The 288,358-nt window shown below is 45.6% G+C and overlaps 5 protein-coding genes and 1 long non-coding RNA gene across 16 annotated transcripts in view; 4 read left to right on the forward strand and 2 right to left on the reverse strand.

The window, feature by feature from the left end:
- Nucleotides 1-22,529, forward strand: part of LOC110520666 (ras-associated and pleckstrin homology domains-containing protein 1) — a 119,603-nt gene extending 97,074 nt beyond the window's left edge. For 2 of the 3 annotated variants that reach the window (XM_036975351.1, XM_036975352.1), the window contains 5 exons: nucleotides 1-24; nucleotides 9,481-9,579; nucleotides 10,206-10,326; nucleotides 11,608-11,741; nucleotides 18,229-22,529. The exon at nucleotides 1-24 is cut by the window's left edge and continues 87 nt beyond it. In XM_036975351.1, coding sequence (XP_036831246.1) covers nucleotides 1-24; nucleotides 9,481-9,579; nucleotides 10,206-10,326; nucleotides 11,608-11,741; nucleotides 18,229-20,292 — 2,442 coding nt within the window. In that variant the 3' untranslated portion in view covers nucleotides 20,293-22,529. Of the gene's footprint in view, nucleotides 25-9,480; nucleotides 9,580-10,205; nucleotides 10,327-11,607; nucleotides 11,742-12,905; nucleotides 12,964-18,228 lie in introns of all 3 variants that reach the window. The other variant, XM_036975353.1, reaches the window with a different exon arrangement.
- Nucleotides 22,530-43,981: 21,452 nt separating this feature from the next.
- Nucleotides 43,982-114,727, reverse strand: abi2a (abl-interactor 2a). 6 transcript variants are annotated; one of them, XR_005051399.1, is made up of 10 exons: nucleotides 114,451-114,727; nucleotides 86,593-86,760; nucleotides 83,749-83,925; nucleotides 83,020-83,120; nucleotides 62,741-62,884; nucleotides 53,327-53,793; nucleotides 52,901-53,041; nucleotides 47,769-47,879; nucleotides 47,015-47,352; nucleotides 43,982-46,969 (listed from the first exon to the last, which is right to left on the reverse strand). XR_005051399.1 is itself a non-coding variant. In XM_036975357.1 (9 exons), exons 1-9 carry the CDS (start codon nucleotides 114,565-114,567, stop codon nucleotides 47,177-47,179), a joined length of 1,584 nt encoding a protein of 527 aa, XP_036831252.1. In that variant the 5' UTR covers nucleotides 114,568-114,727; the 3' UTR covers nucleotides 43,982-47,176. The 6 variants fall into 6 exon arrangements, 5 of the variants coding, with proteins under 5 accessions (XP_036831252.1, XP_036831251.1, XP_036831250.1 ...); XM_036975357.1 differs by having other exon boundaries at nucleotides 43,982-47,352; nucleotides 53,327-53,775; XM_036975356.1 differs by having other exon boundaries at nucleotides 43,982-47,352; nucleotides 53,327-53,778.
- A 19,855-nt stretch (nucleotides 114,728-134,582) lies between these two features.
- On the forward strand, nucleotides 134,583-135,720 carry LOC110520680 (complement C1q-like protein 2). The gene has a single exon (XM_021598095.2). The coding sequence runs from the start codon at nucleotides 134,684-134,686 to the stop codon at nucleotides 135,350-135,352; it is 669 nt and encodes a 222-aa protein (XP_021453770.2). The 5' UTR covers nucleotides 134,583-134,683; the 3' UTR covers nucleotides 135,353-135,720.
- A 9,971-nt stretch (nucleotides 135,721-145,691) lies between these two features.
- On the forward strand, nucleotides 145,692-194,692 carry LOC110504992 (uncharacterized protein KIAA2012). Of its 3 annotated transcripts, XM_036975359.1 has the most exons (25): nucleotides 145,692-145,808; nucleotides 145,919-146,424; nucleotides 146,621-146,911; nucleotides 147,425-147,605; nucleotides 147,800-147,982; nucleotides 151,981-152,135; nucleotides 155,178-155,227; nucleotides 158,647-158,924; nucleotides 159,035-159,195; nucleotides 159,267-159,534; nucleotides 159,850-160,044; nucleotides 166,115-166,291; nucleotides 166,493-166,648; nucleotides 166,914-166,985; nucleotides 171,993-172,144; nucleotides 175,492-175,570; nucleotides 175,664-175,931; nucleotides 176,357-176,525; nucleotides 180,860-180,980; nucleotides 181,267-181,558; nucleotides 182,121-182,301; nucleotides 182,649-182,854; nucleotides 186,747-186,919; nucleotides 187,544-187,763; nucleotides 190,442-194,692. In XM_036975359.1, exons 2-25 carry the CDS (start codon nucleotides 146,320-146,322, stop codon nucleotides 190,623-190,625), a joined length of 4,317 nt encoding a protein of 1,438 aa, XP_036831254.1. In that variant the 5' UTR covers nucleotides 145,692-145,808; nucleotides 145,919-146,319; the 3' UTR covers nucleotides 190,626-194,692. The 3 variants fall into 3 exon arrangements, with proteins under 3 accessions (XP_036831254.1, XP_036831256.1, XP_036831255.1); XM_036975361.1 differs by having other exon boundaries at nucleotides 145,698-146,424; nucleotides 176,357-176,489; XM_036975360.1 differs by having other exon boundaries at nucleotides 145,698-146,424; nucleotides 176,360-176,525.
- Nucleotides 194,693-202,047: 7,355 nt separating this feature from the next.
- Nucleotides 202,048-288,358, reverse strand: part of LOC110504983 (bone morphogenetic protein receptor type-2-like) — a 146,325-nt gene continuing 60,014 nt past the window's right edge. Inside the window, exons 2-14 of the mRNA XM_036975362.1 lie at nucleotides 280,296-280,505; nucleotides 271,801-271,977; nucleotides 254,798-254,997; nucleotides 252,841-253,071; nucleotides 229,852-229,966; nucleotides 227,459-227,619; nucleotides 225,259-225,406; nucleotides 220,132-220,268; nucleotides 219,150-219,322; nucleotides 216,626-216,939; nucleotides 208,296-209,221; nucleotides 207,314-207,410; nucleotides 202,048-203,159 (exon numbers count right to left, since the gene is read on the reverse strand). Coding sequence (XP_036831257.1) covers nucleotides 202,897-203,159; nucleotides 207,314-207,410; nucleotides 208,296-209,221; nucleotides 216,626-216,939; nucleotides 219,150-219,322; nucleotides 220,132-220,268; nucleotides 225,259-225,406; nucleotides 227,459-227,619; nucleotides 229,852-229,966; nucleotides 252,841-253,071; nucleotides 254,798-254,997; nucleotides 271,801-271,977; nucleotides 280,296-280,505 — 3,152 coding nt within the window. The 3' untranslated portion in view covers nucleotides 202,048-202,896. The remainder of the gene's footprint in view (nucleotides 203,160-207,313; nucleotides 207,411-208,295; nucleotides 209,222-216,625; nucleotides 216,940-219,149; nucleotides 219,323-220,131; nucleotides 220,269-225,258; nucleotides 225,407-227,458; nucleotides 227,620-229,851; nucleotides 229,967-252,840; nucleotides 253,072-254,797; nucleotides 254,998-271,800; nucleotides 271,978-280,295; nucleotides 280,506-288,358) is intronic.
- Nucleotides 215,819-216,320, forward strand: LOC118964338. 2 transcript variants are annotated; one of them, XR_005051400.1, is made up of 3 exons: nucleotides 215,819-215,963; nucleotides 216,073-216,188; nucleotides 216,240-216,320. It is a non-coding gene; the product is annotated as an uncharacterized LOC118964338 (long non-coding RNA). The 2 variants fall into 2 exon arrangements; XR_005051401.1 differs by having other exon boundaries at nucleotides 216,073-216,217; nucleotides 216,269-216,312.

The following is a 288,358-nucleotide window of genomic DNA, read 5'->3' on the forward strand; positions in this document are numbered from 1 at the left end:
ACAGACTACTGCCTGGCCCTCAAGGTGAGAACAACAGCCCAGCTTGAACCACATTAACTACCACCTAACCCCACAGAGTCCAGGCCCTAACCCCACAGAGTCCAGGCCCTAACCCCACAGAGTCCAGGCCCTAACCCCACAGAGTCCAGGCCCTAACCCCACAGAGTCCAGGCCCTAACCCCACAGAGTCCAGGCCCTAACCCCACAGAGAAATGCCTGGTCCTCAAGGTGAGAGCAAAGGCCTCCACACCATTACCATCTGACCTCTGTTGCCTTTACTAACACCTGAACACTATAGGATCCCAAATGTCACCATATTCCCCATATCAGGGCTCTAAGAAGCCGCCGAAGAGCATGACTGATGATTTTGTTCGTTTTTGTGCGTTTTGTGTAACATATTTTTTTTTACTAATTTTGTACATAATGTTGCTGCTACCGTCTCTTATGACCGAAAAGAGCTTCTGGACATCAGAACAGCGATTACTCACCACAGACTACATAATGTTGCTGCTACCGTCTCTTATGACCGAAAAGAGCTTCTGGACATCAGAACAGCGATTACTCACCACAGACTACATAATGTTGCTGCTACCGTCTCTTATGACCGAAAAGAGCTTCTGGACATCAGAACAGCGATTACTCACCACAGACTACATAATGTTGCTGCTACCGTCTCTTATGACCGAAAAGAGCTTCTGGACATCAGAACAGCGATTACTCACCACAGACTACATAATGTTGCTGCTACCGTCTCTTATGACCGAAAATAACTTCTGGACATCAGAACAGCGATTACTCACCACAGACTACATAATGTTGCTGCTACCGTCTCTTATGACCGAAAAGAGCTTCTGGACATCAGAACAGCGATTACTCACCGCGAACTGGAAGAAGCGTTTTCCTTTAACAAGTCCGACGGGAAGGATATCCTGCTTTCCCGGGAACAGGCCCAGATCCCAGCCTTTCACTGGAACAGGCCCAGATCCCAGCCTTTCAGTGGAACAGGCCCAGATCCACGCCTTTCAGTGGAACAGGCCCAGATCCACGCCTTTCACTGGAACAGGCCCAGATCCACGCCTTTCAGTGGAACAGGCCCAGATCCACGCCATTCAGTGGAACAGGCCCAGATCCACGCCATTCAGTGGAACAGGCCCAGATCCACGCCTTTCACTGGAACAGGCCCAGATCCACGCCTTTCACTGGAACAGGCCCAGATCCACGCCTTTCACTGGAACAGGCCCAGATCCGCGCCTTTCACTGGAACAGGCCCAGATCAGCGCCTTTCACTGGAACAGGCCCAGATCAGCGCCTTTCACTGGAACAGGCCCAGATCCACGCCTTTCACTGGAACAGTTCCAGATCCACGCCTTTCACTGGAACAGGCCCAGATCCACGCCATTCACTGGAACAGGCCCAGATCCACGCCTTTCACTGGAACAGGCCCAGATCCACGCCATTCACTGGAACAGGCCCAGATCCACGCCATTCACTGGAACAGGCCCAGATCCCAGCCTTTTGCGTGAACAGGCCCAGATCCCAGTCTTTCACTGGAACAGGCCCAGATCCACGCCATTCAGTGGAAAAGGCCCCGATCCACGCCATTCAGTGGAACAGGCCCAGATCCACGCCATTCAGTGGAACAGGCCCAGATCCACGCATTTCACTGGAACAGGCCCAGATCCCAGCCTTTTGCGTGAACAGGCCCAGATCCCAGCCTTTTGCTTGAACAGGCCCAGATCCCAGCCTTTTACTGGAACAGGCCCAGATCCACGCCATTCACTGGAACAGGCCCAGATCCACGCCTTTCACTGGAACAGGCCCAGATCCCAGTCTTTCACTGGAACAGGCCCAGATCCCAGTCTTTCACTGGAACAGGCCCAGATCCCAGTCTTTCACTGGAACAGGCCCAGATCCCAGTCTTTCACTGGAACAGGCCCAGATCCCAGCCTTTCACTGGAACAGGCCCAGATCCCAGCCTTTCACTGGAACAGGCCCAGATCCCAGTCTTTCACTGGAACAGGCACCTGTAAACTCACTGTAGCTAGTTAGCAGCACCTGTAAACTCACTGTAGCTAGTTAGCAGCACCTGTAAACTCACTGTAGCTAGTTAGCAGCACCTGTAAACTCACTGTAGCTAGTTAGTACCACCTGTACACTCACTGTAGCTAGTTAGCAGCACCTGTAAACTCACTGTAGCTAGTTAGTACCACCTGTATACTCACTGTAGCTAGTTAGCAGCACCTGTAAACTCACTGTAGCTAGTTAGTACCACCTGTACACTCACTGTAGCTAGTTAACAGCACATGTAAACTCCCTGTAGCTAGTTAGTACCACCTGAACACTCACAGTAGCTCCAGCTGGAATCATGCCTACTGCCCAAGGCACTGCTGGTGCTTTGAAAATACTGTGTTCCAAATGTCTTCATGTTATGTTAGCCAGGTTTGGTTTTTGTTGTTGAAGAGAATAGTAGGGACACTGCTCGCTCCCAAATACCTTCTCATATACTTCACTTCCTGAAAGGGAGGAAAATAGATTTCTTTGTATCCTTTTGTGCCTCATCTTTCAAAACTTCACAGTCCCAGATTTAAAAAAACAGACTAGGAGCTTTAAAGAGAGGAGAGGTGGAGGGAGACTGGGGAGATGGGGGCTTCCGTTTGCCTAGTTGTTTTGGAACACTGATTCCCTGCAGTGATGGTGTTTGGGACACTGATTCCCTGCAGTGATGGTGTTTGGGACACTGATTCCCTGCAGTGATGGTGTTTGGAACACTGATTCCCTGCAGTGATGGTGTTTGGGACACTGATTCCCTGCAGTGATGGTGTTTGGGACACTGATTCCCTGCAGTGATGGTGTTTGGGACACTGATTCCCTGCAGTGATGGTGTTTGGGACACTGATTCCCTGCAGTGATGGTGTTTGGGACACTGATTCCCTGCAGTGATGGTGTTTGGGCCACTGATTCCCTGCAGTGATGGTGTTTGGGACACTGATTCCCTGCAGTGATGGTGTTTGGGACACTGATTCCCTGCAGTGATGGTGTTTGGGACACTGATTCCCTGCAGTGATGGTGTTTGGGACACTGATTCCCTGCAGTGATGGTGTTTGGGACACTGATTCCCTGCAGTGATGGTGTTTGGGACACTGATTCCCTGCAGTGATGGTGTTTGGGACACTGATTCCCTGCAGTGATGGTGTTTGGGACACTGATTCCCTGCAGTGATGGTGTTTGGGACACTGATTCCCTGCAGTGATGGTGTTTGGGACAGAGTGGGGGAAAGGAGAATGCAGGACGTTCTTTATATTGGCAGTATTAGAGGCTGACTCCACAGCCATGTCAATTACGAACATAATATCTAACTTCCTTTTCCTCAGGAAAGTAACCTAGTAAACAGAGAAGTTCTTCTGTTCTGGTCTGATGGTAATGTTTCCATGTAATCCTTGATGGGAGTAACTGGGTAGAGCAGAGAGATTGAGGATGTTGGATCCAGTGATCATTTTAGCATTTAAATCTTGGTGAGCCAACAACAAAAAACCAAGTGGGATGCATGCCAGCAAAGCCACAACACAACACAATACATTAATTGCACTATAACGGTGACAAGCGGGGCCCACAAACTGTTAGGGCCTACATAAAGCTGTTAGGGTCTACATAAAGCTGTCACAACAGCAGTCCCAACACCTTACCACTGCTACACCTGGCTATCAGCAGAGTCCCAACACCTTACCACTGCTACACCTGGTTATCAGCAGAGTCCCAACACCTTACCACTGCTACACCTGGTTATCAGCAGAGTCCCAACACCTTACCACTGCTACACCTGGTTATCAGCAGAGTCCCAACACCTTACCACTACTACACCTGGCTATCAGCAGAGTCCCAACACCTTACCACTGCTACACCTGGTTATCAGCAGAGTCCCAACACCTTACCACTGCTACACCTGGCTATCAGCAGAGTCCCAACACCTTACCACTGCTACACCTGGTTATCAGCAGAGTCCCAACACCTTACCACTGCTACACCTGGCTATCAGCAGAGTCCCAACACCTTACCACTGCTACACCTGGTTATCAGCAGAGTCCCAACACCTTACCACTGCTACACCTGGTTATCAGCAGAGTCCCAACACCTTACCACTGCTACACCTGGTTATCAGCAGAGTCCCAACACCTTACCACTGCTACACCTGGTTATCAGCAGAGTTCCAACACCTTACCACTGCTACACCTGGCTATCAGCAGAGTCCCAACACCTTACCACTGCTACACCTGGCTATCAGCAGAGTCCCAACACCTTACCACTACTACACCTGGCTATCAGTGTAGCTCCTTTCAGTAACCACGAGCACAACCGTTCCTTGATTTTAACTGGCGGCTTTATTCTGTAGTTTTAGTCAGAATTATCACCTTCCGTGAGAACTATAAAGTAAATGAAAAATACAGTTAAGCACACTCTTACAACCTTATCTTACGAGTGACTTATTAGCTTGGTATAACTCTGAAGTGCTTACATACATAACAGTTTAACCGGCGTTATAACGGGTTCAGATTAAACACATGAATAAAGGAAAAAATACCTCATTGGCTGCTTATTACAGAAGGGAGGAAATCAAACTTCACACTTATTATTCCTGGCGTGAATTCACACTTCATCCTAACATACACTCTTCAACCTTTATGAACTACACCCGATGACATGAAAACTTAGCTAACGCGGCGCAGGATTGCCTTCCCTCCAAAAGTGTGTTGCTACAATAAGGATCCCCGTTACAACAGTATTAGCTACGTAGTTCCGCTTGTATTATCGTTTCCCCCGCACAGCGGACACGTAAACAATTCAAACAAAAGACAACGACGTAACCTGTAAGTCTAACTGTCAGTTACAACCAGCAGAGTCCCAACACCTTACCAAAACGTATTTTCACAGTCTTAGAAAGTTCCCAGAGTTCCCAGTTGTCTTGAACTCACTGAAGTCAAGTTTTCATACAGTGCCTTGCGAAAGTATTCGGCCCCCTTGAACTTTGCGACCTTTTGCCACATTTCAGGCTTCAAAAATAAAGATATAAAACTGTATTTTTTTTGTGAAGAATCAACAACAAGTGGGACACAATCATGAAGTGGAATGACATTTATTGGATATTTCAAACTTTTTTAACAAATCAAAAACTGAAAAATTGGGCGTGCAAAATTATTCAGCCCCTTTACTTTCAGTGCAGCAAACTCTCTCCAGAAGTTCAGTGAGGATCTCTGAATGATCCAATGTTGACCTAAATGACTAATGATGATAAATACAATCCACCTGTGTGTAATCAAGTCTCCGTATAAATGCCCCTGCACTGTGATAGTCTCAGAGGTCCGTTAAAAGCGCAGAGAGCATCATGAAGAACAAGGAACACACCAGGCAGGTCCGAGATACTGTTGTGAAGAAGTTTAAAGCCGGATTTGGATACAAAAAGATTTCCCAAGCTTTAAACATCCCAAGGAGCACTGTGCAAGCGATAATATTGAAATGGAAGGAGTATCAGACCACTGCAAATCTACCAAGACCTGGCCGTCCCTCTAAACTTTCAGCTCATACAAGGAGAAGACTGATCAGAGATGCAGCCAAGAGGCCCATGATCACTCTGGATGAACTGCAGAGATCTACAGCTGAGGTGGGAGACTCTGTCCATAGGACAACAATCAGTCGTATATTGCACGTTATGTTTGGCGTAAAAGCAACACAGCTGAACACACCATCCCCACTGTCAAACATGGTGGTGGCAGCATCATGGTTTGGGCCTGCTTTTCTTCAGCAGGGACAGGGAAGATGGTTAAAATTGATGGGAAGATGGATGGAGCCAAATACAGGACCATTCTGGAAGAAAACCTGATGGAGTCTGCAAAAGACCTGAGACTGGGACGGAGATTTGTCTTCCAACAAGACAATGATCCAAAACATAAAGCAAAATCTACAATGGAATGGTTCAAAAATAAACATATCCAGGTGTTAGAATGGCCAAGTCAAAGTCCAGACCTGAATCCAATCGAGAATCTGTGGAAAGAACTGAAAACTGCTGTTCACAAATGCTCTCCATCCAACCTCACTGAGCTCGAGCTGTTTTGCAAGGAGGAATGGGAAAAAATTTCACTCTCGATGTGCAAAACTGATAGAGACATACCCCAAGCGACTTACAGCTGTAATCGCAGCAAAAGGTGGCGCTACAAAGTATTAACTTAAGGGGGCTGAATAATTTTGCACGCCCAATTTTTCAGTTTTTGATTTGTTAAAAAAGTTTGAAATATCCAATAAATGTCGTTCCACTTCATGATTGTGTCCCACTTGTTGTTGATTCTTCACAAAAAAATACAGTTTTATATCTTTATGTTTGAAGCCTGAAATGTGGCAAAAGGTCGCAAAGTTCAAGGGGGCCGAATACTTTCGCAAGGCACTGTATAGTAGGGTTAATGATAGATGTAGTAGGGTTAGGGTTAATGATAGATATAGTAGGGTTAATGATATATATAGTAGGGTTAGGGTTAATGATATATATAGTAGGGTTAATGATATATATAGTAGGGTTAGGGTTAATGATAGATATAGTAGGGTTAGGGTTAATAATAGATGTAGTAGGGTTAATGAGAGATGTAGTAGGGTTAGGGTTAATGATAGATGTAGTAGGGTTAATAATAGATGTAGTTCAGAGTTCCCAGCTGTCTTGAACTCACTGAAGTCAAGTTTTCATAGTTTTGAGTGCAGCACAAATCATGCTTCATTGACAGCCAATGTTGAATGTTTATCATTTTAAACTTGAAAAAGAGACACTTAATCCCAGATTTCGGTCCACACAGCCGCTGGCACTGATTCCTTCCAAACCCCTCATCGTTGAATTTGCGATTTCCAACTTGTTGTGTAATGTTTATGTCCAATGGCCGATGAGCACCGATACGTTTTACCTTTAATTTCTCTTCATTATTTATCTTCATATGAGAACGATTAAAAAGGATTTGCCAGGAGATTGTCGACTTGATTCATGATGACTGCTAACTAAGATTGTGAAAGTATAATGTTGACATGATCAGTCCAATCAAAGCTACTGTACATATCACGTGATTTGACATTTTATCTGTGGCCAATGACCTTGAGTCTTCTTGGATGGGCATTTCTAATGTAAATCTATGGCAGCACCCGATGGGCTCTCCTCTTACACTTGGCAGTGACAGAAAGTCCACATGGGTGACAGAACACTGAGCCAATCACGGCGCAACACACTGTATTTTCTGCTGGCTTTCCCCAGCACCACAGAAAGCACTGAGCTAGACTGAAACACCTGAGTTTTGGAGCTGCCTTACTCAAGAAAACAATAAAGAGACCATTAAGATGTTTGTATGCGGCTTTATTATTAACTCAATGATTTACATTATTTACAAACTGATATGTGACACGTTTTAATGCCAAAATAACATGCAAAACAGGCAGAGCCCCACCTGCCCTGAATGACAGATCGTCAACTGGTTGGATCTCTACCTAGTCTGCCTTTCAGAGGAGCTTATACAGCGTCACACTGCCATCTAGTGGCACAGTGTATAAACCTACTGAGAAATCATCTCTGCATTGCCTCAACTCACATCTCTGGGCTTTTAGCCCAATTTATCTATCAGGGCACCAAGGTCCAAACCTAGGTCATCTTTTCTAATTAAAAAAAGAATATATATATATATATATTTTTATGTATACACTGCTCAAAAAAATAAAGGGAACACTTAAACAACACAATGTAACTCCAAGTCAATCACACTTCTGTGAAATCAAACTGTCCACTTAGGAAGCAACACTGATTGACAATAAATGTCACATGCTGTTGTGCAAATCTAATAGACAACAGGTGGAAAGTATAGGCAATTAGCAAGACACCCCCAATAAAGGAGTGGTTCTGCAGGTGGTGACCACAGACCACTTCTCACTTCCTATGCTTCCTGGCTGATGTTTTGGTCACTTTTGAATGCTGGCGGTGCTTTCACTCTAGTGGTAGCATGAGACGGAGTCTACAACCCACACAAGTGGCTCAGGTAGTGCAGCTCATCCAGGATGGAACATCAATGCGAGCTGTGGCAAGAAGGTTTGCTGTGTCTGTCAGCGTAGTGTCCAGAGCATGGAGGCACTACCAGGAGACAGGCCAGTATATCAGGAGACGTGGAGGAGGCCGTAGGAGGGCAACAACCCAGCAATAGGACCGCTACCTCCGCCTTTGTGCAAAGAGGAGCACTGCCAGAGCCCTGCAAAATGACCTCCAGCAGTCCACAAATGTGCATGTGTCTGCTCAAACGGTCAGAAACAGACTCCATGAGGGTGGTATGAGGGCCCGACGTCCACAGGTGGGGGTTGCTCTTACAGCCCAACACCGTGCAGGACGTTTGGCATTTGCCAGAGAACACCAAGATTGGCAAATTCGCCACTGACGCCCTGTGGTCTTCACAGATGAAAGCAGGTTCACACTGAGCACGTGACAGACGTGACAGAGTCTGGAGACGCCGTGGAGAACATTCTGCTGCCTGCAACATCCTCCAGCATGACCGGTTTGGTGGGTCAGTCATGGTGTGGGGTGGGATTTCTTTGGGGGGTCGCACAGCCCTCCAAGTGCTCGCCAGAGGAAGCCTGACTGCCATTAGGTACCGAGATGAGATCCTCAGACCCCTTGTGAGACCATATGCTGGTGTGGTTGGCCCTGGGTTCCTCCTAATGCAAGACAATGCTAGACCTCATGTGGCTGGAGTGTTTCAGCAGTTCCTGCAAGAGGAAGGCATTGATGCTATGGACTGGCCCACCCGTTCCCCAGACCTGAATCCAATTGAGCACATTTGGGACATCATGTCTCGCTCCATCCACCAGTCTGTGTGTTGCACCACAGACCGTCCAGGAGTTGGCGGATGCTTTAGTCCAGGTCTGGGAGGAGATCCCTCAGGAGACCATCCACCTCCTCATCAGGAGCATGCCCAGGCGTTGTAGGGAGGTCTTACAGGCACGTGGAGGCCACACACACTACTGAGCCTCATTTTGACTTGTTTTAAGGACATTACATCAAAGTTGGATCAGCCTGTAGTGTGGTTTTCCAGACCTCCATGGGTTGATAAATTTGATTTCCATTGATCATTTTTGTGTGATTTTGTTGTCAGCACATTCAACTATGTAAAGAAAAAAGTATTTAATAAGAATATTTCATTCACATCTAGGATGTGTTATTTTAGTGTTCCCTTTATATTTTTTTGAGCAGTGTGTATATATATATATATATATATATATATATACTCGCTATCGAGAAACCGTGCCCAGATCTCAGTTAACCCAGAACTAAAACCTTGTATAATTTGGTCAGCAGAATCTGTCCCATGAGAGATTAAAGACAGAAATCCGAACATGTTATCGTTGTGATGCTTCGTCGTTACATGTTCTGTATCTATGCTGTCATTCATCATTAACATGTCATACTGTCTGTCTGTTCAGCATCCTCAGATCCAGAAGAAATCCCAGTACATCAAGTACCTGTGTTGTGATGACGTCAGAACCCTACACCAGTGGATCAATGGGATACGCATCGCCAAGGTAACGTTACGTTTCCTCAGCAACAACGTAACGAGAGAGAGAGAGAGAGAGAGTCGAGGAAAGCAGAGCCATAGTCTGGGTACTCACAGAACATCTTGGACAGAATACATCAATGGCCAAACTTGATGTATTTGGCTCTGACTGAAAGCTGTGGGAACATTTGAGAAAGCTGGGCTGTATTCACTATCAACCAAATGGAACGAACCGGGGAGGGACCTATCTGAATGTGTTAAATAGATCTAGTCTAGACTCTAGTTTTCGTTGCAGAACGTTTTGCGCTTGGTGTAAACAGTTTCCGATGCAAACCATTTTGCTACGTTGCAAACCGACAAATGAATACACCCTGATGCCTGTTGACTGACTAATGAATACACCCTGATGTCTGTTGACTGACTAATGAATACACCCTGATGTCTGTTGACTGACTAATGAATACACCCTGATGTCTGTTGACTGACTAATGAATACACCCTGATGTCTGTTGACTGACTAATGAATACACCCTGATGTCTGTTGACTGACTAATGAATACACCCTGATGTCTGTTGACTGACTAATGAATACACCCTGATGTCTGTTGACTGACTAATGAATACACCCTGATGTCTGTTGATCTGTGTCTCCAGTATGGGAAGACCCTGTATGTGAACTACCAGGAGGCTATGAAGAGGACTGAGGCAGCCTACGACTGGTCTTCTCTCTCTAGCTCCTCTATCAAGTCTGGATCCAGCTCCTCCAGCCTGCCTGGTGAGTGGTGGTGGACAGACACACACCTACAACACAACACACACTCAGCTACAGCATAGCAGGGTCTATTTTTATTTCAATTCAGTCATTTTTTGGAAGTACAATTCCAGGAATTTCAGTTTACTTCCTGTAATGACAGATTGAAATGGATTAGTCCCCAACGCTGCAGCAGTTACCCACGTTCTTAGCCACAGTATAGTATTTATAAGATTTGTAGTTGTGGGGCCTCCCGAGTGGCGCAGCGGCCTAAGGCACTGCATTGCAGTGTTGCAGCGTCACTACAGCCTGAGGTTCAATCCCAGGCTGTGTCATTACCGGCCGCGGGGTGCTCTAGCGACTCCTTGTGGCGGTCCCAGGCGCCTGCAGGCTGACCTTGTCGGTCAGTTGAACGGTGTTTCCTCTGACACACTGGTGCGGCTTTAGCAGGTCATGTTTCGGAGGACTCGTGACTCGACCTTCGTTTCTCCCCAGCCCGTTGGGGAGTTGCAGAGATGAGACCTTCGCCTCTCCCCAGCCCGTTGGGGAGTTGCAGAGATGAGACCTTCGCCTCTCCCGAACCCGTTGGGGAGTTGCAGCGATGAGACTGTCGCCTCTCCCCAGCCCGTTGGGGAGTTGCGGCGATGAGACCGTCGCCTCTCCCCAGCCCGTTGGGGAGTTGCAGAGATGAGACCTTCGCCTCTCCCCAGCCCGTTGGGGAGTTGCAGAGATGAGACCTTCGTTTCTCCCCAGCCCGTTGGGGAGTTGCGGCGATGAGACCGTCGTCTCTCCCCAGCCCGTTGGGGAGTTGCGGCGATGAGACCGTCGCCTCTCCCCAGCCCGTTGGGGAGTTGCAGAGATGAGACCTTCGCCTCTCCCCAGCCCGTTGGGGAGTTGCAGAGATGAGACCTTCGCCTCTCCCCAGCCCGTTGGGGAGTTGCAGAGATGAGACCTTCGCCTCTCCCGAACCCGTTGGGGAGTTGCAGCGATGAGACCGTCGCCTCTCCCCAGCCCGTTGGGGAGTTGCGGCGATGAGACCGTCGCCTCTCCCCAGCCCGTTGGGGAGTTGCAGAGATGAGACCTTCGCCTCTCCCCAGCCCGTTGGGGAGTTGCAGCGATGAGACTATAGATTGTAATCATGAAATTGGGGGAAAAAATATTTAAAGAATAAATAATAATATTGGTTCTTGCTATAACACTCCTCTCTCCACCCTCTCACTTTCTTTCTCCTCGCTCTCCTCTCGCTCCCTCCCTCCCCCCTTTTCAATCTCTTTCTCCCTCCCTCACTCCTCTCTCTCCCTACAGACTCCCAGTCGACCCACTGCAGTAGTGATAGTGGTGTTGCTGTGTCAGAGAACAACCTGTCAGGCCACAGCCGCTCTCAGAGCCAGGTCAGCTCCATCTTCTCCGAGGCCTGGAAGAGAGGCACCCAGGATGAGGTACCGCCTCCTCCTGTACCGAGACCCTCACCTTACCCTGTCACCTGTCACCTGTCTCTATTGACCTGCCTCAGTATTCCTCACCTGTCACCTGTCTCTATTGACCTGCCTCAGTATTCCTCACCTGTCACCTGTCTCTATTGACCTGCCTCAGTATTCCTCACCTGTCACCTGTCTCTATTGACCTGCCTCAGTATTCCTCACCTGTCACCTGTCTCTATTGACCTGCCTCAGTATTCCTCACCTGTCACCTGTCTCTATTGACCTGCCTCAGTATTCCTCACCTGTCACCTGTCTCTATTGACCTGCCTCAGTATTCCTCACCTGTCACCTGTCTCTATTGACCTGCCTCAGTATTCCTCACCTGTCTCTATTGACCTGCCTCAGTATTCCTCACCTGTCTCTATTGACCTGCCTCAGTATTCCTCACCTGTCTCTATTGACCTGCCTCAGTATTCCTCACCTGTCTCTATTGACCTGCCTCAGTATTCCTCACCTGTCACCTGTCTCTATTGACCTGCCTCAGTATTCCTCACCTGTCACCTGTCTCTATTGACCTGCCTCAGTATTCCTCACCTGTCACCTGTCTCTATTGACCTGCCTCAGTATTCCTCACCTGTCACCTGTCTCTATTGACCTGCCTCAGTATTCCTCACCTGTCTCTATTGACCTGCCTCAGTATTCCCCACCTGTCACATGTCTCTATTGACCTGCCTCAGTATTCCTCACCTGTCACCTGTCTCTATTGACCTGCCTCAGTATTCCTCACCTGTCACCTGTCTCTATTGACCTGCCTCAGTATTCCTCACCTGTCACCTGTCTCTATTGACCTGCCTCAGTATTCCTCACCTGTCACCTGTCTCTATTGACCTGCCTCAGTTTTACCCCTAGGAGGAGTGTGACTGACATTCTGTCATGCCCGATTCCCACTGTAGGGTCAAACCGAGCCAGGCCGAGCTGTACTGACCTGGTTGCACATCCACCATAGTGTCTGGAACCATACAGGGAAGGACAATATCATAGCCAGCACAGTGTGGTCCGGGTTGACCCTAGAATGTAGTCGGGACATCAGTGTTGCGGTGTCCAACGTGGACACTGTCATTTCATGGTCCATTCCAGGGGTGACTGACTGTGTCTGTCTCTCCCCTCCACTGTTCTCCCCAGGAGAGGAAGGTCAAGTTTCATACGGTGCCCCTGTGCACTGGAGGGACGGAGGTTTGAGGTTGGGGGGGTTACTCTCGTTTTAACATTAGACTTCTGTAATCCGCACGTTTCTTCAGAACACTAACAGAACTGGGTCACCCTTGGTAACAAGTGGTTTAATGTGTGGTTAATGATGTTTGGTAACTGAGGCTGTGAGACTCGTGACGGTCTGTTTCTGACCACACAGCACTGGTGTGTTACTGTGTTACTGTACAGCACTGGTGTGTTACTGTGTTACTATACAGCACTGGTGTGTTACTGTGTTACTCTACAGCACTGGTGTGTTACTGTGTTACTCTACAGCACTGGTGTGTTACTGTGTTACTATACAGCACTGGTGTGTTACTGTGTTACTCTACAGCACTGGTGTGTTACTGTGTTACTCTACAGCACTGGTGTGTTACTGGGTTACTATACAGCACTGGTGTGTTACTGTGTTACTATACAGCACTGGTGTGTTACTGTGTTACTCTACAGCACTGGTGTGTTACTGGGTTACTATACAGCACTGGTGTGTTACTGTGTTACTATACAGCACTGGTGTGTTACTGTGTTACTATACAGCACTGGTGTGTTACTGTGTTACTATACAGCACTGGTGTGTTACTGTGTTACTATACAGCACTGGTGTGTTACTGTGTTACTCTACAGCACTGGTGTGTTACTGTGTTACTATACAGCACTGGTGTGTTACTGTGTTACTATACAGCACTGGTGTGTTACTGTGTTACTATACAGCACTGGTGTGTTACTGTGTTACTATACAGCACTGGTGTGTTACTGTGTTACTATACAGCACTGGTGTGTTACTGTGTTACTATACAGCACTGGTGTGTTACTGTGTTACTATACAGCACTGGTGTGTTACTGTGTTACTATACAGCACTGGTGTGTTACTGTGTTACTATACAGCACTGGTGTGTTACTGTGTTACTATACAGCACTGGTGTGTTACTGTGTTACTATACAGCACTGGTGTGTTACTGGGTTACTATACAGCACTGGTGTGTTACTGTGTTACTATACAGCACTGGTGTGTTACTGTGTTACTATACAGCACTGGTGTGTTACTGTGTTACTCTACAGCACTGGTGTGTTACTGTGTTACTATACAGCACTGGTGTGTTACTGTGTTACTCTTCAGCACTGGTGTGTTACTGTGTTACTCTTCAGCACTGGTGTGTTACTGTGTTACTATACAGCACTGGTGTGTTACTGTGTTACTCTACAGCACTGGTGTGTTACTGTGTTACTATACAGCACTGGTGTGTTACTGGGTTACTATACAGCACTGGTGTGTTACTGTGTTACTATACAGCACTGGTGTGTTACTGTGTTACTATACAGCACTGGTGTGTTACTGTGTTACTATACAGCACTGGTGTGTTACTGTGTTACTCTACAGCACTGGTGTGTTACTGTGTTACTCTACAGCACTGGTGTGTTACTGTGTTACTATACAGCACTGGTGTGTTACTGTGTTACTATACAGCACTGGTGTGTTACTGTGTTACTATACAGCACTGGTGTGTTACTGTGTTACTCTACAGCACTGGTGTGTTACTGTGTTACTATACAGCACTGGTGTGTTACTGTGTTACTATACAGCACTGGTGTGTTACTGTGTTACTATACAGCACTGGTGTGTTACTGTGTTACTATACAGCACTGGTGTGTTACTGTGTTACTCTACAGCACTGGTGTGTTACTGTGTTACTCTACAGCACTGGTGTGTTACTGTGTTACTCTACAGCACTGGTGTGTTACTGTGTTACTCTACAGCACTGGTGTGTTACTGTGTTACTCTACAGCACTGGTGTGTTACTGTGTTACTCTACAGCACTGGTGTGTTACTGTGTTACTCTACAGCACTGGTGTGTTACTGTGTTACTATACAGCACTGGTGTGTTACTGTGTTACTATACAGCACTGGTGTGTTACTGTGTTACTCTACAGCACTGGTGTGTTACTGTGTTACTATACAGCACTGGTGTGTTACTGTGTTACTATACAATACTGGTGTGTTACTGTGTTACTATACAGCACTGGTGTGTTACTGTGTTACTATACAGCACTGGTGTGTTACTGTGTTACTCTACAGCACTGGTGTGTTACTGTGTTACTCTACAGCACTGGTGTGTTACTGGGTTACTATACAGCACTGGTGTGTTACTGTGTTACTATACAGCACTGGTGTGTTACTGTGTTACTATACAACACTGGTGTGTTACTGTGTTACTATACAGCACTGGTGTGTTACTGTGTTACTATACAGCACTGGTGTGTTACTGTGTTACTATACAACACTGGTGTTTTACTGTGTTACTCTACAGCACTGGTGTGTTACTGTGTTACTCTACAGCACTGGTGTGTTACTGTGTTACTATACAGCACTGGTGTGTTACTGTGTTACTATACAGCACTGGTGTGTTACTGTGTTACTCTACAGCACTGGTGTGTTACTGTGTTACTCTACAGCACTGGTGTGTTACTGTGTTACTCTACAGCACTGGTGTGTTACTGTGTTACTCTACAGCACTGGTGTGTTACTGTGTTACTCTACAGCACTGGTGTGTTACTGTGTTACTCTACAGCACTGGTGTGTTACTGTGTTACTCTACAGCACTGGTGTGTTACTGTGTTACTCTACAGCACTGGTGTGTTACTGTGTTACTATACAGCACTGGTGTGTTACTGTGTTACTATACAACACTGGTGTGTTACTGTGTTACTATACAACACTGGTGTGTTACTGTGTTACTATACAGCACTGGTGTGTTACTGTGTTACTCTACAGCACTGGTGTGTTACTGTGTTACTACACAGCACTGGTGTGTTACTGTGTTACTGTGTATCCTAATTACTGTGTTAGCGTTTTTCACTACTCCCCTGGCTTGTGTGTGCTTCCGTATCCTGTCTGGGTATCACATCCGAACACTGATGGGTCTACAGTCTAAATATGTCTCTTGGTCAGAGTGCAGGAGGACATTTCCTTGTGATGTGTGTTGTCAGTCGTGTGTTTTTAAAGTCCAATTCTACTATTGAGTTGCCATTTGTTTAGTTTTTTTCCTGAATGTGCAGGTGGTCTGTTGAATGTGCAGGTGGTCTGCTGAATGTACAGGTGGTCTGTTGAATGTACAGGTGGTCTGCTGAATGTACACGTGGTCTGTTGAATGTACAGGTGGTCTGTTGAATGTACAGGTGGTCTGCTGAATGTACAGGTGGTCTGTTGAATGTACAGGTGGTCTGTTGAATGTACAGGTGGTCTGTTGAATGTACAGGTGGTCTGTTGAATGTACAGGTGGTCTGTTGAATATACAGGTGGTCTGTTGAATGTACAGGTGGTCTGTTGAATGTACAGGTGGTCTGCTGAATGTACAGGTGGTCTGTTGAATGTACAGGTGGTCTGTTGAATGTACAGGTGGTCTGTTGAATGTACAGGTGGTCTGTTGTGGTCTGTTGAATGTACAGGTGGTCTGCTGAATGTACAGGTGGTCTGTTGAATGTACAGGTGGTCTGTTGTGGTCTGTTGAATGTACAGGTGGTCTGTTGAATGTACAGGTGGTCTGTTGAATATACAGGTGGTCTGTTGAATGTACAGGTGGTCTGTTGAATGTACAGGTGGTCTGTTGAATGTACAGGTGGTCTGTTGAATGTACAGGTGGTCTGCTGAATGTACAGGTGGTCTGCTGAATGTACAGGTGGTCTGCTAAATGTACAGGTGATCTGCTAAATGTACAGGTGGTCTGCTGAATGTACAGGTGGTCTGCTGAATGTACAGGTGGTCTGCTGAATGTACAGGTGGTCTGTTGAATGTACAGGTGGTCTACTGAATGTACAGGTGGTCTGTTGAATGTACAGGTGGTCTACTGAATGTACAGGTGGTCTACTGAATGTACAGGTGGTCTGTTGAATGTACAGGTGGTCTACTGAATGTACAGGTGGTCTACTGAATGTACAGGTGGTCTGCTGAATGTACAGGTGGTCTGCTGAATGTACAGGTGGTCTGCTGAATGTACAGGTGGTCTGTTGTGGTCTGTTGAATATACAGGTGGTCTGTTGAATATACAGGTGGTCTGTTGAATGTACAGGTGGTCTGTTGTGGTCTTGAATATACAGGTGGTCTGTTGAATGTACAGGTGGTCTGTTGAATGTACAGGTGGTCTGTTGAATGTACAGGTGGTCTGTTGAATGTACAGGTGGTCTGCTGAATGTACAGGTGGTCTGCTGAATGTACAGGTGATCTGCTAAATGTACAGGTGGTCTGCTGAATGTACAGGTGGTCTACTGATTGTACATGTGGTCTGTTGAATGTACAGGTGGTCTACTGAATGTACAGGTGGTCTGTTGAATGTACAGGTGGTCTGCTGAATGTACAGGTGGTCTGTTGTGGTCTGTTGAATATACAGGTGGTTTGTTGTGGTCTGCTGAATGTACAGGTGGATTGTTGTGGTCTGCTGAATGTACAGGTGGTCTGCTGAATGTACAGTGGTTTGTTGTGGTCTGCTGAATGTACAGGTGGTCTGTTGAATGTACAGGTGGTCTGTTGTGGTCTATTAAATGTACAGGTGGTCTGTTGAATATACAGGTGGTCTGTTGAATGTACAGGTGGTCTGCTGAATGTACAGGTGGTCTGTTGAATGTACAGGTGGTCTGTTGTGGTCTGTTGAATGTACAGGTGGTCTGTTGAATGTACAGTTGGTCTGTTGTGGTCTGAATGTACAGGTGGTCTGTTGTGGTCTATTAAATGTACAGGTGGTCTGTTGAATGTACAGGTGGTCTGCTGAATGTACAGGTGGTCTGCTGAATGTACAGGTGGTCTGTTGAATGTACAGGTGGTCTGTTGTGGTCTGTTGAATGTACAGGTGGTCTGTTGTGGTCTGCTGAATGTACAGGTGGTCTGTTGAATGTTATGCATCAATGCAGTGCTACCAAAATAGGACACTAATGTCTTCCAGTGTTTTACCCAGTCTGGCAGTTTAAAATAACAATGTTTGCTTTCTACCATTTTAATAGTAGTAATGTAACCACTTCTATATCATAATCTAACTCAGATTTCTCTCGTTTTCTCTCGCTCCCTCTCTCCTTCTCTCAATCTTCCTCTCATTCTCTCTCCTGTTTTCCCTCTCTCGTTCTCTTTCCCTCTCTCCCTCTTTCTCGTTCTCTCTCTTACCCTCCCTCCCTCTCTCCCTCTCTCATTTTCTCTCCCTCTCTTGTTCTCTCTCCCTCTCTCTCCCTCTCTCTCTCTCTCGTTCTGGCTCTCTCTTGTCCTCTCTCTTTCTAGTTGAGGATGGAGTCAGTGAGCAGACCCTACCCTCTGACGCTGCCCCCCATGCACCAGTCAGCCCCCCCATCCCGAACTAGCTACACCAGTGTCTCCCCTGAATCCTCGCCCTCTCCCCCCGACCCTCCCCCTCCTCCTCCTCCACCTCCCCCTCTCCCCAACCCCCCTCACCAGGCTGCCCCCACCCTGTTCGTTAAGTACAGCACCATTGCCCGCCTGCAGGGTGGCTCCAACCAGACTGCCAATCATTACAATGTCCAGCCAATGGGGCAGCAGCAAGGCCCTCCAGCCCCTCCCCTCCAGTCTGTCAAACCCAACTACAACACCATGCCATTGGCTTCCACTCTCCACAACCCTCCCCCTCCTCCTCCCCCCTGCTCCATGCCTTCTCCAGGCTCTGCCATGGCCTCTCTGAGGCTTGGCCCCCCCAGCCCTGTTCCTCAGTTCATCCCCCCTCCTCCCCCCCAGGCCCAAACCCTGCCCCCCCCTCCTCCCCCAGAAGAGGACCACCAGTGCCCCCCTCTCAGTAACACCGGGCTGCAGCAGTTCCTGGCCCAAAAGTTCCCCAATATGAACTACGACTTCTCCGACCTGGATGGCCAACCTGTGTCCCCTCCTCCTCCTGCCCTCTCCCCCCCCATGTCACCCCCTGCACCTCCCAGAACCTTCTCTGGTGTTTTCCCACCCCAGACTGCTCCTAAGACCTTTGGTCCAGGGATCCCCTTGTCCCCAGTCTCACCATCCCCTCCTTCTGGTCCAATGAAAAAGCAGCAGAGCTTCTCGACAGGCCATTCACCCAATCAGCCGCCTCCCACCATGCCCAAACAGCACAGCTTCTCCTCTAAGACCCTCCCCCTGTCCGCCCCAATCTCCCCGACCCCCTCCCTGGTCAAACAGATAGTCAACCAGTTCCCCGGAGCCCCCCTGCCACCCCAGTCCCCCCCGGCCGTCAAGACCAAACCAAGATGGCAGCCAGGGGGTCAGATCCCCCCCCAGTCCCCAGAGTTCCCCCCTCCTCCCCCTGAGGACAGCCTGGACTTCCCCCCTCCTCCCCACTCTGTCCCCACCCCCGCTCCTCCCCCTCTCTCCCCTGCCAAGATGGGCTCTCCTATTAAGAAGTCTCCCTCCTCCACCTCAACCGGCTCCTTCGGGAAGAGGGGGCCTCCTCCCACCCCCCAGCGCGCCTCCTCCATCAAGTCTAACTCCTCAGGGGAGTACCAGGAAGAGGCCCAGGTCCAGAGGCAGCCTAAGAAGGTGGAGTCTCTGGTCAGTAAGTTCGCCCAGCCTGCCCTCTGCTCCTGCAACTCTTCTGCTGCCTCCTCTTCTGGATCTCCTGCTAAGGACTTGGGGCCTCCTGCTCCTCCTAAACCAGGCAAGCTGAACCTGTCAGCTCTCCCTCTAGCCCTCCAGGGTCTACAGACAGGGCAGCACTGCCAGCCCAGTGGAGACTTCCCCTCTCCTCCTTCAGAGCTCGATTACTTCCCCCCACCTCCTCCCGACTCTGAGCTGCTCCCACCGCCCCCCCTCCTCTCTGAGCTCCACCCGGGAGCCCCCAGGGTCGCAGTCGTCAACCCCCAACCGCAGGCCACGCCCATCTCCCACCCCGTCAGCCAATCATCATGGAAGACCCAGTCTCTGAAGAAGACTCCGCCTCCGACACTGCACAGGCTGTCCCGGAGCAACACGGTCCAAGACCCCTTACCCCTGTCCCCCCCGCCCTTTGCCTGTCCCCTGCCCCCCACCTCCCCCGGGGTACCTAAGGGGGGCGGTACCCTCTCCTCGGTCCAACCCAACTTCCTGGAGGACCTGAACCGGACCTTGAAGAGGAAGTCCATCACGCGGCACGGCTCCCTCACGCGGCACGGCTCCTCCCGGCTGGAGCCCGTCTCCATGGACGACATGGCCCTCCCCCCTCCTCCCCCAGAGCTGCTGCTGGACCAGCAGAGGGGTGGACAGGTCGGGGGCCACGGGTACATGTCCTCAGGCTATGCAACGTTACGGCGGGGGCCGCGCCCTGCCCCGCCCAAACGGGACCAAAGCACCAAACTGACGGGAGAGTGGTAGCTAGGAGGTAGCAGGGGAAAGATGAGGACTAGGGCTTAGCTACCCAGGCTATAGACCCATCAAGGCTACAGACTGACTACAGGCTATAGACCCATCAAGACTACAGACTGACTACAGGCTATAGACCCAATCAGACTACAGACTGACTACAGGCTATAGACCCAATCAGGCTACAGACTGACTACAGGCTATAGACCCATCAAGGCTACAGACTACAGACTGACTACAGGCTATAGACCCTATCAGGCTACAGGCTACAGGCTGACTACAGCCTATAGACCCAAACAGGCTACAGGCTGACTACAGACTATAGACCCAATCAGGCTACAGATTGACTACAGCCTATAGACCCAATCAGGCTACAGACTACAGTCTGACTACAGACTATAGACCCAATCAGACTACAGACTGACTACAGGCTATAGACCCAATCAGACTACAGACTGACTACAGCCTATAAACCCAATCAGACTACAGACTGAATACAGCTTATAGACCCAATCAGGCTACAGACTGACCTGAGCTTATAGACCCAATCAGGCTACAGACTGACTACAGCCTATAGGCCCAATCAGGCTACAGACTGACTACAGCCTATAGGCCCAATCAGACTATAGACTGACTACAGCCTAAAGACCCATCAAGGCTACAGGCTACAGACTGAATACAGCCTAAAGACCCAATCAGGCTACAGGCTATATGGAGCCCACAGGCCGCTCTCCCCCAGGCCACGGTCGTATTCACTAGACACCAAACGGAAGAAAAAGGACTGAAACTGGGACTGAGGGACTGACCTGAACTTGTCCAATAAGAAACTATTTTTTGTTGCAAAACCGTTTCATTACGGTGAACACTAATGAATACGACCCTGAACTCAGCCCGTCTCCTCTTCACTCCTCTCCTCTCATGCCACACAGACCGGACTGAGCTAGAAGAAGAATCTTGTTCCTTGTAATCCCAGATTGTTATTCCTTTACTCTGTCTACGTTATAATAACTCTATGAAAAGAGAGCGAGCCAAACCACCTATCAAGCTTTTCCACGTGTTTGTGCCGCTTTGCATTGAATTATAACACAATATAAACAGGTACCGTTTGGGGTTTGGGAGGGATGTCATGTGGGGCGGGGGGGAGGAGGAGGGGGGTAAATTGTGTTTTTATATCAGATTATTTAATACCTGAAAGATATTATTATTTTAAAGTTACGTTTTTAAAGCGTAGTGAGTGAATATGAACTGGGAGTAGTAGAGACCAGGGTTGATGTGGAGATGGCTCTGGTCCAGGGTGTTACGTGTGGCAGGTTCAGCTTCAGCAAGCCACACGTAACACCCTGGACCAGAGCTAGTGTAGAGACAGACGTGTGTGTGTATATAGGAGCAGTATACAGGGAGGATCCCTGGTGTAGTTGGATATGGGACAGACAGACAGACACTACTGTAGTTGGATATGGGACAGACAGACACTAGTGTAGTTGGATTTGGGACAGACAGACACTAGTGTAGTTGGATTGGGGACAGACAGACAGACCCTACTGTAGTTGGATATGGGACATACAGACACTAGTGTAGTTGGATTGGGGACATACAGACACTAGTGTAGTTGGATTTGGGACAGACAGACATACACTGGTGTAGTTGGATATGGGACAGACAGACACTGGTGTAGTTGGATATGGGAAAGACAGACAGACAGACAGACACTGGTGTAGTTGGATGTGGGACAGACAGACCAGGCTAACACCCCCCATTTGGTTGTGTTTGAAATGGCCGCCTATTCCCTACGTAGTGCAGAGGGCCCATAGGGCTCTGGTCTATAGTAGTGCACTATATAGGGAATAGGGCTCTGGTCTAAAGTAGTGCACTATATAGGGAATAGGGCTCTGGTCTATAGTAGTGCACTATATAGGGAATAGCTTGCTGTTTCAGACACAGCCTGTTTCTGTCCATCCATCTGTCTGTAGAGTTCACAGATACATTGTGTTAATTCTATTCAAGATGTTTTGCAAAATGGTTAAAAGGCAGATGATTGGCTTATGTTTTAATGATCCTCTCAGATGGTCATGGCTTTGATTGGACAAAACGGTGCACAATGAAGGTCAAGCTGTACGATTGTCTGTTATGTTGATGGTGACGGGTCTAACCTGTTCTGTCTCTTTAGGTCACATTAGCTGTCCGTCTGTCTGCGTATACAGCTGCAGCTCCTGTCTCCAAGGGCCTCCTTTGGCCCTGCAGACAGACAGACAGAAAGTACACTAAACTACAGGAAGTGCTAGGACAGCCAGGTCACGTGACAGAAAATATTCTAGAATGAAGTGAATGTTCTAGCAGCATCTCTAGACCAGACCAGATAGCCATGTAGCTCCTGACTGAGGGTGGACGTACGGAACGCCGTTTGGGTCAAAAAAGATACACTTTTAATTTGACACGTTAAATGACACAATTATATTATAGAATGTTGTGTGCTCTGAATTTACATGCGCAAGACAAGCTCGCTTACTCTTGACGTTTTTCTTGCGCTGTACCCAATGATTGATGAAAACTTTGCTCGGTCGGTCGATGTCCTCATTGTGGTTTAACAGACGTGTTTGATATGTATAAGGTACACACTTTATTAGAATATTTATGAAATGCATATTGTTATATTTGTTTTCCCCTCGACTTCAATCCCATTCGATGGAACGGATGTGGGCGGGGCTAGGTCTACATAACGGTGCTAATTTAAAAAAACTCACAAAAGCTCAGACGAAGGCCGACACGTAAAGCTCATTAAAGAGCAGTGTGCAGGTTTCTTATTGTTTCTTTAAAACACAGCATACGAGTGGTAGTGTAATTAACCTCTCCTGCATCAGTGGGATGGTAGCGTCCCACCTCGACAACAGCCAGTGAAATTGCCGGGCGCCAAATTCAAAACAGAAATCCCATAATTAAAATTCCTCAAACATACAAGTATTATCCACCGTTTTAAAGATAAACTTCTTGTAAATCCAACCACAGTGTCTGATTTCAAAAAGGCTTTACTGCGAAAGCACACCATGCGATTATGTTAGTTCAGCGCCTAGTCACAGGAAACCATACAGCCATTTTTCCAGCCAAAGAGAGGAGTCACAAAAAGCAGAAATAGAGATAAAATGAATCACTTACCTTTGATCTTCATCAGATGGCACTCATAGGACTTCATGTTACACAATACATGTATGTTTTGTTCGATGAAGTTCATATTTATATCCAAAAATCTCAGTTTACATTGGCGCGTTCTGGTCAGAAATGCATCGTCTCAAACAAACATCCGGTGAAAGTGCAGACAGCCACATCAAATTACAGAAATACTCATCATAAACATTGGTAAACGATACAAGTGTTAACGTTAAACATACGAATACAGAAACTTCTCCTTAATGCAACCGCTGTGTCAGATTTCAAAAATGCTTTACGGCGAAAGCACATCATGCGATTATGTTAGGTCAGCTCCTAGCCACAGAAACCCATACAGCCATTTTCCAAACAAGGAGAGTGTCACAAAAGTCAGAAATAGCATTAAAATGAATCACTTACCTTTGATCTTCATCAGGTGGCACTCCCAGGTCTCCATGTTAGACAATAAATGTTTGTTTTGTTCGATAATTTCCCTCTTTATGACCAAAAACCTCAGTTTTGTCCAGTAATAGAAGGCGTGTACACTCCAGATAAAAAGTTTTTTTTTTAAGTACAATAAAAGTTAGTAGAAACATACCAAACGATGTTTAAAATCAATCCTCCGGTTGTTTTTGTCATAAATAATCAATAATATTTCAACCGGACATAAGCTTCGTCAATAGGAAAGGAGAAACAAGAAAGGTGCGTTCACAATCAGACGTATGGCTGATGAATGAAGATTTCCACTGGCCACTGATTTGAAAGTGCTGTATCTCCCTCGTTTTTCAGAGTAAAGGCCTGAAACAATGCCTAAAGACTGGTCACATGTTGAGGAAGCCATAGAGCTCGTGAACTGGGTCCTAAGTCTTTGTATAAGCTTTCAATGGAAAAACAGCCTTTCAAAATAATAGTACTTCCTGGTTGGATTTTCCTCTGGTTTTCGCCTGCCATATCAGTTCTGCTATACTCACAGACATTATTTTTACAGTTTTGGAAACTTGAGAGTGTTTTCTATCCAAATCCTCTAATTATATGCATATCCTATCTTCTGGGCCTGAGTAGCAGGCAGTTTAATTTGGGTACTCTTTTCATCCAAAAGTCTGAATGCTGCCCCCTACCCTAGTGAAGTAAATGTTTAGTTTACTTTTTTAAGTGATGAACGTTCAATTATTATGTGACTTGCAGTCATATTCAGGTCCTGATTGGTCAACAAGTCATTTGACTTATTTTTTTTGACACGCAGTGACCCAAACGGCATTCCATTTGACACGCACATTGTTGTTTCACACTAATGCCTTCTCTTTTAATGTCATTAGGTCCCAAATTGCACCCTATTCCATATGCCGGCCCATATGCCCTGTGAGCGCCCTGTTCCAGGGGGTTGTTATTGTACATCAAGCTGCCTCGATACAGAAACAGGAGATTGGCTCCTATGGTCCTTTCTGGCTCTGACCAGGGTTGCTTTATTAAGTGAGGGAAATTAATATTGTGGCCAGTGTTTCATTTATAGATCGAGAGGTGCCGGAACAAAAAGTGAGCTCAAGAGGGGGGCGACCTGGGGAGTTCTGAGGTACCGAGAACAAAAAGTTATTAACAAAAAGCATTGCATGCAGATCACATTTGTGGCATAGAGCAGTAGAGGAACTTACAGGAGTTGCACACATGGAAAAACATTTTTAGTAGCCTTGGGTGCAGGAACTGCCTCTTTATAAACACATTTCATGCCATTCCTGACATTTTACCAGACTGGAGACTTTGGCATAATTTGTTTTTGATGCTGCTTTCAAAAGAACTGAGAACTCGGAGCTGGCAAATCTCCGACTTCCAACTTCAGCGTGATAAAAACAACTGGGGGGGGGGGAATGAGTTTTGAACGGTCATCCAACTAGAAACTCTGGCCTCTTTCTAGAGCTCTGACTTTCCGACCTGAAAATGACTGATTCAATCCTAGTTTTTTTCCCCCAGAGTTCCCAGTTGTTCTGAAACCACAGTGTAGTCTTGAATCCATCAATAGCCCGGCATAGGTGTGTGGAGACACAGTGTAGGCTACAATATGAGGAAGAAAGTATAGTCCTGAAAATGCTTTCCAATTTTACTGACTCACCCCCCATGATGCACAGCTCACTCACTGCTGATGGCTTATGGGCTCGTGCCAAAAGCCTCTATCTCTCGTTTTAAAACAATATTTGGAAGTTGATCTAATATGTTGGTTGATTAAAGCAGACAGAGTATAGTCTTCTCTTTTCAGCAGGAGCCATTTTCTTTCCAACCAGTGTTTTTCCGTGGTTGTGGTTGGGAACGGACTAGTTTTTACATTCTTAGTAGTAAGAAGAGGCTGTAGCATGAACTAAGACCACATCTGTCTGTGGTGATCTGTCTGTCTGTGTGTTGTTTGGTTAAAACCAGGCATGCCCATTGGTTCATCTAGTAAGTCAGTACCTAGAAATCTACAATCCACATTGAGGTCATTAGAGATCAGCCAAACTGAAATGATGTGTAGACTGGAAGGTGAATGTGTGTACTACATCATACACAACGTTGTGTAGAGTGGAAGGTAAACATGTGTACTACATAATCATACCGCTGCCTTTTATGTCTGTCAACAGGAAGTGACATCAGCAGCATTTAAACAGTTCTGTCCTTAATTTCAGGTCAAGAACAACAAGATAAATGGTGAAAAACAACCTAAACATTATTAACTGAAGGTCAAAGGAGCTCTGTAAAGTCAACAATATTCTTAGATACATTGCTGTAACGGGGGAAAATAAAAACCTAAAATGCATTTAAACTGAATAAAAATGTGCAAATCATACCTCTGCATATCTCAGTGCATTTTTGTGTCTGACCGAGTGTTTCTGTTTATTTGTTTATATATGTAGTCACAGTTTAAACTTGCATTGCTATGACGGGGAGAGCTGTGTGTATTGTGAAGTGTGTGTGTAGATCACTTAGTGGGAGTCAGGGTGACCTACACTACATTCCACTGTGCTGACAGAGGGTCCGGCTCCCCATCTGACATTGGCACCTGACCCCTTATTGGAGTTGTGATTGGCTCCTCACTGAGCCTGGATTTACAGTTAGTTCGGAAAGTATTCAGACCCCTGGACTTTTTCCAAATGTTGTTAAGTTACAGCCTTATTCTAAATGGATAAAAAAAATTAAAACATCTCAATCTACACACAATACCCTGTATAAATATATATTTTGTTTTTTTAAATGTAGCCTTTATATAACTAGGCAAGTCTGTAATGACGAAGCGATAACAGGTTTTAGAAATGTTTGCAAAAAAAACCTTATACCTTATTTACATAAGTATTCAGACCCTTTACTACGAGACTCTAAATTGATCTCAGGTGCATCCTGTTTCCTTGAATATAAGTCAGAGGTTGCTTGTTGTGAGCGCTGAGGGAACTTTATGCACTTGGCCAGATGATTCTGCATCTTTGTTGCATTTTTCACATGATTTGGCACAGTATTTGCAAATGTACACAGATTTTCCTTCTACATTAGTTGCAGTGAAATGTTTCCACACATCAGATAGTTCCCATCAGGTATTTTCTTGTAAAGATTTTAAAAAAGGGAAAAAAACAATTCTATGTACAGATAAATAGTTAAGCAGTTAGATTAAACAACTCCTTTGTAAGATGTAAGAATGTTTTTAAATGAAATGTATGGAAACAGGTGAATTAACACTCCTCAGTTAGCAGGCTCAAGCAAGCTAAAACCCACATGGTAGCAAAAACTAACTAGCAGAAATTGTTAACAAGTTAGAAATGATTTAAACACACTTTGCTGTAGGCTACTATTTACTAGTTAACAAAAAAATGCATGTATGTCGTAAAATATATTCACCCCACCCAGTATTGTAATCAAAACGCACCAGAAAGCATGTAGTCCTTGGCTCAGACAGTGTAATAGTGTGGGCTGAATAGTATCTCATTAGTGTGCAAGATCTTGAGAAATACATGTGATGGCAGAATGCACTGTGCATGCAGAGGGTTGCAATTCCATTGGATTGGGGTTTAACCAAAATATGCCACAACACCTAGAATTGCCTTGTGTGTATCCCACAAAAAGGTTCACTGTTATAAGCTAACCTTTTTGAATGAATTTCAGCAAAATGTCCGGGCTTAACTTCCCATGGAAAATTTCCGTAAACTTTCCGACCCTTTGCAACCCTAGTTAGGATCGAGGGAAAGATGAACGGAGCAAAGTGCAGAGAGATCCTTGATGAAAACCTGCTCCGGAGCGCTCAGGACCTCAGACTGTGGCGAAGGTTCACCTTCCAACAGGACAACGACACTAAGCACACAGCCAAGACAACGCAGGAGTGGCTTCAGGACAAGTCTCTGAATGTCCTTGAGTGGTCCAGTCAGAGCCCGGACTTGAACTCGATCGAACATCTCTGGAGAGACCTGAAAATAGCTGTGTCGACGCTCCCCATCCAACCTGACAGAGCTTTAGAGGGTCTGCAGAGAAGAATGGGAGAAACTCCCCAAATACAGGTGTGCCAAGCTTGTAGCGTCATATCCAAGAAGACTGGAGGCTGTAATCGCTGCCAAAGGTGCTTCAACAAATTACTGAGTAAAGGGTCTGAATACTTATGTAAATGTGATATTTGTATTTTTTTATTATACATTTGCAAACATTTCTATGAACCTGATGTTGCTTTGCCATTGTGGGGTATTGTGATGTCATTGTGGGGTATTGTGATGTCATTGTGGGGTATTGTGATGTCATTGTGATGTCATTGTGGGGTATTGTGTGTAGATTGATGAAGGGGGAAAAAGCTATTTAATCCATTTTAGAATAAGGCTGTAACGTAACAAAATGTGGAAAAAGTGAAGGGGTCTGAACACTTTCCAAATGCGCTGTAAATGGAGATACAGGGCTCATCGGCATCCTGCAAAAGACACAGAGAGAAAGAGCCTTCATTGTTACTTTATTTGCTTTCAGATGGGAAGACAGGCAGACAGGAAGTGTTTAAAGCCTGAGTGTCCTCAACTCTCTGTGTACTTAATAATCGATAGGATAAGCTCTTTCTCCCTCCTCTCTCTCTTTCTCTCTCTTTCTCCCTCCTCTCTCTCTTTCTCCCTCCTCTCTCTCTCTCTCCATCTCTCTCTTCTCTCCATCTCTCTCTTTCTCCCTCCTCTCTCTTTCTCCCTCCTCTCTCTTTCTCCCTCCTCTCTCTTTCTCCCTCCTCTCTCTTTCTCCCTCCTCTCTCTTTCTCCCTCCTCTCTCTTTCTCCCTCTTCTCTCTCTCTCCCTCTTCTCTCTCTTCTCATTCCTTTCTCATAATTCCTCCATCTTTTGTTGATCTGTGAAAGCAGAACATCTAGATCATCAGAACCTTTCACCACAAAATGACACAAAATGACGTCTTTTCACTCTGTGGGGTCTATGAATAAACTGACAACATAGCTGTCTGCCAAGTGTACTGCATCATACTAGAGCTTGTTTTTAAAGTGTTGTCTGTTCTATTAGCAAACTATTTGATTAATTTAGGCCAATAATAAATAGTTTACAGATCAAATTCAATTTAGAAAAATAATGTTAGTGTGTAGTCTTTGTTGCGCAAAAACATGGCCTTTGGCAGGTACGTTCCATATGAAAGGTATTCCCATAGGGGGGAATTCCCACCCGAGTACGTTCCATATGAAAGGTATTCCCACCCGAGTACGTTCCATATGAAATGTATTCCCACCCGAGTACGTTCCATATGAAATGTATTCCCACCCGAGTACGTTCCATATGAAAGGTATTCCCACCCGAGTACGTTCCATATGAAAGGTATTCCCACCCGAGTACGTTCCATATGAAAGGTATTCCCACCCGAGTACGTTCCATATGAAAGGTATTCCCACCCGAGAACGTTCCATATGAAAGGTATTCCCACCCGAGTACGTTCCATATGAAAGGTATTCCCACCCGAGTACGTTCCATATGAAAGGTATTCCCACCCGAGTACGTTCCATATGAAAGGTATTCCCGAGTAAATGGAATGCAATTCCCTTTTTTATGCACTTTTCCCCCTACGCGTATTCTTACCTTGAACTTCAGCATAATATTCGCGCTATTTGTTTGGGGTGTAAATATATACAAATGAAGGTGTGTCTACTAGACGTCGAACGATTATGATTTTTTCAACGCCGATACCGATTATTGGAGGACCCAAATGCCGATACGGCCGATTTAAAAAAAAATAATAAAAATAAATAAATAAAAAAATGTAACACTTATTTTAACTTAATATAATACATCAATAAAATCTATTTAGCCTCAAATAAATAATTAAACATGTTCAATTTGGTTTAAATAATGCAAAAACAAAGTGTTGGAGAAGTAAAAGTGCAATATGTGCCATGTAAAAAAGCTAACGTTTCAGTTCCTTGCTCAGAACATGAGAACATATGAAAGTTGGTGGTTCCTTTTAACATGAGACTTCAATATCCCAAGGTAAGAGGTTTTAGTTATTATAGGAATTATAGGACTATTTCTCTCTATACCATTTCTATTTCATATACGTTTGACTATTGGAGGTTCTTATAGGCACTATAGTATTGCCAGTGTAACAGTATAGCTTCCCTCCCTACCTGGGCTCGAACCACAAACACATCGACAACAGCCACCCTCGAAGCAGCGTTACCCATCGCTCCTTGCAGAGCGAGGGGAATAACTACTCCAAGCCTCAGAGCGAGTGACGTTTGAAACACAATTAGCGCGCACCCCGCTAACTAGCTAGCCATTTCACATCGGTTACACCAGCCATTAGGCTTGAACTCATAAACAGTGCTGTGCTTGCGAAGAGCTGCTGGCAAAACGCACGAAAGTGCTGTTTGAATGAATGCTTACAAGCCTGCTGCTGCCTACCACCGCTCAGTCAGACTGCTCTATCAAATCTTAGACTTAATTATAACATAATAACACACAGAAATACGAGCCTTAGGTCATTGATATGGTCTAATCCGGAAACGTTTATTTCAGTGAAATACGGAACCGTTTGGTATTTTATCTAACGGGTGGCATCCATAAATCTAAATATTCCTGTTACATTGCACAACCTTCAATGTTATGTCATAATTACTTAAAATTCTGGCAAATGAGTTCGCAATGAGCCAGGCTGGCTAAATTGTTGCATATACCCCGACTCTGCGTGCAATGAACGCAAGAGAAGTGACACAATTTCGCCTGGTTAATATTGCGTTGGACTAGTTATTGCGTTGGACTAGTTAACTGTAAGGTTGCAAGATTGGATCCCCCGCGCTGACAAGGTGAAAATCTGTCGTTCTGCCCCTGAACAAGGCAGTTAACCCACTGTTCCTAGGCCGTCATTGAAAATAAGAATGTGTTCTTAACTGACTTGCCTAGTTAAATAAAGGGATAAAAAAAAATATATATATATATATTTTTTTAAATTGGCGGCCAAAAATACCGATTGTTATAAAAACTTGAAATCGGCCCTAATTAATCGGCCATTCTGATTAATCGGTCGACCTCTAGTGTCTATAGATGCACCTTATTCTGACCTTGACTTAATTCCCCTCATAATTCCACCACCTTTGTGTGATGAAACGATGACTAAGGTCTAGCAACCTGTCAATTCCAAGTGCAAAAACATTATTTTTTTTCTGATAGAAATAACACTATTTTCGAATCCACTGCTATTAATAAGAACTAGGTAAATGAGCGAGCTGTTAGGACCGGGGATTGTAAACATATAAGACAATTGTTTCAGATCTATTTTACCTTATGATCGCTGGAGACAAATGTGTAACCAGTCATATGGCAGCAAACTGAAGCATATCGACATGGTACCTTTTCCACAGTGAGGTTTATGAAAACATGGCCGTATAAGTATTTTTAGTCAGATCCTAATTGTGATGTCAACTTTTATGTTCCTTTTGATGGTATGGAATGTCCTTCTTGCCTTGTCTCTCAGAATGTTCACAGCCTTGTGGAAGTTACCTGTGGCGCTGATGTTTAGGCCGAGGTAGGTGTAAATCTTTGTCTAGATATAATTTTTATTTGTTGTCCTGGCAACTGGACCTGTTTTGGAACACCATTATTTTTGAATTACTGAGATTCACTGTCAGGGCCCAGGTCTGACAGAATCTGTGCAGAAAGGAAAGGGGGATACCTAGTCAGTTGTACAAGATCTAGGTGCTGCTGTAGGCCCTCCTTCGTTGGGGACAGAAGCACCAGATCATCAGAAAACAGTTGACATTTGACTTCAGAGTAGGGTGAGGCCGGGTACTGCAGACAGTTCTAGTGTCTTCACCAATTCATTGATATATGTTGAAGAGGGTGGGTCTCAAGCTGCATCCCTATCTCACCCCACAGCTCTGTGGAAAGAAATGTGTGTTTATTGCCAGTTCTGACCGCACACTTAGTGTTTGTGTTCATTGATTTTATAATATTGAATATTTATACAATTCTAGGTTCCCCCCCAACACCGCTTTCCATCAGTTTGTACACCTTTCTTGAAATCAACAAAACATGAGTAAACTTTTGTTTTGTTTGTTTGTCTATGAGGGTGTGCAGGTTGTATACGTGGTCTGTTGTGAGGTATTTTGGTAAGAAGCAAATTTGAAATTTGCTCAGGACATTGTTTTCAATGTTGGAAATGTTGGAGTCTGCTGTTGATGATACTGCAAAGGATTTTCCCGAGGATACTGTTGACACAGATTACGCAGTAATTATTGGGATCAAATTTATCTCCACTTTTGTGGATTGGGGTGATCAGACCCAAGCTATAGGCTTCTGTAGCCATGATAGCCAAACAAGTTGATTCATGATTTCTAGAATGTTTTAATTTATGCCCAGTCTTTTCACTGTATTTTTTAAAGTTTGTATCGTGTTAAATATTAGCCACTACCGGTAGCCACCATCAGTTATCACTTTAGTGTTAGTTTCCTTACATTTATCATAATTCCATTATATTATTAGTTGACCTTTCTTTCTCCTGTCTAATCTGTGTAGTTGCATTAGTGGATCTTATTAGGCGTATTACACGTTGGCCAATCATTCGTAGCCTATTGGATTCATTATGGGAACTCTGACTCTACATAGCAGTTTAAACCTGGTTTAACAACAACTGGACCGTTGTCGTCACAGTCACATGAGGATTATTAGTGTTGATTTACAGGACTACTGTTCCAACTACACACTTTCTCACCTTCCAATATTTCATGGATTGAACAATTTAATATGTCAGCTTTCAGGATGAATCAAACCACTATTTTTGATTCACCAATATATTTGGTGAATATATTAAATATGATATAATATTATATATTTAATATATATTAAAGGCTTTCCAATCCTGTCTTTTCATTATTCAGATTTCCTGAATAATATACAAGATCAGAGTATTTCAATTGAACAGGAGATGAATATGTGTGTATTTACATGACATATTAATACATGATTTACTTTCTGTTTTGATCTCTAATATTCTGAACACTTCTCTCCATATATTCTAGAGAAAATTATAAATTCAAGTTACACCCAATTTAAACGGGATTTAGCTTTAGATAAATGTACTCAAACCCCTATTGACTGAAAAGGATTTTGCCGGTGGCCAGCAAGTGGGAGGGTTGTCAGTAGTTGAATTATACTGAACAAACATCTAAATGCATACATACAACATTTTAAAAGATGTTATTGCGGTACAGTTCATATAAAGAAATTGTTAGGCCTTAATCTATGGATTTCACATGACTGGGCCACCCACTTGGCAGCCAGGCCCAGCCAGTCAATGAGTTTGACGTGGTTACACGTGGGCTTCGGTTGTGAGGCCGGTTAGACGTACTGCCAAATTCTCTTAAACAATGTTGGAGGCGGCTTATGGTAGAGAAATTAACATTCAATTCTCTGGCAACAGCTCTGGTGGACATTCCTGCAGTCAGCATGGCAATTGCACTCTCCCTCCACTTGAGACATCTGTGGCATTGTGTTGTGTGACAAAACTGCCTTTTATTGTCACCAGCACAAGGTGCACCTGTGTAATGGCCATGCTGTTTAAATCAACTTTTTGATATACCACACTTGTCAGGTGGATGAATTATATTATATTTTATTTTCAGGGGTGGGTCAGCTTAATATTGCGGAAAGAATATTGGTTCCATCAATGTAATTGTCTGCATAATTTCCAATCCCCCATATATTTTTGGGGTAAATATATATATATATATATATCCATTTACATACACACATGCATACATATACCCATATATACATACATATACCCATATATACATATATATATATATATATATATATATACCCATATATACATATATATACCCATATACCCATATACATATACCCATATACATACACATACCTATATACATACATACAGTGGGGCAAATACTTATTTTCCACCATATTTTGCAAATAAATTCATAAAAAATCCTACAATGTGATTTTCTGGATTTTTTTTCTTATTTTGTCTGTCATAGTTGAAGTGTACCTTTGATGAAAATTACAGGCCTCTCTCATCTTTTAAAGTCGGAGAACTTGCACAATTGGTGGCTGACTAAATACTTTTTTGCCCCACTGTGTGTATTAACACCTGAGTCAATACTTTGTAGAAGCACCTTTGTCTTCGGTATGTCTGGATCAGCTTTGAGTCGTCTTCGGTATGTCTGGATCAGCTTTGAGTCGTCTTCGGTATGTCTGGATCAGCTTTGAGTCGTCTTCGGTATGTCTGGATCAGCTTTGAGTCGTCTTCGGTATGTCTGGATCAGCTTTGAGTCGTCTTCGGTATGTCTGGATCAGCTTTGAGTCGTCTCCGGTATGTCTGGATCAGCTTTGAGTCGTCTTCGGTATGTCTGGATCAGCTTTGAGTCGTCTTCGGTATGTCTGGATCAGCTTTGAGTCGTCTTCGGTATGTCTGGATCAGCTTTGAGTCGTCTTCGGTATGTCTGGATCAGCTTTGAGTCGTCTTCGGTATGTCTGGATCAGCTTTGAGTCGTCTTCGGTATGTCTGGATCAGCTTTGAGTCGTCTTCGGTATGTCTGGATCAGCTTTGAGTCGTCTTCGGTATGTCTGGATCAGCTTTGAGTCGTCTTCGGTATGTCTGGATCAGCTTTGAGTCGTCTCCGGTATGTCTGGATCAGCTTTGAGTCGTCTTCGGTATGTCTGGATCAGCTTTGAGTCGTCTTCGGTATGTCTGGATCAGCTTTGAGTCGTCTTCGGTATGTCTGGATCAGCTTTGAGTCGTCTTCGGTATGTCTGGATCAGCTTTGAGTCGTCTTCGGTATGTCTGGATCAGCTTTGAGTCGTCTTCGGTATGTCTGGATCAGCTTTGAGTCGTCTGGATTAGGGGATTTTCTATTAATCCTGGCAGATTTTCTTCAACTCTGTCAAGTTAGTTGGTGGTAGAGAACAGCAATCTAAGTCTTTCCACAGGTTTTCAATGGGATTCAAGTCTAGGCTTTGGCTGGGTCACTCAAGGACTTTCACATTCTTGTTCTGAAGCCATTCCAGTGTTGCTTTGGCTGTATGCTTGGGGCCATTGTCCTGTTGGAATGTAAATCTGCACTCTGAAGCAGGTTCTCATCAAGGATTTGCCTGTAATTGGCTCCATTCATTGTTCCCTCTATCCTTACCAGTCTCCCAGTCCCTGCTGCTGAAAAGCATCCCCAAAGTATGATGGGGATGCTTCACAATAGGAATGGTGTTAGACGGGTGATGAACTGTGCCTGGTTTTCTCCAGACATAGAGCTTTGCATTCAGGCCAAAGAGTTTTCAGACAACATAATGATCGAGTCTTTGTGCCTTTTTGCAAACTCCAGGTGTGTTGTCATGTGCCTTTTTCTCAGGAGTGGCTTTCGTCTGGCCACTCTCCCATAAAACCCAGAATGGTGAAGTGCTGTAGAGACTGTTCTCCTTCTGGCAGGTTCTTCCATCTCAGCCAAGGAACTCTGTAGTTCTGTCAGAGTGGTCATTGAGTTCTTGGTCACCTCCCTGACCAAAGTCCTTTTTGCCCGGTGGCTCAGTTTGGTCGGACGGCCATCTCTAGGCATAGTCTGGGTAGTTCCATATTTTTTCCCCCATTTCCCAATGATGGAGACCACTGTGCTCTTGGAAACTTTCAACACTCTAGGAATGGTTTCATACCCTTCCCCAGATATATGCCTCATCACATCTCTGTGATCTACAGAAAGTTCCATGTCCTTCGTGATATAGTTTCTGCTCTGACAAGTAGCTGTCAACTATGGGACCTTATATAGACAGGTGTGTTTTTCTAAATCATGTCCAAACAATAGACTTGGCCACAGGTGGAGTCAAGGTGTAGTGACATCTCAAAAGGGGTGTGAATACTTTTGTAAATGAGATTTCATTTGATACATTTGCAAAAATGTCTAAAAACGTGTTTTCACTTTGTCATCATGGTGTATTGTATGTAGATGATTGAACAAAAAATGGATTTGGAATAAGTGAAGATGGTTGTATGAATTCTTTCTTTAGACGTCCGTTAGTGGGGAGAGCATACTCGCCCCCACCCCCGAGATGTTTTTGGTCTTTTTGTTTGCTAAAAACCCACTACTTTCTGTTCTGCTTTATTGCGTGAGTAAGATGGCCAGTGGTAAGTTTAATAGGGCTAAATCAGCCGAGTTTGAACCTCCTATTCTGCCCTAGGGGCCTAGGACAGGGGCGGACTGGGACAAAAATTCAGCCCTGGCATTTCAACCACACCAGCTCACCACTACTTAAAGACACACAGGCAGTAATGCGGACACATAACATGGGCAACTATAGTACAGCGTTTCTCAGCCTTTACTGGTGAAACGTAGTCCTCGGGTCTTTAACCAGCTCATGTTCAAGACAAATACAAGCCCTCTGTAATATTTGGGACAGTCCTCGGGTCTTTAACCAGCTCATGTTCAAGACCAATACAGGCCCTCTGTAATATTTGGGACAGTCCTCAGGTCTTTAACCAGCTCATGTTCAAGACAAATACAAGCCCTCTGTAATATTTGGGACAGTCCTCAGGTCTTTAACCAGCTCATGTTCAAGACCAATACAGGCCCTCTGTAATATTTGGGACAGTCCTCGGGTCTTTAACCAGCTCATGTTCAAGACCAATACAGGCCCTCTGTAATATTTGGGACAGTACTCAGGTCTTTAACCAGCTCATGTTCAAGACCAATACAAGCCCTCTGTAATATTTGGGACAGTCCTCGGGTCTTTAACCAGCTCATGTTCAAGACCAATACAGGCCCTCTGTAATATTTGGGACAGTCCTCGGGTCTTTAACCAGCTCATGTTCAAGACCAATACAGGCCCTCTGTAATATTTGGGACAGTCCTCAGGTCTTTAACCAGCTCATGTTCAAGACCAATACAAGCCCTCTGTAATATTTGGGACAGTCCTCGGGTCTTTAACCAGCTCATGTTCAAGACCAATACAGGCCCTCTGTAATATTTGGGACAGTCCTTGGGTCTTTAACCAGCTCATGTTCAAGACCAATACAGGCCCTCTGTAATATTTGGGACAGTCCTCGGGTCTTTAACCAGCTCATGTTCAAGACCAATACAGGCCCTCTGTAATATTTGGGACAGTCCTCGGGTCTTTAACCAGCTCATGTTCAAGACCAATACAGGCCCTCTGTAATATTTGGGACAGTCCTCGGGTCTTTAACCAGCTCATGTTCAAGACCAATACAAGCCCTCTGTAATATTTGGGACAGTCCTCGGGTCTTTAACCAGCTCATGTTCAAGACCAATACAGGCCCTCTGTAATATTTGGGACAGTCCTCGGGTCTTTAACCAGCTCATGTTCAAGACCAATACAGGCCCTCTGTAATATTTGGGACAGTCCTCGGGTCTTTAACCAGCTCATGTTCAAGACCAATACAAGCCCTCTGTAATATTTGGGACAGTCCTCGGGTCTTTAACCAGCTCATGTTCAAGACCAATACAAGCCATCTGTAATATTTGGGACAGTCCTCGGGTCTTTAACCAGCTCATGTTCAAGACCAATACAGGCCCTCTGTAATATTTGGGACAGTCCTCGGGTCTTTAACCAGCTCATGTTCAAGACCAATACAAGCCCTCTGTAATATTTGGGACAGTCCTCGGGTCTTTAACCAGCTCATGTTCAAGACCAATACAGGCCCTCTGTAATATTTGGGACAGTCCTCGGGTCTTTAACCAGCTCATGTTCAAGACCAATACAGGCCCTCTGTAATATTTGGGACAGTCCTCGGGTCTTTAACCAGCTCATGTTCAAGACCAATACAGGCCCTCTGTAATATTTGGGACAGTCCTCAGGTCTTTAACCAGCTCATGTTCAAGACCAATACAGGCCCTCTGTAATATTTGGGACAGTCCTCGGGTCTTTAACCAGCTCATGTTCAAGACCAATACAGGCCCTCTGTAATATTTGGGACTGTCCTCGGGTCTTTAACCAGCTCATGTTCAAGACCAATACAGGCCCTCTGTAATATTTGGGACAGTCCTCGGGTCTTTAACCAGCTCATGTTCAAGACCAATACAGGCCCTCTGTAATATTTGGGACAGTCCTCGGGTCTTTAACCAGCTCATGTTCAAGACCAATACAGGCCCTCTGTAATATTTGGGACAGTCCTCGGGTCTTTAACCAGCTCATGTTCAAGACCAATACAGGCCCTCTGTAATATTTGGGACAGTCCTCAGGTCTTTAACCAGTTCATGTTCAAGACCAATACAGGCCCTCTGTAATATTTGGGACAGTCCTCAGGTCTTTAACCAGCTCATGTTCAAGACCAATACAGGCCCTCTGTAATATTTGGGACAGTCCTCAGGTCTTTAACCAGCTCATGTTCAAGACCAATACAAGCCCTCTGTAATATTTGGGACAGTCCTCAGGTCTTTAACCAGCTCATGTTCAAGACCAATACAGGCCCTCTGTAATATTTGGGACAGTCCTCGGGTCTTTAACCAGCTCATGTTCAAGACCAATACAAGCCCTCTGTAATATTTGGGACAGTCCTCGGGTCTTTAACCAGCTCATGTTCAAGACCAATACAGGCCCTCTGTAATATTTGGGACAGTCCTCGGGTCTTTAACCAGCTCATGTTCAAGACCAATACAGGCCCTCTGTAATATTTGGGACAGTCCTCGGGTCTTTAACCAGCTCATGTTCAAGACCAATACAAGCCCTCTGTAATATTTGGGACAGTCCTCGGGTCTTTAACCAGCTCATGTTCAAGACCAATACAAGCCATCTGTAATATTTGGGACAGTCCTCGGGTCTTTAACCAGCTCATGTTCAAGACCAATACAGGCCCTCTGTAATATTTGGGACAGTCCTCAGGTCTTTAACCAGCTCATGTTCAAGACCAATACAGGCCCTCTGTAATATTTGGGACAGTCCTCAGGTCTTTAACCAGCTCATGTTCAAGACCAATACAGGCCCTCTGTAATATTTGGGACAGTCCTCAGGTCTTTAACCAGCTCATGTTCAAGACCAATACAGGCCCTCTGTAATATTTGGGACAGTCCTCAGGTCTTTAACCAGCTCATGTTCAAGACCAATACAGGCCCTCTGTAATATTTGGGACAGTCCTCAGGTCTTTAACCAGCTCATGTTCAAGACCAATACAGGCCCTCTGTAATATTTGGGACAGTCCTCGGGTCTTTAACCAGCTCATGTTCAAGACCAATACAAGCCCTCTGTAATATTTGGGACAGTCCTCGGGTCTTTAACCAGCTCATGTTCAAGACCAATACAGGCCCTCTGTAATATTTGGGACAGTCCTCAGGTCTTTAACCAGCTCATGTTCAAGACCAATACAGGCCCTCTGTAATATTTGGGACAGTCCTCGGGTCTTTAACCAGCTCATGTTCAAGACCAATACAGGCCCTCTGTAATATTTGGGACAGTCCTCGGGTCTTTAACCAGCTCATGTTCAAGACCAATACAGGCCCTCTGTAATATTTGGGACAGTCCTCGGGTCTTTAACCAGCTCATGTTCAAGACCAATACAGGCCCTCTGTAATATTTGGGACAGTCCTCAGGTCTTTAACCAGCTCATGTTCAAGACCAATACAGGCCCTCTGTAATATTTGGGACAGTCCTCAGGTCTTTAACCAGCTCATGTTCAAGACCAATACAGGCCCTCTGTAATATTTGGGACAGTCCTCGGGTCTTTACCCAGCTCATGTTCAAGACCAATACAAGCCCTCTGTAATATTTGGGACAGTCCTCGGGTCTTTAACCAGCTCATGTTCAAGATCAATACATCTGTAATATTTGGGACAGTGAATAATTATTTTCTTATTTTGTCACTGTGCCTCAACTTTTGTGGATTTGAAAATCAAACAATGACTACGAGGTTAAAGTGCAGACGGTCAGCGTTGTGTGTATTTCCATATTGGGTGGACAGCATAGAAATGACATCACTTTATGGACACAGTGTTCCCCCATTTTAGGGGAGCAAAAAATAACGGGACAAATTCACTTGTGTATTAAAGTAGTAAAAAGGTTAGTATTTGGTCTCATGTTCCTGGTAATGGCTACATCAAGACTCTACACATTTTGTTGGATGCATTTTCTGTTTGTTTTGGTTGTTTCAGATTATGTTGTGGCCAATAGAAATGAATGGCCAATACTGTATTGTCATTGGAGTCACTTTGATTTTTTGGAACCGGTAGAGTTTATGGACTTGGGCCACCGTGATCGATGTTTTGTTTGGGTTACCACAGTTCTCCTGTGGGTTTGAGACGTGGGCCACGTTTTGTTTGGGTTACCACAGTTCTCCTGTGGGTTTGAGACGTGGGCCACCGTGATCGATGTTTTGTTTGGGTTACCACAGTTCCCCTGTGGGTTTGAGACGTGGGCCACGTTTTGTTTGGGTTACCACAGTTCTCCTGTGGGTTTGAGACGTGGGCCACCGTGGTCGATGTTTTGTTTGGGTTACCACAGTTCTCCTGTGGGTTTGAGACGTGGGCCACCGTGGTCGATGTTTTGTTTGGGTTACCACAGTTCTCCTGTGGGTTTGAGACGTGGGCCACCGTGGTCGATGTTTTGTTTGGGTTACCACAGTTCCCCTGTGGGTTTGAGACGTGGGCTAACGAGCAGACTGCACATTTACAGTATCAAGATTACCACAGTTCCCCTGTGGGTTTGAGATGTCGGCTAACGAGCAGACTGCACATTTACAGTATCAAGATTACCACAGTTCTCCTGTGGGTTTGAGCCGTGGGCTGACGTGGTTCATCGACTCTGGTCGATGTTATGCAGTGCTCGTTTTTACCAAGTCACGATAGGTGTTCTGTTGTTTTGAACTGGCGGTTGGTTCCCTGTTACGTATGCTGACACTTCACAGAGTAAGTGTTGTTCTTGGAACCGTGGGTTCTAGAGACTTGGGCTGCTGTGACTCCCCATATCCTAGCTCTCTCTACACATCCTGTTAAACCTCGTTCCCTCCTTCAGGGAACAGTAGTTGTATTCATAACTGTATGTTATACTCTGCACCAGCACAGGTAAACTTAAGAATTCAGCCCATAGAGCTCCTATAGTTTCTATATGTAATTCTGTTTCAGACATTCAGACACTCACCTGACAGGGCAGAGACAGCAGTAGCACAAGGATCAGTCCCCATGATACAATCTCTGCTCTACCTCTTCATCGACCCATTGAAATCTGTATGGGGTGAACGCAGGTAGTATTTTAAAAGTTGTTTCTCAGTTCTGATGATGATAGATCTAGCTGGTCTCTTGTGTATTTCTCAGTTCTGATGATAAGATGTGTCGCCAGGTAAACAATATTGATATCAGACAGACCCTGCAACATGCCCTGTACACACACACACAGCTTAACCAAGCTGCACCTACACACCAACTCATAATGTCTGGATTGTATAATCAGTTTTATAAGTATAATTGAATGATATCCAACAGTACTACCCAGATACCTGGTTAACCACTAGTTAGTCTGGGATGTTCATGGTTAACCACTAGTTAGTCTGGGGTGTTCATGGTTAACCACTAGTTAGTCTGGGGTGTTCATAACAGTACTACACACATACCTGGTTAACCACTAGTTAGTCTGGGGTGTTCATAGTTAACCACTAGTTAGTCTGGGGTGTTCATGGTTAACCACTAGTTAGTCTGGGGTGTTCATAGTTAACCACTAGTTAGTCTGGGGTGTTCATGGTTAACCACTAGTTAGTCTGGGGTGTTCATGGTTAACCACTAGTTAGTCTGGGGTGTTCATGGTTAACCACTAGTTAGTCTGGGGTGTTCATAACAGGAGGATGTCATCTCAGGACAGCCATTTTGTTTTTCTATACATTCAACCGTCTTAGGTTTAGTAACAACCTTTCACAAGTGTTTAAATGCACTATTCACATGGTTAATCACGGTTCTGGCACGTTCATAATGGACTGCTGCCCGATGACATTAGGAAGTTATTTTTAATGATCTGTGGTTTCCAGGTTTAGGAGACAAGAGGAGACATAACAGGGTGTAAAGTCAGACCTGTGTTCTACACATCCTAGCTCTACAACCATCTGAAGATCTACACCTCCTAGCTCTACAACCATCTGAAGTTCTACACCTCCTAGCTCTACAACCAGCTGAAGTTCTACACAACCTAGCTCTACAACCAGCTGAAGTTCTACACATCCTAGCTCTACAACCAGCTGAAGTTCTACACATCCTAGCTCTACAACCAGCTGAAGTTCTACACATCCTAGCTCTACAACCATCTGAAGTTCTACACATCCTAGCTCTACAACCATCTGAAGTTCTACACATCCTAGCTCTACAACCAACTGACGTTCTACACATCCTAGCTCTACAACCATCTGAAGTTCTACACATCCTAGCTCTCCATATCCTACCTCTACAACCATCTGAAGTTCTACACATCCTAGCTCTTTTATCCTCATGCCCGTCCTGGAGCTGCAAGGCTCGGCCAACGTATATAACAGACAGTGAAAACACACAGCTGTAGGAACTGTGCAGCCAAAGGTGTTCAGTTTCAATACTCTCATTTTATTGTAATATTTTATCTGTTTGTGTCTATGATCGACTGGGGGTCACAGGGAATCATGTTAAAATGGCTACAGTCTGCACTCTAAATGGGACCAATTCATTTTCTAGTGCATTACTTTAGACCAGGGCCCATAGGGGTAGTGCACTACTTTAGACCAGGGCCCATAGGGGCAGTGAACTACTTTAGACCAGGGCCCATAGGGGTAGAGCACTGCAATAGACCAGGGCCCATAGGGGTAGTGCACTACTTTAGACCAGGGCCCATAGGGGTAGTGCACTTTCTAGGGAATAGGCTGCCATTTAGGATACATAGTGTAGGGTAGTGTTCATTAGGACACACAGGGGAAATGTTTTAAATAGAAACCGAAAGAGTTTATTGTCCAAGTTGTCTCTCCCTGTTCGGTTGGTTCTGAAGACAGTAGAACAAGGAGGTGGGCCGGGATTCAATCCATGGCTCTTTGGTCGGCAACGCGCCATTTAAAAGGTGATTTCTGATTGGGCCAACATGTGAACGTGGTCTCCTGCCCTTTGAGGGGCCTTTAACCCGGTCGGATTTGAATCCCAGCCTCGGTCACATGCAGCAGTCACACATCATCAGTCCCCCACTATTTAAAATCATTTGTGTCCAAAATGGCTCCCTAATTAGTGCACTTATTTTGAGCCATAGTGGTGCACTATATAAGGAAAAGGATGCCATTTGGGACGTGCCCTTCACATTACATACAGTTGAATATAGTCTTTGTGCATAATATAACACTTGCCGAGGTCACAGACAGAATTAGAAAAAGTACAGAAGGTTTAAAGTTAGTGCTCTGCATTTTGTCCAATTTGACTTCTTTAAAAAATATATATATATACCACGATCAGTTTGTCCTTCAAAGATAAACTAAAACTATATTTGCGTATCAATTTTTGTTATTGCTCTCATCAGTACCGAACAAATACAAAATGAAGTATTTCATTGCATTACTGCAAACATGTGGAGATTGACCCTATTGTTATTGCACTAGTGACCCAAATATAAAAACACTACCTTGCAATATGTAACAATATTTCTCGGTTTAATTTCCACCACAATACCGTCAAACACTTGTTATCACTTCAGTTAATGAGTTAAACAGTGAAACCTCTGGTTAAGAATGACTTCCACACAGGGCCGGCCCTAGGCATAAAGCAACAGAAGGGACTGCTTAGGGCCCGGGCCCCACAACCAAAAACATTGGACCTCAGTCAGGGTCAAAACTTACTGTTGAGATTTAGAATACACAAGGTGCAACTTCTAAATGTGGTTGTGAGTCAGTCACTCTATTAGCCCATGTCAGCTAACATTGTTTTAGATTGGTAAATTCGTGATCATGGTTGAATTACCGACCGGGCACGCACCCAGGAGCACAGACCTCCAGTGGGCCCCAATTGATTTTCTTAGTCACTCAACGTCATTTTAACGTTGCATATCATGGCAAAATTTGTAGAATTTCAGGAAATTAGCTATGAAACTGCTAATTTAATTGCAGCCCCATGGCAAAATAAGTAGAATTGCAGGAAATCAAGTGTAAAACTGTTTGTCTTCGGTGTCCCCCCCCCCAAAAAAAATATGTTTTAGGTTAGGGCCCTAAAAAGGCAAGGCCGGCCCTGTCCACACACAACAAAATATTCAACACCTTCAGAGTGGAGGTCCATGTTAAAGGCTGAATGCAGACGTTTTTACATCAATATCAAATCCTTTCTGAGTAACAGTTAAGTACCTTACTGTAATAGATTTCCATTAAAATGGGAACAAATAGCTTTTTAGCAAAAAACTCAAGAATGTTTGAACTAGCTGTTATTAGCAGAGGATTGGAACTCTTTGTTATTGGTCTATACAGCATGGTGATGTCACCACGGAAAGCCAAAACTCTGCTCATGCAAATGTACTGATTAGAAGGTCCTTGTATTTTCAACCAGCAACTATCACCACTGATCACATTTACACGGTGTTAGTGTCATCGTCTGTTGTACAATATAAAACACAGGAAAAACAACCATTTAAGGATGTCCCTAAATATGATAAAACAACCACATCTGAAGGAAAGGCAAAGCTCAAAAGGAAAACGGGTGAAATGTCAAACTGTTGAAGCATGCAGTCTATGGCGTACCCTATACACAACATACCAGTCTATGGTGTACCCTATACACAACATACCAGTCTATGGTGTACCCTATACACAACATACCAGTCTATGGTGTACCCTATACACAACATACCAGTCTATGGTGTACCCTATACAAAACATACCAGTCTATTCCACGGAGCTCTCCATACCAGTCTAGTCCACAGAGTGCTCCATACCAGTCTATGGCGTACCCTATACACAACATACCAGTCTAGTCCACGGAGCTCTCCATACCAGTCCAGTCCACGGAGCGCTCCATACCAGTCCACGGAGCTCTCCATACCAGTCTAGTCCACGGAGCGCTCCATACCAGTCCACGGAGCTCTCCATACCAGTCTAGTCCACGGAGCTCTCCATACCAGTCTAGTCCACGGAGCGCTACATACCAGTCTAGTCCACGGAGCGCTCCATACCAATCCACGAAGCGCTACATACCAGTCTAGTCCACGGAGCGCTCCATACCAGTCTATGGCATACCCTATACACAACATACCAGTCCAGTCCACGGAGTGCTCCATACCAGTCCACGGAGCGCTCAATACCAGTCTAGTCCACGGAGCGCTCCATACCAGTCTTTGGCGTACCCTATACACAACATACCAGTCCAGTCCATGGAGCGCTCCATACCAGTCCACGGAGCGCTCCATACCAGTCTATGGCATACCCTATACACAACATACCAGTCTAGTCCACGGAGCGCTCCATACCAGTCCACGGAGCGCTCCATACCAGTCTAGTCCACGGAGCGCTCCATACCAGTCTATGGCGTACCCTATACACAACATACCAGTCTAGTTCACGGAGCGCTCCATACCAGTCCACGAAGCGCTCCATACCAGTCTATGGCGTACCCTACAGACAACATACCAGTCTAGTTCACGGAGCGCTCCATACCAGTCTATGGCATACCCTATACACAACATACCAGTCTATGGCGTACCCTACACACAACATACCAGTCTAGTTCACGGAGCGCTCCATACCAGTCCACGAAGCGCTCCATACCAGTCTATGGCGTACCCTACAGACAACATACCAGTCTAGTCCACGGAGCGCTCCATACCAGTCTATGGCATACCCTATACACAACATACCAGTCTATTCCACGGAGCGCTCCATACCAGTCCACGGAGCGCTCCATACCAGTCCACAGCGTACCCTATACACAACATACCAGTCTAGTCCATGGAGCTCTCCATACCAGTCCACGGAGCGCTCCATACCAGTCTAGTCCACGGGGCGCTCCATACCAGTCTATGGCGTACCCTACACACAACATACCATTCTAGTCCACGGAGCTCTCCATAAAGGTCCACGGAGCGCTCCATACCAGTCTAGTCCACGGAGCGCTCCATGCCAGTCTAGTCCACGGAGCGCTCCATGCCAGTCTAGTCCACGGAGCGCTCCATGCCAGTCTAGTCCACGGAGCGCTCCATGCCAGTCTAGTCCACGGAGCGCTCCATGCCAGTCTAGTCCACGGAGCGCTCCATACCAGTCTACGGAGCGCTCCATACCAGTCTAGTCCACGGAGCGCTCCATACCAGTCTACGGAGCGCTCCATACCAGTCTAGTCCACGGAGCGCTCCATACCAGTCTAGTCCACGGAGCGCTCCATACCCGTCTAGTCCACGGAGCGCTCCATACCCGTCCAGTCCACAGAGCGCTCCATACCAGTCCAGTCCACGGAGCGCTCCATACCAGTCCAGTCCACGGAGCGCTCCATACCAGTCCAGTCCACGGAGCGCTCCATACCAGTCCAGTCCACGGAGCGCTCCATACCAGTCCAGTCCACGGAGCGCTCCATACCAGTCCAGTCCACGGAGCGCTCCATACCATTCTAGTCCACGGAGCGCTCCATACCAGTCTAGTCTAGTCCACGGAGCTCTCCATACCAGTCTAGTCCACGGAGCTCTCCATACCAGTCTAGTCTAGTCCACGGAGCGCTCCATACCAGTCCAGTCCACGGAGCGCTCCATACCAGTCCAGTCCACGGAGCACTCCATACCAGTCCAGTCCACGGAGCGCTCCATACCAGTCCAGTCCACGGAGCGATCCATACCAGTCCAGTCCACGGAGCGCTCCGCTGTGACCACTCGTTTCTTTTCCTCAGGATAATCTTTCCTCATCTTTCCTTCCAAACACAGGGAATAAAATAGTTGTTTTTATTAAAACAGTTTATCCTTCATATGTCTTAGAAATGATTGTTATTGGTAGTTATTACTTGAGTTTCGGTGGTGTATGGTAGTGTGTCTCTCACTCCACAGTGAGCAGAAGCCCAGTCTTGATTCTCCACTCCTCTTCCTCTTTTCCTGAGTCAGTAATCCAAGTCTCCTCCACCAATTATCTTCAATGTCTCCTTTTTACACCCCAATGCACTAATTAGTCTGCATGGTAGTCTGTACACCTCGCATACAGGTACACTAATTAGTCTGCATGGTAGTCTGTACACCCCGTATACAGGTACACTAATTAGTCTGCATGGTAGTCTGTACAACCCGTATATAGATACATGTTATCCATGCATTGGGTACACAGCTATCTCCTCCCTGTTCTCTTCTGGGATGTGGTTCAGAGTGTGTCTCTGGGGTTGGGGCTTGGAGGGAAGGTGGCCTCAGTCTGCGTTATGCATGATGGATCCTACGTAGTTACCAGGGAAGAGCCCGGAGGTACCAGTCTTAGTCCCCTCGTACCAGCCATCGTCGTTCTTCTTGATCACATAGATGATACAGCCCTCGTTGAACGACAGCTCGTCCTCCTTGTCTGCTGCGTAGTCGTAGATGGCGACAACTGAAGAGGAGAGACGAGGCACAGATCAGTCAGTATTATTACACCTTAATAGTATTAATAGTATTACACCTATTGATGTCATAGGACAAGGGGTGGAGCTAGGGTTAGGGGTGGAGCTAGGGTTAGGGGTGGAGCTAGGGTTAGGGGTGGAGCTAGGGTTAGGGGTGGGGCTAGGGGGTGGAGCTAGGGCTAGGGGTGGGGCTAGGGATAGGGGTGGAGCTTGGGTTAGGGGGTGGAGCTAGGGTTAGGGGTGGAGCTTGGGTTAGGGGGTGGAGCTAGGGTTAGGGGTGGAGCTAGGGCTAGGGGTGGAGCTAGGGCTAGGGGTGGAGCTAGGGCTAGGGGGTGGAGCTAGGGCTAGGGGGTGGAGCTAGGGCTAGGGGGTGGAGCTAGGGCTAGGGGGTGGAGCTAGAACATACCTTTCTCCAGGTAGGTGTGTGGGGCCCAGGGAGGGTCCTCCTCGGCATAGGGGTCACTGTACTCAATCACGGCTGACTCCTCCTCCTCTGCAGGAGGAGGTGCATCTGAGACTGGAGAAGAGGAGAGACAGGAAATCAGTACCTGACAACTCTGACTGCACCATGCTGTGTCTGTCGGCGTCTGAGGCACGTGGAGGTCGTAACATAGGAATGCTGAAGGAATGGGATGGAGGAGCAACAAGGGGACAACGTGGACATCTCCAATACAGCTCTCAGCATCACAGAGCTCACAACGTGGACATCTCCAATACAGCTCTTAGCATCACAGAGCTCACAACATGGACATCTCCAATACAGCTCTCAGCATCACAGAGCTCACAACGTGGACATCTCCAATACAGCTCTCAGCATCACAGAGCTCACAACGTGGACATCTCCAATACAGCTCTCAGCATCACAGAGCTCACAATGTGGACATCTCCAATACAGCTCTCAGCATCACAGAGCTCACAATGTGGACATCTCCAATACAGCTCTCAGCATCACAGAGCTCACAACGTGGACATCCCCAATACAGCTCTCAGCATCACAGAGCTCACAACATGGACATCTCCAATACAGCTCTCAGCATCACAACATGGACATCTCCAATACAGCTCTCAGCATCACAGAGCTCATAACGTGGACATCTCCAATAAAGCTCTCAGCATCACAGAGCTCACAACGTGGACATCTCCAATACAGCTCTCGGCATCACAGAGCTCACAACATGGACATCTCCAATACAGCTCTCAGCATCACAGAGCTCACAACGTGGACATCTCCAATACAGCTCTCAGCATCACAGAGCTCACAACGTGGACATCTCCAATAAGACTCTCAGCATCACAGAGCTCACAATGTGGACATCTCCAATACAGCTCTCAGCATCACAGAGCTCACAATGTGGACATCTCCAATACAGCTCTCAGCATCACAGAGCTCACAATGTGGACATCTCCAATACAGCTCTCAGCATCACAGAGCTCACAATGTGGACATCTCCAATACAGCTCTCAGCATCACAGAGCTCACAACGTGGACATCCCCAATACAGCTCTCAGCATCACAGAGCTCACAACGTGGACATCCCCAATACAGCTCTCAGCATCACAGAGCTCACAACATGGACATCTCCAATACAGCTCTCAGCATCACATCTCCAATACAGCTCTCAGCATCACAGAGCTCATAACGTGGACATCTCCAATACAGCTCTCAGCATCACAGAGCTCACAACGTGGACATCTCCAATACAGCTCTCAGCATCACAACATGGACATCTCCAATACAGCTCTCAGCATCACAACATGGACATCTCCAATACAGCTCTCAGCATCACAGAGCTCACAACGTGGACATCCCCAATACAGCTCTCAGCATCACAGAGCTCACAACGTGGACATCCCCAATACAGCTCTCAGCATCACAGAGCTCACAACATGGACATCTCCAATACAGCTCTCAGCATCACATCTCCAATACAGCTCTCAGCATCACAGAGCTCATAACGTGGACATCTCCAATACAGCTCTCAGCATCACAGAGCTCACAACGTGGACATCTCCAATACAGCTCTCAGCATCACAACATGGACATCTCCAATACAGCTCTCAGCATCACAACATGGACATCTCCAATACAGCTCTCAGCATCACAGAGCTCACAACATGGACATCTCCAATATAGGAAAGAGACAGAAGCCTCACTGGACACAACGGTAGTAGAACACCAAGAGGACATTGAGATCTTAAATAGAGCCCTCAGCGTGGACAGAGGCAGGTGGACAGACAGAGGAGCGCAGTGAAGTATCATAGCGCTATGGGGAGGGGAGGACAACAGGGTGAAGGGAAGTGACAAAGACAAGATGATGAATGGACAGAGAGACACACAGAACAAGACAAGAGGTCCGTTACTTTAGTGAGCTGCAGACAAAACGCTGTCAGAAGCGAGCAAGCAGGAATGACAGACTCTGCAAAAAAAAAGCGTAATTAAATAGTTGCCAGTGGCAACGCTCTGGATTTACGAACGCCCAAGGCGCACTCTGGTACTCCAGATCGAATTTACAAACACACCCGATACTGTAAAATGTCTAGCTAGTCATTTGTTATGCTAACAAGATATCAAGAGGTTGCATAGCAACAGCATCAACTTCCGGTAAACAGGCAAAGCGCTAGTTAGCTCAACTGAAAGGATATCCAGTATACTAAAATTAACTAATAGTATATACACTCATTAACCTGTCTGGGAATCCCGTTCCGCTAGCGGAAACCCTCGCCAACAGCCAGTGAAATTGCAGGATGCCAAATTCAAACAACAGAAATCTCATAATTCAAATTTCTCAAACATACAAATATTAGGCACCATTTTAAAGATAAACTTCTTGTTAATCCAACCACAGTGTCCGATTTCAAAAAGGCTTTACAGCGAAAGCACACCAAACGATTATGTTACGTCACTACCAAGTCACACAAAAACACAGCCATTTTTCCAGCCAAAGAGAGGAGTCACAAAATTCAGAAATAGAGAAAATTAATCACTAACCTTTGATGATCTTCAGATGACACTCATAGGGCTTCATGTTACACAATACATGCATGTTTTGTGCATATTTATATCCAAAAATCTCATTTTACATTGGCGTGTTATGTTCAGTAGTTCCAAAACATGCGGTGATTTTGCAGAGAGCCACATCAATTTACAGAAATACTCATAATATACATTGATAAAAGATACAACTTTTATACATGGAACTTTAGATAAACTTCTCCTTAATGCAACCGCTGTGTCAGATTTCGCCATGGCAGATATCCGCCATGTTGTGGCGTCAACATTAGTCAGAAATAGCATTATAAATATTAACTTACCATTGATGATCTTCATCAGAATGCACTCCCAGGAATCCCAGTTCCACAATAAATGCTTGATTTGTTTGATAAAGTTCATAATTTATGTCCAAATACCTCCTTTCGTTAGGGCGTTTGGTAAACAAATCCAAACGCGTGTGCAGGTCCAGCGGAAAGGACGGACGAAAGGTCGTAAACAGTTATATTACAGGTCGTAGAAACAGTTATATTACAGGTCGTAGAAACAGTTATATTACAGGTCGTAGAAACAGTTATATTACAGGTCGTAGAAACAGTTATATTACAGGTCGTAGAAACAGTTATATTACAGGTCGTAGAAACAGTTATATTACAGGTCGTAGAAACAGTTATATTACAGGTCGTAGAAACAGTTATATTACAGGTCGTAGAAACAGTTATATTACAGGTCGTAGAAACAGTTATATTACAGGTCGTAGAAACATGTCAAACGATGTATAGAATCAATGTTCCAACGGGAGAATTCCTTTGTCTGTAGAAAAGCAATGGAACGCGAGGTAACTCTCACATGAACGCGTGTCACAAGCCCAAGGCACTCTGCCAGACACCGGACTCATTTCGGCCCACCTTCACAGTAGAAGCATCAAACAAGGTTCTAAAGACTGTTGACATCTAGTAGAAGCCTTAGGAAGTGCAATATGACCCCATAGACACTGTATATTGGAATGGCAATGAGTTCAAAAACTACAAACCTCAGATTTCCCACTCCCTGGTGGATTTTTCTCAGGTTTCCCCTGCCATATGAGTTCTGTTATACTCACAGACATCATTCAAACCATTTTAGAAACTTCAGAGTGTTTTCTATCCAATACTACTAATAATTTGCATATATTAATATCTGGGACAGAGTAGCAGGCAGTTTACTCTAGGCACGCTTTTCATCCAAAAGTGAAAATGCTGCCCCCTAGCACAAACAGGTTTAAGTATATAGTATACAGTATGTTAGTATGGATTTTCCAACACAGCTCTAGACTTTTTTCTCTCAGACACATCATGTAATGTTGTAAAACCACACAGTGGGAAAAGGAATCAAACAGGTGCTCCGTTTTAGAACACTGAAGTGTGCAAACCTACTGTATACTCGGTCTCCACAGATACCCGCCCGGTCTCCACAGATACCCGCCCGGTCTCCACAGATAGTCGGGTCATAGTTCACCCCCTACCCTCCGCAGAGAGTGAATCAGTATTCTCAACGGTACTATACTATGTGAGACAAGCGATGGACAGGCCCAGACTGATGATCCAGACCCGCCTTCACCAGCTAGCTGGGCCCAGCAGGGGGAACTCTAGAGTAACACAGTCTAGTGCTACTAATTACTGTCACTTGGGACCTCATGCTGGGCCCACACTGGTACAACATCACAGTCAGCAGGAGAGCAATTATAAACCTGCTGTTGCTGAAGGAAGACATGAAACTAAATTACAGCCCTATTAAGAGACATGTTTAATACCCAACGGTCCCATCTCTGTGGCATACTGAGATTTTAAAAAACAACTTCATGGAAAAGGATGGTTTGAGCTACAGGGACAAAGGAGAAAGGATGCTCCTGAAGGGGGTGAGGAGGGAGTGATGGGAGGACGAGGGGTGAGAGGGTGATGTGGGGGGGACGAGGGGAGAGGAGGGAGTGATGGGAGGATGAGGGGAGAGAGGGTGATGTGGGGGGACGAGGGGTGAGGAGGGAGTGATGGGGGACGAGGGGAGAGAGGGTGATGTGGGGGGGACGAGGGGTGAGGAGGGACGAGTGGAGAGAGGGTGATGTGGGGGGGACGAGGGGAGAGGAGGGAGTGATGGGAGGACGAGGGGAGAGAAGGTGATGTGGGGGGGACGAGGGGTGAGGAGGGAGTGATGGGAGGACGAGGGGAGAGGGTGATGTGGGGGGGACGAGGGGTGAGGAGGGAGTGAAGTGGAGGACGAGGGGAGAGAGGGTGATGTGGGGGGGACGAGGGGTGAGGAGGGAGTGATGGGGGACGAGGGGAGAGAGGGTGATGTGGGGGGGACGAGGGGTGAGGAGGGAGTGATGGGAGGACGAGGGGAGAGGAGGGAGTGATGTGGGGGGGACGAGGGGTGAGGAGGGAGTGATGTGGGGGGGACGAGGGGTGAGGAGGGAGTGATGTGGGGGGGACGAGGGGTGAGGAGGGACTGATGGGGGACGAGGGGAGAGAGGGAGATGTGGGACAAAGGGGTGAGGAGAGGGGTGGGTCACTCACCTTCTGCCGAGATGGCTGCAGCAGAGAGAGGATATTGGGCGGGAAGAGGGGCCTCGGCTACAGCCTCAGCCGATTGGGCCTCAGTGTTAGGGGCGCGGTCAGGTGCGGACGGTGGGGATTGGGTAGCAGGAGAAGAGGTCCCTGTAGCCCCACCAGCAGAGGAGGAGGAGACAGTAAAAGAGACAAATAAAGCACAGGGAGGGGAGAGAGACAGCGATTGTCTTTGGGTTAACAGGGTGTTGGACATACAGAGCAACACTGATGCTGTGGGCGCTGGGAGGGATCCCTTCTTACCTTTCTACCTGCTCTAACAGAGCTTTGTTTCTTTAGCCTCAACCTCCTTAGGAAATGGAAATCCAAAACTCAGGTGTGTGTGACCGTGCAGTAGCTGGGTGGCCATAGAGAAGTACCTTTCCTGTGTGTTACCTGTTGGAGAGGCTGTTGGCACAGCGATGGGTACTCCTACAGAGCCACTCCCACTGTTCTCTCCACTGCTGTTGGGGTGACTGCCTCCACTGCTGTTGGGGTGACTGCCTCCACTGCTGCTGGGGTGACTGCCTCCACTGCTGTTGGGGTGACTCCCTCCACTGCTGTTGGGGTGACTGCCTCCACTGCTGTCGGGGTGACTGCCTCCACTGCTGTCGGGGTGACTGCCTCCACTGCTGTCGGGGTGACTGCCTCCACTGCTGTCGGGGTGACTGCCTCCACTGCTGTCGGGGTGACTGCCTCCACTGCTGTCGGGGTGACTGCCTCCACTGCTGTCGGGGTGACTGCCTCCACTGCTGTCGGGGTGACTGCCTCCACTGCTGTTGGGGTGACTGCCTCCACTGCTGTCGGGGTGACTGCCTCCACTGCTGTTGGGGTGACTGCCTCCACTGCTGTCGGGGTGACTGCTGCGTAACACACACATTATAGACACACTGCTGATTAAAACACACACACACACACACACACGCGTTACAGAACACTGCTGCCACTACTGTTCAGGGATAAGAGAGGACAGGACAGGGCTCGCATAACACAACTGACACGAGCTAGTCACCAGACAGTCCAATACTACTATGTAGCATCCGGATTAGTGTCCTTTTATAGCCTCTCTACTGTATACAGGCCAGCAGCATACCACCCTGCATACCACTGCTGGCTTGCTTCTGAAGCTAAGCAGGGTTGGTCCTGGTCAGTTCCTGGATGGGAGACCAGATGCTGTTGGAAGTGGTGTTGGAGGGCCAGTAGGAGGCACTCTTTCCTCTGGTCTAAAAATATATCCCAATGCCCCAGGGCAGTGATTGGGGACACTGCCCTGTGTAGGGTGCCGTCTTTCGGATGGGACGTTAAACGGGTGTCCTGACTCTCTGAGGTCACTAAAGATCCCATGGCACTTATCGTAAGAGTAGGGGTGTTAACCCCGGTGTCCTGACTAAATTCCCAATCTGGCCCTCAAACCATCACGGTCACCTAATAATACCCAGTTTACAATTGGCTCATTGACCCCCCTCCTCTCCCCTTTAACTATTCCCCAGGTCATTGCTGCAAATGAGAACGTGTTCTCAGTCAACTTACCTGGAAAAATAAAATAAATATAGCCCCTCTACTGTATATAGCCCCCCTACTGTATGTAGCCTCGCTACTGTATATAGCCTGTCTTTTTACTGTTGTTTTTATTTCTTTATCTACCGATCTACCTTGTTCACCTAATACCTTCTTTGTACTGTTGGTTAGAGCCTGTAAGTAAGCATTTCACTGTAAGGTCATACCTGTTGTATTCGGTGCACGTGACAAATAAACTTTGATTTGATTTTGTACTACGTAGTACTATGCATACTACCTCTTATTACTTCTAGTGTTAGTCTGGCTAGACCTGATTGTTATTAACTAATGAACTGCATCGTTGAGGCAGCCCAGGGTCCTTAGCTTAGTGATGAGCTTTGAGGGCACTATGGTGTTGACCGCTGAGCTGTAGTCAATGAACAGCATTCTTAGGTGTAGGTGTTCCTTTTGTCCAGGTGAGAAAGGGCAGTGTGCAGTGCAATAGAGATTGCATCATCTGTGGATCCGTTGGTGCGGTATGCAAATTGGAGTGGGTCTAGGGTTTCTGGGATAATGATGTTGATGTGAGCCATCCAGCCTTTCAAAGAATTTTATGGCTACAGATGTGAGTGCTACGGGGCAATAGTCATTTAGACAGGTTACCTTAGTGTTCTTGGACACAGGGACTATGATGGTCTGCTTCAAACATGTTGGTATTACAGACTGGGTCAGGGAGGTTGAAAAAGTCAGTGAAGACACTTGCCAGCTGGTCAGTCCTGTGTAAAGCTCTTACTCACATCGGCTACCGTGTGTGTGATCACACAGTCGTCCGGAACAGCTGGTGCTCTCATGCATGATTCGGTGTTGCTTACCTCGAAGTCAGCATAAAAGGCATTTAGCTCTGTTAGGCTCGGGTTACTGGGCTGCTCACGGCTGGGTTTCCCTTTGTAATCCGTAGTAGTTTGAAAGCCCTGCCACATCCGAAAAACGCCAGAGCAGGTGTAGTAGGATTCAATCTTAGTCCCGTATTGATGCTTTGCCTGTTTTATGATTCATCTGAGGGAGTAGCAGGATTTCTTGTAAGCATCCGGATTAGTGTCCCGCTCCTTGAAAGCGGCAGCTCTTTAGCTCAGTGCGGATGTTGCCTATAATCCATTGCTTCTGTTTGGGATATGTACGTACGATCACTGTGGCGACAACGTCGTCGATGCACTTGTTCATGAAGCCGGTGACTGTGGCATACTCTTCAATACCATCAGTAACATCCCAGAACATATTCCAGTCTGTGTTAGTCATACTCCTCAATACCATCAGTAACATCCCAGAACATATTCCAGTCTGTGTTAGTCATACTCCCCAATACCATCAGTAACATCCCAGAACATATTCCAGTCTGTGTTAGTCATACTCCTCAATACCATCAGTAACATCCCAGAACATATTCCAGTCTGTGTTAGTCATACTCCTCAATACCATCAGTAACATCCCAGAACATATTCCAGTCTGTGTTAGTCATACTCTTCAATACCATCAGTAACATCCCAGAACATATTCCAGTCTGTGTTAGTCATACTCCTCAATACCATCAGTAACATCCCAGAACATATTCCAGTCTGTGTTAGTCATACTCCTCAATACCATCAGTAACATCCCAGAACATATTCCAGTCTGTGTTAGTCATACTCCTCAATACCATCAGTAACATCCCAGAACATATTCCAGTCTGTGTTAGTCATACTCCTCAATACCATCAGTAACATCCCAGAACATATTCCAGTCTGTGCTAGTCTGATCATATTCCAGTCTGTGTTAGTCATACTCCTCAATACCATCAGTAACATCCCAGAACATATTCCAGTCTGTGTTAGTCATACTCCTCAATACCATCAGTAACATCCCAGAACATATTCCAGTCTGTGTTAGTCATACTCCTCAATACCATCGGTAACATCCCAGAACATATTCCAGTCTGTGTTAGTCATACTCCTCAATACCATCGGTAACATCCCAGAACATATTCCAGTCTGTGTTAGTCATACTCCTCAATACCATCGGTAACATCCCAGAACATATTCCAGTCTGTGTTAGGCATACTCCTCAATACCATCAGTAACATCCCAGAACATATTCCAGTCTGTGTTAGTCATACTCCTCAATACCATCAGTAACATCCCAGAACATATTCCAGTCTGTGTTAGTCATACTCCTCAATACCATCAGTAACATCCCAGAACATATTCCAGTCTGTGCTAGTCATACTCCTCAATACCATCAGTAACATCCCAGAACATATTCCAGTCTGTGTTAGTCATACTCCTCAATACCATCAGTAACATCCCAGAACATATTCCAGTCTGTGTTAGTCATACTCCTCAATACCATCAGTAACATCCCAGAACATATTCCAGTCTGTGCTAGTCATACTCCTCAATACCATCAGTAACATCCCAGAACATATTCCAGTCTGTGCTAGTCATACTCCTCAATACCATCAGTAACATCCCAGAACATAAACCAGTCTGTGTTAGTCATACTCCTCAATACCATCAGTAACATCCCAGAACATATTCCAGTCTGTGTTAGTCATACTCTTCAATACCATCAGTAACATCCCAGAACATATTCCAGTCTGTGTTAGTCATACTCCTCAATACCATCAGTAACATCCCAGAACATATTCCAGTCTGTGCTAGTCTGATCATATTCCATTCTGTGCTAGTCTGATCATATTCCAGGCTGTGCTAGTCTGATCATATTCCAGTCTGTGTTAGTCTGATCATATTCCAGTCTGTGGTAGTCTGATCATATTCCATTCTGTGCTAGTCTGATCATATTCCAGTCTGTGGTAGTCTGATCATATTCCAGTCTGTGGTAGTCTGATCATATTCCATTCTGTGCTAGTCTGATCATATTCCAGTCTGTGTTAGTCTGATTATATTCCAGTCTGTGGTAGTCTGATCATATTCCATTCTGTGGTAGTCTGATCATATTCCAGTCTGTGGTAGTCTGATCATATTCCATTCTGTGCTAGTCTGATCATATTCCAGTCTGTGCTAGTCTGAACATATTCCATTCTGTGATAGTCTGATCATATTCCATTCTGTGCTAGTCTGATCATATTCTAGTCTGTGCTAGTCTGATCATATTCCATTCTGTGCTAGTCTGATCATATTCCAGTCTGTGCTAGTCTGATCATATTCTAGTCTGTGCTAGTCTGATCATATTCTAGTCTGTGCTAGGGAAACAGTCCTGTAGCTTAGCATCCGCTTCGTCGGACCACTTCCGTATTGAGCACGTCGCTGGTACTTCCTGTTTTGTAGGTGTTGTATGCATTTCTGTGTGGAGTAGAGGTGATCTAGAGTTGTATATGTGTCTCTGTGTGGAGTAAAGGTGATCTAGAGTTGTATATGTGTGTCTGTGTGGAGTAAAGGTGATCTAGAGTTGTATATGTGTGTCTGTGTGGAGTAGAGGTGATCTAGAGTTGTATATGTGTGTCTGTGTGGAGTAGAGGTGATCTAGAGTGTTATGTGTGTCTGTGTGTAGTAAAGGTGATCTAGTATTATATGTGTCTGTTTGGAGTAAAGGTGATCTAGTTCACACCTCTAGTTGCACAGGTGACATGCTGGTGAAAATGAGGCGGATTTCAGTTTGGTCGACAGCATATCATAAGGTATTGTAACTCAGGCGAGCAGAACCTCGAGACTTCCTTAAGATTAGAGATGGTGCACCAGCTGTTGTTTAGAGACTCCTCCCTGTCCCCTGAGCTTTTACCCTTCTGTCCTGCCGATGTATAAACAAATAAACCAGATTTGTCCTTTTGTTTAACCCTTATTCTGACCAGGTAAGTTGACTGAGAACATCTCATTTACTGTGTCCTTGTTCAGCCACGACTCAGTGTTTAATGGCATCAGACCGAGGCTCTGCATCTGTCCTCGTGCTCCTAGCCCTTAGTGCTGCTTTTGATACCATCGATCACCACATTCTTTTGGAGAGAATGGAAACCCAAATTGATCTACACGGACAAGTTCTGGCCTGGTTTAGATCTTATCTGTCGGAAAGATATCAGTTTGTCTCTGTGAATGGTTTGTCCTCTGACAAATCAACTGTAAATTTCGGTGTTTCTCAAGGTTCCGTTTTAGGACCACTATTGTTTTCACTATATATTTTACCTCTTGGGGATGTCATTCGAAAACATAATGTTAACTTTCACTGCTATGCGGATGACACACAGCTGTACATTTCAATGAAACATGGTGAAGCCCCAAAATTGCCCTCGCTAGAAGCATGTGTTTCAGACATAAGGAAGTGGATGGCTGCAAACTTTCTACTTTTAAACTCGGACAAAACAGAGATGCTTGTTCTAGGTCCCAAGAAACAAAGAGATCTTCTGTTGAATCTGACAATTAATCTTGATGGTTGTACAGTCATCTCAAATAAAACTGTGAAGGACCTCGGTGTTACTCTGGACCCTGATCTCTCTTTTGAAGAACATATCAAGACCATTTCAAGGACAGCTTTTTTCCATCTACGTAACATTGCAAAAATCAAAACTTTCTGTCCAAAAATGATGCAGAAAAATTAATCCATGCTTTTGTCACTTCTAGGTTAGACTACTGCAATGCTCTACTTTCCGGCTACCCGGATAAAGCACTAAATAAACTTCAGTTAGTGCTAAATACGGCTGCTAGAATCCTGACTAGAACCAACAAATTTGATCATATTACTCCAGTGCTAGCCTCCCTACACTGGCTTCCTGTCAAAGCAAGGGCTGATTTCAAGGTTTTACTGCTAACCTACAAAGCATTACATGGGCTTGCTCCTACCTATCTCTCTGATTTGGTCCTGCCGTACATACCTACACGTACGCTACGGTCACAAGACGCAGGCCTCCTAATTGTCCCTAGAATTTCTAAGCAAACAGCTGGAGGCAGGGCTTTCTCCTATAGAGCTCCATTTTTATGGAACGGTCTGCCTACCCATGTCAGAGACGCAAACTCGGTCTCAACCTTTAAGTCTCTACTGAAGACTCATCTCTTCAGTGGGTCATATGATTGAGTGTAGTCTGGCCCAGGAGTGGCAAGGTGAATGGAAAGGCTCTGGAGCAACGAACCGCCCTTGCTGTCTCTGCCTGGCCGGTTCCCCTCTTTCCACTGGGATTCTCTGCATCTAACCCTATTACAGGGGCTGAGTCACTGGCTTACTGGGGCTCTCTCATACCATCCCTGGGAGGGGTGCGTCACCTGAGTGGGTTGAGTCACTGATGTGATCATCCTGTCTTGCTGTCCCCAGTCCACCTGGCCGTGCTGCTGCTCCAGTTTCAACTGTTCTGCCTTATTATTATTGGACCATGCTGGTCATTTATGAACATTTGAACATCTTGGCCATGTTCTGTTATAATCTCCACCCAGCACAGCCAGAAGAGGACTGGCCACCCCTCATAGCCTGGTTCCTCTCTAGGTTTCTTCCTAGGTTTTGGCCTTTCTAGGGAATTTTTCCTAGCCACTGTGCTTCTACACCTGCATTGCTTGCTGTTTGGGGTTTTAGGCTGGGTTTCTGTACATTACTTTGAGATATCAGCTGATGTACGAAGGGCTATATGAATAAATTTGATTTGATTTGATTTTGCAACCGACTGCAAAGTAAACATTATGAATTAGAAATGACTTCAGACATAGGGACTTGTGAATCGACCATTGGTGACTCGGACTTAGCAATAGAGACCTGGGACCTTTTGTGACTCGACTGCACCACTGTGACTACAAGCATTGTAGGCTCCTCCACACCTTTATCCTCAGTCAGGAGAATAGGCCTCAACAGCTTTATCCTCAGTCAGGAGAATAGGCCTCAACAGCTTTATCCTCAGTCAGGAGGATAGGCCTCAACAGCTTTATCCTCAGTCAGGAGGATAGGCCTCAACAGCTTTGTCCTCAGTCAGGAGGATAGGCCTCAACAGCTTTATCCTCAGTCAGGAGGATAGGGCTCAACAGCTTTATCCTCAGTCAGGAGGATAGGCCTCAACAGCTTTATCCTCAGTCAGGAGGATAGGCCTCAACAGCTTTATCCTCAGTCAGGAGAATAGGCCTCAACAGCTTTATCCTCAGTCAGGAGGATAGGCCTCAACAGCTCTATCCTAAGTCAGGAGGATAGGCCTCAACAGCTCTATCCTCAGTCAGGAGGATAGGCCCCAACAGCTCTATCCTCAGTCAGGAGGATAGGCCTCAACAGCTCTATCCTCAGTCAGGAGGATAGGCCTCAACAGCTCTATCCTCAGTCAGGAGGATAGGCCTCAACAGCTCTATCCTCAGCCAGGAGGGTTTCTCAGCTTCTCTACAGGGTAGGGTAGGATTCACTAAGCTTCTAACGCCACTGCATTCGTCATCTGTTCAATATGTTCAGTGACACAATTCTCTCTGAGGCAGATGGGAATAGGAGGTAATATGGCACAGCACGCTCTCCTCCGTCCAAGGCATAGTTACAACAGCCAGATATCAAGATTGACTGTGTGGGTGGACTTGGACTATGATGAGAAAAATCTAAATCTCCATTTCTTTCCAGTGAATTCTCTGAGCTCCTAAAGCTCTCTGAGCAGGTTGGCCCTCTGGAGAGTACTGAAAAGGCTGACACAGCATACAGCAGGAGACAGAGACTTGAGTCCCAAAATGGCACCCTATTCCCTATATAGTGCACTACATTTGACCAGAGCCCTATAGGTCTCTATGGGCCCAGGTAAAACGTAGTGCACTAAATAGAGAAGAGGGTGCCATTTAATACACAGCCCAAGACTGGGGGGGGGAGCCACCTTATATAAACTCAGCAGTGAAGTCACTTCAAAAGAAAAATGAAGGGGGAAAAAAGTTCCTGAGGAACAGATGAGGCAGGAGTCTTTCTGGTCTCAGAGCCCTCAGTGTTCATGTTTCTGTTGAAAGGCTGGGAAAAGTGATTCTAGCAGCCAGTCAGCACTTCTTCATGGCTCAGTAGTCATTCGTCATTCAGTAGGGCAGGTCATGCATATTCCACAAGATCCTCCTGGGTGGTGCCATTCAACAGTTGCCTTTGAACAATACATCGGGTGTTGCAATCCTGCTCCAAGGACCCTGTTTTTGAGATGGGGTCCTGCATTCTTCTCAGCAAGATGAAATGCAGAATGGGCTCCCGAGGGCTATAAAGACCATAAATCTCTGTATCCGAGAGGCCTATAAATATATTTATTAGGTAGCACCATAAAATACAGAGGTCTAAGGCACAGCATCTCAGTGCAAGAGGCATCACTACAGTCCCTGGTTCGAATCCAGGGAGTATCACATCCGGCCGTTGGGACTCCATTGGGAGTCCCACCGGGTAGCGCCGTCATTGTAAATAAGAATTTGTTCTCAACTGACATGTTAAATAATGGTTCAATAAAACACTTCATGAGAGTAGTAACTAATGGTTCAATAAAACACTTCATGAGAGTAGTAACTAATGGTTCAATAAAACACTTCATGAGAGTAGTAACTAATGGTTCAATAAAACACTTCATGAGAGTAGTAACTAATGGTTCAATAAAACACTTCATGAGAGTAGTAACTAATGGTTCAATAAAACACTTCATGAGAGTAGTAACTAATGGTTCAATAAACTTTTAGTGGTCTATGATCACATCGAAACCATGTCTCAGTCTAGAGAACGCAGAGAGAGAGAGGAGGGGTACCTGTAGAACACACAGAGAGACAGAGAGACAGAGACAGACAGAGAGACAGAGAGAGAGAGAGAGAGAGAGGAGGGGTACCTGTAGAACACACAGAGAGAGAGACAGAGAGAGGAGGGGTACCTGTAGAACACACAGAGAGACAGAGAGAGAGAGGAGGGGTACCTGTAGAACACAGAGAGAGAGAGAGAAGGGGTACCTGTAGAACACACAGAGAGAGAGAGACCGAGAGACACAGACAGAGAGACAGAGAGAGAGAGGAGGGGTACCTGTAGAACACAGACAGAGACAGACAGAGAGACAGAGACAGAGAGAGAGAGAGAGAGAGAGAGAAAGATAAGGGCTACCTGTAGAACACAGAGAGAGAGGAGGGGTACCTGTAGAACACACAGAGAGACAGAGAGGAGGGGTACCTGTAGAACACAGAGAGAGAGAGAGACCGAGAGACACAGACAGAGAGACAGAGAGAGAGAGGAGGGGTACCTGTAGAACACAGACAGAGACAGACAGAGACAGAGAGAGAGAGAGAGAGAGAGAGAGAGAGAGAGAGAGAGGTACCTGTAGAACACAGAGAGAGAGAGAGTAGGGGTACCTGTAGAACACAGAGAGAGAGAGAGGAGGGGTACCTGTAGGTGCGTGTCCGCTGGTTAACTGTAGTGGTGAGTACAGGAATCTCCTGCTGGGCCATGCTGCGTGTGGGGCTGGGAACATAGTCGTTAGGGACCACAGGAGGACGAACGGGCTCCAGCGTCCGATAGGGGGAGTGGCGCCTGGACGAGAGGGGTGAGGGGGCAGTTTAACATCTCAACATTACACAACTGTAAAAGGAGAGATTGAAAGGTTTTGGTGTTATTGCAAATGAGAGACATTTTACAGTTGTGTAATGTTGAGATCACAGTGGATCATTACAAGGAGGAGAACTGGCAACATGAATATAGCTCTGGTAGTGTGGAGGATCATAAAAACAGATGACTGGAGAATCCACTCCTCTGGATCACCTGAGAAACTGTCTGAATGAATGAACACTTCTCTCTCTCTCAATTCAATTCAATTCAAGGGGCTTTATTGGGAGGCACATGTTAACATTGCCAAAGCAAGTGAGGTAGATAATATACAAAAGTGAAATAAACAATAAAAATGAACAGTAAATATTACACATACAGAAGTTTCAAAACAATAAAGACATTACAAATGTCATATTATATATATATATATATATATATATATATATATATATATATATATATATATATATATACACAGTGTTGTAGCAATGAACAAATGGTTAAGGAAAATAAATAAGCATAAATATGAGTTGTATTTACAATGGTGTTTGTTCTTCACTGGTTGCCCTTTTCTAGTAGCAGGTCACAAATCTTGCTGCTGTGATGGAACACTGTGGAATTTCATCCAGTAGATATGGGAGTTTATCAAAATTGGATTTGTTTTTGAATTCTTTGTGGATCTGTGTAATCTGAGGGAAATATGTCTCTCTAATATGGTCATACATTGGGCAGGAGGTTAGGAAGTGCAGCTCAGTTTCCACCTCATTTTGTGGGCAGTGAGCACATAGCCTGTCTTCTCTTGAGAGCCAGGTCTGCCTACGGCGGCCTTTCTCAATAGCAAGGCTATGCTCACTGAGTCTGTACATAGTCCACGCTTTGCGTAATTTTGGGTCAGTGGTCAGGTATTCTGCCGCTGTGTACTCTCTGTTTAGGGCCAAATAGCATTCTAGTTTGCTCTGTTTTATTGTTAGTTCTTTCCAATGTGTCAAGTAATTATCATTTTGTTTTCTCATGATTTGGTTGGGTCTAATTGTGCTACTGTCCTGCGGCTCTGTGGGGTGTGTTTGTGTTTGTGAACAGAGCCCCAGGACCAACTTGCTTAGGGGACTCTTCTCCAGGTTCATCTCTCTGTAGGTGATGGCTTTGTTATGGAAGGTTTGGGAATCGCTTCCTTTTAGGTGGTTGTAGAATTTAACAGCTCTTTTCTGGATTTTGATAATTAGTGGGTATCGGCCTAATTCTGCTCTGCATGCATTATTTGGTGTTCTACGTTGTACACGGAGGATATTTTTGCAGAATTCTGCGTGCAGAGTCTCGATTTGGTGTTTGTCCCATTTTGTGAGGTCTTGGTTGGTGAGCGGACCCCAGACCTCACAACCATAAAGGGCAATGGGCTCGTTGACTGATTCAAGTATTTTTAGCCAAATCCTAATTGGTATGTTGAAATTTATGTTCCTTTTGATGGCATAGAATGCCCTTCTTGCCTTGTCTCTCAAATCGTTCACAGCTTTGTGGAAGTTACCTGTGGCGCTGATGTTTAGGCCAAGGTATGTATAGTTTTTTGTGTGCTCTAGGGCAACAGTGTCTAGATGGAATTTGTATTTGTGGTCCTGGCGACTGGACCTTTTTTGGAACACCATTATTTTGGTCTTACTGAGATTTACTGTCAGGGCCCAGGTCTGACAGAATCTGTGCAGAAGATCTAGGTGCTGCTGTAGGCCCTCCTTGGTTGGTGACAGAAGCACCAGATCATCAGCAAACAGTAGACATTTGACTTCGGATTCTAGTAGGGTGAGGCCGGGTGCTGCAGACTTTTCTAGTGCCCGTGCCAATTCGCTGATTCATATATTGAAGAGGGTGGGGCTTAAGCTGCATCCTTGTCTCACCCCACGACCCTGTGTGAAGAAATGTGTTTTTTGCCAATTTTAACCGCACACTTGTTGTTTGTGTACATGGATTTTATAATGTCGTATGTTTCACCCCCAACACCACTTTCCATCGATTTGTATAGCAGACCCTCATGCCAGATTGAGTCGAAGACTTTTTTGAAATCAACAAAGCATGAGAAGACTTTGCTTTTGTTTGTTTGGTTGTCAATTAGGGTGTGCAGGGTGAATACATGGTCTGTTGTACGGTAATTTGGTAAAAAGCCCATTTGACATTTGCTAAGTACATTGTTTTCATTGAGGAAATGTACAAGTCTGCTGTTAATGCAGAGGATTTTCCCAAGGTTACTGTTGACGCATATTCCACGGTTATTGGGGTCAAATTTGTCTCAGATCAGTCCTTGGTTCCAAATATTTGGGAAGATGCCAGAGCTAAGGATTCTCTCTCTCTCTCTCTCTCTATATATATATATATATATGTATGTAACCAACAGCTGGTGTTGATATCTAAGGAAATCTCGAGGCTTTGCTCACCTGAGGGAGAGTATCTCATGATAAGCTGTTGACCACACTAGCTAGAGTTTCTGTGTTTTTCGTTGCTGTCGTCTACATACCACCACAGACTGATGCTGACACTAAAACCACACTCAATGAGCTGTATTCCACCATGAGCAAACAGGAAAATGCTCATCCAGAGGCGGCGCTCCTAGTGTCCGGGGACTTTAATGCAGGGAAACTTAAATCAGTTTTAACTCATTTCTATGTTAAATGTGCAACCAGAGTGAAAAACTCTAGACCACCTTTACTCCAAACACAGCGACACATACAAAGCTCTCCCTCGTCCTCCATTTGGAGCGGGACTCTAACCCGGAAGCTTATAAGAAATCCTGCTAAGCCCTCCGACGATCCATCAAACAGGCAAAGCATCAATACAGGACTAAACTCGATTCGTACTACACCGGCTCTGACGCTCGTCGGATGTGGCAGGGCTTGCCAACGATTACAGACTACAGAGGGAAGCACAGCCGAGAGCTGCCCAGTGACATGAGCCTACCAGACGAGCTAAATAACTTATATGCTGGCTTCAAGGCAAGTAACACTGAAACATGCATGAGAGCATCAGCTGTTCCAAACGACTGTGTGATCATGCTCTCAGCTGCCGATGTGTGTAAGACCTTTAAAAAAGGTCAACATTCACAAGGCCGCAGGGCCAGACGGATTACCAGGACGTGTACACCGAGCATGCACTGACCAACTGGCAGGTGTTTTCACTGACATTTTCAACCTCTCCCTGTATGAGTCTGTAATACCAAAATGTTTCAAGCAGACCACCGTAGTCCCTGTGTCCAAGAACACTAAGGTACCTGCCAAAATGACTCCCGACCCGTAGCACTCACATCTGTAGCCATGAAATGCTTTGAAAGGCTGATCATGGCTCACATCAACATCATTATCCCAGCAACCCTAGACCCACTCCAATTTGCATACCGCACCCACAGATCCACAGATGATGCAATCTCTATTGCACTCCACACTGCCCTTTCCCACCTGGACAAAAGGAACACCTATGTGAGAATGCAGCTCAGTGTTCAACACCATGGTGCCCTGAAAGCTCATCACTAAGGTAAGGACCCTGGAACTCACACCTCCCTCTGCAACTGGATCCTGGACTTCCTGATGGGCCACCCCCGCAGGTTGTAAGGGTAGGTAACACATCCGACACGCTGATCTTCAACAGGGGGCCCCTCGGGTGCGTGCTCAGTCCCCTCCTGTACTCCCTGTTCACTCCAACACCATCATTAAGTTTGCCGATGCCACAACTGTGGTAGGCCTGATCACCGACAACGACGAGACAGCCTATAGGGAGGAGGTCAGAGTCCTGAACGTGTGGTGCAAGGACAACAACCTCTCCTTCAACGTGATCAAGACAAAGGAGATGATTGTGGACTACAGGAAAAGGAGGACCGAGCACGCCCCCATTCTCATCGACGGGGCTGTAGTGGAGCAGGTTGAGAGCTTCAAGTTCCTTGGCGTCCACATTACCAACAAACTAGAATGGTCCAAACACATCAAGACAGCCGTGAAGAGGGCACGACAAAGCCTATTACCCCTCAGCAGACTGAAAAGATTTGGCATAGGTCCTCAGATCCTCAAAAGGTTCTACAGCTGCACCATCGAGAACATCCTCCTGACTGGTTGCATCACTGCCTGGTACGGCAACTGCTCGACCTCTGGCCGCAAGGCACTAGACTGCTGCTACTCTCTGTTATTATCGTCCCAGTACATCACTAGGACCAAGCTTTCTGCCATCCAGGACCTCTATACCAGGCAGTGTCAGAGGAAGGCCCTAAAAATTGTCAAAGACCCCAGGCACCCCAGTCATAGACTAATCTCTGCTACCGCACGGCAAGCGGTACCGGAGCGCCAAGTCTAGGACCAAAAGGCTACTCAACAGCTTTTACCCTTTTACCCCCAAGCCATAAGACTCCTGAACAGGTAATCAAATAGTTCGGCTACCCGAACTATGCATTGTGTCCCACCAAACCCTCTTTTACGCTGCTGCTACTCTCGGTTGATTATCTATGCATAGTCACTTTAACTAATCCTACATGTGCATATTACCTCAATTAGCCCGACTAACCGGTGCCCCACACATTGACTCTGTACCAGTACCCCCTGTATATAGCCTCCACATTGACTCTGTAACGGTACCCCCTGTATATAGCCTCCACATTATCTCTGTACCGGTACCCCCTGTATATAGCCTTCACATTGACTCTGTACCGGTACCCCCTGTATATAACCTCCACATTGACTCTGTACCGGTACCCCCTGTATATATCCTCCACATTGACTCTGTACCGGTACCCCCTGTATATAGCCTCCACATTGACTCTGTACCGTAATACCCTGTATATAGCCTCCACATTGACTCTGTACCGGTACACCCTGTATATAGCCTCCACATTGACTCTGTACCGGTACCCCCTGTATATAGCCTCCACATTGACTCTGTACCGGTACCCCCTGTATATAGCCTCCACATTGACTCTGTACCGGTACCCCCTGTATATAGCCTCCACATTGACTCTGTACCGGTACCCCCTGTATATAGCCTCCACATTGACTCTGTACCGGTACCCCCTGTATATAGCCTCCACATTGACTCAGTACTGGTACCTCCTGTATATAGCCTCCACATTGACTCTGTACCGTAACACCCTGTATATAGCCTTCACATTGACTCTGTACCGGTACACCCTGTATATAGCCTCCACATTGACTCTGAACCGTAACACCCTGTATATAGCCTCCACATTGACTCTGAACCGTAACACCCTGTTTATAGCCTCCACATTGACTCTGTACCGGTACCCCCTGTATATAGCCTCCACATTGACTATGTACCGGTACCCCCTGTATATAGCCTCCACATTGACTCTGTACTGGTACCTCCTGTATATAGCCTCCACATTGACTCTGTACCGTAACACCCTGTATATAGCCTCCACATTGACTCTGTATCGGTACCCCCTGTATATAGCCTCCACATTGACTCTGTACCGGTACCCCCTGTATATAGCCTCCACATTGACTCAGTACTGGTACCCCCTGTATATAGCCTCCACATTGACTCTGTACCGGTACCCCCTGTATATAGCCTCCACATTGACTCTGTACCGGTACCCCCTGTATATAGCCTCCACATTGACTCTGTACCGGTACCCCCTGTATATAGCCTCCACATTGACTCTGTACCGGTACCCCCTGTATATAGCCTCCACATTGACTCTGTACCGGTACCCCCTGTATATAGCCTCCACATTGACTCTGTACCGTAATACCCTGTATATAGTCTCCACATTGACTCTGTACCGGTACCCCCTGTATATAGCCTCCACATTGACTCTGTACCGTAATACCCTGTATATAGCCTCCACATTGACTCTGTACCGGTACCCCCTGTATATAGCCTCCACATTGACTCTGTACCGGTACCCCCTGTATATAGCCTCCACATTGACTCAGTACTGGTACCCCCTGTATATAGCCTCCACATTGACTCAGTACTGGTACCCCCTGTATATAGCCTCCACATTGACTCTGTACCGGTACCCCCTGTATATAGCCTCCACATTTACTCTGTACAGGTACCCCCTGTATATTGCCTCCACATTGACTCTGTACCGGTACCCCCTGTATATAGCCTCCACATTGACTCTGTACCGGTACCCCCTGTATATAGCCTCCACATTGACTCTGTACCGGTACCCCCTGTATATAGCCTCCACATTGACTCTGTACCGGTACCCCCTGTATATAGCCTCCACATTGACTCTGTACCGGTACCCCCTGTATATAGCCTCCACATTGACTCTGTACCGGTACCCCCTGTATATAGCCTCACTATTATTATTTTACTTTTAATTTTTTCTCCCTTTACTTATCATAGACTGTAATCTCTGCTACCTATACTTAATAATTGCACTGTTGGTTAGGGCTTGTAAGTAAGCATTTCACTAAGGTCCACCTGTTGTATTTGGCGCACGTGACAAAAACTTTGATTTGATCGTGGACTTCAGGAAACAGCAGAGTGGGCATCCCCCCTATCCACATCGAACGCAATGGAAAATATGGAAAGCTTCAAGTTCCTCAGTGTACACGTCACTGACAAACTGTCCATCCACACAGTGTGGTGAAGGTGCAACAGCGCCTCTTCAACCTCTGGAGGCTGAAGAAATTTGGCTTGTCACCTAAAACCCTCACAAACTTTTACAGATGCACAATTGAGAGCATCCTGTCGGGCTGTATCACCGCCTGATACGACAACTGCAGGGCTCTCCAGAGGGTGGTGCGGTCTGCCAAACGCATCATATGTATATACTGTATTCTGTCTTATCTTAGTCTATGCCACTCTGACATTGCTCATCCAAATATTTATATATTCTTAATTCCATTCCTTTAGATGTGTGTATTGTTGTGACATTTTTAGATATGACTGCACTGTTGGAACTAGAAACACAAGCATTTCACTACACCCGCAATAACATCTGCTAAATATGTTTATGGGACCAAAATAATGTGATACTACTTTTAAGTCCTAAAGCTAAACAGCTCCAGTGTATCTGACTGCTAGATAACAGCTCCAGTGTAGCTGACTGCTAGATAACAGCTCCAGTGTAGCTGACTGCTAGATAACAGCTCCAGTGTGTCTGACTGCTAGATAACAGCTCCAGTGTGTCTGACTGCTAGATAACAGCTCCAGTGTAGCTGACTGCTAGATAACAGCTCCAGTGTAGCTGACTGCTAGATAACAGCTCCAGTGTATCTGACTGCTAGATAACAGCTCCAGTGTATCTGACTGCTAGATAACAGCTCCAGTGTATCTGACTGCTAGATAACAGCTCCAGTGTATCTGACTGCTAGATAACAGCTCCAGTGTATCTGACTGCTAGATAACAGCTCCAGTGTATCTGACTGCTAGATAACAGCTCCAGTGTATCTGACTGCTAGACAACAGCTCCAGTGTATCTGACTGCTAGATAACAGCTCCAGTGTAGCTGACTGCTAGATAACAGCTCCAGTGTAGCTGACTGCTAGATAACAGCTCCAGTGTGTCTGACTGCTAGATAACAGCTCCAGTGTAGCTGACTGCTAGATAACAGCTCCAGTGTAGCTGACTGCTAGATAACAGCTCCAGTGTAGCTGACTGCTAGATAACAGCTCCAGTGTATCTGACTGCTAGATAACAGCTCCAGTGTATCTGACTGCTAGATAACAGCTCCAGTGTATCTGACTGCTAGATAACAGCTCCAGTGTATCTGACTGCTAGATAACAGCTCCAGTGTATCTGACTGCTAGATAACAGCTCCAGTGTATCTGACTGCTAGATAACAGCTCCAGTGTATCTGACTGCTAGATAACAGCTCCAGTGTATCTGACTGCTAGATAACAGCTCCAGTGTATCTGACTGCTAGATAACAGCTCCAGTGTATCTGACTGCTAGATAACAGCTCCAGTGTATCTGACTGCTAGATAACAGCTCCAGTGTATCTGACTGCTAGATAACAGCTCCAGTGTATCTGACTGCTAGATAACAGCTCCAGTGTATCTGACTGCTAGATAACAGCTCCAGTGTATCTGACTGCTAGATAACAGCTCCAGTGTATCTGACTGCTAGATAACAGCTCCAGTGTATCTGACTGCTAGATAACAGCTCCAGTGTAGCTGACTGCTAGATAACAGCTCCAGTGCATCTGACTGCTAGATAACAGCTCCAGTGCGTCTGACTGCTAGACAACAGCTCCAGTGTGTCTGACTGCTACATAACAGCTCCAGTGTAGCTGACTGCTAGATAACAGCTCCAGTGTATCTGACTGCTAGATAACAGCTCCAGTGTATCTGACTGCTAGATAACAGCTCCAGTGTATCTGACTGCTAGATAACAGCTCCAGTGCATCTGACTGCTAGATAACAGCTCCAGTGCATCTGACTGCTAGATAACAGCTCCAGTGCGTCTGACTGCTAGACAACAGCTCCAGTGTATCTGACTGCTACATAACAGCTCCAGTGTAGCTGACTGCTAGATAACAGCTCCAGTGTATCTGACTGCTAGATAACAGCTCCAGTGTAGCTGACTGCTAGATAACAGCTCCAGTGTGTCTGACTGCTAGATAACAGCTCCAGTGCGTCTGACTGCTAGACAACAGCTCCAGTGTGTCTGACTGCTACATAACAGCTCCAGTGTAGCTGACTGCTAGATAACAGCTCCAGTGTGTCTGACTGCTAGATAACAGCTCCAGTGCGTCTGACTGCTAGATAACAGCTCCAGTGCGTCTGACTGCTAGATAACAGCTCCAGTGCGTCTGACTGCTAGATAACAGCTCCAGTGCGTCTGACTGCTAGATAACAGCTCCAGTGCGTCTGACTGCTAGATAACAGCTCCAGGGTATCTGACTGCTAGATAAACAGCTCCAGTGTAGCTGACTGCTAGATAAACAGCTCCAGTGTAGCTGACTGCTAGATAACAGCTCCAGTGCAGCTGACTGCTAGATAACAGCTCCAGTGCGTCTGACTGCTAGATAACAGCTCCAGTGTAGCTGACTGCTAGATAACAGCTCCAGTGTAGCTGACTGCTAGATAACAGCTCCAGGGTATCTAACTGCTAGATAACAGCTCCAGGGTATCTAACTGCTAGATAACAGCTCCAGGGTATCTGACTGCTAGATAACAGCTCCAGGGTATCTGACTGCTAGACAACAGCTCCAGGGTATCTGACTGCTAGACAACAGCTCCAGTGCGTCTGACTGCTAGATAACAGCTCCAGTGCGTCTGACTGCTAGATAACAGCTCCAGTGCGTCTGACTGCTAGATAACAGCTCCAGTGTATCTGACTGCTAGATAACAGCTCCAGTGTATCTGACTGCTAGATAACAGCTCCAGTGTATCTGACTGCTAGATAACAGCTCCAGTGTATCTGACTGCTAGATAACAGCTCCAGTGTATCTGACTGCTAGATAACAGCTCCAGTGTATCTGACTGCTAGATAACAGCTCCAGTGTATCTGACTGCTAGATAACAGCTCCAGTGTATCTGACTGCTAGATAACAGCTCCAGTGTATCTGACTGCTAGATTACAGCTCCAGTGTAGCTGACTGCTAGATAACAGCTCCAGTGTAGCTGACTGCTAGATAACAGCTCCAGTGTATCTGACTGCTAGATAACAGCTCCAGTGTATCTGACTGCTAGATAACAGCTCCAGTGTATCTGACTGCTAGATAACAGCTCCAGTGTATCTGACTGCTAGATAACAGCTCCAGTGTAGCTGACTGCTAGATAACAGCTCCAGTGTAGCTGACTGCTAGATAACAGCTCCAGTGTATCTGACTGCTAGATAACAGCTCCAGTGTATCTGACTGCTAGATAACAGCTCCAGTGTATCTGACTGCTAGATAACAGCTCCAGTGTATCTGACTGCTAGATAACAGCTCCAGTGTGTCTGACTGCTAGATAACAGCTCCAGTGTGTCTGACTGCTAGATAACAGCTCCAGTGTGTCTGACTGCTAGATAACAGCTCCAGTGTATCTGACTGCTAGATAACAGCTCCAGTGTAGCTGACTGCTAGATAACAGCTCCAGTGTATCTGACTGCTAGATAACAGCTCCAGTGTAGCTGACTGCTAGATAACAGCTCCAGTGTATCTGACTGCTAGATAACAGCTCCAGTGTATCTGACTGCTAGATAACAGCTCCAGTGTGTCTGACTGCTAGATAACAGCTCCAGTGTATCTGACTGCTAGATAACAGCTCCAGTGTATCTGACTGCTAGATAACAGCTCCAGTGTATCTGACTGCTAGATAACAGCTCCAGTGTAGCTGACTGCTAGATAACAGCTCCAGTGTATCTGACTGCTAGATAACAGCTCCAGTGTAGCTGACTGCTAGATAACAGCTCCAGTGTAGCTGACTGCTAGATAACAGCTCCAGTGTGTCTGACTGCTAGATAACAGCTCCAGTGTGTCTGACTGCTAGATAACAGCTCCAGTGTAGCTGACTGCTAGATAACAGCTCCAGTGTAGCTGACTGCTAGATAACAGCTCCAGTGTAGCTGACTGCTAGATAACAGCTCCAGTGTATCTGACTGCTAGATAACAGCTCCAGTGTATCTGACTGCTAGATAACAGCTCCAGTGTATCTGACTGCTAGATAACAGCTCCAGTGTATCTGACTGCTAGATAACAGCTCCAGTGTATCTGACTGCTAGATAACAGCTCCAGTGTATCTGACTGCTAGATAACAGCTCCAGTGTATCTGACTGCTAGATAACAGCTCCAGTGTATCTGACTGCTAGATAACAGCTCCAGTGTATCTGTGGTGTATGACTGATCGTTGTCCTTTCTATGCTGCCTATAGCAACAGAGCCCACTGTTGCCTCGACATCTACAGTACCTCACATCAACAACCTACATGTAATCTACAGTACCTCACATCAACAACCTTTAAATGTAATCTACAGTACCTCACATCAACGATATAAATGTAATCTACAGTACCTCACATCAACAACCTACATGTAATCTACAGTACCTCACATCAACAACCTTTAAATGTAATCTACAGTACCTCACATCAACGACATTTAAATGTAATCTACAGTACCTCACATCAACGATATAAATGTAATCTACAGTACCTCACATCAACAACCTTTAAATGTAATCTACAGTACCTCACATCAACAACCCTTAAATGTAATCTACAGTACCTCACATCAACGATATAAATGTAATCTACAGTACCTCACATCAACAACCTTTAAATGTAATCTATAGTACCTCACATCAACGACATTTAAATGTAATCTACAGTACCTCACATCAACGATATAAATGTAAACTACAGTACCTCACATCAACAACCTACATGTAATCTACAGTACCTCACATCAACAACCTTTAAATGTAATCTACAGTACCTCACATCAACAACCTTTAAATGTAATCTACAGTACCTCACATCAACGATATAAATGTAATCTACAGTACCTCACATCAACAACCTTTAAATGTAATCTACAGTACCTCACATCAACGATATAAATGTAATCTACAGTACGTCACATCAACAACCTTTAAATGTAATCTATAGTACCTCACATCAACGATATAAATGTAATCTACAGTACCTCACATCAACGATATAAATGTAATCTACAGTACCTCACATCAACGATATAAATGTAATCTACAGTACCTCACATCAACAACCTTTAAATGTAATCTACAGTACCTCACATCAACAACCTTTAAATGTAATCTACAGTACCTCACATCAACAACCCTTAAATGTAATCTATAGTACCTCACATCAACAACCTTTAAATGTAATCTACAGTACCTCACATCAACAACCCTTAAATGTAATCTACAGTACCTCACATCAACGATATAAATGTAAACTACAGTACCTCACATCAACAACCTACATGTAATCTACAGTACCTCACATCAACAACCCTTAAATGTAATCTACAGTACCTCACATCAACGACCTTTAAATGTAATCTACAGTACCTCACATCAACAATATAAATGTAATCTACAGTACCTCACATCAATAACCTTTAAATGTAATCTACAGTACCTCACATCAATAACCCTTAAATGTAATCTACAGTACCTCACATCAACAATATAAATGTAATCTACAGTACCTCACATCAATAACCTTTAAATGTAATCTACAGTACCTCACATCAATAACCCTTAAATGTAATCTACAGTACCTCACATCAACAACCTACATGTAATCTACAGTACCTCACATCAACGATATAAATGTAATCTACAGTACCTCACATCAACAACCTTTAAATGTAATCTACAGTACCTCACATCAACGATATAAATGTAATCTACAGTACCTCACATCAACAACCTTTAAATGTAATCTATAGTACCTCACATCAACAACCTTTAAATGTAATCTACAGTACCTCACATCAACGATATAAATGTAATCTACAGTACCTCACATCAACAACCTTTAAATGTAATCTACAGTACCTCACATCAACAATATAAATGTAATCTACAGTACCTCACATCAACAACCTTTAAATGTAATCTACAGTACCTCACATCAACAACCTTTAAATGTAATCTACAGTACCTCACATCAACAACCTACATGTAATCTACAGTACCTCACAACAATAACCTTTAAATGTAATCTACAGTACCTCACATCAACAACCTTTAAATGTAATCTACAGTACCTCACATCAACAACCTACATGTAATCTACAGTACCTCACATCAATAACCTTTAAATGTAATCTACAGTACCTCACATCAACAATATAAATGTAATCTACAGTTTCCACATCAACAACCTTTAAATGTAATCTACAGTACCTCACATCAACAACCCTTAAATGTAATCTACAGTACCTCACATCAACAACCTTTAAATGTAATCTACAGCACCTCACATCAACAATATAAATGTAATCTACAGTTTCCACATCAACAACCTTTAAATGTAATCTACAGTACCTCACATCAACAACCTACATGTAATCTACAGTACCTCACATAAACAATATAAATGTAATCTACAGTTTCCACATCAACAACCTTTAAATGTAATCTACAGTACCTCACATCAACGATATAAATGTAATCTACAGTACCTCACATCAACAATATAAATGTAATCTACAGTACCTCACATCAACAACCTTTAAATTTAATCTACAGTACCTCACATCAACGATATAAATGTAATCTACAGTACCTCACATCAACAACCTTTAAATGTAATCTATAGTACCTCACATCAATGATATAAATGTAATCTACAGTACCTCACATCAACAACCTTTAAATGTAATCTACAGTACCTCACATCAACGATATAAATGTAATCTACAGTACCTCACATCAACAACCTTTAAATGTAATCTACAGTACCTCACATCAACAACCTTTAAATGTAATCTACAGTACCTCACATCAACAACATTTAAATGTAATCTACAGTACCTCACATCAACAACCCTTAAATGTAATCTACAGTACCTCACATCAACAACCTTTAAATGTAATCTACAGTACCTCACATCAACAACATTTAAATGTAATCTACAGTACCTCACATCAACAACCCTTAAATGTAATCTACAGTACCTCACATCAACAACCTTTAAATGTAATCTACAGTACCTCACATCAACAACATTTAAATGTAATCTACAGTACCTCACATCAACAACCTTTAAATGTAATCTACAGTACCTCACATCAACAACCTACATGTAATCTACAGTACCTCACATCAATAACCTTTAAATGTAATCTACAGTACCTCACATCAACAATATAAATGTAATCTACAGTTTCCACATCAACAACCTTTAAATGTAATCTACAGTACCTCACATCAGCAACCCTTAAATGTAATCTACAGTACCTCACATCAACAACCTTTAAATGTAATCTACAGTACCTCACATCAACGATATAAATGTAATCTACAGTACCTCACATCAACAACCTTTAAATGTAATCTACAGTACCTCACATCAACAACCTTTAAATGTAATCTACAGTACCTCACATCAACAACCCTTAAATGTAATCTACAGTACCTCACATCAACGATATAAATGTAAACTACAGTACCTCACATCAACAACCTACATGTAATCTACAGTACCTCACATCAACGATATAAATGTAATCTACAGTACCTCACATCAACAACCTTTAAATGTAATCTACAGTACCTCACATCAACGATATAAATGTAATCTACAGTACCTCACATCAACAACCTTTAAATGTAATCTATAGTACCTCACATCAACAACCTTTAAATGTAATCTACAGTACCTCACATCAACGATATAAATGTAATCTACAGTACCTCACATCAACAACCTTTAAATGTAATCTATAGTACCTCACATCAACAATATAAATGTAATCTACAGTACCTCACATCAACAACCTTTAAATGTAATCTACAGTACCTCACATCAACAACCTTTAAATGTAATCTACAGTACCTCACATCAACAACCTACATGTAATCTACAGTACCTCACAACAATAACCTTTAAATGTAATCTACAGTACCTCACATCAACAACCTTTAAATGTAATCTACAGTACCTCACATCAACAACCTACATGTAATCTACAGTACCTCACATCAATAACCTTTAAATGTAATCTACAGTACCTCACATCAACAATATAAATGTAATCTACAGTTTCCACATCAACAACCTTTAAATGTAATCTACAGTACCTCACATCAACAACCCTTAAATGTAATCTACAGTACCTCACATCAACAACCCTTAAATGTAATCTACAGTACCTCACATCAACAACCTACATGTAATCTACAGTACCTCACATCAACAATATAAATGTAATCTACAGTACCTCACATCAACGATATAAATGTAATCTACAGTACCTCACATCAACAATATAAATGTAATCTACAGTACCTCACATCAACAACCTTTAAATGTAATCTACAGTACCTCACATCAACGATATAAATGTAATCTACAGTACCTCACATCAACAATATAAATGTAATCTACAGTACCTCACATCAACAACCTACATGTAATCTATAGTACCTCACATCAACGATATAAATGTAATCTACAGTACCTCACATCAACAACCTTTAAATGTAATCTACAGTACCTCACATCAACGATATAAATGTAATCTACAGTACCTCACATCAACAACCTTTAAATGTAATCTACAGTACCTCACATCAACAACCTTTAAATGTAATCTACAGTACCTCACATCAACAACCCTTAAATGTAATCTATAGTACCTCACATCAACAACCTTTAAATGTAATCTACAGTACCTCACATCAACAACCTTTAAATGTAATCTACAGTACCTCACATCAACGATATAAATGTAATCTACAGTACCTCACATCAACAACCTTTAAATGTAATCTACAGTACCTCACATCAACAACCTTTAAATGTAATCTACAGTACCTCACATCAACAACCCTTAAATGTAATCTATAGTACCTCACATCAACAACCTTTAAATGTAATCTACAGTACCTCACATCAACAACCTACATGTAATCTACAGTACCTCACATCAACAACCTTTAAATGTAATCTACAGTACCTCACATCAACAACCTACATGTAATCTACAGTACCTCACATCAATAACCTTTAAATGTAATCTACAGTACCTCACATCAACAATATAAATGTAATCTACAGTTTCCACATCAACAACCTTTAAATGTAATCTACAGTACCTCACATCAACAACCTTTAAATGTAATCTACAGTACCTCACATCAACAATATAAATGTAATCTACAGTACCTCACATCAACAACCTTTAAATGTAATCTACAGTACCTCACATCAACAACCTTTAAATGTAATCTACAGTACCTCACATCAACAACCCTTAAATGTAATCTACAGTACCTCACATCAACAACCTTTAAATGTAATCTACAGTACCTCACATCAACAACCTTTAAATGTAATCTACAGTACCTCACATCAACAACCTTTAAATGTAATCTATAGTACCTCACATCAACAATATAAATGTAATCTACAGTACCTCACATCAACAACCTTTAAATGTAATCTACAGTACCTCACATCAACAACCTACATGTAATCTACAGTACCTCACATCAACAACCTTTAAATGTAATCTACAGTACCTCACATCAACAACCTTTAAATGTAATCTATAGTACCTCACATCAACAATATAAATGTAATCTACAGTACCTCACATCAACAACCTTTAAATGTAATCTACAGTACCTCACATCAACAACCTTTAAATGTAATCTACAGTACCTCACATCAACAACCTACATGTAATCTACAGTACCTCACAACAATAACCTTTAAATGTAATCTACAGTACCTCACATCAACAACCTTTAAATGTAATCTACAGTACCTCACATCAACAACCTACATGTAATCTACAGTACCTCACATCAATAACCTTTAAATGTAATCTACAGTACCTCACATCAACAATATAAATGTAATCTACAGTTTCCACATCAACAACCTTTAAATGTAATCTACAGTACCTCACATCAACAACCCTTAAATGTAATCTACAGTACCTCACATCAACAACCTTTAAATGTAATCTACAGTACCTCACATCAACAACCCTTAAATGTAATCTACAGTACCTCACATCAACAACCCTTAAATGTAATCTACAGTACCTCACATCAACAACCTACATGTAATCTACAGTACCTCACATCAACAACCTACATGTAATCTACAGTACCTCACATCAATAACCCTTAAATGTAATCTACAGTACCTCACATCAACAATATAAATGTAATCTACAGTACCTCACATCAACGATATAAATGTAATCTACAGTACCTCACATCAACAATATAAATGTAATCTACAGTACCTCACATCAACAACCTTTAAATGTAATCTACAGTACCTCACATCAACGATATAAATGTAATCTACAGTACCTCACATCAACAATATAAATGTAATCTACAGTACCTCACATCAACAACCTACATGTAATCTATAGTACCTCACATCAACGATATAAATGTAATCTACAGTACCTCACATCAACAACCTTTAAATGTAATCTACAGTACCTCACATCAACGATATAAATGTAATCTACAGTACCTCACATCAACAACCTTTAAATGTAATCTACAGTACCTCACATCAACAACCTTTAAATGTAATCTACAGTACCTCACATCAACAACCCTTAAATGTAATCTATAGTACCTCACATCAACAACCTTTAAATGTAATCTACAGTACCTCACATCAACAACCCTTAAATGTAATCTACAGTACCTCACATCAACGATATAAATGTAAACTACAGTACCTCACATCAACAACCTACATGTAATCTACAGTACCTCACATCAACAACCCTTAAATGTAATCTACAGTACCTCACATCAACGACCTTTAAATGTAATCTACAGTACCTCAGATCAACAATATAAATGTAATCTACAGTACCTCACATCAATAACCTTTAAATGTAATCTACAGTACCTCACATCAATAACCCTTAAATGTAATCTACAGTACCTCACATCAACAACCTACATGTAATCTACAGTACCTCACATCAACGATATAAATGTAATCTACAGTACCTCACATCAACAACCTTTAAATGTAATCTACAGTACCTCACATCAACGATATAAATGTAATCTACAGTACCTCACATCAACAACCTTTAAATGTAATCTATAGTACCTCACATCAACAACCTTTAAATGTAATCTACAGTACCTCACATCAACGATATAAATGTAATCTACAGTACCTCACATCAACAACCTTTAAATGTAATCTACAGTACCTCACATCAACAACCTACATGTAATCTACAGTACCTCACATCAACAACCTTTAAATGTAATCTACAGTACCTCACATCAACAACCTTTAAATGTAATCTACAGTACCTCACATCAACAACCCTTAAATGTAATCTATAGTACCTCACATCAACAACCTTTAAATGTAATCTACAGTACCTCACATCAACAACCCTTAAATGTAATCTACAGTACCTCACATCAACGATATAAATGTAAACTACAGTACCTCACATCAACAACCTACATGTAATCTACAGTACCTCACATCAACAACCCTTAAATGTAATCTACAGTACCTCACATCAACGACCTTTAAATGTAATCTACAGTACCTCAGATCAACAATATAAATGTAATCTACAGTACCTCACATCAATAACCTTTAAATGTAATCTACAGTACCTCACATCAATAACCCTTAAATGTAATCTACAGTACCTCACATCAACAACCTACATGTAATCTACAGTACCTCACATCAACGATATAAATGTAATCTACAGTACCTCACATCAACAACCTTTAAATGTAATCTATAGTACCTCACATCAACAATATAAATGTAATCTACAGTACCTCACATCAACAACCTTTAAATGTAATCTACAGTACCTCACATCAACAACCTTTAAATGTAATCTACAGTACCTCACATCAACAACCTACATGTAATCTACAGTACCTCACATCAATAACCTTTAAATGTAATCTACAGTACCTCACATCAATAACCTTTAAATGTAATCTACAGTACCTCACATCAACAACCTACATGTAATCTACAGTACCTCACATCAACAATATAAATGTAATCTACAGTACCTCACATCAACAACCTTTAAATGTAATCTACAGTACCTCACATCAACAACCTTTAAATGTAATCTATAGTACCTCACATCAATGATATAAATGTAATCTACAGTACCTCACATCAACAACCTTTAAATGTAATCTACAGTACCTCACAACAATAACCTTTAAATGTAATCTACAGTACCTCACATCAACAACCTTTAAATGTAATCTACAGTACCTCACATCAACAACCTACATGTAATCTACAGTACCTCACATCAATAACCTTTAAATGTAATCTACAGTACCTCACATCAACAATATAAATGTAATCTACAGTTTCCACATCAACAACCTACATGTAATCTACAGTACCTCACATCAACAACCTTTAAATGTAATCTATAGTACCTCACATCAACAACCTTTAAATGTAATCTACAGTACCTCACATCAACAACCCTTAAATGTAATCTACAGTACCTCACATCAACAACCTACATGTAATCTACAGTACCTCACATCAACAATATAAATGTAATCTACAGTACCTCACATCAACAACCTTTAAATGTAATCTACAGTACCTCACATCAACAACCTTTAAATGTAATCTATAGTACCTCACATCAATGATATAAATGTAATCTACAGTACCTCACATCAACAACCTTTAAATGTAATCTACAGTACCTCACATCAACGATATAAATGTAATCTACAGTACCTCACATCAACAACCTTTAAATGTAATCTACAGTACCTCACATCAACAACCTTTAAATGTAATCTACAGTACCTCACATCAACAACATTTAAATGTAATCTACAGTACCTCACATCAACAACCCTTAAATGTAATCTACAGTACCTCACATCAACAACCTTTAAATGTAATCTACAGTACCTCACATCAACGACCTACATTTGATTAGAGGGCTGAGAAAGGTCATGTAATAAGCTGCCAGACGTTCCGTCATCCCTTTAGCCGATCAGAGATCACAACACAGAATATCACTTCAGGATGTACATGTTGAGATGTTCCGTCATCCCTTTAGCCGATCAGAGATCACAACACAGAATATCACTTCAGGATGTACATGTTGAGATGTTCCGTCATCCCTTTAGCCAATCAGAGATCACAACACAGAATATCACTTCAGGATGTACATGTTGAGACGCTCCGTCATCTCTTTAGCCAATCAGAGATCACAACACAGAATATCACTTCAGGATGTACATGTTGAGACGCTCCGTCATCCCTTTAGCCAATCAGAGATCACAACACAGAATATCACTTCAGGATGTACATGTTGAGACGTTCCTCTTCCCGCCCAACATTAAGTCACAGATGAGGAAACACAGTAGAGAAAACAACAGGATAGTTGGCCCTTCCACAATTTCCAATAGAAATAGGATTATTGTTATTGCTATGGTTATGCCACCATCATGTATAGGGACATCACATACCCAATGGTTCCCATCCCTGGCATGGGGGGGCTGGGCGGTTTCTGGGTTGGGGGGTTGGTTCGAGGGAGACCTCCACCCATCTTCATATTCTGGCTGTTGACCTGTGAGGAGAGTCATTTGGAATCATTCAGCGCCCACACAGGAATCAGTTATGACATCAGACACCTTGCTACCACAGACACATTGCTATCAGAACCTCCCTACCTTGAACCATAGCAACAGACACATCCTTACCTTGAACCTTAGCAACAGACATATCCTTACCTTGAACCTTAGCAACAGACACATTGCTATCAGAACCTCCCTACCTTGAACCATAGCAACAGACACATCCTTACCTTGAACCTTAGCAACAGATACATCCTTACCTTGAACCTTAGCAACAGACACATTGCTATCAGAACCTCCCTACCTTGAACCATAGCAACAGACACATCCTTACCTTGAACCGTAGCAACAGACACATCCTTACCTTGAACCTTAGCAACCACTTAAAGCGGGAATGAAAACAAGAGAAGAGTGAGAAAAGGGAGAGCAGTGAGGAGGTTAGCGAGGAGAAGGAAGTCATTATAGAGAAATAACAATATCTAGTTATGAGAGTATGCAACATTAGCAGTTAGATAAGCAGTGAAAATGCATGCAACTATTGAGAAATACACCACGGCATCATATTCACACCCAAAGCATTACATGAGTAATAATCAATTATATTGTGTTCTTTCAACCTACCTTGACTCCATGGCCGATGTCATCCAGCACATTGTACTCTATGGGTTTACGGATGTAGCGTACTGGCCTCTCCGGATTGGCTGGAGCAACGATTTTGTGGGTGCGAGATGTGTTCTTATTGGTAGTCAGGATTCCAATCTCTCTCCTTGCCACCTTCTCCTTGTGGATGTCCACCGTCTATATGGAGAGAGACAGACAGAGAGTGGTGGAGAGAGAGAAAGAGAGAGAACGAGAGGTAGAGAGGTAAAGAGAGAGTGAAAGAGAGGTAGAGAGATCGAGAGAGAAAGAGAGAAAGACAGGTAGAGAGAAAGGTAGAGAGATCGAGAGAGAAAGAGGCAGAGAGAGAAAAAGGTGAATGAGTTAAATGGTCATCAACATCCTGTGTAAAAACTGGGCCCACTGAGCGGTGTAACAACTGGACCCACCGAGTGGTGTAATAACTGGGCCCTCCAAGCTGTGTAATAACTGGGCCCTCCAAGCTGTGTAATAACTGGGCCCACCGAGCTGTGTAATAACTGGGCCCACCGAGATGCGTCATCAACATCCTGTGTAATAACTGGGCCCACCAAGCGGTGTAATAACTGGGCCCACCGAGCGGTGTCCTCAACATCCTATGTAATAACTGGGCCCTCCAAGCTGTGTAATAACTGGGCCCACCGAGCTGTGTAATAACTGGGCCCACCGAGCTGTGTAATAACTGGGCCCACCGAGATGCGTCATCAACATCCTGTGTAATAACTGGGCCCACCAAGCGGTGTAATAACTGGGCCCACCGAGCGGTGTCCTCAACATTCTGTGTAATAACTGGGCCCACCAAGCGGTGTAATAACTGGGCCCACCGAGCGGTGTCCTCAACATCCTGTGTAATAACTGGGCCCACCGAGCGGTGTCGAAACTGGGCCGACCGAGCGGTGTCCTCAACATCCTGTGTAAAAACTGGGCCCACTGAGTGGTGTAACAACTGGACCTACCGAGCGGTGTCCTCAACATCCTGTGTAATAACTGGGCCCACCAAGCTGTGTAATAACTGGACCCACCGAGCGGTGTAATAACTGGGCCCACCGAGCGGTGTAATAACTGGGCCCACCGAGCGGTGTAATAACTGGGCCCACCGAGCGGTGTAATAACTGGGCCCACCGAGCGGTGTAATAACTGGGCCCTCCAAGCTGTGTAATAACTGGGCCCACCGAGCGGTGTCAACCCGACAGGATAAGCAGCTCACTTTAATTTCACACCAATTTTAAAAATGTCAGAAATAACTTCACAGGAAATAGGATGACTAATTCACAGACACTGTTTTACCTGTTGCATCCCAGGCTAGGGAGATGGTAATGATGTCAGTGTGGTTTAACCAGGCTAGAGAGATGGTAATGATGTCACAGGGTGGTTTAACCAGGCTAGGGAGATGGTAATGATGTCACAGGGTGGTTTAACCAGGCTAGGGAGATGGTAATGATGTCAGTGTGGTTTAACCAGGCTAGAGAGATGGTAATGATGTCACAGGGTGGTTTAACCAGGCTAGGGAGATGGTAATGATGTCACAGTGGTCCAGCTGCCCTGTGAGAGTGGGATATCCCCAGGCTACTGTAGAGTAGCTAGTCACTTTATAACCCTGGTCCAGCTGCTCTGTGAGAGTGGGATATCCCCAGGCTACAGTAGAGTAGCTAGTCACTTTATAACCCTAGTACAGCTCCCCTGTGAGAGTGGGATATCCCCAGGCTACTGTAGAGTAGCTAGTCACTTTATAACCCTGGTCCAGCTGCTCTGTGAGAGTGGGATATCCCCAGGCTACTGTAGAGTAGCTAGTCACTTTATAACCCTGGTCCAGCTGCCCTGTGAGAGTGGCATATCCCCAGGCTACTGTAGAGTAGCTAGTCACTTTATAACCCTGGCCAGCTGCCCTGTGAGAGTGGCATATCCCCAGGCTACTGTAGAGTAGCTAGTCACTTTATAACCCTGGCCAGCTGCTCTGTGAGAGTGGGATATCCCCAGACTACTGTAGAGTAGCTAGTCACTTTATAACCCTGGTCCAGCTTCCCTGTGAGAGTGGCATATCCCCAGGCTACTGTAGAGTAGCTAGTCACTTTATAACCCGGCCAGCTGCCCTGTGAGAGTGGCATATCCCCAGGCTACTGTAGAGTAGCTAGTCACTTTATAACCCTGGCCAGCTGCTCTGTGAGAGTGGGATATCCCCAGACTACTGTAGAGTAGCTAGTCACTTTATAACCCTGGTCCAGCTTCCCTGTGAGAGTGGCATATCCCCAGGCTACTGTAGAGTAGCTAGTCACTTTATAACCCTGGCCAGCTGCTCTGTGAGAGTGGGATATCCCCAGACTACTGTAGGTTAGCTAGTCACTTCATAACCCTGGTCCAGCTGCCCTGTGAGAGTGGGATATCCCCAGGCTACTGTAGAGCCTGTGTCACATCTCAGAGGAGGAGCAGTAGCCTGTCTGCTCAGATGTGTGGCCATAGGGTGTCGTTCTCAGAGTGAGGGAGAAAGGGGAGGCGGATTGACAACGGGAGAATAGATCAAAGTTAATCTGAAACACTGCCTGACTTGTCTCTTTCATCCGTCCCTGACTAGAACACATAACAGAGGAATGGAAAGATCAGGACAACTACCTATGACGTCAGAGTTGTGGATGTGTTCGACATGCAAGAGTGCCAAAATCGCTTTGTCGCTCCAACTGTTTTAGTCAAATAAATGTTATCCTCATCACTGTTTCTGCTTGCTTGTTTTGGGTCTAAGCCATATTACTGTAAAATACACTAAGACCACTGATAGTGTAGAAAACAGATTTATAAATCCATTTGACTGATTCATTAGATGATTGAAGGTCTTACCTGAGAGATATGGTTGATGGAGGACTCCATGCGTTGGAGCTGCGATGCCTGGATATCAAGCATTTGGAGGACATTATTAGCCAAGGTGTTGATCAGATAGGCTACACTGGCCAGGGACTGGGACGTATAGTCCTTTGTCTCCTCCAGGGCTCGGTGCTTATCTGGGGACTAGACAGACAGAGAGAGAGAGAGACAGAGAGGTTACGTTATTGTCCAATTGTCCACAAGGTCCAATGAATATTTGATGAGCGAAGGAGCAGGGGGGGAGCGAGAGAAAGGAAGGAAGGAGCGGGGGGAGCGAGAGAAAGAAGGAAGGAGCGAGAGAAAGAAGGAAGGAGCAAGAGAAAGAAGGAAGGAGCGGGGGGAGCGAGAGAAAGAAGGAAGGAGCGGAGGGAAGCGAGAGAAAGAAGGAAGGAGCGGAGGGAAGCGAGAGAAAGAAGGAAGGAGCGAGAGAAAGAAGGAAGGAGCGGGGGGAAGTGAGAGAAAGAAGGAAGGAGCGGGGGAGCGAGAGAAAGAAGGAAGGAGCGGGGGGGAGCAAGAGAAAGAAGGAAGGAGCGAGAGAAAGAAGGAAGGAGCGGAGGGAAGTGAGAGAAAGAAGGAAGGAGCGGGGGGAAGTGAGAGAAAGAAGGAAGGAGCGGGGGGGAGCAAGAGAAAGAAGGAAGGAGCGAGAGAAAGAAGGAAGGAGCGGAGGGAAGCGAGAGAAAGAAGGAAGGAGCGGAGGGAAGCGAGAGAAAGAAGGAAGGTGCGAGAGAAACAAGGAAGGAGCGGGGGGAAGCGAGAGAAAGAAGGAAGGAGCGGGGGGAAGCGAGAGAAAGAAGGAAGGAGCGGGGGGAAGCGAGAGAAAGAAGGAAGGAGCGGGGGGAAGCGAGAGAAAGAAGGAAGGAGCGGGGGGAAGCGAGAGAAAGAAGGAAGGAGCGGGGGGAAGCGAGAGAAAGAAGGAAGGAGCGGGGGTGGCGAGAGAAAGAAGGAAGGAGCGGGGGTAGCGAGAGAAAGAAGGAAGGAGCGGGGGGAAGTGAGAGAAAGAAGGAAGGAGCGGGGGGAGCAAGAGAAAGAAGGAAGGAGCGGGGGGAAGTGAGAGAAAGAAGGAAGGAGCGGGGGGAGCAAGAGAAAGAAGGAAGGAGCGGGGGGAAGTGAGAGAAAGAAGGAAGGAGCGGGGGAAGCGAGAGAAAGAAGGAAGGAGCGGGGGGAAGTGAGAGAAAGAAGGAAGGAGCGGGGGGAAGCGAGAGAAAGAAGAAAGGAGCGGGGGGAAGTGAGAGAAAGAAGGAAGGAGCGGGGGGAAGCGAGAGAAAGAAGGAAGGAGCGGGGGGAAGCGAGAGAAAGAAGGAAGGAGCGGGGGGAAGCGAGAGAAAGAAGGAAGGAGCGGGGGGAAGCGAGAGAAAGAAGGAAGGAGAGGGGGGAAGCGAGAGAAAGAAGGAAGGAGCGGGGGGAAGCGAGAGAAAGAAGGAAGGAGCGGGGAGAAGCGAGAGAAAGAAGGAAGGAGCGGGGGGAGCAAGAGAAAGAAGGAAGGAGTGGGGGGAGCAAGAGAAAGAAGGAAGGAGTGGGGGGAAGTGAGAGAAAGAAGGAAGGAGCGGGGGGAAGCGAGAGAAAGAAGGAAGGAGCGGGGGGAAGCGAGAGAAAGAAGGAAGGAGCGGGGGGAAGCGAGAGAAAGAAGGAAGGAGCGGGGGGAAGCGAGAGAAAGAAGGAAGGAGCGGGGGGAAGCGAGAGAAAGAAGGAAAGAGCGGGGGGAAGCGAGAGAAAGAAGGAAGGAGCGGGGGGAAGCGAGAGAAAGAAGGAAGGAGCGGGGGGAAGCGAGAGAAAGAAGGAAGGAGCGGGGGGAAGCGAGAGAAAGAAGGAAGGAGCGGGGGGAAGCGAGAGAAAGAAGGAAGGAGCGGGGGGAAGCGAGAGAAAGAAGGAAGGAGCGGGGGGAAGCGAGAGAAAGAAGGAAGGAGCGGGGGTAGCGAGAGAAAGAAGGAAGGAGCGGGGGGAAGCGAGAGAAAGAAGGAAGGAGCGGGGGTAGCGAGAGAAAGAAGGAAGGAGCGGGGGGAAGTGAGAGAAAGAAGGAAGGAGCGGGGGGAAGTGAGAGAAAGAAGGAAGGAGCGGGGGGAAGTGAGAGAAAGAAGGAAGGAGCGGGGGGAGCAAGAGAAAGAAGGAAGGAGCGGGGGGAAGTGAGAGAAAGAAGGAAGGAGCGGGGGGAAGTGAGAGAAAGAAGGAAGGAGCGTGGGGAAGCGAGAGAAAGAAGGAAGGAGCGGGGGGAAGTGAGAGAAAGAAGGAAGGAGCGGGGGGAAGCGAGAGAAAGAAGGAAGGAGCGGGGGGAAGCGAGAGAAAGAAGGAAGGAGCGGGGGGAGCAAGAGAAAGAAGGAAGGAGCGGGGGGAGCGAGAGAAAGAAGGAAGGAGCGGGGTAGCGAGAGAAGGGAGGAGCGGGTGGAGCAAGAGAAAGAAGGAAGGAGCGGGGGGAAGATACTGGTTGTCTTCTAGGTTACAGAGAGCTGGTAGTCCCATCCACCACACTATCAGGTGTGAAACATGGTATAGAGGAGATGGACCCACTGGTTGCCCTCTAGGTTACAGAGAGCTGGTAGTCCCATCCACCACACTACCAGGTGTGAGACAGGGAAGAGACTCGGGGGGTATGCTAATTTGGTATAGATCAGACCTAACTCACCCTGTTAAATTAGTCAAAACAGGAACATTTTACATCTGACTAGAAATTAATAAGGAAATTGTCTCAGAGAAAAATGTCTTCTTGTGTGCTACCTATATCCCCCCACTAGAATCCCCATACTTTAATGAAGACAGCTTCTCCATCCTGGATGGGGAAATCAATCATTTCCAGGTCCAGAGACATGTACTAGTCTGTGGTGACCTAAATGCCAGAACCGGACAAGAACCTGACACCCTCAGCACACAGGGGGACAAACACCTACCTGGAGGTGACAGCATTCCCTCCCCCATATGCCCCCCTAGGCATAACTACGATAACATAACCAACAAAAATGGGTCACAACTCCTGCAGCTATGTCGCACGCTGGGTATGTACATAGTCAATGGTAGGCTTCGGGGGGACTCCTATGGTAGGTACACCTATAGCTCATCTCTTGGCAGTAGTACTGTAGACTACTTTATCACTGACCTCAACCCAGAGTCTCTCAGAGAGTTCACAGTCAGCCCAATGACACCTCTATCAGATCAAAGCAAAATCACAGTCTACTTAAACAGAGCAATACTCAATCACGAGGCATCAAAGCCAAAAGAACTGAGTAACATTAAGAAATGGCAACAACAAATTCAATCCCTTTTAGACAACTTCCTGGACAAAACATTTCACTGTAATAGTGAAGGTGTAAACTTGGCAGTAGAAAATCTAAACAGTATATTTGACCTCTCAGCTTCCCTATCAAATCTAAAAATGTCAAGCAGACAACCTAAGAAAATTAACAACAATGACAAATGGTTTGATGAATAATGTAAAACCCTAAGAAATAAATTGAGAAACCTGTCCAACCAAAAACCGAGAAACGTACAGTCAATAACACAATAGAAAAACATCTATGTACCGTGTGTGTAAGGCAATAAATAGGCCAGAGAGGAGAAATAATTACAATTTAGCAATAACACTGGAGTGATAGATGTGCAGATGATGTGCAGGTAGAGATACTGGGGTGCAAAAGAGCAAGAGGGTAAGTAATAATATGGGGATGAGGTAGTTGGGTGTGATATTTACAGATTGGCTGTGTACAGGTACAGTGATCGGTAAGCTGCTTAAAGGTAGTGAGGGAGATATGAGTCTCCAGCTTCAGTGATTTTTGCAGTTCGTTCCAGTCATTGGCAGCAGAGAACTGGAAGGAAAGGCGGCCAAAGTATGAGTTGTCTTTGGGGATGACCAGTGAAATATACCTGCTGGAGCGCGTGCTACGGGTGGGTGTTGCTATGGTGACAAGTGAGCTGAGATAAGGTGGGGCTTTACCTAGCAGAGACTTGTAGATGACCTGGAGCCAGTGGGTTTGGCGACGAATATGTAACGAGGGCCAGCCAACGAGAGCATACAGGTCGCAGTGGTGGGTAGTATATGGGGCTTTGGTGACAAAATGGATGGCACTGTGACAGACTACATCCATTTTGTACATGATATCACCGAAGTCGAGGATCGGTAGGATGGTCAGTTTTACGAGGGTATGTTTGGCAGCATGAGTGAAGGAGGCTTTGTTGCAAAATAGGAAGCCGATTCTAGATTTAATTTTGGATTGGAGATGCTTAATGTGAGTCTGGAAGGAAAGTTTACAGTCTAACCAGAAACCCAGGTATTTGTAGTTGTCCACGTATTCAAAGTCAGAACCGTCCAGAGTAGTGATGTTGGACGGGCGAGCAGCAGCGGGCAGCGAACGGTTGAATAGCGTGCATTTAATTTTCCCTGTGTTTAAGAGCAGTTGGAGGCCACGGAAGGAGAGTTATATGGCATTGAAGCTCGTCTGGAGGTTAGTTAACACAGTGTCCAAGGAGGAGCCAGAAGTATACAGAATGGTGTCGTCTGCGTAGAGGTGGATCAGAGAATCACCAGCAGCAAGAGCGACCTCATTGATGTATACAGAGAAGAGAGTCGGCCCATCATTGCACAGCATTTCAACACTGTATTATTACACACACACACACACACACCATTTAAAATGTCTCTATTCCTTTGGAACTCGTGAGTGTAAACAAACAACAAATGATCTATTTAACTTGTTTTGGATAAACATGTATGTTTGGCATGCCAATAAAGCCCATTGAATTGAGAGAGAGAGAGAGAACAGTGTCAGTCAGTGAAAAGAGGTAAATAGAGACAGTTTCCTGGTTCTCCTCTCCGTCTCTAACACTCCACAGCTGTGATCTTATCAGTACAAACCTCTCATTAATCAACTCCATATTAGATCCATTGTGACAATTGTACCAAGCAGCAAAAGCTTTACAATAAACCCCCCATTCTTTAACGCGTGATAATTAAAATCTTAACTTCCTATAAAGAAACACATTAAGCTTCTGTTCATTATTTTTGTTATTATCTTCTCTTTAATAAGGGAAACCCATTGATGACATTTCCAAATGGTGTCCTGAGAACAGTTCAAGCCATGTGAGCAATAATTTCAGTTACAACACTTTAAATAAATGACTTTGCATTTAGAAACAAATCTACCATCAAAAAAAGTGCCCTTTTCATCGGCCACATTGTTTATCAGAGCCCTAAATTCAACTTTTGGGACTCCTCCTCCCAGCCTGATCTCAGTACAGGCTTTAATCCTGAGCTGTTCTCCTCCTCCCAGCCTGATCTCAGTACAGGCTTTAATCCTGAGCTGTTCTCCTCCTCTCAGCCTGATCTCAGTACAGGCTTTAATCCTGAGCTGTTCTCCTCCTCTCAGCCTGATCTCAGTACAGGCTTTAATCCTGAGCTGTTCTCCTCCTCTCAGCCTGATCTCAGTACAGGCTTTAATCCTGAGCTGTTCTCCTCCTCTCAGCCTGATCTCAGTACAGGCTTTAATCCTGAGCTGTTCTCCTCCTCTCAGCCTGATCTCAGTACAGGCTTTAATCCTGAGCTGTTCTTCAGCCTGATCTCAGTACAGGCTTTAATCCTGAGCTGTTCTCCTCCTCTCAGCCTGATCTCAGTACAGGCTTTAATCCTGAGCTGTTCTCCTCCTCTCAGCCTGATCTCAGTACAGGCTTTAACCCTGACCTCCTCTCAGCCTGATCTCAGTACAGGCTTTAACCCTGACCTCCTCTCAGCCTGATCTCAGTACAGGCTTTAACCCTGAGCTGTTCTCCTCCTCTCAGCCTGATCTCAGTACAAGCTTTAACCCTGAGCTGTTCTCCTCCTCCCAGCCTGATCTCAGTACAGGCTTTAACCCTGAGCTGTTCTCCTCCTCTCAGCCTGATCTCAGTACAGGCTTTAACCCTGAGCTGTTGTCCTCCTCTCAGCCTGATCTCAGTACAGGCTTTAACCCTGAGCTGTTCTCCTCCTCTCAGCCTGATCTCAGTACAGGCTTTAATCCTGAGGGATGTGCTGTCGGAGCAAGGCTCTCTCTCTCTCTCTCTCTCTCTCTCCTCTCCAGCTCTCCATCTTTCGCCATCTCCCATACCTCCCCTCATTAAGTCAACACACAGAACAATGAATCAGCATGGTTGAGGAATGAGCTGGACAATGTGCTGGGTAAGTATAACAACCTCAACCCTTTACACCTGATAAGGTATCAACACTGAAGACACCAGGGCAAATATTATGTACAGTTCAATCAATATACAGTATTATGCTACTCATAAGTAGTTTTACCAATAATACTTGTCTGGAGGGAGAGGGGGAGCAGCACATTCATACCCAAGTCATACGACTACTAAATAGTTAAATATAAATCAACAAAATATTAAAACGCAACATGTAAAAAGTGTTGATCCCGTTTTTTCATGAAATAAAATAAATAAGTCCCAGAAATGTTCAATTCCCATAAAAATATTGTGCTAAAAAATGTGCTTCCTGTTAGTCATTTCTCCTTTGCCAAGATAATCTATCCACCTGACAGGTGTGGTATATCAAAAAGCTGATTAAACAGCATGATCATTACACAGGTGCACCTTGTGCTGGGGACAATAAAATGCCAGTAAAATGTGCAGTTTTGTCACAACACAATGCCACAGATGTCTCAGGTTTTGAGGGGGCGTACGACTGGCATACCGACTGCAGGAATGTCCACCAGAACTGTTGCCAGATAATTTAATGTTTATTTCTCTACCATAAGCCGCCTCCAACATCATTTTACAGAATTTGGCAGTAAGTCCAACCGGCCTTAAAAGACCACGTGTAACCACGCCAACCCAGGACGTCCACATCCGGCTTCTTCACCTGCAGGATCGTCTGAGACCAGCCACCCGGACAGCTGATCAAACGGAGTATTTCTGTCTGCAATAAAGCCCTTTTGTGGGGAAAAGGGGGCTTTACTGAGGACTTGGTTTACAAGACAAAACATGTCTCAGAGCCTACTTAAAATACAAGGAGGAAGTGACTAAGGGTAGACAGGAGGAAGTGACTAAGGGTAGACAGGAAGAAGTGACTAAGGGTAGACAGGAGGAAGTGACTAAGGGTAGACAGGAGGAAGTGACTAAGGGTAGACAGGAGGAAGTGACTAAGGGTAGACAGGAGGAAGTGACTAAGGGTAGACAGGAGGAAGTGACTAAGGGTAGACAGGAGGAAGTGACTAAGGGTAGACAGGAGGAAGTGACTAGACAGGAGGAAGTGACTAAGGGTAGACAGGAGGAAGTGACTAAGGGTAGACAGGAGGAAGTGACTAAGGGTAGACAGGAAGAAGTGATTCAGGGTAGACAGGAAGAAGTGATTCAGGGTAGACAGGAGGAAGTGATTCAGGGTAGACAGGAGGAAGTGATTCAGGGTAGACAGGAGGAAGTGATTCAGGGTAGACAGGAGGAAGTGATTCAGGGTAGACAGGAGGAAGTGATTCAGGGTAGACAGGAAGAAGTGATTCAGGGTAGACAGGAGGAAGCCCTATTCCCTATATAGTGCACTACTATAGACCAGAGTCCTATTCCCTATATAGTGCACTACTTTAGACCAGAGCCCTATTCCCTATATAGTGCACTACTATAGATCAGGGCCCTATGGCACCCTATTCCCTATATCGTACACTACTATAGACCAGAGCCCTATTCCCTTTATAGTGCACTACTATAGACCAGAGCCCTATACTCTATGTAGTGCACTACTTTAGAATATAGGGTGCCATTTGGGACGTACTAACTATCAAGTGTTCTGTTGCACTGTGGTTTCCCTGGTTACCAACCACACAAACACTGAGTACCACACCTACACAGCTCCTCTCCAATCTCAACCCCACACCCCCGTCCCTCTTTCCCAGCATCCCAACAACAAGTCAGCCCGGTTTCAATTACCTGTGGGAGTCTCCAGTGGGAGGTAACCTAAAACAGATGTAGAGGTTGAGAGGAGCCACCGTTCTAGCCGAGCTGGAGAGGAAACCCCCAAACCAGACGCCATGGCAATGGAGAGTAGGCGTAAAGAAGAAATGTGGACCCCCCCCCCCCCCCTTTGCCCCCCAAGCTGGAGAGGAAGCAAAGCCTTCCCACCTCCCTCCCTGACCAGACCAGATGCCAGGGCTATGGAGAGACGGGGTTTACTGGAAATGTGGAGCATTTAGGCCTATGTGGGCGAGAAATTGGGGAAAGTTTCAAGACACTTAGTCAGGATCAGAGGTCCTCCTATCTAAGACTGGTGCAGTAATCAACAGTCAGTTCTGCAGATAAGAGTGAGGAATGCATTGATAAGACCAGGAAGACAGGACTCCACCAGACTACTCTGGTGATATGGACAGGATAAGACCAGGAAGACAGGACCCCACCAGACTACTCTGGTGACAGTGATATATGGCCAGGATAAGACCAGGAAGACAGGAAACAACAACTTCCTGGAAGTGTGTCTTTATGGATCAACAGGGCTGCCTGCCTCTCTCCTCTGCTCCCACTTCCTGTCCTCTAGAGCCCCATGATAGAACCTAGTCCTGTCTCAGTCCTCTTCTGCCCTTCAGAGCCCCTGGAATTGTCCCTGCCTCCCCTCGCCTTAGACCGCTGTGATACAGCCTGGAATGGAACCGTGGCCTTAGAACCAGGGTCTTAGACCGCTGGGATACAGCCTGGAATGGAACCGGAGCCTTAGAACCGGGGCCTTAGACCGCTGGGATACAGCCTGGAATGGAACCGGGGCCTTAGACCGCTGGGATAAAGCCTGGAATGGAACCGGGGCCTTAGACCGCTGGGATACAGCCTGGAATGGAACCGGAGCCTTAGAACCGGGGCCTTAGACCGCTGGGATACAGCCTGGAATGGAACCGGGGCCTTAGAACCAGGGCCTTAGACCGCTGTGATGCAGCCTGGAATGGAACTGGGGCCTTAGACCGCTGGGATACAGCCTGGAGTGGAACCGGGGCCTTAGACCGCTGGGATACAGCCTGGAGTGGAACCGGGGCCTTAGACCGCTGGGATACAGCCTGGAGTGGAACCGGGGCCTTAGACCGCTGGGATACAGCCTGGAGTGGAACCGGGGCCTTAGAACCGGGGACTTAGACCGCTGGGATACAGCCTGGAGTGGAACCGGGGCCTTAGAACCAGGGCCTTAGACCGCTGGGATACATCCTAGGAATGGAACCGGGGCCTTAGACCACTGTGAAGCAGCCTGGAGTGGAACCCGGGCCTTAGAACCGGGGCCTTAGACCGCTGGGCCACTCGGTGTCCCGACAGACAGGCAATCCAGCCCAAAGTTATACATTTATAGTTAGGAGCTACCTAATGTAATTTTTGGTGCGTACACATTTACAATGCGTACACATTTACAACAAGAATATAAACAAGAGACATTGTGCAAACAAACAGAGTTGACTCATGCTTGTCTGAAGGAAGAGCAGTGTCTGTGTGGAGTCTAGAGTCGCTAGGGCAACGGGCCTTCCTGCTCGGAGAAGAGGGGGGAGGAGCAGACATGCCGAGAACTAACAAAAAGAAAAACAGAAAATCAAGATAGCAGTGGCAGCTGTACAGATAACTCATCCAATGGGCTTTGACTTCTCAAACATGGCAGAAAGCTAACACGATGATGCCCCCCGTCACCTTCTTCATTCGGCCACTTACTAAGGTAACTAGAAAGTTAACCTTTGGGGTTGCCTAAAATTAGGAATTCTGCATTTTTCACACAGCAAAAAAAATAAATATGAAACGCATAACAAATATCTTATGCTCTAAAATGTTTCTTATTGTAATTACTGCTCAGCATCAGACTAATGTTGTGCTTCAGTTGCACTTCTCCACTGAAATGACATTTCATGAAGAGGTATTCTATCAGCAGACAGCGTTCAGAATGATGTGGAGCTACTGTTCTCCGTTGTAGCCAGCCTACTGTTCTCCGTTGTAGCCAGCCTACTGTTCTCCGTTGTAGCCAGCCTACTATTCTCTGGTGTAGCCAGCCTACTATTCTCTGGTGTAGCCAGCCTACTGTTCTCCGTTGTAGCCAGCCTACTGTTCTCCGTTGTAGCCAGCCTACTATTCTCTGGTGTAGCCAGCCTACTATTCTCTGGTGTAGCCAGCCTACTGTTCTCTGGTGTAGCCAGCCAACTGTTCTCCGTTGTAGCCAGCCTACTGTTCTCCGTTGTAGCCAGCCTACTATTCTCTGGTGTAGCCAGCCTACTGTTCTCTGGTGTAGCCAGCCTACTGTTCTCTGGTGTAGCCAGCCTACTGTTCTCCGTTGTAGCCAGCCTACTATTCTCCGTTGTAGCCAGCCTACTATTCTCTGGTGTAGCCAGCCTACTATTCTCTGGTGTAGCCAGCCTACTGTTCTCCGTTGTAGCCAGCCTACTATTCTCTGGTGTAGCCAGCCTACTATTCTCTGGTGTAGCCAGCCTACTGTTCTCTGGTGTAGCCAGCCTACTGTTCTCCGTTGTAGCCAGCCTACTATTCTCCGTTGTAGCCAGCCTACTATTCTCTGGTGTAGCCAGCCTACTATTCTCTGGTGTAGCCAGCCTACTATTCTCTGGTGTAGCCAGCCTACTATTCTCTGGTGTAGCCAGCCTACTATTCTCTGTTGTAGCCAGCCTACTATTCTCTGGTGTAGCCAGCCTACTATTCTCCGTTGTAGCCAGCCTACTGTTCTCCGTTGTAGCCAGCCTACTATTCTCTGGTGTAGCCAGCCTACTATTCTCTGGTGTAGCCAGCCTACTGTTCTCTGGTGTAGCCAGCCTACTGTTCTCCGTTGTAGCCAGCCTACTATTCTCCGTTGTAGCCAGCCTACTATTCTCTGGTGTAGCCAGCCAGCCTACTGTTCTCTGGTGTAGCCAGCCTACTATTCTCTGGTGTAGCCAGCCTACTGTTCTCCGTTGTAGCCAGCCTACTATTCTCCGTTGTAGCCAGCCTACTATTCTCTGGTGTAGCCAGCCAGCCTACTGTTCTCTGGTGTAGCCAGCCTACTATTCTCTGGTGTAGCCAGCCTACTGTTCTCCGGTGTAGCCAGCCTACTATTCTCTGGTGTAGCCAGCCTACTATTCTCTGGTGTAGCCAGCCTACTATTCTCTGGTGTAGCCAGCCTACTATTCTCTGGTGTAGCCAGCCTACTTTTCTCTCGTGTAGCCAGCCTACTTTTCTCTGGTGTAGCCAGCCTACTATTCTCTGGTGTAGCCAGCCTACTATTCTCTGGTGTAGCCAGCCTACTATTCTCTGGTGTAGCCAGTCTACTATTCTCTGGTGTAGCCAGCCTACTATTCTCTGGTGTAGCCAGCCTACTATTCTCTGGTGTAGCCAGCCTACTATTCTCTGGTGTAGCCAGTCTACTATTCTCTGGTGTAGCCAGTCTACTATTCTCTGGTGTAGCCAGCCTACTATTCTCTGGTGTAGCCAGCCTACTGTTCTCCGTTGTAGCCAGCCTACTATTCTCTGGTGTAGCCAGTCTACTATTCTCTGGTGTAGCCAGTCTACTATTCTCTGGTGTAGCCAGCCTACTATTCTCTGGTGTAGCCAGCCTACTATTCTCTGGTGTAGCCAGTCTACTATTCTCTGATGTAGCCAGCCTACTATTCTCCGGTGTAGCCAGCCTACTGTTCTCCGTTGTAGCCAGCCTACTATTCTCCGGTGTAGCCAGCCAGCCTACTATTCTCCAGTGTAGCCAGCCAGCCTACTATTCTCCGGTGAAGCCAGCCAGCCTACTAAACTCCGGTGTAGCCAGCCAGCCTACTATTCTCCGGTGTAGCCAGCCAGCCTACTATTCTCCGGTGTAGAAAGCCAGCCTACTATTCTCCGGTGTAGCCAGGCAGCCTACTATTCTCCGGTGTAGCCAGCCAGCCTACTATTCTCTGGTGTAGCCAGCCTACTATTCTCTGGTGTAGCCAGCCTACTGTTCTCTGGTGTAGCCAGCCTACTGTTCTCCGTTGTAGCCAGCCTACTGTTCTCCGTTGTAGCCAGCCTACTATTCTCTGGTGTAGCCAGCCTACTGTTCTCTGGTGTAGCCAGCCTACTGTTCTCTGGTGTAGCCAGCCTACTGTTCTCCGTTGTAGCCAGCCTACTATTCTCCGTTGTAGCCAGCCTACTATTCTCTGGTGTAGCCAGCCTACTATTCTCTGGTGTAGCCAGCCTACTGTTCTCCGTTGTAGCCAGCCTACTATTCTCTGGTGTAGCCAGCCTACTATTCTCTGGTGTAGCCAGCCTACTGTTCTCTGGTGTAGCCAGCCTACTGTTCTCCGTTGTAGCCAGCCTACTATTCTCCGTTGTAGTCAGCCTACTATTCTCTGGTGTAGCCAGCCTACTATTCTCTGGTGTAGCCAGCCTACTATTCTCTGGTGTAGCCAGCCTACTATTCTCTGGTGTAGCCAGCCTACTATTCTCTGGTGTAGCCAGCCTACTATTCTCTGGTGTAGCCAGCCTACTATTCTCCGTTGTAGCCAGCCTACTGTTCTCCGTTGTAGCCAGCCTACTATTCTCTGGTGTAGCCAGCCTACTATTCTCTGGTGTAGCCAGCCTACTGTTCTCTGGTGTAGCCAGCCTACTGTTCTCCGTTGTAGCCAGCCTACTATTCTCCGTTGTAGCCAGCCTACTATTCTCTGGTGTAGCCAGCCAGCCTACTGTTCTCTGGTGTAGCCAGCCTACTATTCTCTGGTGTAGCCAGCCTACTGTTCTCCGTTGTAGCCAGCCTACTATTCTCCGTTGTAGCCAGCCTACTATTCTCTGGTGTAGCCAGCCAGCCTACTGTTCTCTGGTGTAGCCAGCCTACTATTCTCTGGTGTAGCCAGCCTACTGTTCTCCGGTGTAGCCAGCCTACTATTCTCTGGTGTAGCCAGCCTACTATTCTCTGGTGTAGCCAGCCTACTATTCTCTGGTGTAGCCAGCCTACTATTCTCTGGTGTAGCCAGCCTACTTTTCTCTCGTGTAGCCAGCCTACTTTTCTCTGGTGTAGCCAGCCTACTATTCTCTGGTGTAGCCAGCCTACTATTCTCTGGTGTAGCCAGCCTACTATTCTCTGGTGTAGCCAGTCTACTATTCTCTGGTGTAGCCAGCCTACTATTCTCTGGTGTAGCCAGCCTACTATTCTCTGGTGTAGCCAGCCTACTATTCTCTGGTGTAGCCAGCCTACTATTCTCTGGTGTAGCCAGTCTATTATTCTCTGGTGTAGCCAGTCTACTATTCTCTGGTGTAGCCAGCCTACTATTCTCTGGTGTAGCCAGCCTACTGTTCTCCGTTGTAGCCAGCCTACTATTCTCTGGTGTAGCCAGTCTACTATTCTCTGGTGTAGCCAGTCTACTATTCTCTGGTGTAGCCAGCCTACTATTCTCTGGTGTAGCCAGCCTACTATTCTCTGGTGTAGCCAGTCTACTATTCTCTGATGTAGCCAGCCTACTATTCTCCGGTGTAGCCAGCCTACTGTTCTCCGTTGTAGCCAGCCTACTATTCTCCGGTGTAGCCAGCCAGCCTACTATTCTCCAGTGTAGCCAGCCAGCCTACTATTCTCCGGTGAAGCCAGCCAGCCTACTAAACTCCGGTGTAGCCAGCCAGCCTACTATTCTCCGGTGTAGCCAGCCAGCCTACTATTCTCCGGTGTAGAAAGCCAGCCTACTATTCTCCGGTGTAGCCAGGCAGCCTACTATTCTCCGGTGTAGCCAGCCAGCCTACTATTCTCTGGTGTAGCCAGTCTACTATTCTCTGGTGTAGCCAGTCTACTATTCTCTGGTGTAGCCAGTCTACTATTCTCTGGTGTAGCCAGCCTACTAATCTCTGGTGTAGCCAGCCTACTATTCTCTGGTGTAGCCAGCCTACTATTCTCTGGTGTAGCCAGCCTACTATTCTGTGGTGTAGCCAGTCTACTATTCTCTGGTGTAGCCAGTCTACTATTCTCTGATGTAGCCAGCCTACTATTCTCTGGTGTAGCCAGCCTACTTTTCTCTGGTGTAGCCAGCCTACTTTTCTCTGGTGTAGCTAGTCTACTTTCTCTGGTGTAGCCAGTCAACTATTCTCTGGTGTAGCCAGCCTACTATTCTCTGGTGTAGCCAGCCTACTATTCTCTGGTGTAGCCAGCCTACTATTCTCTGGTGTAGCCAGCCTACTATTCTCTGGTGTAGCCAGCCTACTATTCTCTGGTGTAGCCAGCCTACTATTCTCCGGTGTAGCCAGCCTACTATTCTCCGGTGTAGCCAGCCTACTATTCTCTGGTGTAGCCAGCCTACTATTCTCTGGTGTAGCCAGCCTACTATTCTCTGGTGTAGCCAGCCTACTATTCTCCGGTGTAGCCAGCCTACTATTCCCTGGTGTAGCCAGCTTACTATTCTCTGGTGTAGCCTGCCAGCCTACTATTCTCTGGTGTAGCCAGCCTACTATTCTCTGGTGTAGCCAGCCTACTATTCTCTGGTGTAGCCAGCCTACTATTTTCTGGTGTAGCCAGCCTACTATTTTCTGGTGTAGCCAGCCTACTATTCTCTGGTGTAGCCAGCCTACTATTCTACGGTGTAGCCAGCCAGCCTACTATTCTCCGGTGTAGCCAGCCAGCCTACTATACTCCGGTGTAGCCAGCCAGCCTACTATTCTCCGGTGTAGCCAGCCAGCCTACTATTCTCCGGTGTAGCCAGCCAGCCTACTATTCTCCGGTGTAGCCAGCCAGCCTACTATTCTCCGGTGTAGCCAGCCAGCCTACTATTCTCTGGTGTAGCCAGCCTACTATTCTCTGGTGTAGCCAGTCTACTATTCTCTGGTGTAGCCAGTCTACTATTCTCTGGTGTAGCCAGCCTACTATTCTCTGGTGTAGCCAGCCTACTATTCTCTGGTGTAGCCAGCCTACTATTCTCTGGTGTAGCCAGCCTACTATTCTCTGGTGTAGCCAGCCTACTATTCTCTGGTGTAGCCAGTCTACTATTCTCTGGTGTAGCTAGCCTACTATTCTCTGGTGTAGCCAGCCTACTATTCGCTGGTGTAGCCAGCCTACTTTTCTCTGGTGTAGCTAGTCTACTTTCTCTGGTGTAGCCAGTCAACTATTCTCTGGTGTAGCCAGCCTACTATTCTCTGGTGTAGCCAGCCTACTATTCTCTGGTGTAGCCAGCCTACTATTCTCTGGTGTAGCCAGCCTACTATTCTCTGGTGTAGCCAGCCTACTATTCTCCGGTGTAGCCAGCCTACTATTCTCTGGTGTAGCCAGCCTACTATTCTCTGGTGTAGCCAGCCTACTATTCTCTGGTGTAGCCAGCCTACTATTCCCTGGTGTAGCCAGCTTACTATTCTCTGGTGTAGCCTGCCAGCCTACTATTCTCTGGTGTAGCCAGCCTACTATTCTCTGGTGTAGCCAGCCTACTATTCTCTGGTGTAGCCAGCCTACTATTTTCTGGTGTAGCCAGCCTACTATTTTCTGGTGTAGCCAGCCTACTATTCTCTGGTGTAGCCAGCCTACTATTCTACGGTGTAGCCAGCCAGCCTACTATTCTCCGGTGTAGCCAGCCAGCCTACTATACTCCGGTGTAGCCAGCCAGCCTACTATTCTCCGGTGTAGCCAGCCAGCCTACTATTCTCCGGTGTAGCCAGCCAGCCTACTATTCTCCGGTGTAGCCAGCCAGCCTACTATTCTCCGGTGTAGCCAGCCAGCCTACTATTCTCCGGTGTAGCCAGCCAGCCTACTATTCTCTGGTGTAGCCAGCCTACTATTCTCTGGTGTAGCCAGTCTACTATTCTCTGGTGTAGCCAGTCTACTATTCTCTGGTGTAGCCAGCCTACTATTCTCTGGTGTAGCCAGCCTACTATTCTCTGGTGTAGCCAGCCTACTATTCTCTGGTGTAGCCAGCCTACTATTCTCTGGTGTAGCCAGCCTACTATTCTCTGGTGTAGCCAGCCTACTATTCTCTGGTGTAGCCAGTCTACTATTCTCTGGTGTAGCTAGCCTACTATTCTCTGGTGTAGCCAGCCTACTATTCGCTGGTGTAGCCAGCCTACTATTCTCTGGTGTAGCCAGCCTACTTTTCTCTGGTGTAGCCAGTCTACTTTCTCTGGTGTAGCCAGTCAACTATTCTCTGGTGTAGCCAGCCTACTATTCTCTGGTGTAGCCAGCCTACTATTCTCTGGTGTAGCCAGCCTACTATTCTCTGGTGTAGCCAGCCTACTATTCTCCGGTGTAGCCAGCCTACTATTCTCTGGTGTAGCCAGCCTACTATTCTCTGGTGTAGCCAGCCTACTATTCTCTGGTGTAGCCAGCCTACTATTCTCCGGTGTAGCCAGCCTACTATTCCCTGGTGTAGCCAGCTTACTATTCTCTGGTGTAGCCTGCCAGCCTACTATTCTCTGGTGTAGCCAGCCTACTATTCTCTGGTGTAGCCAGCCTACTATTCTCTGGTGTAGCCAGCCTACTATTTTCTGGTGTAGCCAGCCTACTATTCTCTGGTGTAGCCAGCCTACTATTCTCTGGTGTAGCCAGCCTACTATTCTCTGGTGTAGCCAGCCTACTATTCTACGGTGTAGCCAGCCTACTATTCTCTGGTGTAGCCAGCCTACTATTCTACGGTGTAGCCAGCCTACTATTGTCTGGTGTAGCCAGCCTACTATTCTCTGGTAAAATGCAAGATTAACTTTAAGCTAAACATTAGAAAATGTAGCTGAAAAAAATACCTTGCTTTTTAATTGTGTGGCTGGCAGCCAAGTGACATTTCTGTTGTCGTCTGATGAAAACATATTTATTTTCTGCCAATGTGCACTGATGTATTTCATGTGACACTGGAATAGGGCTCTGGTCTATAGTAGTGCATCTCTGATCCCCACTCCTGTTTTCTCCAGGTGTTTACGAACACGTGACTGGATCAACTGTTCTGGGGAACTACAGAAGCTTGATAATGGTTATTTTATCTTGATTTATTTATCTTTATTTAACATTGACAGCCTACCGGGGCAGAACAACAGATTTTTACCTTGTCAGCTCAGGGATTCGATCCAGCAACCTTTCGGTTACTGGCCCAACGCTCTAACCACTAGGCTACCTGCCTCTCTAACCACTAGGCTACCTGCCTCTCTAACCACTAGGCTACCTGCCTCTCTAACCACTAGGCTACCTGCCTCCTCTACACTCTAACCACTAGGCTACCTGCCTCTCTAACCACTAGGCTACCTGCCTCTCTAACCACTAGGCTACCTGCCTCTCTAACCACTAGGCTACCTGCTTCTCTAACCACTAGGCTACCTGCCTCTCTAACCACTAGGCTACCTGCCTCTCTAACCACTAGGCTACCTGCCTCTCTAACCACTAGGCTACCTGCCTCTCTAACCACTAGGCTACCTGCCTCTCTAACCACTAGGCTACCTGCCACCTCTAACCACGAAGCTACCTGCCGCACCTACACTCTAACCATTAGGCTACCTGCCTCCCCTACACTCTAACCACTAGGCTACCTGCCTCCCCTACACTCTAACCACTAGAATACCTGCCTCCCCTACACTCTAACCACTAGGCTACCTGCCTCCCCTACACTCTAACCACTAGGCTACCTGCCTCCCCTACACTCTAACCACTAGACTACCTGCCACCTCTACACTCTAACCACTAGGCTACCTGCCGCCTCTACACTCTAACCACTAGGCTACCTGCCGCACATACACTCTAACCACTAGTCTACCTGCTGCACATACACTCTAACCACAAGGCTACCTGCCGCCTCTACACTCTAACCACAAGGCTACCTGCCGCCTCTACACTCTAACCACAAGGCTACCCTGCCGCCTCTACACTCTAACCACTAGACTACCTGCCGCACATACACTCTAACCACTAGTCTACCTGACACCTCTACACTCTAACCACTAGGCTACCTGCCACCTCTACACTCTAACCACTAGGCTACCTGCCACCTCTACACTCTAACCACTAGGCTACCTGCCACCTCTACACTCTAACCACTAGGCTACCTGCCACCTCTACACTCTAACCACTAATCTACCTGCCACCTCTACACTCTAACCACTAGGCTACCTGCCACCTCTACACTCTAACCACTAGACTACCTGCCACCTCTACACTCTAACCACTAGGCTACCCTGCCTCCTCTACACTCTAACCACTAGGCTACCCTGCCTCCTCTACACTCTAACCACTAGGCTACCTGCCTCCCCTACACTCTAACCACTAGGCTACCTGCCTCCCCTACACTCTAACCACTAGACTACCTGCCACCTCTACACTCTAACCACTAGGCTACCTGCCGCCTCTACACTCTAACCACTAGGCTACCTGCCGCACATACACTCTAACCACTAGTCTACCTGCCGCCCCTACACTCTAACCACGAGGCTACCCTGCCGCCTATACACTCTAACCACTAGGCTACCTGCCTCCTCTACACTCTAACCACTAGGCTACCCTACCGCCCCTACACTCTAACCACTAGGCTACCTGCCTCTCTAACCACTAGGCTACCTGCCTCCCCTACAATCTAACCACTAGGCTACCTGCCTCTCTAACCACTAGGCTACCTGCCACCTCTAACCACTAGGCTACCTGCCACCTCTAACCACTAGGCTACCTGCCACCTCTAACCACTAGGCTACCTGCCACCTCTAACCACTAGGCTACCTGCCACCTCTAACCACTAGGCTACCTGCCACCTCTAACCACGAAGCTACCTGCCACCTCTAACCACGAAGCTACCTGCCACCTCTAACCACGAAGCTACCTGCCACCTCTAACCACGAAGCTACCTGCCGCCTCTACACTCTAACCACTAGGCTACCTGCCTCCCCTACACTCTAACCACTAGGCTACCTGCCTCCACTACACTCTAACCACTAGGCTACCTGCCTCCCCTACACTCTAACCACTAGGCTACCTGCCTCCCCTACACTCTAACCACTAGGCTACCTGCCTCCCCTACACTCTAACCACTAGGCTACCTGCCACCTCTAACCACTAGGCTACCTGCCTCTCTAACCACTAGGCTACCTGCCACCTCTAACCACTAGGCTACCTGCCACCTCTAACCACTAGGCTACCTGCCACCTCTAACCACTAGGCTACCTGCCACCTCTAACCACTAGGCTACCTGCCACCTCTAACCACTAGGCTACCTGCCACCTCTAACCACGAAGCTACCTGCCGCCTCTACACTCTAACCACTAGGCTACCTGCCGCCTCTACACTCTAACCACTAGGCTACCTGCCTCCCCTACACTCTAACCACTAGGCTACCTGCCTCCCCTACACTCTAACCACTAGGCTACCTGCCTCTCTAACCACTAGACTACCTGCCGCCTCTAACCACTAGACTACCTGCCGCCTCTAACCACTAGACTACCTGCCGCCTCTAACCACTAGACTACCTGCCGCCTCTAACCACTAGACTACCTGCCGCCTCTAACCACTAGACTACCTGCCGCCTCTAACCACTAGACTACCTGCCGCCTCTAACCACTAGACTACCTGCCGCCTCTAACCACTAGACTACCTGCCGCCTCTAACCACTAGACTACCTGCCGCCTCTAACCACTAGACTACCTGCCGCCTCTACACTCTATCCACTAGGCTACCTGCCTCCCCTACACTCTACACTGAGGTTACACAACCATCGACTTGACTCACTACACTACAGTAGACCATCGACTCACTACACTACAGTAGACCATCGACTCACTACACTACAGTAGACCATCGACTCACTACACTACAGTAGACCATCGACTCACTACACTACAGTAGACCATCGACTCACTACACTACAGTAGACCATCGACTCACTACACTACACTAGACCATCGACTCACTACACTACACTAGACCACCGACTCACTACACTAGACCACGGACTCACTACACTAGACCACCGACTCACTACACTAGACCACCGACTCACTACACTAGACCACCGACTCACTACACTAGACCACCGACTCACTACACTAGACCACCGACTCACTACACTAGACCACCGACTCACTACACTAGACCAACGACTCACTACACTAGACCACCGACTCACTACACTAGACCACCGACTCACTACACTAGACCACCGACTCACTACACTAGACCACCGACTCACTACACTAGACCACCGACTCACTACACTAGACCACCGACTCACTACACTAGACCACCGACTCACTACACTAGACCATTGACTCACTACACTAGACCATTGACTCACTACACTAGACCACCGACTCACTACACTACACTAGACCACCGACTCACTACACTAGACCACCGACTCACTACACTACAGTAGACCATTGACTCACTACACTAGACCACCGACTCACTACACTACAGTAGACCATTGACTCACTACACTAGACCACCGACTCACTACACTACAGTAGACCATTGACTCACTACACTAGACCACCGACTCACTACACTACAGTAGACCATTGACTCACTACACTAGACCACCGACTCACTACACTACAGTAGACCATTGACTCACTACACTACAGTAGACCATTGACTCACTACACTAGACCACCGACTCACTACACTACAGTAGACCATCGACTCACTACACTAGACCACCGACTCACTACACTAGACCACCGACTCACTACACTAGACCACCGACTCACTACACTACAGTAGACCATCGACCCACTACACTACAGTAGACCATTGACTCACTACACTAGACCACCGACTCGACTCACTACAGTAGACCATCGACTCACTACACTACAGTAGACCACCGACTCACTACACTAGACCATCGACTCACTACACTAGACCATCGACTCACTACACTACAGTAGACCATCGACTCACTACACTACAGTAGACCATCGACTCACTACACTACAGTAGACCATCGACTCACTACACTACAGTATACCATCGACTCACTACACTACAGTAGACCATCGACTCACTACACTACACTAGACCACCGAAACACTACACTACACTAGACCACCGACTCGAGAGTCACTACACTACAACATCGACTCACTACACTACAGTAGACCATCGACTCACTACACAACACAGGAGTGGCATGGGAACAAGTCTGAATGTCCTTGAGTGGCCCAGCCAGAGCCCGGACTTGACCCCGATCAGGTCTCTCCAGAGATGTTCGAAATTAGCTGTGCAGCAAACCTTCCCATCCAACCTGACAGGGCTTGAGAGGATCTGCAGAGAAGAATGGGAGAAACTCCCCAAATACAGGTGTGTCAAGCTTGTAGTGTCATACCCAAGAAGATGAGATAATTGTTTTGTTTTAATCCATGTTAGAATAAGGCTGTAACGTAACAACATTGGGAAAAGTCAAGGTACGTGACTTGCTTTCTGAATGCAGTGGAGAGCATCATCAGGAAAAACTAAGACAACGCTATCCTAGATGCTTAAACCACATTCAAAAAATATATCCAACTGTTGAAGGTCTGAGGTTTAAAAGGTTTAAAAGGTTTAAAAGGTTTAAAAGGTTTAAAAGGTTTAAAAGCCTGCAGCCTAAACATTTAAGAGGGAGTTGGGGTGGGTTCTGGAGAGGTTTTAGTCCCAAATGACTCCTTATTCCTGTTGTACAGCACTGCTTTTAACAACAGTACTAATGGGAATAGGGTGACATTTGGGACGCAGACAAGGTTGAAGAGGTCAGCTTAGAGAACTGGGGGAGTTAGGACAGACCATCACAAACCAAACAAACTGTGTTTTTCAGCTATCAGCCCAAACCAGGCTAAAGTCTACCAGACTGTGTTTTTCAGTTATCAGCCCAAACCGGGCTAAAGTCTACCAGACTGTGTTTTTCAGCTATCAGCCCAAACCAGGCTAAAGTCTACCAGACTGTGTTTTTCAGTTATCAGCCCAAACCGGGCTAAAGTCTACCAGACTGTGTTTTTCAGTTATCAGCCCAAACCAGGCTAGTCTACCAGACTGCACTATCAGTACAAACCAGGCTAAAGTCTACCAGACTGTGTTTTTCAGTTATCAGCCCAAACCAGGCTAAAGTCTACCAGACTGTGTTTTTCAGTTATCAGCCCAAACCAGGCTAAAGTCTACCAGACTGTGTTTTTCAGTTATCAGCCCAAACCAGGCTAAAGTCTACCAGACTGTGTTTTTCAGTTATCAGCCCAAACCAGGCTAAAGTCTACCAGACTGCACTATCAGTACAGGGTTACTTACTCATGGAGTCTCTTAGCAGTGTGTCATGACTATGACAATTATATATACTGAATCAGGGGAGGAAAATCCAATACAAAGCTAATGTTACCTCAGTTGTTGTGATTGATGCTCCTAGTAGAATCTCAATCCTTGTGTACTCTCCCCTCACCTCCTTCTCAAAACCCACTGGAGGAGAAGGTCAGAGGGGAGGGACCTTTTGGCTTTTTCAGCCAATGGGTTTTGAGAAATTTGGCCCTAATAATTACAGTGGAATCTGAGTCAACAGCAATTTCATAAAAATCCTCTGCAGTATCATCAACAGCAGACTCCAACATTTCCTCAGTGAAAACAATGTCCTGAGCAAATGTCAAATTTAATACTTATGAAAATAACGTACGACAGACCATGTATACAATCTGCACACCCTTATAGATGCAACCAATGTGAAATGGTTAACTAGCTAATAGCGTTTCAATTGGTGACGTCACTCGCTCTGAGACATTGAAGTAGTTGTTCCCCGGGTTTTGTGGAGCAATGGGTAACGATGCTTCGTGGGTGTCGGTTGTTGATGTGTGCAGAGGGTCCCTGGTTTAAGCCCAGGTAGGGGTGAGGAGAGGGTCCCTGGTTTAAACCCAGGTAGGGATGAGGAGAGGGTCCCTGGTTTAAGCCCAGGTAGGGGTGAGGAGAGGGTCCCTGGTTTAAGCCCAGGTAGGGGTGAGGAGAGGGTCCCTGGTTTAAACCCAGGTAGGGGTGAGGAGAGGGTCCCTGGTTTAAGCCCAGGTAGGGGTGAGGAGAGGGTCCCTGGTTTAAACCCAGGTAGGGGTGAGGAGAGGGACGGAATCTATACCGTTACATAGACAAACAAAAAAAAGCAAAGTCTTCAAGTTTTGTTGATTTCAAGAAAGATTTTGACTCAATTTGGCATGAGGGTCTGCTATACAAATTGATGGAAAGTTATTGGGGGAAAAACATACGTCATCAGAAAATTCATGTACACAAACAACAAGTGTGCTGTTGAAATTGGCATAAAACACACAGATTTCTTTCCTCTGGGCTGTTGGGTGAGATTTGGAGCTTGCAGCTTGAGCCCCACCCGCTTCCATAGATCAATGAATTGGAGAGGGCACTAGAACAGTCTGCAGCACCCGATCTCACCCTAACAGAACCTGAAGGGTCTTCTATGCCATAAAAAAGAACAGAAAAAACTCAACATCCCAATGAGGATCTGGCTAAAATGATTCAATCAGTTCCAGAACCCATTGCCCTCTATGGTTGTGTCATGACGTTGCCCTGTTGGGGGATGTTTATGAACCCCCCCCCCCATAAATACCTTTCCCCCTCTTTCTCTCCACTCTACAGAATGGACCCTTGGAAAGCCCTTTGTTAACATAGAGAGAGTATTGTAACATCAACATGTTGGGGAAAAGAACCATCTCTAGGTAATCCAACCAGTTGAAAATATCAGTTGGTACTTAAAGAATATGATGTCAGATCAGTTGTTGTCTGGGACATTATTCCTGATGACAGGACGACAAACTGTATCTTGGAAAGTCTACACTTTCACAGTCTACAGATTCACATGGAATTGTTGTACAATTTAAATGTTGAAATATTCAACTATTTGTGAAAATATTCTATTTAATTTTAGTTTTTAAAATGAGAGAATAGTTTTCATAAGTGAAATCAGTGGCCATGTCTGTATGAGCCTCCGTGATTCAGGACTAAACCAACCTCAGCTCTGATTGAACGACTACAACCAAGCTAAATTGACATTGTGTTCCCGACGACGTGAGGACTGCTGTCCATACGTTTAGAAGGGCCAATTTCAACATGGAGGTGATGATCGACATGCTGGAAGGATGAATTTGACTACACCAGCCAGAATATAACATGAGCTTAAAGTATGGCAACTTGGTATGAACTCTGACCTCTTATTCACTAAAGAAGTTATACATCCTAGACGTTGAGTTATCAACAGCAGCTGTAAACGTGGGCTAGGAAAGGACGGACAATCTCTTCAGAAAGACATGGTACTACAACGTAATCGTTCTACCACAAGATGACAGACTACAATGTATCCGCCCAGAAATATTCTTTAAAGGACAAGGGAGATCTCTGCTGGGCAACCCAGCCTTCCATCTTTGACCAATCTATCGAAGCGCAGCTCAGAGTAAATATATTTCTTGCATTTTCCTTTTCCGAATGGGCGGTTATTTAGAATGCATGAGATTCTGTATTTACGATAGTATAGCTTCATATGGTCCGATAGAGACCCAATCCTTTTGTTCCTCAGTCTTCCCGCGCTTTTATTCAAACCCAACCCCCTTTCTTTGTGTAACCAGCCGTCATATCGGCTTCGTCTGCCAGGGACGTTTTCTTTTATAACAAAATTAGTAATCAATGTATGATCCATCCTGTGTATGTGTAATTCTGTGTGATTATTTAGGTATTTAGTAAATAAATAATTAAACCAAATGTTGTATTGCTGATTCAACTTGTTGGCCAGGGTTCATGAAGATGGCCAGGGTTCGCCAGGGTTCCAAGAAATTTACAACTTTCAGATGAGACTGAATTAAGGTGACGATTAATATTGACTGCTATTGATGTAAAATATTACCAGGTCTTTAAGAGTTTATTCGGAAGACAACAGCTCTATTAACATTCTTCCGTGGTGCCCCGACTCTCTAGTTAATTACATTTACATGATAGTTTAAACGGGTAATATTAATTACGGAGAATTTATTTGATAAAATAGCATGTCATATATCACTTAATCCATTGTAAAGACAACAGTTGTGAGGTCTGGGGTAGAGGTCGACCGATTATGATTTTTCAACGCCAATAACGATTATTGGAGGACCAAAAAAAGCCGATACCGATTAATCTGCCAATTTTTTTGTATGTATTTATTTGTAATAATGACAATTACAACAGTACTGAATGAACACTTATTTTAACTTAATATAAAATACATCAATAATATCAATTTAGCCTCAAATAAATAATGAAACGTTCCATTTGGTTTAAATAATGCAAAAACAAAGTGTTGGAGAAGTAAAAGTGCAATTTTAGCCATGAAAAAAGCTAACGTTTAAGTTCCTTGCTCAGAACACTAGAACATATGAAAGCTAGTGGTTCCTTTTAACATGAGTCTTCAATATTCCCAGGTAAGAAGTTTTAGGTTGTAGTTATTATAGGATTATTTCTCTCTATACGATTTGTATTTCATATACCTTTGACTATTGGATGTTCTTATAGGCACATTAGTATTGCCAGTGTACCAGTATAGCTTCCATCCCTCTACTCGCTGCTACCTGGGCTCGAACCAGGAACACAACGACAACAGCCACCCTCAAAGGATCAGTCAGACTGCTCTATCAAATATCAAATCATAGACTTATTTATAACATGATAACACACAGAAATACGAGCCTTTGGTCATTAATATGGTCGAATCCGGAAACTATCATTTCGAAAACAAAACCGTTCTGTATTTTATCTAACGGGTGGCATCCATAAGTCTAAATATTGCTGTAACATTGCACAACCTTTAATGTTATGTCATAATTATGTACAATTCTGGCAAATTAATTACGGCCTTTGTTAGGAATAAATGGACTTCACCCAGTTCGCAACGAGCCAGGCGGCCCAAACTGCTGCATATACCCTGACTCTGCTTGCACGGAACGCAAGAGAAGTGACACAATTTCCCTAGTTATAAGAAATTCATGGTAGCAGGCAATATTAACTAAATATGCAGGTTTAAAAATATATACTTGTGTATTGATTTTAAAGAAAGGCATTGATGTTTATGGTTAGGTACATTGGTGCAACGACAGTGCTTTTATCGAAAATGCGCTTGTTAAATCATCACCCGTTTGTCGAAGTAGGCTCTGATTCAATGAGAAATTAACAGGAACCGCATCGATTATATGCAAAGCAGGACACGCTAGATAAACTAGTAATATCATCAACCATGTGTAGTTAACTAGTGATTATGTTAAGATTGATTGTTTTTATACGTTTAATGCTAGCTAGCAACTTACCTTGGCTTCTTGCTGGCCTCGCGGAATGGAACAGGTAGTCAGCCTGCCACGCAGGCTCCTCGTGGAGTGCAATGTAAGGCAGGTGGTTAGAGAGTTGGACTAGTAACTGGAAGGTTGCAAAAACGAATCCCCGAGCTGACAAGGTAAAATTCTGTCGTTCTGCCTCTGAACAAGGCAGTTAACCCACCGTTCCTAGGCCGTCATTGAAGATAAGAATGTGTTCTTAACTGACTTTCCTACTTAAATAAAAGGTGTAAAAAATATGTATATATTTTTTTTAATTAAAAATTATTATTATTTTACATTTGTAAATCGGCAAATCGGTGTCCAAAAATACCGATTGTTATGAAAACTTGAAATCGGCCCTAATTAATCAGCCATTCCAATTAATCAGTCGACCTCTAGTCTGGGGTCCACTCACCAACCAAGAATTCATAAAATGGGACCCAATTGAGATTGCATGCAGAATTCTGCAAAAAATATACTTGGGCTCCCGAGTGGCACAGCGGTCTAAAGGCACTGCATCTCAGTGCAAGAGGCATCACTAGAGGCACCCTGGTTCGATTGCAGGCTGTATCACAACCCACTGTGATTGGGAGTCCCATAGGGCGACGCACAATTGGCCCAACATCGTTCGGCTTTGGCCGGTGTAGGCCGTCATTGTAAATAAGAATGTGTTCTTAACTGACTTGCCTAGTTAAATAAAAAAATATATAAATGCTTTGTACACAACACAAAACCTCAAACAATCCATACCGAGCAGAATTAGGACTTTACCCGCTAGTTATCAAAATCCGAAAAAGGCTGTTAAATTCTACAACCACCTCGATTCCAATATTCCACCACTGAACCCCTCAACTACTCAGAGATTATTTGCACATTGCTAAAACACTGTACATAGCTGATAACACTTGAAATGTCTATATATTTTTCAGCTTTTTGAGCACAATATTTACTGTTAAATTTGAATGGTTTTTTTGTTGAGGTTTCGTCTTTTCACTTTTGCTTATTTCACTTGCTTTGGCAATGCAACACGTTTCCCAAGCAAATAAAACCCTTTGGATTGAATTATGAGGCGAGAGGACGCGAGGAGTCTGCAGTTGAGATCCTCACTGTGTGTGTGTGTGTGTGTGTGTGTGTGTGTGTGTGTGTGTGTGTGTGTGTGTGTGTGTGTGTGTGTGATGCTTCCATACAACGGTGTGATGTGAGAGGAATGTCCATAGACTGTGTGTGTAATATGACAGATTTGATCATACCCGAATGCAGTTTATTCTGCGGCCAAATATCTCGCATTGGCGGACAAGAGAATCAACGTAACTAGACAGGATTAAATCTCTGTCGGAAATGATCTGGTTACTGTTGTATCTGTGAGTGGAGTGGTCTCTGCCGGCACCAACCTCCAACACGGTCCATTCACAAATACTTTCTATTGGACTCGCTACCCACGTCAACGTGTAAGCAATGCTGACAATACACACGTTATTGGTAGTACACATGACTAACATACTGCAATTATTAGCCAAGAGTAGTCTTAGGTAACAAAACAACTACATTAACAGAATAAACAAGCAAACTGGTGTAGTAAACGAGCCTGGTCGAAACAGTGCGGCTGTCTGCGTAGAGGAAAGAGGTCCGCTACAATAAACCCCGTTTAGCTTGTCATTCTCTGAGTTAAACAGCGTACATAACCGATAGTTGTATTATAAATCATAGATTTACCTGCACATAGTTGCTTTCGCAGTAATCAGCAACTCTTTCGAGATTCGTAAAACTATCCAGTAACGCTCTCCGACCGGCTGGAATTTCTTCTTCCAAAAGCATTTGTAGCTCCGCCATCTTTACATCATTATTCTACACTGATGCGGTCCTGGACACAAGATCTCACGACTTGACCGAGTTCACTTCAGATTGTGACGTTTCTCCAAAAGTTTTGGGCACCCTGAGTAGCGCCTCTTCTTCTTCTTCTTCTTCTTCTTCTTCTTCTGCTTCTTCTTCTTCTTCTTTCTTCTTTGGAGTGTATCGGCGGGTGGCATCCAACATGGTCCATTATCGCCTCCAGCTGGACTAGAATATAAATATATTAAACTTTGTGATACAAAAGAATGGAAAACTACAAAAAAATAACTATCATTAAAAACCCACTACCACATTCCATTACCTTGACCCTGTCTGACCCTGTCTGCTCCTGCACCATGTCAAGGGGTAAAGTGACTAGACAACAGGGTAGACAGTAACAGCAGTATACTGTAGGTAGGGGTAAAGGATAGATAATAGACAGTAACAGCAGTATACTGTAGGTAGGGGTAAAGGATAGATAATAGACAGTAACAGCAGTATACTGTAGGTAGGGGTAAAGGATAGATAATAGACAGTAACAGCAGTATACTGTAGGTAGGGGTAAAGGATAGATAATAGACAGTAACAGTAATATACTGTAGGTAGGGGTAAAGGATAGATAATAGACAGTAACAGCAGTATACTGTAGGTAGGGGTAAAGGATAGATAATAGACAGTAACAGCAGTATACTCTAGGTAGGGGTAAAGGATAGATAATAGACAGTAACAGCAGTATACTGTAGGTAGGGCTAAAGGATAGATAATAGACAGTAACAGCAGTATACTGTAGGTAGGGGTAAAGGATAGATAATAGACAGTAACAGCAGTATACTGTAGGTAGGGGTAAAGGATAGATAATAGACAGTAACAGCAGTATACAGTGTACTGTAGGTAGGGGTAAAGGATAGATAATAGACAGTAACAGCAGTATACTGTAGGTAGGGCTAAAGGATAGATAATAGACAGTAACAGCAGTATACTGTAGGTAGGGGTAAAGGATAGATAATAGACAGTAACAGTAATATACTGTAGGTAGAGGTAAAGTGACTAGACAACAAGATAGATAATAGACAGTAACAGCAGTATACTGTAGGTAGGGGTAAAGGATAGATAATAGACAGTAACAGCAGTATACTGTAGGTAGGGGCAAAGGCTAGCTTGGCTTGTATTGGTACTAGCAAGGCCCGTTATGGCTGAATTAATCACCAAATTGTGCTGTACTGAACAACACTGCCTGGTGTAAAAAGAGAGGTTATATTTCTAGCTAGCTACAGACACCAAAACAATTTACTCGTTTGTCATTTGCCCTCCTGAGTCTTGATCCAGCTGGTCTAGGCTGCCACTCTATTCTAGTCCTGGACCAGCTGGTCTAGGCTGCATCGTATTCTAGTCTTGATCCAGCTGGTCTAGGCTGCATCGTATTCTAGTCCTGGTCCAGCTGGTCTAGGCTGCCACTCTATTCTAGTCCTAGTTCAGCTGGTCTAGGCTGCATCATATTCTACTCCTGATCCAGCTAGTCTAGGCTGCCACTCTATTCTAGTCCTGTTTCAGCTGGTCTAGGCTGCATCATATTCTACTCCTGATCCAGCTAGTCTAGGCTGCCACTCTATTCTAGTCCTGTTTCAGCTGGTCTAGGCTGCCACTCTATTCTAGTCCTGTTTCAGCTGGTCTAGGCTGCATCGTATTCTAGTCTTGATCCAGCTGGTCTATGCTGCATCGTATTCTAGTCCTGGTCCAGCTGGTCTAGGCTGCCACTCTATTCTAGTCCTGGTTCAGCTGGTCTAGGCTGCATCATATTCTACTCCTGATCCAGCTAGTCTAGGCTGCCACTCTATTCTAGTCCTGTTTCAGCTGGTCTAGGCTGCATCGTATTCTACTCCTGATCCAGCTAGTCTAGGCTGCCACTCTATTCTAGTCCTGGTTCAGCTGGTCTAGGCTGCATCATATTCTACTCCTGATCCAGCTAGTCTAGGCTGCCACTCTATTCTAGTCCTGGTTCAGCTGGTCTAGGCTGCATCATATTCTACTCCTGATCCAGCTAGTCTAGGCTGCCACTCTATTCTAGTCCTGTTTCAGCTGGTCTAGGCTGCATCGTATTCTACTCCTGATCCAGCTGGTCTAGGCTGCCACTCTATTCTAGTCCTGGTTCAGCTGGTCTAGGCTGCCACTCTATTCTAGTCCTGGTTCAGCTGATCTAGGCTGCATCGTATTCTAGTCCTGATCCAGCTGGTCTAGGCTGCCACTCTATTCTAATCCTGGACCAGCTGGTCTATGCTGCCACTCTATTCTAGTCCTGGTTCAGCTGGTCTAGGCTGCATTGTATTCTAGTCCTGGTTCAGCTGGTCTAGGCTGCCACTCTATTCTAGTCCTGGTTCAGCTGGTCTAGGCTGCATAGTATTCTAGTCCTGGTTCAGCTGGTCTAGGCTGCCACTCTATTCTAGTCCTGATCCAGCTGGTCTAGGCTGCATCGTATTCTAGTCTTAATCCAGCTGGTCTAGGCTGCATGGTATTCTAGTCCTGATCCAGCTGGTCTAGGCTGCATCGTATTCTAGTCCTGGTTCAGCTGGTCTAGGCTGCCACTCTATTCTAGTCCTGGTTCAGCTCGTCTAGGCTGCCACTCTATTCTAGTCCTGATCCAGCTGGTCTAGGCTGCCACTCTATTCTAGTCCCTATTCAGCTGGTCTAGGCTGCATCATATTCTAGTCCTGGTTCAGCTGGTCTAGGCTGCATCGTATTCTAGTCCTGGTTCAGCTGGTCTAGGCTGCATTGTATTCTAGTCCTGGTTAAAGCTGGTCTAGGCTGCCACTCTATTCTAGTCCTGGTTCAGCTGGTCTAGGCTGCATAGTATTCTAGTCCTGGTTCAGCTGGTCTAGGCTGCCACTCTATTCTAGTCCTGATCCAACTGGTCTAGGCTGCATCGTATTCTAGTCCTGGTTCAGCTGGTCTAGGCTGCCACTCTATTCTAGAACTGATCCAGCTGGTCTAGGCTGCCACTCTATTCTAGTCCTGGTTCAGCTGGGCTAGGCTGCCACTCTATTCTAGTCCTGGACCAGCTGGTCTAGGCTGCATCGTATTCTAGTCTTAATCCAGCTGGTCTAGGCTGCATGGTATTCTAGTCCTGATCCAGCTGGTCTAGGCTGCATCATATTCTAGTCCTGGTTCAGCTGGTCTAGGCTGCCACTCTATTCTAGTCCTGGTTCAGCTCGTCTAGGCTGCCACTCTATTCTAGTCCTGATCCAGCTGGTCTAGGCTGCCACTCTATTCTAGTCCCTATTCAGCTGGTCTAGGCTGCATCGTATTCTAGTCCTGGTTCAGCTGGTCTAGGGTTGCATCGTATTCTAGTCCTGGTTCAGCTGGTCTAGGCTGCATTGTATTCTAGTCTTGATCCAGCTGGTCTAGGCTGCCACTCTATTCTAGTCCTGATCCAGCTGGTTTATGCTGCCACTCTATTCTAGTCCTGATCCAGCTGGTCTAGTCTGCCACTCTATTCTAGTCCAGATCCAGCTGGTCTAGGCTGCCACTCTATTCTAGTCCTGGTTCAGCTGGTCTAGGCTGCATGGTATTCTAGTCCTGGTTCAGCTGGTCTAGGCTGCCACTCTATTCTAGTCCTGGACCAGCTGGTCTAGGCTGCATCGTATTCTAGTCTTGATCCAGCTGGTCTAGGCTGCATGATATTCTAGTCCTGATCCAGCTGGTCTAGGCTCTATATTCTAGTCCTGGTTCAGCTGGTCTAGGCTGCATTGTATTCTAGTCCTGGTTCAGCTGGTCTAGGCTGCCACTCTATTCTAGTCCTGATCCAGCTGGTCTAGGCTAAAACTCTATTCTAGTCCTGGTTCAGCTGGTCTAGGCTGCATTGTATTCTAGTCCTGGTTCAGCTGGTCTAGGCTGCCACTCTATTCTAGTCCTGGTTCAGCTGGTCTAGGCTGCATAGTATTCTAGTCCTGGTTCAGCTGGTCTAGGCTGCCACTCTATTCTAGTCCTGATCCAGCTGGTCTAGGCTGCATCGTATTCTAGTCTTAATCCAGCTGGTCTAGGCTGCATGGTATTCTAGTCCTGATCCAGCTGGTCTAGGCTGCATCGTATTCTAGTCCTGGTTCAGCTGGTCTAGGCTGCCACTCTATTCTAGTCCTGGTTCAGCTCGTCTAGGCTGCCACTCTATTCTAGTCCTGATCCAGCTGGTCTAGGCTGCCACTCTATTCTAGTCCCTATTCAGCTGGTCTAGGCTGCATCGTATTCTAGTCCTGGTTCAGCTGGTCTAGGCTGCATCGTATTCTAGTCCTGGTTCAGCTGGTCTAGGCTGCATTGTATTCTAGTCCTGGTTAAAGCTGGTCTAGGCTGCCACTCTATTCTAGTCCTGGTTCAGCTGGTCTAGGCTGCATAGTATTCTAGTCCTGGTTTAGCTGGTCTAGGCTGCCACTCTATTCTAGTCCTGATCCAACTGGTCTAGGCTGCATCGTATTCTAGTCCTGGTTCAGCTGGTCTAGCCTGCCACTCTATTCTAGAACTGATCCAGCTGGTCTAGGCTGCCACTCTATTCTAGTCCTGGTTCAGCTGGGCTAGGCTGCCACTCTATTCTAGTCCTGGACCAGCTGGTCTAGGCTGCATCGTATTCTAGTCTTAATCCAGCTGGTCTAGGCTGCATGGTATTCTAGTCCTGATCCAGCTGGTCTAGGCTGCATCATATTCTAGTCCTGGTTCAGCTGGTCTAGGCTGCCACTCTATTCTAGTCCTGGTTCAGCTCGTCTAGGCTGCCACTCTATTCTAGTCCTGATCCAGCTGGTCTAGGCTGCCACTCTATTCTAGTCCCTATTCAGCTGGTCTAGGCTGCATCGTATTCTAGTCCTGGTTCAGTTGGTCTAGGGTTGCATCGTATTCTAGTCCTGGTTCAGCTGGTCTAGGCTGCATTGTATTCTAGTCTTGATCCAGCTGGTCTAGGCTGCCACTCTATTCTAGTCCTGATCCAGCTGGTCTATGCTGCCACTCTATTCTAGTCCTGATCCAGCTGGTCTAGTCTGCCACTCTATTCTAGTCCAGATCCAGCTGGTCTAGGCTGCCACTCTATTCTAGTCCTGGTTCAGCTGGTCTAGGCTGCATGGTATTCTAGTCCTGGTTCAGCTGGTCTAGGCTGCCACTCTATTCTAGTCCTGGTTCAGCTGGTCTAGGCTGCATCGTATTCTAGTCTTGATCCAGCTGGTCTAGGCTGCATGATATTCTAGTCCTGATCCAGCTGGTCTAGGCTCTATATTCTAGTCCTGGTTCAGCTGGTCTAGGCTGCATTGTATTCTAGTCCTGGTTCAGCTGGTCTAGGCTGCCACTCTATTCTAGTCCTGATCCAGCTGGTCTAGGCTAAAACTCTATTCTAGTCCTGGTTCAGCTGGTCTAGGCTGCATCGTATTCTAGTCTTGATCCAGCTGGTCTAGGCTGCATGGTATTCTAGTCCTCATCCAGCTTGTCTAGGCTGCATCGTATTCTAGTCCTGGACCTGGTAACCCTAACCCTAAAGGACTCAGACCATGAGAAACAAGATTCTCTGGCCTGATGAAACCAATATTGACCTCTTTGGCCTGAATGCCAAGCGTCACATCTTGAGGAAACCTGGCACCATCCCCACGGTGAATCATGGTGGTAGCAGCATCATCCTGTGGGTAGGTTTTTCAGCAGCAGGGACTGGGAGACTAGTCAGGATCGAGGGAAAGATGAACAGAACAAATTACAGAGAGATCTTTGATGAAAACCGCTCAGGAGGCCTCAGGACCTCAGACTGGGGTGAAGGTTCACCTTCCAACAGGACAACGACCCTAAGCACACAGCCAAGACAACGCAGGAGTAGCTTCTGACAGAGCTTGAGAGGGTCTGCAGAGAAGAATGGGAGAAACTCCCCAAATACATGTGTGCCAAGCTTGTAGCATCATACCCACGAAGACTGGAGGCTGTAATCACTGACAAAGAAGCTTCAACAAAGTACTGAGTAAAGGGTCTGAATAGTTACGTAAATGTGATGTTTTGCAAAGAAATCTGAAACCCTATTTTTGCTTTGTCATTGTGGGGTATTGTGATGTCATTATTGTGATGTCATTATGGGGTATTGTGATGTCATTATGGGGTATTGTGATGTCATTATGGGGTATTGTGATGTCATTATGGGGTATTGTGATGTCATTATGGGGTATTGTGATGTCATTATGGGGTATTGTGTGTAAACTGATTTTTATTTCTACATTTTTTATTTGACCCTTTACGACCTGGGGAGAGAGGGGAGAGGAGGGGGGATGAATGAGTCAATTGTAAACTGGGGATTATTAGGTGACTGTGATGGTATGAGGACCAGATTGGGAATTTAGTCAGGACACCGGGGTTAACACCCCTACTCTTACAATAAGTGCCATAGGATCTTTAATGACCTCAGAGAGTCAGGACACCCGTTTAACTTCCCACCCGAAAGACGGCACCCTACACAGGGCAGTGTCCCCAATCACTGCCCTGGGGAATTGGGATGTTATTAAAAAAAAACTATTGGGGACCAGTGGAAAGAGTGCCTCCTACTGGCCCTCCAACACCAATTCCAGCAGCTGGTCTCCCATCCAGGTACCAACCAGGACCAACCCTGCTTAGCTTCAGAAGCAAGCCAGCAGTGATGAGAAAAAACCCCATATTTAATCCATTTTAGAATAAGGCTGTAACATAAACCCATATTTAATCCATTTTAGAATAAGGCTGTAACATAAACCCATATTTAATCCATTTTAGAATAAGGCTGTAACATAAACCCATATTTAATCCATGCACTGTATTGCTGTCCTGTACTGAGGTGAGAAGGAGAAGTGCATGCATCCCAAATGATCTTTTTAATCATTGATGAAATGTCTTTCAGTGACCCTTGGATCCCTAAGGGGCCCCAGCTGGTAGTATGATGAACAGCTCAAAGATCTCTTCTTATTGATTTATCAACAGCTCAAATTGATTTGGAGTCTCAGTCTGTCTGTGCACAGTTGGTTCAGACTCAAAAACTGTTTATTTCTTCTGGATCAATAGAAAGTTATGCTCACAGTCTCAGAAATTTCACATCATCAGGGAGAGAGATACACACACATACACACGTGCACACACACACACCCCACAAAACATTACTTCACTGCAGTATCAGGCAACCCCACTAGAGGGCAGCAGTACTTCACTGCAGTATCAGATGATCCCACTAGAGGGCAGCAGTACTTCACTGCAGTATCAGATGATCCCACTAGAGGGCAGCAGCACTTCACTGCAGTATCAGATGATCCCACTAGAGGGCAGCAGTACTTCACTGCAGTATCAGATGATCCCACTAGAGGGCAGCAGTACTTCACTGCAGTATCAGATGATCCCACTAGAGGGGAGCAGTACTTCACTGCAGTATCAGATGATCCCACTAGAGGGCAGCAGTACTTCACTGCAGTATCAGATGATCCCACTAGAGGGCAGCAGTACATCACTGCAGTATCAGATGATCCCACTAGAGGGCAGCAGTGAACCACAAACACGTCAGTGGCAGTCATCGCCCTTTTTTTCATGTTTGAATTACGTTATGGAATATAAATCTCTATAATGGTAACACTAAATACATAACACAACAAATACAAATACATAATCAGATCTGTTTGAAATCATTTCAAATGATTTCATCTGTGCTTGATTGATTGAGCTTTTCTGGCTTAATAACCAGTTGTGATTAGTGATTAGTTCAAATTAAATCAAATTGATTTCTATAGCCCTTCGTACATCAGCTGATATATCAAAGTGCTGTACAGAAACCCAGCCTAAAACCCCAAAAAGCAAGCAATGCAGGTGTAGAAGCACGGTGGCTAGGAAAAACTCCCTAGAAAGGCCAAAACCTAGTTGTGATTAGTTAACATGATAACGAAGTTGAGCTCTCACCCTCGGTGTAGTCCCTGTCTGGTTGTGTTGAGACGAAGGCCCAGGCCCACTAACAGGGATATCACCAGATTGACCACAATCTAGGGGTGTAGGATCTGGTGCTCTAAGCCATGAGGCCTGGAGGGGACAGGGAAAGGGACAGAGAGAGAGGGACAGGAGGGATAGAGACAGGGGAAAGAGATTGGGACATGGATGGGGACAGGAGGACAGGAGGACAAGGACAAACAGGGATAAAGACAATATCAAATTAAATGGTATTGGTCACATACACATGGTTAGCAGATGTTATTGGTCACATGGTTAGCAGATGTTAATGCGAGTGTAGCGAAATGCTTTTGTGCTTCTAGTTCTGACAGTGCAGTAATATCTAACAAGTAACCTAACAATTTCACAACAACTACCTAATACACACAAGTGTAAAGGAATGAATAAGAATATATACTGATAAATATATGGATGAGTGATGGCCGAACGGCATAGGCAAGATACAGTAGATGGTATAAAATACAGTATATACATGTGAGATGAGTAATGTAGGGTATGTAAACATTATATTAATTGGGATTGTTCCATTATTAAAGTGGCTGGAGTTTAGTCAGTATGTTGGCAGCAGCCACTCAATGTTAGTGGTGGCTGTTTAACAGTCTGATGGCCTTGAGATAGAAGCTGTTTTTCAGTCTCTCGGTCCCTGCTTTGATGCACCTGTACTGACCTCGCCTTTTGGATGGTAGCGGGGTGACAGGCAGTGGCTCGGGTGGTTGTTGTCCTTGATGATCTTTATGGCCTTTCTGTAACATCGGGTGGTGTAGGTGTCCTGGAGGGCAGGTAGTTTGCCCCCAGTGATGCGTTGTGCAGACCTCACTACCCTCTGGAGAGCCTTACGGTTGTGGGCGGAGCAGTTGCCGTACCAGGCTGTGATACAGCCCGACAGGATGCTCTCGATTGTGCATCTGTAAAAGTTTGAGAGTGTTTTTGGTGACAAGCCAAATTTCTTCAGCCTCCTGAGGTTGAAAAGGCGCTGCTGTGCCTTCTTCACGATGCTGTCTGTGTGGGTGGACCAATTCAGTTTGTCTGTGATGTGTACGCCGAGGAACTTAAAACTTTCCACCTTCTCCACTACTGTCGATGTGGATAGGGGGGTGCTTTGTCCTTTGTTTTGTTGACGTGGAGTGAGAGGTTATTTTCCTGACACCACACTCCGAGGGCCCTCACCTCCTCCCTGTAGGCTGTCTTGTCCCTGTTGGTAATCAAGCCTACCAAATCAAATCAAATCAAATTTTATTTGTCACATACACATGGTTAGCAGATGTTAGTGCGAGTGTAGCGAAATGCTTGTGCTTCTAGTTCCGACAATGCAGTAATAACCAACAAGTAATCTAACTAACAATTCCAAAACTACTGTCTTGTACACAGTGTGAGGGGATAAAGAATATGTACATAAGGATATATGAATGAGTGATGGTACAGGGCAGCATAGGCACGATACAGTAGATGGTATCGAGTACAGTATATACATATGAGATGAGTATGTAAACAAAGTGGCATAGTTAAAGTGGCTAGTGATACATGTATTACATAAGGATACAGTCGATGATGTAGAGTACAGTATATACATATGCATATGAGATGAATAATGTAGGGTAAGTAACATTATATAAGGTAGCATTGTTTAAAGTGGCTAGTGATATATTTACATCATTTCCCATTATTAAAGTGGCTGGAGTTGAGTCAGTGTCAGTGTGTTGGCGACAGCCACTCAATGTTAGTGGTGGCTGTTTAACAGTCTGATGGCCTTGAGATAGAAGCTGTTTTTCAGTCTCTCGGTCCCAGCTTTGATGCACCTGTACTGACCTCGCCTTCTGGATGATAGCGGGGTGAACAGGCAGTGGCTCGGGTGGTTGATGTCCTTGATGATCTTTATGGCCTTCCTGTGACATCGGGTGGTGTAGGTGTCCTGGAGGGCAGGTAGTTTGCCCCCGGTGATGCGTTGTGCAGACCTCACTACCCTCTGGAGAGCCTTACGGTTGAGGGCGGAGCAGTTGCCGTACCAGGCGGTGATACAGCCCGCCAGGATGCTCTCGATTGTGCATCTGTAGAAGTTTGTGAGTGCTTTTGGTGACAAGCCAAATTTCTTCAGCCTCCTAAGGTTGAAGAGGCGCTGCTGCGCCTTCTTCACAATGCTGTCTGTGTGAGTGGACCAATTCAGTTTGTCTGTGATGTGTATGCCGAGGAACTTAAAACTTGCTACCCTCTCCACTACTGTTCCATCGATGTGGATAGGGGGGTGTTCCCTCTGCTGTTTCCTGAAGTCCACAATCATCTCCTTAGTTTTGTTGACGTTGAGTGTGAGGTTATTTTCCTGACACCACACTCCGAGGGCCCTCACCTCCTCCCTGTAGGCCGTCTCGTCGTTGTTGGTAATCAAGCCTACCACTGTTGTGTCGTCCGCAAACTTGATGATTGAGTTGGAGGCGTGCATGGCCACGCAGTCGTGGGTGAATAGGGAGTACAGGAGAGGGCTGAGAATGCACCCTTGTGGGGCCCCAGTGTTGAGGATCAGCAGGGTGGAGATGTTGTTACCTACCCTCACCACCTGGGGGAGGCCTGTCAAAAGGTCCAGGCCCTAGTTGCATAGGGCGCGGTCGAGAGCCAGGGTCTCGAGCTTGATGACGAGTTTGGAGGGGACTATGTTGTTAAATGTTGAGCTATAGTCGATGAACAGCATTCTCACATAGGTATTCCTCTTGTCCAGATGGGTTAGGGCAGTGTGCAGTGTGGTTGGGATTGCGTCGTCTGTGGACCTATTGTGGCAGTAAGCAAATTGGAGTGGGTCTAGGGTGTCAGGTAGGGTGGAGGTGATATGGTCCTTGACTAGTCTCTCAAAGCACTTCATGATGACGGAAGTGAGTGCTACGGGGTGGTAGTCGTTTAGCTCAGTTACCTTAGCTTTCTTAGGAACAGGAACAATGGTGGCCTTCTTGAAGCATGTGGAAACAGCAGACTGGGATAGGGATTGATTGAATATGTCTGTAAACACACCAGCCAGCTGGTCTGCGCATGCTCTGAGGGCGCGGCTGGGGATGCCGTCTGGGCCTGCAGCCTTGCTTTAAATGTTTTCCTCACATTGGCTGCATTGAAGGAGAGCCCGCAGGTTTTGGTAGCAGGCCGTGTCAGTGGCACTGTATTGTCCTCAAAGCGAGCAAAGAATGTGTTTAGTCTGTCTGGGAGCAAGACATCCTGGTCTGAGACGGGGCTGGTTTTCTTTTTGTAATTCGTGATTGACTGTAGACCCTGCCACATACATCTCGTGGCTGAGCCGTTGAATTGTGACTCTACTTTGTCTGTATACTGACACTTGCTTGTTTGATTGCCTTGTGGAGGGAATAGCTACACTGTTTGTATTCGGTCATGTTTCCGGTCGCCTTGCCCTGATTAAAAGCAGTGGTTCGTGCTTTCTGTTTTGTGAGAATGCTGCCATCATTCCACGGTTTCTGGTTGGGAAAGGTTTTAATAGTCACCGTGGGTACAACATCACCGATGCACTTGCTAATAAACTCACTCACCGAATCAGCGTATTCATCAATGTTGTTGTCCGATGACGGACCAGAGTTGAACAGACCTGAGCACGGGCGTTTCCTGTTTTAGTTTCTGTCTATAGGCTGGGAGCAACAAAATGGAGTCGTGGTCAGATTTGCCGAAAGGAGGGAGGGCTTTGTATGCGCATTGGAAGTTAGTGTAGCAATGATCCAGAATGCTGTTAGCCCGGGTCACACATTCCATATGCTGATCACATTTAGGGAGCCTTGTTTTCAGATCAGCCTTGTTAAAATCCCTAGCTACAATAAATGCAGCCTCAGGATATGTGGTTTCCAGTTTACATAGAGTCCAATGAAGTTCTTTCAGGGCTGTCAAGGTGTCTGCTTGGAGGCTGTGATTATGATCGAAGAGAATTCTCTTGGTAGATAATGCGGTCGGCATTTGATCGTAAGGAATTCTAGTTCAGGAGAACAAAATGACTTCAGTTCTGTATGTTGAGTTCCTCTGTAAAGAACACTGGAAACAGACAGGTGAGCTCTGTAAAGTACACTAGAAACAGACAGGATGAGCTCTGTAAAGTACACTAGAAACAGACAGGATGTCCTCTGTAAAGTACACTGGAAACAGACAGGATGTGCTCTGTAAAGTACACTGGAAACAGACAGGATGAGCTCTGTAAAGTACACTGGAAACAGACAGGATGAGCTCTGTAAAGTACACTGGAAACAGACAGGATGAGCTATGTAAAGTACACTGGAAACAGACAGGATGTGCTCTGTAAAGTACACTTTTCTCTAGGCCTTATGTCATACATCATAACTCCCAGAATATGTTTAGTCTTTGTCTAGTACGTGGTTAACTAACAGAATAAGCTACAGATCATAGGATGTTATTATGAACTATTAAGAAGAGGAACCTACAGAAGGAAGGAGAAAACATCATATCTCACAGAATATGTTTAGTCTTTGTCTAGTACGTGGTTAACTAACAGAAGAAGCTACAGATCATAGGATGTTGTTATGAACTAGTAAGAAGAGGAACCTACAGAAGGAGGCCAGAGCGGCCGGGTCCAGAGTGAGGAATCCTCTTAGAGCCATGGAGGCCTTCGCCAGGTTCACCCTGCAACACAGAGCATGGCGATCAGACAGCGGAGCAGCTAGACTACAGGAACAGGATAGAAACTAGACTACAGGAATAGTATAGAAACTAGACTACAGGAACAGTATAGAAACTATACTACAGGAACAGTATAGAAACTAGACTACAGGAACAGTATAGAAACTATACTACAGGAACAGTATAGAAATTAGACTACAGGAACAGTATAGAAACTAGACTACAGGAACAGTATAGAACTAGACTACAGGAACAGTATAGAAACTAGACTACAGTATAGAAACTAGACTACAGGAACAGTATAGAAACTAGACTACAGGAATAGTATAGAAACTAGACTACAGGAACAGTATAGAAACTAGACTACAGGAATAGTATTGAAACTAGACTACAGGAACAGTATAGAAACTAGACTACAGGAACAGTATAGAAACTAGACTACAGGAATAGTATAGAAACTAGACTACAGGAACAGTATAGAAACTAGACTACAGGAACAGTATAGAAACTAGACTACAGGAACAGTATAGAAACTAGACTACAGGAACAGTATAGAAACTAGACTACAGGAACAGTATAGAAACTAGACTACAGTATAGAAACTAGACTACAGGAACAGTATAGAAACTAGACTACAGTATAGAAACTAGACTACAGGAACAGTATAGAAACTAGACCACAGGAACAGTATAGAAACTAGACTACAGTGATAGAAACTAGACTACAGGAACAGTATAGAAACTAGACTACAGGAACAGTATAGAAACTAGACTACAGGAACAGTATAGAAACTAGACTACAGGAATAGTATAGAAACTAGACTACAGGAACAGTATAGAAACTGACTACAGGAACAGTATAGAAACTACACTACAGTATAGAAACTAGACTACAGGAACAGTATAGAAACTAGACCACAGTGATAGAAACTAGACTACAGGAACAGTATAGAAACTAGACTACAGGAACAGTATAGAAACTAGACTACAGGAACAGTACAGAAACTAGACTACAGGAACAGTATAGAAACTAGACTACAGGAACAGTATAGAAACTAGACTACAGGAACAGTATAGAAACTAGACTACAGGAACAGTATAGAAACTAGACTACAGGAATAGTATAGAAACTAGACTACAGGAACAGTATAGAAACTATACTACAGGAACAGTATAGAAACTAGACTACAGGAACAGTATAGAAACTAGACTACAGGAACAGTATAGAAACTAGACTACAGGAACAGTATATAAACTATACTACAGGAACAGTATAGAAATTAGACTACAGGAACAGTATAGAAACTAGACTACAGGAACAGTATAGAACTAGACTACAGGAACAGTATAGAAACTAGACTACAGTATAGAAACTAGACTACAGGAACAGTATAGAAACTAGACTACAGGAATAGTATAGAAACTAGACTACAGGAACAGTATAGAAACTAGACTACAGGAATAGTATAGAAACTAGACTACAGGAACAGTATAGAAACTAGACTACAGTATAGAAACTAGACTACAGGAACAGTATAGAAACTAGACTACAGGAACAGTATAGAAACTAGACTACAGGAACAGTATAGAAACTAGACTACAGGAACAGTATAGAAACTAGACTACAGGAACAGTATAGAAACTAGACTACAGGAACAGTATAGAAACTAGACTACAGTATAGAAACTAGACTACAGGAACAGTATAGAAACTAGACTACAGTATAGAAACTAGACTACAGGAACAGTATAGAAACTAGACCACAGGAACAGTATAGAAACTAGACTACAGTGATAGAAACTAGACTACAGGAACAGTATAGAAACTAGACTACAGGAACAGTATAGAAACTAGACTACAGGAACAGTATATAAACTAGACTACAGGAATAGTATAGAAACTAGACTACAGGAACAGTATAGAAACTAGACTACAGTATAGAAACTAGACTACAGGAACAGTATAGAAACTACACTACAGTATAGAAACTAGACTACAGGAACAGTATAGAAACTAGACCACAGTGATAGAAACTAGACTACAGGAACAGTATAGAAACTAGACTACAGGAACAGTATAGAAACTAGACTACAGGAACAGTATAGAAACTAGACTACATGAACAGTATAGGAACTAGACTACAGGAACAGTATAGAAACTGGTACTACTGTGATTTAAACCCTGTTATTGGGGGACATGTGTAGTCCAGAGAGGACTGTGTTGACCACTAGACCAACATGCTGAGAGACATGTGTAGTCCAGAGGGGACTGTGTTGACCACTAGACCAACCTGCTGAGGGACATGTGTAGTCCAGAGGGGACCGTGTTGACCACTAACCACTAGATCAACCTGTTGAGGGACATGTGTCTTCCAGAGGGGACTGTGTTGACCACTAACCACTAGACCAACCTGCTGAGGGACATGTGTAGTCCAGAGGGGACTGTGTTGACCACTAACCACTAGACCAACCTGCTGAGGGACATGTATAGTCCAGAGGGGACTGTGTTGACCACTAGACCAACCTGCTGAGGGACATGTGTAGTCCAGAGGGGACTGTGTTGACCACTAACCACTAGACCAACCTGCTGAGGGACATGTGTAGTCCAGAGGGGACTGTGTTGACCACTAACCACTAGACCAACCTGCTGAGGGACATGTGTAGTCCAGAGGGGACTGTGTTGACCACTAACCACTAGACCAACCTGTTGAGGGACATGTGTAGTCCAGAGGGGACTGTGTTGACCACTAACCACTAGATCAACCTGTTGAGGGACATGTGCAGTCCAGAGTGGACTGTGTTGACCACTAACCACTAGACCAACCTGTTGAGGGACATGTGTAGTCCAGAGGGGACTGAAGTTGCAAAAGTTGTATGTGGCAAAAGGTTTTTTTAAATTGTGTGAGCAGTGTAGTTCAGTTCAGTTTGTCTAAGTGTGTCTCAGATGTAGAGACACACAAGTGCAGAGAACTGTAGCTACAGATATTTACACCAGATAACGTGATTTAGTCAAAGATTTTGCTGGCATCTTGTCTATTTCAAGCATCCTCTTATTGGTCGAGACAGGTGGGTGTCCACCCCAAAGAGCTGCATGTCATGATGACAGAGACCTGTCTCCATCAATGAATGAGAAGACTTGAAATAGACAAGATGGCGACACGCATATTGTTGGATTACTTTATGGAGCAAAAAAAGCTATTTTTTAAAATAACGGAGCATTTTGTAAATTCAAACTAACCCCCTGCAACAGGACATTTTATGAGACTCCTGTTTCCCCGAATCGAGGACGAAGACAGCATCACTAAAGTTGGTTGAAAATTCTCTGTGCTTCCCCAAACAAACCTATCCTGTAACTTCCAGTAGTGGATACCAAAAATCTGTTGTTAAATCACACTATCTGGTGCAACAATCTATAGCTAAGAGAACTGTTGATCAACAGATTATGGGAGAGGTGGTCAAATTGCCATTCCAAAAAAAACATACAGTAAATTCAGGGAATATTTGTAAAGCTGTGGGAGGAGTGTTGTCATGATCAGACTTCCATTCAGCTCCTCATGAGTCATCTGCTTGCATAATGTTTAATCCCGCTAGAGGGATACAGTTCACTGGATACAGTTTTGCTACAATGACACGGGCAGGCAAAGGAATTCTGTTTCAGTATCAAGAATCCACTCCAAGAAGAAGCCCAGGCACCACACAGTATTGTCTGTAAGAAAACAAACTAAACATATCACACTCTAGAACAGTTTGAACAACAGTTGAACAGTACCAGCATAACATCAACATTAGGGTAAAGTAGTTGAAAATGCATACATGTACACAGGCACAGAGACTACATTAACAACCATATCTATATATAGAAAGAAATATGGCATAACCCTTGACCTTTGCACAGTGACCAGAACTTATAAATGAGCCTAGGTAGGTAGGGAGACAGTATCTTCCTACAGCCATGTCTATCAGACAAATATTTGTTTATTGCAAAACCAGCTTCAGTTTTAGAGATTTACAACAGTATATTGTCGTATTATTGTTTCTCCTCACTGTTTGCTAGTAAACTTAGCTAGCTAGCTGGATATACAATACTTGTTATTTACATCTGTTTGAATCCTATCTTGTTTTGTAAGGTCATAATCCATAACCAAAGTTAACCAATGATGTAACAAAGCTAGCTAGTCAGCACCTCTACACTAAATAATTTTCTATGGGTGTGCACCAGCTCATGCTTTTTACATCGCTAGCTAGCTACACATGTTTGCTAACAAGTTACAAATGCGAGGCGTGGTGCATAACAAGTTAGCAGGGGCCAGTCTAACTAGCTAGCCAACTCCATTCATGTGTTAAGCATTTGCTGGTAAACCTAGCTATAGGTGGTGGCTGGTTATAACGTTATATCTTGCTGTTTAGTAGCTAGCCATATCTATGACTAAAAAGAAACAAGGTTTTACAATCGAAATACAAAAGATCTCAGATTGTAAAACCTCTTCTCTTTTTAGTCATAGATATGGATAATGTAGTTAGCTACCTAGCTAGCTACATAGCTCGTTAAGCTAGCAAACAGAAAGATCATTTGATTTCCCCTAACTGTAAAACAATAGTATGTTAGCCAGCAACGTTCACTAGTTAGATGGCTTGCAGGAAAAAATAACTTACTTAGCAAGGCACCGTATTTGTTATCTGCCCTCTTGGTTCTGGCATCGGCTGTAGCTGAGCTTCTAACACTAGCTAACGTTAACTCCAACTCTGCACCTCAGTCACGCTCAAGGTCCTAAACGACATCATAAACGCCATCGACAAAAGACAGTACTGTGCAGTCATATTCATCGACCTGGCCAAGGCTTTCAACTCCACCAATTACCACATTCTTATCGGCAGACTCAACAGCCTTGGTTTCTCAAATGAATGCCTCGCCTGGTTCACCAACTACTTCTCAGTTAGAGTTCAGTGTGTCAAATCGGAAGGCCTGTTGTCCGGACCTCTGGCAGTCTCTATGGGATGCCACAGGCTTCAATTCTCAGGCCAACTCTTTTCTCCGTATCAATCAATGATGTCACTCTTGCTGCTGGTGATTCTTTGATCCACTTCTACGCAGACAACACCATTCTGTTTACATCTGGCCCTTCTTTGGACACTGTGTTAACAAATCTCCAGACGAGCTTCAATGCCATACAACACTCCTTCCGTGGCCTCCAACTGCTCTTAAATGCAAGTAAAACTAAATGCATGCTCTTCAACAGATCGCTGCCCGCACCCGCCTGCCAGTCTAGCATCACTATTCTGGATGGTTCTGACTTAGAATATGTAGACAACTACAAATACCTAGGTGTCTGGTTAGACTGTAAACTCTCCTTCCAGACTCACATCAAGCATCTCCAATCCAAAATTAAATCTAGAATCGGCTTCCTATTTCACAACAAAGCATCCTTCACTCATGCTGAAAAACATACCCTCGTAAAACTGACCATCCTACCGATCCTTGACTTTGGCAATGTCATTTACAAAATAGCCTCCAACACTCTACTCAGCAAATTGGATGCAGTCTATCACAGTGCCATCCGTTTTGTCACTAAAGCCCCATATACTGCGACCTGTATGCTCTTGTTGGCTAGATGTTCGTCGCCAAACCCACTGGCTCCAGGTCATCTATAAGTCTTTGCTAGGTAAAGCCCTGCCTTATCTCAGCTCGCTGGTCACCATAGCAGAACCCACCCATATCATGTGCTCCAGCAGGTATATCTCACTGGTCACCCCCAAAGCCAACTCTTGATTTGGCAGACTTTCCTTCCAGTTCTCTGCTGCCAATGACTGGAACCAATTGCAAAAATCACTGAAGCTGGAGACTTATATCTCCCTCAAAAACTTTAAGCATCAGCTGTTAGAGCAGCTTACCAAGCACCTTTTTTTTAACCTTTATTTCACTTGGCAAGTCAGTTAAGAACAAATTCTTATTTTCAATGACGACCTAGTGGGTCAACTGCCTGTTCAGCGTCAGAATGACAAATTTGTACCTTGTCAGCTCGGGGGTTTGAACTTGCAACCTTCCGGTTACTAGTCCAACGCTCTAACCACTAGGCTACCCTGCCGCCCCACCCTGTACATAGTGCATCTGTAAATAGCCTACCCAACTACCTCATCCCCATGTTGTTCTTTTTTTTTTGCTCCTTTGCACCCCAGTATCTCTACTTGCACATTCATCTTCTGCACATCTATCACTCCAGTGTTAAATTGCTAAATTGTAATTACTTCACCACTATGGCTTATTTATTGCCTGTATATAGACTCTAGCTGGGTAGGCCTGTCTGGCTGGGGAGGCCTGTCTGGCTGGGGAGGCCTGTCTGGCTGGGGAGGCCTGTCTAGCTAGACAGGCCTGTCTGGCTGGGGAGGCCTGTCTGGCTGGGGAGGCCTGTCTGGCTGAAGAGGCCTGTCTGGCTGGGGAGGCCTGTCTGGCTGGGGAGGCCTGTCTAGCTGGGGAGGCCTGTTTAGCTGGGGAGGCCTGTCTGGCTGTGGAGGCCTGTCTAGCTGGGGAGGCCTGTCTAGCTGGGGAGGCCTGTCTAGCTGGGGAGGCCTGTCTAGCTTGGGAGGCCTGTCTGGCTGGCTATATATTCTGGTTGAAACATGTATGATTGAACGTCACCATGGAGCTAATAGATGCTCCATCATTGAATTCATGTTGACGAGAGGAATCACTTGAAGCCATTGAGTCTGGTCAGTTCTTTCAGTTTTGCTCAAAGTATTCCTGTTAGTGTCCACCTCCTTTTCAAAAAAGCCCGCCTTGGAGGAGGGGCCAGAGCAGGAAGCACTGCCCAACACAAGTTGTAGTCTTTCAGAAAGACGTCCAATGGCGTGATGGAACATCGACAACCTCATCTAACCCTTACCCTAACACAAACTCATAGTGTCAGTGTAAAACAGAGCCTTGGAGATGAGCCACGAAGCAGCACTATAGGTGAACACCCCCATCAATACACCAGAAGCTGCCATAGGGTGTATCGTTCAGCGCTATAAGCCCTGACCTGACTCCCTCCTGGGAAAATATGTGTGAAACACATCTCACTGTCATAGAAACACCTCAGACATGATGAAAACAAGCCCAGATCCCCCCAGTGTGACATTCCCCTTTAAAGACCAATTTTGTCATTTGAAAAAGTGCCCATCACACAATTTGTTTGGTTAGAAATGTTAGATATAAATTATTTTCAAGGCTACTTACTGAACTTTTCTGTTTCAATAAAATACACAATTTGAACAACAAACATAATGGAAATTCATATTTTGCAGCAAGATACTTTAATCTCAAGAGAAGACAAGTTAAATGTTAAATAAGGTTTACTGTTAATACTGTTAATACTCTTACTTAAGCGACTGGCTACTCCATGTACTGGAGACAAGCACTGTCCAAATATTTATTTTTCACATTTCGCAACACTAGCGATAAAGAATTGCGAAATAAATGGAATGTACAAGGAGTGTCTGAAACAGCATCTACATCCTAGCTGTATAAAAACAGGAAGAGAAAACTCCAGAATCAACACAGGTTCCTAAATACAGGGAGAAATGAACACTGCTGCATTTCTGTTGGTTTCGCTGTGCTGCTGCTGCTGGCTGTCTGCGGCTCAACAAGAGACCAAAAAGACTGAAAATGAAGATAAAGAATGCCAGACATCACAAGGCTCGTGCTACCCTAACTTGTGCAAGCTGCTGAAAGACTTCGGTGTCATGGAGGAGAAACTGCGAACCACGATGGAAAAACTGGGAGTCATGGAAACCCAGCTCAAAGTTAGCGAGAATCAACTTGAGGAACTGAAAAATAACGAGAGGAGGAAGGTGATCTTTTCGGCTGCCCTGGGCGGGAATGGGCACACCGGGCCAATCGACCATGACACTACCCTGATCTTCAAAAATGTCATCACTAACATCGGCAGTGCCTACAATCCAAGTACAGGTGTATTTGCTGCCCCTATTGCAGGGGTCTACTATTTCAGTTTCTTCTACCATGCCGGAGGAAGTCAGACTAAATACATTTCCTTGTTCAAGAATGGACAGCGCATGGTCACTTCCTCTGATCACCAGTCTAGCGGTGATGGAGCTGACAACGGGGCTAATGCAGTCACTCTACAGCTGGAGGTGGGAGACCAAGTGTTCCTACGCCTAATGGCTAACAATCACGTGTGGGACTCTGTAAACCACACCACCTTCAATGGGTTCCTGCTCAAACAAGTGTGACGAAATACATTGGTGGTGCCGTCCTCTGCTTTCTACTTTTGGTGATGTTATTATTGTGAACAGCTAATCTTTCTCACATACTGTAACTCCTGTATCCTAATTCATAATGTAATCTATATATCCATCATAATGTATTCAACATAACCATCTAATCCATCATCATGTAGTCTATATATCCTTTTTTGATGTATTCAGGCTGACATTGTTGGTAAAATACATTGGTAGTGTAGCGCTGTTCTCTATTTTGTAGGTTGAGTGATTGCATCTATTATCTACTTTTGTTTCTGATGTGATTACTGTGTGTTGATGTTGTTACACTCTTGTTTATCACCATTGTTGAAAAGCAATAAAGTCTTTAAAAAAAAAGAGATGGAAATAATTTCTGCTTGATTCCAGTTTTTCACAATTGTTAATTAACACACGTTGGCTGAAACTACATTTCTAAACTATACATTCAAATCCCAAAACAGTTAGACAATTTCCCACAAACCCCACAGATATCTTGCAAAATTAAACACAGCAATCTAAATCATTCACTTTCAGCTCAAAATGAAACTCTGCTTACTAATGAGACACACCTAAACCTAAACTTGGTGACAAACGAGATCACGCTAATGTGACATATACAAAACACTACAATTTCAGTGTAAAGATGAAGATTTTGTAGTTTTACTGTATTTCGTTGGTGTGTACTGAAAACAAGAAAGGAACACAAATGCACAAATGTAAGTTTTATATTTCAATATGACTCAATAGATGTCAAACAGCACACCTACTGTAAAAATGCAAACATACAGTACAAATAATTTGCATATTCAAATGAAGAAACAGATGCCTATTTGTACTACTGTATTGTATGTAAGATCAATTGAACAGAATAGATCAAATTAACTGTCAAAACACAGTTAAATCAACATCATAAGTCCAGAAAAAACTACTCCGTTGCGAAAACAAACTGAGTCATGTTTGTTGTTTTTGTTCTGGTCCTTGGCTCGACAGCGGGGGAAATATATTCTGGAATGACACATCCACCCCTGACAGGACTCTGCTGGAACGTCGCCACAGGCCTCCTCCATGGCCTGGAGAAGGGTAGTATGGTAGTTAGGGTAGTATGGTAGTATGGTGGTATGGTGGTTAGGGTAGTATGGTAGTATGGTGGTTAGGGTAGTATGGTGGTATGGTGGTTAGGGTAGTATGGTAGTATGGTGGTTAGGGTAGTATGGTAGTATGGTGGTTAGGGTAGTATGGTGGTATGGTGGTTAGAGTAGTATGGTAGTATGGTGGTTAGGGTAGTATGGTGGTATGGTGGTTAGGGTAGTATGGTAGTATGGTGGTTAGGGTAGCATGGTGGTTAGGGTAGTATGGTGGTATGGTGGTTAGGGTAGTATGGTGGTATGGTGGTTAGGGTAGTATGGTAGTATGGTGGTATGGTGGTTAGGGTAGTATGGTAGTATGGCGGTTAGGGTAGTATAGTATTATGGTGGTTAGGGTAGTATAGTATTATGGTGGTTAGGGTAGTATGGTACTATGGTGGTTAGGGTGGTATGGTAGTATGGTGGTTAGGGTAGTATGGTGGTTAGGGTAGTATGGTGGTTAGGGTAGTATGGTACTATGGTGGTTAGGGTGGTATGGGAGTATGGTGGTTAGGGTAGTATGGTGGTTAGGGTAGCATGGTGGTTAGGGTAGTATGGTGGTTAGGGTAGTATGGTGGTATGGTGGTTAGGGTAGTATGGTAGTATGGTGGTTAGGGTAGTATGGTAGTATGGTGGTTAGGGTAGTATGGTGGTATGGTGGTTAGGGTAGTATGGTAGTATGGTGGTTAGGGTAGTATGGTGGTATGGTGGTTAGGGTAGTATGGTAGTATGGTGGTTAGGGTAGTATGGTAGTATGGTGGTTCGGGTAGTATGGTGGTTAGGGTAGTATGGTAGTATGGTGGTTAGGGTAGTATGGTAGTATGGTGGTTAGGGTAGTATGGTAGCATGGTGGTTCGGGTAGTATGGTGGTTAGGGTAGTATGGTAGTATGGTGGTTAGGGTAGTATGGTGGTATGGTGGTTAGGGTAGTATGGTAGTATGGTGGTTAGGGTAGTATGGTGGTATGGTGGTTAGGGTAGTATGGTAGTATGGTGGTTAGGGTAGTATGGTAGTATGGTGGTTAGGGTAGTATGGTAGTATGGTGGTTAGGGTAGTATGGTAGTTAGGGTAGTATGGTGGTTAGGGTAGTATGGTGGTATGGTGGTTAGGGTAGTATGGTAGTATGGTGGTTCGGGTAGTATGGTGGTATGGTGGTTAGGGTAGTATGGTAGTATGGTGGTATGGTGGTTAGGGTAGTATGGTAGTATGGTGGTTAGGGTAGTAAGGTGGTTAGGGTAGTATAGTAGTATGGTGGTTAGGGTAGTATGGTGGTTAGGGTAGTATAGTAGTATGGTGGTTAGGGTAGTATGGTAGTATGGGGGTTAGGGTAGTATGGTAGTATGGTGGTTAGGGTAGTATGGTGGTTAGGGTAGTATGGTAGTATGTTGGTTAGGGTAGTATGGTGGTTAGGGTAGTATGGTGGTTATTGTAGTATGGTGGTTAGGGTAGTATGGTAGTATGGTGGTTAGGGTAGTATAGTAGTATGGTAGTATGGTGGTTAGGGTAGTATGGTAGTATGGTGGTTAGGGTAGTATGGTGGTTATGGTAGTATGGTGGTTAGGGTAGTATAGTAGTATGGTGGTTAGGGTAGTATGGTACTATGGTGGTTAGGGTGGTATGGTAGTATGGTGGTTAGGGTAGTATGGTGGTTAGGGTAGTATGGTGGTTAGGGTAGTATGGTACTATTGTGGTTAGGGTGGTATGGGAGTATGGTGGTTAGGGTAGTATGGTAGTTAGGGTAGTATGGTGGTTAGGGTAGTATGGTGGTATGGTGGTTAGGGTAGTATGATAGTATGGTGGTTAGGGTAGTATGGTAGTATGGTGGTTAGGGTAGTATGGTGGTATGGTGGTTAGGGTAGTATGGTAGTATGGTGGTTAGGGTAGTATGGTGGTATGGTGGTTAGGGTAGTATGGTAGTATGGTGGTTAGGGTAGTATGGTGGTATGGTGGTTAGGGTAGTATGGTAGTATGGTGGTTAGGGTAGTATGGTAGTATGGTGGTTAGGGTAGTATGGTAGTATGGTGGTTAGGGTAGTATGGTAGTTAGGGTAGTATGGTGGTTAGGGTAGTATGGTGGTATGGTGGTTAGGGTAGTATGGTAGTATGGTGGTTAGGGTAGTATGGTAGAATGGTGGTTAGGGTAGTATGGTAGTATGGTGGTATGGTGGTTAGGGTAGTATGGTAGTATGGTGGTTGGGGTAGTATGGTAGCATGGTGGTTCGGGTAGTATGGTGGTATGGTGGTTAGGGTAGTATGGTAGTATGGTGGTATGGTGGTTAGGGTAGTATGGTAGTATGGTGGTTAGGGAAGTAAGGTGGTTAGGGTAGTATGGTGGTTAGGGTAGTATAGTAGTATGGTGGTTAGGGTAGTATGGTGGTTAGGGTAGTATAGTAGTATGGTGGTTAGGGTAGTATGGTAGTATGGGGGTTAGGGTAGTATGGTAGTATGGTGGTTAGGGTAGTATGGTGGTTAGGGTAGTATGGTAGTATGTTGGTTAGGGTAGTATGGTGGTTAGGGTAGTATGGTGGTTATTGTAGTATGGTGGTTAGGGTAGTATGGTAGTATGGTGGTTAGGGTAGTATAGTAGTATGGTAGTATGGTGGTTAGGGTAGTATGGTAGTATGGTGGTTAGGGTAGTATGGTAGTATGGTGGTTAGGGTAGTATGGTAGTATGGTGGTTAGGGTAGTATGGTAGGATGGTGGTTAGGGTAGTATGGTGGTTATGGTAGTATGGTGGTTAGGGTAGTATAGTAGTATGGTGGTTAGGGTAGTATGGTACTATGGTGGTTAGGGTGGTATGGTAGTATGGTGGTTAGGGTAGTATGGTGGTTAGGGTAGTATGGTGGTTAGGGTAGTATGGTAGCATGGTGGTTAGGGTAGTATGGTAGTATGGCGGTTAGGGTAGTATGGTGGTTAGGGTAGTATGGTAGTATGGTGGTTAGGGTAGTATGGTAGTATGGTGGTTAGGGTAGTATGGTAGTATGGCGGTTAGGGTAGTATGGTGGTTAGGGTAGTATGGTAGCATGGTGGTTAGGGTAGTATGGTAGTATGGTGGTTAGGGTAGTATGGTAGTATGTTGGTTAGGGTAGTATGGTGGTTAGGGTAGTATGGTGGTTAGGGTAGTATGGTGGTTAGGGTAGTATGGTGGTTAGGGTAGTATGGTAGTATGGTGGTTAGGGTAGTATGGTAGTATGGTGGTTAGGGTAGTATGGTAGTTAGGATAGTATGGTGGTTAGGGTAGTATGGTAGTATGGTGGTTAGGGTAGTATGGTGGTTAGGGTAGTATTTTAGCATGGTGGTTAGGGTAGTATGGTAGTATGGTGGTTAGGGTAGTATGTTGGTTAGGGTAGTATGGTAGTATGGTGGTTAGGGTAGTATGGTACAATGGTGGTTAGGGTGGTATGGTAGTATGGTGGTTAGGGTGGTTAGGGTAGTATGGTGGTTAGGGTAGTATAGTAGTATGGTGGTTGGGGTAGTATGGTGGTTAGGTTAGTATGGTAGTATGGTGGTTAGGGTAGTATAGTAGTATGGTAGTATGGTGGTTAGGGTAGTATGGTAGTATGGTGGTATGGTGGTTAGGGTAGTATGGTAGTATGGTGGTTAGGGTAGTATGGTAGTATGATGGTTCGGGTAGTATGGTAACATGGTGGTTAGGGTATTATGGTAGTATGGTGGTTGGGGTAGTATGGTGGTATGGTAGTTAGGGTAGTATGGTGGTTAGGGTAGTATGGTAGTATGATGGTTCGGGTAGTATGGTAGCATGGTGGTAAGGGTAGCATGGTAGTATGGTGGTTAGGGTAGTATGGTGGTTGGGGTAGTATGGTGGTATGGTGGTTAGGATTTATGGTGGTTAGGGTAGTATGGTAGAATGATGGTTTGGGTAGTATGGTAGCATGGTGGTTAGGGTAGCATGGTAGTATGGTGGTTAGGGTAGTATGGTAGTATGGTGGTTAGGGTAGTATGGTAGTATGGTGGTTAGGGTAGTATGGTAGTATGGTGGTTAGGGTAGTATAGTGGTATGGTGGTTAGGGTAGTATGGTAGTATGGTGGTTAGGGTAGTATGTTAGTATGGTTGTTAGGGGAGTATGGTAGTATGGTGGTTAGAGTAGTATGGTGGTTAGGGTAGTATGGTAGTATGGTGGTATGGTGGTTAGGGTAGTATGGTGGTTAGGGTAGAATGGTGGTATTGTAGTTAGGGTAGTATGGTGGTTAGGGTAGTATGGTAGTATGGTGGTTAGGGTAGTATGGTGGTTAGGGTAGTATAGTGGTATGGTGGTTAGGGTAGTATGGCGGTTAGGGTAGTAAGGTGATATGGTGGTTAGGGTAGTATGGTAGTTAGGGTAGTATGGTGGTTAGGGTAGTATGGTAGTATGGTGGTTAGGGTAGTATGGTAGTATGGTGGTTAGGGTAGTATGGAAGTATGGTAGTATGGTGGTTAGGGTAGTAAGGTGATATGGTGGTTAGGGTAGTATGGTAGTTAGGGTAGTATGGTGGTTAGGGTAGTATGGTAGTATGGTGGTTAGGGTAGTATGGTGGTTAGGGTAGTATAGTGGTATGGTGGTTAGGGTAGTATGGCGGTTAGGGTAGTAAGGTGATATGGTGGTTAGGGTAGTATGGTAGTTAGGGTAGTATGGTGGTTAGGGTAGTATGGTAGTATGGTGGTTAGGGTAGTATGGTAGTATGGTGGTTAGGGTAGTATGGTAGTATGGTGGTTAGGGTAGTATGGCGGTTAGGGTAGTCAGGTGATATGGTGGTTAGGGTAGTATGGTAGTTAGGGTAGTATGGTGGTTAGGGTAGTATGGTACTATGGTTGTTAGGGTGGTATGGTAGTATGGTGGTTAGGGTAGTATGGTGGTTAGGGTAGTATGGTGATATGGCGGTTAGGGTAGTATGGTGGTTAGGGTAGTATGGTGGTTAGGGTAGTATGGTAGTATGGTGGTTAGGGTAGTATAGTAGTATGGTGGTTAGGGTAGTATGGTAGTATGGTGGTTAGGGTAGTATGGCGGTTAGGGTAGTCAGGTGATATGGTGGTTAGGGTAGTATGGTAGTATGGTGGTATGGTGGTTAGGGTAGTATGGTACTATGGTGGTTAGGGTGGTATGGTAGTATGGTGGTTAGGGTAGTATGGTGGTTAGGGTAGTATGGTGATATGGCGGTTAGGGTAGTATGGTGGTTAGGGTAGTATGGTGGTTAGGGTAGTATGGTAGTATGGTGGTTAGGGTAGTATAGTAGTATGGTGGTTAGGGTAGTATGGTGGTTAGGGTAGAATGGTAGTATGGTAGTATGGTGGTTGGGGTAGTATGTTGGTATTGTAGTTAGGGTAGTATGGTGGTTAGGGTAGTATGCTAGTATGGTGGTTAGGGTAGTATGGTGGTTAGGGTAGTAAGGTGATATGGTGGTTAAGGTAGTATGGTAGTTAGGGTAGTATGGTGGTTAGGGTAGTATGGTAGTATGGTGGTTAGGGTAGTATGGTGGTTAGGGTAGTATGGTGGTTAGGGTAGTATGGTGGTTAGGGTAGTATGGTAGTATGGTGGTTAGGGTAGTAAGGTGGTTAGGGTAGTATGGTGGTTAGGGTAGTATGGTAGTTATGGTAGTATGGTGGTTAGGGTAGTATGGTGGTTAGGGTAATATGGTAGTATGGTAGTATGGTGGTTAGGGTAGTATGGTGGTTAGGGCAGTAAGGTGATATGGTGGCTAGGGTAGTATGGTGGTTAGGGTAGTATGGTGGTTAGGGTAATACCGTAGTATGGTAGTATGGTAGTATGGTAGTATGGTGGTTAGGGTAGTATGGTGGTTAGGGTAATATGGTAGTATGGTAGTATGGTGGTTAGGGTAGTATGGTGGTATGGTGGTTAGGGTAGTATGGTAGTATGGTGGTTAGGGTAGTATTGTAGCATGGTGGTTAGGGTAGTATGGTAGCATGGTGGTTAGGGTAGTATGGTAGCATGGTGGTTAGGGTAGTATGGTAGCATGGTGGTTAGGGTAGTATGGTAGCATGGTGGTTAGGGTAGTATGGTAGTATGGTAGCATGGTGGTTAGGGTAGTATGGTGGTATGGTGGTTAGGGTAGTATGGTAGCATGGTGGTTAGGGTAGTATGGTAGCATGGTGGTTAGGGTAGTATGGGGGTATGGTGGTTAGGGTAGTATGGTAGCATGGTGGTTAGGGTAGTATGGTAGCATTGTGGTTAGGGTAGTATGGTAGCATGGTGGTTAGGGTAAGAGAGAATAAAGTAGACAGCACACATCAAACGTGTGATTTATGACCCCGATTTATGACCCTGTGTCCGGATGACGTGTGCATGCCCATATTTGGGCATCTGGTCAGGACATCCTGGCAGGAACTGATCGTGTGCCTTTACCCATATATGGGCATCCTGTTCCTGTTCTCACACGTTAGAGGGTGTGCTAATTTATGCATATATTGTATCTATTCCTTTGAAGTAGTCATGATCATTGATGTCTAGGGACCTCTTTGAACTGGGGAGGGATGTGTTTGAACATTTCAAAGAGTATGGCCCCCCCACCCCCCCTGTTTTATTGACCTTAGGGCTGTTGTCTATGAAACAGGAATGTCCGGGGTATTGGGTGTGGCAGACGCATTATAAATAAAGCCCAGAACAAGACATGCGGCCTCAGAACAGTAAACAAGATTTAAAAAATAAACATGGATTTTGTGATCAGTGGCAAAGCTGTGATGACCGTAACAACGAAAGCAGGACCGCGAAACATAAAGAAAGGGCCAAGTATAAAGCCACAATAGACGATGCGCCAAAAAAGTGGTTTCTAAGTGTGTATAGAACACAGATACCGCCTGCAACAGTGCTGAAAGATCAAGTGCTGATGTCTCATGGACAGCATCGGGGGTATCAGTTTGATTACCCAGCCTGTAGAGTGAACCTCTATACGGTAGCCGAAGGAGAAGAATATACAGACCAGACTTTAGGAGTGGACTACGGGCTTGAAGACTGGCCGGTTTTTCGCAAGGTTGTGTGTCCTGAACTAAGACTTATGACCAAGGGGTATAGTGTGTTCACAGGCTACGAGACCCGTTGGGAAGGTGCCCCTGACTCCTCAGGAAGAATATTTCACAGGGTGAAAATACAAAGAAAGAATGGACTTCCATGTGGCTGCGTGGAGTTCAATATCAGCAACGAGGAAACCCGCAACCAAAACTTTTAGGTTGAGCATGCTTATTCCTTTTAACAGTTGGGATTTAATGGAATTGAAAATGTTAGAGTTGTTGGACGCTCTTTTTGTACAGAGTCAACAGCGGCAGAGCATTGTTCATGTAAGGAAGTGCATAATATATGCGAATCCTGAGGATGATGATTCAAAGAAGCCCCAAGAAGGTACATCCTCAGAATGTCATCCCCAAAAGAAAACTAAGTACGTGACTGCGGTAACCACACCCTGATACCCATAGGACTGGTTCAACAATAAAAGGAGTGCCCTTAAAGCCTCCAGTTATTCATCTACGCATATACCACGGATATTCATACCACATACCAGGACTCTGCTACGACATGGGGGCCAGACCCTACGGACTCTACGCCTCGCAGCATTCTACTCCCCCCAGGCAAGACCTGCGACACCCCCTACATGTACACAGCCTGAATAAATTGACTACATTTCTTTAAATTGACAATTCTGTGAAATGTCTTGTGCAAGTTTTAAATGGACACAATACCTGTTAGCTAAGGTGTCAGCTAGAGATGGCGTGCAGGAGCATGCTGGGATTTGTAGTTTTGCATGATGTCTACTTTGATACTAATTAGTATTTTCAAATCAGAGTAAATAGAGACAAATATATTGATTAAAGTCACCTTGTCCAGAGGGATTTACATGGTTATTAAGACTCACGCCAGGGTAAGCCTACATGAAACACAGCCCTTATTTAAGTGTTTCTAAAATCACCTATATGAAAAATGTATGGTGGAAAAACAATTGGAACCATTTTCCTGTTTGAGTGCTAGGTGTTATGGGTATTATGACATCTCCACTGTGGGACTCTATAGATGGGCTGAGTCTGTTGACCTTTAACCCAAATACTCCATATTTGTATGTTTTCCCTTATGTAGTCCGACAGGTCGCTTGGTAACACATTTGCTTATAGTTCAACAAACCTTAAAGGTTGACGTATGAAATGGCCTTTACTCCAGTGTGGGGGAAAGAAATACGTAGGCTAGATTAGTTTCCAAACCAGTAGATGGGCATCGCATGCTCCCTCCTGTTCCTACACCTCTAAGGGTTAATAACAGACTCTTTGTCTGCCTCCCAAATGGCACCCTATTCCCTATGGCCCCTGGTGAAAAGACATGCACTATGCAGGGAATAGGGCGTCGTTTTGGAAAGCAGCCTCAGAGGGATGGGCATGTGCTTTACTAAACCCTGTACCTATTGTTAGTTCAACAGTGACAGGAGGCTGGAAAGGACACATTGTCACAGTGAAAGGCCTTTCTTTACACATGTTTTCCCAACAATGCAGTTGTTATGGAAACGGTGGACTGTTTAAGGCCTATAAAATGCAAATTAATTACTTAAAAATCATACAATGTGATTTTCTGGATTTTTGTTTTAGATTCCGTCTCTCACAGTTGAAGTGTACCTATGATAAAAATTACAGACCTCTACATGCTTTGTAAGTAGGAAAACCTGCTAAATTGTCAGTGTATCAAATACTTGTTCTCCCCACTGTACAGGGTCAGTTCCAGGGTCAGTATCTACAGTGGGGAGAAGAAGTATTTGATACACACCGAGGAACTTGAAGCTCTCGACCCGTTCCACTGCACCGTAGTGTTGTCAGCAAACTTGGATCATGGTGTTGGAGTCATGCTCGGCCTCAGTCATTGCTTAAATGGGACTAAATACACATTCCTGTGGGGCCCCCGTGTTGAGGGTCAGCGTAATCTGCCTTTCGTGAAACTAGATACAAAATGGCCCCCTTTCCTCTATGGTGCACTACTTATGACCAGAGCTCCAAGTAGTGAACTATCTAGGGAATAGGGTGCCATTTCAGATGCCTGGGTCTCTCCTTTGTCGTGTTACTGTTTCAGGATGGGTGAAGGTGGTTAGGGCTGTTGGTCAGACAGGAAGGGAGGGGGTAATATCTGAGTTGCAACCACGGCAACAGAAACTCAGTGTTTGAGCTCTGCCTGTACAGAGATAAACTCTAGAGCACCTAGCAACACTTAGCAACAGCAACTCGGCAAACACAAGCATTAAGGACAGACAGACACAGAGGGGCAGAGAGGCTATTCGCTTTTGACGACTCACATTCACCAGTTAACAAATTCAGTCAGTTCTATTTTAATGCCACAGCAGAATGGTACAAAGCTCCTAGAAGAGAGCATTTTCCTTTAAGTTTTTATGCTTTGAAATGTTTGATTTAATGTTATTTTTAGTAAAATTACATACTTGTTTTTGTTTGTTTTATAGAGACAGGGGAATGAAACTGCTCTCCTGAGGATCTTTCTTCTACGAAAGAGCAGGACTTGTCTGATAGGACAGTGTTTGGAGCAGGATTTGTCTGAGAGGACAGTATCTAGAACAGGATTTGTCTCAGAGGACAGTAATCTAGAACAGGATTTGTCTGAAAGGACAGTGTCTGGAGCAGGATTTGTCTGAGAGGACAGTGTCTGGAGCAGGATTTGTCTGAGAGGACAGTGTCTGGAGTAGGATTTGTCTGAGAGGACAGTGTCTGGAGCAGGATTTGTCTGAGAGGACCGTATCTGGAGCAGGATTTGTCTGAGAGGACCGTATCTGGAGCAGGATTTGTCTGAGAGGACCGTATCTAACTGTTATTCCTTAGTGTTTTAAGAAGCAGCAGGGTTTTAGTCATGAAAGATATTGCTCTATCGCTACTCAGTCGAGGCTGTGGTCATGTTGTCCAGTCTCATCTGGGTAGTCAAGATGGACGCCTGGAAGTCTACTTCGAACCTAAGGTAAATTTCAGGTCCTTTTACACTTCATTCAGTCAGAAAGCAAGTTATAGCACATTATAAAGCATTATATCTGCAGGCTTTAATTAAAGTGTTACCCCTTAAAGTGAGTTGATGAATTTATTGAAGACTCAAATAACAATGACATGTGGAAGTTATGATAAAGTGTTGACAATACAAATGTTTTCTTTCTACTTAGGACTACTATCATTGGAAGTCTCAGCCCCCCCTGCTCCGCTTATCTAAGAGTGGCCGTCTGCTGGGCGGGGAGGAGCCAGCGCTCCCTAAAACCTACAGCACAAGACAGGGACCGCTCTTCTTATACTACCAGGAAATGGCCATGACGTCATCGTTTCTGTCATCATGCCCCTCAGTGTCAGAGGACATCAGGAAGGGGCAGGCCTCCCAACATTCCAGACAGGAAGTGGAGCTCCAGCTGAACACTCTGCGGGACCTGACGGGAGCCATACTGGCTTATGGGAAAAAGCAGGTAGAGCTCAGCCAATAGGAAGAGTTTGGGGCAACAAGGGGGTAGAGATCAGCCAAAAGGAGACGTCTGGTCCCTGATTCACACTGTCGGGCCAACCAGAAACGTTCTGTGCTGGCTTGGATAATTTAGTTTCACATTGTCCATCAATTCAAACGGAATAATCTCGTCGCACTGCTTTGCTTTATCTTGGCCAGGTCACAGTTGTAAATGAGAACTTGTTCTCAACTGGCCTACCTGGTTAAATAAAGGTGATCTGGTCTACCTGGTTAAATAAAGGTGAAATCAAATTTGAAAAAACACACCCATTCAGAAACAAGCCATATTTGAACTGTGGCAGGACACGGCCATATATAGCAGCTTTCTGTCTGTAGTTAATTTTTTACCTCTGACAGGCTAAACATATTGCTAAAGCCCTTTTCCTACACTGGGAATTATCTAAGGTGTTGTAGCATTTGTTATAATGCATCTGTTATGATTCTCATTAATAATGGTTTGTCTCTGTCTCTCCCTCAGCTTCGTGAGGAAGGAGAAGGCAAAGACACCAACCAGCCTGTCCTCCCCCTCCCCTCCAGTCATGAGACCTACTATCCTCCCATCAAGCCCTCCTACTGCAGACACCACACCAAGGGTTGGACTCCCTTCAGGTCTACCTGGAACCCCCAGGCAGCTCCCACCCACCTGGAGCAGCTTACAGGTAACACGCAGGACAGGCCAAAGGTCAAAGGTAACAGGCATAATAGGGGAACATGAAACGTGTCTGTATGTCCACCTTCTGTCAATAATGGCAGTTGGGATGAAAGTCTGAATATAGACGAGCTCAGCATGTCTATGAGCAGTTCACTGAAAAAGAAGACTTTTCCTGTCCATCGCTTGCCTCTGTTCAACCAGATGATCCAGAGCTGTGTAGGGGCCATGTCAAGACCCCACGCCCCACTCCAGCTACAGGTGGCCTTTACCTCCCCAGGCCTGGCCAGGCAGTCTCCCACAATCCCTACAGGCAACCTCAAGTTCCTTTACCACCTATACCAGAGGTGAACTGCTACACAAGAGACATATCTAATCCAGCATCAGGTAAACTCAGCATGTTGACCAACATACTGTCCCAATTATCTTTCCTTCGTCCAAAAGTGCGTACTTGGTCACTTCCCTTCACTGATTTTAAAGGGATTGAGGTGAATGAAGGGAACAAGCATGGTGGTTAGTACTGAAGGACAGGGACAACAGTGGGAAGGTTAGTACTGAAGGACAGGGACAACAGTCAGAAGGTTAGTACTGAAGGATAGGGACAACAGTGGGAAGGTTAGTACTGAAGGACAGGGACAAAAGTGGGAAGGTTAGTACTGAAGGACAGGGACAACAGCCAGAAGGTTAGTACTGAAGGACAGGGACAACAGTGGGAAGGTTAGTACTGAAGGACAGGGACAACAGTGGGAAGGTTAGTACTGAAGGACAGGGACAACAGCCAGAAGGTTAGTACTGAAGGACAGGGACAACAGTGGGAAGATTAGTACTGAAGGACAGGGACAACAGTCAGAATGTTAGTACTGAAGGACAGGGACAACAGTGGGAAGGTTAGTACTGAAGGACAGGGACAACAGTCAGAATGTTAGTACTGAAGGACAGGGACAACAGTGGGAAGGTTAGTACTGAAGGACAGGGACAACAGTCAGAAGGTTAGTACTGAAGGACAGGGACAACAGTGGGAAGGTTAGTACTGAAGGACAGGGACAACAGTGGGAAGGTTAGTACTGAAGGACAGGGACAACAGTGGGAAGGTTAGTACTGAAGGACAGGGACAACAGTCAGAAGGTTAGTACTGAAGGATAGGGACAACAGTGGGAAGATTAGTACTGAAGGACAGGGACAACAGTCAGAATGTTAGTACTGAAGGACAGGGACAACAGTCGGAAGGTTAGTACTGAAGGACAGGGACAACAGTGGGAAGGTTAGTACTGAAGGACAGGGACAACAGTCAGAGGGTTAGTACTGAAGGACAGGGACAACAGTGGGAAGGTTAGTACTGAAGGACAGGGACAACAGTCAGAGGGTTAGTACTGAAGGACAGGGACAACAGTGGGAAGGTTAGTAATGAAGGACAGGGACAACAGTTGGAAGGTTAGTAATGAAGGACAGGGACAACAGTCGGAAGGTTAGTACTGAAAGACAGGGACAACAGTCAGAAGGTTAGTACTGAAGGACAGGGACAACAGTGGGAAGGTTAGTACTGAAGGACAGGGACAACAGTGGGAAGGTTAGTACTGATGGACAGGGACAACAGTCAGAAGGTTAGTACTGAAGGACAGGGGCAACAGTGGGAAGGTTAGGGTTAGTACTGAAGGACAGGGACAACAGTGGGAAGGTTAGACTGAAGGACAGGGACAACAGCCAGAAGGTTAGTACTGAAGAACAGGGACAACAGTCAGAAGGTTAGTACCGAAGGACAGGGAAAACAGTGGGAAGATTAGGGTTAGTACTGAAGGACAGGGACAACAGTGGGAAGGTTAGACTGAAGGACAGGGACAACAGCCAGAAGGTTAGTACTGAAGAACAGGGACAACAGCCAGAAAGTTAGTACTGAAGGACAGGGACAACAGCCAGAAGGTTAGTACTGAAGGACAGGGACAACAGTGGGAAGGTTAGTACTGAAGGACAGGGACAACAGCCAGAAGGTTAGTACTGAAGGACAGGGACAACAGTGGGAAGATTAGTACTGAAGGACAGGGACAACAGTCAGAATGTTAGTACTGAAGGACAGGGACAACAGTGGGAAGGTTAGTACTGAAGGACAGGGACAACAGTCAGAATGTTAGTACTGAAGGACAGGGACAACAGTGGGAAGGTTAGTACTGAAGGACAGGGACAACAGTCAGAAGGTTAGTACTGAAGGACAGGGACAACAGTGGGAAGGTTAGTACTGAAGGACAGGGACAACAGTGGGAAGGTTAGTACTGAAGGACAGGGACAACAGTGGGAAGGTTAGTACTGAAGGACAGGGACAACAGTCAGAAGGTTAGTACTGAAGGATAGGGACAACAGTGGGAAGATTAGTACTGAAGGACAAGGACAACAGTCAGAATGTTAGTACTGAAGGACAGGGACAACAGTCGGAAGGTTAGTACTGAAGGACAGGGACAACAGTGGGAAGGTTAGTACTGAAGGACAGGGACAACAGTCAGAGGGTTAGTACTGAAGGACAGGGACAACAGTGGGAAGGTTAGTACTGAAGGACAGGGACAACAGTCAGAGGGTTAGTACTGAAGGACAGGGACAACAGTGGGAAGGTTAGTAATGAAGGACAGGGACAACAGTTGGAAGGTTAGTAATGAAGGACAGGGACAACAGTCGGAAGGTTAGTACTGAAAGACAGGGACAACAGTCAGAAGGTTAGTACTGAAGGACAGGGACAACAGTGGGAAGGTTAGTACTGAAGGACAGGGACAACAGTGGGAAGGTTAGTACTGATGGACAGGGACAACAGTCAGAAGGTTAGTACTGAAGGACAGGGGCAACAGTGGGAAGGTTAGGGTTAGTACTGAAGGACAGGGACAACAGTGGGAAGGTTAGACTGAAGGACAGGGACAACAGCCAGAAGGTTAGTACTGAAGAACAGGGACAACAGTCAGAAGGTTAGTACCGAAGGACAGGGAAAACAGTGGGAAGATTAGGGTTAGTACTGAAGGACAGGGACAACAGTGGGAAGGTTAGACTGAAGGACAGGGACAACAGCCAGAAGGTTAGTACTGAAGAACAGGGACAACAGCCAGAAAGTTAGTACTGAAGGACAGGGACAACAGCCAGAAGGTTAGTACTGAAGGACAGGGACAACAACCAGAAGGTTAGACTGAAGGACAGAGACAACAGCCAGAAGGTTAGTACTGAAGGACAGGGACAACAGCCAGAAGGTTAGACTGAAGGACAGGGACAACAGCCAGAAGGTTAGTACTGAAGGACAGGGACAACAGTAAGAAAGTTAGACTGAAGGACAGGGACAACAGCCAGAAGGTTAGTACTGAAGGACAGGGACAACAGCCAGGAGGTTAGCACTGAAGGACAGGGACAACAGCCAGAAGGTTAGTACTGAAGGAACAGGGACAACAGTGGGAAGGTTAGTACTGAAGGACAGGGACAACAGTGGGAAGGTTAGTACTGAAGGACAGGGACAACAGTGGGAAGGTTAGTACTGAAGGACAGGGACAACAGCCAGAAGGTTAGTACTGAAGGACAGGGACAACAGCCAGAAGGTTCGACTGAAAGACAGGGACAACAGTCAGAAGGTTAGTACTGAAGGACAGGGACAACAGCCAGAAAGTTAGACTGAAGGACAGGGACAACAGTCTGAACTTTAATAAGACACACTTCAGAGAGAGAGGAACGAGATGTTATTGGGACTCACCTGTGAGTTAACGGGAGGTATTTTAGAGAAGGAAGTGCTGCTAGGTTTTAGAAGACACTCCCTGTGATGTGTTAGTGCGAGGTCGAGACGTCATGAGGATACGAGGATACAACCCCCATATGGGTGATTCCACAACCCCCATATGGGTGATTCCACAACCCCCATATGGGTGATTCCACAACCCCCATATGGGTGATTCCACAACCCCCATATGGGAGATTCCACAACCCCAATATGGGTGACTCTACAACCCCCACATGGGTGACTCCGGGAATCGAACCCACACCTCCCATATGGGTGACTCCGGGAATTGAACCCACAACCCCCATATGGGTGACTCCGGGAATCGAACCCACAACCCCCATATGGGTGACTCCACAACACCCATATGGGTGCCTCCGGGAATTGAACCCACAACCCTTGGCCATGCGCCATGCTCATGACCTTCTTTTGAGCCGTTGTTTTTTAAACCACAGGAGACGTCACACCGTTTGTGTACACAGCATGTCAGAGTGGTGTGGAGCAAGGCTCTTCTATTTTAATTGTTATCTATCAGTGGTAGCATTCATTCATTATGTCATGTAATGTCATCAATCAAGAACAACAGGTCAATGTTTAAATGATCTAGTTGTTTGTTTGTTGTTGTTGTTGTTGCTGTTATTGTTGTTTCTAAAAGGTTTGGAGGAGCAGGAGGCTAGGCTACTGAGGGGAGTGAAGTTTCAGGTCATGGTTGAGACACCCAGGGTTCAGAGGAGTCCCATCCCAGAGACAGAGCCTCTTTGGCGGGTAGAGAGTACAAGACACCTCCCTGGAGATCCACCTCACGGACAGGTGATAACAGAAACTAATAGACTTTTCTGTCGAAATACATTTTTGTCATACGCTTTTGGTTTCACTATAAGTAAGCCATGTCCGAGCCAGAATGGCCCATAGGACAGGGGTCTATCTCCTGTTTCTGTAGTGTGGACTAGAACGACCAATAGGACAGAGGTCTATCTCCTGTTTATGTAGTGTGGACCAGAATGACCCATAGGGCAGGAGTCTATCTCCTGTTTCTGTAGTGTGAGATGTCCGAACGGCCCATAGGACAGGGGTCTATCTCCTGTTTCTGTAGTGTGGACCAGAATGACCAATAGGACAGAGGTCTATCTCCTGTTTATGTAGTGTGGACCAGAATGACCCATAGGGCAGGAGTCTATCTCCTGTTTCTGTAGTGTGAGACAGTCAGAATGGCCCATAGGACAGGGGTCTATCTCCTGTTTCTGTAGCGTGGACCAGAATGACCCATAGGACAGGGGTCTATCTCCTGTTTCTGTAGCGTGGACCAGAATGACCCGTAGGACAGGGGTCTATCTCCTGTTTCTGTAGCGTGGACCAGAATGACCCGTAGGACAGGGGTCTATCTCCTGTTTCTGTAGCGTGGACCAGAATGACCCGTAGGACAGGGGTCTATCTCCTGTTTCTGTAGTGTGAGATGTCCGAACGGCCCATAGGACAGGGGTCTATCTCCTGTTTCTGTAATGTGAGATAGTCAGAACGGCCCATAGGACAGGGGTCTATCTCCTGTTTCTGTAACGTGGACCAGAATGACCCATAGGACAGGGGTCTATCTCCTGTTTCTGTAGCGTGGACCAGAATGACCCATAGGACAGGGGTCTATCTCCTGTTTCTGTAGCGTGGACCAGAATGACCCATAGGACAGGGGTCTATCTCCTGTTTCTGTAGTGTGAGATGTCCGAACGGCCCATAGGACAGGGGTCTATCTCCTGTTTCTGTAGTGTGGACCAGAATGACCCATAGGACAGGGGTCTATCTCCTGTTTCTGTAGTGTGGACCAGAACGACCCATAGGACAGGGGTCTATCTCCTGTTTCTGTAGCGTGGACCAGAATGACCCATAGGACAGGAGTCTATCTCCTGTTTCTGTAGTGTGGACCAGAATGACCCATAGGACAGGAGTCTATCTCCTGTTTCTGTAGTGTGGACCAGAATGACCCATAGGACAGAGGTCTATCTCCTGTTTCTGTAGTGTGAGACAGTCAGAACGACCCATAGGACAGGGGTCTATCTCCTGTTTCTGTAGTGTGAGATAGTCCGAACGGCCCATAGGACAGAGGTCTATCTCCTGTTTCTGTAGTGTGGACCAGAACGACCCATAGGACAGAGGTCTATCTCCTGTTTCTGTAATGTGAGACAGTCAGAACGGCCCATAGGACAGGGGTCTATCTCCTGTTTCTGTAGCGTGGACCAGAATGACCCATAGGACAGGGGTCTATCTCCTGTTTCTGTAGTGTGGACCAGAATGACCCATAGGACAGGGGTCTATCTCCTGTTTCTGTAGTGTGAGACAGTCAGAACGGCCCATAGGACAGGGGTCTATCTCCTGTTTCTGTAACGTGAGATAGTCCGAACGGCCCATAGGACAGGGGTCTATCTCCTGTTTCTGTAGTGTGGACCAGAATGACCCATAGGACAGAGGTCTATCTCCTGTTTCTGTAGTGTGAGACAGTCAGAACGGCCCATAGGACAGGGGTCTATCTCCTGTTTCTGTAGTGTGGACCAGAATGACCCATAGGACAGAGGTCTATCTCCTGTTTCTGTAGTGTGAGACAGTCAGAACGGCCCATAGGACAGGGGTCTATCTCCTGTTTCTGTAGCGTGGACCAGAATGACCCATAGGACAGAGGTCTATCTCCTGTTTCTGTAGTGTGAGACAGTCAGAACGGCCCATAGGGCAGGAGTCTATCTCCTGTTTCTGTAGTGTGGACCAGAATGGCCCATAGGACAGGGGTCTGTCTCCTGTTTCTGTAGTGTGGACCAGAATGGCCCATAGGACAGGGGTCTGTCTCCTGTTTCTGTAGCGTGGACCAGAATGACCCATAGGACAGGGGTCTATCTCCTGTTTCTGTAGCGTGGACCAGAACGAACCATAGGACAGAGGTCTATCTCCTGTTTCTGTAGTGTGAGATAGTCAGAACGGCCCATAGGACAGGGGTCTATCTCCTGTTTCTGTAGCGTGGACCAGAACGGCCCATAGGACAGGGGTCTATCTCCTGTTTCTGTAGTGTGAGACAGTCAGAACGGCCCATAGGACAGGGGTCTATCTCCTGTTTCTGTAGCGTGGACCAGAATGGCCCATAGGACAGGGGTCTATCTCCTGTTTCTGTAGTGTGGACCAGAACAACCCATAGAACAGAGGTCTATCTCCTGTTTCTGTAGTGTGAGACAGTCAGAACGGCCCATAGGACAGGGGTCTATCTCCTGTTTCTGTAGTGTGGACCAGAATGACCCATAGGACAGGGGTCTATCTCCTGTTCTGTAGTGTGGACCAGAATGACCCATAGAACAGAGGTCTATCTCCTGTTTCTGTAGTGTGAGACAGTCAGAACGACCCATAGGGCAGGAGTCTATCTCCTGTTTCTGTAGTGTGAGACAGTCAGAACGACCCATAGGACAGGGGTCTATCTCCTGTTTCTGTAGTGTGGACTAGAACGACCAATAGGACAGAGGTCTATCTCCTGTTTCTGTAGTGTGGACTAGAACGACCAATAGGACAGAGGTCTATCTCCTGTTTCTGTAGTTTGAGACAGTCAGAACGACCCATAGGACAGGGGTCTATCTCCTGTTTCTGTAGTGTGGACTAGAACGACCCATAGGACAGGGGTCTATCTCCTGTTTCTGTAGTGTGAGACAGTCAGAACGACCCATAGGACAGGGGTCTATCTCCTGTTTCTGTAGTGTGGACTAGAACGACCCATAGGACAGAGGTCTATCTCCTGTTTCTGTAGTGTGAGGCAGCTTGATGTACGATTACACCCCCTGGACTAGTCACAACAATTTCAACATAACTGATAATCTTTTTTGTATATTCCAGGCTGCACATCAGGAGGTTGGGAGGCCTGTGTTTACATACACTGACGACAGGTACAGTATCTCTCTGACCCTCTAGAGCAGGTCTGTCAAACTCCTTCCATGGAGGTTCTGACGACAGGTACAGTATCTCTCTGACCTTATTTTTAGTGACCTTATTTCATCAATCAAGGACAAGGGAGGAGTGAAAGCCCGCAGACACACTGCCTTCCGTGGAATGAGTTGGACACGTACTCTAGACCTTTGAATGATGCATGCACTCAAACACTTGGCCTCTATTGGTTGACTTATAATGAACAAAACGCAACAATTTCAAAGATTTTACTGAGTTTATAGTTTATAGAAAGAAATCAGTCTATTGAAATAAATGCATTAGGCCCTAATGTCGCATGCTTTTCTGCTTCCTGCGGTTCACCGAATTGTGTGAGGGGTAGAAATGCCCGGATTTATCAATTCCCTTCTCCGGCCATTGCATTCTTCAGTTCAATGGTGAGAAATGTCTCGGTCCCTGGAGCAAAAACGTTGTGCTATCTAGGAGCACGAGTACAGGACATCAATAAGATGCTTCCAACCCAATATCAGGTAATTGAGTATCATAGTTCATGTGGGATCTCAAATACATTATGAAGGGCAGCTCAGAACAGCTGAAGATGGATTTTAAAGAACTGATTGACACCAACAAATGCCCCATAATATCGGTCCCTCTGCCCTCCCTAAATCGTGGCATTGAACGGTTCAGCAGACTTTCAGCCCTCCATAACTGGCTATCAGACTATTTCAGCTCTGTGGGTGGAACATTTACTGACAATTCTTATACCTTCTGGAAGCAAAGCTCGTTCTATAAGAAAAGATGGGATCCACCCAAATCCTTTCTGTTCCTGGGTCCCTTTCACAGTATTATAAGGCTGCGATGAGACAATGACTTATCAATGACCCAAGCTCAGCTCAGTTAATCCCAACCATTGTGTCGCTGAGTTGTCAATGATCGGCTATGAAAAGCCAACTGACATTTACTCCTGAGGAGCTGACCTGTTGCACCCTCAACATCTATTGTGATTATTATTATTTGACCCTGCTGGTCATTTATGAACATTTGAACATCTTGGCCATGTTCTGTTATAATTTCCACCCGGCACAGTCAGAAGAGGACTGGCCACCCTTCACACCCTGGTTCCTCTCTAGGTTTCTTCCTAGGTTTTGGCCTTTGTAGAGAGTTTTTCCTAGCCACCGTGCTTCTAAACCTGCATTGCTTGCTGTTTGGGGTTTTAGGCTGGGTTTCTGTACAGCACTTTGAGATATCAGCTGATGTACGAAGGGCTTTATAAATACATTTGGTTTGATAAGGCTTCAGCAACTGTACATTATCCCAGGGGTGTTGGTAGATACGCCAGGGGCGTTGGTAGATACGCCAGGGTCGTTGGTAGATACGCCAGGGGCGTTGGTAGATACGCCAGGGGCGTTGGTAGATACAATGTAAGTAGGCAAATTTACTGTATGCCACTCTCACTGCCCTAAATGCCTCTGCTGGTCCCACAGCTATTGAATGCAGTAATGCAGTAATGTGCCTATGAACCAGAGGTATACTGTTAGCACTGAGACGGTGTGCCCTGCACTAACATAAATAACATGAGCATGTCTACTTCGGCTAAGCTTTCCAGTAAAGCAATGCAAACAATCAAGCATCCCAGAAAAGGGCTAAAAATATATATATATTTTTTTTAATTAAACCTTTTTTTAACTAGGCAAGTCAGTTAAGAACACATTTTTATTTACAATGATGGCCTACCAAAGGAAAAAGTTATCCTGCAGGGACGGGGGCCTGGGATTAAAATAAATAAATAAATACAATATAAATATAGGACAAAACACAACAAGAGAGACAACACAACACGACATAAAGAGAGACCATTAACTTTAAGCGTCTATACATTAACAAATGTAGCTTAAGAAACAAGGTTCATGAAATCAATAATTTAGTAGTAAGAGTATCAGTCAAGCACAGGAATTAAACCATTAACATGTATTGATCACATCTTAACTAATGCTGCAGACATTTGCATTAAAGCAGTATTCAAATCCATCAGATGTGGTAACCACAATATAGAAGCCATACCTGAACAACGCCATGGAAAACATAGAGCTGGCTGGGTTTACCATGCATCGGCAAGACAGAGCAGCTACGTCTGGAAAGACGAGGGGCGGTGGTGTGTGTCTCTTTGTCAATGACTACTGGTGCGTGATGTCTAGTTTTAAAGAAGTCTTGAGGTATTGCTCTCCTGGGGTAGAATACCTCATGATAAGGAATATACCACATCAGTCACTGGCTTCATCAATAAGAGCATCGTCGACATCGTCCCCACAGTGACTGTAGGTACATATCCTAACCAGAAGCCATGGATCACAGGCAACATCTGCACCGAGCTAAAGGCTAGAGCTGCCACTTTCATGGAGCGGGACACTAATCCAGACGCTTATAAGAAATCCCACAATGCCCTCAGACAAACGATCAAAAAGGCAAAGAGTCAATACAGGACGATGATTGAATCCTACTACACCGGCTCGTCGGATGTGTCATCCCTTGCAAACCATTATGGCCTACAAAGGGACACCCAGCCGCGAGCTGCCCAGTGACGTGAGCCTACCAGATGAGCTAAATGCCTGACATGCTGGCTTCGAGGCAAGAAACACTGAAGCATGCATGAGAGCCCCAGCTGTCCCGGATGACTGTGTGATCACGCTCTTGGTAACAGATGTGAGCAAGACCTTTAAACAGGTCAACATTCGCAAAGCCACGGGGCCATTGTCTTCACTGACATTTTCAACCTCTCCCTGACCGCGTCTGTAATACCTGCATGTTTCAAACAGACCACCATAGTCCTTGTCTCCAGAAAAGCGAGGGTAACCTGCCAAAATAATTCCCGCCCCGTAGCACTCATGTCGGTAGCACTCATGTCAGAGACCTGGCAGTGTGGTGCCAGGACAACAACCTCTCTCTCAATGTTAACAAGACAAAGGAGCCCAACATGGACGGGGCTGTAGTGGAGCCCGGTGAAATGAACATTCAATTCTCTGTCAACAGCTCTGTTGGACATGGTCTTTTATTGTCCCCCGCACAAGGTGCACCTGTGTAATGGTCATGCTGTTTAATCAGCTTCTTGATATGCCACACCTGTTAGATGGATTGATTATCTTGGCCATGGAGAAATGCTCACTTACAGGGATGTAAACAAATTTGTGCACAAAATTTGAGAGAAACAAGCTTTTTGTGTGTATGGAACATTTCTGGTGTCTTTTATTTCAGCTCATGAAACACGGGACCAACACTTTACATGTTGAGTTTACATTTTTGTTCAGCGTAGTTAGCTATAGCTTGGCTACTCATGATATTTTGCATGTTTGCATGGCATATTGCTTTGAGATTTCTTTATGTTATGAAAAGCACTATAGAAGTTGAGTAATTTATAATGATTTAGTGTGAAAGACTGTGAGGAGGTTGGAGAAGAGAGACCCTGGCCTCTACAGGGAGGAGAGAGACCCTGGCCTCTACAGAGAGGAGAGAGACCCTGGCCTCTACAGGGAGGAGAGAGACCCTGCCCTCTACAGAGAGGAGAGAGACCCTGGCCTCTACAGGGAGGAGAGAGACCCTGCCCTCTGAAGACGGCCTCAGTAGATTCCTCCTGGAGAAGCAGCCAGCTATCACACGTCAACTACTATGGTGGTTACCTGGGTGGGGCCCAGCAGGGACGGACACGTGAGTTTACCTTCCTTCAGGTCAGTTGTGAAGAATGAAGAAGGATTGTGAGTGTGCATGTGAGTGTTCACGTGTTTCACAGAGTCAAACTTTTTTGTTTATTCGGTCAGTGAAACAAGGCAGCACAGACACAAAAAAGGAAAACACATACTCTGAGCCCAGCTTCTCCAGATTGGACAACACATCCTCGAACCCCAGCTTCTCCAGATTGCATCTCCCTCCCCTTTTTTCTGGCTCAGTGGTCAGTCTGGACCAGGACAGTAGTAAGAGGGTAAGTCTAATGACACTAGCTTTGAGCTTCATAGAATTCCAACATAATAACTCTAAATCGTCATATGGCAGAAACCAAGGAGTCCAGGTGGGCTGGGGGGGAAGTTCCTGCCACTCATACATGAGGAGTATGTCAGCTCTGAGGATCCAGCCCAGACCCAGCCAGAGGCTGGAACCCATCCAGAGAGGTTGACCCAGACCTATCCTGTCCACACCATCCTAGAGCCACAAGCCCATCCAGAGAGGGCCCACCTGGAGAAGCCAGGGCCCAGGAGGCTGCTGCTGTCAGTGCTACTACCCCTTGGACATACAGAAGAGGAGGGGGTGCAGGCTCCGTGTGGTATTTAAATAAAAATGTTTGACTTTTATCTAACTAGAACAAATTCTTATTTTCAATGATGGCCTGGTAACAGTCAGTTACACTGCTACACTTTTTTTGGTTTTTACCTTGTCAGCTCGGAGATTTGATCTTGCAACCTTTCGGGTTACAAGTCCAACGCTCTAACCACTAGGCTATTTGACATGCTGACTAATACCTACTAGGACATTCTTATTGATTGTATTGTTTAACCAGGTAAGTCATTAAAACACACATTTTGTTTTCCACTAACGATATTCATCCTGTTGTCTTGTCGGTCTCTTCTGTGTCTCTCAGCTGGTGTCCACTACAAGCCATCAGAGGAGGAGAAAGGGGAGCCTCACTGTGGAGACACAGGACACAAAATAGAGAGCACTAGAAGAGGGGAAGGAGAAGGACGAGGAGGAGGAGGAGGAAGGGGTCTCCCTGAGAAAGGCTCTAAGCAGACCTGGCCTGAGCAGAACGGTCGCTCTCTACTTCAGCCTGGGGAAGGTATTCACTGGGCTGAGGGGATTATACTGGTCCCAGATCTGTAGTCTCCTCCTATAGCCTGGTCCCGGATCTGTAGTCCCCTTCTATAGCCTGGTCCCAGATCTGTTGTCTCCTCCTATAGCCTGGTCCCAGATCTGTTGTCTCCTCCTATAGCCTGGTCCCAGATCTATAGACTCCTCCTATAGCCTGGTCCCAGATCTGTAGTCTCCTCCTATAGCCTGGTCCCAAATCGGTTGTCTCCTCCTATAGCCTGGTCCCAGATCTGTAGTCTCCTCCTATAGCCTGGTCCCAGATCGGTTGTCTCCTCCTATAGCCTGGTCCCAGATCTGATTGTGCTCTTGCCAACTCCATTGCTGCCATTGTCAAGCCAAGCATTGAGTTGGTTTGACAATTCCCTAAGAAACTAAATGGAGTTGGGAAATAGGTAAGAGAGCAGAAACAGACTGGCATCCAGGCTAGGGAAAGTAAGTTACACAACAACAGAATGGCATCCAGGCTAGGGAAAGTCAGTTACACAGAAACAGACTGGCATCCAGGCTAGGGAATGTTAGTCAACCAGAAACAGACTGGCAACCAGGCTAGGGAATGTTAGTCAACTAGAAACAGACTGGCATCCAGGCTAGCGAATGTTAGTCAACCAGAAACAGACTGGCATCCAGGCTGGGGAATGTTAGTCAACCAGAAACAGACTGGCAACCAGGCTAGGGAATGTTAGTCAACCAGAAACAGACTGGCATCCAGGCTAGGGAATGTTAGTCAACCAGAAACAGACTGGCATCCAGGCTAGGGAATGTTAGTCAACCAGAAACAGACTGGCATCCAGGCTAGGGAATGTTAGTCAACCAGAAACAGACTGGCATCCAGGCTAGGGAATGTTAGTCAACCAGAAACAGACTGGCAACCAGGCTAGGGAATGTTAGTCAACCAGAAACAGACTGGCATCCAGGCTAGGGAATGTTAGCCAACCAGAAAGAGACTGGCATCCAGGCTAGGGAATGTTAGTCAACCAGAAACAGACTGGCATCCAGGCTAGGGAATGTTAGTCAACCAGAAACAGACTGGCATCCAGGCTAGGGAAAGTCAAATACCAAGAAACAGACTGGCATGCAGGCAAGGGAAAGTAATTTACCCAGAAACAGACTGGAACCCAGATTAGGGAACACCTGGGGAAGTAAGTTACTCAGAAACAGAATGGCATCCAGGCTAGGGAATGTCAGTTACCCAGAATCACAATGGCATCTAGGCTAGGGAAAGTAAGTTACAAAGACACAGACTGGAATCCAGGCTAGGGAAAGTCAGTTACAAAGACACAGACTGGATTCCAGGCTAGGGAAAGTAAGTTACAAAGACACAGACTGGAATCCAAGCTAGGGAAAGTAAGTTACAAAGACACAGACTGGAATCCAGGCTAGGGAAAGTAAGTTACAAAGACACAGACTGGAATCCAAGCTAGGGAAAGTAAGTTACAAAGACACAGACTGGAATCCAGGCTAGGGAAAGTCAGTTCCCTTCAGTGTAAAAGGTAATGCAGAGGGCAATGATCAAATCAAATCAAATGTATTTATATAGCCCTTCTTATATCAGCTGATATCTCAAAGTGCTGTACAGAAACCCAGCCTAAACCCCAAACAGCAAGCAATGCAGGTGTAGAAGAACGGTGGCTAGGAAAAACTCCCTAGAAAGGCCAAAACCTAGGAAGAAACCTAGAGAGGAACCAGGCTATGAGGGGTGGCCAGTCCTCTTCTGGCTGTGCCTTGTGGAGATTATAACAGAACATGGCCAAGATGTTCAAATGTTTATAAATGACCAGCATGGTCAAATAATAATAATCACAGGCAGAACAGTTGAAACTGGAGCAGCAGCACGGCCAGGTGGACTGGGGACAGCAAGGAGTCATCATGCCAGGTAGTCCTGAGGCATGGTCCTAGGGCTCAGGACCTCCAAGAGAGAGAAAGAAAGAGAGGAATAGAGAATTAGAGAGAGCATACTTAAATTCACACAGGACACCGTATACGACAGGAGAAGTACTCCAGATATAACAAACTGACCCTGGCCCCCCGACACATAAACTACTGCAGCATAAATACTGGAGGCTGAGACAGGAGGGGTCAGGAGACACTGTGGCCCCATCCGATGACACCCCCGGACAGGGCCAAACAGGAAGGATATAACCCAACACACTTTGCCAAAGCAAAGCCCCCACACTACTAGAGGGATATCTTCAACCACCACTTACCATCCTGAGACAAGGCCGAGTATATCCCACAAAGACCTCCGCCACGGCACAACCCAAGGGGGGGCGCCAACCCAGACAGGAAGATCACATCAGTGACTCAACCCACTCAAGTGACGCACCCCTCCTAGGGACAGTATGAAAGAGCCCTAGTAAGCCAGTGACTCAGCCCCTGTAATAGGGTTAGAGGCAGAGAATCCCGGTGGAAAGAGGGGAACCGGCCAGGCAGAGACAGCAAGGGCGGTTCGTTGCTCCAGAGCCTTTCTGTTCACCTTCACACTCCTGGGCCAGACTACACTCAATCATATGACCCACTGAAGAGATGAGTCTTCAGTAAAGACTTAAAGGTTGAGACCGAGTTTGCGTCTCTCACATGGATAGGCAGACCATTCCATAAAAATTGAGCTCTATAGGAGAAAGCCCTGCCTCCAGCTGTTTGCTAAGAAATTCTAGGGACAATTAGGAGGCCTGCTTCTTGTGACTGTAGCGTACGTGTAGGTATGTACGGCAGGACCAAATCAGAGAAATAGGTAGGAGCAAGCCCATGTAATGCTTTGTAGGTTAGCAGTAAAACCTTGAAATCAGCCCGTGCCTTGACAGGAAGCCAGTGTAGGGAGGCTAGTATTGGAGGAATATGATCACATTTTTTGGTTCTAGTCAGGATTCTAGCAGCTGTATTTAGCACTAACTGGGGTTTATTTAGTGGCTTTATCCGGGTAGCCGGAAAGTAGAGCATTGCAGTAGTCTAACCTAGAAGTGACAAAAGCATGGATTAATTTTTCCGCATCATTTTTGGACAGAAAGTTTCTGATTTTTGCAATGTTACGTAGATGAAAAAAAGCTGTCCTTGAAACAGTCTTGATATGTTCTTCAAAAGAGAGATCAGGGTCCAGAGTAACGCCGAGGTCCTTCACAGTTTCATTTGAGACGACTGTACAACCATCAAGATTAATTGTCAGATTCAATAGAAGATCTCTTTGTTTCTTGGGACCTAGAATAAGCATCTCTGTTTTGTCCGAGTTTAAAAGTAGTACGTTTGCAGCCATCCACTTCCTTATGACTGAAACACATGCTTCTAGCGAGGGCAATTTTGGGGCTTCGCCATGTTTCATTGAAATGTACAGCTGTGTGTCATCCGCATAGCAGTAAAAGTTAACATTATGTTTTCGAATGACATCCCCAAGAGGTGAAATATATAGTGAAAACAATAGTGGTCCTAAAACTGAACCTTGAGGAACCCCGAAATTGACAGTTGATTTGTCAGAGGACAAACTGATATTTTTCCGACAGATAAGATCTAAACCAGGCCAGAACTTGTCCGTGTAGACCAATTTGGGTTTTCAATCTCTCCAAAAGAATGTGGTGATCGATGGTATCAAAAGCAGCACTAAGGTCTTGGAGCACGAGGACAGATGCAGAGCCTCGGTCTGATGCCATTAAAAGGTAATTTACCACCTTCACAAGTGCAGTCTCAGTGCTATGATGGGGTCTAAAACCAGACTGAAGCATTTCGTATACATTGTTTGTCTTCAGGAAGGCAATGAGTTGCTGCGCAACAGCCTTTTCTAAAAAAAAAATTGAGAGGAATGGAAGATTCGATATAGGCCGATAGTTTTTTATATTTTCTGGGTCATGGTTTGGCTTTTTCAAGAGAGGCTTTATTACTGTCACTTTTAGTGAGTTTGGTACACATCCGGTGGATAGAGAGCTGTTTATTATGTTCAACATAGGAGGGCCAAGCACAGGAAGCAGCTCTTTCAGTAGTTTAGTTGGAGTAGGGTCCAGTATGCAGCTTGAAGGTTTAGAGGCCATGATTATTTTCATCATTGTGTCAAGAGATATAGTACTAAAACACTTGAGTGTCTCTCTTGATCCTAGGTCCTGGCAGAGTTGTGCAGACTCAGGACAACTGAGCTTTGAAGGAATACGCAGATTTAAAGAGGAGTACGTAATTTGCTTTCTAATAATCATGATCTTTTCCTCAAAGAAGTTCATGAATTTATTACTGCTGAAGTGAAAGCCATCGTCTCTTGGGGAATGCTGCTTTTTAGTTAGCTTTGCGACAGTATCAAAAAGGAATTTTGGATTGTTCTTATTTTCCTCAATTAAGTTGGAAAAATAGGATGATCGAACAGCAGTAAGAGCTCTTCGATACTGCACGGTCCTGTCTTGTAATGTGATGTCGTGTCTTTGGCTATGCCGGATTAAGTGATATATGTTCTGTGGTACCAGCTACGTAGTTTAGGGCTCTGTTCTGTGGTACCAGATACACAGTACAGGACTCTGTTATGTGGTACCAGATACATAGTACAGGGACTCTGTGGTACCAGATACGTTTACAGGACTCTGTGGTACCAGATACATAGTACAGGACTCTGTGGTACCAGATACATAGTACAGGACTCTGTGGTACCAGATACATAGTAAAGGACTCTGTTCTGTGGCATCAGATACATAGTACAGGACTCTGTGGTACCAGATAATAGAACAGGACTCTGTTCTGTGGTACCAGATACATAGTACAGGACTCTATGGTACCAGATAATAGAACAGGACTCTGTGGTACCAGATACGTAGTACAGGACTCTGTGGTACCAGATACGTAGTACAGGACTCTGTGGTACCAGATACATAGTACAGGACTCTGTGGTACCAGATACATAGTGCAGGACTCTGTGGTACCAGATACATAGTACAGGACTCTGTGGTACCAGATACATAGTACAGGACTCTGTGGTACCAGATACATAGTACACGACTATGTTCTGTGGTACCAGATACATAGTACAGGACTCTGTGGTACCAGCTACATAGTACAGGACTCTGTGGTACCAGATACATAGTACAGGACTCTGTGGTACCAGATACATAGTACAGGACTCTGTTCTGTGGTACCAGATACGTAGTACAGGACTCTGTGGTACCAGCTACATAGTACAGGACTCTGCTCTGTGGTACCAGATACATAGTACAGGACTCTGTTCTGTGGTACCAGATACATAGAACAGGACTCTGTGGTACCAGTTACATAGTACAGGACTCTGTTCTGTGGTACCAGATACATAGTACAGGACTCTGTGGTACCAGATACATAGTACAGGACTCTGTGGTACCAGATACATAGTACACGACTCTGTTATGTGGTACCAGATACGTAGTACAGGACTCTGTGGTACCAGATACATAGTACAGGACTCTGTGGTACCAGATACATAGTACACGACTATGTTCTGTGGTACCAGATACATAGTACAGGACTCTGTGGTACCAGCTACATAGTACAGGACTCTGTGGTACCAGATACATAGTACAGGACTCTGTGGTACCAGATACATAGTACAGGACTCTGTTCTGTGGTACCAGATACATAGAACAGGACTCTGTGGTACCAGTTACATAGTACAGGACTCTGTTCTGTGGTACCAGATACATAGTACAGGACTCTGTGGTACCAGATACATAGTACACGACTCTGTTATGTGGTACCAGATACGTAGTACAGGACTCTGTGGTACCAGATACATAGTACAGGACTCTGTGGTACCAGATACATAGTACAGGACTCTGTTCTGTGGTACCAGATACGTAGTACAGGACTCTGTGGTACCAGATACATAGTACAGGACTCTGTGGCACCAGATACATAGTACAGGACTCTGTGGTACCAGATACATAGTACAGGACTCTGTGGTACCAGATACATAGTACAGGACTCTGTGGTACCAGATACATAGTACAGGACTCTGTGGTACCAGATACATAGTACAGGACTCTGTGGCACCATACCAGGTATTCATCTTTCTTTCACTATTCTGATACTTACTATTCCTCCTCCAGAGGCTGCTGTCCCCCTGGCTGGTCCCCTGGCTGGCCCCCTGGCTGGTCGGCTCAGAGGCCCAGGCAAACAGAGCTCCATGGCCATCTACAAAGACAGATCTGATGTCCATGCCCCCTGGGACCCCTCCGATCCTGGGAGGGCCATGGTCAGAGGCAGCCTACCCCTGGAGCTCAGAGGTAAGCGGCCCACATCATAGGACTCTGTGTTCAGTAGATGTCTGGTATGTTGATAAGGCCCTTCTAGATGCTCAGTTAGGCACACTATTCCCTATATAGTGCACTGCTTTTGACCAGGGCCCATTGGCACCATATTCTGGTCCAAATTACTGATATAGTGAATAGGGTGCCATTTCAGACACAACCTCTGTGTGTTCTCAGAGTGGCAGCAGCAGACAGGCAGATCCCAGGGCACCTTGATCTTGGGTCCTGATGGTGAGGTTATACAGATGTCCCCGTGGGACCCTAATAATACGTCTGCCACTGAGGACCAGCCCGCCCTTACCTCTGCTCTGGACCAGGTCACACGAGACCATGGTATGTAATGTGGGGGTTATTAACTATTTCAGGGACACTGAGGTCATCGGGCCAATGACAGGGAGGTTGGTGGTGATTGGAAACATACAGCAGTGGAGGGGGGGGGGTTACATTCCAATTAGACTCAGCTAATGTTTAGACTTAACATTTCCATAATAAATAATTATATTTGTTTGCTTCCAAATTAAACAGATTGAATGCCAAGGTAAGCTCACTCATACGTACAACACCTTCACTTTGCCCTCTACACTGTGTATGTCACCAGCTCTCCAGGTCCTAACCTCAGAGGGGGAGCTACCCTGGGTCCTACTGATGCAAACACAGTCTATAGCCACAGGTCAGTACCTAGCCCTTAACCCTAATCCCTAATCCTAACCCCTACCCCTAACCCCTAACCCTAACCCTAACCCTAACCCTGGGTCCTACTGATACAAACAGAGCCTAGAGCCACAGGCCAGTACCTAACCCTAACCCCTAACCCTGGGTCCTACTGATACAAACAGAGCCTGCCAGTACCTAACCCTAACCCCCGTAACCCTGAAAACAATATCCCTGAAGGAGCTGCAAAGCTCCACAGCGGAGATTGGAGTATCTGTCCATAGCACCACTAAGCCGTACACTCCACAGAGCTGGAGTATCTGTCCATAGCACCACTAAGCCGTACACTCCACAGAGCTGGAGTATCTGTCCATAGCACCACTAAGCCGTACACTCCACAGAGCTGGAGTATCTGTCCATAGCACCACTAAGCCGTACACTCCACAGAGCTGGAGTATCTGTCCATAGCACCACTAAGCCGTACACTCCACAGAGCTGGGGTTTACAGAAGAGTGGCAAGAAAAAAATAGCATAAAGAAAAAATTAAGCAAACATGTTTGGTGTTCGCCAAAAGGCATTTGGGAGACTCCCAAAACATATGGAAGAAGGTACTCTGGTCAGATTAAACTAAAATTTAGCTTTTTTGGCCATCAAGGAAAACGCTATGTCTGGCGCAAACCCAACACCTCTCATCACCCCGAGAACAGCATCCCCACAGTGAAGCATGGTGGTGGCAGCATCATGCTGTGGGGATGTTTTTCATCGGCAGGGAAACTGGTCAGAATTGAAGGAATGACGGATTGCGCTAAATACAGGGGAATTATTGAAGGAAACCTATTTGTCTTCCAGAGATTTGAGACTGGGACAGAGTTTCACCCTCCAGCAGGACAATGACCCTAAGCATACTGCTAAAGCAACACTCAACTGGTTTAAGGGGAAACATGTAAATGTCTTGGAATGGCCTTGTCAAAGCCCAGACCTGAATCCAATTGAGAATCTGTGTTATGACTTAAAGATTGCTGTACACCAGCGGAACCCATCAAACTTGAAGGAGCTGGAGCAGTTTTGCCTTGAAGAATGGGCAAGAATCCAAGTGGCTATATGTGTCAAGCTTATAGAGACATACCCCAAGAGACTTGCAGCTGTAATTGCTGCAAAAGGTGGCTCTACAAAGTATTGACTTTGGGGGGGGGGGGGGCGGTGAATAATTATGCGTGTAACATTAATTAATTGCATCATATTCTAGTCACGGGTGTGTCCCAAACATGATATGGTTAGTGAACCCCTAACCACTCTCTGGAAGTCACCCTCTGAGTTTTTATCAGCAACACCTGTCAACGGAGGGTCCTGCGAGCAAGTTGGTAGGGGTGAGGGGGTGGTTTGGGATCCATCCAGTGGAGGCTGGTGAGGGGAGTACGGCTCATTATAATGGCTGGAATGGGGTGGAATTGTATCAACCACATGGAAACCACGTCTTTGATGTGGTTGATACCATTCCATTGACTCGTTCCAGCCATTATTATGAGCCGTCCTCCCCTCACCAGCCTCCACTGGATACATACCTTGTGATACCTGTTGACTTCCTACTGAGCGACAGATCACAATTCAGACGGGTTCTCCCGTTGGTGGGAGTTATCACTTCTCTATCCCGATTGTCAGTTTCACTCCTCCTGTCTAAGTGTTGTCTTCCAACCACCTTAGTGTAGTGGGTTGAAGGACTCTGACCTTAGTGTAGTGGGTTGAATGACTCTGCCCTTAGTGTAGTGGGTTGAATGACTCTGCCCTTAGTGTAGTGGGTTGAATGACTCTGCCCTTGGTGTAGTGGGTTGAATGACTCTGCCCTTAGTGTAGTGGGTTGAATGACTCTGCCCTTAGTGTAGTGGGTTGAATGACTCTGTCCTTAGTAGAATGAGTCTGCCCTTAGTGTAGTGGGTTGAATGACTCTGCCCTTAGTAGAATGACTCTGCCCTTAGTGTAGTGGGTTGAAGGACTCTGCCCTTAGTGTAGTGGGTTGAATGACTCTGCCCTTAGTGTAGTGGGTTGAATGACTCTGCCCTTAGTGTAGTGGGTTGAATGACTCTGCCCTTAGTGTAGTGGGTTGAATGACTCTGACCTTGGTGTAGTGGGTTGAATGACTCTGACCTTAGTGTAGTGGGTTGAAGGACTCTGCCCTTAGTGTAGTGGGTTGAATGACTCTGTCCTTAGTGTAGTGGGTTAAATGACTCTGCCCTTAGTGTAGTGGGTTGAATGACTCTGCCCTTAGTGTAGTGGGTTGAATGACTCTGTCCTTAGTAGAATGACTCTGCCCTTAGTGTAGTGGGTTGAAGGACTCTGACCTTAGTGTAGTGGGTTGAATGACCCTGACCTTAGTGTAGTGGGTTGAATGACTCTGCCCTTAGTGTAGTGGGTTGAATGACTCTGTCCTTAGTAGAATGACTCTGCCCTTAGTGTAGTGGGTTGAATGACTCTGCCCTTAGTGTAGTGGGTTGAATGACTCTGCCCTTAGTGTAGTGGGTTGAATGACTCTGCCCTTAGTGTAGTGGGTTGAATGACTCTGCCCTTAGTGTAGTGGGTTGAATGACTCTGCCCTTAGTGTAGTGGGTTGAATGACTCTGTCCTTAGTGTAGTGGGTTGAATGACTCTGCCCTTAGTGTAGTGGGTTGAATGACTCTGCCCTTAGTGTAGTGGGTTGAATGACTCTGCCCTTAGTGTAGTGGGTTGCATGACTCTGCCCTTAGTGTAGTGGGTTGAATGACTCTGACCTTAGTGTAGTGGGTTGAATGACTCTGCCCTTAGTGTAGTGGGTTGAATGACTCTGTCCTTAGTAGAATGACTCTGCCCTTAGTGTAGTGGGTTGAATGACTCTGCCCTTAGTAGAATGACTCTGCCCTCAGTAGAATGACTCTGCCCTTAGTAGAATGACTCTGCCCTTAGTGTAGTGGGTTGAATGACTCTGTCCTTAGTAGAATGACTCTGCCTTTAGTGTAGTGGGTTGAATGACTCTGCCCTTAGTGTAGTGGGTTGAATGACTCTGCCCTTAGTGTAGTGGGTTGAATGACTCTGCCTGTAGTGTAGTGGGTTGAATGACTCTGCCCTTAGTGTAGTGGGTTGAATGACTCTGCCCTTAGTGTAGTGGGTTGAATGACTCTGCCCTTAGTGTAGTGGGTTGAATGACTCTGCCCTTAGTGTAGTGGGTTGAATGACTCTGCCCTTAGTGTAGTGGGTTGAATGACTCTGTCCTTAGTAGAATGACTCTGCCCTTAGTGTAGTGGGTTGAATGACTCTGCCCTTAGTGTAGTGGGTTGAATGACTCTGACCTTGGTGTAGTGGGTTGAATGACTCTGCCTTTAGTGTAGTGGGTTGAATGACTCTGCCCTTAGTGTAGTGGGTTGAATGACTCTGACCTTGGTGTAGTGGGTTGCATGACTCTGCCTTTAGTGTAGTGGGTTGAAGGACTCTGCCCTTAGTGTAGTGGGTTGAATGACTCTGCCCTTAGTGTAGTGGGTTGAATGACTCTGCCCTTAGTGTAGTGGGTTGAATGACTCTGCCCTTAGTGTAGTGGGTTGAAGGACTCTGCCCTTAGTGTAGTGGGTTGAGTGACTCTGCCCTTAGTGTAGTGGGTTGAATGACTCTGCCTTTAGTGTAGTGGGTTGAATGACTCTGTCCTTAGTGTAGTGGGTTGAATGACTCTGCCCTTAGTGTAGTGGGTTGAATGACTCTGTCCTTAGTAGAATGACTCTGCCCTTAGTGTAGTGGGTTGAATGACTCTGCCCTTAGTGTAGTGGGTTGAATGACTCTGACCTTGGTGTAGTGGGTTGAATGACTCTGCCTTTAGTGTAGTGGGTTGAATGACTCTGCCCTTAGTGTAGTGGGTTGAATGACTCTGACCTTGGTGTAGTGGGTTGCATGACTCTGCCCTTAGTGTAGTGGGTTGAAGGACTCTGCCCTTAGTGTAGTGGGTTGAATGACTCTGCCCTTAGTGTAGTGGGTTGAATGACTCTGACCTTAGTGTAGTGGGTTGAATGACTCTGCCTTTAGTGTAGTGGGTTGAAGGACTCTGCCCTTAGTGTAGTGGGTTGAATGACTCTGCCCTTAGTGTAGTGGGTTGAATGACTCTGCCCTTAGTGTAGTGGGTTGAATGACTCTGCCCTTAGTGTAGTGGGTTGAAGGACTCTGCCCTTAGTGTAGTGGGTTGAATGACTCTGCCCTTAGTGTAGTGGGTTGAATGACTCTGCCCTTAGTGTAGTGGGATGAAGGACTCTGCCCTTAGTGTAGTGGGTTGAATGACTCTGCCCTTAGTGTAGTGGGTTGAATGACTCTGCCCTTAGTGTAGTGGGTTGAATGACTCTGCCCTTAGTGTAGTGGGTTGAATGACTCTGCCCTTAGTGTAGTGGGTTGAGTGACTCTGTCCTTAGTGTAGTGGGTTGATGGTTTGACTGTCTCTAGGTGTTGTTGTGGTGTGTTATTGGTCTGCTCTGTGGGTCAGGGGTCAAGGGTTAGGAATCAGTTAGGGTCAAGGGTTAGGAATCAGTTAGGGTCACAGGGAGGTCAAGGAGGTGAGTGGGCCAGAGTGTCATGGGATATATATTTCAAGAGGAATTATCTCTCCCAATCACGATACACCGTTTAGGAGAAGCCAGCTGATGGTTTTGTTTTTGGCCGGTGCTGACAAGAATAACCCAAACTAACCCCTTCGGCGCCTGGTACACTCACCGAGATAACAAGGAGATGTAGGAGTTTAACTAGAACCTGTTGAGACATACTCAAGAGGAAACACGTATGTCTCAGAGAGACATATGACTGGGAGTTCTTTATGAACAGATTTAAAGACAGATTACACTATTCTCTCTCTACATGGAAGTGGTAGTTATAGTTTGAAATTGACATACCCAGCCATCATCATATCTCAATATGCAGGTGATGGCAGGGTATGTAGTGGGTGTTTTGATTAGGTTTCATGACGTACCCACAGCTTATATAAAAGTGGATCAATTATATATCTGATGGCTTTTCCTTCTTGTTCCAGGGGAAGCCAGTAATCCCGAAGGACCCCCAACCAACATGGAACAATGTGAATTATTCCAAACGGTAGGATCTGATGGACAAACTGTCCTGTCTGGTGGCCAGAGACACAGACAGGGACCTGAATCTTCCAGGAACAGAACTACAGGGAAACAGGTGAGCAACATCTGGCACTACATTTATTGTACTACACTTCTTAGTCTGATCCAATGTTTTCAATTTGCTGTTTTTGATTTTGTTATACTCTTGTGAATTCTATGGTTTTTACTTGATTACTTGTATTTTCATGTTGTCTGTCTAATGTTTTTGTAATGACTTGGTGCTGTCCATCTTGGTCAGGGCGCTCTTGAAAAAGAGATTTAAAATCTCAATGAGCCCTTCCTGGTTAAGTAAAGGTTTAATAAATTAATAAAATAAATAATACACTGAGTCTGATCTAATACACTTAGTCTGGTCTAATACACTGATCTAATACACTTAGTCTGATATAATACACTTAGTTTGATCTAATACACTGATCTAATACACTTAGTCTGATCTAATACACTGATCTAATACACTTAGTCTGGTCTAATACACAGATCTAATACACTTAGTCTGATCTAATACACTGATCTAATACACTTAGTCTGGTCTAATACACAGATCTAATACACTTAGTCTGATATAATACACTGATCTAATACACTTAGTCTGATCTAATACACTGATCTAATACACTTAGTCTGGTCTAATACACATATCTAATACACTTAGTCTGATATAATACACAGATCTAATACACTTAGTCTGATATAATACACAGATCTAATACACTTATTCTGATATAATACACAGATCTAATACACTTAGTCTGATATAATACACTGGTCTAATACACTTAGTCTGATCTAATACACTGATCTAATACACTTAGTCTGATATAATACACAGATCTAATACACTTAGTCTGATATAATACACAGATCTAATACACTTAGTCTGATATAATACACTTAGTCTGATCTAATACACTGGTCTGATCTAATACACTGATCTAATACACTTAGTCTGGTCTAATACACTGATCTAATACACGTAGTCTGATATAATACACTGATCTAATACACTTAGTCTGATGTAATACACTGATCTAATACACTTAGTCTGATCTAATACACTGATCTAATACACTTAGTCTGATCTAATACACTTAGTCTGATCTATTACACTGATCTAATACACTTAGTCTGATCTATTACACTGATCTAATACACTTAGTCTGGTCTAATACACTTAGTCTGATCTAATACACTGATCTAATACACTTAGTCTGATCTAATACACTTAGTCTGATCTATTACACTGATCTAATACACTTAGTCTGATCTATTACACTGATCTAATACACTTAGTCTGGTCTAATACACTGATCTAATACACTTAGTCTGATATAATACACTGGTCTAATACACTTAGTCTGGTCTAATACACTGATCTAATACACTTAGTCTGATATAATACACTGATCTAATACACTTAGTCTGGTCTAATACACTGATCTAATACACTTAGTCTGATATAATACACTGATCTAATACACTTAGTCTGATCTATTACACTGGTCTAATACACTTAGTCAGATATAATACAGTGATCTAATTCACTTAGTCTGATATAATACACTGATCTAATACACTTAGTCTGATCTATTACACTGGTCTAATACACTTAGTCAGATATAATACAGTGATCTAATTCACTTAGTCTTATATACTACACTGATCTAATGCACTTAGTCTGATCTAATACACTTAGTCTGATATAATACACTGATCTAATGCACTTAGTCTGATATAATACACTGATCTAATACACTTAGTTTGATCTAATACACTGATCTAATATACTTAGTCTGATATAATACTTTGATCTAATACACTTAGTCTGGTCTAATACACTGATCTAATATACTTAGTCTGATCTAATACACTTAGTCTGGTCTAATACACTGGTCTAATACACTTAGTCTGGCCTAATGCACTTAGTCTGATCTAATACACTTAGTCTGATCTAATACACTGGTCTAATGCACTTAGTCTGATCTGATACACTGGTCTAATGCACTTAGTCTGATCTGATACACTGGTCTAATGCACTTAGTCTGGTCTAATACACTTAGTCTGGTCTAATACACTTAGTCTGGTCTAATACACTGATCTAATACACTTAGTCTGATATAATACACTGGTCTAATACACTTAGTCTGATCTAATACACTGATCTAATACACTTAGTCTGATCTAATACACTTAGTCTGATCTGATACACTGGTCTAATACACTTAGTCTGGTCTAATACACTTAGTCTGGTCTAATACACTGATCTAATACACTTAGTCTGATCTAATACACTTAGTCTGATCTGATACACTGGTCTAATACACTTAGTCTGGTCTAATACACTTAGTCTGGTCTAATACACTGATCTAATACACTTAGTCTGATATAATACACTGGTCTAATACACTTAGTCTGATCTAATACACTTAGTCTGGTCTAATACACTGGTCTAATACACTTAGTCTGATCTAATGCACTTAGTCTGGTCTAATACACTGGTCTAATACACTTAGTCTGGTCTAATACACTTAGTCTGGTCTAATACACTGATCTAATACACTTAGTCTGATATAATGCACTTAGTCTGGTCTAATACACTGGTCTAATACACTGGTCTAATACACTTAGTCTGGTCTAATACACTGGTCTAATACACTTAGTCTGATATAATACACTGGTCTAATACACTTAGTCTGATCTAATACACTGATCTAATACACTTAGTCTGATCTAATACACTTAGTCTGATCTGATACACTGGTCTAATACACTTAGTCTGGTCTAATACACTTAGTCTGGTCTAATACACTGATCTAATACACTTAGTCTGATCTAATACACTTAGTCTGATCTGATACACTGGTCTAATACACTTAGTCTGGTCTAATACACTTAGTCTGGTCTAATACACTGATCTAATACACTTAGTCTGATATAATACACTGGTCTAATACACTTAGTCTGATCTAATACACTTAGTCTGGTCTAATACACTGGTCTAATACACTTAGTCTGATCTAATGCACTTAGTCTGGTCTAATACACTGGTCTAATACACTTAGTCTGGTCTAATACACTTAGTCTGGTCTAATACACTGATCTAATACACTTAGTCTGATATAATGCACTTAGTCTGGTCTAATACACTGGTCTAATACACTGGTCTAATACACTTAGTCTGGTCTAATACACTGGTCTAATACACTTAGTCTGGTCTAATACACTGATCTAATACACTTAGTCTGGTCTAATACACTGGTCTAATACACTTAGTCTGGTCTAATACACTGGTCTAATACACTTAGTCTGGTCTAATGCACTTAGTCTGATCTGATAAATGAGTCTGATCTTATGGCTGATGTTGTCTCGTCTGACCCTGTGGTGTGTCCCTCCCCTGGCCAGCTGCACCCAGACACTCAGAGACCTGGAGGAAGCGATAAAGACATGGCTGCTGTCAGCTACAACCTCCGCAGCAGGACAGGTAAAGAAACCCCCAGCAGCTGTTAGCCTTCTGCTAGGTCAGTATCTGGATCTGCAAGGACCTCAACTATACACACTCTGCTTGTTGCACCAGTGGAGATACCAAGACAGGAGGAAGGGAAGGAGGTGAGGAGGGAGGAAGATGAGGAGACGTCTACAACAAGGAAGAGGAGCCAGGATCGGGTTCAGCCAGGTCCACAGAGGAGTGGGGTATCCTCCTTACCTACCACAGAAGAAGAAGAGACCAAAAACATCAACCCCCACAAACCTTCACAGCCCATCCCCACAGGCCACTCTACAGAATGGGCCTTCTCTCAGAACAGAAATCCCAAACACTCAGAGGGACCCCTTACACCCAGTGGGTGAGTGAAAGAGACTGTATCCCACATAGCATCCTACGCCCTACATAGTGTACTGCTGTTGACCCATTTGGGACTCAGACAGACCTTAATCGGGTCCTGTCCATTCTATCTCAGATCTACTATCTGGGCTGCAGGTTGACAGGGTCCTGCGTAGCAGTTATAGGTCATAGGTCACAGTGTAAAGCTCCACAGAGTTCTAGTCCTCATTCATATCCTGTCTAATTGCTGTTTGCATTCCTTCTCCTTCTCTCTCCCTCCCTCCCTCAGCCCCTCTCCCCTGTCCACCCCATCTCTCCCTCCCTCTGTCTCTCTTTCTCTCTCCCTCCCTCTGTCTCTCCCTCCTCTCCCCTCTCATCAGTGCCTGCCTCGAGTATCTCCATCTTTATCGATCATTACCTTGTATCCTGCTTCTTCTCTCCTTTTAGCAGGAAAGGAGGCCATTCTAAGAAAACAAACGTGACAGTAGATGAGCAGAATCCACAGCAGGCAGAGGGACAGACACAGGAAACAGGGGAACATGCCAGCAGAGAGAAGCTGGAGGACACATTGAATAAAGAGGTGGGATCCCAGGACTCTCCTACTGTACAGAAAATGGTATGTCAAGGTGTTCAAATCTAATTTCATTGGTCACATACACGTAAATAATAATTTGTTCTTAACTGACTTGCCTAGTTAAGTAAAGGTTCAATAAATAAATATACTTGGTTAGAAGATTATATACAAGTGAAATGCTTGTGCTTCTAGTTCCGATAATAATATCTATATCTATATAATAATATCTAACAAGTAATATCTAACAATTACACAACAACTGCCTTATACACACAAATCTAAGTGAAGGATTGGAATAAGAATATATAAATATAAATATATGGATGAGCGATGTCAGAGCGGCATAGATCAAGATACAGTAGGATAGTATAGAATACAGTATACACATATGAGATGAGTAATGTATAGTCTAAGATACAGTAGAATAGTATAGAATACAGTATATACATATGAGATGAGTAATGTATAGACCAAGATACAGTAGAATAGTATAGAATACAGTATATACATATGAGATGAGTAATGTATAGACTAAGATACAGTAGGATAGTATAGAATACAGTATATACATATGAGATGAGTAATGCAAGATATGTAAACATTATTAAAGTGACTAGTGATCCATTCATTAAAGTGCCCAGTGATTTCAGGTCTGTATGTTGGCAGCAGCCTCTCAATGTTAGTGGTGGCTGTTTAACAGTCTGATGGCCTTGAGATATAAGCTGTTTTTCAGTCTCTCGGTCCCAGCTTTGATGCACCTGTACTGACCTCGCCTTCTGGATGATAGCAGGGTGAACAGGCAGTGGCTCCGGTGGTTGTTGTCCTTGATGATCTTTTTGGCCTTCCTGTGACATCGGGTGGTGTAGGTGTCCTGGAGTGCAGGTAGACTGCCCTCTGTGATGTGTAGTGCAGACCTCACTACTCTCTGGAGAGCCTTGCGGTTGTGGGCGGTGCAGTTGCCGTACCAGTCGGTGATACAGCCTGACAGGATGCTCTCAATTGTGCACTTGTAAAAGTTTGTGAGAGTTTTAGGTGACAAGTCAAATTTCTTCAGCCTCCTGAGGTTGAAGAGGCGCTGTCGTCGTTGTTGGTAATCAAACCTACCACTGTAGTGTCGTTTGCAAACTTGATGATTGAGTTGGAGGCGTGCATGGCCACGCAGTCGAGTACAGGAGAAGGCTGAGAACGCACGCTTGTGGGGCCCCAGTGTTGTCCCAAGTGACACCCCATTCCCTACATAGTGCACTTCTATTGACCAGAGCCCAATGGGCCCAAGTGCACTATATAGAGTGCCCTTAATGTTTCCAACACATAGTACTGTAGTTTAATAACCCCCCCCCCCCCCGGCCTGTATCCAACACATAATACTGTAGTTTAACAACCCCCCCCTGTATCCAACACATAATACTGTAGTTTAATATCCCCCCCTGTATCCAACACATAATACTGTAGTTTAATAACCCCCCCCCCCTGTATCAACACATAATACTGTAGTTTAATACCCCCCCCCTGTATCCAACACATAATACTGTAGTTTAATACCCCCCCCCTGTATCCAACACATAATACAGTAGTTTAATACCCCCCCCCCCGTATCAACACATACTACTGTAGTTTAATATCCCCCCCTGTATCCAACACATAATACAGTAGTTTAATACCCCCCCCCCCGTATCAACACATACTACTGTAGTTTAATATCCCCCCCTGTATCCAACACACAATACTGTAGTTTAATAACCCCCCTGTATCAACAGATACTACAGTAGTTTAATAACCCCCCTGTATCCAACACATAATACTGTAGTTTAATATCCCCACCCCTGTATCCAACACATAATACTGTAGTTTATTAAAAACCAGAGGTGCAGCTTCATTGCTGTCATTCCTGTTTTCCAGAAAAAGAGAAAAGTGAATGAAGTTTGTAGTTTAATATCCCCCCCCCTGTATCAACACATAATACTGTAGTTTAATATCCCCCCCCTGTATCAACACATAATACTGTAGTTTAATAACCCCCCTGTATCCAACACATAATACTGTAGTTTAATATCCCCCCCCCCCCCGTATCAACAGATAATACTGTAGTTTAATAACCCCCCTGTATCCAACACATAATACTGTAGTTTAATAACCCCCCTGTATCCAACACATAGTACTGTAGTTTAAACCCCCCCCCCCCGTATCCAACACACAATACTGTAGTTTAATATCCCCCCTGTATCAACACATAATACTGTAGATTAATAACCCCCCCGGCCTGTATCCAACACATAATACTGTAGTTTAATAACCCCCCCCCCGGCATGTATCCAACACATAGTACTGTAATTTAATAACCCCCCCTGTATCCAACACATAATACTGTAGATTAATAACCCCCCCGGCCTGTATCCAACACATAATACTGTAGTTTAATACCCCCCCCTGTATCCAACACATAGTACTGTAGTTTATTAACCCCCCCCCCGGCATGTATCCAACACATAATACTGTAGTTTAATAACCCCCCCCCTGTATCCAACACATAATACTGTAGTTTAATAACCCCCCCCCCCTGTATCCAACACATAGTACTGTAGTTTAATAACCCCCCTGTATCAACACATACTACAGTAGTTTAATAAACACCCCCCCCCCCCCCCGTATCCAACACATAGTACTGTAGTTTAATAACCCCCCCTGTATCCAACACATAGTACTGTAGTTTATTAACCCCCCCCCCGGCATGTATCCAACACATAATACTGTAGTTTAATAACCCCCCCCCCTGTATCCAACACATAATACTGTAGTTTAATAACCCCCCCCCCCCTGTATCAACACATAATACTGTAGTTTAATAACCCCCCCCCCCCTGTATCCAACACATAATACTGTAGTTTAATAACCCCCCCCCCCCTGTATCCAACACATAATACTGTAGTTTAATAACCCCCCCCCCCCTGTATCCAACACATAATACTGTAGTTTAATAACCCCCCCCCCCTGTATCCAACACATAGTACTGTAGTTTAATAACCCCCCTGTATCAACACATACTACAGTAGTTTAATAAACACCCCCCCCCCCCCCCCGTATCCAACACATAGTACTGTAGTTTAATAACCCCCCTCCCCCTGTATCCAACACATAATACTGTAGTTTAATAAACACCCCCCTGTATCAACACATAGTACTGTAGTTTAATAACCCCCCTCCCCCCGTATCCAACACACAACACTGTAGTTTAATAACCCCCCCCCTGTATCAACACATAATACTGTAGTTTAATATCCCCCCTGTATCAACACATAGTACTGTAGTTTAATAACCCCCCCCCCCTGTATCCAACACATAATACTGTTGTTTAATAACCCCCCCTATATCCAACACATAATACTGTAGTTTAATAACCCCCCTGTATCCAACACATAGTACTGTAGTTTAAACGCCCCCCCCCCCGTATCCAACACACAATACTGTAGTTTAATATCCCCCCTGTATCAACACATAATGCTGTAGTTTAACAACCCCTCCCCCCTCCCCCTGTATCAACACATAATACTGTAGATGAATACCCCCCCTGTATCCAACACATAATACTGTAGTTTAATACCACCCCTGTATCGAACACATAATACTGTAGTTTAATATCCCCCCCCCTGTATCAACACATAATACTGTAGTTTAATAACCCTCCTGTATCCAACACATAATACTGTAGTTTAATACCACCCCTGTATCGAACACATAATACAGTAGTTTAATACCCCCCCCCCCGTATCAACACATAATACTGTAGTTTAATAACCCTCCTGTATCCAACACATAATACTGTAGTTTAATAACCCCCCTGTATCAACACATAATACTGTAGTTTAAACCCCCCCCCCCCCCGTATCCAACACATAATACTGTAGTTTAATATCCCCCCCCCTGTATCAACACATAATACTGTAGTTTAATAACCCTCCTGTATCCAACACACAATACTGTAGTTTAAACCCCCCCTGTATCCAACACATAATACTGTAGTTTAATAACCCTCCTGTATCCAACACATAATACTGTAGTTTAATAACCCCCCTGTATCAACACATAATACTGTAGTTTAAACCCCCCCCCCCCCGTATCCAACACATAATACTGTAGTTTAATATCCCCCCCCCCTGTATCAACACATAATACTGTAGTTTAATAACCCTCCTGTATCCAACACACAATACTGTAGTTTAAACCCCCCCTGTATCCAACACATAATACTGTAGTTTAATAACCCCCCTGTATCAACACATACTACAGTAGTTTAATACCCCCCCTGTATCCAACACATAATACTGTAGTTTATTAAAAACCAGAGGTGCAGCTTCATTGCTGTCATTCCTGTTTTCCAGAAAAAGAGAAAAGTGAATGAAGGGCAGGAGCAGAACAAGGAAGTCCTCTCCAAGGAGGCGGGGAAGGTCTTGAGGAAGAAGAAAAAGGACCGGGTCAAAGATCAAGCTGAGTTTGTTGTCGGTGAGTATCTGTCTCTGTCAGGATGACCTGTTGAATGGAGCTGATATCTGATATGAATTACATCCCAAATTGCACCCTATTCCCTATAGGTCCTGGTCTAGTGTAGTGCACTATATAGGGAATAGGGTGCCTTAGGGCCTTGGTCTAAAGTAGTGCACTATATAGGGAATAGGGTGCCTTAGGGCCTTGGTCTAAAGTAGTGCACTAGATAGGGATTAGGGAGCCATTTGGGATGCACCCATGGTGTTTGAGACCCATCTCCACTGATTCCCTCCCTATCTTATAGGAAAACCTAAAGGCCACGTGGACGTGGAGAGGACGAAGAAGACCAAAGAGACTAAAGGCCACGTGGACGTGGAGAGGACGAAGAAGACCAAAGAGACTAAAGGCCACGTGGACGTGGAGAGGACGAAGAAGACCAAAGAGACTAAAGGCTCATCTGAGACGTCTCCATCTGCTCTGAGTCCTGATGGATATGTGAAGGACACCGAAGACGATAGTGCTGCACTAAACACACATGAAGAGGAACATAGTGACCTCCTCCAATCCCCGAGATCCCATCACAGCTCTGTAAACAGGTGGGTTGGTTTTATCCAATCACAGCACTGTAAACAGGTGGGTTGGTTTTATCCAATCACAGCACTGTAAACAGGTGGGTTGGTTTTATCCAATCACAGCACTGTAAACAGGTGGGTTGGTTTTATCCAATCACAGCACTGTAAGCAGGTGGGTTGGTTTTATCCAATCACAGCTCTGTAAGCAGGTGGGTTGGTTTTATCCAATCACAGCTCTGTAAGCAGGTGGGTTGGTTTTATCCAATCACAGCTCTGTAAGCAGGTGGGTTGGTTTTATCCAATCACAGCACTGTAAGCAGGTGGGTTGGTTTTATCCAATCACAGCTCTGTAAGCAGGTGGGTTGGTTTTATCCAATCACAGCTCTGTAAGCAGGTGGGTTGGTTTTATCCAATCACAGCACTGTAAACAGGTGGGTTGGTTTCATCCCATCACAGCTCTATAAACAGGTGGGTTGGTTTTATCCAATCACAGCTCTGTAAACAGATGGGTTGGTTTTATCCCATCATAGCTCTGTAAACACTTCCACTGTCTTCCAAGAGTTGCTGAATTCCCTTTTGTCTTCAGGAGCTCCTCATCCAATGGGCAGTCAGGTCAGAGTTCACACAGATCTTACTCCTGTGAGGACGAGGTTTTACCGTGCGGACAACGACGGTCCTCTCATGACCAACTGTCATCCTGCTCGGTTGTCATGACAGCAGAAACACAACCGTTAAATCTGGTCATATCTGACGCCAGCATCAGTACTGTGAGTATGGAGGACATAGTCTGCATGGGAAATGGCCCCTTATTCACTATATAGTGCACTACTATTGACTAGGGCCCCTAGAGTAAAATGATTCTAGTCAGAAGTAGTGCACTATGTAGGGAATATGACATCACTTCGGACAAACACATTCTCAGCATTGTTTTTACCCAATGTTATTTTGATATAGTAGTGACCTCAGTACAACAACTAGCAACTTCGTACAGAGGTTCAGACCTCTGGGCGTAACGGTTAAGTTGTTGGACTGATGGGTGCAGGGACCCGGGTTTGAGTCCTGGTCGGTGCTACCCTTGAATTCACTACATTATACATGATCTGTGGGTAATAAGGACAAGAACAGAGGAGAGGCAGCAGCCCATATGGAGCAACAGAAGAATGTGTTGGCTGAGAAGGCAGAGCGTCGCCGACTAGAGGTGGAGAGGAAGAGGAAGGAGAGAGAGGAGGAGAGGAGGAGGCAGCAGGAGCGGGAGGAAAGAGAGGAGTGCATGAGGCTGGAGCTGGAAGAGGAGCAGAATCAGAGAGCCGAGGAACTCAGGTAGACTGTCTATTCTAACTCCCTGATATGGGCTGGGATGGGGCCTCAGCACCGCCTTCTAGTGGATATGATATGAATTACCTCTGAAATATGTGATGGGGCTCAGCACCGCCCTCTAGTGGATATGATAAGAATTTCTCAGAACTTTTCCTGGTCACCTGGTCTAGGACCCAGGGCTTTTCCTGGTCACTTGGTCTAGGACCCAGGGCTTTTCCTAGTCACTTGGTCTAGGACCCAGAGCTTTTCCTAGTCACTTGGTCTAGGACCCAGAGCTTTTCCTGGTCACTTGGTCTAGGACCCAGGGCTTTTCCTGGTCACTTGGTCTAGGACCCAGGGCTTTTCCTAGTCACTTGGTCTAGGACCCAGGGCTTTTCCTGGTCACTTGGTCTAGGACCCAGAGCTTTTCCTAGTCACTTGGTCTAGGACCCAGAGCTTTTCCTGGTCACTTGGTCTAGGACCCAGGGCTTTTCCTGGTCACTTGGTCTAGGACCCAGGGCTTTTCCTAGTCACTTGGTCTAGGACCCAGGGCTTTTCCTGGTCACTTGGTCTAGGACCCAGGGCTTTTCCTAGTCACTTGGTCTAGGACCCAGGGCTTTTCCTGGTCACCTGGTCGAGGAAAACTTCTGGCACTATTAATGAGACACAGAGAAAGAGAATGTAATCAAGGCTGTTCCTACCAATCTTTTTGTAAAAGTGACAACCTAGGCGGCAGGCAAAGGCCCGGCGGCAGGATTAACTTGGCAAGGGGTCATTAGAAATGACTACGGGGGGTACAACTATAATCGCTTGCTGATAATACAGGATGGATGAAAGTACAATTACATACAATGTGTTTGCAGCACGGCTGTCTTGCCACAAGAATACAGGCTACTGCACCGCTTTACAAACATGGACAATTCATAACCGTCTCGAGAAATTGCAAGTTAGGCTGCCTGTTCGTACCCAGATTCAAAAGATTTGCAGCCTTCTTGACGCTGTGTTGAACCTCCTCAGCAGTCTCTCGTTCCTCACGGAACTTGCTTGTAAGATCCCTCTCCAAATGCCAGTTGAATCAGCTTTCCTCCTGTGCTCCGTCTACGCTCACTGAACACATATTTTCAATGTTGAAAAATAGTTCTTGCAAGTTGCCTTGGATGCTCCAAAATGTTAATCCCAGCTTCAATACCATCATCACAGTAGGCTTAGCTGTTAGAGGCCTGGAGTATTTATCCAAAATGTTAATCCCAGCTTCAAATCAAATCAAATCAAATTGTATTTGTCACATACACATGGTTAGCAGATGTTAATGCGAGTGTAGCGAAATGCTTGTGCTTCTAGTTCCGACAATGCAGTAATAACCAACAAGTAATCTAGCTAACAATTCCAAAAGTACTACCTTATAGACAGACACAGTGTAAGGGGATAAAGAATATGTACATAAAGATATATGAATGAGTGATGGTACAGAGCGGCATAGGCAAGATACAGTAGATGGTATTGAGTGCAGTATATACATATGAGATGAGTATGTAAACAAAGTGGCATAGTTAAAGTGGCTAGTGATACATGTATTACATAAAGATACAGTAGATGATATAGAGTACAGTATATACGTATGCATATGAGATGAATAATGTAGGGTAAGTAACATTATATAAGGTAGCATTGTTTAAAGTGGCTAGTGATATATTTTACATAATTTCCCATCAATTCCCATTATTAAAGTGGCTGGAGTTGAGTCAGTGTGTTGGCAGCAGCCACTCAATGTTAGTGGTGGCTGTTTAACAGTCTGATGGCCTTGAGATAGAAGCGGTTTTTCAGTCTCTCGGTCCCTGCTTTGATGCACCTGTACTGACCTCACCTTCTGGATGATAGCGGGGTGAACAGGCAGTGGCTCGGGTGGTTGATGTCCTTGATGATCTTTTTGGCCTTCCTGTGACATCGGGTGGTGTAGGTGTCCTGGAGGGCAGGTAGTTTGCCCCCGGTGATGCGTTGTGCAGACCTCACTACCCTCTGGAGAGCCTTACGGTTGTGGGCGGAGCAGTTGCCATACCAGGCGGTGATACAGCCCGACAGGATGCTCTCGATTGTGCATCTGTAGAAGTTTGTGAGTGTTTTTGGTGACAAGCCGAATTTCTTCAGCCTCCTGAGGTTGAAGAGGCGCTGCTGCGCCTTCTTCACGACGCTGTCTGTGTGGGTGGACCAATTCAGTTTGTCTGTGATGTGTACGCCGAGGAACTTAAAACTTGCTACCCTCTCCACTACTGTTCCATCGATGTGGATAGGGGGGTGCTCCCTCTGCTGTTTCCTGAAGTCCACAATCATCTCCTTAGTTTTGTTGACGTTGAGTGTGAGGTTATTTTCCTGACACCACACTCCGAGGGCCCTCACCTCCTCCCTGAGGGCTCAGAACGCACCCTTGTGGGGCCCCAGTGTTGAGGATCAGCGGTGTGGAAATGTTGTTGCCTACCCTCACCACCTGGGGCGGCCCGTCAGGAAGTCCAGTACCCAGTTGCACAGGGCGGGGTCGAGACCCAGGGTCTCGAGCTTGATGACGAGCTTGGAGGGCACTATGGTGTTAAATGCCGAGCTGTAGTCGATGAACAGCATTCTCACATAGGCATTCCTCTTGTCCAGATGGGTTAGGGCAGTGTGCAGTGTGGTTGAGATTGCATCGTCTGTGGACCTATTTGGGCGGTAAGCGAATTGAAGTGGGTCTAGGGTGTCAGGTAGGGTGGAGGTGATATGGTCCTTGACTAGTCTCTCAAAGCACTTCATGATGACGGAAGTGAGTGCTACGGGGCGGTAGTCGTTTAGCTCAGTTACCTTAGCTTTCTTGGGAACAGGAACAATGGGGGCCCTCTTGAAGCATGTGGGAACAACAGACTGGGATAGGGATTGATTGAATATGTCCGTAAACACACCAGCCAGCTGGTCTGCTTATGCTCTGAGGGCGTCGGCTCAATGCCATCATCACAGTAGGCTTAGCTGTTAGAGGCCTGGAGTATTTATCCCAAATGCTCTGCATAACTTTAGTCCAATTTTCTTCTCCAGATCGGGCCATTTCAGTCTGTAGAAACTGGCGTGCGACAGTAAACTCAGCTTCCACAAAGTCTCCTGAGGTTAAGTCCAGCAGTGGTTTCACCTTTTCCATAAAGGTTTCCTTGTCTGGGTGCAAGGCACACAGGGCCTCAACAAGTTGGCTGTTTGGTTGGTTAAATCGTGCTGACCTTTCTCCCAGTACAGCATCCAGAGTGCTGAAAAACTGTTTCTTCCCACTAGGTGATTAGCGTCGGCTCGACGGCCTTGGACTAGGTGATTAGTGTCGGCTCGACGGCCTTGGACTAGGTGATTAGTGTCGGCTCAGCGGCCTTGGACTAGGTGATTAGTGTCGGCTCAGCGGCCTTGGACTAGGTGATTAGTGTCGGCTCGACGGCCTTGGACTAGGTGATTAGTGTCTGCTCAGCGGCCTTGGACTAGGTGATTAGCGTCGGCTCAGCCGAAAATTAACCCACTTTTTGTTTTCAACTGGTAAATTGTGTATGACGTACATATGATGCATGCAAGGGAGTTTCATGAATGAAGCATACACAACAAATTGGCATGACAGAGGGGGCCTATTGTGGGACAGAATAGGGATGCAAAACTGATGGAGGACACTATTCCAACTAAGGGTCCCTCCTCGTGGCGCCGGGCCTGGGCAGGTAGCCTAGCTGTTAAGAGCACTGGATCACTAACCGAAAGTTTGCTGATTTGAATCCCCGAGCCGACTTGTCGACAAATTTGTCAATGTGCCTTTGAGCAAGGCACTTGACTCTAGTTGCTCCTGTAAGGCGCTCTGGATAAGAGCGTCTGCTAAATTATTAAAATATAAATGTAATTTTTTTTTTATAGTAATGATCTCTTCCTGCAGGCTGAGGAGACTGGCTGAGGAGGAAGAGAGACAAAGGTTAGAGGAGAAGGAGACTGAGAGGAGAAGACGGGAGCAGGCGGAGAAAGAGAGGGAGTGGAGGAAGAAGGAGCAGAAGAGACGACAGTTGGAGATGATTCAGAAGATCAGACGGGAGGAGGAGGAACGCAGGGCAGGTGAATGACTCCACACACACCTGTCCCAGGTATAAGAGCGGTAGCTTAGGGCCCCCGGCTGCTAGGCTTTTCAACTTACTACTGATAGTAAGAACAGTAAAATACAACAGGTGCTGTAGCGAAATTTGGTTGTGCATCTGCAGTTTTTTTCTTGTTATGTCACTCACTGACACTCACTCAAATAGCCACGTCAGCTAACAATTTTTAGATTGGTAGTTAGTCTAGCCAGCTATCTAAACTTGTAATAATCATGGTCGAATACCGACCGGGCACGTGTCCAGGGGCACCAGGGGGCCCCCATTGATTTTCTTAGTCATTAACTCAGATATCACAGTAACACAGCATAAGTCTTGTAGAATTGCAGGTATGTGGCTGTAGACCTTCAAAGAAATGATCTCTGCCCCATGGCAAAATGAGTCGAGTTGCAGGAAATGAACATAAAAACTATCATTGTTCTCTCCGCCATCAAGAGTGGGGCCACTAAAACATTTTGCCACGAGGTACGGGGCCCCACAAACAAATCTCGCTTAGGGCCCCCAAAAGGCTAGGGCCAGCCCTGCAAACACACACATACACACACACAGACCTGAATATAACAAGTGTGTCCCCTCCACTCTACTACAGCTGAGTTGGAGCTGCAGCGACTAGAGGAGGCGATGAGTAAGGAAGAGGAGAGGAGGAGGCTGGCAGCGATGGAGGACCATGAGAAGAGGGAGTACCTGCAGAAACAGAAGGAGGAGGAAGAGGAGAGGAAGAAGGCAGTGGAGGAGAGAAAAAGCAGAGAGGAGGAGGCAGCGCAGTGGGCAAAAGAAGAGGCACGACTACAAGCTGAACTGTTTGCCAGGTATCTCAATCTCTTCATCGTTGCTGCCATGTCCAATCCTTTACAGCAGAAGGGACGTGTAGTGCCAGTAGTTCCCTGAAAACATGACCCATGAGCATCAACATGTGAAGTGCATAGGAGCATGTCAAATTGGGTGTCAAATGAAAGCTAACATTTTTGGGAAATGAAGGCATAGATACATTTTCCCCCATTTTCTATCTTCAAAATGGGCAGTTCCACTATACCAGACTTAAAATGTATGCCAAACAAAACTTAAAAGTTTAAGAAACCAACTCTATACACAAGGACTACTTTGAACAATTTACACAGAACATTTCACAAAAACGCATTTACTGAAAGAACTGTGCAGATGCAAACTTTGGTAAAAGAATTACAATATCATCTCCCTCAGTATTTTACATTATCCAGAAACTCTTAAATGTCTGCTTCGAACTAAGATTCAAAGATGTCTTCAGAAAGAAGTGGGTTTCATCTATGACATGATACCTTGGGTTTTAATTGTTTTATTGGGTTTTTTAAACTACAGTAGATGAAGTGGATTTACATCAGGACCAGGGTGGTAGGCCTGGCTAACAGGGTACAGGGTGGTAGGCCTGGCTAACAGGGTACAGGGTGGTAGGCCTGGCTAACAGGGTACAGGGTGGTAGGCCTGGCTAACAGGGTCCAGGGTGGTAGGCCTGGCTAACAGGGTCCAGGGTGGTAGGCCTGGCTAACAGGGTCCAGGGTGGTAGGCCTGGCTAACAGGGTCCAGGGTGGTAGGCCTAGCTAACAGGGTCCAGGGTGGTAGGCCTGGCTAACAGGGTACAGGGTGGTAGGCCTGGCTAACAGGGTCCAGGGTGGTAGGCCTGGCTAACAGGGTCCAGGGTGGTAGGCCTGGCTAACAAGGTCCAGGGTGGTAGGCCTGGCTAACAGGGTCCAGGGTGGTAGGCCTGGCTAACAGGGTCCAGGGTGGTAGGCCTGGCTAACAAGGTCCAGGGTGGTAGGCCTGGCTAACAGGGTCCAGGGTGGTAGGCCTGGCTAACAGGGTCCAGGGTGGTAGGCCTGGCTAACAGGGTCCAGGGTGGTAGGCCTGGCTAACAGGGTCCAGGGTGGTAGGCCTGGCTAACAAGGTCCAGGGTGGTAGGCCTGGCTAACAGGGTCCAGGGTGGTAGGCCTGGCTAACAGGGTCCAGGGTGGTAGGCCTGGCTAACAGGGTCCAGGGTGGTAGGCCTAGCTAACAGGGTCCAGGGTGGTAGGCCTGGCTAACAGGGTCCAGGGTGGTAGGCCTGGCTAACAGGGTCCAGGGTGGTAGGCCTGGCTAACAGGGTCCAGGGTGGTAGGCCTGGCTAACAAGGTCCAGGGTGGTAGGCCTGGCTAACAGGGTCCAGGGTGGTAGGCCTGGCTAACAGGGTCCAGGGTGGTAGGCCTGGCTAACAGGGTCCAGGGTGGTAGGCCTAGCTAACAGGGTCCAGGGTGGTAGGCCTGGCTAACAGGGTCCAGGGTGGTAGGCCTGGCTAAAAGGGTCCAGGGTGGTAGGCCTGGCTAACAGGGTTTGGGGTGGTAGGCCTGGCTAACAGGGTCCAGGGTGGTAGGCCTAGCTAACAGGGTCCAGGGTGGTAGGCCTGGCTAACAGGGTCCAGGGTGGTAGGCCTGGCTAACAGGGTCTAGAGTGGTAGGCCTGGCTAACAGGGTCCAGGGGGGTAGGCCTGGCTAGGCTAACAGGGTCTAGGTTGGTAGGCCTGGCTAACAGGGTGTAGGGTGGTAGGCCTGGCTAACAGGGTCTAGGGTGGTAGGCCTGGCTAACAGGGTCTAGAGTGGTAGGCCTGGCTAACGGGGTCCAGGGTGGTAGGCCTGGCTAACAGGGTCCAGGGTGGTAGGCCTGGCTAACAGGGTCCAGGGTGGTAGGCCTGGCTAACAGGGTCCAGGGTGGTAGGCCTGGCTAGGCTAACAGGGTCCAGGGTGGTAGGCCTGGCTAGGCTAACAGGGTCCAGGGTGGTAGGCCTGGCTAACAGGGTCCAGGGTGGTAGGCCTGGCTAACAGGGTCCAGGGTGGTAGGCCTGGCTAGGCTAACAGGGTCCAGAGTGGTAGGCCTGGCTAGGCTAACAGGGTCCAGGGTGGTAGGCCGGGCTAACAGGGTCCAGGGTGGTAGGCCTGGCTAACAGGGTCTAGGGTGGTAGGCCTGGTTAGGCTAACAGGGTCTAGGGTTGTAGGCCTGGCTAGGTTAACAGGGTCCAGGGTGATGGACCTGGCTAACAGGGTCTAGGGTGGTAGGCCTGGCTAGGTTAACAGGGTCCAGGGTGGTAGGCCTGGCTAGGCTAACAGGGTCCAGGGTTGTAGGCCTAGCTAACAGGGTCCACGGTGGTAGGCCTGGCTAGGCTAACAGGGTCCAGGGTGCCAGGCCTGGCTAAGAGGTCCATAACATGAAGGTGTGTCAGTAAGAGGAAGTGGACAGGAGTGTATTCATTACGCCTATTCTGTTGCATTAAGTGCAATCTCCATTGCCTTGATTCATCACATCCTCTCGCCTCTCTCCTCAAAACCCATTGGATGAGGTCAGAGGTCCCGCCCCTCTGACCTCATCCAAATTGGGTTTTGAGAAGGAGGCGAGAGGATGTGATGAATCAAGGCAATTGAGATTGTCCCCTAGAAAAGTATATATTTTTTTGTCCCATCTCTTCCTCCCTCTCTCCCATCCACAGGCAGAGGGCTTTACTAGAGCAGCAGCTGCAGTTCAGACGAGGCCTGCTGACGGAGGCCGGGGCTCTGGGACAGACTCAGGACATCTCTCGAGCCTGGGTCTACTCTTACTTCCAGCTCATACAACTACTGGGGCTGGCTGAGGTCCCCACAGCACAGGAAGACTCACCCAAAGACATGTCCTAGAATGTAAGGGAAAACTAGGGGATGTGGCTGACCAGCAAACCAGTGTTGAATTTCCAAATGGGTTAAAATGAGGTTATGTTTAAGGTAAGGGTACGATTAGGTCGGGCTGTCAATGGGATGCTAGTCAGTCACGTCCTTTAGTCACGTCCCTTCAGTCACGTCCCTTCAGTCACGTCCCTTCAGTCCCTTTAGTCAGGTCCTTCAGTCACGTCCTTCCGTCACGTCCCTTCAGTCACGTCCCTTTAGTCACGTCCCTTCAGTCACGTCCCTTTAGTCACGTCCCTTCAGTCACATCCCTTCAGTCCCTTTAGTCAGGTCCTTCAGTCACGTCCTTCCGTCACGTCCCTTCAGTCACGTCCCTTTAGTCACGTCCCTTTAGTCACGTCCCTTTAGTCACGTCCCTTCAGTCACGTCCCTTCAGTCACGTCCCTTCAGTCCCTTCAGTCACGTCCCTTCAGTCCCTTTAGTCACGTCCCTTCAGTCCCTTCAGTCACGTCCCTTCAGTCCCTTTAGTCACGTCCCTTCAGTCCCTTCAGTCACATCCCTTCAGTCACGTCCCTTCAGTCACGTCCCTTCAGTCCCTTTAGTCACATCCCTTCAGTCACGTCCCTTTAGTCACGTCCCTTCAGTCCCTTTAGTCACATCCCTTCAGTCACGTCCCTTTAGTCACGTCCCTTCAGTCCCTTTAGTCACGTCCCTTCAGTCACGTGCCTTCAGTCCCTTCATTCCCTTTAGTCACGTCCCTTCAGTCACATCCCTTCAGTCCCTTTAGTCACGTCCCTTCAGTCACGTCCCTTCAGTCCCTTCAGTCACATCCCTTCAGTCACGTCCCTTCAGTCACGTCCCTTCAGTCCCTTTAGTCACGTCCCTTCAGTCACGTCCTTTAGTCACGTCCCTTCAGTCCCTTCAGTCACGTCCTTTAGTCACGTCCCTTCAGTCCCTTTAGTCACATCCCTTCAGTCACGTCCCTTCAGTCCCTTTAGTCACGTCCCTTCAGTCCCTTTAGTCACGTCCCTTCAGTCACGTCCCTTCAGTCCCTTCAGTCCCTTCAGTCACATCCCTTCAGTCCCTTCAGTCACGTCCTTCAGTCACGTCCCTTCAGTCACGTCCTTCAGTCACGTCCCTTCAGTCCCTTTAGCCACGTCCCTTCAGTCACGTCCCTTCAGTCATGTCCCTTCAGTCACGTCCCTTCAGTCACGTCCCTTCAGTCACGTCCCTTCAGTCACGTTCTTCAGTCACGTCCCTTCAGTCCCTTCAGTCACGTCCCTTTAGTCACGTCCCTTCAGTCATGTCCCTTCAGTCACATCCCTTCAGTCACATCCCTTCAGTCACGTCCCTTCAGTCACGTCCCTTCAGTCACGTCCCTTCAGTCACGTCCCTTCAGTCACGTCCCTTCAGTCACGTCCCTTCAGTCCCTTTAGTCACGTCCCTTCAGTCACGTCCTTCAGTCACGTCCCTTCAGTCACGTCCTTTAGTCACGTCCCTTCAGTCACGTCCTTCAGTCACGTCCCTTCAGTCCCTTTAGTCACGTCCCTTCAGTCCCTTCAGTCACGTCCCTTCAGTCACGTTCCTTCAGTCACGTCCCTTCAGTCCCTTCAGTCCCTTTAGTCACGTCCCTTCAGTCCCTTTAGTCACGTCCCTTCAGTCCCTTTAGTCACGTTCCTTCAGTCACGTCCCTTCAGTCACGTCCCTTCAGTCACGTCCCTTCAGTCACGTCCTTCAGTCCCTTTAGTCACGTCCCTTCAGTCCCTTTAGTCACGTCGCTTCAGTCACGTCCCTTCAGTCACAACCTTCAGTCACGTCCCTTCAGTCACGTCCTTTCAGTCACGTCCTTCAGTCCCTTCAGTCACGTCCCTTCAGTCACGTCTCTTCAGTCACGTCCCTTCAGTCACGTCCCTTCAGTCACATCCTTTAGTCACATCCCTTCAGTCACGGCACTTCAGTCACGTCCCTTCAGTCACATTCTTCAGTCACGTCCCTGCAGTCACGTCCCTTCAGTCACGTCCCTTCAGTCACGTCGCTTCAGTCACGTCGCTTCAGTCACGTCCCTTCAGTCACGACCTTCAGTCACGTCCATTCAGTCACGTCCTTTCAGTCCCTTCAGTCACGTCCCTTCGGTCACGTCCCTTCAGTCACGTCCCTTCAGTCACGTCCTTTAGTCACATCCCTTCAGTCACGGCACTTCAGTCACGTCCCTTCAGTCACATTCTTCAGTCACGTCCCTTCAGTCATGTCCCTTCAGTCACGACTCTTCAGTCACGTCCCTTCAGTCACGTCCCTTCAGTCACGTCCCTTCAGTCACGTCCCTTCAGTCACGGCACTTGCAGGATTGCAGAATTTTTACAACTGCAAAGCTTTTGGCACAGGTTAGTCACTTAATTAAAGCCAAAACTCTGAGCGCACAGATTCGATGTGCAAATGTAGCTTTGATTCACAGAAGATTCACCAGTCGCAAGTTCAGTAAATTAGTTGCAGTCGCAAGTTTAGTAAATGAGTTGCAGTCGCAAGTTCAGTAAATGAGTTGCAGTCGCAAGTTTAGTAAATGAGTTGCAGTCGCAAGTTCAGTAAATGAGTTGCAGTCGCAAGTTTAGTAAATGAGTTGCAGTCGCAAGTTTAGTAAATGAGTTGCAGTCGCAAGTTTAGTAAATGAGTTGCAGTCGCAAGTTTAGTAAATGAGTTGCAGTCGCAAGTTTAGTAAATGAGTTGCAGTCGCAAGTTCAGTAAATGAGTTGCAGTCGCAAGTTTAGTAAATGAGTTGCAGTCGCAAATTTAGTAAATGAGTTTGCAGTCGCAAGTTTAGTAAATGAGTTGCAGTCGCAAGTTTAGTAAATGAGTTGCAGTCGCAAGTTCAGTAAATGAGTTGCAGTCGCAAGTTTAGTAAATTAGTTGCAGTCGCAAGTTCAGTAAATGAGTTGCAGTCGCAAGTTCAGTAAATGAGTTGCAGTCGCAAGTTTAGTAAATTAGTTGCAGTCGCAAGTTAAATGAGTTCCCGTCGCAAGTTAAATGAGTAGCAGTCGCAAGTTAAATGAGTTGCAGTCGCAAATTTAGTAAATTAGTTGCAGTCACAAGTTAAATGAGTTGCAGTCGCAAGTTCAGTAAATGAGTTGCAGTCACAAGTCAAATTAGTTGCAGTCGCAAGTTTAGTAAATGAGTTGCAGTCGCCAGTTAAATGAGTTCCCGTCGCAAGTTAAATGAGTAGCAGTCGCAAGTTAAATGAGTTGCAGTCGCAAATTTAGTAAATTAGTTGCAGTCACAAGTTAAATGAGTTGCAGTCGCAAGTTCAGTAAATGAGTTGCAGTCACAAGTCAAATTAGTTGCAGTCGCAAGTTTAGTAAATGAGTTGCAGTCGCAAGTTAAATGAGTTGCAGTCGCAAGTTAAATGAGTAGCAGTCGCAAATTTAGTAAATTAGTTGCAGTCACAAGTTAAATGAGTTGCAGTCGCAAGTTCAGTAAATGAGTTGCAGTCGCAAGTCAAATTAGTTGCAGTCGCAAGTTTAGTAAATGAGTTGCAGTCGCAAGTCAAATTAGTTGCAGTCGCAAGTTCAGTAAATTAGTTGCAGTCACAAGTCAAATTAGTTGCAGTCGCCAGTTTAGTAAATTAGTTGCAGTCGCAAGTTAAATGATTTGCAGTCGCAAGTTTAGTAAATTATTTGTATTCATCTTATTGAATTTATTCACTTTAACTGTTAATGTAATGATATTAGAAATCAATCACCAACCTACTTCAGGATTAGCCCCTTTTTTCAATTTTCGCCTAAAATGACATAACCAAATCTAACTGCCTGTAGCTCAGGCCCTGAAACAAGGACATGCATATTCTTGGTACCATTTGAAAGGAAACACTAAAGTTTATGGAAATGTAAAAGGAATGTAGGAGAATATAACACCAGATCTGGAAAAAGATAATACAAAGACAAAACCAACTGTTCTTTTGGATTTATTTTGCACCATCATCTTTGAAATGCAAGAGAAAGGCCATAATGTATTATTCCAGCCCAGGTGCAATTTAGATTTTGGCCACTAGATGGCATCAGTGTATGTGCACATTTTTAGACTGATCTAATGAACCATTGTATTTCTGTTCAAAATGTTGTATGAAGACTGCCCAAATGTGCCTAATTTCTTTATTAAAACCTGTTGTGACTAGGGGGCAGTATTTTCATTTTTGTAAAAAAAAAAACGTTCCCGTAGTAAACGGGATATTTTTCAGGACAAGATGCTAGAATATGCATATAATTGACAGCGTAGGATAGAAAACACTCTAAAGTTTCCAAAACTGTAAAAATATTGTCTGTGAGTATAACAGAACTGATGTTGCAGGTGAAAGCCTGAGAAAAATCCAATCCGGAAGTGCCTCATGTTTTGAAAGCGCTGCGTTGAGCAGTGAATTGGCTATCAACCAGATTACTCTTTCTCCATATTCCCGAAGGTGTCTACAGCATTGTGACGTAGTTTTACGCATTTATGTTGAAGAATAACCGTAAGCGGCTACATTGCGCAAGTGGTCACCTGATGCTCCCAGAGAGATTCTCGCGTAAAATACAGAGGTAGCCATTACTCCAATCGGTCCTACTGAAAAACAAATTGTCCCGATGGATATATTATTGAATAGATATTTGAAAAACACCTTGAGGATTGATTATAAACGTTTGCCATGTTTCTGTCGATATTATGGAGCTAATTTGGAATATTTTTCGTCGTTTTCGTGACTTCAATTTCCGGGCGATTTCTCAGCCAAACGTGAAGAACAAACGGAGCTATTTCACCTACAAAAAAAATATTTTTGGAAAAAAGGAACATTTTCTATCTAACTGGGAGTCTCGTGAGTGAAAACATTGAGAACTTGTGGTCAATCCTCAAGAGGTGGGTGAACAAGGGTCTGAATAATTATGTAAATAAGGTAAGTATAATTTAAAATACATTTGCAAAAACTTCTAAAAACCTGTTTTTGCTTCGTCATTATGGGGTACTGTGTGTATATTGATGAGGAAAATGTTTTATTTTAATACATTTTAGAATAAGGCTGTAACGTAACAAAATATGGAAAAAGTGAAGGGGTCTGAATACTTTCCCGAATGCACTCTATAATGGAACAGCATACAGTGGCTTATGAAAGTATTCACCCCCTTAGCATTTTTCCAAATGTTTTGCCTTACAACCTGGAATTAAATTAGATTTTTGGGGGGTTTGTATCATTTGATTTACACAACGTAGCTACCACTTTGAAGATGCAAAATAACACACACAAAAAACACACAAAAAATAAGACAAAAAAACTTGAGCGTTCTTCAAGGCAAAACTGCTCCAGCTCCTTCAAGTTGGATGGGTCCCACTGGTGTACAGCAATCTTTCTGTACAGCAAGTGATAACACAGATTCTCAATTGGATTGAGGTCTGGGCTTTGACTAGGCCATTCCAAGACATTTAAATGTTCCCCCTTAAACCACTTGAGTGTTGCTTTAGCAGTATGCTTAGGGTCATTGTCCTGCTGGAAGGTGAACCTCCGTCCCAGTCTCAAATCTTTGGAAGACCGAAAACAGGTTTCCCTCAATCATTTCCCTGTATTTAGCGCCATCCTTCAATTCAGACCAGTTTCCCGGTCCTTGCCGATGAAAAACATACCCAGAGCATGATGCGGGCACAACCTTGCTTCACTGTGGGGATGGTATTCTCGGGGTGATGAGAGGTGTTGGGTTGCACCAGACATAGTGTTTTCCTTGATGGCCAAAAAGCTACATTTTAGTCTCATCTAACCAGAGTACCTTCTTCGATATGTTTGGGGAGTTTCCCACATGCCTTTTGGCAAAAACCAAACGTGTTTGTTTTTTTTTTTCTTTAAGCAATGGCTTCAGGGTTATCTTTGGTGTCTTTGTCGCCTCTCTGATTATAATGCCCTCCTTGCCTGTTTGGTGAGTTTTGGTGGGCGGCCCTCTCTTGGCAGGTTTGTTGTTTAAATAATGGATGTAATGGTGCTCCGTGGGATGTTCAAAGTTTCTGATATTTTTTATAACCTAACCCTGATCTGTACTTCTTGTTGGGGAATAATCAGAATTAGTTGGTAACATAGGTAAGATGTTTTATATTCATCATATGTTTGCGAGTTACTTCTCATCAGCATGTTTATTTTGGTATAATACTGTGGCCGGGTTGCAGTCATCTGTTTTCTGTCAGGACTAAGTTACTTGGGCCGCAGAGAGGGGAGAGGTCAAGCGTGTATCTCTTGGCTCCACAATGTCTGTGTGCCAGTCAATGTGTCTCTGTGATCTTGTCAAGGAGGGGTGGATTTGATATATGCCTGTTGATATGAGGATTTGTTTTATGGTTCTGAGAGAGAGAAAATAACATAGTTTAGGAGACAAAGCTGAACGATAATTTATGGCCAATGCTGTCTGGCTATGTGTGTCTTTGCTATAAAGGATCTCAGTTGCAATGTGTAAGGGCTCTCAGAGAATTCATTGATAGACACTGGATTGATCTGAGTCACAGAGTTGTGATGGAGCTCATTTAATTAAAGATGGACTTTGTGATAACTCTGACTTGTGTGGTTTGCTCTCATGATTTGGAGGACATTTCCACGACATTCTCCACAACTTTGTCCCTGACCTGTTTGGAGAGCTCCTTGGTCTTCATGGTGCTGCTTGCTTGGTGGTGCCCCTTTGTTTAGTGGTGTTACAGACTCTGGGGCCTTTCAGAACAGGTGTAGACCGCATTATCTACCTAGAGAATTCTCTTCGATTATAATCACAGCCGTATATATCCCCCCCCAAGCAGACACATCGATGGCTCTGAATGAACTTTATTTGACTCTTTGCAAACTGGAAACCATTTATCCGGAGGCTGCATTCATTGTAGCTGGGGATTTTAACAAGGCTAATCTGAAAACAAGACTCCCTAAATTTTATCAGCATATCGATTGCGCAACCAGGGGTGGAAAGACCTTGGATCATTGTTACTCTAACTTGCGCGACGCATATAAGGCCCTGCCCCGCCCCCCTTTCGGAAAAGCTGACCACGACTCCATTTTGTTGATCCCTGCCTACAGACAGAAACTAAAACAAGAGGCTCCCACGCTGAGGTCTGTCCAACGCTGGTCCGACCAAGCTGACTCCACACTCCAAGACTGCTTCCATCACGTGGACTGGGACATGTTTCGTATTGCGTCAGACAACAACATTGACGAATACGCTGATTCGGTGTGCGAGTTCATTAGAACGTGCGTTGAAGATGTCGTTCCCATAGCAACAATTAAAACATTCCCTAACCAGAAACCGTGGATTGATGGCAGCATTCGCGTGAAACTGAAAGCGCAAACCACTGCTTTTAATCAGGGCAAGGTGTCTGGTAACATGACCGAATACAAACAGTGCAGCTATTCCCTCCGCAAGGCTATCAAACAAGCTAAGCGTCAGTACAGAGACAAAGTAGAATCTCAATTCAACGGCTCAGACACAAGAGGCATGTGGCAGGGTCTACAGTCAATCACGGACAACAGGAAGAAATCCAGCCCAGTCACGGACCAGGATGTCCGGCTCCCAGGCAGACTAAATAATTTTTTTGCCCGCTTTGAGGACAATACAGTGCCACTGACACGGCCTGCAACGAAAACATGCGGTCTCTCCTTCACTGCAGCCGAGGTGAGTAAGACATTTAAACGTGTTAACCCTCGCAAGGCTGCAGGCCCAGACGGCATCCCCAGCCGCGCCCTCAGAGCATGCGCAGACCAGCTGGCCGGTGTGTTTACGGACATATTCAATCAATCCCTATACCAGTCTGCTGTTCCCACATGCTTCAAGAGGGCCACCATTGTTCCTGTTCCCAAGAAAGCTAAGGTAACTGAGCTAAACGACTACCGCCCCGTAGCACTCACTTCCGTCATCATGAAGTGCTTTGAGAGACTAGTCAAGGACCATTTCACCTCCACCCTACCTGACACCCTAGACCCACTCCAATTTGCTTACCGCCCAAATAGGTCCACAGACGATGCAATCTCAACCACACTGCACACTGCCCTAACCCATCTGGACAAGAAGAATACTTATGTGAGTATGCAGTTCATTGACTGCAGCTCGGCATTCAACACCATAGTACCCTCCAAGCTCGTCATCAAGCTCGAGACCCTGGGTCTCGACCCCGCCCTGTGCAACTGGGTACTGGACTTCCTGACGGGCCGCCCCCAGGTGGTGAGGGTAGGCAACAACATCTCCTCCCCGCTGATCCTCAACACTGGGGGCCCACAAGGGTGCGTTCTGAGCCCTCTCCTGTACTCCCTGTTCACCCACGACTGCGTGGCCACGCACGCCTCCAACTCAATCATCAAGTTTGCGGACGACACAACAGTGGTAGGCTTGATTACCAACAACAACGAGACGGCCTACAGGGAGGAGGTGAGGGCCCTCGGAGTGTAGTGTCAGGAAAATAACCTCACACTCAACGTCAACAAAACTAAGGAGATGATTGTGGACTTCAGGAAACAGCAGAGGGAACACCCCCCTATCCACATCGATGGAACAGTAGTGGAGAGGGTAGCAAGTTTTAAGTTCCTCGGCATACACATCACAGACAAACTGAATTGGTCCACTCACACAGACAGCATTGTGAAGAAGGCGCAGCAGCGCCTCTTCAACCTCAGGAGGCTGAAGAAATTCGGCTTGTCACCAAAAGCACTCACAAACTTCTACAGATGCACATTCGAGAGCATCCTGGCGGGCTGTATCACCGACTGGTACGGCAACTGCTCCGCCCTCAACCGTAAGGCTCTCCAGAGGGTAGTGAGGTCTGCACAACGCATCACCTGGGGCAAACTACCTGCCCTCCAGGACACCTACACCACCCGATGTCACAGGAAGGCCATAAAGATCATCAAGGACATCAACCACCCGAGCCACTGCCTGTTCACCCCGCTATCATCCAGAAGGCGAGGTCATTACAGGTGCATCAAAGCTGGGACCGAGAGACTGAAAAACAGCTTCTATCTCAAGGCCATCAGACTGTTAAACAGCCACCACTAACATTGAGTGGCTGCTGCCAACACACTGACACTGACTCAACTCCAGCCACTTTAATAATGGGAATTGATGGGAAATTATGTAAATATATCACTAGCCACTTTAAACAATGCTACCTTATATAATGTTACTTACCCTACATTATTCATCTCATATGCATACGTATATACTGTACTCTATATCATCGACTGTATCCTTATGTAATACATGTATCACTAGCCACTTTAACTATGCCATTTTGTTTACATACTCATCTCATATGTATATACTGTACTCGATACCATCTACTGTATCTTGCCTATGCTGCTCTGTACCATCACTCATTCATATATCCTTATGTACATATTCTTTATCCCCTTACACTGTGTACAAGACAGTAGTTTTGGAATTGTTAGTTAGATTACTTGTTGGTTATTACTGCATTGTCGGAACTAGAAGCACAAGCATTTCGCTACACTCGCATTAACATCTGCTAACCATGTGTATGTGACAAATAAAATTTTATTTGATTTGATTTTATATATACTGAGATCATGTGACACTTAAATAAGGTCCACCTGTGTGCAAACTAACTAATTATTTGACTTCTGAAGGTAATTGGTTGCACCAGATCTTACTTAGGGGCTTCATAGCAAACCACGCACCACTTCTACATTTTGTATTTTTTGAAACAAGTCATTTTTAAAATTTTCACCAATTTGGACTATTTTGTGCATTACATGAAATCCAAATAAAAATACATTATAATTCCAGGTTGTAATGAAACAAAATAGGAAAAATGCCAAGGCACTGTATATAATGGTAAAGGATATGTAATGGAACAGCATACATAATGGAACAGCATATATAATGGAACAGCATTTATAATGGAACAGCATTTATGATGGAACAGCATTTATGATGGAACAGCATTTATAATGGAACAGCATTTATGATGGAACAGGATTTATAATGGAACTTGTTCTCCCCATACAGTGGGGAGAACAAGTATTTGATACACTGCCGAATTTGCAGGTTTTCCTACTTACAAAGCATGTAGAGGTCTGACATTTTTTTAATAGGTACACTTGAACTGTGAGAGACGGAATCTAAAACGAAAATCACATTGTATGATTTTTAAGTAATTAATTAGCATTTTTTTTGCATGACATAAGTATTTGATACATCAGAAAAGCAGAACTTAATATTTGGTACAGAAACCTTTGTTTGCAATTACAGAGATCATACGTTTCCTGTAGTTCTTGACCAGGTTTGCACACACTGCAGCAGGGATTTTGGCCCACTCCTCCATACAGACCTTCTCCAGATCCTTCAGGTTTCAGGACTGTCGCTGGGCAATACGGACTTTTAGCTCCCTCCAAATATTTTCTATTGGGTTCTAGTCTGGAGACTGGCTAGGCCACTCCAGGACCTTGAGATGCTTCTTACGGAGCCACTCCTTAGTTGACCTGGCTGTGTGTTTCGGGTCGACGACCCATCTTCAATGCTCATTACTGAGGAAAGGAGGTTGTTGGCCAAGATCTCGCGATACATGGCCCCATCCATCCTCCCCTCAATACGGTGCAGTCGTCCTGTCCACTTTGCAGAAAAGCATCCCCAAAGAATGATGTTTCCACCTCCATGCTTCACGGTTGGGATGGTGTTCTTGGGGTTGTACTCATCCTTCTTCTTCCTCCAAACACGGCGAGTGGAGTTCAGACCAAAAAGCTAGATTTTTGTCTCATCAGACCACATGACCTCCTCCCATTCCTCCTCTGGATCATCCAGAGGGTCATTGGCAAACTTCAGACGGGCCTGGACATGCGCTGGCATGAGCAGGGGGACCTTGCGTGCGCTGCAGGATTTTAATTAATGACGGCGTAGTGTGTTACTAATGGTTTTCTTTGAGACTGTGGTCCCAGCTCTCTTCAGGTCATTGACCAGGTCCTGACGTGCAGTTCTGGGCTGATCCCTCACCTTCCTCATGATCATTGATGCCCCACGAGGTGAGATCTTTCATGGAGCCCCAGACCGAGGGTGATTGACCGTCATCTTGAACTTCTTCCATTTTTTAATAATTGCGCCAACAGTTGTTGCCTTCTCACCAAGCTGCTTGCCTATTGTCCTGTAGCCCATCCCAGCCTTGTGCAGGTCTACAATTTTAGCCCTGATGTCCTTACACAGCTGTCTGGTCTTGGCCATTGTGGAGAGGTTGGAGTCTGTTTGAGTGTGTGGACAGGTGTCTTTTATACAGGTAACGAGTTCAAACAGGTGCAGTTAATACAGGTAATGAGTGGAGAACAGGAGGGCTTCTTAAAGAAAAACTAACAGGTCTGTGAGAGCCGGAATTCTTACTGGTTGGTAGGTGATCAAATACTTATGTCATGCAATAAAATGCTAATTAATTACTTAAAAATCATACAATGGGATTTTCTGGATTTTTGTTGAAGTGTACCTATGATAAAAATTACAGACCTCTACATGCTTTGTAAGTAGGAAAACCTGCAAAATCGGCAGTGTGTCAAAAACTTGTTCTCCCCACTGTATAATGGAACAGCATTTGAAGTCAGTGTTGCTCTAGCATAGCTAGGTTCTGTTTAAAGCAAGTTCTTTTAAGAAAAGCTTCTTTCTTGCTAATGGATTCTCTTTCTTTGTTTCATTTCACATAATTTCTTCTCCTGACAGAATGGTAACCAGGAAACTCAGAATACTAGAGCATGCTGCCATGGGGCTCTGGGCCAAGGTAGTGCACTATATAGGGAATAGGGTCCATTTGAGACACAGCTGTAGCCTTCTATAGACACTGTCCTTCTCTGGCCACACCCTCCTCAATGTAGCCTTCTGTAGGCACAGTCCTTCTCTGGCCACACCCTCCTCAATGTAGCCTTCTGTAGGCACAGTCCTTCTCTGGCCAAACCCTCCTCAATGTAGCCTTCTGTAGGCACAGTCCTTCTCTGGCCACACCCTCCTCAATGTAGCCTTCTGTAGGCACAGTCCTTCTCTGGCCAAACCCTCCTCAATGTAGCCTTCTGTAGGCACAGTCCTTCTCTGGCCACACCCTCCTCGGTGGGTTTCTTAAAATCGGAAGTAGCCAGCATAATTAATAAAGTACCCAGGGGTGTGCGGGGGAAGGGCATCTGATGCACCCTAATTTGTTAAAGTCACTGAAGTAGCTGGCTGCATGAGAGTCACTGAGTTGTCGGCTATTTGGCTATCAGCTGGCGCTTATGAACACACTTTCCTATCATCTGGCCACTCCCTCTAGACACACACCCAGGGGTCAGGGTTCACAGGCAGGTAATGCCAGGGTCACAGGGGTCAGAAGACATGGTAGCGGTGGTAGTCCCACCCCCCACCAAGTAGACAGCAGTGGATGACTTGGAGCGAGGAGCCTTGGCAGCATCCTTGTTGTTGTTCACCTCGCCCACCTGCGTATCCGTGGAGACCACCCAGGTGGTGGGACGCCACCCCTTCAGGGAGTACGGTGTCTGGACGCGGCGCTTGATCTTCGCACCTGACCCTCCATGGTCACCCAGTGACGAGCAATCACCTGGGAGGAGACAGACAGACAGACAGACAGACAGACAGACAGACAGACAGACAGGTGTTACTAGGGATAGAGACGTGTCATACACTGAGAATGTCATTTACGTTGAGTCCCTATGGCATCCATACAAGGCAGCAGAGTGGAGAATGACACGTCCATACAAGGCAGCAGAGTGGAGAATGACATCCATACAAGGCAGCAGAGTGGAGAATGACAAGTCCATTCGTCCATACAAGGCAGCACAGTGGAGAATGACATCCATACAAGGCAGCACAGTGGAGAATGACATCCATACAAGGCAGCAGAGTGGAGAATGACATCCATACAAGGCAGCAGAGTGGAGAATGACATCCATACAAGGCAGCACAGTGGAGAATGACATCCATACAAGGCAGCAGAGTGGAGAATGACATCCATACAAGGCAGCACAGTGGAGAATGACATCCATACAAGGCAGCACAGTGGAGAATGACATCCATACAAGGCAGCACAGTGGAGAATGACATCCATACAAGGCAGCACAGTGGAGAATGACATCCATACAAGGCAGCACAGTGGAGAATGACATCCATACAAGGCAGCAGAGTGGAGAATGACATCCATACAAGGCAGCAGAGTGGAGAATGACATCCATACAAGGCAGCACAGTGGAGAATGACATCCATACAAGGCAGCACAGTGGAGAATGACATCCATACAAGGCAGCAGAGTGGAGAATGACATCCATACAAGGCAGCACAGTGGAGAATGACATCCATACAAGGCAGCAGAGTGGAGAATGACATCCATACAAGGCAGCACAGTGGAGAATGACATCCATACAAGGCAGCACAGTGGAGAATGACATCCATACAAGGCAGCAGAGTGGAGAATGACATCCATACAAGGCAGTACAGTGGAGAATGACACGTCCATACAAGGCAGCAGAGTGGAGAATGACATCCATACAAGGCAGCACAGTGGAGAATGACATCCATACAAGGCAGCACAGTGGAGAATGACATCCATACAAGGCAGCACAGTGGAGAATGACATCCATACAAGGCAGCAGAGTGGAGAATGACATCCATACAAGGCAGCACAGTGGAGAATGACATCCATACAAGGCAGCAGAGTGGAGAATGACATCCATACAAGGCAGCACAGTGGAGAATGACACGCCCATACAAGGCAGCAGAGTGGAGAATACCACGTCCATACAAGGCAGCAGAGTGGAGAATGACACGTCCATACAAGGCAGCAGAGTGGAGAATGACACGTCTATACATGCAGTCCCAGAATGCTGCTCTCTAGTGATAGGTAAATGTACCACTGCTAATAGTATTTATCACACCGGCACACACACATTCACTCCTTGGCGACAAAAGACCAGTAATCACAGGAAACACATTGCGGTGTGACCTTTCCAGACCAAATAAACTAAAGTACTGCTGGCTGTTAGAATAACACCCCACTCTCAGCAACACCCCTCTGGAACGTGGAAATACCAACTAGTCATCTGGCTGCGAGTCTTTTTGTGATTGACCTGTGTTACTGTACTAGGTCAGATATAGCCTGGTCTCAGATCTGTACTAGGTCAGATATAGCCTGGTCTCAGATCTGTACTAGGTCAGATATAGCCTGGTCTCAGATCTGTACTAGGTCAGATATAGCCTGGTCTCAGATCTGCACTAGGTCAGATATAGCCTGGTCTCAGATCTGCACTAGGTCAGATATAGCCTGGTCTCAGATCTGTACTAGGTCAGATATAGCCTGGTCTCAGATCTGTACTAGGTCAGATATAGCCTGGTCTCAGATCTGTACTAGGTCAGATATAGCCTGGTCTCAGATCTGCACTAGGTCAGATATAGCCTGGTCTCAGATCTGCACTAGGTCAGATATAGCCTGGTCTCAGATCTGTACTAGGTCAGATATAGCCTGGTCTCAGATCTGCACTAGGTCAGACAGAGCCTGGTCTCAGATCTGTACGAGTTCAGACATAGCCTGGTCTCAGATCTGTTTGTGCTGTCTTGCCAACTCCCTATAGTCATTAACAAGAAAGCGCAAACAGACCTGGGATCAGGCTAGGTCATAGGGTTGCATCCCAAATGGCAACCTATTCCCTATGGAGTGCACTACTTTCGACTAAGGCTCAGCTCTATGGACCCTGGTCATAAGTAGAGACCTATAATGAACAAAAATGTAAATTATTAATCCCATGTTTCATGAGCTGAAATAAAAGATCCCAGAAATGTTCCATATCACTCGTCTCAAATGTTGTGCACAAATTAGTTTACATCCCTCTTAGTGAGCATTTCTCCTTTGCCAAGATAATCTATCCACCTGACAGGTGTGGAATATCAAGAAGCTGATTAAACAGCAGGATAATCACACAGGTGCACCTTGTGCTGGGGACAATAGAAGGCCACTCTAAAATGTGCAGCTTTGTCATACAACATAATGCCACAGATGTCTCAAATTGAGGGAGCGTGTAGTTGGAATGCTGACTGCCCAACGGAGCAGTCGATTTCAAGAATTTGGCAGTACATCCAACTGCCCTCAAAACTGCAGACTGCGAGTTACCATGCCAGCCCAGGACCTTCACATCCGGCTTCTTCGACTGTAGGATTGTCTGAAGAGGGGAGTGCTGAGCCCTTTTGTGGGGAAAAACTCATTCTGATTGAATGGACCTGGGACCTGTCTCCCCAGCGTCTGGACCTGTCTCCCCAGCGTCTGGACCTGTCTCCCCAGCATCTGGACCTGTCTCCCCAGCGTCTGGACCTGTCCCCAAAGCGGCTGGACCTGTTTCCCCAGCGTCTGGACCTGTCCCCAAAGCGTCTGGACCTGTCTCCCCAGCGTCTGGACCTGTCTCCAAAGCGGCTGGGCCTGGCTCCCCAGCGTCTGGACCTGTCTCCAAAGCGGCTGGACCTGTCTCCAAGGCTGGACCTGTCTCCAAAGCGTCTGGACCTGTCTCCAAAGCGGCTGGACCTGTCTCCCCAGCGTCTGGACCTGTCTCCAAAGCGGCTGGACCTGTCTCCAAAGCGTCTGGACCTGTCTTCCCAGCGTCTGGACCTGTCTCCAAAGCGTCTGGACCTGTCTCCAAAGCGTCTGGACCTGTCTTCCCAGCGTCTGGACCTGTCTCCAAAGCGTCTGGACCTGTCTCCAAAGCGTCTGGACCTATCTCCAAAGCGTCTGGGCCTGTCTCCCCAGCGTCTGGACCTGTATCCAAAGCGTATGGACCTGTCTCCAAAGCGTCTGGACCTGTCTTCCCAGCGTCTGGACCTGACTCCAAAGCGTCTGGACCTGTCTCCAAAGCGTCTGGGCCTGTCTCCCCAGCGTCTGGACCTGTATCCAAAGCGTCTGGACCTGTCTCCAAAGCGTCTGGACCTGTCTTCCCAGCGTCTGGACCTGACTCCAAAGCGTCTGGACCTGTCTCCAAAGCGTCTGGGCCTGTCTCCCCAGCGTCTGGACCTGTCTCCCCAGCGTCTGGACCTGTCTCCAAAGCGGCTGGGCCTGGCTCCCCAGCGTCTGGACCTGTCTCCAAAGCGTCTGGACCTGTCTCCAAAGCGTCTGGACCTGTCTCCAAAGCGGCTGGGCCTGGCTCCCCAGCAGGGGTTGGTCTCCTACTGAGACACAACTATAGAGTCATCTGGCTAGAATCTCCTCACAGCTATAGAGACATCTGGCTGGGATCTCCTCCCGTTCATCTCCCCTCATGTTGTTAGTCTCCTACTGAATCCTAATCAACTCTATGGAATTTCCTTCCCTTCCCACATCCAATCGAAACACTTCGGTTGTGTCGCAAATGGCACCCTGTTCCCTATGTAGTGCAATCAATCAATCAAATGTATTTATATAGCAATTCCTACATGAGCTGATATCTCAAAGTGCTGTACAGAAACCCAGCCTAAAACCACAAACAGCAAGCAATGCAGGTGTAGAAGCACGGTGGCTAGGAAAAACTCCCTAGAAAGGCCAGAACCTAGGAAGAAACCTAGAGAGGAACCAGGCTCTGAGGGGGGCCAGTCCTCTACTGGCTGTGCCAGGTGGAGATTATAACAGAACATGGCCAAGGTGTTCAAATGTTCATAGATGACCAGCAGGGCCAAATAATAATCACAGTGGTTATAGAGGGTGAAACAGGTCAGTGAGAGATGTGTGGTGTGTTCTCTTCTCACCTGAGGAGCTGTTGTGTGAAGAGAAGGAAGCAGAGAGCTCCAGGGAGCAGGGTCTCTCAGGTCGTCTGGGTTTGGGCTGTCGGAGCTGGGCAGCCTCCTGGTGTACAGGGGCCTCCTGCTTGGGCTCTGGGACTGTTGTTGCTGGTATAGAGGCAAAGACAGGGAGATGGACAGAGATAGGGGGAGCGAGAGAGACAGGGGCAGGGACAGGGGGAGTGAGAGAGACAGGGGCAGGGACAGGGGGAGTGACAGAGACAGGGGCAGGGACAGGGGGAGTGACAGAGACAGGGGCAGGGACAGGGGGAGTGACAGAGACAGGGGCAGTGACAGGGACAGGGGGAGTGACAGAGACAGGGGCAGTGACAGGGGGAGTGACAGAGACAGGGGCAGGGACAGGGACAGGAGGAGTGACAGAGACAGGGGCACGGACAGGGGGAGTGACAGAGACAGGGGCAGTGACAGGGACAGGGGGAGAGACAGAGACAGGGGCAGTGACAGGGACAGGGGGAGTGACAGAGTCAGGGGCAGGGACAGGAGGAGTGACAGAGACAGGGGTAGGGACCGGGGGAGTGACAGAGACAGGGGCACGGACTCTCCCATGGACAGGGAGAGTAACAGAGGCAGGGGCAGTGACAGGGACAGGAGGAGTGACAGAGACAGGGGCAGGGACAGGGGGAGTGACAGAGACAGGGGCATGGACAGGGAGAGTAACAGAGGCAGGGGCAGTGACAGGGACAGGCGGAGTGACAGAGGCAGGGACAGGGACAGAGACAGATTTAGGGGTGGGGGTAGGGACAGAAACAGGTACAGGGGTGGGGGTAGGGACAGAGGCAGGGACAGGGGTGGGGGTAGGGACAGAGACAGGTTTAGGGGTGGGGGTAGGGACAGAGACAGGTTTAGGGGTGGGGGTAGGGACAGAGACAGGTTTAGGGGAGGGGGTAGGGACAGAGACAAGTTTAGGGGTGGGGGTAGGGACAGAGACAGGTTTAGGGGTGGGGGCAGAAGCTAAGGGCTCAGGCCGTGCCTCTACAGGTGGACACGTGATCCCTCTGCTAGCCAGGTCCACCACCAGACTGTTGTTGTTGTTGTTGTTGTTGGTGTCACATGGGGCGGGCTGCTCTCTCCTTAACAGCGGTTCATGTTCATCAGGACTGGAGTTGATGTTGAGTCGACTGTCCTCTCCGCTGAGTTGGGTCTGTAACAGCGGGGCTACTCCGCCCACCTCACTCTGGAAGCCCGCCAGATTGGTCATCCCGTACGGAGCCCCGCCTCCAGATGAAGAGGCCACACCTCCGTTCAGATAGCCATTGACGACCAACACGCCCACCCCGCTCCACACCCCATCCACCCCAACCCCGGTTGTTCCATTGTTGGTGACGGTAACCAGGTGTGACTCTGCTGCCGGGGCGACCGTGTTCATCTTGGCCACGCCCGTTTCTACCTGCTTCAGCCTGGAGGAACCAGAGCCCTGCTTCAGCCTGGAGGAATCAGGGCCCTGCTTCATCCTGGAGGAACCAGAGCCCTGCTTCAGCCTGGAGGAACCAGAGCCCTGCTTGGCCTTGGTGCTGAGTGGTAGGCTGCTAGGCCGCTTGGGGAGGTTCTGCTGTTTGGGCAGGGGGAACATAGTAGCTGGTGGGTCCCCCATCCCACTGGCCCCGGTCCCAGACCCTCCCTGGGCCCCAGGCCCGGCCCCAGTCACCTCCACAGCCAGTTTGATGAGGGGGTAGAGCAGGGAGGAAGTCCCAGAGCTGAGGGGGTCTGGAGCAGAAAACTGTTTCTGGCTGTGCTCCATAAGGTTCTCATCAGAAGACTCCTTCAGGTTCTTGTCAACCTCTTTAGGGTCCAGTTTGGTGCTCTCCAAGTCCTCCTGGGTCAGCTGCAGACACACCGGCACCAACACAGCACCACCTAGTTGTAACAACATAACAAATAAATAATGTATTAATTACAAATACAAGATACATACTGAGAGGACTGAGGAGAGTGAGGAGACTGAGGGGACTGAGAGGACTGAGGGGAGTGAGGATACTGAGGGGAGTGAGGAGAGTGAGGGGAGTGAGGAGACTGAGAGGACTGAGGAGACTGAGAGGACTGAGGGGACTGAGGGGACAGAGGAGACTGAGGAGACTGAGGGGAGTGAGGATACTGAGGGGACTGAGGGGACTGAGAGGACTGAGGGGAGTGAGGATACTGAGGGGAGTGAGGAGAGTGAGGGGAGTGAGGAGACTGAGGGGACTGAGGAGACTGAGGAGACTGAGGAGACTGAGGGGAGTGAGGATACTGAGGGGACTGAGGGGACTGAGGGGACTGAGGGGACTGAGAGGACTGAGAGGACTGAGGGGACTGAGGAGACTGAGGAGACTGAGGGGACTGAGGGGACAGAGGAGACTGAGGAGACTGAGGGGAGTGAGGATACTGAGGGGACTGAGGGGACTGAGAGGACTGAGGGGAGTGAGGATACTGAGGGGAGTGAGGAGAGTGAGGGGAGTGAGGAGACTGAGGGGACTGAGGAGACTGAGGAGACTGAGGGGACTGAGGGGACAGAGGAGACTGAGGAGACTGAGGGGAGTGAGGATACTGAGGGGACTGAGGGGACTGAGAGGACTGAGGGGAGTGAGGATACTGAGGGGAGTGAGGAGAGTGAGGGGAGTGAGGAGACTGAGGGGACTGAGGAGACTGAGGAGACTGAGGAGACTGAGGGGAGTGAGGATACTGAGGGGACTGAGGGGACTGAGGGGACTGAGGGGACTGAGAGGACTGAGAGGACTGAGGGGACTGAGAGGACTGAGAGGACTGAGAGGAGTGAGGAGAGTGAGGGGAGTGAGGAGACTGAGGGGACTGAGGAGACTGAGAGGACTGAGGAGACTGAGGAGACTGAGGGGACTGAGGGGACTGAGGGGACAGAGGAGACTGAGGGGACTGAGGGGACTGAGGAGACTGAGGCGACTGAGGAGACTGAAGGGACTGAGGGGACTGAGAGGACTGAGGGGAGTGAGGGGACTGAGAGGACTGAGGGGACTGAGGAGACTGAGGGGACTGAGGGGACTGAGGAGACTGAGGAGACTGAGGGGACTGAGGGGAGTGAGGAGACTGAGAGGACTGAGGGGACTGAGGAGACTGAGGGGACTGAGAGGACTGAGGAGACAGAGGACTGAGGGGAGTGAGGGGACTGAGGAGACTGAGGGGGCTGAGGAGACTGAAGGGAGTGAGGGGACTGAGAGGACTGAGGGGACTGAGGAGACTGAGGGGACTGAGAGGACTGAGGGGACAGAGGAGACAGAGGAGACAGAGGACTGAGGAGACGGAGGGGAGTTAGGGGACTGAGAGGACTGAGGGGAGTGAGGAGAGTGAGGGGAGTGAGGAGACTGAGGGGACTGAGGAGACTGAGAGGACTGAGGAGACTGAGGGGACTGAGGGGAGTGAGGGGAGTGAGGAGACTGAGAGGACTGAGGGGAGTGAGGGGACTGAGGAGACTGAGGGGACTGAGAGGACAGAGGAGACAGAGGACTGAGGAGACGGAGGGGAGTTAGGGGACTGAGAGGACTGAGGGGAGTGAGGAGAGTGAGGAGAGTGAGGGGAGTAAGGAGACTGAGGGGACTGAGGGGACTGAGGAGACTGAGAGGACTGAGGAGACTGAGGGGACTGAGGGGAGTGAGGATACTGAGGGGACTGAGAGGACTGAGGGGACTGAGAGGACTGAGGGGACTGAGGGGAGTGAGGGGACTGAGGGGAGTGAGGAGAGTGAGGGGAGTGAGGAGACTGAGGAGACTGAGAGGACTGAGGAGACAGAGGACTGAGGGGAGTGAGGGGACTGAGGAGACTGAGGGGACTGAGAGGACTGAGGGGACAGAGGAGACTGAGGGGACTGAGGGGACAGAGGAGACTGAGGGGACTGAGGAGACTGAAGGGAGTGAGGGGACTGAGGGGACTGAGAGGACTGAGGGGAGTGAGGGGACTGAGAGGACTGAGGGGACTGAGGAGACTGAGGGGACTGAGGGGACTGAGGGGACAGAGACTAGTTAGAGGAGAGGATTACCACCTGTCAGACAGAGACTAGCTAGAGGAAAGGATTATCACCTGTCAGACAGAGACTAGTTAGAGGAGAGGATTATCACCTGTCAGACAGAGACTAGTTAGAGAAGTACCACCTGTCAGACAGAGACTAGTTCGAGGATTATCACCTGTCAGACAGAGACTAGTTAGAGGAATACCACCTGTCAGACAGAGACTAGTTAGAGGAGAGGATTATCACCTGTCAGACAGAGACTAGTTAGAGGAGTACCACCTGTCAGACAGAGACTAGTTAGAGAAATATCACCTGTCAGACAGAGACTAGTTAGAGGAATACCACCTGTCAGACAGAGACTAGTTAGAGGATTATCACCTGTCAGACAGAGACTAGTTAGAGGAGAGGATTATCACTTGTCAGACAGAGACTAGTTAGAGGAGTACCACCTGTCAGACAGAGACTAGTTAGAGGAATATCACCTGTCAGACAGAGACTAGTTGAGGATTATCACCTGTCTGACAGAGACTAGTTAGAGGAGAGGAATATCACCTGTCAGACAGAGACTAGTTAGAGGAGAGAAATACCACCTGTCACACAGAGACTAGTTAGAGGAATATCACCTATCAGACAGAGACTAGTTAGAGGAATACCACCTGTCAGACAGAGATTAGTTAGAGGAGTACCACCTGTCAGACAGAGACTAGTTAGAGGAGAGGAATATCACCTGTCAGACAGAGACTAGTTAGAGGAATACCACCTGTCAGACAGAGACTAGTTAGAGGAGAGGAATATCACCTGTCAGACAGAGACTAGTTAGAGGAGAGGAATATCACCTGTCAGACAGAGACTGGTTAGAGGAATATCACCTGTCAGACAGAGACTAGTTAGAGGAATATCACCTGTCAGACAGAGACTAGTTAGAGGAATACCACCTGTCAGACAGAGACTAGGAAGAACTGTGCTATCATCTCTGTGTCATATAGAACTGTGTTATCATCTCTGTATCATATAGAACTGTGTTATCATCTCTCTAACATTTAGAACTGCTAGCATCATGTGAACTGTGTTATCATCTCTGTATCATATAGAACTGCTAGCATCATGTGAACTGTGTTATCATCTCTGTATCATATAGAACTGCTAGCATCATGTGAACTGTGTTATCATCTCTGTATCATATAGAACTGCTAGCATCATGTGAACTGTGTTATCATCTCTGTATCATATAGAACTGCTAGCATCATGTGAACTGTGTTATCATCTCTGTATCATATAGAACTGCTAGCATCATGTGAACTGTGTTATCATCTCTGTATCATATAGAACTGCTAGCATCCTGTGATCTGTGTTATCATCTCTGTATCATATAGAACTGCTAGCATCATGTGAACTGTGTTATCATCTCTGTATCATATAGAACTGCTAGCATCATGTGAACTGTGTTATCATCTCTCTAACATTTAGAACTGCTAGCATCCTGTGAACTGTGTTATCATCTCTGTATCATATAGAACTGCTAGCATCATGTGAACTGTGCTATCATCTCTGTATCATATAGAACTGTGTTATCATCTCTCTAACATTTAGAACTGCTAGCATCATGTGAACTGTGTTATCATCTCTCTAACATTTAGAACTGCTAGCGTCATGTGAACTGTGTTATCATCTCTGTATCATATAGAACTGCTAGCATCATGTGAACTGTGTTATCATCTCTCTAACATTTAGAACTGCTAGCATCATGTGATCTGTGTTATCATCTCTGTATCATATAGAACTGCTAGCATCATGTGAACTGTGTTATCATCTCTGTATCATATAGAACTGCTAGCATCATGTGAACTGTGTTATCATCTCTGTATCATATAGAACTGCTAGCATCATGTGAACTGTGTTATCATCTCTGTATCATATAGAACTGCTAGCATCATGTGAACTGTGTTATCATCTCTGTATCATATAGAACTGCTAGCATCCTGTGATCTGTGTTATCATCTCTGTATCATATAGAACTGCTAGCATCATGTGAACTGTGTTATCATCTCTGTATCATATAGAACTGCTAGCATCATGTGAACTGTGTTATCATCTCTCTAACATTTAGAACTGCTAGCATCCTGTGAACTGTGTTATCATCTCTGTATCATATAGAACTGCTAGCATCATGTGAACTGTGCTATCATCTCTGTATCATATAGAACTGTGTTATCATCTCTCTAACATTTAGAACTGCTAGCATCATGTGAACTGTGTTATCATCTCTCTAACATTTAGAACTGCTAGCATCATGTGAACTGTGTTATCATCTCTGTATCATATAGAACTGCTAGCATCATGTGAACTGTGCTATCATCTCTCTAACATTTAGAACTGCTAGCATCATGTGATCTGTGTTATCATCTCTGTATCATATAGAACTGCTAGCATCATGTGAACTGTGTTATCATCTCTGTATCATATAGAACTGCTAGCATCATGTGAACTGTGTTATCATCTCTGTATCATATAGAACTGCTAGCATCATGTGAACTGTGCTATCATCTCTGTATCATATAGAACTGTGTTATCATCTCTCTAACATTTAGAACTGCTAGCATCATGTGAACTGTGTTATCATCTCTCTAACATTTAGAACTGCTAGCATCATGTGAACTGTGTTATCATCTCTGTATCATATAGAACTGCTAGCATCATGTGAACTGTGTTATCATCTCTGTATCATATAGAACTGCTAGCATCATGTGAACTGTGTTATCATCTCTGTATCATATAGAACTGCTAGCATCATGTGAACTGTGCTATCATCTCTGTATCATATAGAACTGTGTTATCATCTCTCTAACATTTAGAACTGCTAGCATCATGTGAACTGTGTTATCATCTCTCTAACATTTAGAACTGCTAGCATCATGTGATCTGTGTTATCATCTCTGTATCATATAGAACTGCTAGCATCATGTGAACTGTGTTATCATCTCTGTATCATATAGAACTGCTAGCATCATGTGAACTGTGTTATCATCTCTGTATCATATAGAACTGCTAGCATCATGTGAACTGTGTTATCATCTCTGTATCATATAGAACTGCTAGCATCATGTGAACTGTGTTATCATCTCTGTATCATATAGAACTGCTAGCATCATGTGAACTGTGCTATCATCTCTGTATCATATAGAACTGTGTTATCATCTCTGTATCATATAGAACTGCTAGCATCATGTGAACTGTGTTATCATCTCTGTATCATATAGAACTGCTAGCATCATGTGAACTGTGTTATCATCTCTGTATCATATAGAACTGCTAGCATCATGTGAACTGTGTTATCATCTCTGTATCATATAGAACTGCTAGCATCATGTGAACAGTGTTATCATCTCTCTAACATTTAGAACTGCTAGCATCATGTGAACTGTGTTATCATCTCTGTATCATATAGAACTGCTAGCATCATGTGAACTGTGTTATCATCTCTGTATCATATAGAACTGCTAGCATCATGTGAACTGTGTTATCATCTCTGTATCATATAGAACTGCTAGCATCATGTGAACTGTGTTATCATCTCTCTAACATTTAGAACTGCTAGCATCATGTGAACTGTGTTATCATCTCTGTATCATATAGAACTGCTAGCATCATGTGAACTGTGTTATCATCTCTGTATCATATAGAACTGCTAGCATCATGTGAACTGTGTTATCATCTCTGTATCATATAGAACTGCTAGCATCATGTGAACTGTGTTATCATCTCTGTATCATATAGAACTGTGTTATCATCTCTGTATCATATAGAACTGCTAGCATCATGTGAACTGTGTTATCATCTCTGTATCATATAGAACTGCTAGCATCATGTGAACTGTGTTATCATCTCTGTATCATATAGAACTGTGTTATCATCTCTGTATCATATAGAACTGTGTTATCATCTCTGTATCATATAGAACTGCTAGCATCATGTGAACTGTGTTATCATCTCTGTATCATATAGAACTGCTAGCATCATGTGAACTGTGTTATCATCTCTGTATCATATAGAACTGCTAGCATCATGTGAACTGTGTTATCATCTCTGTATCATATAGAACTGCTAGCATCATGTGAACAGTGTTATCATCTCTCTAACATTTAGAACTGCTAGCATCATGTGAACTGTGTTATCATCTCTGTATCATATAGAACTGCTAGCATCATGTGAACTGTGTTATCATCTCTGTATCATATAGAACTGCTAGCATCATGTGAACTGTGTTATCATCTCTGTATCATATAGAACTGCTAGCATCATGTGAACTGTGTTATCATCTCTCTAACATTTAGAACTGCTAGCATCATGTGAACTGTGTTATCATCTCTGTATCATATAGAACTGCTAGCATCATGTGAACTGTGTTATCATCTCTGTATCATATAGAACTGCTAGCATAATGTGTGCTGGTTTGAACTGTGTTTTCCCTCCAAATGTTTGAAAGGTTTTATTAGCTGCTTCATTACAGGAGTTCCATGTTGAATAATATGTTATAACCTTTTGACAGGAAGACGACAGGTTTGGTATTGTTCCATGTTGAATAATATGTTATAGCCTTTTGATTGGACGATGACAGGTTTGGTATTGTTCCATGTTGAGTAGTAGGTTATAGCCTTTTGATTGGACGATGACAGGTTTGGTATTGTTCCATGTTGAGTAGTAGGTTATAGCCTTTTGATTGGACGATGACAGGTTTGGTATTGTTGAGTAATAGGTTATAGCCTTTTGACAGGAAGACGACAGGTTTGGTATTGTTCCATGTTGAGTAGTATGTTATAGCCTTTTGATTGGACGATGACAGGTTTGGTATTGTTCCATGTTGAGTAGTAGGTTATAGCCTTTTGATTGGACGATGACAGGTTTGGTATTGTTGAGTAATAGGTTATAGCCTTTTGACAGGAAGACGACAGGTTTGGTATTGTTCCATGTTGAGTAGTATGTTATAGCCTTTTGATTGGACGATGACAGGTTTGGTATTGTTGAATAATAGGTTATAGCCTTTTGATTGGAAGATGACAGGCTTGGTATTGTTGAATAATAGGTTATAGCCTTTTGATTGGACGATGACAGGCTTGGTATTGTTCCTGGTATTCACGCATTGTGTGTTCTTCGGTCACGTCATTTTACCATTTGGAAAAAAAATGTGACCAGTAATGAGAGTCGGTTAATCGGCAGCCAAATGGACTGAAATGTGAAACACTATTTCCAGTACATAATTAACAATATAATATGTAAAAAATTGTAATATAATCTAGTAATAATATTACCTAGTGTGCTGGAGGAGACGTGTCCTGACTCAGAGATGGACGTCATGATGGTGTTGGGAGTGAACCCCGTGGTGGAGGAGACGCTGGCGATCTCCGGGCTGGGCAGACGGGCCTGCGCCTGCTGACGCTCCGCGTTGATGGAGTTCCGGTTCTTCTCTGGGCCAGCGGGGGCACTGTTGGTTCCCCCTAGGATGCCGATGGAGGAGGTCCACGACATAGAGGTGTCTCCACCGGGGAGGTTCTTCACCCTGTGTTCCTCAATGTAGGAGGACGAGGAGTAGTCGGGGTAGGGGCTGACTTTGTGGGACAGGTTCCTGAGGCAGATGGAAGGTGGTTGAACAGTCATATAAGCAGCTTTATGTTGAAGTGTATTAAAGGGATAGTTCGGGATTCTGGAAATAAAGCCCTTTCTTTATCTGCTTCCCCAGAGTCAGATCAAATAAAATCAAAGTTTTAAACCAGTTTTATGTCTCTGGGTCCAGTATGAAAGAAGTTACAAGGTAGTTTTGCGAGCCAATGCTAACTAGCATTAGCTCAATAACTATTTGCGCTGACGCTAGTTAGCATAATCCTCCAATCTGAACGCAGCCATAAAATTGGTATCCACGTGTTCATCTGCCTCTGGGGAAGTAGATAAAGGGCATATCCCAAAAACCCGACCTATCCCTTTAACTAGCTGAGAGATGTGATTATACAGTAAGGCCCTACAGTGCCTTGCGAAAGTATTTGGCCCCCTTGAACTTTGCGACCTTTTGCCACATTTCAGGCTTCAAACATAAAGATATAAAACTGTATTTTTTTGTGAAGAATCAACAACAAGTGGGACACAATCATGAAGTGGAACGACATTTATTGGATATTTCAAACTTTTTTAACAAATCAAAAACTGAAAGATTGGGCGTGCAAAATTATTCAGCCCCTTTACTTTCAGTGCAGCAAACTCTCTCCAGAAGTTCAGTGAGGATCTCTGAATGATCCAATGTTGACCTAAATGACTAATGATGATAAATACAATCCACCTGTGTGTAATCAAGTCTCCGTATAAATGCACCTGCACTGTGATAGTCTCAGAGGTCCGTCAAAAGCGCAGAGAGCATCATGAAGAACAAGGAACACACCAGGCAGGTCCGAGATACTGTTGTGAAGAAGTTTAAAGCCGGATATGGATGCAAAAATATTTCCCAAGCTTTAAACATCCCAAGGAGCACTGTGCAAGCGATAATATTGAAATGGAAGGAGTATCAGACAACTGCAAATCTACCAAGACCTGGCCGTCCCTCTAAACTTTCAGCTCATACAAGGAGAAGACTGATCAGAGATGCAGCCAAGAGGACCATGATCACTCTGGATGAACTGCAGAGATCTACAGCTGAGGTGGGAGACTCTGTCCATAGGACAACAATCAGTCGTATATTGCACAAATCTGGCCTTTATGGAAGAGTGGCAAGAAGAAAGCCATTTCTTAAAGATACCCATAAAAAGTGTTGTTTAAAGTTTGCCACAAGCCACCTGGGAGACACACCAAACATGTGGAAGAAGGTGCTCTGGTCAGATGAAACCAAAATTGAACTTTTTGGCAACAATGCAAAACGTTATGTTTGGCGTAAAAGCAACACAGCTGAACACACCATCCCCACTGTCAAACATGGTGGTGGCAGCATCATGGTTTGGGCCTGCTTTTCTTCAGCAGGGACAGGGAAGATGGTTAAAATTGATGGGAAGATGGATGGAGCCAAATACAGGACCATTCTGGAAGAAAACCTGATGGAGTCTGCAAAAGACCTGAGACTGGGAAGGAGATTTGTCTTCCAACAAGACAATGATCCAAAACATAAAGCAAAATCTACAATGGAATGGTTCAAAAATAAACATATCCAGGTGTTAGAATGGCCAAGTCAAAATCCAGACCTGAATCCAACGAGAATCTGTGGAAAGAACTGAAAACTGCTGTTCACAAATGCTCTCCATCCAACCTCACTGAGCTCGAGCTGTTTTGCAAGGAGGAATGGGAAAAAATGTCAGTCTCTCGATGTGCAAAACTGATAGAGACATACCCCAAGCGACTTACAGCTGTAATCGCAGCAAAAGGTGGTGCTGCAAAGTAATAAATGTCGTTCCACTTCATGATTGTGTCCCACTTGTTGTTGATTCTTCACAAAAAAATACAGTTTTATATCTTTATGTTTGAAGCCTGAAATGTGGCAAAAGGTCGCAAAGTTCAAGGGGGCCGAATACTTTCGCAAGGCACTGTACATGCTGCGTAGAGACAACTAGCTGAGAGATGTGATTATACAGTAAGGCCTACATGCTGCGTAGAGACAACTAGCTGAGAGATGTGATTATACAGTAAGGCCTACATGCTGCGTAGAGACAACTAGCTGAGAGATGTGATTATACAGTAAGGCCTACATGCTGTGACACACCTTTCGTTCTGCAGTACGGTGCTCATGGGGTTAACTGTAGGACTGACAGACTTGGTCCTGTGTGTGTGTGTGTGTGTGTGTGTGTGTGTGTGTGTGTTCACCTCTCATTCTGCAGTGTGGTGGTCATAGGGTTAACCGTGGGGCTGACAGACTTGGTCCTGTCCCAGATCAGCAGTAGTTCAGCCATGCGTTCCTCTGAACACTGAGCGGTCAGCCTGGCCTCAGCATCCTGGTCCCAACAGTCCTCCATGGTCTCCTTTAGGGAACGTACCGCCTGGGGGGGAGGTCCGTAGTCACACATCTCAATTCTATTCTCAATTACTCTACATCTCAATGCTCTCCTCCCCTTCATCTGCATTGATTACAGGGGTCTTGCCAGGTGAGACCAGAATGGTGGAAGATCAGCATTAGGTTTCACCTTCAGCTTCCCCTTTCTGATGAGTTCAATGAGGGAGAAGAGAGAGGTTAGGAGCGAGGTTAGAAACGAGGCTAGGAGCGAGGCTAGGAGCGAGGCTAGGAGAGAGGTTAGGAGCGAGGCTAGGAGAGAGGTTAGGTGCGAGGCTAGGAGCGAGGTTAGGAGCGAGGTTAGGAGCGAGGTTAGGAGCGGGGCTAGGAGCGAGGCTAGGTGCGAGGTTAGGAGAGAGGTTAGGAGCGAGATCAGGAGAGAGGTTAGGAGCGAGGCTAGGAGTGAGCTTGGAGCGAAGTTAGGAGCGAGGCTAGGAGCGAGATTAGGAGAGAGGTTAGGAGCGAGGCTAGGAGCAAGGCTAGGAGCGAGGTTAGGAGCTAGGTTAGGAGAGAGGTTAGGAGCGAGGTTAGGAGCGAGGTTAGGAGAGAGGTTAGGAGCGAGTTTAGGAGAGAGGTTAGGAGCGAGGTTAGGAGCGAGGCTAGGAGCGAGGCTAGGAGAGAGGCTAGGAGCGAGGCTAGGAGCGAGGCTAGGAGCGAGGCTCAGAGCGAGGTTAGGAGAGAGGTTAGGAGCGAGGTTAGGAGAGAGGCTCGTAGCGAGGCTCGGAGCGAGGTTAGGAGAGAGGTTAGGAGCGAGGCCAAACACACATGTAAGGGCAGGACAATAGCACTCAGGCTCACCAGGCTGTTCTCCTTCCAGGCCTCAGGGAACTTGGGTCTCTCTTTCTCTCTGGAGACCAGAACCTGCATGTCCTCAAAGGATGGGTGGTTCCCTGCCTCGGCCTGGAACGCCATCTGGTAGTCGGGCACCGCCTCACCTGGAGGACACAATGTCATCATTACCATCTCTCCTGGAGGACACAATATCATCATTACCATCTCTCCTGGAGGACACAATATATTAATTACCATCTCTCCTGGAGGACACAATGTCATCATTACCATCTCTCCTGGAGGACACAATATTATCATTACCATCTCTCCTGGAGGACACAATGTCATCATTACCATCTCTCCTAGAGGACACAATGTCATCATTACCATCTCTCCTGGAGGACACAATATCATCATTACCATCTCTCCTGGAGGACACAATATCATCATTACCATCTCTCCTGGAGGACACAATATCATCATTACCATCTCTCCTGGAGGACACAATATCATCATTACCATCTCTCCTGGAGGACACAATGTCATCATTACCATCTCTCCTAGAGGACACAATATCATCATTACCATCTCTCCTGGAGGACACAATATCATCATTACCATCTCTCCTGGAGGACACAATATCATCATTACCATCTCTCCTGGAGGACACAATATCATCATTACCATCTCTCCTGTAGGACACAATGTCATCATTACCGTCTCTCCTGGAGGACACAATGTCATCATTACCGTCTCTCCTGGAGGACACAATATCATCATTACCATCTCTCCTGGAGGACACAATAACATCATTACCATCTCTCCTGGAGGACACAATATCATCATTACCATCTCTCCTGGAGGACACAATATCATCATTACCATCTCTCCTGGAGGACACAATATCATCATTACCGTCTCTTCTGGAGGACACAATATCATCATTACCGTCTCTCCTGGAGGACACAGTTTCATTGAGAAACAGCCAGTGACTAAGGAGAGCACGGTAGTGTGCATATTGAGAAACTGCCAGTGACTCAGGAGAGCACGGTAGTGTGCATATTGAGAAACAGCCAGTTACTCAGGAGAGCACGGTAGTGTGCGTATTGAGAAACAGCCAGTGACTCAGGAGAGCACGGTAGTGTGCATATTGAGAAACAGCCAGTGACTCAGGAGAGCACGGTAGTGTGCATATTGAGAAACAGCCAGTTACTCAGGAGAGCACGGTAGTGTGCATATTGAGAAACAGCCAGTTACTCAGGAGAGCACGGTAGTGTGCGTATTGAGAAACAGCCAGTGACTCAGGAGAGCACGGTAGTGTGCATATTGAGAAACAGCCAGTTACTCAGGAGAGCAGGGTAGTGTGCATATTGAGAAACAGCCAGTTACTCAGGAGAGCACGGTAGTGTGCATATTGAGAAACAGCCAGTTACTCAGGAGAGCACGGTAGTGTGCGTATAGAGAAACAGCCAGTGACTCAGGAGAGCACGGTAGTGTGCATATTGAGAAACAGCGAGTGACTCAGGAGAGCACGGTAGTGTGCATATTGAGAAACAGCCAGTTACTCAGGAGAGCACGGTAGTGTGCATATTGAGAAACAGCCAGTTACTCAGGAGAGCACGGTAGTTCGCGTATTGAGAAACAGCCAGTGACTCAGGAGAGCACGGTAGTGTGCATATTGAGAAACAGCCAGTGACTCAGGAGAGCACGGTAGTGTGCATATTGAGAAACAGCCAGTTACTCAGGAGAGCACGGTAGTGTGCATATTGAGAAACAGCCAGTTACTCAGGAGAGCACGGTAGTGTGCGTATTGAGAAACAGCCAGTTACTCAGGAGAGCACGGTAGTGTGCATATTGAGAAACAGCCAGTGACTCAGGAGAGCACGGTAGTGTGCGTATTGAGAAACAGCCAGTTACTCAGGAGAGCACGGTAGTGTGCATATTGAGAAACAGCCAGTGACTCAGGAGAGCACGGTAGTGTGGTAAAAAAATAAATAAATAAAAAATAGCAAACATTGAATATCCCTTTGAGCATGGTGAAGTTATTAATTACACTTTGGATGGTGCATCAATACACCCAGTCACTACAAAGATACAGGCGTCCTTCCTAACTCAGTTGCCAGAGAGGAAGGAAACAATTCAAGGATTTCACCATGAGGCCAATGGTGACTTTAAAACAGAGTTCAATGCCTGTGATAGGAGAAAACAGAGGATGGATCAACAACATTGTAGTTACTCCACATTACTAACCTAATTGACAGAGTGAAAAGGAAGCCTGTACAGAATAAAAACGTTTTGTCCTGAATACAAAGTGTTATGTTTGGGGCAAATACAATACAACACATTACTGAGTAGCACTCTCTATATTTTCAAGCATAGTGGTGTCTGCATCGTGTTATGTGTATGAATGTAATTGTTAAGGACTGGGGAGTTTTCCAGGATAAAAAATAAATAGAATGGAACTAGACACAGGCAAAATCCTAGAGAAAAACCTTGTTCAGATGAATTCACACTTCAGCAGGACAATAACGTAAAGCACAACGCCAACTCTACAATGGAGATGCTTACGAAGAAGACAGTGAATGTTCCTGAGTAGCCGAGTTACAGTTTTGACTTAAATTTACTTGAAAATCTAAGGTGAGACCTGAAAATGGTTGTCTAGCAACACTCAACAACCAGTTTAACAGAGCTTGAAGAATTCTGAAAAGAATAAAAGGGCAAATGGTGCCCAATCAAATCAAATCAAATGTATTTCTATAGCCCTTCTTACATCAGCTGATATCTCAAAGTGCTGTACAGAAACCCAGCCTAAAACCCCAAACAGCAAGCAATCCAGGTGTGGAAAGCTCTTAGAGACTTACCCAGAGAGACTCACAGCTGTAATCACTCTTAGAGACTTACCCAGAGAGACTCACAGCTGTAATCACTCTTAGAGACTTACCCAGAGAGACTCACAGCTGTATTCACTCTTAGAGACTTACCCAGAGAGACTCACAGCTGTAATCACTCTTAGAGACTTACCCAGAGAGACTCACAGCTGTAATCGCTCTTAGAGACTTACCCAGAAAGACTCACAGATGTAATCACTCTTAGAGACTTACCCAGAAAGACTCACAGATGTAATCACTCTTAGAGACTTACCCAGAGAGACTCACAGCTGTAATCACTCTTAGAGACTTACCCAGAGAGACTCACAGCTGTAATCACTCTTAGAGACTTACCCAGAAAGACTCACAGATGTAATCACTCTTAGAGACTTACACAGAAAGACTCACAGCTGTAATCACTCTTAGAGACTTTAAAAAATATATATACAGTGGGGCAAAAAAAGTATTTAGTCAGCCACCAATTGTGCAAGTTCTCCCACTTAAAAAGATGAGAGAGGCCTGTAATTTTCATCATAGGTACACTTCAACTATGACAGACAAAATGAGAGAAAAAAATACAGAAAATCACATTGTAGGATTTTTTATGAATTTATTTGCAAATTATGGTGGAAAATAAGTATTTGGTCACCTACAAACAAGCAAGATTTCTGGCTCTCACAGACCTGTAACTTCTTCTTTAAAAGGCTCCTCTGTCCTCCACTCGTTACCTGTATTAATGGCACCTGTTTGAACTTGTTATCAGTATAAAAGACACCTGTCCACAACCTCAAACAGTCACACTCCAAACTCCACTATGGCCAAGACCAAAGAGCTGTCAAAGGACACCAGAAACAAAATTGTAGACCTGCACCAGGCTGGGAAGACTGAATCTGCAATAGGTAAGCATCTTGGTTTGAAGAAATCAACTGTGGGAGCAATTATTAGGAAATGGAAGACATACAAGACCACTGATAATCTCCCTCGATCTGGGGCTCCACGCAAGATCTCACCCCGTGGGGTCAAAATTATCACAAGAACGGTGAGCAAAAATCCTAGAACCACACGGGGGGACCTAGTGAATGACCTGCAGAGAGCTGGGACCAAAGTAACAAAGCCTACCATCAGTAACACACTACGCCGCCAGAGACTCAAATCCTGCAGGGCCAGACTTGTCCCCCTGCTTAAGCCAGTACATGTCCAGGCCCGTCTGAAGTTTGCTAGAGAGCATTTGGATGATCCAGAAGAAGATTGGGAGAATGTCATATGGTCAGATGAAACCAAAATATAACTTTTTGCTAAAAACTCAACTCGTCGTGTTTGGAGGACAAAGAATGCTGAGTTGCATCCAAAGAACACCATACCTACTGTGAAGCATGGGGGTGGAAACATCATGCTTTGGTGCTGTTTTTCTGCAAAGGGACCAGGACGACTGATCTGTGTAAAGGAAAGAATTAATGGGGCCATGTATTGTGAGATTTTGAGTGAAAACCTCATTCTATCAGCAAGGGCATTGAAGATGAAACGTGGCTGGGTCTTTCAGCATGACAATGATCCCAAACACACAGCCCGGGCAACGAAGGAGTGGCTTCGTAAGAAGCACTTCAAGGTCCTGGAGTGGCCTAGCCAGTCTCCAGATCTCAACCCCATAGAAAATCTTTGGAGGGAGTTGAAAGTCCGTGTTGCCCAGCAACAGCCCCAAAACATCACTGCTCTAGAGGAGATCTGCATGGAGGAATGGGCCAAAATACCAGCAACAGTGTGTGAAAACCTTGTGAAGACTTACAGAAAACGTTTGACCTCTGTCATTGCCAACAAAGGGTATATAACAAAGTATTGAGATAAACTTTTGTTATTGACCAAATACTTATTTTCCACCATAATTTGCAAATAAATTCATTAAAAATCCTACAATGTGATTTTCTGTATTTTTTTTCTCATTTTGTCTGTCATAGTTGAAGTGTACCTATGATGAAAATTAGAGGCCTCTCATCTTTTTAAGTGGGAGAACTTGCACAATTGGTGGCTGACTAAACACTTTTTTGCCCCGACTGTATATATTTAATCAATTTTGAATTCAGGCTATAACAACAAAATGTGGAATAATTTAAGGGGTATGAATACTTTTTTAAGAGTATATCGGAGTTGTGCCTGTTGTTCAAACGAGTATCTGCCCTCTCTAGACGAGGCCCAGGGTTAGAGGTCAGGGTTATTACCTGGGAAGAGGTCAGTACACCACATGAAGGTCTCCCAGTAGATGAGGCCCAGGGTTAGAGGTCAGGGTTATTACCTGGGAAGAGGTCAGTACACCTCATGAAGGTCTCCCAGTAGATGAGGCCCAGGGCGTACATGTCCACCTGCTTCAGAGCCGACTCACAGTCCCTCAGGTTCACCGCCCCTTCCAGAACCTCTGGGGCCATGTAGCGGACTGTACCCACCTGGAGAGAGACAGAACCAGTGTTATAACACTACACTAACCCTCCAGAACCTCTGGGGCCATGTAGCAGACTGTACCCACCTGGAGAGAGACAGAACCAGTGTTATAACACTACACTAACCCTCCAGAACTTCTATGGCCATGTAGCGGATCGTTCCCACCTGGAGAGAGACAGAACCAGTGTTATAACACTACACTAACCCTCCAGAACCTCTGGGGGCATGTAGCGGATCGTTCCCACCTGGAGAGAGACAGAACCAGTGTTATAACACTACACTAACCCTCCAGGACCTCTGGGGCCATGTAGCGGACTGTACCCACCCGGAGAGAGACAGAAGCAGTGTTATAACACAACACTAACCCTCCAGGACCTCTGGGGCCATGTAGCGGATCGTTCCCACCTGGAGAGAGACAGAACCAGTGTTATAACACTACACTAACCCTCCAGAACCTCTGGGGCCATGTAGCGGACTGTACCCACCTGGAGAGAGACAGAACCAGTGTTATAACACAACACTAACCCTCCAGGACCTCTGGGGCCATGTAGCGGATCGTTCCCACCTGGAGAGAGACAGAACCAGTGTTATAACACTACACTAACCCTCCAGAACCTCTGGGGCCATGTAGCGGACTGTACCCACCTGGAGAGAGACAGAACCAGTGTTATAACACTACACTAACCCTCCAGAACCTCTGGGGCCATGTAGCGGACTGTACCCACCTGGAGAGAGACAGAAGCAGTGTTATAACACTACACTAACCCTCCAGAACCGCTGGGGCCATGTAGCGGACTGTACCCACCTGGAGAGAGACAGAAGCAGTGTTATAACACTACACTAACCCTCCAGAACCTCTGGGGCCATGTAGCGGATCGTTCCCACCTGGAGAGAGACAGAACCAGTGTTATAACACTACACTAACCCTCCAGAACCTCTGGGGCCATGTAGCGGATCGTTCCCACCTGGAGAGAGACAGAACCAGTGTTATAACACTACACTAACCCTCCAGAACCTCTATGGCCATGTAGCGGATCGTTCCCACCTGGAGAGAGACAGAACCAGTGTTATAACACTACACTAACCCTCCAGAACCTCTGGGGCCATGTAGCGGATCGTTCCCACCTGGAGAGAGACAGAACCAGTGTTATAACACTACACTAACCCTCCAGAACCTCTGGGGCCATGTAGCGGACTGTACCCACCTGGAGAGAGACAGAACCAGTGTTATAACACAACACTAACCCTCCAGGACCTCTGGGGCCATGTAGCGGATCGTTCCCACCTGGAGAGAGACAGAACCAGTGTTATAACACTACACTAACCCTCCAGAACCTCTGGGGCCATGTAGCGGACTGTACCCACCTGGAGAGAGACAGAACCAGTGTTATAACACTACACTAACCCTCCAGAACCTCTGGGGCCATGTAGCGGACTGTACCCACCTGGAGAGAGACAGAAGCAGTGTTATAACACTACACTAACCCTCCAGAACCTCTGGGGCCATGTAGCGGACTGTACCCACCTGGAGAGAGACAGAAGCAGTGTTATAACACTACACTAACCCTCCAGAACCTCTGGGGCCATGTAGCGGATCGTTCCCACCTGGAGAGAGACAGAACCAGTGTTATAACACTACACTAACCCTCCAGAACCTCTGGGGCCATGTAGCGGATCGTTCCCACCTGGAGAGAGACAGAACCAGTGTTATAACACTACACTAACCCTCCAGAACCTCTATGGCCATGTAGCGGATCGTTCCCACCTGGAGAGAGACAGAACCAGTGTTATAACACTACACTAACCCTCCAGAACCTCTGGGGCCATGTAGCGGATCGTTCCCACCTGGAGAGAGACAGAACCAGTGTTATAACACTACACTAACCCTCCAGAACCTCTGGGGCCATGTAGCGGACTGTACCCACCTGGAGAGAGACAGAACCAGTGTTATAACACTACACTAACCCTCCAGAACCGCTGGGTCCTCTTCTGACTAACCTCACCGATGGCAGCATTTTCCACCTCTCTGGGTTAGAGGTCAGAGGTTAGTGACTCACCTCACTGATGGCAGCGTTCTCCTCCTCTCCAGGCCTGACCAGGCGGTTCCCTGTCAGCTTCATGGACAGACCAAAGTCACTGATCACACACGTCCCGTCGTTCTTTACTAGAACATTCCTGCTGTTTAGGTCCCTGTGAGATACGGCTGGCTTGTAGATGTCTGGAAGAGAGGACAGGAAGGAAGGAAGGAAGGAAGGGAGGGAGGGAGGGAGGGAGGGAGGGAGGGAGGGAGGGAGAGGAGAGGAGAGGAGAGGAGAGGAGAGGAGAGGAGAGGAGAGGAGAGGAGGAGGGAGGGAGGGAGGGAGGGAGGGAGGGAGGGAGGGAGGGAGGGAGGGAGGAGAGAGAGAGGAGGAGGGAGGAGGAAGGAGAGAGAGAGAAGAGGAGGGAGGGAGGAAGGAGAGAGAGAGAGGAGGAGGGAGGAGAAAGGGCGAGATAGAGAGAAGAGGAGGGAGGGGGGAGGAAGGGCAAGAGAGCGAGAAGGAGGGCGAGAGAGAGAGAAGAGGGAGGGAGGGAGGGAGGGAGGGAGGGAGGGAGGGAGGGAGGGAGGGAGGGAGGGAGGGAGGGAGGGAAGATGAGGAAGGGTGAGAGAGAGAGGAGGGGAGGGAGAAGAGGAGGGAGGAGGAAGGTCTCTGAATGTCTCCATGTTACTGTCTGCTTTATGTTCATGTCATGACTTAGAGCTCCTTGCTGAATACTGCAGTTAATACTACGGTTAAACTGTAATATTACACTATATAACACAGTACTACGGTTAAACTGTAATATTACACTATATAACACAGTACTACGGTTAAACTGTAATATTACACTATATAACACAGTACTACGGTTAAACTGTAATACTACACTATATAACACAGTACTACGGTTAAACTGTAATATTACACTATATAACACAGTACTACGGTTAAACTGTAATACTACACTATATAACACAGTACTACGGTTTAACTGTAATATTACACTATATAACACAGTACTACGGTTAAACTGTAATATTACACTATATAACACAGTACTACGGTTAAACTGTAATACTACACTATATAACACAGTACTACGGTTAAACTGTAATATTACACTATATAACACAGTACTACGGTTAAACTGTAATATTACACTATATAACACAGTACTACGGTTAAACTGTAATATTACACTATATAACACAGTACTACGGTTAAACTGTAATACTACACTATATAACACAGTACTACGGTTAAACTGTAATATTACACTATATAACACAGTACTACGGTTAAACTGTAATATTACACTATATAACACAGTACTACGGTTTAACTGTAATATTTATTACACTATATAACACAATTGTAAATGCATAAATATTTATTTTCCCTTTTCTACTTTAACTATTGAACATAATATGACATTTGAAATGTTTTTATTATTTTGGAACATTGATGAGTGTAATGTTTACTTTAATTGTTTATTTCACTTTTGTTTATTATCTACTTCACTTGCTTTGGCAATGATAACATATGTTTCCCATGTCAATAAAGCCCTTGAATTGAATTGCGAGAGACAGACAGACAGACAGACAGACAGACAGACAGACAGACAGACAGACAGACAGACAGACAGACAGACAGACAGACAGACAGACAGACAGACAGACAGAGAGAGAGAGAGAGAGAGAGAGACACAGAAAGAGAGAGAGAGAGAGACACAGAGGGAGAGACATACACAGAGAGAGAGAGACAGAGAGAGAGAGGCATACAGAGAGAGACAGACAGAGAGAGAAAGACACAGAGAGAGACACACACAGGGAGAGAGACATACAGAGAGAGAGACAGACAGAGAGAGAGAGAGAGACACAGAGAGAGGAGAGAGAGAGACAGAGAGAGAGAGACATACAGAGAGAGAGACAGAAAGACAAAGAGAGAGAGTCACAGAGAGAGAGACAGACAGAGAAAGAGAGACACAGAGAGAGACAGACAGAGAGAGCAGCCCTATAAGGCCCCAGCTTGATGCCTTCTCCCTAGCCAGAAGCCCAGCAGCTTGTCATTTGATGAAGAACAGAACAGTGTGTTAGCTCTCTGGCATGACTCCATTCTCTACACTGGGAGTAGAGGCTGATATGATAAAACCAATTAGAGCATCTCTGTTTTCCTCCCTGGCTTTCTAAACATGACATTAGGGAGTAGAAATACCATGGGCCTTTTGCCTTACATATTCTGCTTTAGGAAAAACATGACTTACAACCTAAATCATCATCATCCTCAATATCCTCCCTCTCCTCCTCCCCTCCCCCTCCTCATCATACAGGCTTTGAGGTCTCAGTATAAGTCTGTGTTCTCAAGGATTTTTTATTCACACACAGACTCACTGGGCTAAAGAAAGATGAAGGTCCCAGAGCTCTGACTCCTACCTCCTCTCAGCAGCTCAGTGTGCAGGTAGGCCAGCCCCCGTGTGACAGAGTGTGTGAGGCGACAACAGCTGACCCAGTCTCCTGTCTGCAGACTCAGGTACTGACACAGAGAACCCTGGAGAGGAGAACAAAAACATGACTTTACTATTTCATCGTAGACACACATACAGATACAGGTTGGAGAGTCGGCTGTCAGCTCACTTCCCACCAGAGTTAAAGTAGAGGAGGATGAGGAAAGGAGAGGTCGGCTGTCAGCTCACTTCCCACCAGAGTTAAAGTAGAGGAGGATGAGGAAAGGAGAGGTCACTTCCCACCAGAGTTAAAGTAGAGGAGGATGAGGAAAGGAGAGGTCGGCTGTCAGCCATTTCCCACCAGAGTTAAAGTAGAGGAGGAGGAGGAGGAGGAGGAGGAGGGAGGAGAAGAGGAGAAGGTGGAAGAGGAGGGAGAAGAGGAGGAGGGAGAAGAGGAGAAGGTGGAAGAGGAGGGAGAAGAGGAAGGGGAGGAGGAGGAGAGAGAAGAGGAGGAGGTGGAAGAGGAGGGAGAAGAGGAAGGGGAGGAGGAGGAGGGAGAAGAGGTGAAGGTGGAAGTGGAGGGAGAAGAGGAAGGGGAGGAGGAGGGAGGAGAAGAGGAAGGGGAGAAGGAGGATGAGGAAGAGGAGGGAGAAGAGGAAGGGGAGCAAGAGAATGATGCGGGGGAAAAGCAATAGGAAAGGGGAGGAAGAGGATGAGGAGGAGTGGTAAGAAAGGGAAAAGAGGAAGAGGAGGGAAAAGAGGAAGGGTAGGAAGAGGGAGAGTTACAGACGTGCTCAAAGTGAGCTGCTGACTTATTTCAGTTTTGTTGTGTTTTTAGAATGAGATAAACACTCAAATCTAAAAAAATAATTCAAGACAAGAAGTACCTTTGTCCATCAAATGAATAAGTTTTGACTCTCGCTAGCTAGCTACACCACAAAAACCTAGCCAGCAGACTAACAAGCTAGCCAGAAGAAACGAGCTAGAACAAACCTGGCAAGGGGAGTTAATACAACTACATCAAACGACCAAACTGAGTGAGTAAACCAGAAACGAGCACGGACTCTAACTTTAAACATATCTTCTGTGTTTTTTTGTGTGTGAAAACGTTTCACTCAAAGTCTTGAACAGAAGCCAGATTGATTTTTTTTTTAAATGATCGTACAACAGACCACATTTATACCCTCCACTCTAATTGACAAACAAGTCAACCAAAACAAAGACACAATCTGCTCGTGTTTTGTAGACTTCAAGAAAGCATTTGATTCAACTTGGCACAAAGGTTTTTATATAAACTAATAGAAAGTGGTAATGGAGGGAAAACACTAAAAACAAATGTGTGGTTAAAACTGGCAACAAGCTTCTCTCAGTCTCTCAGGGACGTGGAGTGAAACAGGGCTGTCCAATAAGTCCAACACTATTTAACATCTACATTAATGAATTGGCCAAAACATTACAAGAATCTGCAGCACCTGGTCTCACTCTACACAACCCTGAAATCAAGGCACCTGGTCTCACCCTACACAACACTGAAATCAAGGTTAACCACAAGTTCTGTCAGACCTGGGCTCTGACTGTTAACCACAGGTTCTGTCAGACCTGGGCTCTGACTGTTAACCACAGGTTCTGTCAGACCTGGGCTCTGACCGTTAATCAAAGGTTCTGTCTGACCTGGGCTCTGACCTGGCTGCCCAGAGAGGACAGTCTGGCTATAGAGACCGGTCGTCACAGACAAACCTGGCTGCCCAGAGAGGACAGTCTTGCTATAGAGACCAGTCGTCACAGACAAACCTGGCTGCAGGAGGACAGGCTGTGTTCACTCTGCTCCAGGGGAGAGGTAGAGACCAAGCTGCTTTCCTATTACACTGTGACAAATACTCAAATTAAAGATAATATTTCTTTCCCAAAATTATCATTCAGTACAAAGAATTTGAAACTATAAAATCAAATATTTATTGGGTGAAAAGCCAGACTGTGTACCTGAGGGACAGCCAGACTGTGTACCTGAGGGACAGACAGACTGTGTACCTGAGGGACAGACAGAATGTCTACCTGAGGGACAGACAGAATGTCTACCTGAGGGACAGACAGAATGTGTCCAGGAGGGACAGCCAGAATGTCTACCTGAGGGACATCAGACTGTTGAACAGCTTCGATTACCAGACCATCAGACTGTTGAACAGCTTCTATTACCATCAGACTGTTGAACAGCTTCTATCACCATCAGACTGTTGAACAGCTTCTATCACCATCAGACTGTTGAACAGCTTCTATCACCATCAGACTGTTGAACAGCTTCTATTACCATCAGACTGTTGAACAGCTTCTATCACCATCAGACTGTTGAACAGCTTCTATCACCATCAGACTGTTGAACAGCTTCTATCACCATCAGACTGTTGAACAGCTTCTATTACCATCAGACTGTTGAACAGCTTCTATCACCATCAGACTGTTGAACAGCTTCTATTACCATCAGGCTGTTGAACAGCTTCTATCACCATCAGACTGTTGAACAGCTTCTATTACCATCAGACTGTTGAACAGCTTCTATTACCAGACCATCAGACTGTTGAACAGCTTCTATTACCATCAGACTGTTGAACAGCTTCTATTACCATCAGACTGTTGAACAGCTTCTATTACCATCAGTTTGTTGAACAGCTTCTATTACCATCAGACTGTTGAACAGCTTCTATTACCATCAGACTGTTGAACAGCTTCTATCACCATCAGACTGTTGAACAGCTTCTATTACCATCAGACTGTTGAACAGCTTCTATTACCATCAGACTGTTGAACAGCTCCTATCACCATCAGACTGTTGAACAGCTTCTATTACCAGACCATCAGATTGTTGAACAGCTTCTATCACCATCAGACTGTTGAACAGCTTCTATTACCATCAGACTGTTGAACAGCTTCTATCACCATCAGACTGTTGAACAGCTTCTATTACCATCAGACTGTTGAACAGCTTCTATCACCATCAGACTGTTGAACAGCTTCTATTACCATCAGACTGTTGAACAGCTTCTATTACCAGACCATCAGACTGTTGAACAGCTTCTATTACCATCAGACTGTTGAACAGCTTCTATTACCATCAGACTGTTGAACAGCTTCTATTACCATCAGACTGTTGAACAGCTTCTATTACCATCAGACTGTTGAACAGCTTCTATCACCATCAGACTGTTGAACAGCTTCTATCACCATCAGACTGTTGAACAGCTTCTATTACCATCAGACTGTTGAACAGCTTCTATCACCAGACCATCAGACTGTTGAACAGCTTCTATTACCATCAGACTGTTGAACAGCTTCTATCACCAGACCATCAGACTGTTGAACAGCTTCTATCACCATCAGACTGTTGAACAGCTTCTATTACCATCAGACTGTTGAACAGCTTCTATCACCAGACCATCAGACTGTTGAACAGCTTCTATCACCATCAGACTGTTGAACAGCTTCTATCACCAGACCATCAGACTGTTGAACAGCTTCTATCACCATCAGACTGTTGAACAGCTTCTATTACCAGACCATCAGACTGTTGAACAGCTTCTATCACCATCAGACTGTTGAACAGCTCCTGTTACCATCAGACTGTTGAACAGCTTCTATCACCATCAGACTGTTGAACAGCTTCTATTACCATCAGACTGTTGAACAGCTTCTATTACCATCAGACTGTTGAACAGCTTCTATTACCAGACCATCAGACTGTTGAACAGCTTATATCACCAGACCATCAGACTGTTGAACAGCTTCTATCACCATCAGACTGTTGAACAGCTTCTATTACCATCAGACTGTTGACCAGCTTCTATTACCATCAGACTGTTGACCAGCTTCTATTACCATCAGACTGTTGAACAGCTTCTATTACCATCAGACTGTTGACCAGCTTCTATCACCATCAGACTGTTGAACAGCTTCTATTACCATCAGACTGTTGAACAGCTTCTATCACCATCAGACTGTTGAACAGCTTCTATCACCATCAGACTGTTGAACAGCTTCTATTACCATCAGACTGTTGAACAGCTTCTATTACCAGACCATCAGACTGTTGAACAGCTTCTATCACCATCAGACTGTTGAACAGCTTCTATTACCAGACCATCAGACTGTTGAACAGCTTCTATCACCATCAGACTGTTGAACAGCTTCTATTACCATCAGACTGTTGAACAGCTTCTATCACCATCAGACTGTTGAACAGCTTCTATTACCATCAGACTGTTGAACAGCTTCTATTACCATCAGACTGTTGAACAGCTTCTATTACCATCAGACTGTTGAACAACTTCTATTACCATCAGACTGTGGAACAGCTTCTATCACCATCAGACTGTTGAACAGCTTCTATCACCATCAGACTGTTGAACAGCTTCTATTACCATCAGACTGTTGAACAGCTTCTATCACCATCAGACTGTTGAACAGCTTCTATTACCATCAGACTGTTGAACAGCTTCTATTACCATCAGACTGTTGAACAGCTTCTATTACCATCAGACTGTTGAACAGCTTCTATCACCATCAGACTGTTGAACAGCTTATATCACCATCAGACTGTTGAACAGCTTCTATTACCATCAGACTGTTGAACAGCTTCTATTACCATCAGACTGTTGAACAACTTCTATCACCATCAGACTGTTGAACAGCTTCTATCAACAGACCATCAGACTGTTGAACAGCTTCTATTACCAGACCATCAGACTGTTGAACAGCTTCTATTACCATCAGACTGTTGAACAACTTCTATTACCATCAGACTGTTGAACAGCTTCTATTACCATCAGACTGTTGAACAGCTTCTATCACCATCAGACTGTTGAACAGCTTCTATTACCAGACCATCCGACTGTTGAACAGCTTCTATTACCATCAGACTGTTGAACAGCTTCTATTACCATCAGACTGTTGAACAGCTTCTATTATCAGACCATCAGACTGTTGAACAGCTCCTATTACCATCAGACTGTTGAACAGCTTCTATTACCATCAGACTGTTGAACAGCTTCTATTACCAGACCATCAGACTGTTGAACAGCTTCTATCACCATCAGACTGTTGAACAGCTTCTATTACCATCAGACTGTTGAACAGCTTCTATCACCATCAGACTGTTGAACAGCTTCTATTACCATCAGACTGTTGAACAGCTTCTATCTCCATCAGACTGTTGAACAGCTTCTATTACCAGACCATCAGACTGTTGAACAGCTTCTATTACCATCAGACTGTTGAACAGCTTCTATCAACATCAGACTGTTGAACAGCTTCTATTACCATCAGACTGTTGAACAGCTTCTATTACCAGACCATCAGACTGTTGAACAGCTTCTATTACCATCAGACTGTTGAACAGCTTCTATTACCATCAGACTGTTGAATAGCTTCTATCACCATCAGACTGTTGAACAGCTTCTATTACCATCAGACTGTTGAACAGCTTCTATTACCATCAGACTGTTGAACAGCTTCTATTACCAGACCATCAGACTGTTGAACAGCTTCTATTACCATCAGACTGTTGAACAGCTTCTATTACCATCAGACTGTTGAACAGCTTCTATCACCATCAGACTGTTGAACAGCTTCTATTACCATCAGACTGTTGAACAGCTTCTATTACCATCAGACTGTTGAACAGCTTCTATTACCATCAGACTGTTGAACAGCTTCTATCACCATCAGACTGTTGAACAGCTTCTATTACCATCAGACTGTTGACCAGCTTCTATTACCAGACCATCAGACTGTTGAACAGCTTCTATTACCATCAGACTGTTGAACAGCTTCTATTACCATCAGACTGTTGAACAGCTTCTATTACCAGACCATCAGACTGTTGAACAGCTTCTATCACCATCAGACTGTTGAACAGCTTCTATTACCAGACCATCAGACTGTTGAACAGCTTCTATCACCATCAGACTGTTGAACAGCTTCTATTAACATCAGACTGTTGAACAGCTTCTATTACCATCAGACTGTTGAACAGCTTCTATTACCATCAGACTGTTGAACAGCTTCTATTACCATCAGACTGTTGAACAGCTTCTATTACCAGACCATCAGACTGTTGAACAGCTTCTATTACCAGACCATCAGACTGTTGAACAGCTTCTATTACCATCAGACTGTTGAACAGCTTCTATTACCATCAGACTGTTGAACAGCTTCTATTACCATCAGACTGTTGAACAGCTTCTATTACCAGACCATCAGACTGTTGAACAGCTTCTATTACCAGACCATCAGACTGTTGAACAGCTTCTATCACCATCAGACTGTTGAACAGCTTCTATTACAATCAGACTGTTGAACAGCTTCTATTACCATCAGACAGTTGTACAGCTTCTATTACCAGACCATCAGACTGTTGAACAGCTTCTATCACCATCAGACTGTTGAACAGCTTCTATTACCATCAGACTGTTGAACAGCTTCTATTACCATCAGACTGTTGAACAGCTTCTATTACCATCAGACTGTTGAACAGCTTCTATCACCATCAGACTGTTGAACAGCTTATATCACCATCAGACTGTTGAACAGCTTCTATCACCATCAGACTGTTGAACAGCTTCTATTACAATCAGACTGTTGAACAGCTTCTATTACCAGACCATCAGACTGTTGAACAGCTTCTATTACCAGACCATCAGACAGTTGAACAGCTTCTATTACCATCAGACTGTTGAACAGCTTCTATTACCATCAGACTGTTGAACAGCTTCTATCACCATCAGACTGTTGAACAGCTTCTATCACCATCAGACTGTTGAACAGCTTCTATTACCATCAGACTGTTGAACAGCTTCTATCACCATCAGACTGTTGAACAGATTATATTACCATCAGACTGTTGAACAGCTTCTATCACCATCAGACTGTTGAACAGCTTCTATCACCATCAGACTGTTGAACAGCTTCTATCACCATCAGACTGTTAAACAGCTTCTATCACCATCAGACTGTTGAACAGCTTCTATCACCATCAGACTGTTGAACAGCTTCTATTACCAGACCATCAGACTGTTGAACAGCTTCTATCACCATCAGACTGTTGAACAGCTTCTATTACCAGACCATCAGACTGTTGAACAGCTTCTATTACCATCAGACTGTTGAACAGCTTCTATTACCATCAGACTGTTGAACAGCTTCTATCACCATCAGACTGTTGAACAGCTTCTATCACCATCAGACTGTTGAACAGCTTCTATCACCAGACCATCAGACTGTTGAACAGCTTCTATTACCATCAGACTGTTGAACAGCTTCTATCACCATCAGATTGTTGAACAGCTTCTATCCCCATCAGACTGTTGAACAGCTTCTATCTCCATCAGACTGTTGAACAGCTTCTATCACCATCAGACTGTTGAACAGCTTCTATCACCATCAGACTGTTGAACAGCTTCTATTACAATCAGACTGTTGAACAGCTTCTAATACCATCAGACTGTTGAACAGCTTCTATCACCAGACCATCAGACTGTTGAACAGCTTCTATTACCATCAGACTGTTGAACAGCTTCTATTACCAGACCATCAGACTGTTGAACAGCTTCTATTACCATCAGACTGTTGAACAGCTTCTATCACCATCAGACTGTTGAACAGCTTCTATTACCAGACCATCAGACTGTTGAACAGCTTCTATTACCAGACCATCAGACTGTTGAACAGCTTCTATTACAATCAGACTGTTGAAAAGCTTCTATTACCAGACCATCAGACTGTTGAACAGCTTCTATTACCATCAGACTGTTGAACAGCTTCTATCACCATCAGACTGTTGAACAGCTTCTATCACCATCAGACTGTTAAACAGCTTCTATCACCATCAGACTGTTGAACAGCTTCTATCACCATCAGACTGTTGAACAGCTTCTATCACCATCAGACTGATGAACAGCTTCTATCACCATCAGACTGTGGAACAGCTTCTATCACCATCAGACTGTTGAACAGCTTCTATCACCATCAGACTGTTGAACAGCTTCTATCACCATCAGACTGTTGAACAGCTTCTATCACCATAAGACTGTTGAACAGCTTCTATTACCATCAGACTGTTGAACAGCTTCTATCACCATCAGACTGTTGAACAGCTTCTATCACCATCAGACTGTTGAACAGCTTCTATTACCATCAGACTGTTGAACAGCTTCTATCACCATCAGACTGTTGAACAGCTTCTATTACCATCAGACTGTTGAACAGCTTCTATTACCATCAGACTGTTGAACAGCTTCTATTACCATCAGACTGTTGAACAGCTTCTATCACCATCAGACTGTTGAACAGCTTCTATCACCATCAGACTGTTGAACAGCTTCTATTACCATCAGACTGTTGAACAGCTTCTATCACCAGACCATCAGACTGTTGAACAGCTTCTATTACCATCAGACTGTTGAACAGCTTCTATCACCAGACCATCAGACTGTTGAACAGCTTCTATCACCATCAGACTGTTGAACAGCTTCTATTACCATCAGACTGTTGAACAGCTTCTATCACCAGACCATCAGACTGTTGAACAGCTTCTATCACCATCAGACTGTTGAACAGCTTCTATCACCAGACCATCAGACTGTTGAACAGCTTCTATCACCATCAGACTGTTGAACAGCTTCTATTACCAGACCATCAGACTGTTGAACAGCTTCTATCACCATCAGACTGTTGAACAGCTCCTGTTACCATCAGACTGTTGAACAGCTTCTATCACCATCAGACTGTTAAACAGCTTCTATTACCATCAGACTGTTGAACAGCTTCTATTACCATCAGACTGTTGAACAGCTTCTATTACCAGACCATCAGACTGTTGAACAGCTTATATCACCAGACCATCAGACTGTTGAACAGCTTCTATCACCATCAGACTGTTGAACAGCTTCTATTACCATCAGACTGTTGACCAGCTTCTATTACCATCAGACTGTTGACCAGCTTCTATTACCATCAGACTGTTGAACAGCTTCTATTACCATCAGACTGTTGACCAGCTTCTATCACCATCAGACTGTTGAACAGCTTCTATTACCATCAGACTGTTGAACAGCTTCTATCACCATCAGACTGTTGAACAGCTTCTATCACCATCAGACTGTTGAACAGCTTCTATTACCATCAGACTGTTGAACAGCTTCTATTACCAGACCATCAGACTGTTGAACAGCTTCTATCACCATCAGACTGTTGAACAGCTTCTATTACCAGACCATCAGACTGTTGAACAGCTTCTATCACCATCAGACTGTTGAACAGCTTCTATTACCATCAGACTGTTGAACAGCTTCTATCACCATCAGACTGTTGAACAGCTTCTATTACCATCAGACTGTTGAACAGCTTCTATTACCATCAGACTGTTGAACAACTTCTATCACCATCAGACTGTTGAACAGCTTCTATTACCATCAGACTGTTGAACAGCTTCTATTACCAGACCATCCGACTGTTGAACAGCTTCTATTACCATCAGACTGTTGAACAGCTTCTATTACCATCAGACTGTTGAACAGCTTCTATTACCAGACCATCAGACTGTTGAACAGCTCCTATTACCATCAGACTGTTGAACAGCTTCTATTACCATCAGACTGTTGAACAGCTTCTATTACCAGACCATCAGACTGTTGAACAGCTTCTATCACCATCAGACTGTTGAACAGCTTCTATTACCATCAGACTGTTGAACAGCTTCTATCACCATCAGACTGTTGAACAGCTTCTATTACCATCAGACTGTTGAACAGCTTCTATCTCCATCAGACTGTTGAACAGCTTCTATTACCAGACCATCAGACTGTTGAACAGCTTCTATTACCATCAGACTGTTGAACAGCTTCTATCAACATCAGACTGTTGAACAGCTTCTATTACCATCAGACTGTTGAACAGCTTCTATTACCAGACCATCAGACTGTTGAACAGCTTCTATTACCATCAGACTGTTGAACAGCTTCTATTACCATCAGACTGTTGAACAGCTTCTATCACCATCAGACTGTTGAACAGCTTCTATTACCATCAGACTGTTGAACAGCTTCTATTACCATCAGACTGTTGAACAGCTTCTATTACCAGACCATCAGACTGTTGAACAGCTTCTATTACCATCAGACTGTTGAACAGCTTCTATTACCATCAGACTGTTGAACAGCTTCTATCACCATCAGACTGTTGAACAGCTTCTATTACCATCAGACTGTTGAACAGCTTCTATTACCATCAGACTGTTGAACAGCTTCTATTACCATCAGACTGTTGAACAGCTTCTATCACCATCAGACTGTTGAACAGCTTCTATTACCATCAGACTGTTGACCAGCTTCTATTACCAGACCATCAGACTGTTGAACAGCTTCTATTACCATCAGACTGTTGAACAGCTTCTATTACCATCAGACTGTTGAACAGCTTCTATTACCAGACCATCAGACTGTTGAACAGCTTCTATCATCATCAGACTGTTGAACAGCTTCTATTACCAGACCATCAGACTGTTGAACAGCTTCTATCACCATCAGACTGTTGAACAGCTTCTATTACCATCAGACTGTTGAACAGCTTCTATTACCATCAGACTGTTGAACAGCTTCTATTACCAGACCATCAGACTGTTGAACAGCTTCTATCACCATCAGACTGTTGAACAGCTTCTATTACCAGACCATCAGACTGTTGAACAGCTTCTATCACCATCAGACTGTTGAACAGCTTCTATTAACATCAGACTGTTGAACAGCTTCTATTACCATCAGACTGTTGAACAGCTTCTATTACCATCAGACTGTTGAACAGCTTCTATTACCATCAGACTGTTGAACAGCTTCTATTACCAGACCATCAGACTGTTGAACAGCTTCTATTACCAGACCATCAGACTGTTGAACAGCTTCTATTACCATCAGACTGTTGAACAGCTTCTATTACCATCAGACTGTTGAACAGCTTCTATTACCATCAGACTGTTGAACAGCTTCTATTACCAGACCATCAGACTGTTGAACAGCTTCTATTACCAGACCATCAGACTGTTGAACAGCTTCTATCACCATCAGACTGTTGAACAGCTTCTATTACAATCAGACTGTTGAACAGCTTCTATTACCATCAGACAGTTGTACAGCTTCTATTACCAGACCATCAGACTGTTGAACAGCTTCTATCACCATCAGACTGTTGAACAGCTTCTATTACCATCAGACTGTTGAACAGCTTCTATTACCATCAGACTGTTGAACAGCTTCTATTACCATCAGACTGTTGAACAGCTTCTATCACCATCAGACTGTTGAACAGCTTATATCACCATCAGACTGTTGAACAGCTTCTATCACCATCAGACTGTTGAACAGCTTCTATTACAATCAGACTGTTGAACAGCTTCTATTACCAGACCATCAGACTGTTGAACAGCTTCTATTACCAGACCATCAGACAGTTGAACAGCTTCTATTACCATCAGACTGTTGAACAGCTTCTATTACCATCAGACTGTTGAACAGCTTCTATCACCATCAGACTGTTGAACAGCTTCTATCACCATCAGACTGTTGAACAGCTTCTATTACCATCAGACTGTTGAACAGCTTCTATCACCATCAGACTGTTGAACAGATTATATTACCATCAGACTGTTGAACAGCTTCTATCACCATCAGACTGTTGAACAGCTTCTATCACCATCAGACTGTTGAACAGCTTCTATCACCATCAGACTGTTAAACAGCTTCTATCACCATCAGACTGTTGAACAGCTTCTATCACCATCAGACTGTTGAACAGCTTCTATTACCAGACCATCAGACTGTTGAACAGCTTCTATCACCATCAGACTGTTGAACAGCTTCTATTACCAGACCATCAGACTGTTGAACAGCTTCTATTACCATCAGACTGTTGAACAGCTTCTATTACCATCAGACTGTTGAACAGCTTCTATCACCATCAGACTGTTGAACAGCTTCTATCACCATCAGACTGTTGAACAGCTTCTATCACCAGACCATCAGACTGTTGAACAGCTTCTATTACCATCAGACTGTTGAACAGCTTCTATCACCATCAGATTGTTGAACAGCTTCTATCCCCATCAGACTGTTGAACAGCTTCTATCTCCATCAGACTGTTGAACAGCTTCTATCACCATCAGACTGTTGAACAGCTTCTATCACCATCAGACTGTTGAACAGCTTCTATTACAATCAGACTGTTGAACAGCTTCTAATACCATCAGACTGTTGAACAGCTTCTATCACCAGACCATCAGACTGTTGAACAGCTTCTATTACCATCAGACTGTTGAACAGCTTCTATTACCAGACCATCAGACTGTTGAACAGCTTCTATTACCATCAGACTGTTGAACAGCTTCTATCACCATCAGACTGTTGAACAGCTTCTATTACCAGACCATCAGACTGTTGAACAGCTTCTATTACCAGACCATCAGACTGTTGAACAGCTTCTATTACAATCAGACTGTTGAAAAGCTTCTATTACCAGACCATCAGACTGTTGAACAGCTTCTATTACCATCAGACTGTTGAACAGCTTCTATCACCATCAGACTGTTGAACAGCTTCTATCACCATCAGACTGTTGAACAGCTTCTATCACCATCAGACTGATGAACAGCTTCTATCACCATCAGACTGTGGAACAGCTTCTATCACCATCAGACTGTTGAACAGCTTCTATCACCATCAGACTGTTGAACAGCTTCTATCACCATCAGACTGTTGAACAGCTTCTATCACCATAAGACTGTTGAACAGCTTCTATTACCATCAGACTGTTGAACAGCTTCTATCACCATCAGACTGTTGAACAGCTTCTATCACCATCAGACTGTTGAACAGCTTCTATTACCATCAGACTGTTGAACAGCTTCTATCACCATCAGACTGTTGAACAGCTTATATCACCATCAGACTGTTGAACAGCTTCTATCACCATCAGACTGTTGAACAGCTTCTATTACAATCAGACTGTTGAACAGCTTCTATTACCAGACCATCAGACTGTTGAACAGCTTCTATTACCATCAGACTGTTGACCAGCTTCTATTACCAGACCATCAGACTGTTGAACAGCTTCTATTACCATCAGACTGTTGAACAGCTTCTATTACCATCAGACTGTTGAACAGCTTCTATTACCAGACCATCAGACTGTTGAACAGCTTCTATCATCATCAGACTGTTGAACAGCTTCTATTACCAGACCATCAGACTGTTGAACAGCTTCTATCACCATCAGACTGTTGAACAGCTTCTATTACCATCAGACTGTTGAACAGCTTCTATTACCATCAGACTGTTGAACAGCTTCTATTACCATCAGACTGTTGAACAGCTTCTATTACCAGACCATCAGACTGTTGAACAGCTTCTATCACCATCAGACTGTTGAACAGCTTCTATTACCAGACCATCAGACTGTTGAACAGCTTCTATCACCATCAGACTGTTGAACAGCTTCTATTAACATCAGACTGTTGAACAGCTTCTATTACCATCAGACTGTTGAACAGCTTCTATTACCATCAGACTGTTGAACAGCTTCTATTACCATCAGACTGTTGAACAGCTTCTATTACCAGACCATCAGACTGTTGAACAGCTTCTATTACCAGACCATCAGACTGTTGAACAGCTTCTATTACCATCAGACTGTTGAACAGCTTCTATTACCATCAGACTGTTGAACAGCTTCTATTACCATCAGACTGTTGAACAGCTTCTATTACCATCAGACTGTTGAACAGCTTCTATTACCAGACCATCAGACTGTTGAACAGCTTCTATTACCAGACCATCAGACTGTTGAACAGCTTCTATCACCATCAGACTGTTGAACAGCTTCTATTACAATCAGACTGTTGAACAGCTTCTATTACCATCAGACAGTTGTACAGCTTCTATTACCAGACCATCAGACTGTTGAACAGCTTCTATCACCATCAGACTGTTGAACAGCTTCTATTACCATCAGACTGTTGAACAGCTTCTATTACCATCAGACTGTTGAACAGCTTCTATTACCATCAGACTGTTGAACAGCTTCTATCACCATCAGACTGTTGAACAGCTTATATCACCATCAGACTGTTGAACAGCTTCTATCACCATCAGACTGTTGAACAGCTTCTATTACAATCAGACTGTTGAACAGCTTCTATTACCAGACCATCAGACTGTTGAACAGCTTCTATTACCAGACCATCAGACAGTTGAACAGCTTCTATTACCATCAGACTGTTGAACAGCTTCTATTACCATCAGACTGTTGAACAGCTTCTATCACCATCAGACTGTTGAACAGCTTCTATCACCATCAGACTGTTGAACAGCTTCTATTACCATCAGACTGTTGAACAGCTTCTATCACCATCAGACTGTTGAACAGATTATATTACCATCAGACTGTTGAACAGCTTCTATCACCATCAGACTGTTGAACAGCTTCTATCACCATCAGACTGTTGAACAGCTTCTATCACCATCAGACTGTTAAACAGCTTCTATCACCATCAGACTGTTGAACAGCTTCTATCACCATCAGACTGTTGAACAGCTTCTATTACCAGACCATCAGACTGTTGAACAGCTTCTATCACCATCAGACTGTTGAACAGCTTCTATTACCAGACCATCAGACTGTTGAACAGCTTCTATTACCATCAGACTGTTGAACAGCTTCTATTACCATCAGACTGTTGAACAGCTTCTATCACCATCAGACTGTTGAACAGCTTCTATCACCATCAGACTGTTGAACAGCTTCTATCACCAGACCATCAGACTGTTGAACAGCTTCTATTACCATCAGACTGTTGAACAGCTTCTATCACCATCAGATTGTTGAACAGCTTCTATCCCCATCAGACTGTTGAACAGCTTCTATCTCCATCAGACTGTTGAACAGCTTCTATCACCATCAGACTGTTGAACAGCTTCTATCACCATCAGACTGTTGAACAGCTTCTATTACAATCAGACTGTTGAACAGCTTCTAATACCATCAGACTGTTGAACAGCTTCTATCACCAGACCATCAGACTGTTGAACAGCTTCTATTACCATCAGACTGTTGAACAGCTTCTATTACCAGACCATCAGACTGTTGAACAGCTTCTATTACCATCAGACTGTTGAACAGCTTCTATCACCATCAGACTGTTGAACAGCTTCTATTACCAGACCATCAGACTGTTGAACAGCTTCTATTACCAGACCATCAGACTGTTGAACAGCTTCTATTACAATCAGACTGTTGAAAAGCTTCTATTACCAGACCATCAGACTGTTGAACAGCTTCTATTACCATCAGACTGTTGAACAGCTTCTATCACCATCAGACTGTTGAACAGCTTCTATCACCATCAGACTGTTAAACAGCTTCTATCACCATCAGACTGTTGAACAGCTTCTATCACCATCAGACTGTTGAACAGCTTCTATCACCATCAGACTGATGAACAGCTTCTATCACCATCAGACTGTGGAACAGCTTCTATCACCATCAGACTGTTGAACAGCTTCTATCACCATCAGACTGTTGAACAGCTTCTATCACCATCAGACTGTTGAACAGCTTCTATCACCATAAGACTGTTGAACAGCTTCTATTACCATCAGACTGTTGAACAGCTTCTATCACCATCAGACTGTTGAACAGCTTCTATCACCATCAGACTGTTGAACAGCTTCTATTACCATCAGACTGTTGAACAGCTTCTATCACCATCAGACTGTTGAACAGCTTATATCACCATCAGACTGTTGAACAGCTTCTATCACCATCAGACTGTTGAACAGCTTCTATTACAATCAGACTGTTGAACAGCTTCTATTACCAGACCATCAGACTGTTGAACAGCTTCTATTACCAGACCATCAGACAGTTGAACAGCTTCTATTACCATCAGACTGTTGAACAGCTTCTATTACCATCAGACTGTTGAACAGCTTCTATCACCATCAGACTGTTGAACAGCTTCTATCACCATCAGACTGTTGAACAGCTTCTATTACCATCGGACTGTTGAACAGCTTCTATTACCATCAGACTGTTGAACAGCTTCTATCACCATCAGACTGTTGAACAGATTATATTACCATCAGACTGTTGAACAGCTTCTATCACCATCAGACTGTTGAACAGCTTCTATCACCATCAGACTGTTGAACAGCTTCTATCACCATCAGACTGTTAAACAGCTTCTATCACCATCAGACTGTTGAACAGCTTCTATCACCATCAGACTGTTGAACAGCTTCTATCACCATCAGACTGTTGAACAGCTTCTATTACCATCAGACTGTTGAACAGCTTCTATCACCATCAGACTGTTGAACAGCTTCTATCACCATCAGACTGTTGAACAGCTTCTATCACCATCAGACTGTTGAACAGCTTCTATCACCATCAGACTGTTGAACAGCTTCTATCACCATCAGACTGTTGAACAGCTTCTATCACCAGACCATCAGACTGTTGAACAGCTTCTATTACCATCAGACTGTTGAACAGCTTCTATCACCATCAGATTGTTGAACAGCTTCTATCCCCATCAGACTGTTGAACAGCTTCTATCTCCATCAGACTGTTGAACAGCTTCTATCACCATCAGACTGTTGAACAGCTTCTATCACCATCAGACTGTTGAACAGCTTCTATTACAATCAGACTGTTGAACAGCTTCTAATACCATCAGACTGTTGAACAGCTTCTATCACCATCAGACTGTTGAACAGCTTCTATCACCAGACCATCAGACTGTTGAACAGCTTCTATTACCATCAGACTGTTGAACAGCTTCTATTACCAGACCATCAGACTGTTGAACAGCTTCTATTACCATCAGACTGTTGAACAGCTTCTATCACCATCAGACTGTTGAACAGCTTCTATTACCAGACCATCAGACTGTTGAACAGCTTCTATCACCATCAGACTGTTGAACAGATTATATTACCATCAGACTGTTGAACAGCTTCTATCACCATCAGACTGTTGAACAGCTTCTATCACCATCAGACTGTTGAACAGCTTCTATTACCATCAGACTGTTGAACAGCTTCTATTACCATCAGACTGTTGAACAGCTTCTATCACCATCAGACTGTTGAACAGCTTCTATCACCATCAGACTGTTAAACAGCTTCTATCACCATCAGACTGTTGAACAGCTTCTATCACCATCAGACTGTTGAACAGCTTCTATCACCATCAGACTGATGAACAGCTTCTATCACCATCAGACTGTGGAACAGCTTCTATCACCATCAGACTGTTGAACAGCTTCTATCACCATCAGACTGTTGAACAGCTTCTATCACCATCAGACTGTTGAACAGCTTCTATCACCATAAGACTGTTGAACAGCTTCTATTACCATCAGACTGTTGAACAGCTTCTATCACCATCAGACTGTTGAACAGCTTCTATCACCATCAGACTGTTGAACAGCTTCTATTACCATCAGACTGTTGAACAGCTTCTATCACCATCAGACTGTTGAACAGCTTATATCACCATCAGACTGTTGAACAGCTTCTATCACCATCAGACTGTTGAACAGCTTCTATTACAATCAGACTGTTGAACAGCTTCTATTACCAGACCATCAGACTGTTGAACAGCTTCTATTACCAGACCATCAGACAGTTGAACAGCTTCTATTACCATCAGACTGTTGAACAGCTTCTATTACCATCAGACTGTTGAACAGCTTCTATCACCATCAGACTGTTGAACAGCTTCTATCACCATCAGACTGTTGAACAGCTTCTATTACCATCGGACTGTTGAACAGCTTCTATTACCATCAGACTGTTGAACAGCTTCTATCACCATCAGACTGTTGAACAGATTATATTACCATCAGACTGTTGAACAGCTTCTATCACCATCAGACTGTTGAACAGCTTCTATCACCATCAGACTGTTGAACAGCTTCTATCACCATCAGACTGTTAAACAGCTTCTATCACCATCAGACTGTTGAACAGCTTCTATCACCATCAGACTGTTGAACAGCTTCTATCACCATCAGACTGTTGAACAGCTTCTATTACCATCAGACTGTTGAACAGCTTCTATCACCATCAGACTGTTGAACAGCTTCTATCACCATCAGACTGTTGAACAGCTTCTATCACCATCAGACTGTTGAACAGCTTCTATCACCAGACCATCAGACTGTTGAACAGCTTCTATCACCATCAGACTGTTGAACAGCTTCTATTACCAGACCATCAGACTGTTGAACAGCTTCTATTACCATCAGACTGTTGAACAGCTTCTATTACCATCAGACTGTTGAACAGCTTCTATCACCATCAGACTGTTGAACAGCTTCTATCACCATCAGACTGTTGAACAGCTTCTATCACCAGACCATCAGACTGTTGAACAGCTTCTATTACCATCAGACTGTTGAACAGCTTCTATCACCATCAGATTGTTGAACAGCTTCTATCCCCATCAGACTGTTGAACAGCTTCTATCTCCATCAGACTGTTGAACAGCTTCTATCACCATCAGACTGTTGAACAGCTTCTATCACCATCAGACTGTTGAACAGCTTCTATTACAATCAGACTGTTGAACAGCTTCTAATACCATCAGACTGTTGAACAGCTTCTATCACCATCAGACTGTTGAACAGCTTCTATCACCAGACCATCAGACTGTTGAACAGCTTCTATTACCATCAGACTGTTGAACAGCTTCTATTACCAGACCATCAGACTGTTGAACAGCTTCTATTACCATCAGACTGTTGAACAGCTTCTATCACCATCAGACTGTTGAACAGCTTCTATTACCAGACCATCAGACTGTTGAACAGCTTCTATTACCAGACCATCAGACTGTTGAACAGCTTCTATTACAATCAGACTGTTGAACAGCTTCTATTACCAGACCATCAGACTGTTGAACAGCTTCTATTACCATCAGACTGTTGAACAGCTTCTATCACCATCAGACTGTTGAACAGCTTCTATCACCATCAGACTGTTAAACAGCTTCTATCACCATCAGACTGTTGAACAGCTTCTATCACCATCAGACTGTTGAACAGCTTCTATCACCATCAGACTGATGAACAGCTTCTATCACCATCAGACTGTGGAACAGCTTCTATCACCATCAGACTGTTGAACAGCTTCTATCACCATCAGACTGATGAACAGCTTCTATCACCATCAGACTGTGGAACAGCTTCTATCACCATCAGACTGTTGAACAGCTTCTATCACCATCAGACTGTTGAACAGCTTCTATCACCATCAGACTGTTGAACAGCTTCTATCACCATAAGACTGTTGAACAGCTTCTATTACCATCAGACTGTTGAACAGCTTCTATCACCATCAGACTGTTGAACAGCTTATATCACCATCAGACTGTTGAACAGCTTCTATCACCATCAGACTGTTGAACAGCTTCTATTACAATCAGACTGTTGAACAGCTTCTATTACCAGACCATCAGACTGTTGAACAGCTTCTATTACCAGACCATCAGACAGTTGAACAGCTTCTATTACCATCAGACTGTTGAACAGCTTCTATTACCATCAGACTGTTGAACAGCTTCTATCACCATCAGACTGTTGAACAGCTTCTATCACCATCAGACTGTTGAACAGCTTCTATTACCATCGGACTGTTGAACAGCTTCTATTACCATCAGACTGTTGAACAGCTTCTATCACCATCAGACTGATGAACAGCTTCTATCACCATCAGACTGTGGAACAGCTTCTATTACCATCAGACTGTTGAACAGCTTCTATCACCATCAGACTGTTGAACAGCTTCTATCACCATCAGACTGTTGAACAGCTTCTATCACCATCAGACTGTTGAACAGCTTCTATCACCAGACCATCAGACTGTTGAACAGCTTCTATCACCATCAGACTGTTGAACAGCTTCTATTACCAGACCATCAGACTGTTGAACAGCTTCTATTACCATCAGACTGTTGAACAGCTTCTATTACCATCAGACTGTTGAACAGCTTCTATCACCATCAGACTGTTGAACAGCTTCTATCACCATCAGACTGTTGAACAGCTTCTATCACCAGACCATCAGACTGTTGAACAGCTTCTATTACCATCAGACTGTTGAACAGCTTCTATCACCATCAGATTGTTGAACAGCTTCTATCCCCATCAGACTGTTGAACAGCTTCTATCTCCATCAGACTGTTGAACAGCTTCTATCACCATCAGACTGTTGAACAGCTTCTATCACCATCAGACTGTTGAACAGCTTCTATTACAATCAGACTGTTGAACAGCTTCTAATACCATCAGACTTTTGAACAGCTTCTATCACCATCAGACTGTTGAACAGCTTCTATCACCAGACCATCAGACTGTTGAACAGCTTCTATTACCATCAGACTGTTGAACAGCTTCTATTACCAGACCATCAGACTGTTGAACAGCTTCTATTACCATCAGACTGTTGAACAGCTTCTATCACCATCAGACTGTTGAACAGCTTCTATTACCAGACCATCAGACTGTTGAACAGCTTCTATTACCAGACCATCAGACTGTTGAACAGCTTCTATTACAATCAGACTGTTGAACAGCTTCTATTACCAGACCATCAGACTGTTGAACAGCTTCTATTACCATCAGACTGTTGAACAGCTTCTATCACCATCAGACTGTTGAACAGCTTCTATCACCATCAGACTGTTAAACAGCTTCTATCACCATCAGACTGTTGAACAGCTTCTATCACCATCAGACTGTTGAACAGCTTCTATCACCATCAGACTGATGAACAGCTTCTATCACCATCAGACTGTGGAACAGCTTCTATCACCATCAGACTGTTGAACAGCTTCTATCACCATCAGACTGTTGAACAGCTTCTATCACCATCAGACTGTTGAACAGCTTCTATCACCATAAGACTGTTGAACAGCTTCTATTACCATCAGACTGTTGAACAGCTTCTATCACCATCAGACTGTTGAACAGCTTCTATTACCATCAGACTGTTGAACAGCTTCTATTACCATCAGACTGTTGAACAGCTTCTATCTATCTAAGATGTAGGGATCATGTGAGGGTAATACTCTATGAATTTTATAATTAGGCATGTGAAGGCATGTGAACCTTTGGATTATTGTGATAACTCCCGACTAAAGGTTGTTCTATATAATTCTCCTTTGCTAGCTAGCTGGCCAACTAAAGCTAACATACGATCGCGTCAAATAGCTGAAAAGATATATGCAAACTATGTACACGGTCATTTGTTTTACCTTTGTTTCTATTGTTGCCATTTCTTATATCCATTATAATGATCCTGATAAATCAATTCACCTGGATCAGAGAAGCTGTCAGTCTCTTCACATTCCTTCTCTCTATGGCAAGGTGGACATCACATAACAAAAACCTGCAACATCTAGCACAGGGGCAGACCGGCAACATAGGGAGGCTTATGTATTGCCCCATGCTTTTTTCTGGGAGAGAGTGGATGAAGTTTATGAATGTATGGCTGTGATGTGGGACAGTGGATGAAGTTTATGAATGTATGGCTGGGCTGCGGGACAGTGGATGAAGTTTATGAATGCATGGCTGGGCTGTGGGACAGTGGATGAAGTTTATGAATGTATGGCCGGGCTGCGGGACAATGGATGAAGTTTATGAATGTATGGCTGGGCTGTGGGACAGTGGATGAAGTTCATGAATGTATGGCTGGGCTGCGGGACTGTGGATGAGGTTTATAAATGCCTGGCTGGGCTGCGGGACAGTGGATGAAGTTTATGAATGTATGGCTGGGCTGCGGGACAGTGGATGAAGTTTATAAATGCCTGGCTGGGCTGTGGGACAGTGGATGAAGTTTATGAATGTATGGCTGGGCTGCGGGACAGTGGATGAAGTTTATAAATGCCTGGCTGGGCTGTGGGACAGTGGATGAAGTTAATGAATGTATGGCTGGGCTGTGGGACAGTGGATGAAGTTAATGAATGTATGGCTGGGCTGTGGGACAGTGGATGAAGTTTATGAATGTATGGCTGGGCTGTGGGACAGTGGATGAAGTTTATAAATGCCTGGCTGGGCTGTGGGACAGTGGATGAAGTTTATGAATGTATGGCTGGGCTGCGGGACAGTGGATGAAGTTTATAAATGCCTGGCTGGGCTGTGGGACAGTGGATGAAGTTAATGAATGTATGGCTGGGCTGTGGGACAGTGGATGAAGTTAATGAATGTATGGCTGGGCTGTGGGACAGTGGATGCATCTTGATAATTCAAATAGAACTGTTACACAGGGATTATGGTGAATAACTCCCTGGTATCAACCAATGACAATCCATGATCCAAACAACAGGTCTTATAATAGTATAGAACATATAGAGGATGACAGTGGTGAAAGACAGACTGTGTCAAAGGACAGGAGACTGGATTTGAACATATGCTGACACCAGAAGCTGTGGCATTACCCCTAGACCAGCCTGGCCACAGTGGGTACAGTACTCACATGAGGGTAATATCCCAGCCAGGCCAGTGGGTACAGTACTCACATGAGGGTAATATCCCAGCCAGGCCAGTGGGTACAGTACTCACATGAGGGTAATATTCCAGCCAGGCCAGTGGGTACAGTACTCACATGAGGGTAATATTCCATGACCCGTAGGTACAGTACTCACATGAGGGTAATATTCCATGACCAGTAGGTACAGTACTCACATGAGGGTAATTCCATGACCCGTAGGTACAGTACTCACATGAGGGTAATATTCCATGACCCGTAGGTACAGTACTCACATGAGGGTAATATTCCATGACCAGTAGGTACAGTACTCACATGAGGGTAATATTCCATGACCAGTAGGTACAGTACTCACATGAGGGTAATATTCCATGACCAGTAGGTACAGTACTCACATGAGGGTAATATTCCATGACCAGTAGGTACTCCACGCGTCCATCGGCTGTGAGTCTCTCGTCTCCTACGATGAAGCGTGCGATGTTATCGTGCTCCAGCAGTGGGACACGGTAGATGGCTCGCTCGTTGACAAAGTTCAGCCGGTTCTGGTAGGTGAACACCTTGACCGCCACGGGACGCTCGTCTAAAGAACCTTTATACACTGAGCCATACCGCCCACGACCAATCAACTGGGAGAGAGAAAGAGACAGAGAGTGAGAGTGGAAGAGGGGCGAGGGAGAGAGGAAGAGAGAGGGAGAGAGTAAGAGAGAAGGAGGGGGAGAGAGGAAGAGAGATAGAGGGAGAGAGAGGAAGGGGCCATCCATTATAAGCTAGTAAGGTGATAACACTGCCATTCTAGTCTCACCTCTAGGAGTTTAAAGGTCAACTCAACTCCACGTTCAGCACAACACCAGTGTCTACATACTGTATGACATCATCAATAAAAAAACATTGTCAAACACTATGAGATTCGCGGTGTCCTGGAGAGCAAGAAAACGACCCTCCCTCTGGCTCGAGAGAAACAACCCTCCTCTCTGGCTAGAGAGAAACGACCCTCCTCCCTGGCTAGAGAGAAACGACCCTCCTCTCTGGCTAGAGAGAAACGACCCTCCTCCCTGGCTAGAGAGAAACGACCCTCCTCTCTGGCTAGAGAAAACGACCCTCCTCTCTGGCTAGAGAGAAACGACCCTCCTCTCTGGCTACAGAGAAACAACCCTCAAATCTCTGGCTACAGAGAAACGACCCTCAACTCTCTGGCTACAAAGAAACGACCCTCAACTCTCTGGCTACAAAGAAACGACCCTCAACTCTCTAGCTACAAAGAAGCGACCCTCAACTCTCTGGCTACAAAGAAACAACCCTCAACCCTCTGGCTACAAAGAAACGACCCTCCCCCCTGGCTCCAAAGAAACAACCCTCCCCTCTGGCTCCAAAGAAACAACCATCCCTCTGCCTAGAAACGACCATCACTCTGCCTAGAAACGACCCTCCCTCTGGCTAGAGAGAAACGACCCTCCTCCCTGGCTAGAGAGAAACGACCCTCCCTCTGGCTAGAGAGAAACGACCCTCCTCTCTGGCTAGAGAGAAACGACCCTCCTCCCTGGCTAGAGAGAAACGACCCTCCTCTCTGGCTAGAGAGAAACGACCCTACTCTCTGGCTAGAGAGAAACGACCCTCAACTCTCTGGCTACAAAGAAACAACCCTCAACTCTCTGGCTACAAAGAAACATCCCTCAACTCTCTGGCTACAAAGAAACTACCCTCCCCTCTGGCTACAAAGAAACGACCCTCCCCTCTGGCTCCAAAGAAACTACCCTCCCCTCTGGCTACAAAGAAACTACCCTCCCCTCTGGCTACAAAGAAACGACCCTCCCCTCTGGCTCCAAAGAAATTACCATCCCTCTGCCTAGAAACGACCATCCCTCTGCCTAGAAACGACCCTCCCTCTGCCTAGAAACGACCCTCTCTCTGCCTAGAAACGACCCTCCCTCTGCCTAGAAACGACCCTCCCTCTGCCTAGAAACGACCCTCCCTCTGGATAGAAAGAACATTTTTACAGGACCTTTCTTCTTCTCTTTTTAACCCCAGTTTATAGAAACATGTTTTCACATATGTAGACACTGGTATGGTGCTGGAGAGAATGAATACGAGGTTGAAAAGTGGTGGAGTTGTCCTTTAAGGCTGTCCTGGTCGAGGCTGGGTTCTGAGGCTGCTGCCTCCATCATGTCATGCCATAATAACCCTAACCACTAGTAACAGCAACCCTAAGTACTACAACACCACTACTCACCTCTAGTAGTTTAAGGCTGTCCAGGTCGAGGCTGGGTTCTGAGGCTGCGGCCTCCATCATGTCATGTCATAATAACCCTAACCACTAGTAACAGCAACCCTAAGTACTACAACACCACTACTCACCTCTAGTAGTTTAAGGCTGTCCAGGTCGAGGCTGGGTTCTGAGGCTGCGGCCTCCATCATGTCCATGTTGTGTAGTCCCTGTTTCCTGTCTCCACTCAGCATGCGGTACCCGAAGAACAGCGCCACGATCAGCACTGCTACTATGGAGACAGACGCCAAGGCAATCACGATGGTCTCCTCGCGGTACAGCGGCCGCGGGTCTGGGGATGATGACATCACAGGGTCAGAGGATGACATCACACAGCAGGGGTCAGAGGTTAGGGGTCAGAGTTGGTTAGGGGCAGGTACGGAGATCCTTTCCATTTCAGGATCATAGCACCATACAGAGATACACATAGCTTGGTCTACAGACTTGGTCTACAGAAGGTAAATGTTTCTCCTTCATAAGCTAGAGAGCCAGTTCACCTTGCCTACGATGTGCATCACTCTCTAATATTCACCCATTCACTCACTTCACATACTGAACTAACTAAACTAATGAACACTTTCAGGAACAGCAGTCAACAGGGGGGATCTTCAAGAGATCTCCTGTCCTACGGTCTTTAATATCAAACATGAGTGTCACGTTCTGGCCTTAGTTCCTTTGTTTTGTCTTTGTTTTAGTATGGTCAGGGCGTGAGTTGGGGTGGGCAGTCTATGTTCTTTTTTCTATGATTTGGTATTTCTGTGTTTGGCCTGGTATGGTTCTCAATCAGAGGCAGCTGTCAATCGTTGTCCCCTGATTGAGAACCATACTTAGGTAGCCTGGTTGTCCCTGATTGAGAACCATACTTAGGTAGCCTGGTTGTCCCTGATTGAGAACCATACTTAGGTAGCCTGGTTTCACCTTTGAGTTGTGGGTGATTATTTTCTGTTCTGTGTTTTGCTTCAACGTTCAGGACTGTTCATTTTTGTCGTTTTATTGTTTTTGTTCAAGTGTTCGGTATTCAATACAATATGGACACTTACCACGCTGCGCATTGGTCTGACATTTCTTACTCCTCATCAGAGGAGGACGAAGACAAGCGTTACAATGAGATACAACTCAGTGTGACATCATACACACAGACTCACTACTACTGTCTACTCCTAGGCCGTCATTGAAAATAAGAATTTGTTCTTAACTGACTTGCCTAGTTAAATAAAGGTAAAATAAAATACCAACAGAACTCACTACTACTGTCTACCAACAGATAGAACTCACTACTACTGTCTACCAACAGATAGAACTCACTACTACTGTCTACTAACACATATAACTCACTACTACTGTCTACCAACAGATATAACTCACTACTACTGTCTACCAACAGATATAACTCACTACTACTGTCTACTAACACATATAACTCACTACTACTGTCTACTAACAGATATAACTCACTACTACTGTCTACCAACAGATATAACTCACTACTACTGTCTACCAACAGATAGAACTCACTACTACTGTCTACCAACAGATAGAACTCACTACTACTGTCTACTAAAAGATAGAACTCACTACTACTGTCTACTAACACATATAACTCACTACTACTGTCTACCAACAGATATAACTCACTACTACTGTCTACTAAAAGATATAACTCACTACTACTGTCTACTAAAAGATATAACTCACTACTACTGTCTACTAACAGATATAACTCACTACTACTGTCTACCAACAGATAGAACTCACTACTACTGTCTACCAACAGATAGAACTCACTACTACTGTCTACCAACAGATAGAACTCACTACTACTGTCTACTAAAAGATATAACTCACTACTACTGTCTACCAACAGATAGAACTCACTACTACTGTCTACTAACAGATATAACTCACTACTACTGTCTACAAACAGACACAGTTGAAGTCGGAAGTTTACATATACTTAGGTTGGAATAATTAAAACTCGTCTTTCAACCACTCCACACATTTCTTGTTAACAAACTATAGTTTTGGCAAGTCGGTTAGGACATCTACTTTGTACATGACACAAGTCATTTTTCCAACAATTGTATCACAATTCCAGTGGGTCAGAAGATTACATACACTAAGTTGAATGTGTCTTTAAACAGATTGGAAAATTCCAGAAAATGATGTCATGGCTTTAGAAGCTTCTGATAAGCTAATTGACATCATTTGAGTCAATTGGAGGTGTACCTGTGGATGTATTTCAAGGCCTACCTTCAAACTCAGTGCCTCTTTGCTTGACATCATGGGAAAATCAAAAGAAATCAGCCAAGACCTCAGAATAAAAACAGTGGCCTGAAGGTACCACGTTCATCTGTACAAACAACAGTACGAAAGTACAAACACCATGGGACCACGCATCCGTCATACCGCGCAGGAAGGAGACGCGTTCTGTCTCCTAGAGATGAACGTACTTTCCTGTCTTCCTCTGTTAGTTTAGGAAGGTTTCAAATTCTGAAAGAATGCCTCTGCTTTCTGCATAGCTAAAGGACTGTCTGAAGTAGAAAGTTCCTGATAAAAGTCTGTAAATATATAGTTTATTTCTTTATGATTGGTAATCAGCTTGGCTGTCTTATTTCAGATTCCACCGACTTGCCGATCTGTTTCTCTAGATTTCAATTGACAGTTCAATTGCAGTTTTCCTGCCTTTTCACCAGATTCCTACCATCTCTGCTTCAGCCTGGGAATATTCAGCTCTACTGGCAGCGTAAAGGGTGACGGGGACTCTACTGGCAGCGTATAGTGTGACGGGGACTCTACTGGCAGCGTATAGTGTGACGGGGACTCTACTGGCAGCGTAAAGGGTGACGGGGACTCTACTGGCAGCGTATAGTGTGACGGGGACTCTACTGGCAGCGTATAGTGTGACGGGGACTCTACTGGCAGCGTAAAGGGTGACGGGAACTCTACTGGCAGCGTAAAGGGTGACAGGGACTCTACTGGCAGCGTAAAGGGGGAATGGGACTCTGCTGCTGGCAGCGTAAAGGGTGACGGGGACTCTGCTGCTGGCAGCGTAAAGGGTGACGGGGACTCTGCTGCTGGCAGCGTAAAGGGTGACAGGGACTCTACTGGCAGCGTAAAGGGGGAATGGGACTCTGCTGCTGGCAGCGTAAAGGGTGACGGGGACTCTGCTGCTGGCAGCGTAAAGGGTGACGGGGACTCTGCTGCTGGCAGCGTAAAGGGTGACAGGGACTCTACTGGCAGCGTAAAGGGTGACAGGGACTCTACTGGCAGCGTAAAGGGGGAATGGGACTCTGCTGCTGGCAGCGTAAAGGGTGACGGGGACTCTGCTGCTGGCAGCGTAAAGGGGGAATGGGACTCTGCTGCTGGCAGCGTAAAGGGTGACGGGGACTCTGCTGCTGGCAGCGTAAAGGGTGACGGGGACTCTGCTGCTGGCAGCGTAAAGGGTGACAGGGACTCTACTGGCAGCGTAAAGGGTGACGGGGACTCTGCTGCTGGCAGCGTAAAGGGTGACAGGGACTCTACTGGCAGCGTAAAGGGGGAATGGGACTCTACTGCTGGCAGCGTAAAGGGTGACGGGGACTCTGCTGGCAGCGTAAAGGGTGACGGGGACTCTGCTGCTGGCAGCGTAAAGGGTGACGGGGACTCTGCTGCTGGCAGCGTAAAGGGTGACGGGGACTCTACTGGCAGCGTAAAGGGTGACGGGGACTCTACTGCTGGCAGCGTAAAGGGTGACGGGGACTCTACTGCTGGCAGCGTAAAGGGTGACGGGGACTCTGTTCATCAGTCTGATGGCTTGGGGGTAGAAGCTGTTCATCAGTCTGATGGCTTGGGGGTAGAAGCTGTTCAGCAGTCTGATGGCTTGGGGGTAGAAGCTGTTCAGCAGTCTGATGGCTTGGGGGTAGAAGCTGTTCATCAGTCTGATGGCTTGGGGGTAGAAGCTGTTCAGCAGTCTGATGGCTTGGGGGTAGAAGCCGTTCAGCAGTCTGATGGCTTGGGGGTAGAAGATGTTCAGCAGTCTGATGGCTTGGAGGTAGAAGCTGTTCAGCAGTCTGATGGCTTGGAGGTAGAAGCTGTTCAGCAGTCTGATGGCTTGGGGGTAGAAGCTGTTCATCAGTCTGATGGCTTGGGGGTAGAAGCTGTTCAGCAGTCTGATGGTTTGGGGGTAGAAGCTGTTCAGCAGTCTGATGGCTTGGAGGTAGAAGCTGTTCAGCAGTCTGATGGCTTGGGGGTAGAAGCTGTTCAGCAGTCTGATGGCTTGGGGGTAGAAGCTGTTCAGCAGTCTGATGGCTTGGGGGTAGAAGCTGTTCAGCAGTCTGATGGCTTGGAGGTAGAAGCTGTTCAGCAGTCTGATGGCTTGGGGGTAGAAGCTGTTCAGCAGTCTGATGGCTTGGGGGTAGAAGCTGTTCAGCAGTCTGATGGCTTGGAGGTAGAAGCTGTTCAGCAGTCTGATGGCTTGGGGGTAGAAGCTGTTCAGCAGTCTGATGGCTTGGAGGTAGAAGCTGTTCAGCAGTCTGATGGCTTGGGGGTAGAAGCTGTTCAGCAGTCTGATGGCTTGGGGGTAGAAGCTGTTCAGCAGTCTGATGGCTTGGGGGTAGAAGCTGTTCAGCAGTCTGATGGCTTGGGGGTAGAAGCTGTTCAGCAGTCTGATGGCTTGGGGGTAGAAGCTGTTCAGCAGTCTGATGGCTTGGGGGTAGAAGCTGTTCATCAGTCTGATGGCTTGGGGGTAGAAGCTGTTCAGCAGTCTGATGGCTTGGGGGTAGAAGCTGTTCAGCAGTCTGATGGCTTGGGGGTAGAAGCTGTTCAGCAGTCTGATGGCTTGGGGGTAGAAGCTGTTCAGCAGTCTGATGGCTTGGGGGTAGAAGCTGTTCAGCAGTCTGATGGCTTGGGGGTAGAAGCTGTTCAGCAGTCTGATGGCTTGGGGGTAGAAGCTGTTCAGCAGTCTGATGGCTTGGGGGTAGAAGCTGTTCATCAGTCTGATGGCTTGGGGGTAGAAGCTGTTCAGCAGTCTGATGGCTTGGAGGTAGAAGCTGTTCAGCAGTCTGATGGCTTGGGGGTAGAAGCTGTTCAGCAGTCTGATGGCTTGGGGGTAGAAGCTGTTCATCAGTCTGATGGCTTGGGGGTAGAAGCTGTTCATCAGTCTGATGGCTTGGGGGTAGAAGCTGTTCATCAGTCTGATGGCTTGGGGGTAGAAGCTGTTCATCAGTCTGATGGCTTGGGGGTAGAAGCTGTTCAGCAGTCTGATGGCTTGGAGGTAGAAGCTGTTCAGCAGTCTGATGGCTTGGGGGTAGAAGCTGTTCAGCAGTCTGATGGCTTGGGGGTAGACGCTGTTCATCAGTCTGATGGCTTGGGGGTAGAAGCTGTTCAGCAGTCTGATGGCTTGGGGGTAGAAGCTGTTCATCAGTCTGATGGCTTGGGAGTAGAAGCTGTTCAGCAGTCTGATGGCTTGGAGGTAGAAGCTGTTCAGCAGTCTGATGGCTTGGGGGTAGAAGCTGTTCATCAGTCTGATGGCTTGGGAGTAGAAGCTGTTCAGCAGTCTGATGGCTTGGGGGTAGAAGCTGTTCAGCAGTCTGATGGCTTGGGGGTAGAAGCTGTTCAGCAGTCTGATGGCTTGGAGGTAGAAGCTGTTCAGCAGTCTGATGGCTTGGGGGTAGAAGCTGTTCAGCAGTCTGATGGCTTGGGGGTAGAAGCTGTTCAGCAGTCTGATGGCTTGGAGGTAGAAGCTGTTCAGCAGTCTGATGGCTTGGGGGTAGAAGCTGTTCAGCAGTCTGATGGCTTGGGGGTAGAAGCTGTTCAGCAGTCTGATGGCTTGGAGGTAGAAGCTGTTCAGCAGTCTGATGGCTTGGGGGTAGAAGCTGTTCAGCAGTCTGATGGCTTGGAGGTAGAAGCTGTTCAGCAGTCTGATGGCTTGGGGGTAGAAGCTGTTCAGCAGTCTGATGGCTTGGGGGTAGAAGCTGTTCAGCAGTCTGATGGCTTGGGGGTAGAAGCTGTTCAGCAGTCTGATGGCTTGGGGGTAGAAGCTGTTCAGCAGTCTGATGGCTTGGGGGTAGAAGCTGTTCAGCAGTCTGATGGCTTGGGGGTAGAAGCTGTTCAGCAGTCTGATGGCTTGGGGGTAGAAGCTGTTCAGCAGTCTGATGGTTTGGGGGTAGAAGCTGTTCATCAGTCTGATGGCTTGGGGGTAGAAGCTGTTCAGCAGTCTGATGGCTTGGGGGTAGAAGCTGTTCAGCAGTCTGATGGCTTGGGGGTAGAAGCTGTTCAGCAGTCTGATGGCTTGGGGGTAGAAGCTGTTCAGCAGTCTGATGGCTTGGGGGTAGAAGCTGTTCAGCAGTCTGATGGCTTGGGGGTAGAAGCTGTTCAGCAGTCTGATGGCTTGGGGGTAGAAGCTGTTCAGCAGTCTGATGGCTTGGGGGTAGAAGCTGTTCAGCAGTCTGATGGCTTGGGGGTAGAAGCTGTTCATCAGTCTGATGGCTTGGGGGTAGAAGCTGTTCAGCAGTCTGATGGCTTGGAGGTAGAAGCTGTTCAGCAGTCTGATGGCTTGGGGGTAGAAGCTGTTCAGCAGTCTGATGGCTTGGGGGTAGAAGCTGTTCATCAGTCTGATGGCTTGGGGGTAGAAGCTGTTCATCAGTCTGATGGCTTGGGGGTAGAAGCTGTTCATCAGTCTGATGGCTTGGGGGTAGAAGCTGTTCATCAGTCTGATGGCTTGGGGGTAGAAGCTGTTCAGCAGTCTGATGGCTTGGAGGTAGAAGCTGTTCAGCAGTCTGATGGCTTGGGGGTAGAAGCTGTTCAGCAGTCTGATGGCTTGGGGGTAGACGCTGTTCATCAGTCTGATGGCTTGGGGGTAGAAGCTGTTCAGCAGTCTTATGGCTTGGGGGTAGAAGCTGTTCATCAGTCTGATGGCTTGGGAGTAGAAGCTGTTCAGCAGTCTGATGGCTTGGAGGTAGAAGCTGTTCAGCAGTCTGATGGCTTGGGGGTAGAAGCTGTTCATCAGTCTGATGGCTTGGGAGTAGAAGCTGTTCAGCAGTCTGATGGCTTGGGGGTAGAAGCTGTTCAGCAGTCTGATGGCTTGGGGGTAGAAGCTGTTCAGCAGTCTGATGGCTTGGAGGTAGAAGCTGTTCAGCAGTCTGATGGCTTGGGGGTAGAAGCTGTTCAGCAGTCTGATGGCTTGGGGGTAGAAGCTGTTCAGCAGTCTGATGGCTTGGAGGTAGAAGCTGTTCAGCAGTCTGATGGCTTGGGGGTAGAAGCTGTTCAGCAGTCTGATGGCTTGGGGGTAGAAGCTGTTCAGCAGTCTGATGGCTTGGAGGTAGAAGCTGTTCAGCAGTCTGATGGCTTGGGGGTAGAAGCTGTTCAGCAGTCTGATGGCTTGGAGGTAGAAGCTGTTCAGCAGTCTGATGGCTTGGGGGTAGAAGCTGTTCAGCAGTCTGATGGCTTGGGGGTAGAAGCTGTTCAGCAGTCTGATGGCTTGGGGGTAGAAGCTGTTCAGCAGTCTGATGGCTTGGGGGTAGAAGCTGTTCAGCAGTCTGATGGCTTGGGGGTAGAAGCTGTTCAGCAGTCTGATGGCTTGGGGGTAGAAGCTGTTCAGCAGTCTGATGGCTTGGAGGTAGAAGCTGTTCAGCAGTCTGATGGCTTGGGGGTAGAAGCTGTTCAGCAGTCTGATGGCTTGGGGGTAGAAGCTGTTCAGCAGTCTGATGGCTTGGAGGTAGAAGCTGTTCAGCAGTCTGATGGCTTGGGGGTAGAAGCTGTTCAGCAGTCTGATGGCTTGGAGGTAGAAGCTGTTCAGCAGTCTGATGGCTTGGGGGTAGAAGCTGTTCAGCAGTCTGATGGCTTGGGGGTAGAAGCTGTTCAGCAGTCTGATGGCTTGGGGGTAGAAGCTGTTCAGCAGTCTGATGGCTTGGGGGTAGAAGCTGTTCAGCAGTCTGATGGCTTGGGGGTAGAAGCTGTTCAGCAGTCTGATGGCTTGGGGGTAGAAGCTGTTCAGCAGTCTGATGGCTTGGGGGTAGAAGCTGTTCAGCAGTCTGATGGCTTGGGGGTAGAAGCTGTTCATCAGTCTGATGGCTTGGGGGTAGAAGCTGTTCAGCAGTCTGATGGCTTGGGGGTAGAAGCTGTTCAGCAGTCTGATGGCTTGGGGGTAGAAGCTGTTCAGCAGTCTGATGGCTTGGGGGTAGAAGCTGTTCAGCAGTCTGATGGCTTGGGGGTAGAAGCTGTTCATCAGTCTGATGGCTTGGGGGTAGAAGCTGTTCAGCAGTCTGATGGCTTGGGGGTAGAAGCTGTTCATCAGTCTGATGGCTTGGGAGTAGAAGCTGTTCAGCAGTCTGATGGCTTGGAGGTAGAAGCTGTTCAGCAGTCTGATGGCTTGGGGGTAGAAGCTGTTCATCAGTCTGATGGCTTGGGAGTAGAAGCTGTTCAGCAGTCTGATGGCTTGGGGGTAGAAGCTGTTCAGCAGTCTGATGGCTTGGGGGTAGAAGCTGTTCAGCAGTCTGATGGCTTGGAGGTAGAAGCTGTTCAGCAGTCTGATGGCTTGGGGGTAGAAGCTGTTCAGCAGTCTGATGGCTTGGGGGTAGAAGCTGTTCAGCAGTCTGATGGCTTGGAGGTAGAAGCTGTTCAGCAGTCTGATGGCTTGGGGGTAGAAGCTGTTCAGCAGTCTGATGGCTTGGGGGTAGAAGCTGTTCAGCAGTCTGATGGCTTGGAGGTAGAAGCTGTTCAGCAGTCTGATGGCTTGGGGGTAGAAGCTGTTCAGCAGTCTGATGGCTTGGAGGTAGAAGCTGTTCAGCAGTCTGATGGCTTGGGGGTAGAAGCTGTTCAGCAGTCTGATGGCTTGGGGGTAGAAGCTGTTCAGCAGTCTGATGGCTTGGAGGTAGAAGCTGTTCAGCAGTCTGATGGCTTGGGGGTAGAAGCTGTTCAGCAGTCTGATGGCTTGGGGGTAGAAGCTGTTCAGCAGTCTGATGGCTTGGGGGTAGAAGCTGTTCAGCAGTCTGATGGCTTGGGGGTAGAAGCTGTTCAGCAGTCTGATGGCTTGGGGGTAGAAGCTGTTCAGCAGTCTGATGGCTTGGGGGTAGAAGCTGTTCAGCAGTCTGATGGCTTGGAGGTAGAAGCTGTTCAGCAGTCTGATGGCTTGGGGGTAGAAGCTGTTCAGCAGTCTGATGGCTTGGAGGTAGAAGCTGTTCAGCAGTCTGATGGCTTGGGGGTAGAAGCTGTTCAGCAGTCTGATGGCTTGGGGGTAGAAGCTGTTCAGCAGTCTGATGGCTTGGGGGTAGAAGCTGTTCAGCAGTCTGATGGCTTGGGGGTAGAAGCTGTTCTGCAGTCTGATGGCTTGGGGGTAGAAGCTGTTCAGCAGTCTGATGGCTTGGGGGTAGAAGCTGTTCATCAGTCTGATGGCTTGGGGGTAGAAGCTGTTCAGCAGTCTGATGGCTTGGGGGTAGAAGCTGTTCAGCAGTCTGATGGCTTGGGGGTAGAAGCTGTTCAGCAGTCTGATGGCTTGGGGGTAGAAGCTGTTCAGCAGTCTGATGGCTTGGGGGTAGAAGCTGTTCAGCAGTCTGATGGCTTGGGGGTAGAAGCTGTTCAGCAGTCTGATGGCTTGGGGGTAGAAGCTGTTCAGCAGTCTGATGGCTTGGGGGTAGAAGCTGTTCATCAGTCTGATGGCTTGGGGGTAGAAGCTGTTCAGCAGTCTGATGGCTTGGAGGTAGAAGCTGTTCAGCAGTCTGATGGCTTGGGGGTAGAAGCTGTTCAGCAGTCTGATGGCTTGGGGGTAGAAGCTGTTCATCAGTCTGATGGCTTGGGGGTAGAAGCTGTTCAGCAGTCTGATGGCTTGGGGGTAGAAGCTGTTCATCAGTCTGATGGCTTGGGGGTAGAAGCTGTTCATCAGTCTGATGGCTTGGGGGTAGAAGCTGTTCAGCAGTCTGATGGCTTGGAGGTAGAAGCTGTTCAGCAGTCTGATGGCTTGGGGGTAGAAGCTGTTCATCAGTCTGATGGCTTGGGAGTAGAAGCTGTTCAGCAGTCTGATGGCTTGGGGGTAGAAGCTGTTCAGCAGTCTGATGGCTTGGGGGTAGAAGCTGTTCATCAGTCTGATGGCTTGGGGGTAGAAGCTGTTCAGCAGTCTGATGGCTTGGGGGTAGAAGCTGTTCAGCAGTCTGATGGCTTGGGGGTAGAAGCTGTTCATCAGTCTGATGGTTGGGGGTAGAAGCTATTAAGGAGCCTTTTGGTCCTAGACTTGGTCCTCCGGTACCGCTTGCCGTGCATTAGCAGAGAAAACAGTCTATGACTTGGGTGACTGAAGTCTGACTAATTTTATGGGCTTTCCTCTGACACCGCCTATTATATAGTACTGGGTGGCAGGAAGTTTGACCCCAGTGATGTACTGGGCCGTACACACTGCCCTTTGTAGCGCTTTACGGTCAGATGCCAAGCAGTTGCCATACCAGGCGGTGATGCAACCGGTCAGGATGCTCTCGATGGTGCAGCTGTAGAACTTTAGGATCTTAGGACCCATGCCAAATCTTTTCAGTCTTCTGAGGGGTAAAAGGTTTTGTCGTACCCTCTTCATGACTGTCTTGGTGTGTTTGGACTAGAGGTCGACCGATTAATCGGAAGGGCCGATTTCAAGTTGTTGTTTTTTACACCTTTATTTAATCGGTATTTTTGGGCGCCGATTTGCCGATTTTTAAAATTTTTATATATACCTTTATTTAACTAGGCAAGTCAGTTAAAAAACAATTCTTATTTTCAACGACGGCCTAGGAACGGTGGGTTAACTGCCTTGCTCAGGGGCAGAACGACAGATTTTCAACTTGTCAGCTCGGGGGATCCAATCTTGCAACCTTACAGTTAACAAGTCCAACGCAATAACGACCTGCCTCTCTCTCATTGCACTCCAAGACTACCTGTTACGTGAATGCAGTAAGCCAAGGTAAGTTGCTAGCTAGCATTAAACTTATCTTATAAAAAACAATCAATCACTAGTTAACTACACATGATGGATGGTATTACTAGATATTATCTAGCATGTCCTGCGTTGCATATAATCTTACTGAGCATACAAGCTACAAATATCTAAGTTTCTGATTGAGCGGTGGTAGGCAGAAGCAGGCGCGTAAACATAAATTCAAACAGCACTTTCGTGCGTTTTGCCAGCAGCTCTTCGTTGTGCGTCAAGCATTGAGCTGTCTATGACTTCAAGCCTATCAACTCCCGAGATGAGGCTGGTGTAACCGAAGTGAAATGGCTAGCTAGTTAGCGCGCGCTAATAGCGTTTCAAACGTCACTCGCTCCGAGCCTTCTAGTAGTTGTTCCCCTTGCTCTGCATGGGTGAAAGCTGCTTCGATGGTGGCTGTTGTCATTGTGTTGCTGGTTCGAGCCCAGGGAGGAGCAAGGAGAGGGACGGAAGCTATACTGTTACACTGGCAATACGAAAGTGCCTATAAGAACATCCAATAGTCAAAAGTTAATGAAATACAAATGGTATAGAGAGAAATAGTCCTATATTCCTATAATAACTACAACCTAAAATTTCTTACCTGGGAATATTGAAGACTCATGTTAAAAGGAACCACCAGCTTTCATATGTTCTCATGTTCTGAGCAAGGAACTGAAAAGTTAGCTTTCTTACATAGCACATATTGCACTTTTACTTTATTTAAACCAAATTGAACATGTTTCATTATTTATTTGAGGCTAAATATATTTTATTGATGTATTATATTAAGTTAAAATAAGTGTTCATTCAGTATTGTTGTAATTGTCATTATTACAAATAAAATAAAATAAAAAAAAAATCGACCAATTCATCGGTATCGGCTTTTATGGTCCTCCAATAATCGGTATCGGCGTTGAAAAATCATAATTGGTCGACCTCTAGTTTGGACCATGATAGGTCATTGGTGATGTGGACACCAAGGAACTTGAAACTCTCGACCCGCTCCACTACAGCCACGACGATGTTAATGGGGACCTGTTCGGCCCGCCTTTTCCTGTAGTCCACGATCAGCTCCTTTGTCTTGCTCACATTGAGAGAGAGGTTGTTGTCTTGGCACCACACTGCCAGTTCTCTGACCTCCCTACAGGCTGTCTCATCATTGTCGGTGATCATTGATACATATGGTACTCTACCTCGAGACTTCTTTAATATTAAGACATCGCGCACCAGCTGTTATTGACAAATAGACACACACCCCAACCCCTAGTTTTACCAGACGTAGCTTCTCTGTTCTGCCGGTGCATGGGAAATCCCCCCAGCTCTATATTATCTGTGTAGTCGTGCAGCCACGTCTCGGTGAAACGTAAGATATTACAGTTTGGTAGGCTAATCGTAGGTCATCGATTTCATTTTTCAATATTTGCATGTTAGCAAGTAGAAGGGATGGCAGTGGGACTCTTTCGCCTACGGATTCTCAGCCCGATCTGCGGCCCCTTTTCCTTCCTCTCTTCTTCACGAAATGACGGGGAATTGGGCCTGTTCCCGGGAAAGCAGGATATCCTTCCCGTCGGACTTGTTAAAGGAAAACGCTTCTTCCAGTTCGCGGTGAGTAATCGCTGTTCTGATGTCCAGAAGTTATTTTCGGTCATAAGAGACGGTAGCAGCAAGATCATGTATAAAATAAGTAAAAAAATAAGTTACAAACAACACAAACAAATTAACAAAATAGCACATTTGGTTACGGGCCTGTAAAATGACAGCCATCCTCTTTCGGCGCCATCTTGACATATATAGATGCACTTATATACAGTGCCTTGCGAAAGTATTCGGCCCCCTTGAACTTTGCGACCTTTTGCCACATTTCAGGCTTCAAACATAAAGATATAAAACTGTATTTTTTTGTGAAGAATCAACAACAAGTGGGACACAATCATCAAGTGGAACGACATTTATTGGATATTTCAAACTTTTTTAACAAATCAAAAACTGAAAAATTGGGCGTGCAAAATTATTCAGCCCCTTTGCTTTCAGTGCAGCAAACTCTCTCCAGAAGTTCAGTGAGGATCTCTGAATGATCCAATGTTGACCTAAATGACTAATGATGATAAATACAATCCACCTGTGTGTAATCAAGTCTCCGTATAAATGCACCTGCACTGTGATAGTCTCAGAGGTCCGTTAAAAGCGCAGAGAGCATCATGAAGAACAAGGAACACACCAGGCAGGTCCGAGATACTGTTGTGAAGAAGTTTAAAGCCGGATTTGGATACAAAAAGATTTCCCAAGCTTTAAACATCCCAAGGAGCACTGTGCAAGCGATAATATTGAAATGGAAGGAGTATCAGACCACAGCAAATCTACCAAGACCTGGCCGTCCCTCTAAACTTTCAGCTCATACAAGGAGAAGACTGATCAGAGATGCAGCCAAGAGGCCCATGATCACTCTGGATGAACTGCAGAGATCTACAGCTGAGGTGGGAGACTCTGTCCATAGGACAACAATCAGTCGTATATTGCACAAATCTGGCCTTTATGGAAGAGTGGCAAGAAGAAAGCCATTTCTTAAAGATATCCATAAAAAGTGTTGTTTAAAGTTTGCCACAAGCCACCTGGGAGACACACCAAACATGTGGAAGAAGGTGCTCTGGTCAGATGAAACCAACATTTAACTTTTTGGCAACAATGCAAAACGTTATGTTTGGGGTAAATGCAACACAGCTGAACACACCATCCCCACTGTCAAACATGGTGGTGGCAGCATCATGGTTTGGGCCTGCTTTTCTTCAGCAGGGACAGGGAAGATGGTTAAAATTGATGGGAAGATGGATGGAGCCAAATACAGGACCATTCTGGAAGAAAACCTGATGGAGTCTGCAAAAGACCTGCGACTGGGAGGGAGATTTGTCTTCCAACAAGACAATGATCCAAAACATAAAGCAAAATCTACAATGGAATGGTTCAAAAATAAACATATCCAGGTGTTAGAATGGCCAAGTCAAAGTCCAGACCTGAATCCAATCGAGAATCTGTGGAAAGAATTGAAAACTGCTGTTCACAAATGCTCTCCATCCAACCTCACTGAGCTCGAGCTGTTTTGCAAGGAGGAATGGGAAAAAATGTCAGTCTCTCGATGTGCAAAACTGATAGAGACATACCCCAAGCGACTTACAGCTGTAATCGCAGCAAAAGGTGGCGCTACAAAGTATTAACTTAAGGGGGCTGAATAATTTTGCACGCCCAATTTTTCAGTTTTTGTTTTGTTAAAAAAGTTTGAAATATCCAATAAATGTCGTTCCACTTCATGATTGTGTCCCACTTGTTGTTGATTCTTCACAAAAAAATACAGTTTTATATCTTTATGTTTGAAGCCTGAAATGTGGCAAAAGGTCGCAAAGTTCAAGGGGGCCGAATACTTTCGCAAGGCACTGTATATGTGTATATGTATGTATTTATATGTATGTTTATATGTATGGATTTATATACGTGGCCAGGTCATCTGATGCAGCCCTCCATCACTCTCCTTCTTGGCCAAATAGCCCTTACACAGCCTGGAGGTGTGCTGGGTCATTGGCCTGTTGAAAAATGAATGATAGTCCCACTAAGTGCAAACCAGATGGGATGGCGTATCGCTGCAGAATGCTGTGGTAGGCATGCTGGTTAAGTGTGCCTTGAATTATTAATAAATCACTGACAGTGTCACCAGCAAAGCATCCCCACACCACGACACCTCCTCATGCTTCACGGTGGGAGCAAAGACACAGCGGTTGGAACCAAAAATCTCAAATTTGGACTCATCAGACCAAAGGACAGATTTCCATCGGTCTAATGTCCAATGCTTGTATTTCTTGGCCCAAGCAAGTCTCTTCTTCTTATTGGTGTCCTTTAGTAGTGGTTTCTTTGCAACAATTCGACCATGAAGGCCTGATTCACACAGTCTCCTCTGAACATTTGATGTTGAGATGTGTCTGTTATTAACTCTGTGAAGCATTTATTTGGGCTGCATTCTGAGGTACAGTTAATTGCCCATTCTGAGGCTGGTAGCTCTAATGAACTTATCCTCTGCAGCAGAGGTAACTCTGGGTCTTCCTTTCCTGTGGCGGTCCTCATGAGAGCCAGTTTCATCATAGAGCGTCATGGTTTGCTGCTATAATAGCCTCCACTCTTCTGGGAAGGCTTTCCACTAGATGTTGGAACATTGCTGCTATAACAGCCTCCACTCTTCTGGGAAGGCTTTCCACTAGATGTTGGAACATTGCTGCTATAATAGCCTCCACTCTTCTGGGAAGGCATTTCCACTAGATGTTGGAACATTGCTGCTATAACAGCCTCCACTCTTCTGGGAAGGCATTTCCACTAGATGTTGGAACATTGCTGCTATAACAGCCTCCACTCTTCTGGGAAGGCTTTCCACTAGATGTTGGAACATTGCTGCTATAACAGCCTCCACTCTTCTGGGAAGGCATTTCCACTAGATGTTGGAACATTGCTGCGGGGACTTGCTTCCATTCAGCAACAAGCATTTGTGAGGTCGGACACTGATGTTGGGCGATTAGGCCTGGCAGTCGGCGTTCCAATTCAACGCAAAAGTGTTTGATGGGGTTGAGATCAGGGCTCTGTGCAGACCAGTCAAGTTCTTCCACACTGATCTCAACAAATCTTTTCTGTATGTACCTCGCTTTGTGCACAAGGGCATTGTCATGCTGAAATAGAAACGGGCTTTCCCCAAACTGTTGCCACAACGTTAGATGTACAGAACCACCTAGAATGTCATTGTATGCATTAGCGGTAAGATTTCCCTTCACTGGAACTAAGGGGCCTGAACCATGAGAAACAGCCCCAGAACATTATTCCTCCACCAAACTTCCAGTTAGAAATATGCATTGGGGCAGGTATCCGCCAAACCCAGATTCGTCCGTCGGACTGCCAGATGGTGAAGAGTAATTCAGCACTGCGCCGAGTTTCCACTGCGCCAGAGTCCAATAGCGACGAGCTTTACACCACACCAGCTGACGCTTGACTTTGCGCATGGTGATCTTAGGCTTGTGTGCGGCTGCTCGGCCATGGAAACCCATTTCATGAAGCTCCTGATGAACAGTTATTGTGCTGACGTTGCTTCCAGAGGCAGTTTGGATCTCGGTAGTGAGTGTGGCAACCGAGGAGGACAGATGTTTTTTTTACGCGCTTCAGCACCTGCCTGTCCCTTTCTGTGCGCTTGTGTGGCCTACCAATGTTTTTTTAAACGCCATGAATGTAACATTCAAATGTAATAAGGGTCCCCTGGGAAACTCTGATCAACACTATGGTTCCTACCCTGTCACAACAACTTCTAGGTGTACTAGTCCTTGTCATTAGTTGTCATACCAAACACCAACCATGGAAACAAAATTAGTATTCTGATTCTAACAGTTTCCAAGTGTTTTGATCTAAATCGCAAGTAAAATCGCAATATTTGATAAAAAACAAAAAAGGCAATTTCATTATTTGTCCATCTTTAATAATGTTTACATCTTAGTCTATGCATTACTCATCTCATATGTATATACTGTATTCTATTCTATTCTACTGTATCTTAGTCTATACATTACTAATCTCACATGTATATACTGTATTCTATACTATCCTACTGTATCAGTCTCTGGTGCTCAGACATCGCTCATCCATATATTTATATATTCTCATTCACCCCTTTAGATGTGTGTGTATTAGGTAGTTGTGGAATTGTTAGATTATTTGTTAGATATTACTGCACTGTTGGAACTAGAAGCACAAGCATTTCGCTACACTCTTAATAACAATAATAATACCTGCTAAACATGTGTATGTGACCAATAACATTTGATTTGGTGCAGCCCTAACGGTAACCCTGGTAACCTCCTGACCATGCTAATCTCCACTCCTCTAGGAAACTTCATGTTTCTTGTGACTGGACCAAGACAAAAACCAGACTAAAACCAGACTAAAACCAGACTAATACCAGACTAAAACCAAACTAAAAGCAGACTAAAAGCAGACTAAAACCAGACTAAAAGCAGACTAAAACCTCAGAGACTATGGACTAGTTTAGAAGATCCTCTGCGTGACCTGCAGCTAGAAACGTACTGACGACCACTTCTCTCTGACGTTATACTACTAACGACACTCCCACTGTTGTGTCGCTGTGTTGTGTGTGGGGTCAGGGGTCATCGTACTTACATAGCTGTGCAGAGGTGGGGCTGGGCGGGGGGAAGTCCTCGGTGAAGTTGACGTTACACATGTTGGTGCTACAGCAGCAGAACCTATACGTCCCATTCTGGATCTGAGACGGAGTGGTGGTAACCACGCAACGGTCGTCATGGCACTCCTGCTGGTCACCGATGTGAGTCCAGCATCCTGGGAGAGGAGAGAGAGAGGATGAGGAGACTGGTGTGGACAGGATGAGAGAGAGAATCTGAAACCTAACCCACTGCCGAGCCCCACCACAAATCCATCACCTAAAGAAAGATGAACCTGGAGAAGAGTCCCCTAAGCAAGCTGGTCCTGGGGCTCTGTTTACAAACACAAACACCTCTGAGACTATCACAGTGCAGGTGCATTTATACGGAGACTTGATTACACACAGGTGGATTGTATTTATCATCATTAGTCATTTAGGTCAACATTGGATCATTCAGAGATCCTCACTGAACTTCTGGAGAGAGTTTGCTGCACTGAAGGTAAAGGGGCTGAATAATTTTGCACGCCCAATTTTTCAGTTTTTGATTTGTTAAAAAAGTTTGAAATATCCAATAAATGTCATTCCACTTCATGATTGTGTCCCACTTGTTGTTGATTCTTCACAAAAAAATACAGTTTTATATCTTTATGTTTGAAGCCTGAAATGTGGCAAAAGGTCGCAAAGTTCAAGGGGGCCGAATACTTTCGCAAGGCACTGTATATAAGGTAGGTAGATGACCTACATACCTATATAACGTATGTAGATGAGGTACATATCTATATAACGTAGGTAGATGAGGTACATACCTATATAACGTAGGTAGATGAGGTACATACCTATATAACGTAGGTAGATGACATAATGACGCCACAATAATACTGCTCTACACGTGCAACGCTGCCTAACCCGGCCCACATTGTCTGCTGTGTGGATCTAAATTAAAGTTTCACAGGAAGACAACATAAAGGCCATATGCAACGTTTGTGCTGCTATTATTTCCCAATGAGGGGAGAAAGTGAAATCTTTCAAAACCTAATGACTCATTAGAAAGTGCATCACCCCCAGACGTTCAGACACTACACAGAACAAAAGCAGAAAAATACTAAGCACTTCCAACAACTAAACAAGTCAAAGTCGAGCAGTCATTTGAGTAAGAACATTTCAGCGAGACAACTCAAAGGTGAAATCCATTAACGCCAAGATAATGGGATTCATTGCCCTTGACAATCATCCGTTCTCTGTTGTGGATGATGTTGGCTTTCACCGACTGGTCGAGCACCTCAAGCCCCGGTACACACTACCAAGTAGGTGCTATTTTTCACATGTTGCCCTACCGGAGTTACACAGTATTGTTGAGACGCACATCCATGAGCTACTTGTTATGGGTGTCACTGCTATTAGCTTCACGACTGACATTTGGACCAGCGATGTCAGCCCCATGAGCATGCTGAGTCTGGCAGCTCAGTGGGTCGACGAGGATTTTGTACTGAGGAAAGCCGTATTGCATGCATTTCAATGGCATTTGAGAACATGTTTGAAACATGAACACACTCCTAGTGCCATTCGAACAACTGACTTGAGAAATAAGCTCATCAACTGTGTCTGCAGCAGATGTGATACCCTCTGTCATGGCATTGAAAACGCCTGCTCAACAAAACTGCCCACACAGACCGTGGGGTTAACTTGGAAAAAAATTCTACAAGAGGCTGTGAAAAAGCAATTCGGTGGCATTCTCTCTGAGCCTCTTTACTGTGTCTCCACCATGCTCGATGCTAGGTACAAGGACTGCTACTTCTTTAACAGGCATTCTCTCTGAGCCTCTTTACTGTGTTGCCACCATGCTCGATGTTAGGTACAAGGACTGCTACTTCTTTAACAGGCATTCTCTCTTTACTGTGTTGCCACCATGCTCGATGCCAGGTACAAGGGCTGCTACTTCTTTAACAGGCATTCTCTCTGAGCCTCTTGACTGTGTCTCCACCATGCTCGATGCTAGGTACAAGGACCGCTACATCTTTAACAGGCATTCTCTCTGAGCCTCTTTACTGTGTCTCCACCATGCTCGATGCTAGGTACAAGGACCACTACTTCTATAACAGGCATTCTCTCTTTACTGTGTCGCCACCATGTTCGATGTTAGGTACAAGGACCACTACTTCTTTAACAGGCATTCTCTCTGAGCCTCTTTACTGTGTCACCACCATGCTCGATGTTAGGTACAAGGACCACTACTTCTTTAACAGGCATTCTCTCTGAGCCTCTTTACTGTGTCTCCACCATGCTCAATGCTAGGTACAAGGACCTCTACTTCTTTAACAGGCATTCTCTCTTTACTGTGTCTCCACCATGCTCGATGCTAGGTACAAGGACCGCTACATCTTTAACAGGCATTCTCTCTGAGCCTCTTTACCGTGTCTCCACCATGCTCGATGCTAGGTACAAGGACCTCTACTTCTTTAACAGGCATTCTCTCTTTAGTGTCTCCACCATGCTCGATGCTAGGTACAAGGACCGCTACTTCTTTAACAGGCATTCTCTCTTTACTGTGTCTCCACCCTGCTCGATGCTAGGTACAAGGACTGCTACTTCTTTAACAGGCATTCTCTCTGAGCCTCTTTACTGTGTCTCCACCATGCTCGATGTTAGGTACAAGGACCGCTACTTCTTTAACAGGCATTCTCTCTTTACTGTGTCTCCACCCTGCTCGATGCTAGGTACAAGGACTGCTACTTCTTTAACAGGCATTCTCTCTTTACTGTGTCACCACCATGCTCGATGTTAGGTACAAGGACCACTACTTCTTTAACAGGCATTCTCTCTGAGCTTCTTTACTGTGTCTCCACCATGCTCAATGCTAGGTGCAAGGACCTCTACTTCTTTAACAGGCATTCTCTCTTTACTGTGTCTCCACCATGCTCGATGCTAGGTACAAGGACCGCTACATCTTTAACAGGCATTCTCTCTGAGCCTCTTTACTGTGTCTCCACCCTGCTCGATGCTAGGTACAAGGACTGCTACTTCTTTAACAGGCATTCTCTCTTTACTGTGTCTCCACCCTGCTCGATGCTAGGTACAAGGACTGCTACTTCTTTAACAGGCATTCTCTCTGAGCCTCTTTACTGTGTCTCCACCATGCTCGATGTTAGGTACAAGGACCGCTACTTCTTTAACAGGCATTCTCTCTTTACTGTGTCTCCACCATGCTCGATGTTAGGTACAAGGACCGCTACTTCTTTAACAGGCATTCTCTCTTTACTGTGTCTCCACCATGCTCGATGTTAGGTACAAGGACCGCTACTTCTTTAACAGGCATTCTCTCTGAGCCTCTTTACTGTGTCTCCACCATGCTCGATGTTAGGTACAAGGACCACTACTTCTTTAACAGGCATTCTCTCTGAGTCTCTTTACTGTGTCTCCACCATGCTCGATGTTAGGTACAAGGACCACTACTTATTTAACAGGCATTCTCTCTGAGCCTCTTTACTGTGTCTCCACCATGCTCGATGTTAGGTACAAGGACCACTACTTCTTTAACAGGCATTCTCTCTTTACTGTGTCTCCACCATGCTCGATGCTAGGTACAAGGACCTCTACTTTAACAGGCATTCTCTCTGAGCCTCTTTACTGTGTCTCCACCATGCTCGATGTTAGGTACAAGGACCGCTACTTCTTTAACAGGCATTCTCTCTGAGCCTCTTTACTGTGTCGCCACCATGTTCAATGTTAGGTACAAGGACCACTACTTCTTTAACAGGCATTCTCTCTTTACTGTGTCTCCACCATGCTCAATGCTAGGTACAAGGACCTCTACTTTAACAGGCATTCTCTCTGAGCCTCTTTACTGTGTCTCCACCATGCTCGATGTTAGGTACAAGGACCACTACTTCTTTAAAAGGCATTCTCTCTTTACTGTGTCTCCACCATGCTCGATGCTAGGTACAAGGACCGCTACATCTTTAACAGGCATTCTCTCTGAGCCTCTTTACTGTGTCTCCACCATGCTCGATGCTAGGTACAAGGACCTCTACTTCTTTAACAGGCATTCTCTCTTTACTGTGTCTCCACCATGCTCGATGCTAGGTACAAGGACCGCTACTTCTTTAACAGGCATTCTCTCTTTACTGTGTCTCCACCCTGCTCGATGCTAGGTACAAGGACTGCTACTTCTTTAACAGGCATTCTCTCTTTACTGTGTCTCCACCCTGCTCGATGCTAGGTACAATGACTGCTACTTCTTTAACAGGCATTCTCTCTGAGCCTCTTTACTGTGTCTCCACCATAGTCAATGTTAGGTACAAGGACCGCTACTTCTTTAACAGGCATTCTCTCTTTACTGTGTCTCCACCATGCTCGATGTTAGGTACAAGGACCGCTACTTCTTTAACAGGCATTCTCTCTGAGCCTCTTTACTGTGTCTCCACCATGCTCGATGTTAGGTACAAGGACCACTACTTATTTAACAGGCATTCTCTCTGAGCCTCTTTACTGTGTCTCCACCATGCTCGATGTTAGGTACAAGGACCACTACTTCTTTAACAGGCATTCTCTCTTTACTGTGTCTCCACCATGCTCGATGCTAGGTACAAGGACCTCTACTTTAACAGGCATTCTCTCTGAGCCTCTTTACTGTGTCTCCACCATGCTCGATGTTAGGTACAAGGACCGCTACTTCTTTAACAGGCATTCTCTCTGAGCCTCTTTACTGTGTCGCCACCATGTTCAATGTTAGGTACAAGGACCACTACTTCTTTAACAGGCATTCTCTCTTTACTGTGTCTCCACCATGCTCAATGCTAGGTACAAGGACCTCTACTTTAACAGGCATTCTCTCTGAGCCTCTTTACTGTGTCTCCACCATGCTCGATGTTAGGTACAAGGACCACTACTTCTTTAAAAGGCATTCTCTCTTTACTGTGTCTCCACCATGCTCGATGCTAGGTACAAGGACCGCTACATCTTTAACAGGCATTCTCTCTGAGCCTCTTTACTGTGTCTCCACCATGCTCGATGCTAGGTACAAGGACCTCTACTTCTTTAACAGGCATTCTCTCTTTACTGTGTCTCCACCCTGCTCGATGCTAGGTACAAGGACTGCTACTTCTTTAACAGGCATTCTCTCTTTACTGTGTCTCCACCCTGCTCGATGCTAGGTACAATGACTGCTACTTCTTTAACAGGCATTCTCTCTGAGCCTCTTTACTGTGTCTCCACCATAGTCGATGTTAGGTACAAGGACCGCTACTTCTTTAACAGGCATTCTCTCTTTACTGTGTCTCCACCATGCTCGATGTTAGGTACAAGGACCGCTACTTCTTTAACAGGCATTCTCTCTGAGCCTCTTTACTGTGTCTCCACCATGCTCGATGTTAGGTACAAGGACCACTACTTCTTTAACAGGCATTCTCTCTTTACTGTGTCTCCACCATGCTCGATGCTAGGTACAAGGACCTCTACTTTAACAGGCATTCTCTCTGAGCCTCTTTACTGTGTCTCCACCATGCTCGATGTTAGGTACAAGGACCGCTACTTCTTTAACAGGCATTCTCTCTGAGCCTCTTTACTGTGTCGCCACCATGTTCAATGTTAGGTACAAGGACCACTACTTCTTTAACAGGCATTCTCTCTTTACTGTGTCTCCACCATGCTCGATGCTAGGTACAAGGACCTCTACTTTAACAGGCATTCTCTCTGAGCCTCTTTACTGTGTCTCCACCATGCTCGATGTTAGGTACAAGGACCGCTACTTCTTTAACAGGCATTCTCTCTGAGCCTCTTTACTGTGTCTCCACCATGCTCAATGCTAGGTACAAGGACTGCTACTTCTTTAACAGGCATTCTCTCTTTACTGTGTCTCCACCATGCTCGATGCTAGGTACAAGGACCGCTACTTCTTTAACAGGCATTCTCTCTTTACTGTGTCGCCACCATGTTCGATGTTAGGTACAAGGATCACTACTTCTTTAACAGGCATTCTCTCTGAGCCTCTTTACTGTGTCTCCACCATGCTCGATGTTAGGTACAAGGACCACTACTTATTTAACAGGCATTCTCTCTGAGCCTCTTTACTGTGCCTCCACCATGCTCCATGCTAGGTACAAGGACCGCTACATCTTTAACAGGCATTCTCTCTTTACTGTGTCTCCACCATGCTGGATGCTAGGTACAAGCACCGGTACCTCGATGCAGACTAGAAACAGGGTTTACATGAAATGTTACACACAGCTGGACAAGAAGGAAACGGACACAGTGACAGGGAGCACGGAGGAAGAGAGGACACGGACAGACATGACTGGACAAGATGGAAACGGACACAGTGACAGTGCGCACCGAGGAAGAGAGGACACGGACAGACATGACTGGACAAGATGGAAACGGACACAGTGACATTGGGCACCGAGGAAGAGAGGACACGGACAGACAGAGCTGGACAAGATGGAAACGGACACAGTGACAGTGGGCACCGAGGAAGAGAGGACACGGACAGACAGAGCTGGACAAGATGGAAACGGACACAGTGACAGTGGAAGAGAGGACACGGACAGACAGAGCTGGACAAGATGGAAACGGACACAGTGACAGTGGAAGAGAGGACACGGACAGACAGAGCTGGACAAGATGGAAACGGACACAGTGACAGTGGAAGAGAGGACACGGACAGACATGACTGGACAAGATGGAAACGGACACAGTGACAGTGCAGAGGAAGAGAGGACACGGACAGACAGAGCTGGATAAGATGGAAACGGACACAGTGACAGTGCAGAGGAAGAGAGGACACGGACAGACATGGCTGGACAAGATGGAAACGGACACAGTGAGCACCGAGGAAGAGAGGACACGGACAGACAGAGCTGGACAAGATGGAAACGGACACAGTGACAGTGAGCACCGAGGAAGAGAGGACACGGACAGACAGAGCTGGACAAGATGGAAACGGACACAGTGACAGTGCAGAGGAAGAGAGGACACGGACAGACAGAGCTGGACAAGATGGAAACGGACACAGTGACAGTGCAGAGGAAGAGAGGACACGGACAGACATGGCTGGACAAGATGGAAACGGACACAGTGAGCACCGAGGAAGAGAGGACACGGACAGACAGAGCTGGACAAGATGGAAACGGACACAGTGACAGTGAGCACCGAGGAAGAGAGGACACGGACAGACATGACTGGACAAGATGGAAACGGACACAGTGACAGTGGAAGAGAGGACACGGACAGACAGAGCTGGACAAGATGGAAACGGACACAGTGAGCACCGAGGAAGAGAGGACACGGACAGACAGAGCTGGACAAGATGGAAACGGACACAGTGACAGTGAGCACCAAGGAAGAGAGGACACGGACAGATTTCACTGCTTGGCATGTATGATGAAATCCTGGTTGAGAATGAAACGAGAAATGAACAACGAAACAGGAAGTGAAATAAATAGGTTTTGATGATGTTTTACAGGTAATGGGGATAAACGTAAATGCCAACAAAATAACTTTTTGGTCAGTGTGTGTTTAACTATTTAACTGTACTAGAATGCTTAAACGGCCGCACATTTTTTTTAAATATTGGTTATCGGTATCGGGTTTTTTGTCAAGGAAAATATTGGATATCGGTATCGGCCAAAAATGTCATATCGGTGTATCACTATTGTAAATACAACCCATATTTATGTTTATTTATTTCATACTTCAACTATTTGAACATTGTTACAACACTGTACATAGCCAATAATCTAAAATGTAAAATCTCTATATTATTTTAAGTTTTGTGAGTGGGCCTGCCGAGTGGTGCAGTGGTCTAAGGCACTGCATCGCAGAGCTAGAGGCGTCACTACAGACCCAGGTTTGATCCCAGGCTGTGTCACAACCGGCCGTGATCAGGAGTCACATAGGGTGGGGCACAATTGGCCAAGTGTCGTCTGGGTTCGGGCATGGTTTGGCCGGGGGGGCTTTAGTTGGCTCATCGTGCTCTAGCGACTCCTTGTGGCGGGCCGGGTGCCTGCAGGCTGACCTCGGTCGTCAGTTGAACAGTGTTTCCTTTGACACATTGGTGCAGCTGGCTTCCGGGTTAAGCTGGCGGGTGTTAAGAAGAGCGGTTTGGCGGTTCATGTTTCGGAGGACGCATGACTCAACCTTCGCCTCTCCCAAGCCCGTTGGGGAGTTGCAGCGATGAGACAAGATCAAAATTGGGGAGAAAAAGGGGGTAAAATACACCAAAATATTATGTGTGTGTGAGAGAATGAGAGAAACAAAAGGAGAAAGAGAAAAACAGAGAGGGAGAGAGAGAAACAGAGAGAGAGAGAAACAGAGAGAGACAGAGAGAGAGAGAAACAGAGAGAGACAGAGAGAGAGACAGAGAGAGAAACAGAGAGAGAGAAAAACAGAGAGAGAAAGAGAAAAACAGAGAGAGAAAGAGAGAGAGCGAGCGAGCGAGATCAGGACAGAGGGAGAAACAGTTTTACATGAACACCAGGTCCGTCTATGTGTGTAGACGTACCCTGTTTGACCAGGTGTATCTCTCCGTCTCTAGTCTTCTCCCACAGTCCATAACATCGAGAGCCCTTACTGCAGCGTATAGTAGTATTCTCTCTGGTCATAGGCCAGTCTCTTCCTCCTCCTCCTGCTGCTCCCCCGGCTCCCACACGCTGCTCCTCATACTGCTGCTGCTGGTCGTTGAACGCACACTCACGCTCCTCACTCTGTGCACCTAGGGACAGAGAGAGAGAGGGAGAGAGGGGGAAAGGGAGGATGAGAGAGGGGGGAGGGAGCGAGTGGGGGAGGGGGACAGGGAGAAGAGGGAGGGAGGGAGGGAGGGAGGGAGGGAGGGAGGGAGGGAGGGAGGGAGGGAGGGAGGGAGGGAGGGAGGGAGGGAGGGAGGGAGGGACAGGAAATAGCGGGATAGAGGGGAAGGGAGAGATATAGAAAAGTTAGTGAAAATAATCTGAGACAGAAAAGCTAACGGATGGAGCTGGAACATCTCTCTGTTATCTCAGCATCTCAGTGATTATTATATTATTATGATACAGGTCACAGCATAAGGGGTCTTCAACCTTGTCTTGCCCAATCATACGTTAGCAAAAACAATGTCTTATCATGAATGTGATCATGTGAAGGTGATTGGGGATAACTAATAAACATGGTAAAGGTGTACAGATCTTCTTGGGTTTTAAATATACTGAACAAAAAGATAAACGCAACACGAAACACATTTTCAGATTTTACTGAGTCACAGTTCCCTTAAGGAAATCAGTCAATTTAAATACATTCATTAGGACCTAATCTATGGATGTCACATGACTGGAAATACATCTGTTGGTCACAGATACCTTAATAAAAAAATAAAATGAAGTAAATTAAGAACATTTAAAATCAACGATAAAATAACAGTATTGAGGCTATATACAGGGTGTTACGGTACAGAGTCAATGTGGAGGCTATATACAGGGTGTTACGGTACAGAGTCAATGTGGAGGCTATATACAGGGTGTTACGGTACAGAGTCAATGTGGAGGCTATATACAGGGTGTTAAGGTACAGAGTCAATGTGGAGACTATATACAGGGTATTACGGTACAGAGTCAATGTGGAGGCTATATACAGGGTGTTACGGTACAGAGTCAATGTGGAGGCTATATACAGGGTGTTACGGTACAGAGTCAATGTGGAGGCTATATACAGGGTGTTACGGTACAGAGTCAATGTGGAGGCTATATACAGGAGGTACCGGTACAGAGTCAATGTGGAGGCTATATACATGGTGTTACGGTACAGAGTCAATGTGGAGGCTATATACAGGGTGTTACGGTACAGAGTCAATGTGGAGGCTATATACAGGGTGTTACGGTACAGAGTCAATGTGGAGGCTATATACAGGGGTTACCGGTACAGAGTCAATGTGGAGGCTATATACAGGGTGTTACGGTACAGAGTCAATGTGGAGGCTATATACAGGGTGTTACGGTACAGAGTCAATGTGGAGGCTATATACAGGGTATTACGGTACAGAGTCAATGTGGAGGCTATATACAGGGTGTACCAGTACAGAGTCAATGTGGAGGCTATATACAGGGTGTTACGGTACAGAGTCAATGTGGAGGCTATATACAGGGTGTACCAGTACAGAGTCAATGTGGAGGCTATATACAGGGTGTTACGGTACAGAGTCAATGTGGAGGCTATATACAGGGTGTACCAGTACAGAGTCAATGTGGAGGCTATATACAGGGTGTTACGGTACAGAGTCAATGTGGAGGCTATATACAGGGTGTACCAGTACAGAGTCAATGTGAAGGCTATATACAGGGTGTTACGGTACAGAGTCAATGTGGAGGCTATATACAGGGGTTACCGGTACAGAGTCAATGTGGAGGCTATATACAGGGTGTTACGGTACAGAGTCAATGTGGAGGCTATATACAGGGTGTTACGGTACAGAGTCAATGTGGAGGCTATATACAGGGTGTACCAGTACAGAGTCAATGTGGAGGCTATATACAGGGTGTTACGGTACAGAGTCAATGTGGAGGCTATATACAGGGTGTTACGGTACAGAGTCAATGTGGAGACTATATACAGGGTGTACCAGTACAGAGTCAATGTGGAGGCTATATACAGGGTGTTACGGTACAGAGTCAATGTGGAGGCTATATACAGGGTGTTACGGTACAGAGTCAATGTGGAGGCTATATACAGGGGGTACCGGTACAGAGTCAGTGGGGAGGCTATATACAGGGTGTTACGGTACAGAGTCAATGTGGAGCCTATATACAGGGGGTACCGGTACAGAGTCAATGTGGAGGCTATATACAGGGTGTACCGGTACAGAGTCAATGTGGAGGCTATATACAGGGTATTACGGTACAGAGTCAATGTGGAGGCTATATACAGGGTATTACGGTACAGAGTCAATGTGGAGGCTATATACAGGGTATTACGGTACAGAGTCAATGTGGAGGCTATATACAGGGGGTACCGGTACAGAGTCAATGTGGAGGCTATATACAGGGGTTACCGGTACAGAGTCAATGTGGAGGCTATATACAGGGTGTACCAGTACAGAGTCAATGTGGAGGCTATATACAGGGTGTACCGGTACAGAGTCAATGTGGAGGCTATATACAGGGTATTACGGTACAGAGTCAATGTGGAGGCTATATACAGGGTATTACGGTACAGAGTCAATGTGGAGGCTATATACAGGGGGTACCGGTACAGAGTCAATGTGGAGGCTATATACAGGGTGTACCAGTACAGAGTCAATGTGGAGGCTATATACAGGGGTTACCGGTACAGAGTCAATGTGGAGGCTATATACAGGGGGTACCAGTACAGAGTCAATGTGGAGGCTATATACAGGGGGTACCGGTACAGAGTCAATGTGGAGGCTATATACAGGGTATTACGGTACAGAGTCAATGTGGAGGCTATATACAGGGTGTACCGGTACAGAGTCAATGTGGAGGCTATATACAGGGGGTACCAGTACAGAGTCAATGTGGAGGCTATATACAGGGGGTACCGGTACAGAGTCAATGTGGAGGCTATATACAGGGGGTACCGGTACAGAGTCAATGTGGAGGCTATATACAGGGGGTACCGGTACAGAGTCAATGTGGAGGCTATATACAGGGGTTACCGGTACAGAGTCAATGTGGAGGCTATATACAGGGTGTACCAGTACAGAGTCAATGTGGAGGCTATATACAGGGGTTACCGGTACAGAGTCAATGTGGAGGCTATATACAGGGGGTACCGGTACAGAGTCAATGTGGAGGCTATATACAGGGGGTACCAGTACAGAGTCAATGTGGAGGCTATATACAGGGGGTACCGGTACAGAGTCAATGTGGAGGCTATATACAGGGTATTACGGTACAGAGTCAATGTGGAGGCTATATACAGGGTGTACCGGTACAGAGTCAATGTGGAGGCTATATACAGGGGGTACCGGTACAGAGTCAATGTGGAGGCTATATACAGGGGGTACCGGTACAGAGTCAATGTGGAGGCTATATACAGGGGGTACCGGTACAGAGTCAATGTGGAGGCTATATACAGGGGGTAACGGTACAGAGTCAATGTGGAGGCTATATACAGGGGGTACCGGTACAGAGTCAATGTGGAGGCTATATACATGGGGTACCGGTACAGAGTCAATGTGGAGGCTATATACAGGGGGTACCGGTACAGAATCAATGTGGAGGCTATATACAGGGGGTACCGGTACAGAGTCAATGTGGAGGCTATATACAGGGGGTACCGGTACAGAGTCAATGTGGAGGCTATATACAGGGTGTACCAGTACAGAGTCAATGTGGAGGCTATATACAGGGGTTACCGGTACAGAGTCAATGTGGAGGCTATATACAGGGGGTACCGGTACAGAGTCAATGTGGAGGCTATATACAGGGGGTACCAGTACAGAGTCAATGTGGAGGCTATATACAGGGGGTACCGGTACAGAGTCAATGTGGAGGCTATATACAGGGTATTACGGTACAGAGTCAATGTGGAGGCTATATACAGGGTGTACCGGTACAGAGTCAATGTGGAGGCTATATACAGGGGGTACCGGTACAGAGTCAATGTGGAGGCTATATACAGGGGGTACCGGTACAGAGTCAATGTGGAGGCTATATACAGGGGGTACCGGTACAGAGTCAATGTGGAGGCTATATACAGGGGGTAACGGTACAGAGTCAATGTGGAGGCTATATACAGGGGGTACCGGTACAGAGTCAATGTGGAGGCTATATACAGGGGGTACCGGTACAGAGTCAATGTGGAGGCTATATACAGGGGGTACCGGTACAGAGTCAATGTGGAGGCTATATACAGGGGGTAACGGTACAGAGTCAATGTGGAGGCTATATACAGGGGGTACCGGTACAGAGTCAATGTGGAGGCTATATACAGGGGGTACCGGTACAGAGTCAATGTGGAGGCTATATACAGGGGGTACCGGTACAGAATCAATGTGGAGGCTATATACAGGGGGTACCGGTACAGAGTCAATGTGGAGGCTATATACAGGGTATTACGGTACAGAGTCAATGTGGAGGCTATATACAGGGTGTACCGGTACAGAGTCAATGTGGAGGCTATATACAGGGGGTACCGGTACAGAATCAATGTGGAGGCTATATACAGGGGGTACCGGTACAGAGTCAATGTGGAGGCTATATACAGGGTGTTACGGTACAGAGTCAATGTGGAGGCTATATACAGGGTGTTACGGTACAGAGTCAATGTGGAGGCTATATACAGGGTTTTACGGTACAGAGTCAATCTGGAGGCTATATACAGGGTGTTACGGTACAGAGTCAATCTGGAGGCTATATACAGGGTGTTACGGTACAGAGTCAATGTGGAGGCTATATACAGGGGGTACCAGTACAGAGTCAATGTGGAGGCTATATACAGGGGGTACCAGTACAGAGTCAATGTGGAGGCTATATACAGGGAGTACTGGTACAGAGTCAATGTGGAGGCTATATACAGGGTGTACCGGTACAGAGTCAATGTGGAGGCTATATACAGGGGGTACCAGTACAGAGTCAATGTGGAGGCTATATACAGGGGGTACCGGTACAGAGTCAATGTGGAGGCTATATACAGGGTATTACGGTACAGAGTCAATGTGGAGGCTATATACAGGGTGTACCGGTACAGAGTCAATGTGGAGGCTATATACAGGGGGTACCAGTACAGAGTCAATGTGGAGGCTATATACAGGGGGTACCGGTACAGAGTCAATGTGGAGGCTATATACAGGGGGTACCGGTACAGAGTCAATGTGGAGGCTATATACAGGGGGTACCAGTACAGAGTCAATGTGGAGGCTATATACAGGGGTTACCGGTACAGAGTCAATGTGGAGGCTATATACAGGGTGTACCAGTACAGAGTCAATGTGGAGGCTATATACAGGGGATACCGGTACAGAGTCAATGTGGAGGCTATATACAGGGGGTACCGGTACAGAGTCAATGTGGAGGCTATATACAGGGGGTACCAGTACAGAGTCAATGTGGAGGCTATATACAGGGGGTACCGGTACAGAGTCAATGTGGAGGCTATATACAGGGTATTACGGTACAGAGTCAATGTGGAGGCTATATACAGGGTGTACCGGTACAGAGTCAATGTGGAGGCTATATACAGGGGGTACCGGTACAGAGTCAATGTGGAGGCTATATACAGGGGGTACCGGTACAGAGTCAATGTGGAGGCTATATACAGGGGGTACCGGTACAGAGTCAATGTGGAGGCTATATACAGGGGGTACCGGTACAGAATCAATGTGGAGGCTATATACAGGGGGTACCGGTACAGAGTCAATGTGGAGGCTATATACAGGGTATTACGGTACAGAGTCAATGTGGAGGCTATATACAGGGTGTACCGGTACAGAGTCAATGTGGAGGCTATATACAGGGGGTACCGGTACAGAGTCAATGTGGAGGCTATATACAGGGGGTACCGGTACAGAGTCAATGTGGAGGCTATATACAGGGTGTTACGGTACAGAGTCAATGTGGAGGCTATATACAGGGTGTTACGGTACAGAGTCAATGTGGAGGCTATATACAGGGTGTTACGGTACAGAGTCAATCTGGAGGCTATATACAGGGTGTTACGGTACAGAGTCAATCTGGAGGCTATATACAGGGTGTTACGGTACAGAGTCAATGTGGAGGCTATATACAGGGGGTACCAGTACAGAGTCAATGTGGAGGCTATATACAGGGGGGTACTGGTACAGAGTCAATGTGGAGGCTATATACAGGGGGTACCGGTACAGAGTCAATGTGGAGGCTATATACAGGGTGTTACGGTACAGAGTCAATCTGGAGGCTATATACAGGGTGTTACGGTACAGAGTCAATCTGGAGGCTATATACAGGGTGTTACGGTACAGAGTCAATGTGGAGGCTATATACAGGGGGTACCAGTACAGAGTCAATGTGGAGGCTATATACAGGGGGTACCAGTACAGAGTCAATGTGGAGGCTATATACAGGGAGTACTGGTACAGAGTCAATGTGGAGGCTATATACAGGGTGTTACGGTACAGAGTCAATCTGGAGGCTATATACAGGGTGTTACGGTACAGAGTCAATCTGGAGGCTATATACAGGGAGTTACGGTACAGAGTCAATGTGGAGGCTATATACAGGGGGTACCAGTACAGAGTCAATGTGGAGGCTATATACAGGGGGTACCAGTACAGAGTCAATGTGGAGGCTATATACAGGGGGTACCGGTACAGAGTCAATGTGGAGGCTATATACAGGGTGTTACGGTACAGAGTCAATCTGGAGGCTATATACAGGGTGTTACGGTACAGAGTCAATCTGGAGGCTATATACAGGGAGTTACGGTACAGAGTCAATGTGGAGGCTATATACAGGGGGTACCAGTACAGAGTCAATGTGGAGGCTATATACAGGGGGTACCAGTACAGAGTCAATGTGGAGGCTATATACAGGGAGTACTGGTACAGAGTCAATGTGGAGGCTATATACAGGGGTTACCGGTACAGAGTCAATGTGGAGGCTATATACAGGGGGGTACTGGTACAGAGTCAATGTGGAGGCTATATACAGGGGGTACCGGTACAGAGTCAATGTGGAGGCTATATACAGGGTGTACCAGTACAGAGTCAATGTGGAGGCTATATACAGGGTGTACCAGTACAGAGTCAATGTGGAGGCTATATACAGGGAGTACCGGTACAGAGTCAATGTGGAGGCTATATACAGGGAGTACCGGTACAGAGTCAATGTGGAGGCTATATACAGGGGGGTACTGGTACAGAGTCAATGTGGAGGCTATATACAGGTGGTACCGGTACAGAGTCAATGTGGAGGCTATATACAGGGGGTACCGGTACAGAGTCAATGTGGAGGCTATATACAGGGGGTACCGGTACAGAGTCAGTGTGGAGGCTATATACAGGGTGTTACGGTACAGAGTCAATGTGGAGCCTATATACAGGGGGTACCGGTACAGAGTCAATGTGGAGGCTATATACAGGGGTTACCGGTACAGAGTCAATGTGGAGGCTATATACAGGGTGTACCAGTACAGAGTCAATGTGGAGGCTATATACAGGGTGTACCGGTACAGAGTCAATGTGGAGGCTATATACAGGGTATTACGGTACAGAGTCAATGTGGAGGCTATATACAGGGTATTACGGTACAGAGTCAATGTGGAGGCTATATACAGGGTATTACGGTACAGAGTCAATGTGGAGGCTATATACAGGGGGTACCGGTACAGAGTCAATGTGGAGGCTATATACAGGGGTTACCGGTACAGAGTCAATGTGGAGGCTATATACAGGGGGTACCGGTACAGAGTCAATGTGGAGGCTATATACAGGGTGTTACGGTACAGAGTCAATGTGGAGGCTATATACAGGGTGTTACGGTACAGAGTCAATGTGGAGGCTATATACAGGGTGTTACGGTACAGAGTCAATCTGGAGGCTATATACAGGATGTTACGGTACAGAGTCAATCTGGAGGCTATATACAGGGTGTTACGGTACAG

The sequence above is a fragment of the Oncorhynchus mykiss genome, chromosome 3, assembly GCF_013265735.2.
Source record: "Oncorhynchus mykiss isolate Arlee chromosome 3, USDA_OmykA_1.1, whole genome shotgun sequence".
NCBI lineage: Eukaryota > Metazoa > Chordata > Actinopteri > Salmoniformes > Salmonidae > Oncorhynchus > Oncorhynchus mykiss.

Excerpts from the sequence above, each read along its gene's own strand:
- abi2a (XM_036975354.1), bottom strand. The coding sequence starts at position 114,567 with ATGGCGGAGCTACAAATGCTTTTGGAAGAAGAAATTCCAGCCGGTCGG. Across the intron at positions 53,794-62,740 it reads CAGCGGACACGCACCTACAG|CAGTCACCCCGACAGCAGTG; the intron begins GTACCCCTCCTC and ends TGTGTTACGCAG. Across the intron at positions 53,042-53,326 it reads GCCAACAGCCTCTCCAACAG|GGACCTCTTCTCCTGCTACC; the intron begins GTAACACACAGG and ends GTGGGGCTACAG.
- LOC110504992 (XM_036975359.1), top strand. The coding sequence starts at position 146,320 with ATGAAAGATATTGCTCTATCGCTACTCAGTCGAGGCTGTGGTCATGTT. Across the intron at positions 166,649-166,913 it reads CCAGGTCACACGAGACCATG|CTCTCCAGGTCCTAACCTCA; the intron begins GTATGTAATGTG and ends GTATGTCACCAG. Across the intron at positions 182,855-186,746 it reads CAGAGAGCCGAGGAACTCAG|GCTGAGGAGACTGGCTGAGG; the intron begins GTAGACTGTCTA and ends CTCTTCCTGCAG.
- LOC110520680 (XM_021598095.2), top strand. The coding sequence starts at position 134,684 with ATGAACACTGCTGCATTTCTGTTGGTTTCGCTGTGCTGCTGCTGCTGG.